This window comes from Lathamus discolor, chromosome Z (assembly GCF_037157495.1).
Source record: "Lathamus discolor isolate bLatDis1 chromosome Z, bLatDis1.hap1, whole genome shotgun sequence".
Taxonomy (NCBI): domain Eukaryota; kingdom Metazoa; phylum Chordata; class Aves; order Psittaciformes; family Psittacidae; genus Lathamus; species Lathamus discolor.
The window spans coordinates 62,021,506-62,309,863 of NC_088909.1; the positions used below are offsets into that span (position 1 = coordinate 62,021,506).

General features: G+C 38.0%; 1 protein-coding gene and 1 long non-coding RNA gene across 2 annotated transcripts; both read right to left on the reverse strand.

Moving 5' to 3' along the window:
* Positions 1-15,597: 15,597 nt before the first annotated feature.
* Positions 15,598-175,571, reverse strand: FBN2 (fibrillin 2). The gene is made up of 65 exons (XM_065662467.1): positions 175,041-175,571; positions 174,181-174,263; positions 170,980-171,078; positions 170,318-170,413; positions 167,912-168,007; positions 141,187-141,384; positions 128,858-128,983; positions 119,996-120,121; positions 118,438-118,590; positions 117,441-117,674; positions 116,463-116,600; positions 111,451-111,570; positions 110,795-110,920; positions 109,999-110,121; positions 108,742-108,864; positions 105,812-105,964; positions 105,115-105,168; positions 100,342-100,467; positions 98,698-98,823; positions 92,033-92,152; positions 86,850-86,987; positions 85,206-85,256; positions 84,613-84,738; positions 81,838-82,065; positions 79,397-79,522; positions 76,923-77,051; positions 74,740-74,865; positions 73,114-73,239; positions 72,163-72,285; positions 71,925-72,050; positions 69,807-69,932; positions 68,657-68,779; positions 68,245-68,367; positions 66,758-66,883; positions 64,372-64,494; positions 63,858-63,980; positions 59,748-59,909; positions 58,621-58,689; positions 57,839-57,964; positions 56,558-56,683; positions 55,859-56,011; positions 48,260-48,328; positions 47,588-47,713; positions 46,654-46,779; positions 46,114-46,239; positions 44,034-44,150; positions 42,074-42,202; positions 41,628-41,747; positions 38,150-38,275; positions 37,761-37,913; positions 37,138-37,203; positions 36,689-36,814; positions 36,463-36,582; positions 35,856-35,978; positions 34,715-34,846; positions 33,236-33,361; positions 28,535-28,741; positions 27,711-27,836; positions 26,991-27,113; positions 26,730-26,846; positions 25,939-26,067; positions 25,282-25,401; positions 23,109-23,340; positions 22,273-22,432; positions 15,598-17,619 (listed from the first exon to the last, which is right to left on the reverse strand). The coding sequence occupies exons 1-65, from the start codon at positions 175,250-175,252 to the stop codon at positions 17,245-17,247; spliced, it is 8,685 nt and encodes a 2,894-aa protein (XP_065518539.1). The 5' UTR covers positions 175,253-175,571; the 3' UTR covers positions 15,598-17,244.
* Positions 175,572-206,405: 30,834 nt separating this feature from the next.
* On the reverse strand, positions 206,406-221,354 carry LOC136005734 (uncharacterized). Its single transcript, XR_010608860.1, has 3 exons — positions 221,281-221,354; positions 211,929-212,016; positions 206,406-206,462 (listed from the first exon to the last, which is right to left on the reverse strand). It is a non-coding gene; the product is annotated as an uncharacterized LOC136005734 (long non-coding RNA).
* Between the last annotated feature and the right edge of the window lie 67,004 nt (positions 221,355-288,358).

The window sequence follows — 288,358 nt, forward strand, 5'->3', positions numbered from 1 at the left end:
CAAACGGAATGGTTGGGGATTTTACATCTCGGACCACACTACATGTGGCTTTTTAACCGCCGTCCTGCCAAGAGAACGCGCCCCACCGCAGGCCGGTCACCCTTTTCCCGCACCGCCCATGGCCTCACCCTCACCCAGCTCCTGTTGGCTGCAGGCGTCTCCCTCGTCCTCTTGTTGGCTGATGCGGGGGCAGGGACGCTTCTCCTGTGGCGCGCGGCGGGCTGTCCTGGTTTTTAAACAAAGTCATCCATAAATCACGCAGTCGCTCTCTCACTCCCCTCTTCTTGCCCTCCCCCTACTCCCGGAGGGGCGGAGAGGAGAATCAAAAAGAATGTAACTCCCACGGGTTGAGATAAGAACAGTCCAGTAACTAAGGTATAACACAAATCACTACTGCTGCCACCAATGATAATAATGATAAAGGAAATAACAAGAGGAAAGAATACAACACCTCAGCACCAGCCAACCGACAACTCGCCCACCCCCACCCAACCAAGCACCGACCAATACCGCATCCAACCCTGCAGTCCCGCAGTGCCCTAGCCCTTCCGGGTAACTCTCTGTTATATCCTGGGCATGACGTGCTGTGGTATGGAATACCTCCCTGGTCAGCCTGGGTCAGGTGTCCTGTCTCTGCTTCCTCACGGCTTTCCCTCCTCCCTGGCAGAGCATGAAGCTCAGAAAGTCCTTGATCAGACTAAAACATTTGCGTTATCAGCTCTGTTCCCAGGCCAAAAGTCAAAACACAGCGCTGCACCAGCTACTAAGAAGGAGAAAAATGACTGCTGCTGCTGAACCAGGACATGGCCCTTAAACCGGGAGAGGGAAGCCATGCTGGCGAAAGCGCTCAGTAAGAGCTGTACTGGCAATAAGCCTTTGCGTTTGTGGAGTGCTGGTGCTTATGTGTGGTTCTGGAAACGTATTTTGTTGTGTTTCAGTGAAATCTTGCAAAGGACACCGTTAACACGAAGGTAATGGCAGTAGCACTTGAATGTGAGAGAAGGACCTCGCAGCAGTGCTCCCACCCCATGGATATTTGGGGAAAACTGATCCCCACAGGTGAACGGGGATGCTGGGGAGGGACTCCTCATCAGGGACTACAGTGATAGGACAGAGGACAGTGGGTTTAAACTTACACAGGGGATGTTCAGGTTAGGCATAAGGAAGAAGTTCTTTGCTATTAGGGTGGTGAGGCACTGGAATGGGTCACCCAGGGAGACTGTGAATGCTCCATCCCTGGCAGTGTTCAAAGCCAGGTTGGACAGAGCCTTGTGAAGGATGGTTTAGTGAGAGGTGTCCCTGCCCATGGCAGGGGGGTTGGAACCAGATGATCTTGAGGTCCTTTCCAACCCTAACTATTCTATGATTCTCTAACTAGCCAAAGCAAACTCTAGCGTGATGTTCTGGGTCTTGGTACCTCACCTTCATAGTCCCTTGGGTCCTGCCACAGTAATAATTACAAAATCCTGCTTGAAAAACATGATTTGTAGTGAAGGAAATTAGTGACGGAAATAGCAAATGCTTTCTCCTACCGTTACTAGGAATTAAATAGTAACGCCAGGTGGCACTATTGCCTTTCAGAAGTTCGGGTAATGCAGGAAACCGAATTGTCAAAACGCGCTCGTCTTGTGCTGTTCCTCTGTTTCAAGGGCGATTTAGTGATTTGAACCACGCATATCAGCATAATAGTATTCTTTCCCTGTTTTTCTTTTTCTTTTTTCTTTTTTTTTTTTTTTTTTGCATAGTTTGTACTGTGGATTGGAGAAAAGTTTAGTTGTTCTTCCCAACCCTCCTCCTCCCCCAGACCCCCTCCATTTATGGGAAAAAATACTCTGGTCTTGTTCTAAAGGATGCAGGAACCTCCATGCAGAGAAAATGATAGAATGGTTAGAGTTGGAAAGGACCTTAAGATCATCAGGTTCCAACCCCCCTGCCATGGGGCTCACACTAGACAATGTGGCCCAACGCTCTTTGGACAACCCGTTCCAGTGCCTCACCACCCTCACAGTAAAGAACTTCTTTCTTATATCTAACCTGAACTTCCCCTGTTTCAATTTTAACCCGGTACCCCTTGTCCCGTCACTGCAGCCCCTAATGAAGAGTACCTCTCCAGGATCCTTGTAGGCCTCTTCAGATACTGGAAGGCTGCTATGAGATATCCACACAGCCTTCTCTTCTCCAGGCTGAACAGTTCCAGCTTTCTCAGCCTATCTTCTTATGAGAATCATCCTCGTGGCCCTCCTCTGGACTTGCTCAAGCAGCTCCGTGTCCTTCTTATGCTGAGGACACAAGAAATGCACACAGTGCTCCAAATGGGGTCTCACCAAAACAGAGAGGCAGGATCACCTCCTTCAACCAGCTGGTCACGCTCCTTTTGATGCAGCCCAGGATACTGTAGGTTTCTGGCCTGCAAGTGCACACTGAAGCCGGCTCATGTTCAGTTTCCCATTGACCAGCACCCCCAAGTCCTCCTTTGCAGGGCTGCTCTGAATCTCTTCTCTGCCCAACGTGTAGCTGTGCCTGGGATTGCTCCGACCCAGGTGTAGGACCTTGCACGTGGCATGGTTGAACTTCATGAGGCTGGCATCAGCCCACCTTTAGAGCATGTCAGGGTCCCCCTGGATGGCATCCCTTCCCTCCAGCATATCAACCTAACTACACAGCTTGGTGTCATCAGCAAACTTGCTGAGGGTGCATCAATCCCACTGTCCATGTTGACAGCAATATTGACAGTATCTGTACTGATACAGCCTGTTGAGTTCAAACAGCCTTTTTACCACCTAGTAACTATCATTTCATAAAGCACTGGGTGTTGCTCACTCTGTGGCTGTTTCCAGCTGTGTTAACCCTGGAAAGCAGAAGGATAAATGCTGCAGGCAGAGAGAGAATAAACAGAAAACAAAACAGACCAACATCTCCTCTATAGTTTCAGAGTGATCCATAAAATTTCAATAAGGTATTTTTGCTTCATATCTAAAAAACTTCCACCATCTTCTACAAGTACGGGGGTAGGAGCAAGATGATATAGGTTTTATGTAATCCCAAGATATTCAGGTACTGTCTATTTTAAATATTGGTGGAATGGAACAGTGTAGCGCTAAGCATTTCCAAGCTTATTAAGCTTGAGAATAACTTTATCATTCTGTTGAAGTGTTTTACAACTAATAACTAAATCTTGGAGCACCTTTCTGCAGTTAAATTTATCTCTGCCAAACAGATGGTAAAATGGAGTCAGAAGAAAAGGGTTTCCACAGGCTTTGGCTAAAATTTAGAGAGCTGGGATGAGCTTTGAAACATCCCCACTCCCAGCCCTGTATGGTCATTCGTTCTTTCATATCGAGGTGCCTGGCTGGTTGGTTTAACCACAGTGTTGCAAATTAAAAGGATTCTCAAACATCTTTGTTGTGCTACTGTTGCTGATTACATAGACTAACATTTGAACAGTTTTTTTAAATGCTGTACAGGAAGCAGTGGATGTGCAAAAGTATATGCCGGATAATGCAGTGTTAGCCTATGTGTTTTATAAATATTTTGGTCAATTTAATGTAAGTCAGCTCTGATGAGCCTTGGAGGTAATAAAAAAAGGGGGGGGGGGGCAAAAAAACAAAACAGTGTGAAAATATAAGCACGAAAGATAAGCGTTATTGCTTGTAATAAAACAAAGAAGTTTAAGCACTGGAAACCTAGAAATTATAGCACGTCAAAGCATAGTGCCTGCCAAGAGGAGCTTGCACCTCAAAGGAAATAACTCTTTATGGAGTCAACCAGCAGCAGCCATTTACAGTATTAACATGTGAAATCAAGGCTAACCACAGAATTGGGTGGGTTTTCACATGGGATTTTAGCTAACCTCATATAGAATTTCATTTTACTTTTGATTGCACAGTTGAGTGTTGTTAATTTTAAAGGTCTTTAGTCCCATTAAAATCTTGCTGTATCAGCTACCAATAGTAGTAATTCAGACATGGTAGGATTTATTGGGAAAATTCAAGCTTTGGCAAGTACTCTTTATCCATGATATTTTTATTTTAATTGTATCACAGGGTTTGAGGGTTACTGCTTTCTTGTCCTTGCTATGCTTGTAAGCACCTAGCTTGATTCTCAGCTTGGTCCTCGAAGTCACCATGGTACAAATTAATCCTGATGGGTGAAAAAAAAAAAAAGAGGTTATAGTTAGTTGTCAGCTCTGAGACCTGAGCATGCTCTCTAGCCAGGAAACAGATCTTACTTTTTCCATCCTGTACTATTGGCCAACCCTGGAACCCTAAAGTCATTCTAGAAAACTCACTCTGTCCCAGACATAAAACGTTCCAGCATTAGTTTATAATTTGAAGTCTGTGTTAGCAAATACATCTGTGCACCAGCACTCCAAATGCATCATAATCAACAACTTTTCAATTTCCCAGGGTTAGGCAAGATTAGTAATAAAAAGCATCTGCTCCCAATGTAGCTTTGACTATAGGTAGTCAGCTGCTAAAGTAAGGGCAATAGGTTCAGAGTTTGTAGTCCTGTCCTTGTTCTGACAGCAATTTACCACATTCTGTGGCAGCTTTTATGCCAGGAGGTGACTTAGTGGCTGATAGGGAATTTGGATTAAATCCTGATTTCTAGGTTTTGCTGGAGAGAATACTAGGAATATTCTCCTTTCCCTTTAAGGGGAAGTACTTTTAAATTGATCCTTTATAATTACTTCTAACTTTAAAACATTAAAACATGTTGTGGGATAATTAATTCTTACTGATAAAGAAGAATCAAATCTGTAACACAGCTTTCTACTTCAGTCCATAAACATACAAGGCTGGGGGAAGTGGCTGGTACACCTGAAGGCTGTATGGGAGCTTGACAGGCTGGAGAATTGGGCGGAGAGAAACATAATGAGGCAACAACAGGGGCAAATGTAGGGTACTGCATCTGGGGATAAAGAGCCCTAGGTACCAGTACAGCTTGGGGGCTGATCTTTAAGAGAGCACTTCAGCTGAGAAGGACCTGGGAGTATTGGTGGATGATAAATTGACTGTGAGCTGGCGGTGTACCCTTGTGACCAGCAGGTCAAGGGTGGTGATCCTCCCGCTCTACCCAACCCTGGTGAGGCCACATATGGAGTACTGTGTCCAGTTCTGGGCTCCTCAGCACAAGAAAGACAAGGAGGTACTGGAGGGCCATAAAGATGACCAGGATTCTGGAGCATCAGTCTTATGAGAATAGACTGTAGGAGCTGATCCTGTTTACAGAACAGAAGACTGAGAGAGGGTCTTATTTAATGCATATAAGTACCTCAAAGGCAGGTGCCAAGAAGACAGTGTCAGACTCTTTCCACAGGTGTCCAGCGACAGAATGAGGAACAATGGCCATAAGCTAAAACACAAGAAGTTTCCCCTCAAAATGAGGAAGAACTTCACGCTGAGGGTGTCAGAGCACTGGAACAGACTGCCCATGGGGCTTGTGGAGTCTCCATCTCTGGAGACATACAAAACCTCCCCAGATGCGTTTCTATGTAACCTGCTTTTAGTAGCCTTGCCTTCGCAGGGGGGTTGGACTGGATGATCTCCAGAGGTCTCCCTTGCAGCCCTAACAATTCTGTGACTCTGTGATTCTGTGCTAAGGTAAGATCCAAGCTATCTGTTTCCCAAAGCTAACCAAAAGCAGGAAAAGAGGTCATGTAGTTTCACTGACTTCACTACAGTGTATGCACAGATCTTTGAAATTAGTCTATGGTACATGGAGCTTGAAGGAATAACAAGGTTCTTACGAGATTTTTATCATGGCCATAGTAATGGTGGGGCTGTTCAGTTCATGTTCTTTGTCAGATTTCTGAAGTTTGTATTTTTTATCCTCCAGGTAAGCCACTGGTGGATAGGGAAAAATTTCTTTTTCTTAACTTTAAAAAGCATTAGAGAAATTATTTTACTCTTCTCTCCTGGCCTGCTTTAGTACAAGAGCTGTGATCTTAACAAATGGTATGTGCATTGTTTGTTCTTGCTGATTTTTAAAGAACTGTTCATAAAACAGAGCTCTTTTCCAGGAGCATGTAACTAACACAGAGAACGTTTTAAAGTATCTGGCTCTATTTTGGGGTTATCTTCACGCTTGTAAGATGAATTGTTTTGGAAGGTTACTGTGAAGATCATCTAGCCCAACAAAGCAGCCTTCTCAAGGCAGCTTCAGGTGTATCAGTTTGCTCAGGACCTTGTCAGATTGAGGTTTTAATATTTCCAAGGCTCTCTGGACATCTAGTGTTCAAATTACAAGTTTTCATCATAAGGATGGTCAAGTCAGACTTTCCCATGTTACCACTTGTCTGTTGACCCTCATCCTATTGTGCACCAGGGAGAATGCATTCCCATTAGGTTGCCCTACTGCCTTCTCAAGCTGAAAAAAAAACTTTTCGTCCAAATTTTCTTAAATGTTGTGAGCTCCATCCCACTCACCAGCCATCTGGGTGACTATGCTATACTTATTTCCTTAGTGTTTTGCTAAAGGTGAACCAAACCTCATTTTATTGGTTTTCATATCTCACTAGTTTCAATTCCAACTGAACTTTGGATTTTCAAACTTTATCCCTGTACACTTGGTCAATGTACTGGTATTCTTCAGGGGCATTCAGTCTCTGCATCCACCTTTTGTGTTCTTGTGCTTTGACTACATGTGCTGGTTGTTCTGTCTGTGCTGGCCTTCTGCCATGCTTGCTCAAATTCCTGCATATCTGCTTGGAAGGTTCTTGTAATTTTAAGAGGTTGTTGAAGATCAGCTGCCTTTTCTGGGTCTCTTTGTCCTGCAGAGCAGTCTCCCATGGGAACCTGCTACAGATCTCTCAAAAGAAGCCAAGGTCTCCTCCCTTGGAAGTCCAGGGCTGTAATTCTGCCTTTTGTCTTGCTTACTCCTCTCTGGATTTTAAACTCCGCTCTTTGTCATAGTCACTGTAGTCAAGATTGATCTCAGCCTGCACACCCCCAGCTAATTCTTGTGAGAAAACAGATTTGGCAGCGATTTTGTCCTAGGTGGCTTTTTGAGAAACCGCATCAAGAAATTATCACCAAGACACTCAAGAAATCTCTTGAATTGCTTTCCCCGCCGTATTGCCCTTCCAACAGACACTGCTGTGCTTAAAATACCCTGTAAGTACCACAGCCTGTGATCAGGTGGCTTCTTCCAGTTGTCTGTTTCAAGTATGTTCTGAGATGTTTGTACATATGCTCTTATGAGAATAGACAGGAATGTAAGGTCACCTAAAGAAATGCTAGAGGCATCCCACGTCTCTACTTAGGAGTTGAGAGTGAAGGAAATTTAGATCAGTCTGCCACTGCAGTAGCTGTGAAATAATATGTTGAAGCCAATTGGCAGTAGAAGAGGGCCTGTGAATGTGATCCTGTGGTTCTGAGTTCCTTTTTGGAGAGAACATTGTGAGAGTTGTATAGGAATTTTAAGAGGGTGGAAATTTAAATGGAAACCACTAACTGTCACATTCAATTCACCTAAGGACAAAAGAAACACAGAACATGGATTAGAGAGATTAGTGGAGTGCATGTTTTGAGTGTGAGAAGAAAGTTGGGAACTCAGAGGGTAAGGACACAAGTGATAGACTGAGAAGATGCATGAATCATGGAATAGAATTGGGAGTAAATAGATGAGTAGTAAATGGATGAGTGTCAAGGAGGAAGGACACATCTTGATACATCTTTGTCACCTGCTTTTCTCTCACTCTTCTGGAGAGAAATGAAAGTCTTGTGTGGAAGGGTAAATCGATATAAAAAGGAATTAGAGAAGTGTTATAGGATGCCTGCAAGTGCAGATGTAGTCAAATGAGGGTGCATCTGAAGGAAAAACTTCATAATGAAGATAATCAGCTTAACAGTTTGAATTATTTTTCTTATTATTTCCATTTTCTATCAGATCTGTTGTGTATATAAATGCCCCCATGTTTGTTTTTTTTTTTAAAGCACAGTGTACAATCGAAGTGCTAAAATAATTTTGCCTTTTTTTTTCTCAGTTTTTAACCTTTCTTTCTTCATAATTAACTATTTACTTATGGAATGCTTGATATTACTTGCATAATTGAAAACGTGGGGTTTGACAGTTTATTTGAACCATAATCTGGGCTTTGCTCCCTGTTGCTTTTTAAGAAATCTTGCTTTTTGTCTTGGTCATGTTAGATTATTTGTTCTTGGTTTCTTTCATAAGCAGTTTTCATCCTTGTATGCTTGTTTGAGTACACTGAATTCTACATTCTGAATGTGTAGTTCATTGATATGCTACTACAGTAGCATGTGATAGTCTATGTGTATTTATGAGGATTGGTGACAGGTGTACTGCTGTTGGAGATGAGACTTATGAATGTGGAGAAAATTGTAGGAGAAGTAGTGACGCTAGGAAATTGAGAGGAAATTTAAAAATAAAAACAAAAAGCTTGAGTAAAAAATTAAAGAACTCAGAATAGTTGATTAGGTAGCAACACAAAACGATAGCAAGATTAAGCAGCTTTCCTAACCAGCTGATGGTTATTTCATAAGAAATGTATACAGTATTAAATGATGCTGTTGCTAATTTGGAAGACAAAGGACTGAGAAAATTAAGAGTGGTTCCCTCTCATATCTAGAAGACATTTATATTCTTTCATTTTGCAAAATATTGTCTGAGCTCTAGGGAAGGTAAACCTGGCACTGTGACTGTAACATTTTTTGTATGTTGCATGGATAAATAGATATAACTCAATTTTCTGTGGATGTCAGCCTTGATATTTCAGAAACATAAAATACTGCTTTCCACAAATCCCATTTCATGTTCTCCTTTACCAGCTTTTTGTCGCACAAGCTGGTTGGTTTTTAATGTAACTTTCTGGGAACAAGAGCTTTTCCATTATTTGATTTGCTGGTGTTCAAATTCAAGTGGTGGTTACTATGGTTTTTCTTGGCTATTTTCTCTGGACTGTCCTTTCCATAAGAGTGTATGTGCTGACAAACGGTAGCTTAGTTTTCCCTAGAAACTGGGGAACTTACAGGAGTAGACAGGACATTAAATGCAAACACAAATGCATACAAGCTTGTTTAGTCCATTTAAATAGGAAATGATAGAGTGGGAAGACACTGAAGTGCGTTACAGTATGTTGGATCCACACAAATAATGTGACTGAGTAGTGCTATCATATTCTGTTTAGTGTTGCATGGATCAAGTGTTGCTCCTTTTCTCAGGAGAGGATGCTAGACTGAAGAGGTGGTGGATGTAATTCAGCCCGTTCAGAAGGAAACAAGACTTGTGTGGTTGGCTCCATAGTCCACAAACTCTTGTGTTTTGAAGTGGGTAGATTTATAAAATATACATCTGTCTTCTCAGCAGCTGAAAAACAACTTATAACTATCAAATTTCCTTTTAAACAGTCATCTTCTACTTTTATCCTGGCTTTAAAATTGGATTCCAGGACAGCTACTGTTTAGCCAAAAAACAGCTGTTTTGAGACTGAATGGACTTTATTATTCTGTGGGATACTTAGAAATAGTGCTTCTTTGCATCATATGGTAAGCAGGCAAAGGAATGTCAATCCACTTACTTAACAGCGCGTCTGGTATACTTGATATTTTCCATGGACTAACATTAATAGATGGGCTACATTAAGAGCTATTCCAATGACTCTCTGCTCTGATTCAAGAGCGACTATTTAAGGCTATCTCTGTGTGCTTAATCAGAGTAACAGTAGTACATGTTATGAGTATTTTGCTGAGTTTTAGGCATACTGAAATCAAGGTCTTAAAATGCTGTGCATGTGTCCAAGAATTCAATGGATGATCCGGAAAAGTGCGTTTCCACAAAGTTCAGAGGCCTGTTGAGAAACACATTGCACTTTCCAGAGATGGGACTACTGTTGACTAAACTTCTGGTGGTGTTAGTCTCACTGATTAAGAGCAAGAGATATAAAGCTGAGGTATCTCAGTAGTGAGTCTGGCCTTAAAAATACTGTAGTAGGGTTATTTTGCTTTTAATTTGTCTTTTCTAAGCTTTGCGCACCAACCGACAAATTCAGTGACGGGCATTTTAAGCTGAACCTTAATTCGTAATTATGATTTTTCAGTCTCTCAGCTAACATCAGATCTTCTCAGGTTTTTATATTCCATTTTTGTTTTATGTCTTAAAACTGCTGGAAGAGAAGAAACCTCTCAATTTACTTCCTTCAGATAAATTTATTAGCAGTGTCATACATTACATTAGCAGTGTCATACATACTTTGTACATGGCTGGAAGATAATTAAAAAAAAAAAGGTGTTAATTGATCCAGAAATAGACATCTTGTAACTGTTTAAAAAATACTTTTTCTAAAACCTTTTTTAAAAAAGAAGCTGGATCAACTGTGTTATCTATGTCGGTTTCTTTTAAATTGGTCTGTATCTAAGTGCATGTCCTGGTTTAACCTCAGCTGGCAACATAGCTACTCCTTCAGACTTCCACCCTGCTGGGATGAAGGGAGATTTGAAGAGTAAAAGAGAGAAAACTCATGGGTTAAGATAAAGACAGTTTAATAGGTAAATCAAAAGCTGCACATGCAGGTGAAGTAAGGCAAGGAATTTTTTCATTACTTCTCATTGGCTGGCAGGTGTTCAGGAAGAAATACATACACTTCCACATCAGCCTTACACACTCACTCTGGAGCATTTTTACAGCTGTGTAACCCAACTGAATATAGAATTTTACTTGTAAAATGCTGACATTTAAATTATTGTGGTAGCATTGGCATCATTATAACATCTTCTCATCAACACTTGTATAAAGATATGAAGGCAATAAAAGTTGTTTCCAGGAGCGATGAATACGAACTGAAAATTCTAAAGTAATACCATTTTAACCCTGCCATCAAAAGTGGGAATGACTGCATGAGATTATGGAAGCAAAAAGGATATAAACTCTTAAGTATTATTGTAATGAAAACAGTAAAAGACAGAGACATGCATGCAAATTATAGAGGGAACCAATTCAAAACTGATGCCAGAAAGAGTAATTTTACAGAAAAAATAAACATTGAGCAGTTCAGCACACAAGGCTGATGATATGGACATACCTAAGTTTATAGCAGAAATTAGCTGGAACACCTGGTATGGTAGGAGATTGAGTTATCTACTAAAATGCAAGTTCTGAGGGGAAGTGTTTTGTTTTACTTATAACTCCCTCTTTTCTTTCTTCCACTTCTTGTTGGGAACTTCATAAAATCTTTCTAGGTTAGATAGAAGATATGGGCCAATAGGGTACATTGTTTTCCTCAGTTAATGTTGCAAAACAGACAAAAATACCATTATAGTGTAAGGTGTTCATATCATAGTATTTAAAGTTATTGGGTTCACCTTTACATGGCCATTAAGAATTATTCCTTTGAGTTGAAGATACTAAGCCCAGCATTGGAACAGGACACGTAATGCTTCTCATATTGCAAGTTCTGTGGAAGCCGAGACTTTGCCTGAACAATGTGTTCACATGTTTTCTGGAGAAATGGATGCTTTGTAGCTCTTGTAGGCTTACTGAAAAATGAGAAAAGTTTAACTGAAGGGAACTGAAAGTTTAAATGAAAATCATATGAATATGATTTCCCTTCCCTTTTTTTTTCTCATGAAAATGACAGGATGGTGCAATTAGCACAGCTCGAATTTTGGTGCCGATTTATTAGTTGATTTGCTAACATAGTTTGACTATGCAAGTGAGCAAAGTTTAATTTAGGAAAAGTCTTCCTCGAAAGAAGTAATCTCAGTATGTGCAGTGACCTGCTCTGTTGGAGGTCTTCCCTGAAATTTAGGTATTTGAGAAGACAGACTTCAGCAAACTCATGAATGAATATGTTATATTCTTCATTTGCGTATTTGAATTAATGACATGAAAATAAAATATCTAGCACTCTGTGCCAAGTAATAGCGGCTATTTTACAGTATAATGGCCTTAAAAAATGTGACACAGTAATTGTGAAGTTACTGTTTGCATAATTTATGAGTAATTCAGATGGAAAAAGAAAGGAACTTAGTGACTGCCAGATGTTGTGGGACTGCAGAGGTTGCTCCAGCACTGAAGCTAAAGATTGTGGTTCCTCATGAAACCAGGACCTGGGAACAAGTGCAGCTTGGATGTTGAGGATGCAAGAGCAGTGCATCAGGCATTGCTGAGTCAGTAGGTTGAGACGGAGACTGCTACTGGCAAATTAATCTTAGTTTTGAGAGTTTCAGCATATAATATGAAGATTATATATCAAAAGTGAGTTTGAAGAGGTAGAAATTGTTCCGGTTTACCACAGTTCTTCTCAAAATTCCCAAGTCTGATCGCTTCATCGTGGGTTAATTGTGCATATGCACAGATAATAATACATGCTCAAAATGGTGATGTAAACTTCTTATTTCATTATAGCATACCGGATGTGCTATATTAAGCCGCTTTTCATCATTGATGTTAAACATTAACAGGTGACCAGTCCTTTCTAATTCAAGGTAAAGAAGCAATTACTTCAAATAAAAGTAGCTCCTTTTGCATAATGAGAGAAGATCATCTTTCAGGTGATCAGAACTAAACCTGTTTTGTTTCATACGCCTTGAATCAATAATGTATGCATGTTGTGCTTTTTTTGGCCTGGATACTTGATTTTCTTTATAGTAACTATTATGAGGCTATCTTTTGGATTTGAGCTGAAAACAGTGTTGATATCTCAGGGATATTTTAGTTATTGCTGAGCAGTGCCTACACAGAATCAAGGCCTTTAACTGCCTTTAATTTTCCTCTGCCATGTGGGAGTGCACAAGAAGTTCAGTGGGGACACAGCCAGGGTAGCTGTCTGAACTATCTGAGCCTTCTGGTGATGTGGTTGATCTGCGTATTGATTTTTATCTTAAAATTAATATTTTAAAAAAAACCCTTAAGGTGAATTTGAAGGTTATGCCCTAGTGGTTATTTGACATCCCACATATCCACCCTTTTTTTTTTTTCTTTTCTTAGGGATGAGTGGAGGTCTAAAAGCATAGGCATAGGGTAGGGAAAAGAATAATGAACTTCACAAGATATCTATCTCCACACTGTCTCCACAGTGCTCTAGGCAACGGTGTATAGCGCTGGCCTTGAGCGATCTGGTCTGGTGGAAGGTGGCCCTGCCCATGGCAGGTGGGCTGGAACTAGATGATCTTAAGGTCCCTTCCAACCCAAACCATTTTATGACTCTATGACTTTGACATTTTTAGCTTTCCCTGTGCTTTAATACTCCTGCTGGTATAAGTGTGAGAATGGCTATGTTTTTAATACATGGATATTTTTTCTTTAGGTTAGATCTATTAGATATAGACCTATGTATGCTTCCCATTGTTAGTGTCCGCGTATAGTCAGTTGCTATTTGTATGACTCACTGGCATTCAGCTGAGGGGCTGTGTCCTTGCAATAAAGCTGTAAAGAACTGAAAGACTTTCCTCAAAAAGAAATTGTAGGTTCTAAATTATTTATACATATGTATTTTAGAATTATTACAGTAAGGAAGTATCACAGACTTGCTAGAAGAGCCAGAGTGTACCGGTGAAGTCCTCACTGCCTAGGCCTAGCTTAGATGTTACTTTTACTCAACTACAGTCTTGCTTCAAGTGGCTAAGAGATTTATACTGCAGACTTTTAAATAGAAAGACTTTTCATTTTACTGTTAGCAATATATTTTGCCCTTTTGTAGCTTTCTGGAACTCTTTGTATGCATGTGTGATCAGCTTCCTCATCAAATCTTTAGAAAGATTAGAGGTTATTTAAGGGTACAGTTTGGAGAAATGGATGTACATACTGTGACAGATTGGGTGGAAAGGAAGATACTTTTTCATCTGGATTGATTTGAAGCTGCGTGTGACTTCTTTCTAGGCATTGTGCATAACTATCTTGTGCATTTTAAGATGGTAGAGAATAATGCTGCCTTTATAGTAAAAGAGTATGTTTTTTTTATACTTTGTAATTAGTGTACGATTAGTTAACACAGTGTTATTTGATGAGAATTTCTCGTTCAGAAAAAAGGCTTTAAATCTACCAAGTGTACATGACACACACAAATAATCTCTGTCTACCAATAAAACTCTCCAGAACTTGTAGCCTCAGAAGAGTCATTGGTAAGAGTGTTATTATTTTCCCTCCTTTTTTGAGAGTTTGGAAAAAAGGGTAATGCTCTACTGGGTTCAGTCTCTTGGCTTTTATTGCAGTAAGTGTTTCCTGGAAAGCTCCCATTTTGGACAGAGAGTAGCCTTCTTGGAAACTAACTGTTAGAGTTGTTAAGTCTTAACTAAATGCTTGGAGGATATTTTTTATCAGAGTTTTTTTTTAATCTGGAGGTCTTCTTCTTTCTGTAGACATCAGTCATTTTACCCAGAAGCAGCTTTGAATCATAATGAAACTTACATGACCACATCCGAAAGCAATGTCAAGTAAGTCTGGTTCCAGCCAATATCATACTGTCTTGTTTAAATTGATGCACTATTAGATGTCACATAAATCTGAATGTTTACACAGATTACAAGGAATACCCAAGGCAAATAACTCCCATCAAATAAGTCAGTAATTATGAAAACAATTACAATGCCATAATGACTGTTTTATTTTGTGAATGAAATATAAATATATGATTTTCTTAAAAAACTTGTTTTTCTCTTAATATTCTGAATAATTTAGGGAAGTGGAGAGGACAGCAGTGTGCAGGGCAAGTATGTCATTTTGGATCTTTGAAAACATGGGGAAGAACAATTTTATGCTGAAAAAAAGTTCTCAAACACTAGGAAAATTCATTGTTACTGCATCCAGTAATTAGAACCTTAGACCTGCAACTTGGCTTCTAATGCATCTAACTTGTGAAATGCCACGCCACCAGGAAAACAATAGAAGATATAGGGCTAATTCTGCTAGTGCAGTCTGTCTTGTATTATTTTCAGAAACTAAAGAGTGCAGATAAAACAACCATTTTGCTTCTTAATTCAGTGCTTAACCCAGTGGGTTGAATTTCCCTTTCTCTAGGTATTATCGCTGTGACAAAAACATACAGTTAGTATTGGCTATTACTTAAAAACAATCACCACTTAGAACGGAATAAAAAGAGAGTGTAGGCGATGAGGTGTTTGCGGAAACCTTGCATGCTTTAAGAAAAAAGCATTTTTTGCACTTCTGTTTCCGACTGTGTACCTAATGAAGGGCATTCAAGGAAGAGACTGCCGGCAAGAAAAAGTACCTTCATTGATGGTCTTACCAGATTTTTGCTATTGTATGGGATTTTGTAGTGTGGTTTGTAGGTTTTTTTTTTTTTTACAGATGAATTATTAAAACGTGATAGTCCTTGTGTCCTCAAAACATTGATAAGCAAAAACTTAAGCAAGTTATTCCAGCCCACTTGAACCTAATATATGACAGATTTTGAGAGAGTTAAGGCAGAGTTTTATGTTGTAAGGACTGTTTCAGCTCTGTCATGATAGAGACACTAAGTCAGCAAAGGCTGTTTAACCTTAAATGTGAGTGAAGAAGAGTTTGCGCTTATCAGCTTTTTTCTGCTCTCAATCCTTCAGATTTACAATTAAATGCTTATTTTGTGTAAAGAACACAGACATTTCACAGAAAAAAAAACCCACACTAAACTAACCCAAAATAAGCTTTATTGCAAGGAAAGTGTTGTCTTGCTGATACAGACCCTCAAACAAGACATTTTTTTTCTTACAAACATTATAAAAAATGTACAAAGTTTTTTCTTTTCAAAATCCCCAAACTCGAAAGGACAGAGGAAAGAGGACAGAGGAAAGAGGACAGAGGAAAGGAAAGGAAAGGGTAAAGAAGAGAGGAGAGGAGGGGAGGGGAGGAGGGAAGGGAAGGGACAGGAAGGGAAAAAGGAATACTTGATTTAATCTTTGGTCAGCACTGACACGTGGTTGAAACAATCCTGGAGTCACCATGTGCTTTGGCTATTTTCACATGTGAGATTCTGTTACATGACCAGTTACAGGCACCAGCTGTCAAAAAAAGCACCACTGAAACCTACACTTAACCCATAATGGTACAACATTTTTTAAAAAATGCTAAAGTAAACTAATGTCAACTCATTGTACAAACATCTTTCTTACAAAATAAGCTATGATAAAATGAGGCATAAGGTGTATAACTACAGTATTAATGAAACTTCTAACAAATGGATTTCAAATACACATTTTCCTTGTCTGCACTGCATAATTAGTTTGCACATATGGCAGTCCTGATACTGCTCTCAGTTTTTAGTAAAAGCGCCATTAATTCAAGCCAGCACCAAACAGTATGAAACATCATGTGTTCCCTTCAGAGAGACATTCTTCAGCTGCCTACTGTAATACAAGTTTGTAGAGCACCTTTTCTGAAAGTGAGGTGTGGTTGCATGTGTGGTTCTTTTTGATTATTGGAAGGTAGTACATTACACTTTGGTTCTGCGATTCTAATGGTATTAAAAGCAGTCAAGGTATTTTGCTACAGTGGTTGTGTCTCTTCTTCCATTATTTGGTGTAGCTGATTCAGAATACAAAATACAATCCTATTGAGCTGCTGTGAAATATGATCTCTGCAGAGACTGATACTATAATTCTTGTCCTTTAAGATTTTTTTTTTATCTTTTTTTAATACTCAAAAGCTTTGCAAGAGCACTTTAGAATATCAGAAAATGCACAATAGTGCTCTTTCAGCTCATACATTTTAAAATTACTTAAATACTATTTGGATGACTGGCCCAAATAGAAGAGGAAGCATCTTTCAAATATCTTTTCTTTTTTTTTTTAATTAAGACAGTACCTCTAAAATGTTGCATCTCAAATTTATAAATCCGAAGAAACCCAAGCAAGTTTCCCTTTTTGTTTACATAATTTGTTATTTTCTCCATATATTACTGCATTAAAAATAAATAAACTTCTATATTTTTAATTAGGAACTATAGCAAAATACCCAAAGTGTTACAGACTGCTCACATTTTTGTTTCATTTAGTGCCATAGGATGACTTCTCAAACTTTAGCTTTTAAATATACTTTAAATTGAGGTTATATAAAAGATACAGTAACCATGATCACCATTGCAATCAAAGTTTTGGTGGTGACAAAGTTTAAGATAGCCTCCTGCAAGGGTGGTTCTGCAGTCTCAGCAGGATGGAAAGAAAGGGGTCTTCCCTTCTTTCTCCCCCAAAAGTCAGTGGCTGTTTCAAAGCCTTTGAAAAGCAAATATGCTCAGACGCGTAGATAGGTGGACAGAAGTGACTGAAGAACTGGACGCAGTCTGGAAGATGGCTAGTAAAGGTCTATCCACAGCCTCATTCTGAGAGCTTCCCCCAGCTCTTCTAGGAGGTAGTTGTCCTCATTGCTGTCTTCCAGTTTCTTTTGCTCCTTTTTCTTATATAGAGGAATGCTAATGATTTCCAGTGTGTGTGTTCCAGGCACCAACTTTTTCTTAACTGTGTGCAAATAACTCAGTCCACCCCTTTGATGGATTCGAAAGATGCCATCATCATTGCCATGTGAGATGATGTAGCACATGTGGTTGGTAAGGGGCTTAATGGCTGGCATGAGTTCTAGGATATGCTGCTTGTTGTCAAGCCTAGAAATGTTAACTCTCATCTTTAAAGGACTATCCATGTCCAGACTTTCCGAGCTAATCTGCTCAATCTGAAGTAAAGAAGGAAGGATTGTTTAGAGCAGGAGAGAAACAGATATTCACTTGCATTGAGACAAGAATAATAAGATATTATTTAGAGTTTCTGCATTTGTCAAAATCTAGCTGTAAAAAAAAAAAAGCAATTGCAAAACAATTCCACCTGGGAGAGCTCCTTGATTCTGTATAACATAAACTGTAAATCTTAAAGCCTTGTCACAAAGGATTAACAGGATAATTAAAGTTACAGCATCAGGTCTACAGAGGAGTCTCAGATTTCAGATTCTTTTCAGATTATGTGCAATTTCATGCTTGCAAAAAGTCCATGTGAAGAACAGACCTATGTTTATTATTGCAGACTGTACGTGAGACAGTCTTGTTCTTATGATCTACTTCAGTGAGGAACATTACAGAAACACATCACAATACTGTATGGGAATTCCCTGAAACTGCTGGTAAAACTGTTTTCTTGAATCCTGGCATCTAAGCAAGCTCAGCATTTGGTGATGAGGAAGTACAAATAATCTTCCTTTATAATCTAAAGGAAATTGAAGTAAGGAGAGAACTGCTGAATAGCCTTCTACAGAAAGGGCTAGTACACTGTGTTTTCCAATTATATTCTATTCAAACTATTGAAAGAAGTGTGAAAAAAAGTCCCAGCACTGTTTTTCTGGCAAATCAGTCATGTTCTTTTTCAATTTGAGCATCAGTACAGTTATGTTGCGGTGTGAATCTGTCCAGAATTGTTAGCTGAGAATTCACGGTGGTGGGGGGTAGGGGGGTGGGGGGGGGTGGGGGCGAGGGGGGATTGTGTGCGGGGTGGTGTGGGGGCAAGAATGAGTGCATTCTGAGGAAAGCCAGCTAACAAGCAACGACTTTCGAAAGTGCTTCTACAAAAATATATTGGCTGTAGTCTTCTTTAGAAAACCTGATACTAAATGAGGTCTCTAGCCTACATGTCAAGATCCTTTCAAGCTTGTAAAGACAGCAAAGGATTTCTTTCTCTGAGAGAATTCCAATCTGTGAGTACATATGTGTACTAATATGTAATGTAATTAAAAACATGTCATGAAAACAAGGAAAACTGTGAACAGGACTAAGTTTTAAACAGGACTAAGTTTTAAATACCACAGCCTACAGATATCATTAGTGATGAGATTATTTCTCTTTTCACATAGTTTTATGGATGTGAAACCTTTTGCTTTCACTGCTCTGGTAGCTCTAGTACTAGAAATTGGACAGGTTAATGCAATGAAAAATCATAATAACAAGATACAAGAATTATGAACTAGATATAAAATTAACCATGCAATAGAAGAAATGCTTTTCAAAACATCCATGTATTTCTGTGGTGACTTGACCACAGAATTCCATCTGGAACAGGTCCAGTGGGATTGGCAGTGGGGAAAAGGAATGTTTGTGGGAAGTGTGGGAGGGAAGGGATGTGTGTGGGGAAATCAAACATTTAGATTTTAAGTGCCAACACTATGTGCTTTAGTGTAGAAGTCTCAGATTTACTTGTGTCTTTAGACACTTCACCAATACAAGAACTGGTTCTGATGGCATAATACAAAGTAGTGTGTACTAAGGCTGGAGCTTTGCACTGTTGTATGCCCTTTTTTAGAAAGGAGACTTGTTTCCCCATTCTTTCAAAGTAACAAGCACATAGAATCATAGAACTATATAAAAGTTCGGGTTGAAAAGGGCCTTAAGATCATCTAGTTCCAATCCCCCTGCCATGGGCAGGGAAACCTCACACTAAACCATGTCACCCGAGGCTTTGTCCAACCTGGCCTTGAACACTGACAGGGATGGAGCATTCACAACTTCCCTGGGCAACCCATTCCTGTGCCTCACCACCCACACAGTAAAGAACTTCTTTCTTATATCTAACCTGAACTTCCCCTATTTAAGTTTGAATCCATTACCCCTTGTCCTGTCACTACAGTACCTGACGAAGAGTCCCTCCCCAGCATCCCTATAGGCCCCCTTCAGATACGGGAAGGCTGCTATGAGGTCTCCACGCAGCCTTCTCTTCTCCAGGCTGAACAGCCCCAACTTTCTCAGCCTGTCTTCATATGGGAGGTGCTCCAGTCCCCTGATCATCCTCGTGGCCCTCCTCTGGACTTCTTCCAACAGCTCCATGTCCTTTTTATGTTGAGGACACCAGAACTGCACACAATGCTCCAAGTGAGGGCTCACGAGAGCAGAGTAGAGGGGCAGGATCACCTCCTTCGACCTGCTGGTCATGCTCCTTTTGATGCAGCCCAGGATACAGTTCGCTTTCTGGGCTGCGAGCACACACTGAAGCCGGCTCATGTTCATTTTCTCATCAACCAACACCCCCAAGACCTTCTCTACAGGACTGCTCTCAATCTCTTCTCTGCACAGTCTGTAGCTGTGCCTGGGAGTGCTCCGACCCAGATGTAGGACCTTGCACTTGTCACAGTTGAACTTCATAAGGCTGGCATCAGCCCACCTTAACAAGCGTGTCAAGGTCCCTCTGGATGGCATTCCTTCCCTCCAGCGTATCAACCGAAACACACAGCTTGGTGTCATCAGCAAACTTGCTGAGGGCACACTCAAACCCACTGTCCATGTCGCTGACAAAGATCCTGAGCAAGACCAGTCCCAACACCGATCCCTGAGGGACACCACTCGCTACTGGTCTCCAGCTGGACATTGACCACAACACTTTGCATGCAGCCATCTAGCCAGTTCTTTATCCACTGACTGGTCCACCTATCAAATTGATATCTCTCCAATTTAGAGACAAGGATGTCGTGTGGGACAGTGTCAAACGCTTTGCACAAGTCCAGGTAGATGACGTCAGCTGCTCTACCCCTGTCCATCAATTCTGTAGCCCCATCATAGAAGGCCACCAAATTGGTCAGTCAGGATTTCCCCTTAGTGAAGCCATGCTGGCTGTCACCAAGCACCTTGTTGTTTTTCATGTGCCTTAGCATGCCTTCCAGGAGAATGTGCTCCAAGATTTTACCAGGCACAGAGGTGAGACTGACTGGTCTGTAATTCCCCAAGTCATCCACTTTCCCCTTCTTGAAAATGGGGGTTCTATTTCCCTTTTTCCAGTTGTTGGGAACTTCACCTGACTGCCATGATTTTTCAAATATGATGGCCAGTGGCTTAGCAACTTCATTTGCCATCTCCTTCAGGACCCACGGATGGATTTCATCAGGTCCCATGGACTTGTGCACATTCAGGTTTTTAAGATGGTCTCGAACCAGATCCTCTCCTACAGTGTGCCTAAGGTCTTCACTCTCACAGTCACTGCATATGCCAAGACTTGGGCAGTGTTGTCAGAGCCTTTGCCAGTGAAGACTGAGGCAAAGAAGTTATTCAGAACCTCAGCCTTCTCCAAATCCAGGGTACCCAGTTCTCCTGATAGCTTCCGGAGAGGGCCTATGTTGTCCCTATTGTGTCTTTCATTTGCAATGTACCTATAGAATCCCTTCTTGTTATCTTTCCCATCCCCAGACAAGTTTAATTCTAACTGGGCCTTAGCTTTCCTAACCTGGTCCCTAGCTTCCTAGACAACACCCTTGTATTCTTCCCAGGCCGCCTGTCCTTGCTTGCACCTTTTATAAGCCTCTTTTTTTCCCTTGAAGTTTCCTCAGCAGCTCCTTATCCATCCAAGGAGGTCTCCTGTCCCTCCTGCCGCACTTCCTTCTAGTTGGGATGCAACACTCCTGAGCTTGTAGCAGGTGATCCTTGAATATAAACCAACAGTATTGGGCCCCTCTGCCCTCTAGGGCTATATCCCATGGAACCTTTGTAAGCAGGTTCCTGAAGGGGCCAAAGTCTGCCTTCTTGGAGTCCAGGGCAATGAGCTTGCTGTACACTCTTCTCACTGTCTTGAGGATCTCTAATTCGACCATCTCAACCATGTTCGATCATCTCAGTCATGTAGACATTACTGCAGATTTGAAGACCAGAGCTAATGCTAAAGACAACATCCTACCATAGAGATAATGCAGCTAACAGATATGCACACACTTAGAATTTTTGAAAAAAAAAAAAAAAAATAATCATCTAAAAGGTGTAAGTAGTAGGGCTTTCTTTTTATATGTCCCCCACCTTATTTTTGTAGCCCACACAATGCAGTAATTTTTGAAGTGTAATTTTCTAATACCCTCAGCAATTCTGCAAATACAGGACTTAAGTGTACCAGTTGTTCATGAGCTCTAGTCTGCCACATTCATGAGCAACCACAGACTAGACACTTGGACTGCAGTTATCTGCAAGAAGACTTATTATCTGTCCCAGACCATAAGATGTTGTCCAGTCTCCTCCTGATAGCAGAACAGATTGCAGACATGGCGAGTTCCCTAGCTCTCTGTAATTATAGGAAATTTATTTCCCTGAATATATTTTGAGGAGCTAGACCACATGTCACACTACAAAGGATTATTTATAAGTTTTAGAAACTTTAAAACTTTATCTGTTCATAGTTCTTTACGTCTTTCTGATCATCAAATCATTCCTGCCAATAGACCCAAGTATGAAAGAACACTGAGGCACAGGAAAAAAATTTTTGCCATTGAATGTGGCCTGATAAAAAATTCCCTCTATTTACTGATAGTGTTAAGTCTCATATCTCTGAAAACAGCTCAAAGTACATTGTAGTGCTTACTTATTATGGTACGTACAGTGTAATTAGCACTTCTCTTCTTCCTGTTGTCTTTTCTGGAATAGCCATTGGTTTTGCATTCATAACATGCTTCAGGCGACAAAGCATTATCTTCATCAGCATCTCCATCCAGTGGCAGGTACTGGCCTTTGTTAAAACCCATCGCTGAGACACAGTGGCTAGTGAATAGAACATCTGGTTTAGTAACTTCTTGCAGTTTTACGAATTGCCCTGTTAAATGGGAAGTGAGTGTATGTAATCTGTACCACAGTCTGTATTCCCTTTCCTTTCCTTTCCCTCAGCAGGAGATTTTTGCATTAATTTTTTTCATGCTACTGTGGCATACTGAACAAAATACAACCACTGGCTGAATGTCAGGGTTTTTCTCGTTGTAATTTACAAGTTTTACAAAGAGAGCAAAAAACTAGCTTGCTGTGAACTTTGCAACCAAAGTATATAGCCATTGTCATGTACATGTTTGCGTTTAATGTTCTGGGTTGATCAGTGTGGCTTAACCCCCTCATGATCTCAGTACAGATGTTACCTAGTTTTATGCAATAAGAATTCCACATTGAGCAGGTTTGTGAAGGAGTGTTCTTGTGCTGATACTAAGTGGAAAACAGAACTAACTGTTTAATTTTACTCATATACTAGATTTAAAATGTGTCATGCTGCATGTATGGACATGTAATTTTTTTCAGCTTATGGATATTATGAGCAAAGGGAGTAGAAAGGATGACTTATTAGCCTGTTCTTCATTTGCACTTCTGTTCTTTAGCCTGACTAGGGTAAATCCAGCCTTTTTCATAGCCCTTTGAATGTATCTTTGATGAATGACTGTGTGGAAATACTCACCCTTGTCCAACTCTGTAATAGCCAGGTGGGCAGCCACAAAGATAACCACCTTCAGTGTTGGAACAACCATAATTGCAGGGGTTCTTGGTAGAAGAACACTCATTCACATCATGGCATGCACTAGAGAATTGGTCATATGAAAATCCAGATGGGCAGGCACACTTGTAACTTCCAAGTGTGTTGTAACAAGAAGCAGAGCCACACAAATTAGGATTGGAGCATTCATTTTCATCTAGTAAACAAACAAAAGAATATTGGCATCTTCCAATCTGATAAACATCAGGCAAGCATGACATAGCTAACAAATCAGAATACCTGCAAGTCCTAGTGCTCTGCTACATCCTTGACCTCATTACCCCACAGAGATTTGATTCCTGAAGAAAAAGTACATTGGCAAAGGTCCCAAACACATGCAACTGGGCTGTTAAGTATGTCAGGGTAATATTACTGTTAAACTTATACTGACCTAGTGTTTCCCCTTCCTTCAAGATATGTCTGCTGTTTTGCTTAGGGGTCCTCTTTCCCCTCTCAGGGCAAACTGCTATCATATAAGGTCCACAGAGGAGAAATGAGCTGGAACTCCAGTCATGCTCCAAGCATGACAGTGTTCCTGAGGACCTAGTGATGGAGTCAGATTAGCACACACGTGTGGTGGAAACCTGCAGGCTTTGTGAGTGGAAAGACAATCTAAATATTAGCCAACCAAAGAGAAAAATACCATCATCTTCACCTTGTGGGCATTGACTTAAGATAAAGAGAAGATGACTCCTCCAGTCTGTGGGACTGATTTTATTCCAGGCTATATTGTGAAAAACTAATGAGGAAAGAAGCTTTTTATATCGAAGATCATGCTTTTGATAGCTGGCATGTGTTGCTTATTTTATTTATCTTACCAAGGTAGTGTTTCCCTGTAGGTGTTTTGCTCTCCATTCTTGTCTGCGGTTACTAGGAGACACATTCTTCTGAGGACTATGTATAATATTCAGAGACTGTAGCCAGTCTGGAGTTCTATGGGAGTTGTTTGTTGTGTGTTGCTGTCACTCCCACCCCAGTACTTTGCTTTTGTTGCTGCAGAGCAGTGTTAAGGAGTGATGATAGTGGCTGGGACTTCAGAAAACTGCTGGATATACTACTTAATGAAAAATGGTTATAATAAACTAATTTACATGTCTAGGATGAGAACAGTAAGTTTAATCTGTAATAAATGTATTGCAGAGCTCACAGCCATCCTCTGATTATGACACCTTTGACAGAGAACCAAGAAAGCAAACTTGAAACCATAAATATGTTGTTATAATGCCTTGTAAACTGTACAGGATGAAGTTGTTTGTGTGATGGTTTTTACTCAAAGGATAAAATTCCCACTTTTATTTGGTATGGGAGTTAGCTTAGTTCATTGTGAAGGTCATGAGGCACTGGAAAAGGTTGCCCAAAGAAGTGGTAAATGCTCCATCCCTGGCAGTGTTCAAGGCCAGGTTGGACAGAGATGAGGCATCCCTTCCCATGGCAGGGGACTTGGAACTAGATGATCTTAAGGCCCTTTCCAACCCTAACTATGCTATGATTCTATGAAACACAGAAAAGAAATAATGGATTGAATTAGCTACACCTACAATAAAGCTGCTGAGCTTATTAATTTGTCCTTGTTCCTGCCAAAATAAATAATATTGGCCCTAGACTGTATTTTGGAAGTAAGAAACCCTTAATGGTTACGTTGATACTATTTCTCCCCCTTCGCTATAGATGCTATTCTGTAGTATTCTCAATTTGCTACTATAGCGAATGATTCTTACTGATCAATGCTGGGATTTTATTTTTTTTAAGTTCTTTCCCAGAAAAGGTATTTAGATTGATACTTTGAAAAAAACTTCAAAGAACATCTTTCCACTTTTTGAGATGGAGATTTTTATGAGGAGAATGGAGTCAGAATTTAGGCTTCACCAGGAATACTTGTCACACAGAGTTTCAACAGGATGAATGTGTTTTCTTGTTGCCTTACATCATTGATCTATGTTGGAGCATAGTAAATGTGTGGGAGGAGGGGGACAAAGTTAAAAAAGATCTGTGTCTGTATACCCTTTGTTCTGCCCATTCTTGTCCTCACCTAGCAATTATCACTATAAACATTACGAGACCTTTGCTGATTAAATGTATTCTTGTGCTGTTTCCTTACCAACACATTGATTCCATTGGTAATGCTGAACATATCCTTGTGGACATCCACATCTGTATCCACCCAGGGTGTTTTGGCAGCCATGCTGGCACCTATGGTTTCCATCGCATTCATCTACGTCTTTGCAATTCGGAAAGAAGTTGAACATGAAAGAACACATGATTATACACAGTGACAAATAACACATATTCACTTTGATCATAATCATTGAAACACCCACAATTATGACAGAGGACTACTGCTGTAAGACGGAAGCACCAATGAAGTTGGTCTTTTGAAAAGCCTGACATCAATTAATGCAGTGTTCTTTCTATCTATTGATAATCCAGCCAGAGCTTGTGAGTCTTTATATTACTCAGATTTGTAGACAACCCACTATTTCTGATAAGGCCATAGGATGTTGCTTTGATGTAATGTTTAGAATCTGAATGGCTTATTTTTTATTTCAGTTTTCAAACTAACTATATAGGACTAAGCTTTCAGTTTCCTGAAATATACTGAAGTGTTTGAATATCAGGAATATATAACAAATTTGGATATAAAGTGCTTATCTTTGCAGGTGTATTCTGTTATATCTATCTTTGACATCACAGGATTCACTAGACATAGAAGTAGGGATTTGCATCATAAAGAAAAAAATTGACCTTCACTAGTTACCTTCACAGTTTAGTCCAGTAGAATCCAGAGAAAATCCCCTTTGACATTCACAGATAAAACTCCCAGGGGTGTTTTGGCAAATTCCTTTTGACCCACAAAGAGATGGTTGAGAAGCACATTCATTGTTATCTTGAAAATGCAGAGGAGAGAGAAGGTTGGTATACCTAGTGGCATGATTTTAGACATGTTCATGTAACATTTCTGAAAAGGTTGAAATCCACAAAGGTGTAAAAGTTTATTTTGAAAATATAAGCTGTTCACATTTAAATGTCAGATGACCTGATGAGTCATGTAGGGCTATGAGTAAAACTGGAAATTAAGTTGTAATTCGGTTGAGTGTAAAACACCCAGGTATGCAATTGCTGACAGTGGAAAAATGCTGCCCTTCTGTATCAGCTGAACCAAGATAGTTTCAGTTGGCAAGATTCATATGAGCATTTAAGATCTAAAGACATCTGTATTAAAAAAGAAAATGCAGTCTGGTTTTGTTTAACTACATTTTTATATAAGATTTTTATACAAGATTTTTATACTTTACCCCTTTGTCTCCATGTGGTTATACTTAGAATACAGTAACATGTATTAAATATGAACAACCTGCTAAGCAAGAAAATACAAATGGTAGATAAAGTGATAGAGCTATAATTGTAGCTTTTCGAAATCTGTTTTCTGGACTCCTGGCACTATTTCTCTGTATTAATACTGTTTATAAAGAGCAGAAGAAATGAATGAGAATTGAGAATGCTGTTTTAACAAAAAAACTGATGCAAGAAAACTAATGTTTTTCTTACCAATACAAGCTGTGTGATGTTGTGTAAAACCAGGTGGACATTTGCATGTGAATCCTCCAAGTGTGTTGACACAGAGAAACTGACAATTGTGTTGTTTGGTTTGACATTCATCAAGATCTGAAATAAGAGATGTTGTCTTAAGAAGTCAATAAAAGAAAAAGGTACATTTAGTCTAACCTGAAAAAGTATCCCACTTCAAAACATTTCCTTGTAAGTCAAGCTGCAACAAAATTTAAAGTCACTGTGCACAATTTTCTTTACCTTTGCATGTCTTTCCATCTTCTTGAAGAATGTAGCCCCGAGGACATGAGCACTGATAGCTCCCTTCTGAGTTCTTGCAAATGAAATTGCATGGTTTAGGAGACTGGGAGCACTCATCAAGATCTAAAAAGAGAAAACGCGAAGTATCTTTTGTACTGATTTCTTTGTCTTTGAAGGGTGTATTCTGAACAGCACTATATTTTAGAGAAAAATGTTTGTAGAAAAAGTACCCAATTTACATTTGCTCAGAGTTCCTACTTTTTTCTATATGGATGTGCTGCTGTGGAGTTTCTATGGAGTTGCCGCTACAGTGACAAATTGAGCGTCTTGAAAGAGTAATAGACTAAAGTGACAGTGCAATTAATATTTTCACTGAAAGACAAAAGTAGTTATTTGGGGGCATTCTATAGTATACTTAGATGTGTTAACTAACAGGGACGTGTGAAAATATAGACCATGAAGTAATGAGCTGGTTTGGCAGTCAAAATGGTTATGCAGCTGAAACATATTTCAGTATTCATTCTACTGCAGGAATATTGCTAGTACACCTTGTTTCTTTATATTCCCAAGTGAAATACAAAAACACAAGTGTGTATTAAGAAAGGAAAGACAGCAAAGAGATAAAGAGAAAAAAGTGCCTTGATACAAAGTTTACAGAGGTTGATATGTCTTTCTGCACCAGTTAAAAACCATAACTGACTTTAAGATGCTGAATCTTACCATTACAAGATGTGACACTTATGTCAGTGGTATAGCCAACTTTGCAAAAGCATCGGAAAGAGCCCATAGTATTAATACACTGTCCATTTCTACATAGGTTTAGCATGACCTTACATTCATCAATATCTGTATGGAAAAATATTAAAAATATAATTTTTCAGTTTTAAATTCAACTTTTTTCTTCTCTTACATGTTTGCATATTTCCTCATCATCATGCTTCCAATAGGCACTTTATCCTTTCTTTATCTTTAAAAATAAATCTGAATTCAAAGTCAAACATCCTTCAAACTTTCACTATTGTTTTTGTATCAAAACTTTCCTGCAATTTTATTGGGTATTCATGTTACAGTTTTGTTAACTGAAAATACAAACCCCATAGATGTGAATTTTCTTATGACCAGTTACATGATGTCAAAATTTTTTCACCACAATTTAAAACTGGATGCTAGTTTCTGCTTCCTGTGTGAAAACAGTAACCACAAAGAATTCAGTGAGACTTGTTAGAAAAACTGTTAACTGCTTTTGCCACGTATGCAACTTTTCAGCATACAAAAGCTTTGGGATCATTTCTAGCTTTTAGTTACTGGTTGGTACTTTCTGTTTTAGAATCCAACCCTGAAAATCCTGCACAGCTGTAAGCATGCTGATTGCCGCTACTGTTTAAAGGTGTTTTTAATTTCTGGTCTCAGCAGCATTTGAAAAATCAAGCTCTGTTGTTTCACAGGAAATTCTTAGAAGGAACTTCAAAGAGAATTTTGCATTTCCTTAAATATGCAAACATATTCTTTTTCCCTTTTCTGCCTCTTTTAATCCTTGCAAATACCTCTTCCATCTGTAGTATAACCTGGTCCATGTGGACAGAGTTTCTTATATTGGGTGGTGCCGGGAAGCGGACAGAGCTCACACTGGTTACCCCAGCCACGGCCTCCATCGCAGCAGCACTCAGATTTAGTGACAAGATTCCGGCTGCTTGAAGCCATCTGACACATTGTCTGTAAAACTTCAGCAAAGCAAAACCCTTGGCGATTATCTGTAGGAAAGAAGTAGACAGATCAAGAAAGAGTAGGAGATAAATATCTGATCCATCTAGCATCTGATGTATTATTCTGGCTCTTTGTCAACACAGGCAAGCAAAAGAAGATATTAGCAACCAGTCTATGAACCAGTCTATGAAGTCTATTTTGACTTAGGCTTTCAGATTTGTTGTGTCTTCTGATAACCTGAGCTGCTGAGGAAAATTCAAAGGAAAAATGAGGCTTATAAAAAATGGAAGCAAGGACAGGCGGCCTGGGTAGAGTACAGGGATGTTGTCCGGGAAGCTAGGGACCAGGTTAGGAAGGCTAAGGCCCAGTTAGAATTAAACTTGGCCAGGGATGTTAAGGATAAAAGGAAAGGATTCTACAGGTACGTAGCAAACAAAAAACAGACTAGGGACAACACAGGCCCCCTGAGGAAGCTTTCGGGAGAACTGGCTACACAGGATTTGGAGAAGGCTGAGGTTCTGAATGACTTCTTTGCCTCGGTCTTCACTGGCAAAGGCTCTGACTGCACCACCCAGGTCTTAGAAGGTAGATGCAGGGACTGTGAGAATGAAGACCTTGGGCCCACTGTAGGAGAGGATCTGGTTTGAGACCAGCTTAAAAATCTGAACGCGCACAAGTCCGTGGGACCTGATGGAATCCATCCGCGGGTCCTGAAGGAGCTGGCGAATGAAGTTGCTAAGCCACTGGCCATCATACTTGAAAAATCATTGCAGTCAGGTGAAGTTCCCGATGACTGGAAAAAGGGAAATATAACCCCCATTTTCAAGAAGGGGAAAATGGAAGACCCGGGGAATTACAGACCAGTCAGCCTCACCTCTGTGCCTGGTAAAATCTTGGAGCACAATCTCCTGGACAGCATGCTAAGGCACATGAAAAACAACAAGGTGCTTGGTGACAGCCAGCGTGGCTTCACTAAGGGGAAATCCTGCCTGACCAATTTGGTGGCCTTCTATGATGGGGCTACAGAATTGATGGACAAGGGTAAAGAAGTTGATGTCATCTACCTGGACTTGGGCAAAACATTTGACACTGTCCCACACGACATCCTTCTCTCTAAATTGGAGAGAGATCAATTTGATGGATGGACCACTCGGTGGATAAAGAACTGGGTGGATGGCTGCACACAAAGAGTTGTGGTCAATGGCTAGATGTCCGGCTGGAGACCGGTAATGAGTGATGTCCCTCAGGGATCGGTGTTGGGACCAGTCTTGTTTAACATCTTCATCGCTGACATGGACAGTGGGATTGAGTGCGCCATCAACAAGTTTGCCAATGACACCAAGCTGTGTGGTTCGGTTGATACGCTGGAGGGAAGGGATGCCATCCAGAGGGACCTTGACACGCTTGTGAGGTGGGCTGATGCCAACCTTATGAAGTTCAACCATGACAAGTGCAAGGTCCTACATCTGGGTTGGAGCAATCCCAGGCACAGCCACAGACTGGGCAAAGAAGAGATTCAGAGCGGCCCTGCACAGAAGGACTTGGGGTGTTGGTCGATGAGAAAATGTACATGAGCCGGCAGTGTGGGCTCGCAGCCCAGAAAGCCAACCGTATCCTGGGCTGCATCAAAAGGAGCGTGACCAGCAGGTCTAAGGAGGTGATCCTGCTCCTCTACTCTGCTCTTGTGAGACCTCACTTGGAGTATTGTGTGCAGTTCTGGTGTCCTCAACATAACTCCTGGAACAAGTCCAGAGGAGGCCACAAGGATGATCAGGGGACTGGAGCACCTCCCATATAAAGACAGGTTGAGGAAGTTCGGGCTGTTCAGCCTGGAGAAGAGAAGGCTGCGTGGGGACATAATAGCAGCCTTCCAGTACCTGAAGGGGGCCTATAGGGATGCTGGGGAGGGACTCTTCGTCAGGGACTGTAGTGAAAGGACAAGGGGTAACGGGTTAAAACTTAAACAGGGGAAGTTTAGATTCGATATAAGGAGGAAATTCTTTCCTGTTAGGGTGGTGAGGCACTGAAATCAGTTGCCCAGGGAGGCTGTGAGTGCTCCATCCCTGGCGGTGTTCAAAGCCAGGTTGGATGAAGCCTTGTGTGGGACGGTTTAGTGTGAGGTGTCCTTGTCCATGGCAGGGGGGTTTGAACTAGATGATCTTGAGGTCCTTTCCAACCCTAACTATTCTATGATCTATTTCTATGATCTCTAATCTGCTGTCACTACAAGTGTATTCCAGACATACCTAAAGTTCAGTACCTGCATGAGTTGGATACAAGTTTTACTTCTAGGAAATTTGTGTCCTGGAGCATATCTGGTGAGCTTGCTTGATAGTAAAACAGGCTGTGGACCAAGCTGAGCTTCAAGTTGAGCTGCCTATGTTTGGTTTGCATTTGAATTATTTACTTGGGTTGGGGTTAGAAGTTTTCTTTCTTTGTTCTAATGGCAAATACAGCATGTCTGATCATCTGTATTTATCCTGCTGCTCTTAAATGACAAAATAGCACTTAAAAGTGTCTATACAATCCTGTACTTTTTCAGTGGTACTCCCTGTTTTCATTCAGGACAAAGAAAAGAAAAAAAAAAAAAATACGGCCGTACTGTTGATCCGTCCCTTTCTAATTCAATTTTCCTTATTTTTTAAACCCTTTAGTTAATATCTGTCAATCACTAAGGTGGAGCAAAACCTCAGAGTCATTAAGCTCCTACAAGTTTCCTTCGAACAGGTAGCTGAGGAAAGCAGAGATCCCAGCCTCCAGTGCTAATGGAAACTAAATTTTGCAGGCATGGCATCTTCTAAACATGCTGTGTCACCTGTCTTATTTGTTAACTAAATGTAGACAATGTCAGCTATGGTCAGACAGACATTTCTGGATTTAAATGATGATTTTTTTTAATTTTTTGTTTTTTTCCTAAATCTAAAAGTTAAAATCCTTCAGTATGCGTTTATGTATCAACAACTAGCTGACCTTCTGTTTTGCAATTATGAAGAGTAGAATCTGCACATTTTATACATGAATCAGGTAAAATGTTAACTTTGGCTTTAGGCAAAACTTTGGATTCCTGGTAACTGTTTACATCAAATAAAGCTCTCCTTACTGAAAGTGTTAACTGTGTGAGACAGCATGTTTGCTGTAGTAATTTGCAAGACTCAGCAGATTTCTGTTCTCCTAGATAGGCATACTGTGCAGGTTTTAACACATTATGACTTGAAGAACATATAATGCTTTGTTCACAATTTGAGATGTGCAATAAGTTTTCATGTGAACAGAATACAAAGGTTTGCACAATATATTTAAAATAATGTAATCTAAGAGTTAACATTTATTTAAATGTTTAATCTTTGAAATACTTTGTTTCTTGCAGACTAATTTTTCATTGTAATCTGACCTAGGAAGCCCTGAAGGAAAAGCAGCAATGAGCAAACTAACCCAAAGCACAGTTTTCATAAACTAATAAGAAAATAATACACTAAATATAAGAACACAATAATGACCTACAAGCAGGGTATTTCCATGGCATTAATGACCAGCTAGGGTTAACAGACTCATCCCATCTGGTCTTAATCCTTAGGAAATACCCTGCACTTCTGAGGTTATTGCTTTCCCTTGAAGTCAGCACACTACTGATGACAATTTACAGGGAGTTGTTTTTGTAGTACTTGTATAAGATAATATGCAAGTATTTTTGATGTAATACTAATAGATACTGATACTGTCTCAGTACTGTGAAACACTTCGAGGTATGTACTCATGAACACTGATAATGAAAAAGTAAGGTTTTGCAGTTTGATGTCTAAAATTGAATAATTAATTTTTCAGACCGAATGACAAATCTGAACATACGGAAAAAGAAATGCAGGTTGATGAATGCATAATGCTTCATATGCATTTAATGTGCATGTCTGCCTCAAAACTTTTCAATTTATCTTGCAGTTTTTTTGTGAAATCCTAGCATTTTGTGTTCATAATATTTTGCCCAGTAACTGGCAGTGTTCAAGGCCAGATTGGACAACGCCTTGAGCAACACGATCTAGTGGAAGGTGTCCCTGCCCATGGCTGGGGGCTTGGAACTAGATGATCTTAAGGTCTTTTCTAACCCGAACCATCCTATGATTCTATAATCACCATCTGAGTTAAAATTACAAAAAGTTAGGATGCCTAGTTGCAGCGCTTATGATCACATCTGGATATGCAAACAATTTTGCACTGCATCTCAGTTTTTGATCTACCTAAGGTAACTAAATTCTCATTCTTCTTTAAAAATACCTGTACTTTGTCTGGATAGCGTTGCTCAGCATCATATTTACGTCCTTTGGAATTTAGACACTTTTATGTGAGGCCCCTTATTGCTAGACTCAGCTGACATTCTCAAGATGCTCCACATTCCTATCACTATTTAATATCAAATCATTGTTTAATTAATAAGGATCTTTAATTTCTATAGATATGAGAGCTGTTAGGTACACAGAAGCCTAATTTACACTCTGCATCCTTTATACTTTAATGTAAGATGAAATGTATATGAAAGAGGTATTTACCAAGACATTCAGTGCCTGACGGACTTGACAGGAATCCTTCATTGCATTCACATCGGTAGCTCCCAATAACATTCATGCAACGACCATTTTCACAGACACCTGGCTTGGTTCGGCATTCATTTTCATCTTTGCAAAAACATAATAAAAAAATTGAAATAATTTGTTACAAGAAAATATATCAGACTCATAGGGTGCATTAATTATTTTGCACAATATTATAAAAATGTTTGCAAGTGGAAAAATCAACAACTGATTAAGCCTGGAAAGGGCTTCCCTAATAGGACTATCCTATTCCATTCCTTATGCACTTAATCCTGGGATGAAAGCTTTAATCCTTGTACATTCTTTGCAACATAAAACAAGAAGCAGAAAACACTTGCAGAAGAGCAAGTTCTAGTCATAACTTCTGTAACAAGTAACATTAAAATAGAATTGGGATACATGCATGACTTGAGTAATAAATTCTCACTTTGTAATCATTCAGATCATCTGAATACCTTTGACCTCTCCTGCAATCAGTTATATTTCAGTACACACACACCATTTCCCTGAAACAGGTTATAATCTTCCTGTATTTTCTTCCATAACTAATGGCACAGATACTGTAAGCAACTACACACCTTTAGAGATGCTTAAAATAAAACCTCAGAAAATTTATTAGAATTATTGTTAATACAGATTATTCCCTCTAAAAATAGTCATAAAGATCTGTACAAGAGACTATACATTCTGTTGCTAAAAGAAAACTATTTTAAAATATTTTATTCTAATTTTCATTTAAAGCATTTGCTGAGATGGACGTTTAATTAATTTTTTTTTTGTCTCTGAGGCAAAGACAGCCTCATCTAATTCTATCCACACAAAACTCTTGAAAGGTCTTGAGTTTTTTTACTTACCAAAGCAAGTATAATTTGCCAAAATGTAGCTATCATTTTCCCCTAAACTAATTGAAAAAAAGATGGAGGAAATGTGTGCTCCCTTACAGGACGGAAAATTATTTTGCACTATGACAGTTTCCACATTTGTTGCTCTTCGTAGCTTTTATATATTGTTTCACAATCTTACAGCTTTAATTCTTTACGGAACTGCCATATTAACAGTATTAATGCTAAATGAAATGTAACTTTTTTGTTTAGGATAATTTTTCTTCCTACTCATCAAAGGAGGGCTATTTTGTTTGGCAACTCGCTCTTTTAAACCTAGTAAGTGCCTGAAAAATTTTCTGATTTTGTTGTGCAACAAAAGAAACTAAACTGGAGTTTTTCTTCTGAGATATTTCTTAGTCACTTAAAACTACTTTCAGATAAAGTGCAAACCTTGAGAAAAAAATGAAAGCTTAACATGTTGGACATTATTTGCTATCTTAAATAACCTTTATGAATTGTTATTTTCTGGTTTACTACATACACATACAGGGAATTTTTCATTTGTTTGCTTGATTGTATTTCAGAGGTGCCTTCTTTCCTTTCTAAGCTTTACCTGTGCAGCCTTCTCCATCTAGTCTCCGAATCATTCCAAGAGGACAAACACACATGAAGGTACCAATCAAATTTTTGCACATCATGCCTCTTGATTCACAGTCATGGAGACCTTCGGCACACTCATCTAGATCTGGAAAAAAATTACATTTTGTGTTTGAACATTCAGTGGCTTCAGTTATTGAAGACAACTAGCATTTTCTCAAGAAAAAAATGAGATACAGACTTCTCTAACTAACAAGCATTGAAGAAAAATCTGATAGCTATGCTTAATTGCAGTTGTCCTAATTTTTCTAATTTCTGTCATCTTGCCACATAGAATCATAGAACCATAGAATAGTTAGGGTTGGAAAGGACCTTAAGATCATCTAGTTCCAATCCCCCTCCCATGGGCAGGGAAACCTCACACTAAAACTTGTCACCCAAGGCTCTGTCCAACCTGGCCTTGAACACTGCCAGGGATGGAGCACTCACAGCTTCCCTGGGCAACCCATTCCTGTGCCTCACCACCCACACAGTAAAGAACCTCTTCCTTATATCCAATCTAAACTTCCCCTGTTTAAATTTTAACTCGTTACTCCTTGTCCTGTCACTGCAGTCTCTAATGAAGAGTCCCTCCCCAGCATCCTTGTAGGCCCCCTTCAGATACTGGAAGACTGCTATGAGGTCTCCACGCAGCCTTCTCTTCTCCAGGCTGAACAGCCCCAACTTTCTCAGCCTATCTTCATATGGGAGGTGCTCCAGTCCCCTGATCATCCTCATGGCCCTCCTCTGGACTTGTTCCAACAGTTCCATGTCCTTTTTATGCTGAGGACACCAGAACTGCACACAATGCTCCAAGTGAGGTCCCACAAGAGCAGAGTAGAGGGTCAGGATCACCTCCTTTGATCTGCCGTATTAAAGATGTGTTAAACTTCAACATTGTCACCTTCTTAGCTTTAAAGTCCCCATGAAGGGGTACCCTTGATTAAAAAAATCCACTAGATCTTGGTCTTGCATGAGTTCTGAAAGAGTAAATCATCATCTGCTGGGCTGTTTGCTACATTCAACTGAAAGAATGAACGCAAGATGCACAGAAATATTTGGAATATGCTTTGGCCAGTACAGAATGATGGAAATAAAGTTTATATATTAGTCATTACCTTTGCACATCTTTTGGTCTTCTCTTAGTACGTAGCCAACTGGACATGTACATTCGTAGGAACCATGAGTGTTGATACAACGAAAAGCACACAGCAAGGGGTTCTGGCCACACTCATTTATATCTGAACAGAAGGAATAAAATAGTAATTCTCCACTAAGTTTCAGAACAATCACCAAGGATGTTTTCTTCTACCAGTGCTTCTCTTGTCAGCTAAAAAGTATCAGAGGTGTAACAATTCAAACCAGAAACTTTTGGATGTTTGTTCGGTTTTTAGTAGCCAGAGAAAATTGAACAAAGCTCTGCTTAAAAATAATGGTAAAATAAATATGGAACTACATGAGCTCAGAATGACAAGTTGGATGGACCCATTTAAATTTTTTTTATATCAACAGTTACTTCCTCCCGTCTTGCCAACAAAAAACTAAATAATGTAGCATACCGCAACATGCAGTTTGGGAAATCATGTGATAACCTGAAAATACTGCTTAATCAATTCAGGACTTCTTTTTCAATGACATGAAATTCAAGGCTTTTTTAATAAACTAATTTGAATACTTAGGACTGGATAAAAACTAAAGGGAAAGAAAGTAAAGAGGACAAGTTACCTTCACAGTTCATCATTGGGCCTGGCTCAAACCCTTCATAACAGTTGCACTCAAAACTGCCAATCACGTTCGTGCACGTACCATTTCCACATGGATTGCCAATGGAACATTCATCAGTATCTGTATGTAATGAATAAATGCAAGCTGAAGAGAACTGGGACACATTTCAAATTGTGTTTTAAATTCAAGTGTTACAGTTCTTATAACTTATGAAATATTAACACACCGATGCAGTGTACTCCAGTGTAATCTATGTTGTATCCCATGGGGCACTCACAGCGGAACGATCCATCAGTATTGATGCAGTGTCCGTTTGAGCAAATCCCTGGACTTTCAAGGCATTCATTGACGTCTAAAAAACAGGAGGATATTAGTAACCATGTAGCTGATGCATATCTGTATCAGGTCATAAAAAAGCACTTAAAGACTAAGCACCCTATCTTGTTTGTCTCTAGCCAAGCAATTTAAAAGGCAATCTTTTAACTATCATTTCATAACTGCCCACACTTATTGAAGGTCAGCTTCCTGTCACCTGAGGTTAGGTGGAGTAAGCCATCACTTATATATATACTATATATATAAGTATGTATATTATACATACTATAATATCCAAGTCTAGTTTTAAGTATATGTAATTTATTTATGTTTTTAATTATAATGAAAAAGAATACTTACCTTCACGTCTATCATCAATTCCAGGAATAGTTCCATGACCATAGGGACACAGGTCCTGAAAAGCAACTGCAGAGGTATGTTTTTTTTAAAAAAAGAGTGAATGAGAGACAAAACCATGAGAGATAGTTAAAGCCATCCAAAAATATTCTTTATGACATTTTCCAAAACTGTCTATTGTTTAAAACGTGGTCATTATGCTGCCTTGTCAGACAAAAAAGTAACAAGGTCTCTGGATTGGGGAAGCAGCACTAGAACTCATTGAGATTCCATGTACATATGCTTGGTGCCTTCTCCTTTCTGTACCTGGAGGAAACCAAGAACTGAAAACTCAGTTACTTTAGGGATTGATGGCATTGTCTCATTTTGCTCTTCTCTTCTGCCCAAAGCAGCCTACCGTTAGTACATTTTTCTACAGAGCAAAACAAGAACCCAGTATTTCTCTTTTTCTATGCTTTCTCGTATTTAATTTTATCCCTCTTATTGACCTGAAAATGGTGCTAGAAAAGGCTGTTAAGAGAGAATGCCAAAATATCTCTCCTTCTAATGATCGAAAAGGTACAACAAAAATGTGTTCTTCCTTTTCTCCCATCTAAAAAGGCTTTATTTTAAATCTTGATGTGTACCTTCTTCTTCTTTTGGACAGAGCTCACAGGGATCACCCCATCCTTCTCCTGGCATTTTGCTGCAGCAACACTTTGCCTTTGTGGTGTTGAAAGCCTTTGGCACTGAGCATTTCCCATTCTCAAAGTTAGTGAAACAGAAACTCTGGCGAGTATCTAAAAAAGAAAATACAGTCACATGGTTCTAGCATCTCCCACCTGGTTAGATGATGACTATCTAGCCCTGGAAGGAATAATATAATGCCTGTATTTTTCACACTGTTTTGAAAGCACTTTCCAGTCCTCATAAGGGCGTAATTTGGAAGGGACCTGCAGAGGTCACCTTTTATTTATCTGCAGAGTATCTGTTACCTGTTAGAGTAAGTTATTACATTCCTTAATCATTAACTTACCAAAACATCTCCGTCCATTATCAGACAGCACAAAACCTGTAGGACAGATACACTGGAAACCTCCTGGAGTGTTCGTACAAGAGCCAAAGACACAGATGTTGGGATCCTCGTTACACTCATTAATATCTGTAAATTTATGGAGAAAAATTTCACTGTAACCATAACTGTGAATTATGTGGTCAAGAAATATTGTTTATTTATTTATTTAACTTCAGCAGCTGCCAGTAAAGCACCCAAATGCCTGAAGGTTCTACTAACTTTCAAATTAGAGCACTTCGCTGGCATGCACTTTTCTCTCCAAATACTGTTCTCTGTTCTTTGTCATATTCTCTGTTCTTTGTCATATTTATTACATAAACATTAAAGAAATGCTTTCAGACTGAAACACAGGAGAAGGTACATTTACGGTAAGAAAAATATTTTTCTATAAACATACAACACCCAAAGATAATTTTTTAAAAGTCTGCATGTTGGAGGTCCTTTGTAATTAAAGGTGGGCTGTTTTCAGGCTGACTGACTGATACTTGAACTGAAACTATAGCTAGTTATTAGTAGAGGGAGACCTAAATTTATATCTTCAGATTCATATTTACTAGTGTTGCACAGTCACTCATGAGATGTTATTTAAATTTCTGCCCTGTTCAACTGCATAATTTTGAATATATTGTTATAACTATTTAAATATGACATTTATTTTGTTAGGGATTTTTTAATAATTATTGAAAATTTTAATCAAAATAAAAGAGCACTTAATATAAACACCAAGTGTCTGTAAAATTATGCAGCTCAAACAGGATCAGGCTGCATATCCTGCATCTATAAACACAATGGACAGAGCAAGAAAAGTAATACATAAATATGTCTTTAATTTTTATTTATGTATTATTGAGAACTATGTTTTAATCTATTCTATTCTGCAAATACTTACAGAAGATATAAGCCTCCTTGCAAAAGTAATTTTTAAAAATAATTAAAATTTAATAAATTCTGAAGTGCATTTTAAAAATCTTCAAAGCTATTCCTGCAATACAGCCTGTCCTGAGTCTTTCAGTAAGAGATATTAAAAGGACCATCACAGACACCTGTGGCTGTGTAAGCACTCTGCAATAATATCCATACTGATCTTAATCAAAGGGTAGGCAGGAACAGGTATTTTGCATGAAAGTAAGCCTTATGGATGTTGAGTCATAAATCTGTAGTGTCATTTTTCCTCCTTTTTCTTGGAGATTCTACTCAATCTAAGAAAACTGACCTGCGTTCAGCAGATAAGGAAACAATGGAAATACAGTCTTTATCACTAGGAAAATAAAAGCGGAGTGATGGAATAAATAGGTAGGAATAAACTATGTGGCATAACTTCTGAAAAATACTGCCTGGAGTCCCATTTTCAGAAGTTACTGTTAAGTATAGCACATGAAGAAACAACTGTAACATAACCTGTTATATGTCAAACTCCACAGCTTCTCATGGACAGGCTTTTACTATGTGAAGCATTTTAAATTGGCTTATTTCAGTGAATGAAAATGTAATTAATTTGCCACTTAATTTGGCAGTTGCTAATAAAATTTAGCAATTCAGCTGCATTAATGGAATAGACAAACTCCTCTTTTGAAGCACTGATTATTACAGTAATGAATGGCTTTGTACTAGCCATATTGGAAGAAATTCTTTTCACGGCCTTGATGAACAGGTGACTAGCCAGACTGTGCAAATTAATGAGTCCTCTTCCCTTCATTCCCATAAAATTAAAGGGAATATATTAATTGGTTAGTGAAAACTAATAATTATTCTATGGCTTCCATCTGGTTTTATTTTCTTCTGCATATAATCACCCTGAGCTTCGAAAGTAATCTAGACAGTGCCAACATTCATATTATAGACAGAAGTAATGAATTCTTATAAAGCTGTTTGCATAGAAGATCAATAGAAACTAATGGGGAACATATGTCGCAAGAACTGTCATAATGTTAATCAAACTATTAGCACAATCACATGTGATTGTCTATGCATTGTCTAGAAACTTTACCAACAAATTTTCTGGACACTTGGCAGAATTAAGAAAAAGAATGCAATTAAATCCTTTTTTCTCAGTTTGAGCAAAAATTTATTTGGCAGGCACTGATGCTGTCAAAACCATCAAGAAATTCTGTGATTATGCTAACATGGCCATAAACAGTGATATTCCTGGAAAACCAAAAGCTTTCATTTTAAATTCATGATTTTACAACTGTAGGTGATTTGATTTAATCTCAGGCATAATTGCTAATGTGGAAAGAGCAGCTGCCAAAAGAAACCATGAAGTTGGCAGGCAAACTGAATATAGTGGCATGATATAAAAAGAGAACAGAATTCTGAGGTTTAGAAAATACAACCTGGTGTTCAAAGCAAAAAAATCAAAAAGGTTTCAGTGATCCAGTTCCTGAACCTATACAGACTAGGTAGCTATAGGCCAAATCTTTATGTCCTTACTAGTGTTTTCTTCAGTCCATACAAGGACAAACCGCTCATTTATTACTGGGAGTTGTTCGGACGAATGTGTGTCTGGGTGTCACACCAGCTAACTTTGATCATTTAAGCTGAAAGCCAGGTTTCTCAATATAGTCACAGTGAGTGGGGAGAGAAATGCTTAATCTGTCCTTTCACCATGCAGAAACCTAGGGTTTCTAGGTTAGCTACCTAAAACTAGTTGAGTACATTTTCCTTGCTAGGTGCCCCACATGGTTAATCTTAACACCCAATAAACTCACAGTAGTTCTGTGCTTTGCTCTGCTGGAAAAGGGAGTTTTAACTTGGATTTATTTCTTATTCTCTGCCATACCAAACCTTAATTCATTGTGTGATGTTCAGCTCCTGAATAATATTTAAGGCTTCAACGAAAACTTAGATGAACAAAGAAGGACAGGCAAACTGATGAAAGGTCTGTTGCACCCTTTTCCTCCTCCTATGAATCTCAGCACTTGGGAGACACTATACATAACATGAAATCAGAAAACAGTTGCTAGAAGAAACTAATTTAAGCAATTGTTCCCATAAGCTCCATACTTTTATCAAGATTTTTAAACTTCATAGTCCTCTGAAACCAGAAGCTTAGTTCATGCACTGATTGTCAATAGTTACCATTCTTTTATATTTATTATATAAACCAAATACACAGGTTGGTTTGTATTGTGAATGTTGTTAACAAAAAAGAGTGTATTAAATATAAAATACCATTTTTAGGTAGATACTTTTGTTTGCATTAATGAAGAAGTCAATGTACAAAAATAAGAGTGCAATGCAACACAAAATATCTTGCTTCCTCTGTCTAAAACCTCTTCTGGTTTTAGAGGAGTATTCTTACTTACCTCCTTTCACCATGATCTTAAGTTGGGCAACATTCACAAACATTAAGGTGTACAACTACTTCCCACCAAATTAGAACCACATACTTTTTCTAATTTTTAAATTGTTCAGAAGCAGTAATTACAACTTGCCTTACCAATACAACTTTCACTTTTTACTTCATATCCTGGTGGACAGATGCATCTGAATGATCCTTCCAAATTTTGACAAGTGCCAGGAGAGCATGAACCAGGTAGTGCCACACACTCATTAGTATCTTTGGAGGGTAGATGGAATCAAGAGAAGTTTAGAATCAGGTAATTATTATGGTAACAAAACAGGCTTATTCATGAAAAGTACTAAGATTCTTTTTTAATTTTCTAAGACATTTAAATGGTTGATGATGAACAGCTATTCCAAAACTCAATTACCTCCACTACGGTTTCATTAGTCACTGTTGTTTTGGGTTTGTTTTTTTTTTTATACTTGGATACTCAGACTTGTGGTGCTGCCCTTTAAATGGGGGCTAATAGTTTGATTATTTTAGCTTATCAGTACTTTAATATTCAGTACTTTAACATCTCAATGTGGTATTATACATACCAATGCAATTCTTGCTATCTAGAGTAAGTTCATATCCTTCGTTACATAAACATTTGAAGGAACCAATTTCATTGAAACACTGTCCATTTCTGCACACCTGCCCAAAGAAAGAGCTGCACTCATCGATATCTGTAAAGATAAAAAAACAAAACAAAATGCCAGAAGTTGGAGTTGAGTCCTGGCATACTATATACAGTATGCTATAAACATACTCAAGTTACAATATCTATTTCTGTGGAAAAAGCAAATCTTGCAGCAACAGGGGAACAGCTGACAGCTATTGGAAAGTAACTTTCACTCAAGTGCATTAATGTATATGTTTTATTTAAACAACACTTTTTTATAGGGTATTATAATTTTCAAACTTCCAGCATTACCTCAGCTACTGCATCTGGAGATATTCAATTATTGCCAAGTGACTTTATGATACTAACTCCAGACACAGAAAAGAAAATGTTACACGGAGTGGTCTGGATTTTATCTGGATTTATACGCACTCGAGTTTCCTCCTAAAACCTGCCTTGTCACTTTCAAATTTTGGAATATATCATTTGCTTTCCACAGGATAATTTTCTCCTTCACAACGGTTCTGAAAATGAGGTTTGAAAATGCTTATTAGTTTTTAGAGTTACTTTAAAAATGCAGTTTTAAAGGACCACTGCAGAAGGAAAAATGCAGATGAGAATACGTCAAGAAAAGGAGATCAGATAAGCATCATGCTGCAACAACAATCTACACTTTGCTGTTTTACAGTACTTGAATTTGAAGCAGAAGCATTAAGTAGCAGCTGCTGAAAACCATGTACCTTCTGCTTCTGTGAGTACAGCCATGCCTGTGTTACTAGTTTATTCCATAGTACATTTCTTCTGTGTTACAGGTCTACTAGCAGAAATAGTACTGGAATGGGCTAAATTGCCCTTGAATGACTGAGAAAGCTTGGAAGAAAGCCCTGAGTCAAGAGGAGTGCTAACAGAAGGCCAGGTCTCTGAGTCAGCTTAGGCTTCTGAGCATCACTGAAGGCACAGCCTGCAGCAGAGGTAAGTTCCCGGTAGTACATGGGCAGTTACACTGCCAAGGGAAAAAGCTCCTCAGCAAATAGTGCCATTCTTTGGCAGCAGAAACATTTTACTCAAAAGTTTTTAATTGTCTCTTTCCTGGACAGGGAGAGGATTTGAAATACCTATTTAAGATGTTTTAGTTCTCTCCTGAACCAGAAAGGAACCATTAGACTGTCCTGTCTTCTTTCTGTAGCAAGAAGGAATGTAAAGCCTTTCTCTCCTTTGGCTTATGCTCTGCTCAAGGGAGAAGATATCCAGAGATTTATGAGTCTGTTCTTCAGTCCAGGAAGATTTTAGTTGCTTTATCACAAGTATCCAGGAATTTAAGTTGTCCAAAACCATCAGATATTTTTAAGCCTGGTGCTTTAGGGAATAGGAAATAGTAATGCCTGTATAAACTCTGATTGAGTTCATCTTAGAAGAGCATATTTGGTAGATTAGTTGTACTGGCTTTCTTGCTCCTGGTCTTTTTTCTCTTTCACGCTGCATGCAAGTGTCAATAGGGTGAAATAAATTATTTTAAATTCATACGACAACATTGGTGGTGTGACATAATATATGCTTATTGCAAGTGGTGCCTTTGGACTAAACCAGCAGTCAAGGATGTATACTGTAAGTATCCAGGAAGTCTAATGGAGATGAGGGCTGCATTAAAATGTCAGTGAATTGTTAGGGTTTATGTTATCTCAAGCTGACCAGTAAAAAAAAAAAAAATAATTACTTTGAAGAAATGATAGCAATAATTAACCTTTAGGGCTTTTAACTGTATCAGTTACTGCACTCAATTCACTTTCATAGCACCCTGACCTGTCTGTCTTTCCTTCAGGTTTCAACTATATACCATCCTCCTTGGCAAACCAAGCCATCAGCAATGAAAATAAACTTTCCATTATAGCACCTACCCATACAATCATTATTATGAGTTAATTCAAATCCTGGATAACACAGGCAGTTATATGATCCAACCGTGTTTTTACAAGTTCCATTTCCACAAGGATGGCGTTCACATTCATCAACATCTGCAATGAAAAACAAAATTGTATGGAGGAACTGATTTTTGCAGGTATGTTAATGTGTTATCTGTGCACAGTGACTATTCTAAATCTCTGTCTCTCATCTGTCACATTTCTATAACTTGTCTAGATTTGTATTTCATACTATGAAACTCTTAGAATTAGTTTTTAGAATTGTTACTCGAAGTTTTGTGTTAACACAAGACATTTTCCCACGCACATGCATCATTTAAAAAAAAACAAAACAGTAGAACTGATTGCAAAATAATAAAAGAACAAGAAAAACATTCTTATTTTGTGATTTTTTTCTTATATCATCTCCAGTATGCCATTATTTTAATACAAAATGTGTATAGATTTCAGTTATATTAAATGTGGGATTCTGTTTTTTAAATTAAACATGAACTCAATAGATTTCTAAATAATTGAAAAGTCTGTCTTTTTTAAAACCTCCAAACTCTATCACTTTGTGATATCTCCTATAAACTTCCCTGTCAAACAAACCACTATGATACACTTTTGTGAAAACAGAGTTTATATAAAATCACAGAATCATAGAATAGATAGGGTTGGAAAGGACCTGAATGGGCAGGGAAACCTCACACTAAAACATGTCAGCCAAGGCTCTGTCCAACATGGCCTTGAACACCACCAGGGATGGAGCTTTCACAACTTCCCCAGGCAGCCCATTCCAGTGCCTCACCAGCCTTACAGTAATTACAGTAAAGAACTTCCTACTTATGTCCAATCTAAACTTCCCCTGTTTCAGCTGTCCCTGTTACCCCTTCTCCTATCACTACAGTCCCTAATGAAGAGTCCCTCCCCAGCATCCCTATAGGCCCCCTTCAGGTACTGGAAGGCTGCTATGAGGTCTCCATGCAGACTTCTCTTCCCCAGGCTGAACAGCCCCAGCTTCCTCAGCCTGTCTTCATACGGGAGGTGCTCCAGTCTCCTGATCGTCCTCGTGGTCCTCCTCTGGACTTGTTCCAACGTTTCCATGTCCTTGTGTTATCAACACTGTCCTCAGACTAAAGCCAAAACACAGGACTGCACCTGTGTTTCTCATCAACCAACACCCCAAGTCCTTCTCCGCAGGGCTGCTCTCAATCTCTTCTCTGCCCAACCTGTAGCTGTGCCTGGGATTGCTCCGATCCAGGTGTAATATATGTTAATATATTCCTTAGTGTCCTGGGTTCAGCAGTAGCAGTCATTTTTCTCCTGCTTAGTAGCTGGTGCAGTGCTGTGTTTTTGATTTTCAGCCTGGGAACAGTGCTGATAACACCGATGTTTTCAGTTGCTGCTCAGTAATGTCTGCTCTGCCCAAGGACTTTTCTGAGTCTCATGCTCTGATAGGGAGGAGGAGAAGCCGGGAGGAAGCAGAGACAGGACACCTGACCCAAAGCAGCCAAAGAGGTATTCCATACCAGGGCACATCATGCCCTGTATATAAAATTGGGGCGGTTACCCAGAAGGGCTAGATCACTGCTCGGGTCGGGCTGGGTATCAGTCAGCAGGTGGTGAGCGGTTGTATTCTCTCCCGTTGTTATTTCCCTTATCATTATTGTTACTGGTGGTAGCAGTGGTTTTGTGTTATACCTTAGTTACTGGACTGTTCTTATCTCAACCCATGGGAGTTACATTCTTTCGATCCTCTTCCCCATCCCTGTAGGAGCGAGGGGAAGAAGGTGGGGAGTGAGGGAGCAGCTGCGCAGCTCTGGGTTGCCGGCTGAGCTTAAACCACGGCACTTAGTAACACAGAGCTATCTTTGAGAATACCATCGTTTTTTTTCCTTAACCTAATATATTCACTCCAAGGACAGCTTCACATCCCATATTCACAAAAATCCAAAAACATATGAATCAGTCTTTAAATGTTACTATGATCCCCTCAAAAATTTACTCATTTCTCTCCCTTTGAAAAAAAACCAAACCCAAACAAACCAAAGACAAAAGCATTGCCTTTCCATACCCATGCACATAGTCTGGTCTTGGGATGCCTTAAAACCATTGTGACATATGCACTGGTAACTTCCTTGCGTGTCCACACATAAACCATGACTGCAAACATTAGGAATTTCCAGACATTCATTGCGATCTGTAACAAAAATATAAAACAGATGGTACACATTGTTGAGTTATATTATTCATTCATTTTACACAAACATGTTTTTACAATCTATTATTATTAATACCAGACTCAAAATTATCCATAACTAAACCTGAATCATAACAAAACTTCATTTTATAGGAACTTCTTGCCTATACACCTCAAGGTCAAAACTACTGTTAGGATTTCCTTGATAAATCAAGAATGTTCTCTTAAAAATTTTATTCCGGCTTTTCTTCCCTTCTACAGAGAAACAGGGCTATAAAGGAAAAATTGTTACATAAAACAGCAGAATACACAAGGATATAGAAAATAAAAGATACTTTTACCCTTTGAGAGAATCATGCATGTAGCATTGATAAGGTACAGCTCAAACATGACAAAAGTCAACTGATTTCTTACCAACACAGGCACCATTGGGTGAAAGTTTAAAACCAGCAGCACATTCACAACGGTAACTACCAGGACTGTTGATACAGTCTGCATTTCTCTGACAGAGATTGTCTCCATTGCTGCACTCATCAATATCTGAAATATCAAGAGTCATGGTTCAGAGATTATAAACCACGAGATACCCGCTTTGCCCAGAATTTAGACTGTATTGTATGACTTGTGCAAAACGGACGTCTTGTCGTCAACAAAGCACGAGTATTCTGACCTTCAGTCTCCTGTGCCATAACGAAATGAAAAGAAAATCAATGCAATTTCATCCATGACACACTTTTTGGATGAAGGAGTTTCCTACAAATCCAACTTACTACACACTGAAGTGGGTTTGCAATTTTAAATGTCTGTCTAAAGAAATTAGGTTTTGTATTAGAAAGTTTTCCCCTTTGCTTTTGAACTGAAATAGTAAGTGGCCCAGTTTGTTAGCTTTTTAAGGTGCACACATCAGCACAAGACCCTTGAATATCAATGACAAAACTCCTATCAACTTTAGGACACACAAAATTTCACTAATAGCTTCTAGAGAATGTCTCTACCTATAAAACAGTAGAAGGACAGAAAATGCAAAAAATCAAGGAAACTTTTCTTTGAGACGTTTTAAGAACAAGAATTAATTTTCTTCCCTAAAATAAAATTAAATTAAAGCATTTAATTTACTTCCTATTTAGGACTCAATTAATTGCTTAATACAAAACTATTATAAACTTTATTAAGTGCACATGCATTAGTATTAAAGACAAACACATCACAAACTGATTTACAGACTTAAGCCCTCCAAAAAAGCTCACTGTCTCTCAGATTTTGGAAAACATGAATCTAATGTTTCCCTTCCCTTTAAGATAAGCGTGCCTATGGGGGCTAAGTAGAAAATAACATAATTTCAAATCACCTTCACAGACCAAGAGCAGGTCATTGTAGCTGAATCCAGTGGGGCATTCACAACGGAAGCTGCCGATCTGATTGATGCAAACACCGTTTGCACAGATTCCTGGGATTTCCTTACATTCATCAATGTCTGAAAATGAGACGAGCTAGTCAAAGTACAGTACTTCATGGCTTTAGGTACTGCATGGATTCTCAATTTCACTGCGCTTAAAACTGAGTTGAGAAGTTACATTTAATCTCCAGAAATTGTACACAGAATATAAATCTAAATATACGCCCATTATGAGATTAAAATAAACTATGAGAAGTTCAGGAAGTGATTCAAACCAGAGTAATATTAAATGTTAGACAAGTTGCAGGACCGTTGCAAATGAGCAGACAAGTCCTACAACATCTTTGAAACCAAAACCTTTTATATTACCAATAAAAACTCAAAACCATGAGCTCCATGAACTAAAGTGGTGAGTGTAAAAAAGATTGGAACAAAATGTAGAAATAAAAAACAAAAAATATGAAAAATTTTATGAAATAAATGGTCTCACAATTGATATCACCATTGTAACTCTACAATCAAATTAGAATTTTATTATATTAGATGTTCATTTTGGTATCATTATGCAGCTGCAACAATATAATGCAAAACAATTTTTGGTAAAGTAAGTTTAGTTAAACTTACCAACAGCTTTTCCAGTATGAATATCAAAAGTGAAGCCAGGAATATTCCCGCATATGCTCTTGAATTCAGCTAAAGCAAATCAGAGAACAATGCATTTACAATGAATTAAACAGTTAGAATTAAACTTGGCTAGGGATGTGAAAGATAACAAGAAGGGATTCTATAGGTACATTGCAAATGAAAGACACACTAGGGACAACGTTGGCCCTCTCCGGAAGCTATCAGGACAACTGGCTACCCTGGATTTGGAGAAGGCTGAAGTTCTTAGTGACTTCTTTGCCTCAGTCTTCACTGGCAAGTGCTCTGACCACACCACCCAAGTCTTGGAAGGCAGACACAGGGACTGTGAGAATGAAGACCTTAGGCCCACTGTAGGAACGGATCTGGATCGAGACCATCTTAAGAACCTGACCACCCTGACATCTGTTGGAACGATGGCACTGCACGGCACAAGCAATCCAGGAGGTTCATCGATTGTGTGGAAGACAACTTCCTTCTGCAAGTAATAGAGGAGCCGACAAGGAGAGGTGCCATGCTTGACCTTGTGCTCACCAACAGGGAAGGGCTTGTTGAGAATGTGGTACTCCAGGGCAGCCTTGGATGCAGCGATCACGAGATGGTCGAATCTGAGATCCCCAGGACAGTGAGAAGAGCGTGCAGCAAGCTCACTGCCCTGGACTTCAAAAGAGCAGACTTTGGCCTTTTCAGGAGCCTGCTTAGTAAGGTTCCATGGGATATAACCCGGGAGGGTAGGGGGTCCCAAGGCTGTTGGTTGATATTCAAGGATCACCTGCTACAAGCTCAGGAGTGCTGCATCCCAACTAGAAGGAAGTGCGGCAGGAGGGACAGGAGACCTCCTTGGATGGATAAGAAGCTGCTGAGGAAAATTCAAGGAAAAAAGAGGCTTATAAAATATGGAAGCAAGGACAGGCGGCCTGGGTAGAGTACAGGATATGCTGTCCGGGAAGCTAAGGACCAGGTTAGGAAGGCTAAGGCCCAGCTAGAATTAAACTTGGCCAGGGATGTTAAGGATAACAGGAAGGGATTCTACAGGTACGTAGCAAACAAAAAACAGATTAGGGACAACATAGGCCCCCTGAGGAAGCTCTCAGGAGAACTGGGTACCCTGGATTTGGAGAAGGCTGAGCTTCTGAATGACTTCTTTGCCTTGGTCTTCACTGGCAAAGGCTCTGACTGCACCACCCAGGTCTTAGAAGGTAGATGCAGGGACTGTGAGAATGAAGACCTTGGGCCCACTGTAGGAGAGGATCTGGTTCGAGACCATCTTAAAAATCTGAATGCGCACAGGTCCATGGGACCTGATGGAATCCATCCGCGGGTCCTGAAGGAGCTGGCAAATGAAGTTGCTAAGCCACTGCCCATCGTATTTGAAAAATCATGGCAGTCAGGTGAAGTTCCCAACGACTGGAAAAAGGGAAATATAACCCCCATTTTCAAGAAGGGGAAAATGGATGACTCGGGGAATTACAGACCAGTCAGTCTCACCTCTGTGCCTGGAAAAATCTTGGAGCACATTCTCCTGGAAGGCATGCTAAGGCACATGAAAAACAACAAGGTGCTTGGTGACAGCCAGCATGGCTTCACTGAGGGGAAATCCTGCCTGACCAATTTGGTAGCCTTCTGTGATGGGGCTACAGAACTGATGGACAGGGGAAAGCAGTTGACGTCATGTACCTGGACTTGTGCAAAGCGTTCGACACTGTCCCACACAACATCCTTCTCTCTAAATTGGAGAGACATCAATTTGATGGATGGACCACTCGGTGGATAAAGAACTGGCTGGACAGCCGCACACAAAGAGTTGTGGTCAATGGCTCGATGTCCGGCTGGAGACTGGTAACGAGTGGTGTCCCTCAGGGATCGGTGTTGGGACTGGTCTTGTTTAACATCTTCATCGCTGACATGGACAGTGGGATTGAGTGCGCCCTCAGCAAGTTTTCCGATGACACCAAGCTGTGTGGTTCGATTGATACGCTGGAGTGAAGGAATGCCATCCAGAGGGACCTTGATACGCTTGTGAGGTGGGCTGATGTCAACTTTATGAAGTTTAACCATGACAAGTGCAAGGTCCTACACCTGGGTCAGAGCAATCCCAGGCACAGCTACAGGTTGGGCAGAGAAAAGATTGAGAGCAGCCCTGTGGAGAAGGACTTGGCAATGTTGGTTGATGAGAAACACAGGTACAATCCTGTGTTTTGGCTTTAGTCTGAGGACAGTGTTGATAACACAAGGACATGGAACCGTTGGAACATGTCCAGAGGAGGGCCACGAGGATTACCAAGGGGCTGGAGCACCTCCCGTATGAAGACAGGCTGAGAAAGTTGGGGCTGTTCAGCCTGGGGAAAAGAAGTCTGCGTGGAAACCTCATAGCAGCCTTCCAGTATCTGAAGAGGGGCTATAAGGGTCCTGGGGATGGACTCTTCATTAGCGACTGTAGTGACAGGACAAAGGGTAATGGGTTAAAACTGAAACAGAGGGAAGTTTAGATTGGACATAAGTAGGAAGTTCTTTACTGTAATTACTGTAAGGCTGGTGAGGCACTGGAATGGGCTGCCTGAATGTTGTGAATGCTCCTTCCCTGGTGGTGTTCAAGGCCAGGTTGGACAGAGCCTTGGCTGATATGGTTTAGTGTGAGGTTTCCCTGCTCATGGGAGGTGGGTTGGAACTAGATGATCTTATGGTCCTTTCCAATTCTAACTATTCTATGATTCTGTGATTCTATGAATATTTATAAATCTCTCAGGAATTACTTGTAGTCCTCTCTGCTTTCCAAGAGCTGATACAAGCCAAATCTACTTAGAAGAGCCGCTGCATCCTGCACAGATTATATTGAAAATTAAGATTGCCAATAAATGAATGCAAATTGAAACACTAATTCAGACTTCTCTTCCCTCAAATCTCTGCAGACTTTTGCACGAGTAAATGTCTGATCTGAGAAAGCAGCACTTCAATTTTTGTTTTAAACAAAACTCCTTTACTTACCTCTTTAGTTTTTTTCCTGCTTTCTAGACATCTGTAGAGAAAATCTGAAGGAATAGTTTCAGATAGGTAAAATAAATGTAATTTACCAGTACCTAGCTTTCTTTCATGACGCTATCTCTGTTTTCGTTTTCTTTTTTTTTTTTTTCTGCAGAGATTACTGCAGCTTAGTTTCCCTAAACTGTAAAGCAAAATGGACACTCCACTTTAGAAAAAGATGCTCCAAAACCCAGTATTGTTTTAGTATGCTCATTTCATATCTTCTTTTCCAGAGCATCGTCAGGATGGCAAATGCACAGTATAAAGTATAAAATAAGTGAACCCATGTTTTTCCAGGCAAGGTGTATGAAATTGAGTGGATTTGAAACATACAGACAAAATCTAGCATGGAATCTATTAGTTATTGCATGATGTAAGAATTGTTACTTCTTTAATAAAATATTTCTTATAAAGCACCTATGCTGGCATGGGATTTTACTGGCAAAAAAGTGCTTTCCTGAAAAAAATGTATCACACATTTACAGTACATTAATAAGCTTTGATCTAGGTAGAAATATTAAGAATTACTGGCCTACAACTATGCCAAATGTGTAAAATACTGACCATGAGTAGAACTGTGTACTGAAAGCCTACTTGTTTGCTGTGAGCAAAGTAATTCCAATGTGAAGACACAATCAGTTTGAATGAAGTTTGATTTCAGTGTGTTTTAAAACAATAACCATGCAGATACTATTCAGAATCTTTTAGATCATATCAGCATTCAAATTCTCCAGAAAAATAATATGTGTCCTTCAATATTAAGTTTCAAACCATTGTTAAGGAAAAATTCCAAAGCATGCAGTAGATAATTGTACACTTAGGGCTTTAAGCCAGCCAAACAGCATTCTAAAGAACACGGATAGAATCTACAAAAATGTCCCATTGACATAAAATTCAAACAGATTCTGGAAGTGTAATATCTGGAGACTTCTGTGAGTACTTGGTCCACTGATTGCTCTGCTGAGGACCTACAGAAAGCCTATCTATCTATCCAAAAAGAGGAAGTGTACGGAGTCTACCTTTAACTCTCCTCTAAACCTGAAATGCATACAAATTATTAGGCATCTCTTCTACCTCCAGAAAAAGAGGAAGGAGATCCTTCTGCTTTCTTGTGAGTAATGCTCTTTCATCTAGAGCAGTGATAGTTTATTTCTGTACTGACTGTATCTTGAGATTTTTGATCATCTACACTTTAACGGCAATGGTTCAGAAACTTAGAATTTTGTGAAGTTTAACCATAGGGGTTATAATTTGAATAATTCTTGTCTTCCTTACACAAAATATTCTTACTTCTTAAAACTTCAGCAAATGTAGTTGATCATTGCTCAGAATGAGATTTGGTGACATACTTTTCTCAAACATTCAGACATTTTTTGTTGTTTCCTGTATAGGCCAAGTACGATCCAGTATACTTGAACTTCAGCATTTTCTTGTTTCTGCTGTCCTATTGTTTAATGACTGCTTAATGCCTGCTAAGGTTATTCTTGCAGTACAGGATACTGGGCCATAGAGGTCTTTGCCGCAGTGTTTCACCATCTCGCGATTTTTTGCTCTTTTATATTAACATGCATAAGGTTTGAAGTTCAGAAAACAGTTCTTTTTTACAAGAAGCTTTATGTCATTTACTGCTGTCAGTAAAGCTATGAAACACACATACTAGAGGGCCTTGTGTTCACAACCCTTTCCGAAGGCAATGATAACCTACTCATGTGGTAAAGCCTAACATGTCAGGTCAGGGAGGATGAAGAAGAGACTCTGAGGGTTGCAGTCCTTCTTTCCATATGAGTTGTGCTATCTACATATGTCATGCATTCCATTTAACAGTGTTTTTCTGTATTTTTTTTTTTTGTTTGTACTATGTAGGAGAAGAGCATATAATTAGCTAAGGACTGTGTGATCATGCATTTGTACACAGTGACAAATTATCCATATGCAACCATGCCATAAGTTTACTTTCTGAAAGTTCGACTTTGCCTCAATGACTTAAAAATATTTCAAACCCCCATGTACTTACCACTATGTTATTTTTTAGGACAAAAAGACCTATCATGTAAGAGGAAAAAAACTCTCTGAGGTCAAGCACTCCTGAAATGATCAAGACATGAGAGAATTCTGTAAATACCCGGTTCCCTCTTAGCAGTGAACCAGCTTTTTACATTTCTTTGGTTAGAAAAGCAACCAAGAAATAATGACTATTTCTGATTAAAGTGTATGGTAATAGTTAAGATCTATATAATGTGTAACACTAAGGTAAGTCACCAGAGATTGATTGCTAGGCATAAATATATGAAAAGAAAGAAAAAGCTCTGTTCATAAGGGGGGGGAAAAAAAAGCAAATACATTGACACGTGAAGTTCATTTAGAGGAACAATACAATTCTCATCAGAGCGGAATAATGCTCTTAATGAGCTACTGTGCTCAGTCTAGCAAAGTGGTTAAGGTCAGTGTATCATAACCCCTGTCTGTGATGTGTAGCCCCCACCCAGATTTCAGAACCACTGATTATATCACATAAGTGCAGCTATTCAACCATTTACACTTGTAATTTGTTTGATCCCTCATGCAATCTCTTTTCATGGTGAAAAAGGTTCAACCATGTCTGCAAATACAGTAAAGGCATTTAGAAGAGCTAACAAGGCAATACTGAAATATTTTGGGAAATATTTTAACCCTATAACTGCTTGCAGAAAAAGTGGAACCGTCTTAACAAAACTTTAAAAGCTGCAGAAGTTTTTGAGAAGTTCAGTCTTACCAATCTAAAAGAGGAATTCTTTCTTCCATTCAAGAACATTAATTGCATGAATCCCTGCTAGTACTTTGCTGAATATTTCTCATCATGTTGTCATGATGACAATTTTATGGCACTGAGATAAATGACCATGGGAAAGAACTTCATGAGTTCTCTGCAGTAGCAAACATGTATTTCCTCTCTCAAGCTTATTTCCATCTTCCATTCCTGACTGCTAGATACATTCCTTTATTCTTCCTCCTCCTACTTAAGCAAGAAAAGTAAGAAGCTGGGTTTTTTTTCTTTGCAGTTCCATTTTCCTCCTTTTTACTGCTTGTGAGGTTAAATCTTTCCTAAATTATCTGCTGCTTCCCTTATGTTACCAGGTTAAACCCCTTGGAATGGAAGGAATACATTCTTTAACATCATAAATGATGCAGCATCAGAGGTATGGTTTTAATGGCAGTAAACTTGGGGCAAAGACAATTAAACAATAAGATGTTTAATTTGTACCTTGTAACTTTACTTCACACTGTATAAGTTTCATTTGTACTAAACAGATATCTGGTATTTTTAGTTCTACATGGCACCTTTACTCTGTTTACAAATGGAAGAATATTTCAGTTAACACCAGGCGCTACTGTCAGGTTTCAGAGTTAGTGATTCTACCACCAATTATTTTTCTGAGTTGAGCTTTCAAGGGTGTTTTGTTCCAGGCAAGGAACTCCAAAAAGATCAACCAAAAGACTAACCCTATTATTTTTACTTCCTTTTAAAGAAGGGAATTTTTACTTCTTTTTACAATAGCCTGCTTATTGAGTTTTGGCAAGTTCATCACCTTCAATAGAGAAAATATAAAAGCAACTGAGAGGATCACACTCCATTCACAAGTGAAAAATACACAAAGCAAATACACTTAGTAACACAGACCCAATCTTTTTCGTCTGGCACATTAGGGCTACCAGGATAAATGTACCCCCAACTATCCAGTAACTAAATTATACTATCCCAAATTAATTATCCTGGAAGACAGGCCAGGCAGCAAGCATCTCTTGTCAGCCAGAATCTTGAAACTTAGTATTACTGCCCTATGACCACTTTTCCAGAAACCTCAAAATGCCAACTTCAGAGTTAGTTGGGAGTTCTGTAATCACATATTCAGAAAACTTGCTTATGCTTAGTACAACATCCTGGTGTGTCTTACCTACACTAACATAGATTCTTGACATAAATCTAAATAAATGAGAATAATTCTATTTCCATACAAGACCTATGAAAGCTTTGATGTTAGAAAGAAAGAATAAAACAACCACAAAGTACTCATTTTATAGCGCCCCATCACAAAAAAACAGGTCTAAATAATTAGCTCTACATACTGATACCTGTATTACAAATATTCTTTCAGCTACAGGACTGACATACTCCTGCTGCTGATGAGAATGTCAGTCTGTATTTTTGAGACCTTTTTATTCATCTCAGTGACACCTGACAGTGGTTCATTATCTTTCCCTTGCCTTCCAGGGCAGCTGAGCTGGAAAATGGGCATGTTCTTTCTGAATTTTGATTTTCATCCAGGGGGAATTATTCAAAATAATTAAGCTGTATGTTTCCACTCAATGTGAAGTGATAATCCTTCCACTTAAAAGCATGGAAGAAATACCTATTCTTGTTTAGCACACCAAGACTTAATCCAGCCACTGGCAGGTTATTGTCACTCTGCTTTGGGAGTACAGCAAGGATTTTTGTGACTAAAGTGTTAGCTTTAGCCAATAGGTCAAAAGAGCAAATAAGCAAAGAAAGTAACAAAATGGGATGATTATAGGAGGCTTTACCTGTTCCTGGAGTTGGACATGGTTCACAAGGTTTGTTCCAGGCTTTCCCAACATTGTATGTGCAGCAACACATCCTTTTGGTCACATTGAAGGGCAGCTCATTTTCACAGGAGGTTCCATTATAGCTTCTGTAGCAAAAGCTTTTCCTCATGTCTAGATGTCAGAAAAGAATCACTATTGAGGCAACCAACAAACTAACTTAAGTAAATACCAATGCCCTACTAATCTAGACAGTGGTTCACAAACTTCAGTTTCTGAATACAACCCAAACATATGCATGGATGCATTTCAAAATAATTGAAAGGTTGAAGTAATCTACAGTCTGTGTTTTACACTTATTTGAAATCTGACATATTTTTAGTTTTCATTCAAAGATACAAAACGGTAAAAGGAAAATTTCCAACAAATCAGAAACACACTGTAGATGCTCATCAGATCCATTTATATAGTAAGGCTTGCCATTTGGAAATGACTACCGAAACCAAAAAAAGATTTCTGAGTTCTGTTAAGGAATACTGCACATCAGACATTGGGATCTCCTTCCTGGCTACATGGCATAATTGGAAGTTAAAGACAGGAAAAAGCAACACAAGACTTTAGAACTGGCCTCATCTAAAAGGGAATTTCTAAGAAAGTCTGGGCCAAAACCAGTCTGATATGATGTTCAGGCATTTTTAATAAAGATGACATTTTGCATACCCATGCAGTTATGTCCTCCATTCACCTGCATATATTCTGGTGGGCAAATACAGGTGTAGTTCCCCAAGGTATTGTAGCAGGTACCAGGACCACAGACACCAGGATGTGCAACACACTCATCAATATCTAGAGACCAAGCAAAACCATTACAATTACCAAGGGAAAAGATGACCAAGTCCTAGCAAATGTTTCTGACAAATATAACCATAATAAACCATGCTAAGGTAACAAAAATGCTTCATTTAAAGGCTAGCTTGGAAAGTACGGCTCAGATTTGGGTTAAGAAGCTATTGTAACAGCTGCTGAAAAGTAATATTATTAATGTTTAATACGTGCAAAAGTGCAAGTGCAAGAGAAAACCCTAAATAAATTCCCAGTTGCTGAATTAACCACTGAAACTGGAGCACTTGGTGCCCCACCAGCTTTTTAGCTACACAAACGATATTCACACCCTCTTCACAAGAACGTTACTGTCTCTTTTCGGTTCTATTAATGTGTTCAATATTCCATTGAGAAGTTACCTATTAAATAACCTATTTAGAAACTAGCAAGCAAGCAAGCAAGCACAAAGTCTTACTGCCCTAGTCTTGGATATTCTTATTTAAGATAATTGGGGTGTAAGACTTTTTTTTTTTTTTTTTTCCCCATACAAGTGTAGTTTCGAACCAGTTTGGTCATCTTCTTCACCTGAGTTTAGTAAAGCCTCAGGATTCAGTCCCTGCTTTGAAAGAAGATAATTTATTTTTTTTTTCTCAAAGTGAACGAAGAAGGGAAAGCTGATTTACAGCACTTCAAACTAGGAAAAACCATGAGAGAAGTACTTTTCAAGTCTATTTACAATTTTTGGTCCTAACACTTAGGACCAATCACAAACACAAATGGAAAACCAGTATTAACTTTACTTCACATTGTATGAATTAAAATACAACTCTGAAATACTTGTGAAAAGGGCAGCTTTTCTCACATAGAATACAGGGAACCTAGTGAAACTAGCAGGAGATACAAGGTGGTGAAGCGAGAAGCCAGAAATCATGAATAACCACCTTAGTTTACTTAGTACACATAGTTAAGATCTATCACATAGAAATAAACATTAGTATATACAAGTCTTGCATTTCAAGCTTTATATTAATCATAACACCGGTGCCAGATATAATGCTTCTGGAGAAGATTTTGGGTAAGAGCATGAGTACCATATCCACTTACGGGTTTAAGCCTAAAAAAAAAGTGGTTTTCACAATACCACATTGAGACAGAGAAAGATGTTTCAAGGGAACCAACCTTCACAGATTCTTGTCTCTTCACTGAGGTAGTAGCCTTTTGGACATTCACACTGGAAGCTGCCGAAAGTATTGATGCAATTTCCACCTTGGCAGAGACCTGGCAGTTCCTGACATTCATCAATGTCTGAAAACAGAGAACAAAACTCACCACGTTTTCATTCCAGAATGAAAAGAAACAAGAGACTTTAAGTACTCCCCTAACATTCCACCAGCTAGTAGCTTTTAATGTGATGTGGATTTTTTTCTTGTTTTTTTTGTTGGTTTTTTTTTTTTTTAATTGCATTTCATGAAAGCATGGATGAGATCCTCATTCTCTTCCATTCAAATAGCTCTTCAAGTTTCAGTGTGACGGGCTGATTGAGTTCAACTTCCATTACTGTTTACAGAATGTGGCGTCTAAAAATTCTCATTCCTGCACACCCACTGGAACCAGAGTTTCTTTGTCTAACGAGTATTTCCTGGAACTTATACCTTCCAGTGATAAGCTGTAATTTTCAAAAATGACTTGTCCTTCAGGGGCCAATACCAAAGACCAATTTAAGTAAAGAGACACACAGAAGGTATGCATCAACTTATTTTCCTACTGAAATATTGTTGGACTTCTTCAATATTCTTTTACAGTATGTCTTTTCATCACGTTGTTGTCCAATTCATATTAGCAGAGAATTTTGCTCTGCACTAAATGTAGTAACCCTTGCAAAATACAGTTCCAGCATACATTTCTCCAAAGCTGACACATTTTTAAATTCCAGCCATCACAGTAATTTATAAAAAACTCACCTTCTAAAATAATAGTGACAGGATTTGGTCTGAATCCTTCTCCCCCTGGACAGAGAGTATTATATTCCGCTAAAGTATTACAAGAGAGATCATGTCAGTCATATGAAGATTAAAATGCTAACAAACAGAAAGATAAAATTCCATTTGTGTCTTTAATTAGTGTCTTCCCTGTGGTCATTGGTTTTCTACTTTTCTTGACCTCTTCACAGGAAATAAAGGTAGAACATTAGACTAGCAGAAAATCAAGGTAAGATTAAGAGGTCTGCTTAAAATATTACCATTAATTTAAGAATCTCTTAAGGCAGGCACAATGTTGTTTTCTCTGTACTGTGCTTTATAAAGGCACACATTTTCTGTTTTCACTAGTCAGTTAAAATGAAACATCAGTATAACATCAATATAGTTGTTAAAATTTGAATTAATATTATTATGAGACTGTTACGAACAACATGCTTGATATTTCTGTTGTATTATTCACTCAAAGAACTTCAAAAGTCTAAAAAATTGACAGCTATCATCAGGTATCGTTTTGAAAGTAATCAAGAGTGACTTAGAAATAGGTACCCAATAGTTACCAACACTCTTTTCTGACAACTACTGCAGCTCTCCAAATTAAAGCCATGATTTCAGTTCTAAACATTATTATTTTCATTTCCCCACCAACATGGAGTAGCTGAGTAGGAACTTTTACTAGATGCATGCAATCCATTCCATTCTTAACGCAGGGTATCTGCAACTACTTTTTTTTTATTTATTTATTTATTTTTTTTTTAATGGGACAAAAGTAGAAGCAAATAAAATACCGAAACCTACACAAAGTACATCAGCCTGGTCCAGTGGCAAGTGCCTTCTAAAGTTACCACTGATTTATTACCGTGAGAATAGGCACCAAGTGAGACTAAAGGTCAGGTCTCCTGATACTCAGGTCCACACCTCTGCATCACCCCTCTGACGGCAGCAGGCAGATTTTCTTTTATAACTGTGCCAGAACACTGCTTCATGAAGAAAATCAGTTTCTTACACAATAAATGAATACATATACGGCAATGCAGTTAAAGATTTCAAATACTTTTTCTGTCCCTTCTTAGCATCTCCCTAGGTGGCAGAGTAAGAGAACATTTCCTTACTGCTGTTTACAGGGGGACATGTCTCACAGGGGTTTCCCCAAGCCTTTCCTAGAGAGCAGCAGCATGAAGAACGACTGACTCCAACCCCAATTTCAGTGTTGCAGGATAGGCTGCCATCCCCTCGTGGTCCATACTTCAGGTAGCAGTTACCAATACGGTTATCTACAAATAAAGCACACATGACTAAAGCTCCACACGATGATCAGGACAAAGGAACAGCAGTAGTTCATTTTAACATTTCATATCTAGGAGCAGAAATTCAGATAACATTGTGCTTTTGAAGCTCAAAACACCCATGAACACTGACAGTTACTGATGCTGTGAGAGACAGCAAGGAAAATGGCTAGCTTCAGCTTCCTAGGTACCCAGAGATGAGTTTAAAATGTTTGCACGTCTTCCAAAGTCACACCATACTCTAATGTAGCACATACACTATTCTCAGTATTTCTTCCGAGGAAACATCAGACATCAGAAACCTTGTTGCAGTTTGCTGCAAGTATTTCTTCTCCATATTCTGCTTGTGACTAGGCTATGGCTCTTTCTTGTAGAATTAAAAGAATTTACATATTTTTCTGTGGAATTACAGAACAAAGTCATGTCACTGGAAGAATTAATGTACTGGCAAAGAAATTCTCCAAAAATCAACATTGAAATGATATAAATGTACAGTAGGTTTGATGAAAATTAGTTATTAGTGAACTCAAACTGTAACTTAATGATTTAGACAGTTGCTGGCATCAGTGGAATGAACAAGGAATTTAAGAGAAGTAGAGCTATGAGTTTTCTTACTGCTGCATATATTGTCTTTTTGTTCTTTGTAAATGGAAAATAACTAGCAGTGAATCATAAATATAAGGAATGAGAGGACAGTCAAATTATTACAATATTTCTTATTGTAGTCAAATAAGATAAAAAAATAATTTTCTCAGGAGTACTGTTATGATTCTAAAGACCATTTCAGTGAATTAAGTTGCTATTAAAGTTTACCTTGACGCACAGAAATGCACTTTTTTTTTTTTATAAATTCACTGTATGAAGGCCACAGTATCTTTTTGCATTTTTAGTACTTCTGTTAATCGTATAGCTAAGAAACTTAGAAATAAAATTTTCAATGATTTCCCAAATGCATATTTTCCTAAGAAATATCACATTTTTAATTTACTGCCTACAGCAAGAGCCAGATGCTAGAGCTATAGCAATTTACATGGAGCAAAATGAATACAATATGATAAATGTAGGTAGTTCATCCTTACAAAATTTCCAGAGTTTAATAAATGTCTTGACATGACACGGGTTTTTAAATGACCCTGAAGTTTGGGACATATGTATGAAAAAAATTTGAAGGCAACTTTCTCAATTACTAGGTACTACTTGTTCTTAAGGTCCTGAAGTTAAGTTAAATACGTGTGGTACAAAACCACAACTTCATACTAATTTTCAGACTGGATTTTTTTCTTTCAAAGGTTCTTAACATCATTCAAGAGAAAAATCTCAAGCTTTCAAATAGGTTTAAATTTATTCCAATTCAAGCATTTATAGACAAGTCTGGGTGACTCTGCATGGCTTTTTAAGAGCATACTGTACCAGAGATTGTGAAAAAGAAGTGCCTTCTTTGGCCCCACATATTCTACAACCAATTTCAGTATCTCACCAGAAATGCACACTGATGTAAAGCTCAAATACGGCATATGTATTCTCTACCTCCCAGCCTCTGATGAAAAGAAACTTCGAGCAGGATATCTATCTCCCTAGAGGCAAGGTTTACCTCACATCACTGTTCATCATATGTCAGTGAAGGGTTTTTTTAAGACAATGTTAGAACAGAGTAAAATGAACTGTCTTTCTAAAAAGAGCACATCCTGTTCTCACTGTGGAACTGAGCTGAAACAACCCAAATGTGGTTACTCTGTGAATACCTATCTCCTGTTCTCAGAACTGCTTGCTTCTCTTCGTGATAGCACCAGATATAGGCCTTTTTAAGAGAAGCCAAGAAGAGATCTGACTTCGTTCTTCTTGAGAAAAATGAAAAACAACGACCATTTTGGAAGATCTTCAGCCCAAGACCTCAGGCCCATTAAGAACAATATGAGACGATAGACCTTGGAACAAAGGCAGAGCCTGAAATTCTCTAGCAGAGCACCTATACCAGGTCCACCAAGGTTTTGGTTTACTCCTCACATTAACTGTTTTTACACAGTGCCATGTTCCCCTTTGCCAGGGGTAATATTTCTGTTTCTTCTGAAAGGAACTGGAATTTAAAATCCTCTCCCTTTTTTGCTCAAGTGTGCAAGAGATAGTGCTATTGAAGAGAAACAGAAGCTGCTGTCTTTTACTGAGAAGTTTCTGGAACATTTTTCAGCACACCTTGTGCATTCCAGAAGCAAGAAGCTTTTTCAGGTTTTTTTTTTTTTGTTTGTTTGTTTTTTTTTTTTTTTTTTGTTTGTTTTTTTTTTTGGTTGGTTGGTTGTTTTTTTTTCCTACTACCCTCTCTGGGGTTTTGGTTGGTTGCTTGTATGTTTTCCGAATTACTACAAGCTTGGAGTGAAAACTGAGTGATGTTTTACCATGTGTCTGTGACACAAACATTATTGCAAGTGAAGTTTCAACTTGGAATTTCAGTCCTGAGACTATAAGGAATCACAAGAAAACAGAAATTCAGTTCTTCTCTCTTTGGACTGTGTGAATCAGTAAAGCAGATATCCCAAAGCATACCAAATCTAGAACTACTACGAGCATATCTGCACTGGAATGACAATTCTGTCTGTTTCCACTTCCCATGCAAAATCATTTAACGCTTCAGAAATATTACAGATAAGAACTGCTGGTGAAATAAAAAAAGGTCAAAACCTAACAATGTTTGTACTCATATAAAATAGTATCGCTAATAAGTTTTTAGTCTTTAGTTGCACATGGTGCCCCAGCTTTTCACGGGCTTCTAAAAAACCCCACACTGAAGTGTCATTTCATTCATGGATTAGGGTTTTATTTCTATTATCTTACTCTGATGGTATTTCATGGGAAGCAGAGAGTTTGCTTGCCTCTGTCAAAACCAAAAGCTGAATGTTCACTGTGTGGTTGTTGCACTGTGTCAAAGAATCAGCTTGGCTAGAGATGAGAAGTGTACACCCGAGGCTTGTAGCTACTCCCACAGACAGGTAAGTGGATTCCAGTTCTGCCACTGCATGAAGCTGAACTTGAAAAAATCCCAGCACACAATGCACAACCCAAACCCCCATGTTTGCTAGGGAACCAGGTGTTGGCAGTCTTTTTTTCTGTACAATGAGTCACTGAGAAATTAAAAATGCCCAAGCAGTATTTCTTCAGGACAGAAATAAGGGTCATTTTCTAACAGTTTCTTAGTCAACATTTTTTCTTGAAAGAAGGAGGGCTTGTTCTCTCATTTGGAATCCGAGGGTTTCTAGATATATCCTTAAGTAGGTTCCCTTCCAGTGTGGAGTCTTCCTTGAGAAAACACAGGACCCTGCCAAAAATGTCACTGGGACAACTACTGGCCTCAAAGCAGAGTGCCAACTCAAACTTCCATTTTTTGGTGAAATGAAAGTCAGCTAGAGTAGGATAATTCATTTTTGTAAGCATCTTCAGAGATCACTTAAATTTTTTGGTCATAATTCAGGGTTTGCAGGGCTGATCATACATAATAGTCCTGTGTCATGTAGCAAGGGGTAAAATTAATGAAAATTCACATTGTGTAAGCGAGAGGATAATTGTGTAAACTACAGTGAAATGTGTCTTTTACTTTGTGTTTCCAGCCAAATGGGTGCCACAACCAGTTTTAATTCCAGTTTAGATTTAAGCTAAACACATAAATCAGTCCCAAGACACATCTAGGATTAAAAAATTCAGGTTTTAAATGAAAATTATTGATTGTTATGAGAATAGAAATGCAGATAATATGTGTTTTGACAAAATTTGAAAAAGTGTATTTTAAAGAAACTATAAAACCCATTAATCAGTTAATTTAATTCAATCTCTGGAAAACTGTGTAACAGGATAAACAGCATGTGGAGGTATACTTTTTCTGTCTTGCAACCTTCATTTGCACCAAAACAATCACCATGGCTGTAATGCTTTCAGGTAGCTTTTACTTACCCACACAACCCACTCCAGTAGGATTCAGCTGGAAGTCTGGAGGGCAATTACACTCATACCTTCCAGGAGTATTTACACAAAGACCATTAACACAATTAATGGGATCGGCACATTCATCGATATCTAAAATAGAAAGGTCATATTTATAAATCTGCTCACTGAACAGAAAAGAAGAATTATTTTACTTTCTAAGACAAAATGGGCAAGGAAATTTCTAATGCAAGTGAATTTTAGCTGAAATTTAACAAAAAGGCCTACTAATAATTCATCACACATTTAAGAATAACTTTCTTACAGCTGCATATTTAAGAAGCCATTCTTTTTCTTCCATTCTTAAATGCATTCCAAAGCACGCAATTCTACAAATTGCTTGTTTAGTAGGGAAAAATACACTATAATTATTGTAAGAGAGTACAATGCACGTTTATTGAACTCATTGTTAAATTACCTTGGTGTTACTAAAAAAAAAAAAAAAAAGTAATTCTTGACATCGTCCAGAACAGAAGAAATATACCTGTACAGTTTCCCCCAGTTCGGTCTAGTTCATAGCCATCATCACAGATACAATGAAACATTCCTGGTAGATTATTACAGGTGCCAAATACACATATGTTCTGGAAGGCACATTCATTGATATCTGAAGGAATACATTAAGAACAGAAAATTACACAGCTTTACCATATAGATATTATAATCAGTTGTACTAAAAGAAAATGAAGATGCATGTAATTGAAAAAAATATTTAAAAAAGCAACAGTGAGTAATCACTTTTGGTTTTGTGTAGAACACTACAGCTAGGCATTTGTGAGGCATTCTCCATGAAGCTGCTTGTTAGTTATTCCTGGTTTACGTAGCATGAAGTAAAATTAGCAAAACTGACTCAAAATGAATGCTAAGGCAAAAAGCCAACAGGTTCCTTTCAGAATGTGCATTAAACAGAATAAAGCATAACACAATACAAAGGTGCCAGTAATTTCCTGGCTCATAGTCTGCAACATTTCTTAGTAACGGCAAAGATTTTAAATACACTACCCTCAGGAAAAAAATGTATACTAAGAAGAAATAATGACAGTAGGCATCGGCAGTTTCTTATATCTCCTTGGAGAAAGAATAGAGGGAAAAGAAAAACCTAAGTAAGAATTAGCTATGATTTTCTCAAGCCCACTTTAAATCTGTTAAATAATAACATACAGGTGAGCTACAATGCATCTAAAGGTCTGTCTCTGTGCTCATGTAAACTATACATGAAATTAATTTGAAAGACCCTAACAGAAAACCAGATGACTTTGTAAACTACAGTGCTAGAAAAGAAGTTACATATTAACAGCACAGAGTGCAAAGTTATAGTTTTAGACACTAATTATAAAGGACTTCTGAGCTGAAGGTAGGTAATTACATTACTTACCTTCAACTGCAGGGAAAAAAACCCTGCAGGTACTGTCTGACATCAAGACTTCTAAGTTGCCAAAATAAAGCAGCTGTGAAAAAGGCTAATGCATATTTAGCATGTATTAGTGAGCTATTTTAACAGTCAGGGAAGCAGAAAGCATTAATACTGTTTTACAATGTGCAGCTAAATCTTCATTTGAAATTCTGTATACGCTGCTCTGTTCAAGAGCAGTGAACTAAAATTGGTTTTAAAACAAGGTTTTACAAAAGGGATATTAAAATTATAAAAAAGGGATATTAAAATTATAAGACTAATTAAATACCTATTTTAAGCTTGTCTTGCTTGCCTCAGCTGAAGCTTGAGAAGCGATATAATGCCTTTCTATAGAAACATTTGAGAAGGGGTAACTTTTGAGGGGGGAGAGAGATATAAATTGTTAAAGGAAAAGGAAATTTAAGATAAATACCTAATATCCAACAGTCCTGAGTAAATTTAAACTGGAAATTAAAGGCAGATTTCTAAGTACCTTGGAGTGCTGCCGTTGAGTGACCTCCAAATCAGGTCATGAACATAACGTATTCAGATGAACCTTTACAAGGCTATGGAAAAAACTGTACTGTTGAGAGGCTAATGTACTGACATCTCAAGGGATTTCTGAAGAAACTGAATTAATTACTTGCATTAAAATTATTGTACTAAATCCAGATTTTTCTAAAGCTATAAGCCTGATTCATACATGTACACCTGAATGTTCGAACATGTCATTTTATAGACTGAATTTTAGAGGCTACATTTGGTTTTAATGTCTCATCAAGAATTTTAATTTCATAAGACATTATGAGGTTTCCACCATAAATTATGAAACAGGTTAAAAAGTTTTGGAGCACCAGCTAAAAAGATTTCTCTAATATACAGTTCTCTCATATTAAGCTAAGAAACCCCATAAGAACACAACAGGGAACAGAAGTTGAATTGGACTAGAATGATAATAATTCCTTTTGCCATTCAGAAAAAATGCTACAATATTGAGAGTGAAAAGGTGATGATAAAGTATCTCCAGTATACATATTAAAGGAGTGTTAAAAACTTGTCAAACATAGCAATGATTTGCCTACTTAAATTCTCCTGAAAACATTTCTTTTAAAATGAGGTCACTTGATGCCGTTTCTGTCTCATATGTAAACACACTAAATAAACAGTGACAAACACAGGATCCCACACACTCTTCACTAGTGACAAAAAGACGAGGAAAAATTGAAAGAACAAAATTACTGAGCTAAAGCTGTACTGTGGGATTTTTGGAAAAAGGCCAGGAAAGCTTTATAAGAAGATGAAAGCCACCTTCAACGTAATTTACACTGCAAAATAATCTGTGTTTGAAGAAATTACTTACAGGTGAAGCACGTGCTGATTATTCTGCTTCCAGGCTGAGGTCCCTCCAGAACTTCTTGTTTGCTTTATTACAGCCAATCCAAATTCAGAAGATGAACTTGAAGTACCAGTGGCTTACCTTGGCATGATTTGCTGTCTGTGGTGGGAGTGAATCCCATCTCACACTCGCAACGGTAGGCACCAGGGATATTCAAACACTGTCCATTTTCACACAGATGAATATTTTCTGCACACTCATCAACATCTGTAAAAGGCAGACAATCTCTTTGAAACTACCTCTGTCACTAACAAAATATAAATAATATCCTGGCATTCAAAATAATAGTGCTGTTGAGTATTGTTGATATAAAGCAAAACACTTATATCTGAAGATGATGGAAACTGAATGAATGCAGAAAAGCACACATGTAATCTCCAAAATAATTATTTTCACTCTGTCATGATTCCTTACTCCTTTTTTACCATTAACAGATATTTCTTTTTTTTTGTTTGTTTGTTTGTTTTAATGCACACTTTTCAGATTCAATACTATTATCTTTGACAAGTTGAATACTTTGCTTGCAGTGCCAAGATTTTGTCTCCTGGCATATATTGCTGTGCTACTTTGACACAAAACACATTCAAAAGGCAAATTTTCTTACGTGAATCATAAATAGGAAAAATATTTTCATATGCATTTTAGAAAATACTTTTTGAAAATTATGAACGTTGCAACTACCATTTACACACTACTGGGGATTCTTCTAGTATGCCGCAAAAGTAATTTTTTTAAAGAGCAATGAAAAAGCAGAATGATGAGGTATTCACCATTGCAGTCATCATACAGGCTCATATTATTGTCAGATATGCTTAGGATTGTCCAAAATTTTTTTTCAATATGATTTTTTTTTTCATTTTATTAGTCAATCCCTAGTACCAGATCTGATTTTTTAAAAATTAGAAGATCTGAAACACAGTCTGTTATTAATTATCTTTACACATCAGTTAATTTTGAATTACTTGCTGTGTGCTGAACAATGTTCATTCATGATAATGAACTTTAACCAACAAATTTAAAGACCAATATTATGGGCAATATTTTTAAAGTGTAATTTATTTCTCAAAAAAAAAAAAATTTAAAAATTCTAAAAAAAAAATAATCTTTTTTAATTCATTAAAATGTCTTTTAATGATCAAATCCTGTTCCACTAATACTATGAGGGTGAAAACAGATGATGCTTTCCCTGCCAGAGACAGACATGGCCTATAAGAGGGGAACAGTAACAGAGACATGGTGTTCTGTGGTCTTGACTAGAGAGCCTGCTGCTGCAAGCAGCACACGCACATTCAAAAACATTGGCATGAAGAGAAGGAGGTGGAGGAGGAGGAAGCAGCAGCACACAGGAACTTCACCCAACAAATGGGCCCAGTGGGCCCAATTTGGCATACAAAAGAACTATCAGTTGCCTTTGTTAGCATTTTGTGAGCAGATAGGAAGAATCCGGATCCTAAAAGCCACTTTTACATACAATCTCTTGCACTTTGGCCTTAGATCTAATTTGCAAAGCTTCCATGCAACAGAAAAAAACAATCAGTGACATGTCAGCTCTCTCTGAAACTTCTTACCAGAACAAATCAATCCATCCCCAGTGAACCCCTCTGCACAGGCACAGCGGTATGACCCTGGAGTGTTTACACACTGAGCATTCACGCTGCACTGGTGGGTCCCATTGGAGCACTCGTCAAGATCTGCACATCAGGGGCAAAAGATGTAGTAATAGATGCAGTTAGTATATTTGGCTTACAATTAACCGTCAAGGTAACTAGCACAAGTGCAAAGACATCTCTCCATAAATACACAAAGTTCTCATTGGAAAATACATGGTTAATCTATAGTGATTTCATTTTAGCATTAAAATTATAACTCATGATTTTGGACAAAATGTTTCCAAGCATTAAAACAAAAAAGAAAAGAGAAAAAAAAACCAACCAAACAAAAAAAAACCAAACAAAAAAACTTTCATTTCTGCACACTTACCAATACATTTAATGCCATTTCCAACCCATCCTTCCCTGCAACTACATTTAAATCTTCCTGGTATATTGACACATGAGGCATGCATGTCACAATTGTGAGCACCAATTTCGCACTCATCCACATCTGCAAACACAAAATAAACTATTAGTATTTATATCAGGAGCACTGGGATATTACAAATTATGTTCCTTTTACATGTTGTTTATTTCCACTGTGCAGGTTTGCAGTCCTTTAGAAAACAAATGTTCATGCAAGTTACTTATATTATACGTGAATAAAAAATAGCGACAATTGTATTTTCCTTTTGGGTTGTTTATTGTTTGTAAACATTACAAACAGTCTGCTTTGATACAACTGCTTTTCATTTTGAAATTAAAGCTATTTTCCAGATACACTTCATAAGCTAATCTTTATATGTCTAAAACTGAGGTGAGACCTTTGGACGCACAGGCACATTTCAGTTATAAAAATGATTAGCCCAGGATTTTAGTGATTACAGAACAAATTCTTAAAGACCAAATTATAGCAGAAATTCCGTCAATTTTCCCAGGAGAATGATTTTGGATGAACTTAGCTTCCTGAATACAGTGAACACCTTGCAGAAGACAAGGCACTGCTTAACTATCAAAGGAACACATAGAGTTTAAAACTGGCTGACTAAAATTTGTTAGCACGGTTTGAAGAATGGCATAAACTTTCCCTTTTATAACATAACTTTTCTTCATTCTTTTCTTTCACTTCTTTGTGTCCTGCTCCTCAACTACAAGGTCATTTCATGCAGCTTTAGTTGACAGATGAGTTCAGACTTTAGGTATGTCTAACAAATAAATACTGATAAAATACAAATGCAGCTTTGCCCACCCAAACTATATTTTGTACCACAAAATATTCTGCCAAGCTATGCTGATAAAACCTTTGCCTTTGAATTGTCATGTAAGGGGCCTGTCACATCACATAGATATTGGTCAAGGAATGTGCCTCTTCAAACTCTGGATACATGCTGACAAATGTAAAACACTCAGTCTTATATTTACCATTATGTAGACGCACCAATGTCTTAGTTGTGTGTGAAGACTTTAGCATTTATTTTGCCTGAAAGCTAAACAAAGTATGTGTACACCATGACAGATGTGATGTAAATTTACTTTACCTGTGCATCCAGTGGTTCCTTTCTTGACTGAATATCCTAGCTGACAGTGACAAATGAAGGAACCTTTAGTGTTTTCACAATCCCCAAATATACAGATGTTGGAATTCAAATCACATTCATTCACATCTGTGAGTGCACATAAATTCATTATTAGTTGAACATTACTGTCAATTAACAGCATATTTTCTCTTTTGGAATACTTCCAATGAGGTATAAATATCAGAAGCTTGGTCCAGTCCTACAACATGTGGCATTTATTAATCTTTATCATAATACGTTTCAGCTGTTCCATTCCTTATTCTTTTAATTTCCTAAAAGCAAGTAAGGATGAATGTGTAGTCCAAATATCACAGTGTTTCCTTATTTATTTAGAATGCTAATTATTAGTCTATGAAGTTAGTTACTTCTTATAAAAATCACTTTAAAGAATTTTTAAAAAATGGTTTTGATCATAATATAGCTATATTTTTCTTTCAAATAAGAATTTATATAGAAAGAAGTAGTAAGCCACAACCAGAAATGTTTTTCTATAACCATATAAAATAAAATAGCACAAGAAAAAAACAGAGTGCCATGACTGTAGAAGTGCTCTTGTGCCAGACTCCCTTCCTCGACACCTCTACAGTATGGCTGCTCAGCACTTGCTGCCTTGATGCACTCTGAAGTTTGAAGAGGGAGAAAAGTTAGCTGCTGATGTCCCCCTGTTCTTCCCAGTTTCACTGAGCACTATATAGCTGATGAAAACTTTCCATTAGGAAATAAACCTCTCTTAACAACAATGCAGTTTGTACCTGAACTGTGGTATAGAGTCTTATACTGCATGCTAAATCCTCGGTGTAGGCTTTCAGCTATAATACAAGGCTTTAACATTATTCCAGAATCCACCTCATTTGGGAGATAAATAGTTTATAATTAAAGATCTGGTTAAAACTTATACTAAAACATAGTCTTGTTAGGAGTTACATTTAAGTCAACTTTTTGACTTTATTCAAATAGCTCCAATTTTACACTAATGCCAAGATGACCTAATTCCACATACTGTAAAATAAATACAAGATATAGAAAATATTTCTGCTGAAAAAAAAGCAACCAAACCCAAGTTCTTTGTTGAAAGTAACGTTAGATCCCATAAAAATATGTAGTTACCCCAGAGGCTTTTTGACAAATTGGATGATGCCATTAGCAAAGAAAGAAACTAGATAAATGGCAGAAATTCACACTTTCTCACTGTAGGATTTTAACCTTAACATCAGGCACTGTTTCCCTACAGAAGAACACTTGTGTATAAAATTAAAAAAAAAGATTTTGATTTTACAGCCACATGCCATGGCTAATATGAAAAAAAATATCGAAGAGATCAGTTCTTAACTTTTAAGTTGGTAGAATAAACACGGAGTATGTGCACAAAACTGAAAACAAGAACGTGGAATAACAGAAGAGTGAAGGCTAAAAGAAAATCTTAAGCCCAACTGAAGCATAGAATAAAAAAAACCAAAACCAGATCAGGACCGCTTTGCTCAGCATTACATGTAACTTGTTTTGCTTCAGTGTGTGTGTCTGTGCAAGTGTACACACATGAAAAGTGAAGGTTTGTTTGACAGGTGCTCACAAATATAAGAAAATGTTATTACTATAGCCAAAACCACCTTAAAATTTGAAATGTAAAAATTTATATTGAATGGAAAAAGTAAGAACTTCATACAAACACAATAAATTTAAAAGTTTAGGCTAATTTGACAAGATTCCTTTAATTTCCTTTATAATTACTTATGATAACATCCTGTAGTTGAAGGAATAAAGTATAACATTTACAAGGGACAGAAGAAAATGCTGGCGCACTCAATCTCTCTATAGAGGTGTTTTAGAGGAATCACATAATTACAATTACATCACTCCTGTTTCTGAAACTATGTGATTTGATTTGTGTATGGACTTCTCAATTTTTTTTTTCTAGCCTTCCTGACATCTATAGTGATAGGTGAGAAAGATCTACAGATTATTTCTTTTTATAATATACACAGGTTCAATACTCACTTTCAAGTATTCAGCAGAACATCCTAAAACACTAACTGCAGGATATTTAGTCTTGCATTAAATTTGCTGCATACAGCTACTTACCAATACAAGTTTTCATGTCCACAGAAGCCATAAATCCATCATAACAGAGGCAGTGATATTCCCCTGGAATATTAGTACATTGCCCACCATCACAGATATCTGGATTGTTTTCACACTCATCAATATCTAGGAGGAAAAAAAAAATGCAGAGAATAATTCTGTCACTCTGGTACAGACTGGCTAAAAGAATACCTGCATAAAGATACCATGCTGGAAATTTTAAGATATTAAAACCTACCTGCACACGTCCTGACATCTGGCATGAGAGCATAGCCGTCACTGCAGCTACATTCATAGCTGCCTTCTGAGTTAGTGCAGTGGGTGTCACAGCCTCCATTCATTATCATACATTCATCAATATCTGTGAAAGTAACATTAGTAGTAGTAAGTTTACTTTTATATAGAAAATTAATCTTCTTTTGCCATTGTACTTAGGAAATTGAACAGTTTCTTAGTGATATGATTCTGAATTTTTATTTTCCCTCTACTGTCTCTGATTTAAATTTTGTTCAGCTTTCTCTCTTTCAACTGCATTTTCATCTGCAGGAGCAAGTGGCTACTTTTAGTAGTTACTTTTGTTCATTGTTGCTTTTGTGTTTTGCAAAAGAGTGCAAAACACAGTATGTGGAGAGGAAAAAAAGAAACCCCCTGAGAAATTTAAGTTTCATTAAAGCTCGAAACGTAGCAAGATTTAGATTTCTGGGATAAAAAAAAACCAAACCCAAAACAAAGCAACAAACCAAACCCGAAACGAAAAACCAACAAATAAAAACATCTCTGTACCTTTATTCTCCTTACCAGTGTGATGAGCACTACATAATTCAGTATTGCTATAATGAAAGATTTAAGAGTTGTATATAACAGCAAGAAAATGTGAATGCACGGGGTTGTTCTTGCTTGATCAAGAAATCACACAATATTTTCTCATTGTTAGCTCAAGCCTCTGATTTTAATGGAGTAGTACCAGAAGAATATTTTTTTTCCAAAGTACTCAGCAGTGCTCAGTACAGCAGCCATATTTTTATACCTTCTTTATATTTCTAAAATAAATGTTCATAATATGCCTAATAGCAGAATAGAAGATGGTCTTGCTCAGTTTCAAAGGCAGGCATGAAATTAAATAAAAACAAAGACAAGATGACACGATATACACTGAAGCAGAAATACATAGGTGAAACTGTACACTTGCCTATGCAGCCTTGTCTGTCAGGAGTAGCCTGGTACCCGGAATTACAGGAACACTGGTATGTTCCAACCATGTTCACACACTTGCCATTTCTGCACAGATTGTCACTTAACGAGCACTCATTTACATCTGGAAAACAATTATTCATATCAATTACCTATTGCTCACAATGCAGAATAACTGCTCAAATGCTAAAGAATGAGGGTGAGAGGTAGTATTTTAAACTGGTGACTTTGAGGCTTTTTCAGTTTCTTTCTTAGTGTGCTTCAGTTCAAGTGGATGCCTAGCCCATCCCTGAGCAGTGATTGGTGACTTCCAGCCAACTTCCCCCCAGTTTCTATACTGAGCATGACATGCTGTGGTATGGAATATCCCTTCAGGTCAGGTGTTCTGTCTCTACTCCCTCCCAGCTTCTTGTGCCACTCCTCACTGGAAAAGCATGAGAGACTGAAAAGTCCTTGATTTGGAGTAAGCACTACTTAGCAACAACTAAAACATAGAATCATAGAATCATAGCATAGTTAGGGTTGGAAAGGACCTTAAGATCATCTAGTTCCAAACCCCCTGCCGTGGGCAGGGACACCTCACACCAAACCATGACTCTGACCCAAGACTGTCTAATCTGGCCTTGATCACTGACAAGAATGGAGCATTCCCAAGTTCTTTGGGCAACCCATTCCAGTGCCTCACCATCCTAACAGGAAAGAACTTCCTCCTTATAGCCAATCTAAACTTCCCCTGTTTTGGTTTTAACCCATTACCCCTTGTCCTGTCACTACAGTCTCTAATGAAGAGTTCCTCCCCAGAACCCTTATAGGCCCCCTTCAGGTACTGGAAGGCTGCTATTACATCCCCACGCAGCCTTCTCTTCTCCAGGCTTAACAGCCCCAGCTTCCTCAACCTGTCTTTATATGGGAGGTGCTCCAGTCCCCTGATCGTCCTTGTGGCCTCCTCTGGACTTGTTCCAATGGTTCCACGTCCTGGTGTTATCAACACTGTCCTCAGACTAAAGCCAAAACACAGGACTGTACCAGCTACTAAGAAAATATTAACTATCCCACCTGAAACCAGGGTGGCAGATCTGAACAGTATGTTTAAGCCAGTGTCCAAAGGTTTGTCTTCTTTGTTTCTGGTCTGTGAGCATTAACTGCAGTCTGCTGGTTTAAACCAACTCTTGAAGCAACTATGCATCAAACACAGAAACGAAGGAGATAATAGGCATTATATTTTTTGTACTTTTTTCACCATTTTGGTGAATTGTGTGCAAAAATGAGAGCACAGTGTACAACAAGGAACAATGCTTTTTTTTGACTATAGGAACATTTACGTTGTGCTTCTATATATTTTACTTAGAAGTTGCCACCATGTGTGGTACAGTCCTTTGAGTTGCTAAGTAATTCCTAATAGGCCTTGTAAAATATTCCTCTTTGAAGTCAACAGTGTTAATGGCACTGGAGATACTACAGGATCTGTGAAATACTCATATAAAGTTACTCAAATAATGGAGGATCATGAATTTGTATAAAGTATTCCTGAAACCCCATCCTTGCCATAGACAAGAAGTTTTCATAGCACAAATGACCATTCTTGTCAGAAAGCTGCAGACTACCAGTCAGAGCTGAAACTCACCTATGCATTCCTCACGTCCTGGTGACAGCTCATGTCCCGAAGGACAGTCACACCTAAAACTCCCTTCAGTATTCACACATGTGCCACCTCTACACAGCAGAGGGTTGCGTTCACATTCATCAATATCTGCAAAGAAACCATGATAAACAAATAAGAAATCATTTCTAAGGAGAAACAAAGAGAAAAGCAATTCTCAGTGCCTCTATGACAAAATCTGGAGGTCAGAAATAAAAGGTTTTCTTCATTAAAGCAGTGTCACTCCTCCTATAGTGCGTAACAAAGCAAACAAAAAACTATACTTATTAATTCTAAAATTAGGTATTTTTCCCCTCAAGCAAATCAGAAATCCATAATTCAAAATTAAGTATCCTAAGAGACACAGGGCACAAGAAATTACAGCAATTGCCTGAATAGTTGCCATTTAGAATAATGTATGAATGTGATGAAATTTTGAAAAAAGTGCTTCTTAATGCTACCAGACACTCATCTGTGTATGCATTAACATTGCTGTCTGTGGATGCTGTTAATGGGGATGTAAGTGTAAACTTTAAACTGAATGGCTATTCAGTTTGGTAACACCTGAATACGTTGTTGTGTGGTTTGTGGTCCCTGATGAAGAGACCCTCCCCAGCATCCCTATAGGCCCCCTTCAGGTACTGGAAGGCTGCTATGAGGCCCCCACACAGCCTTCTCCAGGCTGAACAGCCCCAACTTCCTCAGCCTGTCTTCATACGGGAGGTGCTCCAGTCCCCTGATCATCCTCGTGGCCCTCCTCTGCACTTGTTCCAACAGTTCCATGTCCTTTTTATGTTGAGGACACCAGAACTGCACACAATACTCCAGGTGAGGTCTCACAAGAGCAGAGCAGAGGGGCAGGATCACCTCCTTAGACCTGCTGGTCACGCTCCTTTTGATGCAGCCCAGGATACGGTTGGCTTTCTGGGCTGCGAGCGCACATTGAAGCCGGCCCATGTTCAGTTTCTCATTGACCAGCACCCCCAAGTCCTTCTCCACAGGGCCGCTCTGAATCTCTTCTTTGCCCAGTCTGTAGCCGTGCCTGGGATTGCTTTGACCCAGGTGTAGGACCTTGCACTTGTCGTGGTTGAACTCCATAAGGTTGGCATCAGCCCACCTCACAAGCGTGTCGAGGTCCCTCTGGATGGCATCCCTTCCCTCCAGCGTATCAACTGGACCACACAGCTTGGTGTCATTGGCAAACTTGCTGAGGGTGCACTCAATCCCACTGTCCATGTCAGCGATGAAGATGTTAAACAAGACCGGTCCCAACACCGATCCCTGAGGGACACCACTCGTTACCGGTCTCCAGCCGGACATCGAGCCATTGACCACAACTCTTTGTGTGCAGCCATCCACCCAGTTCTTTATCCACCGAGTGGTCCATCCATCAAATTGATGTCTCTCCAATTTAGAGAGAAGGATGTCGTGAGGGACAGTGTCAAACGCTTTGCACAAGTCCAGGTAGATGACATCAACTGCTCTACCCCTGTCCATCAGGTCTGTAGCCTCATCATAGAAGGCCACCAAATTGGTCAGGCAGGATTTCCCCTTAGTGAAGCCATGCTGGCTGTCACCAAGCACCTTGTTGTTATTCATGTGCCTTAGCATGCTGTCCAGGAGAATGTGCTCCAAGATTTTACCAGGCACAGAGGTGAGGCTGACTGGTCTGTAATTCCCCAGGTCTTCCATTTTCCCCTTCTTGAAAATGGGGGTTATATTTCCCTTTTTCCAGTCGTTGGGAACTTCACCTGACTGCCATGATTTTTCAAATACGATGGCCAGTGGCTTAGCAACTTCATTCGCCAGCTCCTTCAGGACCCATGGATAGATTCCATCTGGTCCCACAGACTTGTGCACGTTCAGATTTTGAAGATGGTCTCGAACCAGATCCTCTCCTACAGTGGGCCCAAGGTCTTCATTCTCACAGTCCCTGCGTCTACCTTCTAAGACCTGGGTGGTGCAGTCATGTAAAAGTAATGAGCAGAAAGAACAAGCAAAGCTATATGCGTAGCTTATATCTGCAGCAATATCTGCCTCATTTATTCAAAAAGTCACAATAATTACATGTATGAAGTGCTCAGTGGAGCAGAGCTCATATTGTATAGACTACAGTCAGGCTTTGTACAGCAAATGGACAGACTCCAGGTCATCCTGGCAACACTTACCCATACAGTTCTTCATCATCATAAATCCACTTTCATAACCATCAAAGCACTCACACTCAAAGCTTCCAGGAGTGTTGACACAAGTACCGCTTCCACATAAGTCAGGGGAGATCCGGCATTCATCGATGTCTGTTTTATAGTAATGGAGAGGTAGAAAAATCAAAGTTTAAGGTTATCCTGCTTTTCACAGAAGTGAACACTTGGCCATTATAAATTAATTCTACAGAAATCATATGTAGTATATAAATCAACTGCCAAAAAATAAATTTGTTTAATATTTAAAATAATATTTGATTATGTGAATATGAGATATGAATATAAATTATAAGTTTGCAAAAGATTCATAGAGCAGTACTTTCAAAGCTCTCAACTACAGATTAAACTAAGGCTTCCATTAAGTGTAATTTAAGGTTAGATTTCTATGGAAATTACTAACTGTAATAAATTCTGAGTTGTTATAAATACAGAGGTACCAAGTGACTCCATGACTATAGTGCCATTGATATTAAAAGGCTTATTATGAAGACATTTATCCACTAATAGCATTGTAAGCTTACATATACCCTTTCTATTTGGAATTAAAGTAGTAACTTTGAAAGCCAGATTTACAGTTCACTGGTTATCTTACCAATTAACATTGAATGAAACTTACTATGGAAAACTAGCAGGTTTGCAGAAGGTAAAAAGAAGAGAAGGAAGAGCTTTCTGTAATACACACTGCTAGTGAGGCAGGAAGCTAAACAGTAGTTTGTAATATGGATATGATCCAGTGGGACAGGCCAGTGCTGAAGGAGAGGACTAGAAAGAAAAACTGCAGAGCCTGCTGTTTACTACCTCCTCACATCTTCTAAGACTTCTGTCTTCCTTATTCTACTGCCTACCCACTGTTTGGGGTGGACTAGGGTTCAATGCCTTTGCTTCATGTTCTCCACTATACCCTCCACCTTCAGCTTCATTAACTGCTATGTCATTAATTTTCACATATTAAGAAACCATGAAGTCTGTACAGGGAATAACAGAATACTTGTAACAATAAAGACATTAGTCCAAGATAAAGCATAGGATTGGTTCTGTCATCAAAGAAGACCAGGGAGCAAGGAATCTGAAAGGAGCACCAATATGTTTGCAATAGGTTGGTAAGCTGGGCAGCAGACTCATTTGTGTAAATGGTTGAAGAAAAATAGGCAAATATAAGGCTAACTAAAGAATCTGTTAAAGATTTAGAACAGTTCTTTTTTTCACCACATGCAATAGTCTCCTTTGCCTCTATGTCACTCCCCACAGCCAGGTTTCTGCCGGGAGGGGATAGCTCAGTCCTCAGACACAGATGTGTGGAGGTGTTGGATGTGCTGGGCCTGGGATGTTACAGCATATCTGCAAGCTTTATAAAACATATTGATGCTAATTTAAAAAATAGCTAAAAAAATCTTAAAGTCTTCCATTTAATAAAACCAAGTTCTCTACAGCTGCTCAGTGGAACATTTTAATCAGAACAAACATTCAATGGAAAACAGAATGAAAAAGCTTTTGCAGGGAGTTTTCTGATCTATTCTTGTTAGTTTTGAAATAAAATTTGTTAAATGCATTTCTCATCAATACAATCACTATAAAACCAAGGAAATCACCAGTTAGGGCAACATTAACATCCAGACCAACCTCAGTTAACATGCCTTACCACCCACACTTCATATTATTTTATGGATGCCTGTGTGGTACAACAAAACTTCCTTCATTTTCAGCACAGAGCCACCCACAATGCAGGCATTCGGGTTCTCATAATCAGAAAACTATCATGCTTATCTTCTGTTTTAGTTTTTCCAGGCAGTAAAAAACAAAATATCAAACTGTTCTATTAAATACAAATATCGATTTAACATTGAATGGATTTCAGTATTACAGAGGTGCCTCTGTGTGTGCTTGGCTATGAAATCTAAATGAAAATTGACTTGTAGTGGAGTCCCTAAATTTATTTGGCAATAAAATGTCCATAAAGTAAGGAACATAAATTAAGTTTATCTGTATGTTAAAACATTTAACTTGGCTTCACTGTTGATACTTACTGATTTTTCAAGTTGTATAAACATGACCTAAGTATCTTTAACACCTTTAAAAAAAAAAAAATCCTAATGTACATGTACAAAAAGAATGTTCCATTTATTAAAGAATCACTTTCTAAAAGGGAAACTTAAGACAGCTGGCCATTCTGTCCAAAGATTAAGCTCTTAAAAACTGAAGTTAATGAATCACATTAAGTTTACAGGTCACCAAGCTATTCAACAAGTGCAAGTTCCTTTAAAATGCCCAAGGGACATGGCAGAGTCCCCATCACTGGATGTTCCCAAGATGGACAGGACGCTAGATAATCTCATCTAGGCTCTCTTTCCCATAAAAGGTTGGAGCAGATAGTCTTGTGAGATTCCTTTCAACCTGGGCTATTCTTTGATTCTAGGAAAAATGGGAAAATAAAGACTTACCTGTACAGTTTCTTTCCTCCATATCTACAGTAAACCCACTGTTACATCTACATTTGAAACTTCCAATTGTGTTTCTGCATTTACCATTCATGCACATGCCAGGAAACATTTTACATTCATTGATATCTATGAAATAAAAACAAAAGATCATCCTTAAGCACTAATGCATATAATTAATGGAAATTTCCTGTTCCTTCTTCGCCAGTTGTATTGGGCACTAAAGGCAGGGTTTGGGTTGCAGCAGTCTGGAGGGATGGCTTCCACCTACACAGAATGGAAAAGCGTGGCAATAAGGTAAGCAGGAGAGGGCACTGTTGGAAACAAGAATGTAGATGCACTCTTGGAAGGCAGAACTTAATTTCTGAGGAGAACCCCCTGAGAGACTGCTAGCCCTGAAACACCTGTTTCAGGGCACAGACACCTGTGAGGGACGGCAGCCTCTGGAAGATCCACAACAGGGCAGGAACATCACTGAGGGCTATGGATGACCCATGTCACGGCAGAGACATGCCCGGGACTGTGGCCTGTGGATGACCTAAGCAGAGCCAGGAACACCCTGAGGGACAGTGGTGCATGGAGGATACATTCTGGGGCAGAGACACTTCTGAGGGATTGCGACCCACATGCAACCCCTACTATGGTAGGGAGATCCCTGAATGACCATGACTTATGGGTGATCCATGTACATGAGTACATGAGTGACCCACACTGGGCCAGGACATCCTGAAGGAGCACAGGCTGTGGACAACCCAAGCTAGAGCAAGAACACCCCTGAGGGCCTCTGTATCATGGAGAAGCCCATGCCAGGGCACAGGAAATAAATAAGAACAAAAAAGCAGTGAAAGAAAAGACTAAGAAACAATGGGTGAGAAAGGGACACTGTCACAGTGTTGCCAAGGCCCTGTGCTGCTAACAGCCTCATCCATGGGACAGGAAGAGGCGGACACCAGGAAGGGTGCAGGAGAGGTGCTAGGCTGAAGCCAAGCCTGGCGAGGGGAGAAAAGATATTCCCCTACTTGTTGAATTGTTTATGCTTTCTTTGCTTCCCAATAACCAAACCAGTTCACATGCATCAGCAATCAACCAGATTTAGTGACTTTTCCTGAGCTGAGACTCTTGACCATGCTGCAGCCTTCCATTACCTAAAAGGAACTTACAAGAAAATCTGGAGAGGTACTATTTACAAGGGCAAGAAGTGACAGGACAAGAGAGAATGGCTTTAAGCTCAAAGGGGGTAGATTTAGTTTAGATATTAGGAAGAAATTATTTTCTTTGTGTGTGGGGAGACACTGGAACAGGTTGCTGAACATGGATGAACATGGATGCACCATCTCTGGCAGTGTTCAAGGCCAGGCTGGATGGGGCTCTAAACAGCCTGGTGTAGTGGAAGGTGTCCCTGCTTGTGGCAGGAAGTTGGAACTTTAAGATTATCTTTAAGGTCCCTTTCAACCCAAACCATTCTATGATTCCATAATTCTATGATGCCAGTGTGGGTATTCTGCTCTGTTTTGCTTTCTAACAGAATGAATATTCATGGTGTTCCTCAACCAGGTTGCAAAAGATGCAACTATTACCTGGTCAGTTGCAATTTTTTTTTAAATTGAAATTGCCACAGTGGTATCTGGAGCTCAGTTTAGAAAAGGGTAACTTTTCTTTTGTAGAATATCAAATGAAATGTTTTTTCTCTTCTAAATCCATTTTGCTGGAGTGCTGGATAACACAGGTTGTTAAAGGATCTTCCATGGGACAAATAAAGATTTTTCTGTGTCAGCCTCCCTCATATGCACTCCCCCAACAACATTTAAAAACTTTAATGAGCTTTTCTTTCACACTGTGATATAATTTGCTGGATGAATGTCCTTATCCTTTTTGCTGCACCAGAAGTGAATCTAGTAAAAGTTGGACAAAAGGCTTCTATTTATTACTTTGTCACTGAACTCCTTGTTATTGCCCTCATAATGTTAATGAAACAGACACACTTCACTTTTAATCACGTATTAATTATGCAAACCATAGAAAGTACCCATCCTTCTTCAGTCTCTCTTTCAGAGAACCCTGGCCAAATTTTCATCATATTTTATGCGTAAATGTTAACTCCCTGAATTTATGGAACCTCAGTCTTTGCAAAACACTACATAAACCGCAAGGTGCACATTTTCTGCTGTTCTCATAATTGAGAGCTCCCTCCCTTCAGCCCTGTTGTAGTGATTTCCCTTTACTCCTTACCAAATTCAAACTTTGCACCTTTTCCTTTTAGGCTCTTGTAATACTCTTGATCACCATGCAAACAGAGTTTTCCACAGGTAAGGTCAGCTCTTTCAGGCAACCATCTTTATAACATCTCTCATCTGAAGTACATACACACAAATACTGGCATTTTCTTAGAATATTCACACAGGTGTACCTGTAATTAATTTTAAAATCCAAGAATGAACCCTTACCTTTATAAAATGGCCTGCCAGTTAGAATATCTCCCCTGTTGGAAAAGCCAGGACCTCTGGGGCACAGAGCCTCATATTCCTTGCTGCCAGGCTTAGGACACTCCTCACAGTCGGAGCCCCAGGCAGCCCCCACAGCACAGCAGCAGGCATCCATACGAAACTTGCCAGTCACGGACTGAAGGCACTCATCTTCGTCCCATTTCAGATAGCATTGCTCCATGCGAATATCTGCTCATTTTATAACAAAAAATGGTCATTTTACCCTTTGCTTTATAAGTGCTTCTACATACGTATAGCACAGAGGAAAATTAGCAATATAGCAAATCATTACTGCATAAAGAGAATAGTGATTAAGAAGCCACATGTATGGGTGGATGCACTGTGTAGGATTTTTCCAAATTACCTGGGATTCCTGGCATTGGCTGCAACAGGGCTTCCCAGCTTGAAGTGTGGGCCTGGATGATGATTCGGTTGTAGCTGGTGATGTATTTGTTCTTAATCACTGTTCTCTCTATGCAGTAATGATTTAATGCATTGCTAATTTTCCTCAGTGCTATACGTATATATATATATATATATATGACTTGCTTTACTGTGCTTATTTACTACATATATGCATATATATACACTTGATTCGTGTTAGTGTGCTTGTTTGCTTTAGTGTGATTATTCCCTTTAGTGTTCTTGTTTAATAAACTGTACAAGTTATACAGCTAGTGTGTGGTCATTTTGTTGAGTACCCTGCCTGCCAGCAGAACAATCCGGAGTAACTGGCAGGATACAAAACAAAATGGTATTTTTAAAGATAAAGTTTCCTAAGATAGTGGAGCCGGGTATCCCAGGCTGGGAACAATTACCTTATCGAAATATAGTTGCTGAATAGTTGTGTTTTGGTTTATGTCAGAATTGGTACTCCTCTTTGAATGAGGCAGAACAGCTTTATTTTCATTATAAATATAAGCATTAATATTTCATATAAAATACTGCACTGCAGGCTAGGCTTTAGAAAACCTAAAGGAACTCTTAAATGCTTAGAACAAAAAGCTTTGGAGAAGATGCAAGATTTAAAAATAATACAGATGATCTGCTGAAGTGTTCTCCATACAAGCCCTTCAAATTTATGCAGATATATAATGTAAATTTTTGTACCCTATGCATGTCTGAAATCAAACAACTTAAAAGCAAATATAAGAAACAGAAACTGTTAAAAGAATACCAAGATCAAATTTATTTCAATTTCCAGAGATTCAGCAAACATACTACTAATAAGTATTTGTTTGCAGTAAAAACACTATAGTGGATCCTGAAGGAAATATAACATGTTTCAGAAATACATGACATAGTGCACAGTGCTTGTGTTGCATAGGCAAATACATGCAATATTAATGTTGCAATATTAAAGGTCATTTTTTCATTAAAATAAGAAAAGGGAATGTGGCTTTGAAGGTAAAGGAATCCTGTGTATTGCTTGGAAACAGATTCTTTGTTCCAACTTTTCATCATAGCTATCCACCACAATTAAATTCACACCTGTCCTCATCAATTTCTCTTTGAGAAATAATACAGGGTTGATGGCCACAGGTGCCAGTTACCGGCAACAGTAAGTTTGGCACTGGGAAGGTGGAGTATCAAGTAAAACCTAACATGCAAAACTGCATATGTGCACACAAACATAGCAGATCCATATATCTGGGCAGACTTGCTTTTGAATTGTTTCTTTTTTTCTGAGACATTTATACTGATTATACACATCTGCTTAATTTTGAAATCCCGCTTATTTTTAAAAATATCTCTAGAATTACATTCACATTAAAGAACCCCACAACTTGGTAACTGTTTGTAGCAGCTATTGGTAAGGCACAATTGAAGCAAAAGTGTTCCCTTAAATTTCAGTCTGCTTGAGGAAAGAGAATACTGTTGAAATAAAAAACCTGAATCTTAGAGTAGGAGAATCTTTGACATAAAGCAAGGTCTGAAAAGTTATTTTTTATTCCTCTGTGCTGTTTTCTTAAAAGCAATCAATGATTTCAGTAGTCATACTTTTACAGTCCTTTAGAAATGGTAAGAACAAATAATATGGATTCCAGAACCTACTCTAAATATCCAGTACATCCTGCCTTTTATCTCTTTTCATTTCTGCCCACTGATTTCTGAAGATGCTCACTAACAACCCTAAATAGACTTGCTACAGAATACTTCTGTTTTCTGGAACTTAACAGGGCCTCAGTACTTTTTATGCTTGAAGTCTTTCCTGGAGAAATGTATGTCTTCATGGACATCACGTTTTGCAGTAGAAGATACTAATCTGCACAACAAAGATGAAGTCCTATTTTTATTTACACTCTTGTGATTACTCCCAGACAGACCATATTAGCGCTACAAGGTAGTATCTGAGTTTCACAAAATGACTGGATAGCCACGGAGAAGGGCACCATTCACAGATTCGCAGTGCATCACAAGCTGCTGTCTGCTTATCATCTATCTTTCAGTAAGCCAGACAATGCTGTTTGTGAATAGGAGTCAGAGTAAGGGCAGCACTCTAGGAAAACCTATTGATGGCACTGTGTGCAAAACAAGTCTTTACCACAAACATTCATATTCCCCCAAGGGATTAACTGGCACAGGCTTTTGATATTTGAGCAGGCCTAAACTGAAACACACACTTAACAAACTGCTTTCTGAGGAATTCAGAAATCCTTTTGCATTCCTTTGAGAATAATTTTGGACAGCTGTTGGATACAGCTAGAAAGCTAGCACAGTTGAATGTGCCCTTACCTAAACAGACTCTCCCTGTTCCATCCAGTGTCAGTCCTTCAGGGCACTCACAGTGAAAGGAGCCTCTGCTGTTTATGCACCGCCCGTTGGGACAAATCCCAGGGAAAACATCACATTCATTTACATCTGTTCGGGAAACAAAGAGTTGAGTTATATGAAGGAGACAGCTACAGCTTTATTGAGAATTTAAGCTACATGAAAGAAAGCCAGAGGCTTTCATCCATATGGTATTAGGGTCTGAACACTGTTCTGAACAAGCATTTGGCTCAGTCTCAAGGGACTCTTTCGAGATCTTCAGTCATAGGGCACTAAGATCCCACACTCACTTCTCTTAGACAAGCTGATGGATATGGATTTAGAGAAAGAAAAATTAAAGGGATTAAGTGTATTTTGAAGGAGCATTTCCATTCTGCATATCATTTTTATATTCTTCAACAAACAGTGGAACATAACACTTCCCTACAGTCAGTAACTGTTTGTGAAGACATTCAATATGATTATGCCTAACAAAACCGACATAATAAAATCCCCTTTTATCTCATTTTTTAAAGACAAAAAATAGTGACATCTTCAGTAAGAAGCATAAACTTCACCTTCACAGGTAACACCCTTCACTCTGGCAAATCCTCTTGAGCAAGCTGTGTCTGGAACCAAGCCAGAAAGATATATCGCTGATTAGAGTGATAGAAACATAGGAGTAAATAATTTACAAATAAATGTATCATCTGAATTCTCTAATAATTTGACTGTATAAGGTGGTGAGTGCTCTAGCATAAATCAAGAAAGGCAGTGAATCATTTCTGTTGCTTAAAACAAGTGAATAGTTGAGCAAATTAAATCTTAGACAATTACCCTGTCATGTGCTTTCCTTAACAGAGGCAAGAATGCTAAGGTGAAGAGGTAGATATGAATCTACTAATATCAACCTCTGCACTCAGATGTAGCTGAAAGGTAAATTTCCTGTAAACTTGCCTGAAGATTTAAAGCTTTAGTGATGTCAGTTATCACAAAAGGCTTTTTTTTTTTTTGCCACTGCAGCTTAATAAAGTATCTGACAAATGGCATTATTTTAGGATGTAAAATGTTGCATGGACTGTAGTGACAGGACAAGGGGTAACGGGTTCAAACTTAAAACAGGGGAAGTTTAAATTGGATATAAGGAGGAAATTCTTTCCTGTTAGGGTGGTGAGGCACTGGAATCGGTTGCCCAGGGAGGTTGTGAGTGCTCCATCCCTGGCGGTGTTCAAGGCCAGGTTGGATGAAGCCTTGTGTGGGATGGTTTAGTGTGAGGTGTCCCTGTCCATGGCAGGGGGGTTGGAACTAGATGATCTTGAGGTCCTTTCCAACCCTAACTATTCTATGATTCTATGTAGTTACGTGAAAGCTTGTTGAAGTTTAGAGAATAGGAAACTAAATGGTCAAATATATGCAGACTGAGCTAATTAGCTGTCTAGATTGATCAGTGATTGATCAGTTCCACCAGTCTAACCTGACCATGCTGCTTGCTGGAGCCCAAAGCTTTATCTTTGCTTGATGCTGCACTGCACAGTTAAGAGCCCTGTTGGATGCTGTTTGCACCATGTTTGTTAGATTGGATACATGTGCCCATAGTGATTGTGCCAATTAAAAATGAAAAGCTAAAACGTCCTGACAATAGTTCAGTGCAAGTGGTATTATTCAAATGGGGAGAATTATTCATATGGGGAGAATGCAGCACAGTATTTTTTCCACAAAATAAAGCACACAGTTAGAATTCCTGCTTCCAGCTTCTAGACCTAGCCCTGTAACCTAACAGCGTTACTATTCTGCAATTAATAATTGTACATAAGCCATGTATTTGAAAACAGCTGGAAAAAAGTGTTAACAGTCCACAGCATAAAAAACCCACAAGACTTTTACCAGATATTTCACTTTAATACTGTAGTCTTTACTTTCCTAGCCCAATGCACAGTCCCTGTGGAGATGAAACATATGTAATTATTGAAAGATTTATCCACATATTATTAGAATATCCTAAGTTATTAGAATTATCTTTGATGGTGGAGATTACAAATAATGCTAAATAAGACAACTTCATTTCATAGTTTTTTTTGTGTTGTCTGTTTGTTTTCTACACAGAAAATTCTGATAATCTATCTAGTGGCCTTTCTCTTTTCCCAAGATCACAAAAAAGATCTAGGAAAGGAAAAGGCCTTTAAGATTATTGAACCCAAAAGATGGAGGATATGAGAGCATACCTAATTCACATCGCTCACATGGGCTGCCCCAAGCTGCTCCTAAGGTAGCACAACATTCAGATTTCAGTGTAGCACCATTGATGTTGACTTCACAGCGACTGTCTTGGATGTTAAGCCAGCAAGTCCCCTTCAGGCTATCTGCAGCAGAATAGAAAACAATATGGAATCACCACAGCAAAAACAGCTGGCATGCCATGTTCATGCCACCAATAGACAAGACAGTGCAGGCTCTCTTTTAAAAGAAAACCTTCCATTAAAGTAATTTTGTACATATTTTAGTTTAAAAGTCGTGGAAAGGGATAGCAGTATCATTAAAAGTGAGCAATAGTGAACACTGAGTCATTTTATAGTTCAGGTCCCACAGCTTGCAGAGGTCCTCCAGACACTACAGTGGATTTATTTATTTCTTTTATCAAGTCACTGATCAGCCTAAAATAGACAAGTCACAACAAAAGCAGAGATCACAACCTCAGACTCCCCCTTCCAGATGACTGTCTAGACCACTGGGTTATGAAATCCAGGTGCTCTTGCCTCTCTCCCACTCAGTGAACCTTCATGGTTGTCAGGAAGGAAATAAAGATAAAAATGTGGGGGATAAGGGTGTGCTGTATTCTTTTAGGGGTTTGCTTTTGCTGGTGCATTAGCTATGCTTTGAACATGCCTGTTAGGTTATACCCCATCCTTGGCTCCAGAGAGCTCAGCCCCAGCACATCCAGCTCCTGAATCATGAATTGAGTTACCAGGCTGGGAACCCAGAGCAACTCAGGGCAAACCCAGTTCAGTAAGCGCTCAGTCACATCAGGCAGCACCTCCTAACTGCTGTCCAGGCTGGATAGCCACTGAGCAGAGGGGAGATTTTCAGCCACAACTGTTGTCTCTGCTGCCTGAAATCTTCTGAAATTTTCATTTACATACCTAAATCTTCAAGTCTTTATGCTTTTGGTGCCCAAGCTGTTTTTCAAAATGGCGGTTAGATCCTAAATCAGTTACATAATTTAGAATTTGTACTTGCAACACTTTTGCTCAGTACTTTTACAATACTACACTCAAATGGTATCAAATTCCTTGAAGAAAACAACCACCTTTGTGATCAGATAAGAAAAGCAATCTGTAAAGAACTAAACCATATTGGGAAGTGTGTGTGGGTAGACTTTTATTATATGTGCATACTCAGAGTACAAAGCTAAGCAAGTGGCCCAGATGAATTTAATGAGATGACTAATGAAAGAGGAATAGGACTTTGCTTTAAGAGTTGTATATATGTACAAAAAGCCAGACCATCCAGGTACTGTTGATGAGTATTACTAATACCTAATTTTTAGCAGCAATGTGCTTAAGATACAATCATTCCAACTATTTTTTTAAACAACTTGAACATTCCTACAGAATTGTCATGCAATAAATTTATGCAGACCACAGAGAGCACAACCCTTCTTTGGCTAAAGGAAGAGGAAAAAGACTGGACCAAGAGTGTGACTGGAATCAGCTCTAGAAAAATGGGCAAGGTACTTCATTAGCAGTGTAAAACAGTTGTATTACTTAAGTTAACATTGGTCTCAAAGTTATGAGGCAGAACACCACCCTTAAAAAAGTGCACAAACAAGTGCTGTAGAACTGTGGAAAAAGCATCTTTTACACACATTGATCAGCCTTTTGCTAACAGTCAAGACTTGGATTAGCATAATAAGATCAAAGACGAAACCTGCACAGTCATTAGCTGGGTCAGCTCTTAGCCAGTCATGGGATAGGCACCGCATGTCCACATTGAGGGATAAACTTGGGGAGAGGAAATACAGGGTTTTTATCTGCATTTTTACGCCATATCCAGCTTGCTGCCCATATTTTGATGTCTCTGCTTTATTTTATCAAAATGTAAATGCTTCCATTGCTTTATTAACTAGAAGTTTCTTGAGCTTAATACTGTTTCTTTTTAGTAACCAACTTTACAGGATGGAAAACCAAAATAATATCTCAAAAAGTATTTAAATTATACATATTAGCAGGTGACTTTTCTCATACCAGCTGCATCTACATTATCCTGCGAAAGTGTGCTTGTCTTATCTTCTTCAGGCTGAGTTACTTTATTTCCTTTATTTTGCATAATCTCTTTTGTCCAGTTGAAATCTACAATGGGCAGTCACTGTGACTCTTGCTTTGGTGAAGAAGTTATTATCCAGCATCAAAGCATTCTTTCAGTGGCTGGCATCTCTTTGATTCTGACCTGAAGAAGAATATATGCATACTACAGGCAGATGGCAGCCTACTTATCATGCACTTTATGAATTCCCCAAATCTTGACTAAAACATGCATAAAAAGCATGTATTAAATGCATACTTCAAAAAGTATAAATAGCAGCATTGCTATTGTATAAGCAATTCCCAAAATAACAATGCAACACTTTTACTTAACACGTTTCGACGTGTTTCAAAAACAATTCCACTTTTTTCCTCTAAGAGTGCAGACTCAGCTTTGCAAACACTGTCAGTGTGCAAGCAAAACAAATGCAAAATATGTCAACGTTTTTGCTGGATGCTGCTGAACTATCATCCCTCATTTGCTGGAGGTTTCAGCTGAAATATCGAGTGCAAATGTTGTGACTTGAATTCTGACTGTAATTTGGGCAAGTTGCCTTTTCCCTGCCCAGGAAAGTTCACAGAAAGAGACAAATGGCTTGCATCTATACTGAATTTGTAGAGGTTACATGGATGCAAATGGCTCAAGCCACCTGGTTCTTCAGCCTTGAGCCTGAGCAGACTGAGCATAGGAACCTGAGGAACTGACAGACTGAAGCCTTCTGTCCCCAAACTGAGTAAAGAACATGCAACAGCCATATATCAGTCTCACATGCTGTACATGACCTCAGCTGACAAGACAATGAAAATCAGCAATAAGACCAAGTAGCAACAAATACACTTGAGCAATAAATTGTAAAAATGAAATTAACAGTAATGTTATGTTAATCCTTTCTTATTCTAACATTGGTGCAATGTGCTTTTACTTAAAAATTTCGTGCTGTTTTTAAGTTCAATAACTTTAGTTATAAAAGAAAGAAAGAAAAACTCACATAATGTAGGACTGATTCTGGTTCTGACTTGAGAGCAAATTTGAAATTAAAGAAAAAACAAAGGGGAGGTCCAGAATCTGACAGTACCTTTGATCATTCTTACGGAGAACACAACACATTCCCAAATGATATCACCATTTTAGCTATACATTGATGTTTTGGCACACACTTTTCTTATCTGATGCAACAGGAATGATTTACAGGAAGCAAGCCACTAAAAAAATTAGGGCAAATACTTTCAAGATACAAATCTTTCACTGCAGTGGTAATGGGAAAAAACAACTTGTTCTACTGTAGAACAGCGTAAAAGAGCACTTGAAAGTTTTTCACATTGTAAACTACTTAAAACTTCCAACCCCTTATTCACTGTTCAATAATCCAGTCTGGCCTTCTCTTATCACTACCAATTCCAATGGAAATTTTGCCAAGGTAGAAAAACACACAATTGGGCTCCAACATTATAAATCAGTATATCTTGCATTAGCTTTGCTTCTGACCCTTCAGTCCTAATGTATGCTCACCTCTAGTACAGAAAACTTTTTTCTGAGGCTATTTTGGTCAATGTGAAAAATTAACAGGCTCACAGTACATAGCTGGCTTCTATTATTCACTTCTTATCTGACTGTTCAGGCATTTCTTTTTTGTTTATGTTTTCTGTTATGTACCACTAATATTCAGGCCAAGTGGGAATGCACACTCTTAAACATACCAGTGGAAACCATTCTCAAAATAAATCCATAACATTGCCATAATTAGGCTCTCACTGAACTTGCAGCATCTTTGGATGTGAGAACACAAGATTGAAAATATGCTTTATGAAAAAACATAGATTAGCAGGATCATATCAAGAATTTAACACAACGCAAAAAAAGAACAAAAACAATACTAAACTTCACTGGCCAGTGATGCTAGAGGGAAATCTAAGAGAAGGCTTAGGCACAAAAGGAAAAAAACACTTAAAAATATATTCACTTAAAAAACATATTAAGGCATAGACAGACTCCATCCTTAAATAGAAACTTGAGTCTTTGCATTTAATTTCCTATCTGAAGAAAATCTTGGCAAGGCAAGAAAGTTGAACCAAGAACACCAGACAAATCCATCTTAAAATAAAAGGCACACTTAAAATAAGCATCACTCAGTTACTTGTCACACTCCAATTCACTTTAACCCATGTATACTAAAATGACTTCAATTATGTTACACAAATAAGATGAAACAATGGCAGCTTGTGATCACCTGGGAAGTACAGATGTCTCTAATCCTTTGAGTTTTCTTGGACAGCAAGGCAAAAAAGTCATTAATGAATGGCTTCCAAAGATAATGCCAACGACATCTTGCAGACAACTGTTGCTGCTCACTCCAATACAATCTGTGCAGTGCTCTGCTTTTTTCAATGCAACAGAATCCTCAAAGGATGCTAACAGTGCTTATTTTAAAATATATATTGTGCGTGTGTATATAAAACCAAGACAATACTCATGTGTCTGCTTCAGAGGCAGGGATCCTGACAAATTCAAAGCTGTCTGACTCACCTTTACCAGCTTCCTACAAAAAAGGTCAAGTATCTGATTGTGCTATAATGAAAGCCATTAGCATTTCATTACAGCTAGGAAAATCATTCTTTGCAGTTTATGAAGAATGTCCTGAACCCTAGAAGCCATGTTATTTCCTATCACTATTTGAGTAGATGTTCCTCCACTTTTTTTTTTTTCTTTCTTGTCTCAGATTTAAAAGTGACTAAAGAACTCAATGGGCATTTTTGCTCAACAGTTTCTCTACTACCAGACTAATAGCTTTACCCATATTCTCATTCTCCAAAAGGACAAGATAATTTCTATTAATAATGACATCCCCACTCTCTCCCACCAAACAATACCTGCATTTTGCCACTTTCAATGTAGTTTTGACATCCTCATAAATTATGTTTCTCTCAGTTTGTTCCTGCTCCTGCTGAAGCAATCAAATTAGTATGTGTTTGTTTGGTCTTACCTGTGGAGACATACTGTCTCCTATCGTGGGGAAATTACCCAAATGCATTATTTCCTGCTTAATCAATATGATCAATGCTTTTCAAGTTGGTAAGAAAAAGGGAAAATAACAGGAGGAAATACCCACCAATGCATATAAGTCCTGTAGAGTCTAATTTGCTGCCAGATGAACATTCACAATTGAAAGATCCAAGATTGTTCCTGCAGGCACCATTTACACACGGGCTGCTTTCACATTCATCTATATCTATAATCAGGGAACAAAAGACACTGTTAAAACTACAGTGTGCTTCTGGAAAATATTATACAGTATAAATGCTTCTGTGGATGATGCTTTGCCAAGACTGCCTGGTGTATTTATCCTCCTTCACCCTCTCAGATTGACATTCAAAAGATGCAATGACCAGCAGGTAGCACATGTATAGGGGCACATATTTTGAAGTGTTAATTAAATGGCTCTTTTCTATAAAGATAATAATTTCCAGCAACTTAGACTATAAAGTTTTCCAGCATCAACTGTAACTGTCCTGTGCGAAAACAAAACTCTTGTTTCATATAATGCACTGCATTTCCAGACACAGCATGCAGTGCACAAAGACCTTATTGTTTCTGTCATTTATGGCTCCGTGAGGCTTTGGAAGAATTAAGAAAGCCCTGTCAGGAGCAAAATAAAACAATGTTGGCTGTGATTCTCAAGTTTTGGAAAGCGTTCAAGAAATAGGAATTGAAACTGGAATACTGCAAATGGTACTTCCCTTGAGCCGCTAACTACTTCTATTTATTACCCCTGTGAGCTGTTTAAGCCAGTTCACATGTAAGAATAGGACTCCTGCAGATTGTACTATTTGCTGGTTATTTTTTTTTTAAGTGAAATCAGTTTTAAGATTAAAACAATACTAGGAAATCCTTTCAAAGAACAAATGCAGATGGATATCCACCATTTCTTCCTCAACTCAACCAATCTCATTTTTTTATTTAGGTCCTGAATTAAGCCATACATTGTAATCCAACAAGACAGTTCCTTTGGTAGGCCAGAAATAAAACCATTTAGTGCTTGCTTATGTTTGCTAGTAGTGCTTGAGGAACAATGTCATGACCACAAACTAAAGTAGCCTGGTCTAAATTAATTATAAATTAATGGAGGATCTAGTTAAGCACAGGAAACATTAACAGCATCAAGAGATCAGTTTCAAGACAAACAAAAACAACTTCTTTTTTTAGAAGTCACGGAAAAGGCACCATTTACTATTTGGTATGATGTATCAAGTTTTAATTTCACTAGAGATCTATTCTTTCATAATCTTCTGGGATTATATTGAGGAATACGTGTTTAAAATACTCACCAAATTATGTATATATTATTGGGGGGGGGGGGGAGAAAATAAAAGATGGAAAATGCCCAGAAATTTAGGAAACTGATCTCTCTCGCATGCCAAAACCAAACAATTTAAAAGTCAATTTTCACAGTCCCTTTATACAATTACCTACAATTACCCACAGAGGTCAAACAGGACTTGGATGCCAGCAAATTTTTGGATAGTGACAGATCTTCATGTTTGTGCAGTCTAAAACTTGTGGTTTACCGAGTTTACACATTAATAATACACAGATACAGAGATATAAGATCTAGGAGGCCCTATTGTCAAGACAGCATGCCATATGAGCACATCCACACAGCTTCGAAGGCTGGCTGTGCTTGGCTAACTGCGTCGGCAGCACCCAAGCTGGTAAATCCCATCCTGCTATGGGCTGGTAGTCCCACAGGGCATTAGGCAGAGTTTCCACGGTACTCTGACAACCTCCTGCTTACCCACAATTGGTCATATTTTGTCTTAGACTGGGTCCTGAGGTAGCTAACTATGGAGAATACAAGAGTGTGTATGAACAGGGAAGGCCAGGCTGGTCTGGCACTGTTTATTTACTGATTGATGTGCTGGGAAGCACAGTACAGAAGTAGACCTACAAAGCCAGTTACTTCTGAGAGAGCAAGCTGTAAGTTCCTCTGTATCTGAGCTGGTAGTCTGGAGAGCTTGCCAATGCTTACCTGTGTCCCTTCCCTATAAATACGTTTCACAATTTATTACCTCAGGTTTTAATAACTTAGGTATGTTCCCTGCCTCCTTTGCTTCCCTCTCTCTCCCCAGCCAGTAATACCTGATAGTGAATAGTAGTCTGCTGTTTTTGCAGAGAAACCAGATACTGGTTCCTACAATTGGATCACACTGAGACAAAGAAATAATCTTAAATATGCACTGTATGTCGAGTAATTATCCATCTAGAAATGCTCTTGGAGAAAGACAGATACACTTTTTCTTCCTTTCTATCTGCCATCTTGCTTTCAGCAGTTTGGCTAGTTTAAAAAAATGAGAAAAAAATTAAAATGCAGGACAAATGAACTAAAATTAAGCTATGTATGGTTTCTCCATGTCAAAGACAAAAAACAAAGGAGTGGTAGCCAAACAAGTGAAATAATGGTTCTTTACACAGCAGGTAGAGAAATTGGAAATCGTTGCCCTAAAATGCTGAAAGCTTGCATTAATCAATGGCAGTCTGGACAAGCCTATGGAAGATAAAGTCACCAAGGTCTGCAAAGGTAAAGATCCGACTTCTGGTGTCACAAGTCCCCACACCTAAACTGCTGGGGATTCAGAGTGTATTTTTTGAAAATAATGTTGTATGCTTGTACTGTTGTGGGTCATAAGGATCTTTGATTAGTCTCTGCATTTATGTCTATGCTTTTATGCAGATGTGTTTCTCCGTCCAGTTAGCTGCAAGTGATCTTCCCTGCTTGTAGCTAAGATGCAGCTTCAGAGAAGTTCCCATGAGGGACGAAGCATGATCTGTGCCACAGAATATTTGGGGTTTTTGGACACTGACTACATGCAAAATGAGAGTTACAAGCTGGCCACATCTGAGCACATTTTCAGAGTAAAGAGGCACCATCCTGACACAGAAACTACTCAAGAAACTTCAAGCTCCAACAGCATAGAGAAGCAGCAGATTTTTAAAGAAAAAGCTTTGCGTATGTCTAAATACACAGATCAACATTTTCATGGAAATGAACTAAAATATTGTCTGCATTTTTAAAACGCTGTACATTCCACATCAAAGTCAGATGATCCAGTTCCAACCCTCCCTCCTTTTTACATCAAATATGTTCCCTGGCAAAACAACTGACTCAATCTGACAGGTTGCTGCTGTCTCCAGCAGACATTCCCCTTTCACCATTCCTTCAATGATTCTTTTTCTCCCAGTCTCAGTCTTCCCTTCTAAAGTGCAGTGCCTGCCCTTTACTGATCCCACAAACAAGTAGTTACTTTCTATGTTTAGGGATGAGAATGGTGAAAGTTGGACACCATGGACACCAGGGGTGAGGAAAGATGTGTCATGGAACCACGACATAAATGGATATGCCTCCAATTTTCCCTGAAGCAGGTGAAGGAATACTCATCCCCTTTTTCTCTATGGAGTAGAAAGAGGGAGAACAGCTTTCACTCAGGATTAGAATACACCTATCTGCAGACATTAACATCTGGTTGTTTCTAAAACAATCTTGTGAATATGCTCTAGACTTCTGATCCCAAAAGAAGAGCTTGTTAGTTTCCGCATTTGACATCCTTCAGCACTCTGCTGGTTAAAAAAAAAAAGAAAACAAACAAACAGACAACCAAAACAACCAAAACCAATGCTTTGGGGCATTAGCAGGTTTATAATTTTGTATTGACTATTCCCAAAAAACACGATTCAGGAAAAATAATTAAAGCATGAATGCACTTCCGCAGAAGTGCTCTGCTGAATCAGATGAAAAGGTATCCTTTGCACAATGTAAACAAACTCCAGAACTTGTTGCATACAGCTTCTTGTAATATTTTTTAAAAGTAAGCCAGAAACCAAATTGATTTTAATTTTGTTTTATATTTTAAAATAAAAGCCACTATGTATGAAAATATGTATCAAGGTTTCTTTAAAAACCATTATTTTTCTTCAGTGAAGTGAGCATACATTGTGAATGTCAGAGAAAAAAATTTGAAACTATCCACTGTACATTCTTGAAACTGAACTTCAAAGCACATCTGGTTTATATTTAACTAGTTATGTCACTGGAAACACAATCTAAACCACGAAGCTTGTTGTAAAAGTTTCAACTTTTGCAGACTCTGGAGCCTCAAAAACTCCCCCGCTCCTCACAACAAACTGATAAAAATTTCCAATTGAGCTATAAATGAAAAAAAGTGAAAGGTTTTGTCCGTTCATCACAGTCACTGATGAGAATTGTATTCATTGAAAATATACTGGTGAGTAATAGGCATCAGAGCACTTTCAGAGTACAGTGGAGAAGTTCTGGCTGCAGAAGCTTCTAAAAAATAGTGACCTTGTAATTCCAAACTGAATTACATAGTGTTTCTCTAAAAACAGAATTTCAACAGAAAGAGATTAATTTATTCCTCTGCTGCCAACCCACTTAACATAAAAGTAATACCCTTAATAGTTTTTTTTAGACAGTTTTATGCCAAACTGCTTCTGATCAGCTCTTTTTACCTGATCAGCTAAATTTAAACAACAATCTAACCATGAGATTCTAAATTAAGATGACAGATTCTTTATGATCTTTGTATGTAAGTTAACGTAGATAATAGTATTGTTTTTTCAACCCTGAAAATCCTTCAGATTTTGCTGTAAAGACAATAAAAAAGAGAAGCATTTTAGGATGATTACACTATGTTCAGAAAGGAAATACTCTTACAAATCAGAAGTTTTAGTTAATGATCAGTTGTTTGTTGGGTTTTTTTTTCCCAAATGAGAAAACAGGATTTCTTTCTTCTTCCTTTAACAAAAAGCTTTATTATTTTAAATGTTACTGAAGCATTCATGCCCAAACACAACCTCATTGCTCAGAGTTCAGTAGACATACAGGATTTTGAAATACAGCCAAGAGAAGCACAGGCAGTGTTATTCTATGAAGATGGCAAAATATCCTCCTTTTCACTAACAAGCTAAACCTGATGACCACCATGAAGGGAGATGAGACAGGAACAGATCTGTCCTTCTATAGAATCTTTTGGAATATCAAATAATACCCTTTCATCAGTCTTTGCAAGAGCCAAAGTACAAATATCACAAATGTACTCATGTATGTTCTTTAATGAATATCTAAAAAAAAATTATTACTAAAGAAAATGACAGTAAAAATCTCACCAAACCCACCAGATAGAAACCCAGTTTTACTTAATGAGCTTGAATGATCATCTTAGTAATTATTCTTTCAGAACAGAATAGATTTTAATTTAGGTAACGGCCTGCTTAAGGTGCAAGCGCATTTTCAACCTCATGCTCATGTTGGCTTGAGCTACGAAATATCTCAGTTACTAGATGACTGTCAAAGGTGCTAAATGTGTTAGTTTGAATAAATCATTCTGGTTTAGAATTGGTTCATAATTTGGAGAATGCACCTAGTATCTTCTCTTCAGATCTTCCTAGTATTTTCCTGTAAGTTCTTCTTTATCTTAACTGTTTGTTTGGGGTTTTTTATACTATGGTCTTGCAGTCAGTATCAGCTAGCAATGCTATAAATAAGTCACCCTTTCCTCGATGAACTACTAATTCAAATGAATTTGTAAATTCATTTCCACTCAAGAATAACTCTCCCACATGCTATTCTCCACTTAAACCCCACTCACATATGATAAGGGTCTCCCAGACTTGGTTAACTGTGTACTGATCCCCAAACTTCTTCCAGCACGGGAGAAAATACACTGCAATGATAAGGATGCCCAGAAGACAGAAAAGATCACTTTTTTTCCTAAGGCTGTGGTGGCTCTGTGGTGGCTCAATGTAATCAGGAAACCACTTTTAATATGAGTATTACTGATGCCATACAAAAACAAATTTACATTTTATGTTTGAAAATCTATGTATTTTTAGTTCAATAATTTTGACTAGGTTGTTTGCATTCTGGCATCTCATTGTCTACTTTTTGGTCAGTTATATGCTCTGAAGCTGATGGCCTATTTATCTTCATAATGAACACCTCCCTTTACTATATTATTCCATTTTTTTTCTTTCTAGAAGATTCCTTAAGAAACATGCATATTAAAGGGCACGTGGCAAGCTATATTCACAGCTAGAAATCTTTTGGTGTACAGAAACTAAACATATAGACAGACCCTGAAGAATAAATTTCACGTGAACATTCTGAATTTATACTAGGCATTAAGACAATTTAGCAGATTGAGCACTGTAAAACCTGTTTCTGCTATGTAACACCTTCATTGCTCTAACATCTGTGTTCCTTAGTAATATCAGAGAGCAATTTTGATTATACTGTAAAAATATAGGACAATTCTAGTATTACTAAGCAATAACATCCACATCCTGGAATTCAAACATCACATAAAGCATGACAAATATCAGAATTTGATTCAGAATTGTTGCCACAGATTGAAGGGGGAAAAGAAAGAACAGACTTTGTGATCAAAACAGATGTATTTCCCTAAATGATAAACTAGGTGTTGTTGCTACATGATAACAAACAGGCATATATTCTCCTTTATTCCAGCTTAAAAATCCTTTATCTAAGGAAACAAGAATATTTACATATAAATATGAACTGATCACTTAGAAAAAAGTCAATGGCAAGAACTGCCATTCTGCAGAGAAATTACAAGAAGAATGCAATGATTTATACAGTATTTCCATCTTTTCCCCTCATATTCATCACCATTCTGCATCTTTGTGATTATTTAATGTTATATAATAAACAATGAAATTAACACAACTTGGAATTTTTTTCACCTTCACATGTGTCCGTCCCAGTGCTGAACACATAACCCTTTGGACAAGTGCAGCTGTAACTTCCAGGGTTGTTTCGACAGAAACCGTTATCACAGAGCAACCCGTTCATTGAACATTCATCAATATCTGCAAAAAGATGAATTAGACATGCCAGTGAATGGAAATGCCATGATATGACTTCACCTCCATAAGTAGCCCCTGCTGCTTTCTACAGCAACAATTAGGTTGCTGGATATAGCGTTTTCTACAACAGTGACTGAGCAAGGAAAATGCCAGTCCTTAGTTTCAAAAGTCCAACTGGTTTTCAGATTCTTATCACCAAAATTTCTGTTCTGCTTTTGAAGTTTTTCACTAGCAGACTCTAAAAATAGTTCATGGTTTCTTTTAAAAGAATACTTATGTTTTTCTGGAATGATCTTTGGTTCTTTGCCAATGTATGCCTCTATCACTGGAACAACTTCATGAAGGTCTATTTTCTTTTTAAACACACAAAAACCAATGTGTTAGAACTGTTCTAATCCTGTTTTATGGGCAAAAATTGTTTTTGTTATCCATGAAGTGAATATGGGCATTAAAATCTAAACTGTACTATCCATGTATGGCAGACATCCTAAGAGCAGACGTTTGTACATCCCCTCCCAAGGTACATTGTATTAAAAAAATGCCAATCATTCAGACCAGCACATCAAGCACACTGAATAGGAAAAAAAACATAAATCAACATCACTCCCTGAATTTCTCTTACTGTAAATGGTGCCAATAAAAAGCAATCAATCTTCCTCATTGCCCTATCAATTATCTTTTGAAAGAAAAAAAGATTATCATTTGAAGCTGCTTGTCTATGCCAATCACATGTAACAAATGCTTAAACTGATAGAATAATACTGACAGGATAAGCCACGATAAACCTGACACTTCATCCTGCTTCAGGGTAACCCCTATATTTGAACTGCTGGATTTCCCAAACTTAACACTGTGAATAAAAAATCAATGAGATTTTTTAGAGAATTTAAGTTAAGGAGAAAGAGAGAAAGGAGAAAACCAAAAATGATATAGAATTGCAATCTGGAGGCTTTTTCCCAGCTATGTTAGATTTTGCAAGCTATGTTCATAAATTCCTGCAGTATTCGGACAATAAAGTCTAAACTTCTCCAGATGAATCTCAGATGTAAGTCTGGCAGCTGTAAAGAATCTCTTCTAAACTAACCTGTTGTTAAACTAACATCATCTGATTTTAAGTAAGGAAAGAAATATGAGTTTAGAATTTAGTGTTTTCAAGAGCCATAGATGTTAATTTTGAGTTTCTTGGACAATCACACAATGTGTCCCTTGAAAGGGACACATTTTAGGTGACCTTGAGAAGTTCCGTACATTAAAATATAAACTGATCCATGCTTTTGAGAAAATTAATTCCTAACCTGCAATATGTCCTGCTTACACTTTCTAAACGGTAATACGCCTCACCAAATTGCAAAAAAATACATTAGTAAGAATATTAGCATTTTCATTAGAGATTTTTTTTTTTGTATTTTATTGTAGCTTCAAGAAGTAGATGTCCTACGACCTAAATTCTGTCAATTAAAATTAGCATCAACATAGCGAAGAATTATTCAACGATAATAAAAAAAAAATCTAGCAACTCACCCACACAATTCCTTCCAGAAGGATCAGGCTCATAGCCACTGTTACAGTTACAACGATAACTGCCACGTAAGTTTTCACAAATTCCACTGGAGCAAATATCAGGATCCAATGCACACTCATTAATATCTGTATTAACACAACACGTAAGATAAACAGGTACTGAAAGATATGGAAAACATGAGCCTGTGATAGATGTGAACAACATCTGACTTACTGGGTGCTGGGAGTGTCATTCAGAGCAAGGATACAGCAAGGGTGCAGCCAGAAGGCTTTCTTTTTCCCTCTATTCAATAATAGTAAAGCCAAACCTGGAATACTGTGTCTAGTTTTGGGCTACTCCATGAAGTTCACATATGCCCACTTCTCAAGCCTGCCAAGATCCCTCTCTTGCTTCTAGCAAAATCAACTGCATCACTCAGCTTGGTGTCATCTGCAAACCTGCTCAATCCACTATGTGGATTTTTGATCCACAGATCATTGATGAAGGCATTAAACAGTACTTGTCTCAGTATGGACCCTTGAGGGACTTGTTACTGGTTTCCTCTTGGCTATTGAGTAGTTGACCATAATTCTTTGCACATGACCATGAAGCCGATTCATTATCTAACAGCCCATTCATCAAAGCCATCTGTCTCCAGTTTAGTGGAGACAGAAGAATGCTGTGAGAGACCATATCAAAAGACTTAACAGATTTTCCCTTGTCCCCTGGTGCAATCACTTCATTGTAGAGGGCCACTAGACTAGTCAAGCATGATTTGCCCTTGGTGAAGCCGTGCTGGCTGTCCCTAATCACATCTATCTTTCATGTTTTGACATAACTTCCAGAAGGATATGCTCCATGATTTTATCATGTGCTGAGGTGAGGCTCAATGGTCAGTGGTTCCATGGTCCTCTTTTTTACACCATTTTAAAAATGGGTCTGATAGTCCCTTTTCTGCACTCACTTGGGACTTGCTTGCCATCAAATATGATGGACAGTGGCTCAGCAACTGCATCTGCCAACTTCCTCAGGTGCACCTCACCAGGTCCCATGGACTTGTGTATGTTCAGGTTCCTTGGGTGGTCTTGAGCCTGATCTTTTCCTATGATAGAAAGGACTTTATTCCCCCAGTCACTCCCTTGATGTTTGAGACTTGAGAGATACGGGAAGAGTGATTACCAGTGGGAAAGCACGCAAAAAAAATTTAGTGCCTCAGCCTTCTCCATGTTGTTAGTCGCTAGTTCTCCTGTCTTATTCATCATGTTTGTGTGTGCCTGTGTACATTTTCTTGTAATGGTCCTTTTTGACCAATGTACCTGTAGAAGCTTGTCATATTCTTAACAGTCCTTGCCAAACTCAGATCCAGCTGTGCCCTAGCTTCCCTGATCCCATGTCTATACATATGGGCAGTGTCCCTGTATTCTTCCCAGGATACGTATTCCTGGTTCCACTGTCTATGCATTTCATTCTTACACTTTAGTTTGACCAGAAGGTCTTTACTCAGCCATGCTAGCCTCTTCCCTGATTTCTTACACATGGGAAATGAGAGCTCTTGTGATAGCAGGAAAATGTTCTTAAAGACCTGCCAGCTCTGTTCTGCTCCTGTTTTCCCTAAGGGCAGTTTCCCAGGTGGTCCCATCCACTAATTCCTTAAACAACTCAAAGCTTGCTCTCCTAAAATTCAGGCTTTACTCTTCACCTGGCCCATACCCTAGAGATCATGAGTTTCACCAAGACATGATCATTGCAGCCCAGACTGCCACCAATCTTGACCTCTATAAATAGTTCATCTGATAAGGAACAGGTCCAGTAATGCTTCTCCTCTGGTTAGGCTCTCTGTCACTTGGATTAAGAAATTATCCTCAGTGCTTTTCCAAAATTTCCTGGACACCATACAGCCTGCTCTGCTCCTTTTCCAGGAGATGTCAGGGTAATTTAGGTCCCCTAGCAGGATCAGTGCCTAATGTATGAGAAGGGGCTGAGGGAATAGACTTGTTTAGCCAGCAAGAAGAAAGATGAAAGACATCTAATAGCAGCTCTGTGATCTTAATAGATGGTTACAGAGAAGATGGAGCCAGAATCTTCTTTGAGGTTCTCAATGGCAAGAAAAGTAGCAACAGTTACAACACAGGAAAATTTAACTGAAGACCAGGAAAATAATTCTTCCTCATGGGAACAGTTTAGCACTAGAGTAAGCTGTCCAGAGAGGCTATGGAAACTCCATCCTTGGAGATTTTACAAACTTTACTGAGCAACGCCTTAAGAAACCTGATTTACCTTTGAAGTTACCTTTGATCTGAGAAGAAGGTTAGGTTGGATGACCTCCAGATGTAATTTCCAACCTATATCAATAGGGTCCTATGTGTTTGCAAGAATACCTTGATGCAAAATATCTCTCCTGTGTACCCAGTGACTGTAGTTTAAAGACTTGGGTATGAAGTTATTAATTATAAGGTGACACAAATACTTTTCCTAATACAGAAATAATTCATAGGTCAACACCACAATGTACTCAGTCTTACAGAAACTACAGCACTTGGCGGAAATGTAAATTTGTTCTCAGATTGATAGACTGGGATAATAAATGAGATATATTCCCTGAATTTACAGTCCCATATAGAATTTCTGCTGCAGTGGGAAAATCCCAAAATATTCTTATGAACTGTAAGAGCAGGAGAACACTAGTTTTAATATTTTTTTACCTCTGAGGAAAAGAGGGTTTTTCAATACTTACATTATTTCTTCCCATACGGTAAGCCCATTACTTTAAATAGTTCCCTTTCCAAACTCTGGAAAGAACAGTAAGGGTGTTGGCCTAGCTGTGACTTCATAAAAAGCTTGGTTTATACTTGTGCCACTCAGCTTTTTATAAAGGACATTTTCTTTTTAATCATAATGCAGTTTAAATCATGATTTACATATACTCAGATATACATTTGGAAAAATCATTCTGTCCCTGGATTAAAGTCAATGCTATGAGACATCTGAAATTGTAATGAGAAAATAAGAATTAGCGTAATAATTTAGCTTTATGTTTTTAATTCTCAGCAAAAGGTTTTCTGTGGTTTACTGAATTTGTTTGTATCACTGGGACAAGCCCCACAATTTCATGACTCTATCTCTCTGTATCAAATTTCCAGACAGATTGCAAAATATCTGTCCTCGCCTATGTCCAGATTTCTCACATGAAGACATGAAGGTTTTGCATTTGATAACCACAAGCTGAATGAAAGGACTAGGCATGTGGTTTTGTACTGCAGTTGAATTAACAAAATATGTATCAACTAAAAGTCAAATAAAATCTCTATCACAACAGCTTCACTGATGAAGAGTGAGTGTATTCCTACTCAGTCTTGATAAAAAGAATTCATGAGGAAGAAAACAGAATTTTTATTAGCGACTGAACGTGCTATTAGTATTCCTCTCCTTTAGGAAATAGAATTGGCAAAGACAGACCCTTAGTATAAGCAGTAACAGGAGTAGCAGCAAGAAAACTGTATGCAAAGTCACTGAACAAGATGCACAGAAAATACCAGGGTTTTCTTTAAAAACTAAACAAAGACAGATTTTAGCTGAAACATGAATCCTTGAGAAATTGTAGACTTCATCACGCAGTTGGTGGAGATGACAGTTAATGTTTCTAGTGAAAAATTGTATCTCACATTTATCCGAAAGAACGTATAACTTCCCCACCAGACTACATGCAGATTCTCATGGTAGGGTGCTGTTTGTACAATATTAGGATACACTGCCATTATTTCTCCATGAGATTCAGAGATTCTTCAAAGGGACCTTTTATATTTCACTGAAAACTGAGACAATTTACAAACTCTATGAATTTCAAATTACTTGTAAGTTTGGCAATGTGTTAAACAATGAGCTTATAGAGAAGAAAAAACTATGCATATATACTTACAGTACTAAACAGAAACAGAATTTCTTTAATTATAATAATATTTTTAGAAGTTATGTAGGTTCTTACTAAGTATAATGATGTTCCTGCTGAAATGAATTGGAGCTTTGATGATGGGAAGGAGAAAAGCTACACAAATTAATTGAATTGAAATAGTAAATGTACAGTATCAACTTCAATTTGGCTGCAACTTTATTAACTCATCAGGGAACTATCTAGCAATAAAACCATAACACTGTGTTCCACCACTCCTTCAAAATGCTCTACTTATTTGGCAGCTGCAGCCTGCATTGCCCCTACTTCAGGCCTTGCTCAGCTTTTTTTTTTTCAATATTCCTCTCTCTGAGGTACTAAAAAAGGGGCTAGAGCTTTACAGTTCCCAGTACTAAATGCAATTGCCCACTTTCAGGACTTTTTTTGAAGGATCTTTTTTAGTAAACTCCCTTCCAACTCTAACTCATCAGAGAAATGATCTCTCCATGGAAAAGGTCCCTGTAGTGAAGACTGGATCTGAAGTGAAAAAATGTTCTATTACTATCCTGGCTGACTGATAATTAACTGCAAATGTAAGTGGCTCCCGTCATTCTCCAGATGAGGGTGAACTGTCTTATGCATATTCTAAGAACAAGAAATTGTAGGCAAAACCTATAAAATGGATGACGTTTTCTTGTCAGGGTCAGGCAAAATCCAGTGCTGTAAAGAATACCGGCTTTTTAGACAACATTTAATTACTGTATTTGACACTGAAGATACTAAAGCGGATATGCTAATATTGAGGCAAAAATCTGCACTGCAGTATGGTAAAGAAAAATATAATTCTGACTATTTTTTTCTTTTTTTAACCTTGAATGATATACACTGAAGAAAATGTGCAACATACCTCGTCCATCCACTGTAATACCTATTCCACTACTACACAGGCCATGGAATTCAGCTACTCCATCGAAGCAAAGAGATGTTGGGGAAAGAAGAAAATGTTATTCCCAGTGTTTCATCTCCTTTAATCCTAACCCAAACTCACCTGATTTTTTTTAAATAATTTTTCTACAACATAACTAATAAAATGCCAATGTTCACATCAAATAACTATTAGTACATCAACTAGCATTGCACCCTGAACTTTCACATATATACAAACACAAAATTTGATAACAAGAATTAAACACTTACAAGATTTCATTATAGTCTTGACAGTACTGTGCCCTTCAGTTACTGCTTTAAATCATAGTGCCAGCTTTACTTTATTTCTTCGAAATACTTTTCTGCTATCTAGAAATCACTGAATGAAATAGTATTCAAGATACATCATCTCTGTTCTATATTAATGAGATTTTTTTTCCACTGAATAGCAGTTTTATTTGGAAAACTGATTCAAATGTAACATTTCTAAAATTTATATAGGCTGCTCTTTTAAACTGGATTGATCTGACTAGGAAATTTACAGATTCATCAGAGAATTCTGCTTGTTCTCTTTAAGTATTATTACTCATAGCCAAATAAAGGAACAATCTGATCTGAACAAGAGTTTTTTAAATTTGTATGTTCATCATAGTGTTCAAAGAAATATAAAATTTTACCTGAGTTTTTCGCAGGGCAGGGGTGACATGGCTCTCCGAAACCATAGTCAGGATTGGCACAGCAACATTCAGATTTTGTCACAGCACCAGGGAAAGGACGAACACATGCTCCTTTTTTAATGCCTCCATAGCATGTGCTACGCATATGAGTATCTAAGAAAGGGCAAGCAAAAAATAATTTATTTTTTTAGGCTGAGAGTGAAATGTATGCAGACAATGTCAATGAGAGCTAAAAAAATTAAAAATTTGTTCAACAAAATGGTTGCTTTGGCTACACCTGCATTGATCTGCTGCAATAATCCTGACAGCATCAAGGCCAATTCCCAACATAGCTCCTGGAGCTGTGTCCAGAGCACATTAAAAACATCTAGACTAGCATATTGCGAGCAAATTTAAAAGCATTCCATAGCACCAAGAAAAGATAACCCACACAACCACAGCAGCTTTGTAAATCCCTCAACACATATCTCAATAAGAAGAACAGAATGGCTTGAATCAGCATGTGGTGACTATTTTCTCCCTTTGTGAAGTACAACAACCATAACCTGGACATGTAGATATTTATTTACTTCCAAAATCGTTCCTCATGTATGATAACTCAGCAGCAGGCCAGGCCAGGTAATACTGGAGGCTACCTATTTCCAGAAGGAGGAGCACAGCAGAATAATTTCAGCAGATTGTTTAGAAGCATTTATGCAACATGGTTGTCTTAATAAGCAAATTGGCACTGGGCCAGAACATGGTTTTTCTTTATGCTCCTTGTCAAGCTCCCTGTAAAACTACCATACCTTATGGCCAGGACATGAGCCTGAGTGCACTCAGAAGCTGAGTATGTGAGGGAATCCAGACACTTAAAAGATGACCCCAAAAACAACAGAGAGAAGTCGCATGGAAAACCTCACAGTGGATGTTGAATACCCTGTGCCAACCCAAATAAGAACTGGCAATGCCTTACTGCCGGTTCTTCGAGTGTCGTAAGCTGGCTACTATAAAACAGGATTGCCTGTACATAAACGTTTTCCCTTGCTGTTGGTATCCCATGGAACAAATCGTTCTAGAGCACAGTTAAATGTGGCTCAGATTTCAGGCTTATTCCTTGCCGACAGTCTAGGTGAAGCCAATACAATTTGCTTGCACTTGACAGCAGGAAAAGATTACTATGCTTGACAACATCAAGAATTTTTGCACAAGAAATGTCTGTTTATGTACTCTGCAAAATAACTGGTTGCATCACACCCTCTCCCTTCACCTCCTAGTCCAGATGCCATTCTGCCATGCTCTGCCATGAACAAAAGGCCTTATCAGGAGGGAAAGCTTCCTCTTTCTTATGCGTCTGGGACAGAATGGAGAAGCGATTCAAGGAAAAGAAATGGCACTGAGTGAAACTGCAGGAGGAGGAAAAATTGGAAACTGTGAAAGAAATTCTCTGTAGGAACATCTTCAAACACGTGAAGTGTAGGAAGCAGCTGGAGGAAGCTACAGATGTACTGAGCAACTGCTCTGCCTAGGAAGAAAGCTTTTCCACATAAAGCAGTTTCCATAGAAGAAGCACAAGGACTTTGGGGAGGATCGCCTAATTACATATAGGAAAACAGTCTTATCTACAGTTAGTGATTCACAAAGCCTGTGCAGAACGAAGGACCAAGCTACTCCCCCAGAACCAAAATAGTGATCATATGACAAGAAGAATGTCCTCCCGGGCTGTGCTTCCCATGCTGATAGCAAAGATGAGAAGGACAGGCACTACTTTGTCCAGAGGCTGTAGGTATCTCACCAAGCTCAGGCTCCCCACATCACAGCAGTTATGAGTGTGCACCTTACTGGTGAGCATACACTGCTCCCATATATAGTTTGATCAGCCTTTGGCTACTTACATCAGAACACTGGAGAACTTATTTCATGCCTTGGATCAGAGTTTAGCATTGGTGCTGCTGTAACCGTGTATCTGTTTCCCTAAGAAACATGCTTCTCCATCCATGGTTTTCCAGAGAATAGTATTTCCAGACTCCTAAATTTTGCGGCATAGCACTTCAACAGCTGTAAATGTTATCGCCACCATGCTTGTGGTCAAGGTGGTTTTCCTAGTGAAAGTCACTGCACACATCCAGGTGCCTTAGAAGGCAATGCTCAAATCATACAATGCTCATGACAGACTGAGGTACGGTTCTGCAAAATAACTAGGGTAAAATAAAACTGTGATTTTATCCTGGATGGCTATAGCTTTGGACAGAGATGTGAAGTGCAGACTGAGTTATAATAAAGTGTCTCAGCGGATAGCCAACAACATTGTGCAAATCTTTAGCCACAGCTCAGTACAAGTTCTGAGGTTATGACATAACCAGCTGGCCTGATCCAACAACAGTTCCAACAGCAGCCCTGTAACCAGTAACATCTAGTGCACAAGGCCATGTAACAAAAGTGAAGCTGCCAAAGTGGAATTTAAACTACTTGTCTTTTAACACTAGGTTTATGGGATTGCATCATGCAAAAATTCCTAATAGTTCTTAATAGTGATATTTGTGTTCACAGAATCAAGTCTCTCCAGTTTTCACTATTTCTCCTGCTCAACGATTTTTAACACTGTGGTACAGGAAGAATAAAATGTTTTCAGATTGAAGAATTGACAAGGGGGGATTTGAAAAATACCAGTGCTGCAACCAAGATACGTAGCTGGTTTAATGATTTGGAGTGGATGATACACAACTGAACATAGATACAAATACATGTATATGTATATATACATATATATGCACACATGCACATGCTTGAACACAAACATAGAGCAAAACAAAAGACAAATACTGGAACAGATCGTATGTGGTTTGATGTCAACATTATCTGGAAGAATGTCATCTGATGAATTCATTTAATTTGTCAAACTGATAATTCCACTTGCTTTTCAATGGAAAAAAAATTGAATTTACACCTACCTACACACACACGACCATCAACTCCAACAGCCAAGCCAGGTGGACACTCACACCGAAAGGATCCTTCAGTATTCACACAATGACCATTCATGCAAATTCCTGATGTCTGACATTCATCAATATCTAATAGGAGGTAATGCAATTAAAAATCTGTTAGCTGTCTTTAAACAACATTATAATTACTATTTTTAGAACATTACCAAATTATGATAGCAGATGAACCATCAACATATCCTTGCTTGTTTCTAATAAAAATCTCATTTTGGAAGTACGCTAAAACAAAATGCCAGCTGCACATTAAAAAAGGAAAAACAAACAAACAAAAAAACCCACAAAAAACAAAACAAAACAAAAAAAAAACACCCCAAAAAAAACCAAACAGAAAAAATGTAGGATTAGGGGCCCTTAAAATTCTACATTATGCAAAATTAGTGATGTATCTTCCCCTTTGTCTAGCTCATGATACTGTCACTTTGCTTTAACATATGGTTAAGGAAGCAGTAATCAAGGAATATGATGGTAAATTTTAATTTCAAAAAACTTTTCAGTGGTCATCAAATTCTATCAAAGTCAACAGGCCAGCTACATGTATATTATATTAATATACATATGTATATTAAGAAAGCCACAATTATTAGAAATATTTCAACTTCCAATCAAAGAACGATTTAGATGATTTTGTACTTAATAAAAGTAACCGAGGCCCAAACCTCCTTTTACTTGTAGCATCTTCCATTAGCTTGCTTAAACTGAAGCTAAATCAGACTCAAAATCTTAAAATGTTTAATCTAATTTTTCAATGACCCCACCTTAAAAAGTTTGTAATGCTATGTGGCAAATACAATGTCTTATGACTTATGCACTCAGAATTGCCAGAATAATGATGTGTAAAACATACTTGTGTGTGTTCACGGATATAAAATCTTTTAAACTTGCATATTGATGCTCACTTTACCATTTCATGAATGGCTTGCATATTTTGCTGTATTTACAATGCTCCAAGACTTTTCAAAAGCTCATTTATCATCTGTTGTAGTTTTCACAATACTATTAAATAATTCATTTCTTTCTTTCTGCAAGTTAAAGACCTATTTCTACTCCAGGCAGCTTAAGTAATCTCCTGTAATGAGTTAGTAAAGTATTGGTATGATATTAAATCCATTTGACAAGAGTGCAATTCTTGCATGAATGAATGGACAGGAAAAAAACATTTTCAATCAAGACTGCCTCAATGCATTACCTCTCAGTTGTACATACCAGTACAGTAACGCCCATTTGGAGCCAGAACAAATCCTGGTTTGCAGATGCATTTAAAACTCCCGTCTTCATTTATGCACATCCCATTTAAACACATGTTTGTAGTGGTACACTCATCATGGTCTGCAAAATATTGTGAAGAAAACTTCTTATAGTTCCTCACCTTCCAGAAGATGACACAGTAAATGTAAACAATCAGGACTGATGTCACATATTCTTTCTCTTGAATATTAAATTCTACTCATAACTCTGACGAGCTATCTGAAGAGTTTTCACTGTATAGACAAGGCAGATTATTTTTTTTCCTGTTCTGATCAGTCACTTTCCATGTTTCAGCAGACTGTGTATAGAAGAAAAGGGTGCGTCGTTCTTTCTTACATGAAATGATAAAAAGCTTCAACCTGATAGAATGAAGTACTTGTTATTTGTCTAGGATTTTGGTTGATTGTTTTTTTTTTTTCCACAGTATAGTCAAAATTAAACCCAGTTATTTCTTCAGCAGTGCTGATACATGGAGCACTTTCTGTGAAGCTTTAGGGAAAAAATGCTATTCCTGCACTGAGTTACACGGAATGCTCAAGGAGAGAGGCAGCCTCTGAAAAAAAATTGTCTCCGATTTTCTCTCAAACCATGCAGTTCTGCACTATAACTGTTTGAAGGTAGGAGGTATAAGTTCACCTCAGGTCACATATTATTTCAAAAAAGTTAATCCTCAATGATTCTCAATTGTAATATGAAGTACAATTTCTAGAATCACCAGGCTAATGCCTGCCCTGTTATTTAGAAGAGTTCTTACCCACACAATTTTTTCCATCTGTAGTCAGTTCAAACCCAGCATTGCAAATACACTGGAAACTTCCATCAGTGTTTACACAGCGGCCATTTTTACAAAGAACGCCATTCTGGATGCACTCATCTATATCTAAGGAAAAAAAACAGAACCACCAAAACACCACAGAGAATTACTGTAAAAGAAAATGTGTATACTGACAATTATTGCTTTGAAAAATATTGGCATGTTATTTAAATAATACTTTGAAAAAAATTCCAAAGATGGTTAAGAATTTATTCTAATTTCATCAGATATAAGAAAAATATTATTTTCAAGACTCATACAATAAATGCTGCATTGATGAATATCTTTAAAAACCTACTCACACATTCATGTTACTACATACATAAATATACACTGGTTGTACAAATAAATTTGTAGAAATCCCAGCTAAGGAATTCCCTGACCAAGTGATAGGTTTTTCAGAATAATGGATAAATGTCAAAAAAAACACAACAGCACAAATAGAATGTTAGCTCAGAACTAGAGCTCCAATTAATATAGCAACTGTTGGGTTTTACTGAAATCACACTGCTCAGTACTTTTTGAACTTCAATGGGATCTAACATAAGTGGTCAGAACATCTGCAATGTGAGTAGATGTGAAGCAAATTTTCTTACCAATGCAAGCTTGCTTGGTTGGAGTTCTCTGGAAACCTGTGTGGCACTTGCAGTAATAGGAACCAGGCGTGTTGACACAGTCTCCATTAGAGCATGGGTTAGATGTGCATTCATCAATGTCTGTTGGCAGCACATAGAAGCATTAGTAAATTCACAATGCATGCAACAATTTTTTCAAGTTTAGAAGTTTCTAAGTAGAAAAGAGTAACTAATAGCAAAATGCTAAATACTGAAAAAGCCAAACCAAACCCAAAAAATCTCGTTCTTTACTTTTGTAAGAACACAGAGCTGTTCTTAGTCCAAACAGGCAGACATTTTGAAGAAGTGAAATGCTACTACACCATTATACACAACTTGAGACAAAATAAAAAATATATAAGGACTCTGAGACATGGGCTCTGACAGTTGCCTAGTGAAAATGAACCACCCTGTTCAATATAGGTTTATTTAACAATAATAGTTAAAACAATATAGTTTTATTTAACAGAATGACGATTCGTTCTTCTTTGGAATAAATCAAATGCAAAGCAAAATTGGCATTTAAAAATCAGAGCAAATCATGGCATCCAACACCCCCACTTCCCCATTTTATTAAGTTTATTGTAGTAGTGTGAGGAGGGGCCACGCAGCAGCAGGAGGGATTCTTAACGAGAACACAGTTTGTGCACCACATCTCAATTATTTACGGCCCATACATCCTCAGCCTTAGTCTTTCATCTGACTAATGCCAGACTTAATCTAGTCTTTCTCTATAAAGCACTTCATGCTCATTTCCAAAGGTTTTTCATATTTGGGTACAACCAAACACACTTTCACCACCTTACATCTTAGGTAACTGTCCAGAAATAATTCCCATTTGACAAAGGACTCTGAAAACTAACTCCTTTCAGAAACCCTTCCCAAATTTGTTCCCCAGAACTTACCAATGAATCTGCTGTGCCTTTGACCTGAGACAGCTATTTCCAGCTCTAAAGTAACACTGATAATTCCTCTGCATTATATTTCTCTAAATCCTCCCCTCTGTGATCCCAGTAGCAGAGCAAGTGTATCCCTGTGGTCTGGTAGGCAGGATTGCTAGCTTGGTCTCTCCTGCAGCTACCAGACAATGACCTGAGCAACGTGTCTCTGCTACAGCTAAATTCACAGATTTCAAACTGAATGGACACCTTGAAGAAATCCCTCTTTTTTAATCAATCATCTTTTCCAATTCAACTACTTTTATTTATTTATTTTTTTTCCCTTTAGCTATGGCCCTCCATTCCACTTAAAGGTCTGAAATTACTCATCTCTTCATTTAGGTAGGCTTTAGCACTACACAGCTGATGGTGATTTGTGGGAGGTTTTGTTATTTGATTGTAAGCTGCCATAGGAAGCTAGGGCTAAACAAAGCTACTGCTGATCAATTCTTACTAATGATAATTTTCCCAAGCATTTTCCAGTGTATGCTACAAGAAATACCAGAAAAAATGCAAAGGTAATTTTGCTGATCATTAGTACTTACCCTTTATCACATCTAGTTCTGAAACTTACTTTATTACATCTTGGAAATGATGGCAAGGAATGAGAAATTAAACTTGCAAGAACATTTGTATGTAAAATACATGTGTAATTCTATAAAGTGTGCCATGAATTACTTGATTACAAAAAATGGCAACAGGTTAGTTTTGTTCTAATTTAGCAATAAAGAAGACCATACATTTCACAGAATTTACTGTGTTAATGCATGCACAGTTAAAATGAATAGCATCAATATACATATCAAAGAGACCACTGATTTAATGATCTGGTTTGCAGCATTCTTGGTGCCTAGATACAATCAGATCATTTTGGGTAAACAGTTAAATGAATAAAGGCAAAGCAAATGGAAGAATCAAATACCTTCTCTCACACACATTTAGCTCATTTACATTTGCATAACAGCCGATAACACCACTCCAGTAAAAACACAAGAATAAAGCAAGATAAAGAAAACAAAAAATGGAGAGTTATATACAATGAAGAAAACAGTAGCTCCATCTTTATACTGTAATAGACTTCCCTCTAATCATAGTAGCTTCCTTCTCTCATGCTTCTCTACAGACCCTGGCTGTTGGGATGCTCTGTCTCATGAGTGATAGATTGGGTAATTTTTCCACAGTGTTCAGATAATATGGGGCAGACAAGAAGAATCACCCATAATTCCTTCAGAACTAAGTCCTCAACTACCAACAAAATGTCAAACTCTAAATCACAGTTTGTTTTATCAAATGTCTAAATTCAAATTACCATCTATTTATGCTGCTTTAGTAGAGGGAAGGACGGGGGAACTTACAAATACTAGATACAGCACTCCTCTATTTTTAGTTTTCCTATAGAGAATGACATTTATGACTTACTTTATTAAAGGCTTCAACTTGCTTTGTCTGTTACAGAAAACATGTGCATGCTAGGAATGGATTTTACTGTAAATTAATTTATAAATGGTACAGCAGGAATACAGTGTTCCTCTATGAAATAACTGACTTAAGCTTGGAAAATCCTTTCAAAGCCATGTGCATCAAATAATTTCCATATAAAATATGCATCTTAAGATGGTCTTATTTTTGTAAGCTCTTGACAAAGACAGAATTAGCAAATTTATGTTAAAATAAAGGAGTTGTTGGCTTTGAGTTTGCATTGCAAGCACACGTATTCCAGCAGTATAAACAGGAAACATTTGAGACAGAAATATTTAACCCATTTATTCTATCTCCCAGTCCATCCTTCTTCAGCGTCAAATATTTCTCTTTCACCACTTGCATCACATTTACCTCCAGTTTTCAGTGTTTCATCTGTAACATTTTTCAGAATTTCACTAGACACAGTATGGAACTCCCAAAACCCCATAGGACTGACTTACTGCAATAAGTCTGAACATCTATTACAAATTTTAAAGTATGAAGATTTGTACTTGCAAACCACTTAAAATTCAACACAGCACAGCTACAGGCTTGCCGCCACTTTCAAAGTCTCTACAGTTTTATCCAGAGGTGTTTTTTTTCTTAAACAGAATGAAATAAGGCAATGCAGTGTCTGATCACTTAGGACACTTAAAGTCCTTGATGCATCAGACACGTTCCATCCTGAGAGCAGCATAGTACAAGTTCAGGTCAAAGAGCAGTATGTAATGACATTATTTATGGATTTGGCAGGATAATTTTGACATAAGACCTTTCTTTACAGAAAAATATCTAACAATTTCTGGCTTCTTTATTCATCGCAAAATTAATTCAGTGATAGGAACAAAAGTGCCAGGAGCCTCCATACACTATGAAGAAATAGCTCTCCCACTCACCACTTAAAAGGCACATATAGCTCCTGAGGCCCAAGGATGCAGCAAGAGACTAAGCCTCTTGAATTTCCCAGCCACAGATTAGAGGTAGAGAAAACTATGAGCCAAACAAAAAAAAAAAAAGGTGGAAAAGTTGGTCTCACTGAATCATAGAGGGCAACTCTGAGGAAGTTAACAGTCTCCAAGTACAAAAAAGTGCAAAGGGAAAGGTATTGAACAGCTTTCCTTAAATATTGTGGATAAGACAAGAAACAATGAGCTGATTTTTGTTTTTGCAAAATAAAGTTTAATTTAGATTAGATATTCTGAGAACTTTCTGGAAGTTTATCTCTTGAGCACTGCAACTGCTTAGGGAAGTGATGGATTCTTCAGTAACTGAGATTTTTTTAAGAGGGCGTATTTTGTACAGTTGTCAGGAACATTATAGCTATAACTGACCTCTCTGGTGCAAAGGAACAGCCAAGCTAAGGGGGCTTGCAAACTATCAGTTGCAGTATATCGGTTTAATTTGAGAAAGGAAAACAGAGCGGTTAAACATGGTAAGAAACAGGGACATCAAAGTTAAAGTACTATTCAACAGTTGTCACATTTCACTTTTTTTAGAGGCAGGTTGCCAGGCCAGGCTGGTCCTTATACTCAGTTTGCAACTCAGTGGGAGATGGAAGAATTTGCAACTCAGAGATGAAGCGTTCCCTGCTCATTTTCTGTTTGATACCCACTACTGCATGTATGTTGAAATCTGCCTGTACTATTATCACCTGCATACCATAAACTGTGTAGTCTTGGATTAGAACATTTTTTTAAGGATTCGTGTAGATGCGATTTTCTGCATTCACTTCTGTATTTCCCTCTAATCCACAAGCACACTAGAAATTGATTCTAAAAGCACATTTTTTGTAAGAAAAGCCCATCACTAACTCTTGCAAGCTCTTTTAAGATATTTTTCGTTCACAGATCTCAAATCTCTTTACAAAGAATCACTAAGCAAATTTTTAATTAGAAATACAACCACACCTTTCTATTTAGGATCCTATACATTTACTGAGCTCTATCCTGCTTACAGGTTTCTTTTCCACACTACTACACCACAAGAACTCCCAAATTTTGTATTTTCCCCAAAATACCTGATAAGCCTTTGACACTGCAAGAGTTAAGTCCACAGTAACTGAATAAAAACACAGAATCCCAAATTCAGCTGTTATGAAAATTTAGCACTCAATATTTTCATATTAGATGCAAATAAAATTTTCATTTTAAAAGAAAAAATTTAATTAATGCATTTTAAAAATACTTGGTGTCTTTCAAACTGCCATTCATCATTACCAGTATGTAAAACATAAATTCTGCTCTTTATCTTGAACATAACTTGACATGAACTCCTGTAGCAAAAAAGGAGCTATGTGAGCATAACTAAAGCGAACATGGAACAGAACTTATTTTACTGAATGTAAAAGCAAAAATATACAATATCCCTCAAGTACAAGAATACTCAAACCCAATATTTGTGATTAAAGATGGAAAGAGATTAACTTTCATGAAGATTTTAAATTATTCCACTTTTCACAAAAGCCATATCATTAAAATTAAGATGTAAGTGGGGAAAAAAAGAGTATGTTTGTTTGGGTTTTTTTTAAACAGATTTAAAGCACAAAAGTGTTAGCATTTTAAAAGTGAATAAACTATTTAAGAAATGTGCACTTACCAATACAATCCCCATTTGTATCCTGCTTATATCCCATATTGCACTCACATCGGTAACTAGAAAGGGTTGGTATACAACGGCCATTTAAGCAAAGGTTGGGATGGTGTTTACAGATATCTATTGTCTGATTGAGTATTGCTGATAAAAGAAACAGAACATGAGATATTAATATATGAAAAAATTAATTTATGAACATATTAATATTTTCAAATAGAAGTATAAAGGTTGTATAAGCTTCAGAAAGTATTATCAGGTGTATAAATATATCCACCAAATAGAGTATTTTTTCCAAGCACTATCTTTTGACATGACAAAACCAAGTATCTCTCAGAACCAAAAAGCACATTAGATGAACAGTCTTAATTCTGAATTACCATTTATGTGTATAGCTGCATGAGACTGTCAGCGGCCTCATGAATAAACCACAATCTGAGTGAAAGCTGACGCAGTCTTTTGCTATATGTTTACTATTTTTGGCCTGCTTGTGTAATAATACTCCATCCTAGAGATGTGCTTACACATTTTATAAGCAGCTCTACATTTATCAGACTTCCCTCAGAATATTATTCCTCTTGGGCTCTCAGTCAAGGCAGTATTGCTGCAGAATAGGTAAGTTTTACATTTGGAAGAACAAAGAAAGATAAATTTATATTAAACCTTGGTGTTTTTTTTAAAACACTTCGAAATACGGAGTTTTATTAGTACTGACCAGGAGAGATCAGCAGGAACAGCACAGGCGCAAGGACTCTATAACTGAAGAAAAAAATCTCTACATCTGAACTCTTTTAAAAAAAGGGCTCCTAATCATCCTAATCTATTAACTGAGGTCTCTTATATGTGCTTGAATACAAAGGCATTTTTATGTGTTAAGAACACCACATCATTTCCAGACTAAAAACTAAGCAGAAAAAAAGGAAAAAATTGAAGGAATAAAAAAAAAAAAAGTGAAAAACAAGTCACAACAATGCAAGAACTTACTTAGCCCTGTAATTACTGGTCCATTTCCATTGGGACTTTGGCCACTTGTTCCTACCCCGGCTCCACCTACACCTGGGGAGAAACCATTGCTTCCCGGGATGGGAATGAATCCTGCTCCTCCTGGGCCATAGCCATTGTCATTGCCACCAGGAAGGAACCTGTTTCCTCCTGTCCCACCACCTCTGGAACGACCTCCAGCAGAAGCACCATCCACACAAAGTCTGCGGTGTTCATCTATTAAATAGGAATGCACAGAGAGGCATAAAGTAAATGAACCCTTCAGAGTCGGTTTTTACAAAGGAAGGTAGAGATCTTTGTACGCTACAATAAATTGAACACCAGCTCCTCATTTCTTTGGCACGATGTGTTTCTTCTCCCACTCCTTATCTCAGACAGATCCCATGACTGCAACAGGTGTTACTTAAGGAAGGACACTAAAAATAATAAAAGGCAATATTGTAATTTACAGCTATTTGTTGAAACCTTTTTGTTGACGTGCTGCCAGCTGCACTGTAACTCCCTGGTCACTCAGGGTCACTCAGAGATCTTGATGTTGATAAACTGAAAATACATTTCACTGGGGATATGGAATACTGTTCTGTGAGCAGAGTTGAAAGAATAAATCAAATACTGACACATTCCTTGTTCAGTGTAGCCCAAAATTTAATGGAACAAGAGAGCAGCTATACCTTTAAAGCAAAATAACCTACGGACCTTAGAGTTGTTTCCTCTTTGAGCCTGACCACAAAATCTTTCTCATTTCCTAAGAATTATTGCCAAAAAGAATGTTAAAGAAACTAGTCCCAAACAATCATGAATCCCCCCAAAATGGCTCATAGATGATAACATCAGTATCAAAACCACAGGTATGAATAATAATGTAATTGCTGACTTTCTTTTCCCATTTACCCTACATTTTAAATTAGTTTATAATATTTCAGTGGCCTCAACCCCAAGTAGAATGGACAGTGAGAAAACAAACCAACAAGTCACTCACCAGACCCTCTGACAGGACACATGTCTGGAACAGACCCAATGACCCAGCACTGGCCAGACTCGCAGCAGCATTGCCTTTTGGTGAACCTACCGGGAAGCTCCTGTGCACAGCGGCCATTCACTATGCTGGAGAAACATGTACTTGCCCTCTGATCTGGAAATTAATTTAAAAATAAAACCATTCCTGACTGCTGACTAGGAGAAAAGCTCCACTAATTTCAAAAGACTTGGTAGTAATTACAATAACTGAGCACATCCTGATATTTTGCTTAAAAGCGCATATTATCTTAAACTGGGAAGAATAGAATAATTTTTATTAATAAGGATTACATTCTTCACTTTTCTCCTAAGCAGAAATTATACAAAGTATACAAAATATATAAATTATAGTTCAATACTATAAACATTTAGAAGCACAAGAACTTTCAGACACATTTTCATTTAAGGGAAGGAGAACCTGTGATATAAAGGCCTGCTTTAGTGCACTAAGGCATGTGATTTGTGTTCAGTTGGTTTTAGGAACTGACTTTGACAACTACATTGTAAGCCATGCCAAAATCCATAGACATTTTGATCATATTGGAAATCATGTGTTAGTATTCCTGAGGCCAGACACAATATACTTGACGTTTGGCATTCTTCAGATGATACCGAGTAACAAAAGCTGGCTATGTTGTGTGAAAAACTATCCATGTGAAATCATTTCTAGGTCTTGCGTTGCTACTAGCTTACATCATTCATCTGTAATTCAAAAATCCTTTCAGAATTCCCATCCCTTTCCCAACATGAAAACAAAGTGCTTTGACATGTCTGAAATAATAAGAACCACATGAGATCTGGAAAAGGCACTGTTATTGTTAATGTTTTTCACACATAGCATGTAGCACTATGGCTAATTCATTGGAATGGTTTATACTATATATTTGACGTGCAGCTTTATGAAAGAAATTACAACATGAAAATAAGCATACATTTTTTTTTATAATACAGAAACAGATTTTAAATAAATTTTCTTGTAAAAACTGCATCTACTGAAACCAAATATTTGGTTTGTTTTATTATCTGTTCCAGACAAATTACTGGCATTTCAGCATATCTCACTTAATGCCTCCTGAACTTATATATGTGCCTTATATTTGTCTCTAAAGGTTAAATTAACCTACATGAGATGGAAATTAAAATACCAAGTAAGAATAAACGTTTGCTCCTTTAGGATCAAAGTGAGCTTAGCTTTTGGTTTCATCAGATATAGCTTTGAGAAACAAATATAACGAACATTTCTTATGTTTGCCTAGACAACAACGAGTTATTAGTTGGTTTTTTCCTAAGAAGATCCAGATCTCAGGCAGTTCTCAAGATACAATATGGTCAACACAGAGGGATCTACAATCCACATAAAGATGGCTGCAGTGGCAATCACCATCAGAAGAGGATGTTACAAATTTTAAGCAGCTGGATCAGAGATAATAGGGAGTTAGCACAGTTTAGCATCTTCTGCTGTTTATAAGTTGCCTTAATAACTTTGAAAGCACTAAAAGCCTTCAGGTTGAAATACCTACCAATACAGCGGGAGCTATCTACAGATGTAACATAACCTCGTGTGCAGATGCAGAAATAACTTCCCATGGTGTTAGAGCATACCCCACCTTCACAGATTCCTGGGATGATGCTGCATTCATCAATATCTACGCAAAAAAAGGAAAAGACATGGAATAATTAGCAGGACACTTTCATATAGTATATTAAAAAGAGGAAAAGACCTTTTCTGATATGAAACTATTATTAAACTCAGACAATAACAAATTGCTGGTGTTTGAATACTGCAAGTAATTTTGTTTGCCATCTAATGGAGGCTTTCCTTATACATTCAAGGGGTGTATCACTTCAAGTTGCAGAGTATGTGAGCGCAGTCTGGAATTTCCCCAAAGTGACAACATGGACTGCCACCTCCAGGAAACACACAAGAGCTACGATGCGTCAAAATACTCATCTGGCTCTTGAGCTGAAGGAAGGAAGATGGGACAGAAGCCAACTATGACAACTCTTGGCTTCTGCAACCACAGAAATACTCCTTATCAAATCTGACTGCTTTCTCGCCTTCTAATATTCCAACTATAAGCAAGAATTTTGGCCAATCTATTCAGACGCAATCAAATGTTGCATCTTTACTTCAGATATTTTTAATCTATTCAAATGTTTCTGCTAACTAAAGCAGTGCTCTCATCTGAATACTGAAACAATTTTGTATGTAAATATATATAAAGCGAGATGTCATCAAGCTGATGAATGAGCTGCTGCACGTAACAAGGGGTTGCCAGGGCATTCAGCACCAGCCTGAGAGCAACATGTCCTTTCTCAGCACAAACTGGAAGCAAAATTAGGAGCTGAGGCAATGAGAAGCAACAACAGTAAGCAGTCTGACTGTATTATTAGAGATTTGAAGTACAGCAAAGCAAACTGAAACGGAAGAACTATGAGTGGGAAGAACAGCATGAGAAGGAAGACTGGATCATGACCATTTACAAAAATGAGACATTTAAGTAACCACTTCATTCTAAAACTGTGACAATCTTTAGACATATGAACATTTTTATGGTTGTTTTAGTAACCTAATTTTACTTTTAAGTGACCTTTTTACACCAGCTTTTTGAGTGGCTTTCAACAAATATGAACTGTGGCCCAGGGGTAACATGGGAGGCATTCTGAGAAAACATGGGAAAATGTGGGCCAATGTTCTAACTATCTTGAGGTGAGTTATGTTTTCCAGTTGGAATGATGTAATACCACAGGTTTTGCATGGCTAGTTACAGATACCAGACTTCAGCTTGACTTGTTTGTAAAAGTCTGGATGCAATATTAATTTAAATCAGCTTTCATACTGTGAAACAAAAATCTAAACATAAAAGACTGTTGAACCCACACTGTCATGTGTCAAATAATGCAGGAGAAGCACCAGAAAGAGCATATGACAGAAATTGTCATGTTATGACACTGTGAAGGTCTTCACATTCCTTTCAAGAAAGTCTTGGGACACCATAGACCATTCCTTGTAGTCTTCTACAGACCTATTGTATCCTTGGACTTGTCACCCTAGAAATTCTCTTGAGATGAATGACTAATTGAGAAATAGTTCTTAGGAGGCTTTTATGTGATGAAGACTTTGATCCCTCCCTTTCTTACATTCTCCACACACTCAAAGAAAATGAATAGTGTCAAAAAAATCTGGTGCAAGCAGAGACTATATTAAAAAGGTTAACTCCCCACTGTGGGAAGGTCTACATACAAAGAACTCCCTTTAGATATGAATCTACAGAAAGCACCTTTTACTGAAAGGAAAATGAAGTTTTGCCACAACACCACTAAGAGTATGCAAACTATTCTTTGCAAAATGAAGGTATGAATAAAACACCCCCTTTCCCATTAGCATGTCACTTGGAGTATCATTGTAGAAAAGACAATTTATCTTACAGGTAACATGTCTTCAGAATTCCTAACTAGTCCACGCATATAAGCATCCTGTGGACTTTGTCGTTTGTTTTATACTATATAATAGAATCAGAGAAAGTGAAAATTTTGGGGTTTTATAAGGTTATTTAAGCAATTTATAGGATGAAGAAATTTTAAATTTTACATTAAAAGAGTTACAAAACTACTCCCCACATTTCAGACATCTGCTCTAAGATGCACAAAACATGTCAATTTTGCTAAATCAAAACACTTTTAAGAAATAATGCTTTCACTTAAGACTTTGTAACTACCCACTGCAGAGATTCCAGAATTCCAAATGATGTTATAAATAAAACTCCACTAATTCCACAGAAAATCTCTGAAATCTTGCATTGATTTACTGTATTATAGACAATAATAATGTGGTGAACTACTTACCACCTGATTTAATTAATGCAATGAAACTATGTGTACAAATCAAAACAGAACCAGAACTGGTACATGTCTTATTGAGATCTTTCATGCAGTACAGATCTTTCACAACCCGTAAGTCTTTTAAACATGAATACTGTCTTCTGCATGCAGACACAGTCTGAAACATTGTATCAGAAAGACAGGCATGAAAACTGGATGAAATGAGGACTCTGTGGGAAGAACTCACTTTTTATGGAAAGTGACACCTTCCCAATGGCAGTCACTGGATGCTCATGCAAGAAAACTCTCTTTTTTACCATCCCTTAAAACACACCTTTGATTTCTAGGGGATACTACACCACCCTTTTTCATCACTACTGTAGTGGTTCCAAAAATAAATTCCAAGACTAATTATAAAGTTCAGAGACACCCAAACTTTGATAAAGAGATTAGCAACATGGTGATCACAGTTTATCATCATGGAAGTACTGTCTGAGATATAAATGCTGTACACATGAATGAGATGGCACAAAGCTGGTAGCAACTGCCATCAGTGATACATGAGCGAGTTCAATTTAAGAATCCCTGTGCTAGGAATATAGTGTTTTCAAATATCTGTTTCATTCAAGTTTTCAAGTTTTCATTCAGCAAGTTTGCCGATGACACCAAACTGTGTGGTTCAGTTGATACGCTGGAGGGAAGGGATGCCATCCAGAGGGACCTTGACAAGCTTGTAAGGTGGGCGGATGCCAGCCTCATGAAGTTCAACCAAGCCAAATGCAAGGTCCTACACCTGGGTCAGGGCAATCCCAAGCACAGCTACAGGCTGGCCAGAGAAGAGATTCAGAGCAGCCCTGGAGAGAAGGACTTGCAGGTGTTGGTTGATGAGAAAATGAACATGAGCCTGCTTCAGTGTGCGCTCGCAGCCCAGAAAGCCAACCGTATCCTGAGCTGCATCAAAAGGAGCGTGACCAGCAGGTCGAAGGAGGTGATCCTGCCCCTCTACTCTGCTCTTGTGAGACCTCACCTGGAGTATTGTGTGCAGTTCTGGTGTCCTCAACATAAAAAGGACATGGAGCTGTTGGAGCAAGTCCAGAGGAGGGCCATGAGAATGATAATGGGGCTGGAGCACCTCCTGTTTGAAGACAGTTGGGGCTGTTCATATGAAAGGAGCCTAAAAGGATGCTGGAGAGGTACACTTCATCAGAGGCTCTAGCAATAGGAGAAGGGATAATGGGTTTAAACCTAAACATGGAAGTTCAGGTTAGACATAAGGAAGAAGTTCTTTACTGTGAGGGTTGTGAGTCACTGGAAGAGGTTGCCCAAAAAGCCGTGGGTGACATGGCCTAGTGTGAGACCCATGGTGGCTGGAACTAGATGATCTTTCAACCTTACTATTTTCTTCCTTACTAGATTCTTTCCAACCCTAACTATTCCGTGAGTCAGTCACTCTCTTACAGAGGGTGTTTAATCTTGTAGGTTAAATAGCATTTTTTTTTTCTTTTTTCTTTTTTTTTAATAACTGAGGTACAACAGCAGCTACTATACATAAGAATAAATGAATGTAAGAAAAAATAATCTACTCAAAGCAAGCAGGCACTTGAAAACTGGAAGTTTACCCTTTGTTTTTACTTTTCTTGGCACAGGTACCTGTTACTTTAAAGGCAGTAATCCTAGTTACAAGAACACAACACCTGATTTTCTACCAAAGGAAACCAAATTCCAAACTAGTTGGTCATACAGCACAAAGCCCATTGAGGTAATGTGTAGGTGGAGTTCGGAGCACTGGCAAGACAGAGGAAGAAAGTAGTAAGCCACTTCTGCAAAGCTGCAAGACATAGACCATCCTTCTCACCTGGCTACATGCACAGGAGTTTAACACTGTCTAGGGCTCTTGTCCAAGAGTGACAGGGAGCTGGGAAAAGAACAAGAACCTTCCTGAAATTTGGGCAATGACCAGAGTGGAAAGAAGACTCCAGTGATCCCCATGCAGAGAGAAAAACCTCCTTTTTAACCAATTAACATGGAGAACACTTGTGGAAGAAAAATCTTCTTACTTACTGGAACAGTACTGAGTCAATGGATTTTTTGTTTCACTAGTTTTTGAGCTAAATCTGTCTTTCCTTCCTCCTCCCTGGCTCTTGCATGTGCAACTCCTTCCACAAAATGTCCGTTACTTGTCATTGGAAATTCTGATACTTTACCTCAGGAAGACTGACTTTTAGGATGGCTGACTGGGGGGCTATCTTCCCTTCCTCAAAAATACACAAATTAATGGTCCTAGGGAAAATGGTTCAAAGATAGCAATGGGAGACACTGTTTTAAGGGTGAAAAATATTGGTGGCATGAATGGCTGTGGTTCCAATATTGCACGTGAGATGAGAAAGCCAGTCTTAAACTGAGAACCAATGTGTGGTATAAACTTTGCAGGTGTGAGCATTAATAGGTGAATTTCTGCCAATAAAAACCCCAGTCTGACTACCTGTCATCCAGAATTTATGACTTTTACTGCTACAGTGAGCAGGAATTTATGAATAACTGAATTAAAAGTCCCAGAAAAAGTGCTCTCAGCTGCTGAGTTCTGAAAAAAGGCTCCTTGAAAATAGTTTTAGTCCACAGTAATACCTGGTAGTATCAAATCTGAGTAACACAGAGCGTAATGAAATTATACATTAAAGCATGAAAACCAGAAACAGAATGGCTTCTTTTAAAAGGTGATTTGCATTTTAGTACCATGTTAAATAAAATAAAATAAATAAAATAATAAAATAAAATAAAATAAAATAAAATAAAATAAAATAAAATAAAATAAAATAAAATAAAATAAAGGTATAGCCTTTGTCATACAGTCCTAGTTCTTTGATGTCAATGGTACAATATTTTGGAAGAGCATCAGAGGTATCATAGCTCCTACAGTACCTTTGATTTTAAAGGGTGTCATAACTACATTTACTCAAGGAGTAAGATGTCTTTTCAATTTGAGAAGAGTAAGTAGAACACATTTATTAGATCTCTGAATAACTAATAAGTAGTAGTCAATCTCATACGTAAACCAGTAAGAACAAATGAAAGCTTATTTCTCCTTTCAGTTTACCTATATATAATCCATCTCCAAATAAAACAGACGCAAGTTCCACTAATTCTGAAAAATAATGTCCTAAAAATTAACAGAATTTAATTCCTAAAAAGACAATGAAAACTTAATATATTGTATTTGCATTTTATGCCAAAAAAGAGAAGGGTATGGGGTTTTCTTTTTTCATCTAACACATCACATGAGTGCTCCAGATCCCTTAAATCCTCTTCACGGACACAAAATTGCCATTAACTTCTGAAAGGTTAGTGGCAGTAAACTGTAATCAGAGGCTCAAAAGAAATCCAATAAAATTACTGTATGCCTTTTTGGCATTTGGTTGGGTTCTTTTTAAATAAATACAGAAATATAATGCAAGCAAACAGCCCAGCAAAGAAGTATTTACAGCTTAGCATAGTTCTAGCAAAATCCATTATGGCACAAAAAGCACAACATGAACATTATTCTAACAATAGCTGTTATTTCCAGAAGGAGCCACAGGAGAAAAAATACTAACCCACAAAATACATCTGGATGTTTGAGGGCAAAGGATATAGCAGGGGATCTCAAATCCCTCCTTATTAAGTAGAGGACTTGCTGTTAAATAAGGAAGGTCTGAATAGTTAGTGTAAGATTCCAACCTCTGCCTCTGAACACTGGAGCCTTGCCTGGTTACTGACTCCAACCTGGATTTTGTCCTTTGTAGCCAGTAACTGATACTTGATCTAGTTTTCCATACTTTTAAACAAAAAAGTGAGCAGAGTACTCCATACTGTATTATTTCTGTATCATGTTTTAAATACGAAACTGCATAAAAGCTCTCCTTCCCAATGGCCTAATCCATATATATAAATGATGGAATTTCATTCAAATGATCAATCCCACTAACTGAAAGTATAATTGCTTAAAGGACTGGCTACGGTTTTATCCTGTAAATCTGACACTGAGAGATAATGAATTCTCAAAGCCTTTATACATATATATACACACATATATTAATGTGTGTGTATATGTGTCTACATATATATATATGTATGTATATATATAAAAAAAAAAGAGCCCAATTAAAACTAGGCTTGGTTTCCATTCTTGGAAACCACCTTGGCTATGAAACATGGGTAAATAGACAAGAAACATGGGTAAGTAGACAAGAAACAGGTTTATCATTTTTGGTGGTTTTTTTTTTTTTTGTTGTTGTTGTTGTTTGCTTGTTTTGTTTTTTTTTTTTTCCCCAGGGAAAAAAAAAAAAAGAAAAGGTACAAACTGGGCACTGTGGGTTTGTGGGTTGCTATTTTCACAATTCCCTCTGAAGAAGTACATGACCAGGGAAGCTAGTGGGGAAGCTGTGAACAGGGACTAATTAGTATCTAACTTCTGCCACAGGCAGAAGTGGTAGGGGCTTAGAAGAAATAAAGCCAGCACATGTGACCTGTTCTTCAGTAAGCTGCCAACAAAGCAGGAAATGAAAATCCATTTATTACTGAACAATGAAATAACAGCAACTATTTCAGACTCCAGATGCTATTTCACTTTTATTATACACAGTCCCATAAGAATCACAGATTTTTAAGCAAATAAGTGTTAAAACTGAATTCACTTTTTCCTGTAGACACTATCAGGGAGAACTGCTGAATAACATTTTTTACAAAGAAAGCAGAGCTTTACACAGGTTAAAGAAGTAGAATGCAAAAAATGCTTTAATTACTGTTTTCAGAAGGAAGGAAACATATCACAAATAAGTTCTTCTTTAGGCATCAAAGCTGGAGTTCAGATGCCAGGCAGAAACATAACATACATAATATGACTGGCATTTTTTTGGATCTCTTTTAAAACATCTATTTGAGTATTTTAACTGCATCCTTGCCTGAGAGGAGGTATCAGGTCTGCTACACAGGGAGCTCTTTAGGGTTAACAGCAGTAAAGCATGAGCACTGCTGTGGACAGGTTACAGACACCATCAGTATTCAAGCAGTAGGCAACTATAACAGCAGCTGGGTTTTTTGCTATTAGCAATGAATAGAAAGGGATGATTCTTCCTTTGGGCTTCTTTCCACATAGAAAGAGAGGAGAAAACAGTGTTTCTGCAAGGCTCCTGGTGTTCCCTTTTAAAATGGTTCAAGTGGATCTTCTTTCCCTGTGAATACCACTGCTTCCTGCAAAGCCCTAAACTTCTATGCGTACCTATCAGCACACTTTTGTATACAGTTAGGTAGATAAACATGCACACATGCACAGACACATACACAACTGCTTCTATTTCTACTCCACCATGGTAAGAAAAGCTCTATTTCTATGGGTGCAGTTCTATTTCTTGTAAACTGTCTCTTTGAAGGTTTCAACAAGAAACAGCCAGGTTTCCTCTAGAAAAACTCCTAACAGGAACACCATTGTGTATTGAGCAGAAATTGAAACTAGTTAACATAAAAAAAAGAGACAAAACAAAAAAAAAAAAAAAAACAAAAAAACCAGAAGGAGGTGGAGGACAGGACCAGAGAAAACTGTCTTTGCATATTGTTTTTACTTACTCTTTGGTATTGCTCGCAACAAAACTAAGTGAAAATGCAACAGTTTCACTTATAAAGTGTGATTTTCAAACTGACTGTATTACTTAATTTTTCTGTGAATTCTGTATAGTAAGCGAAACTGAGGAAAACTCTGAGGCAGCTTCCAAATTTGGTCACAAACCATGTCTGTTTGTAATTGAATACTGAGTATAATGTAATTTGGTAACATACTTAAATTGCTGCCTAACCATAAGCAAAAGCCTTGAAAAAGCAGTCCTCTTATCTGTGCAACTTGAATGTGAAGGTACCTACTTGTTGGGATGAATTTGGAGAGTTCTAACTTCTTTTGAAGGCATGGCAATTTCATTCAAATCAGTGAAGTCTTCATCAAACCCACAAAACCTCACCATTTTTCTATCATATTACTTTATACGGAATCGTTGCTTTTAATTGTATGAACATGTTTACTGAATAAACATGGTCTGTGTTTATTAAACTATGCTTATTAAACATGGTCTACTCTATCAAACATTTATTTTTATCTAAAAAAGAAGGATATTTCCTACATTTTTTAACTTACCCAGGCTCTTCAACACCAAGTGTAAGAGAAGTAATTTCTTACACCCATTGATAAAACTGCCACAGTTGCTTTTCACGCTCTTGTCAGTAGGCTGAAAATACCTACATCTGTATTGGGGTATTTTGAATATTTTTGAGAAAACAAACAAAATCCTAGTAGCTCACTTGCAGTTCTATGCTGTTAACAGACACACTCCTTATCAATAGTACTAAATTTTGAAACAGGATAAACCCTGCCTTTACCCACATAAGTCAGACAGAAAAAAAAAAGTCTAATGCAAAATGAGACCGAAGTAGAAAAAGATCCTGAAACTATTCAGAACGTTTTATTTCATTAAGTTCCATTCCATTTTAATACTTTACTTCACTATTTTTTAGGTATATTCTATGACAACATCACTTACCTTCACACTTTTGAGTTGCCTCATTCTGCTTGTGACCAGCAGGACACTTGCACTCATACGAACCTACTGTATTAATGCAGTTTCCTCCTTGGCAGACTCCAGGGATAGCCTGGCACTCATCAACATCTACAAAGACAAAAAGGAATGATTACGTGGCATGAGATACAAAATTTCATCAAGAATTTTGCTGATAGACAGAAAGCTCAGAAATTATTCTTAAAAATAACTAAAGCAAACCCCAGCATATTCCTCTGCTTCAGCCACTAATATAAAATACAGCAATAACAGCAGTAACGTGACCCAAACCTCCATGTGTGTTGTGTTTAATTCCATGTAAGCTCAAAATGTACTACATTCAGAGATCAACTTAATACCATTTTCTGTTCCTGGATTATAATTAAGTATGGAATTCAATTATAGAGTTAAAGCAATACACTGCCTATCAAAATAAGATCCACAATTTTATTTCATTCCTTTCTCTATTATGATTAAAATACCTATTTAAGATAGGTACTTTTTCCTGAGATTTTTCATTAGTGACAAATAAACAAATAATACTAACCATTATCCTATTTTCCATTTCCAGAAATGGAAAAATTTCCGTTAGCTTGCATGCAGTATTAAATGAAGCAGCTGGTAAACTTTATTTAACATGCAGAAGAAATCACCTCTTTCTTCTTAACGTTCATATTAATTTTCTTTATGTAATTTTCTTTATGCCTACTTTTTCCCACAGCCAGCTCTTTGCCACTCAATGTAGAAAACAGCAAGATACAGATGGGGTAGGACAACCATATTAATAGCAGAAAAAAGTATTCCTTTTCAAGAGAATGTTCGTTATCTCAAGGCCCCCACCAGACGCTGAAATTCCACTCGAGTCTGTGGATTATCAGTTTTTGTTTTTGTTACTCCTAATGTTTGTGCTATAGATAAAACCTTGTCCATACACCTATTTTTTTAATTTAAGCAGGTATAATTGCTCATAGTCCAGGAAGAAGGCGCAGGGTTTTTTTGTTTTTTGTTTTTTGGTTTTTGGGTTTTTTTTTTTTTTACTTATTTTAACCTCTGGACTTGGGTTTAAGTACATTTTTCCAGAGAAGTTTGCATTTAGGTTGTGAATCTGTGCTGATTCACATCCAGCCCACTCAGTAGCTCCCTTCTCAGTAAAACTAATACGGCATTTGGCTTTTGACCCTTAGGCCTCAAACTGCATTCATTATATTCAGTATGCCTGTGCCTTGTGTCAGTTATTAATGCTTACTTAAATTAAGCCAACTGTGTGAGCAGATCAGTGGTTAAAAATAACCACTGCTTATCTTTCACAGTTCTGTAAGTCACAGATGTCAAACAACAATAAACGGCAGTAGCGGCAGTAGCAGCAGGAAATGAGTACTTCCAAGAAGCAAAAAAGTAACACTGAAGTTTCAAAGTAAATAAAAGCTTAAGATCTTCCGATTCCGTTAATTTCTTTCAATTCCAATCCTGTGTTTTTAAAAGGAGAAATAAATGCTGTCTGAAAAGCTGATACCAAGCACAGTGCTTGTCCTGTGAAGAAAGCACAAATGGTACCACCATGCAAGGTGAGATCCTCCAGATCTTTGAATCACATGCACTACCTTGCTTTTCTCTGTTAACATAAATCTTAATTTGTGAGGGCTCATACGTTAACTACTGTGAGTCATATTAAACTGTAAAGATAGTCTATTCAACAAGCCTGATGTTTGGGGTTTTTTTGTAAGTATCAGCTTTTGATGAAAAACTGAGTTTGTTGTAATATACCATTACTGTTTTGAAACTGATAAAGGACAAAAGTATTGTCTTAAAAGGGCATATTGTATGAACTGCTTCCTAAATGCCGTTTTAAGATATAAGAATATATTTTCTGAAAATACAAGAAATTTGAAATGAAGGCTATTTTATTTACTTTGTTGTACCTTTGACATTCAGGCTAAGCCACAGAGGAGTTTTAGCATTATTTATTACCCATTTACTTGTTTTTAAACCCCAACCACATTAACACAATAAACTTTTTGCCATAAATAGAAAATCGGATTAATAATTCTTTAGATATATTTCTATATATAAAGATTCAATATGCTACAGATTCAGTAGAAAGTTTCCATGTGATGAAAGGTTTGATAATATCTGGTAAGTGAACAAAGGTTCTTCATTTTTGCAGTTTTCTCTGCAAAATGCCTGCGTGTACCTTCGAAAACACAGCCAAATTCAGCTTCCCTTTCTGATGAGTGGACTCTATAGAATCAAAAAGCTCAGGAAAAATAAATTCTCTCAGATTTTATACATAAATATTAGAGAATGCAGTTTTCATTTACAAGGCTAGTAATAACAATTACCCAGATAGAAATTTTCTCTCAAGTTGAATGGCCACAATTGCTGTTCAAAAAATGACTGAATAGAAATTGTTGGTGGGAGGAGGGAGAAGAAACAAAAAAAAGAAACAAAATTCACCCCCCCCAAAAAAAAAAAAACCACAAAAATCTCACAAAGAAACCCTCAAATAACCCCAAACAAAACATTAATTTAAAGCATTAATTTTGATTGGTTTTGCTCCTTTAATTTCTAGAATGCTGTTCATGGCAAAAATGAAAATAGCACCACCACCCTAATGTTCTACACAAGCACATCACTCAGAGAATACAATTAATCTTGAAAAGGTGCTAAAGAGCCATTTATGATACACTAAGATTGCAACATGGGCATCCTGTGAAGAGTAGGAGAAACCTCACACTCAGAAGTCAAATTTTGTCATCCTCTTTGATATGTAATGCATATTGAAATTATAACCTATATTCCAATAGTATAGCTTGCAAGTTGTACTGATTTTGACATGTCCATATCAACTTCTGAACTAGGCTATCTGCTGATTCATTCACTTAAAAAATGCCAAGCATTCAAACTATGGACTGCGTGATTCTGGTCTAATCAATATGTGAGAAAATTACTGAATACCAAGGGGGTTTGTGTTCATTTAACAAAAGTCTCTGTAAATCAGAGAAGAAGGGAAAAATAAAAAGAGCAGAAAGAAAAGCATTAAAAACCCATTACCCAGATCACTATCCATTTCTAAAACCAGCAGAGAAAATATTTAATACCAGTCTCATTTGGCCTTTCAGATAGGAGTTATCACACTTAGAAAACAACTGTTTCCTGAATTGCTAATACTCCCTTCTTTTAATTTTTTTTGTAGCACATCCCCCTTCCGAGAGCTCTAACTTGACTCTTTTTATTTTCCTCTTCACAGTTCACCTCTGTGCAGTCATGACTGCTATTGCAGCTTCTATCTATACACAAGTCACAGATCTCCCATTCTTTACTCCTTTTATTTGGATTAAGCTCTTCATTCACCTTTTTCTGCCAGGATGAGTTTGGCATGGAAATTTTAAGTCTTGATTACATTTCCTTGCAGTATTGCACTGTAGTAGCAAGCATCTTAATCCAAATTTGTCTCTTCAGCATATCGCTTGGCTCCCTCCCAGAGTTTCTACTTTAGCTGACTGCTGGGGGTTTTTCTTACCCCCTTTGAACAACACTGCTGTACCACTTTTTTCTAAAATGTTCATATGTAGCTGTAGAGAAATCCCACAGCTTATTTCTACAGGCTAGGCACCATAATATAGTGTTTGGAAAGGTAAACTGTCTCTACAGTGTCGAGCGATGCATCCAGTCCCTTCCTCCAGAAGGGTGTTCTGAAAATTCAGGAGAGAGTGGACGGCATGCTATCAACCTGCAGACACCACAGAATTTAGGTTGGGAGGAACTACCAGTACTCAGAACTTAAAAGAAACTGTCTCAGCTGTTGAAAGGCAACGATTTTGTGGAACAAAGAAATTCTTCATCTCTCCTTTTCACCATGGAAAATCTTTCCTTCATCTCTTTGTGCCTTACTATCATCCTGTGCTAATTCCTGAAGACATAAATGAAATCAGATATTCCTATGTTGCAATAAAATGCCAAAAATGCAGCAAAAATGATGGCTGTTTAAACTTCTCATCACACAAAGTAGACTATCACATTATTCCTATGTTTGGGAAACATAGAATACAGCAATTGCAGAATACAGCAATGATGTTAACTGTGTAACTTCAAAATATTTGCCACATAGAATAAGCTGGTGAAAAAAGAAAACACAGTATTGTGGACATGGGTGCTAAAGAGCTCTACTGATCTCTCAGATAATTTAAATGAAGAACCAGAGGCTAAGGCAGCATCACTTTGGCAGCAAAAGTTTAAGAATTCATTTTATCTGTCCAACATCTCCATCATACAGAGGAGTTTGACTTAGAGATTGCAACCAGCATGCATGCCTTCAGTACACTGTTTCTGTTTATGATATTGCTATGAAAAGAATGTCTAAAATATACTTATCACTTCAAGATGAACAGTGAAACATAAGCTGTTATATGCAGACAGAGGCCTACTTCTGACATATAAGGAAAAGCGCTATCAAGTATTTCTCCATACTGTAATTTGGATGCTTAAAGCAGTGAAAGCACAGAGAAACAGAAAAGCAAATATTTTAAATGAAGCAAAATGATGGGATTTATTCTTGCTTAAAACTAATCTAAGCATTCTAAATAAAATAGATGCTTTTCTAAGATAATGCGTGGGGAGTCCCACAGAAGTGAATTTGAGTTAACAGCTTCTGTTGTAGTTTCAGGTCAACCATATCTCTGTGTGAATGAAAACTGAAGGAAAAATAAAAAAAAAAAAAAAATAAATGTATCTCATCAAGTCAGATTTTCTAAGAACAAAAAATCTTCAACATCTTGATTTTCTCTCTATTTTTTAACTCATGTTTATGGAGGACTCTTACCAAGAACTCTTATGGAGGAGACCTGAAATAGAAATCTAGCCAAACAACTGACTTCCTTAGATTTGTGCAATTTTAAGCCACTGCATCATGATGCAGTGTAGGGGAAAGCAGCACTAAAAATCATGCTGTGATGTATAGTGTCAGAGTGAAGACTGAAAGTGAAGGAATAGGAAAATAACAGTAAGAAAAGGAAGACATTAACTAGCTTCTCATGAAGCAGTAAAAGAGAAACTTCCCTGAAACCTTTTATAACACCATGAGCATCAGAAGCTGCCTAAATCAGGATGTTTTTCAGAGAATCACAAACTGGTTGAGGTTGGAAGGGACCTCTGGAGGTCATCAAATCCAACTGCCCTGCTCCAGCACGGACACCTAGAGCAGGTTGCCAAGGACCACATCCTGATGTTTTTGAATGCCTCCAAGGATGGACAATCCACAGTTTCTCCAGGCAAGCTGTGCCAATGCTTGGTCATTCTCATGTCTCCTTACGTTGAGGAGATTTTTCCCTGTTCTTCATAGAATCATAGAATCATAAATTAGTTACGGTTGGAAAGGACACTAAGGCCATCTAGTTCAAACCCCCTGCCATAGGCAGGGACACCTCACACTAAACCATGTCACCCAAGGCTCTGTCCAACCTGGCCTTGAACACCGACAGGTATGGAGCATTCACAGCTTCCCTTGGCAACCCATTCCAGTGCCTCACCACCCTAACAGGAAAGAAATTCCTTCTTATATCTAAACTTCCCCTGTTTAAGTTTTAACCCATTACCCCTTGTTGTATCACTATAGTCTCTAATGAAGAGTCCCTCCCCAGCATCCCTATAGGCCCCCTTCAGATACTGGAAGGCTGCTATGAGGTCTCCACGCAGCCTTCTCTTCTCCAGGCTGAACAGCCCCAGCTTTCTCAGCCTGTCTTCATATGGGAGGTGCTCCAGCCCCCTCATCATCCTCATTGCCCTCCTCTGGACTTGTGTCAACAGTTCCATGTCCTTATATTGAGGACACCAGAACTGCACACAGTACTCCAAGTGAGGTCTCATGAGAGCAGAGGGGCAGGATCACCTCCTTTGAGCTGCTGGTCATTTTCCTTTTGATGCAGCCCAGGATACGGCTGGCTTTCTGGGCTGCAAGCGCACACTGAAGCCGGCTCATGTTCAGTTTTTCATCAACCAGCACCCCCAAGTCCTTCTCTCCAGGGCTGCTCTGAATCTCTTCTCTGCCCAGCCTGTAGCTGTGCCTGGGATTGCTCTGACCCAGGTGTAGGACCTTGCACTTGTCGTGGTTGAACTTCATAAAGTTGACATCAGCCCACCTCACAAGCGTGTCAAGGTCCCTCTGGATGGCATCCCTTCCCTCCAGCATATCAACCAGACCACACAGCTTGGTATCACCAGCAAACTTGCTGAGGGTGCACTCAATCCCACTGTCCATGTCAGCGATGAAGATGTTAAACAAGACCAGTCCCAACACCGATCCCTGAGGGACACCACTCGTTACCGGTCTCCAGCCAGACATCGAGCCATTGACCACAACTCTTTGTGTGCGGCCATCCAGCCAGTTCTTTATCCACCGAGTGGTCCATCCATCAAATTGACGTCTCTCCAATTTAGAGACCAGGATGTCATGTGGGACAGTGTCAAACACTCTGCACAAGTCCAGGTAGATGACATCAGCTGCTTTACCCTTGTCCATCAGTTCTGTAGCCCCATCATAGAAGGCCACCAAATTGGTCAGGCAGGATTTCCCCTTAGTGAAGCCATGCTGGCTGTCACCAAGCAACTTGTTGTTTTTCATGTGCCTTAGCATGCCTTCCAGGAGAATGTGCTCCAAGATTTTACCAGGCACAGAGTTGAGACTGACTGGTCTGTAATTCCCTGGGTCATCCATTTTCCCCTTCTTGAAAATGGGGGTTATATTTCCCTTTTTCCAGTCATTGGGAACTTCACCTGACTGCCATGATTTTTCAAATATGATGGCCAGTGGCTTAGTAAATTCATTTGCCAGCTCCTTCAGGACCCGCAGATGGATTTCATTGGGTCCCATGGACTTGTGTACACTCGTTTTGCACCTATGGCCTCTTGTTCTGTCACTGGGCACCACTTAGAAAGAGCACCTCTTTGTCCTCTTTGCACTCTCCTTTCAAGTGTTCTTCTCCAGGCTGAAGAGTCCCAGCTCACTCAGAATGATCCTCCAGACCCTTCATCATCTTCATATCCCTTCATTGGACTCAAACACTAAAATCTCTCTTTTGTTCTGGGGAGCCCAGAACTCAACACAGCATTCGTAACTGTGGCCTGACCAGTGCTGACGAGAGGGAAAATATCACCACCCTTGTCCTACTGGCAATACTTTTTCTTCCACAGCTCCGGATACCATTAGCTTTCTTTGCTGTAGTGGCACACTGCTGGCTCACGTTCAACTTGGTGCCCACCAGGACCCCCAGGTCCTTTTCTGCAATATTGCTTTCAAGATCACCAGCACCCATCAATATTGGCACCTGGGGCTGTTTTTCCCCATGTGCAGGACTTCATATTTCTCCTTCTTGAAACTTCATGAGGTTCCTGTCGGCTCATTTCTCCAGCCTATCAAGGACCTTCTGAATGGCAGCACAACTCTCTGGCATATCAGCCACACCTCTCAGTTTAGTGTCATCTGCAGACTTGTTGAAACTACACTCTGCCCCACTATCGATCTCATTAATGAAGATGCAAAACAGGTATTTTGTATTATTATATGCAACCCAGTATTGACCCCTGGGCTACAGTGCTAGTCACTGGACTCCAACTAGACTTTGCTTTGCTCATCCTCTAAAACTAGACTTTGATTTGCAGGCCCTCTGGGACTGGCCATTCAGCCAGCTTTCCATCAACCTCACCATCTGCTCATCCACCCTGTTCATCAGTATCTTATGGGAGACTGTCAAAGAACTTATTATGAATTACCTGTGAGAAATTCTTGCTAACACATACATAAACACAAACAAATCCTGCTACTGTATACCTTTTGTTATTTCGTAAAAATGGAATAAAAGTTCTTCAGCACTACAGGTAACCACCTATATAAAAAATTAGAGCAGATCATTCTAGTAAACTTTACCATTATGCTAAGAAGGACCTTAACTCTTGTCACAGAGATCTGCTTACTCATACAACACCTGAAAAATGCCAGCTGTGCTGTCTCATATGGGTTTTGGAAGCCGTAAGATACGGATACACCAAGACAGAAGAGTACATAGACACTTAGTGAAATTACAAAACAAACAGAATAAAAAAAAATCTGTCACACAAAATTATTTGAACCTCTATTTATCCCTATATTTACTAGGGACTAGTAAATCAAAAGGAATTTTCTTTAACTCATTTCATTATACAGACCATAATCGGAACTCAAAGAACTGTTAATTTACAGCACCTGATTTCAGCCCAAATACCAACCTTACTCAGCACTGTTAATTATGTAATGCTCTGTGGGGAGGGCTGTGCTTTGGTTGTAGTCCAGCCTTCCCTCCTGTGGGGCCCAGCCAGTGCACTGCTAAGGCAGCTAGCACAGACACCACCAGGAAGAGTGCAGCCCAATTCGATGGGATACCTCCTGGGGATGTAGTTAAGACGATTGCCTTTCCCTGCTTTGATCTGGCCAAGTTACAGAGAGAGTCTGGTAAATGGCCTGATGAGCTTAAAATCAGGTGGGTGAAATGAGTTCATGACAGAGGAGGTGACTGAGTCGTTTTCAGTCAGGAAGAAGCGCAGGAGAGAGGCTGGGGAGCTGGCAACTGGGGAGCACTATTTTCCCTGACCACCCAAGCAACCTATCGGGCAAAAGATGTCCCTAAACTGGAGTGAAGACAACAACCACATATGCATACTCGCTCTGCTCAGGAATCGGCTAATGGATGAGTGCAGTTGGCTGTTGAACAGTTTGTTGATCCAAGGTGATGCAATAATGATGAAAAGCTTCAGACTCATCACTGTATCTGATCCTGAACCTCAATAAATAAGGACCACTCAAACAAAGGCTGGGACTCAGCCTCAAATAATTCTTAATTAATACTACCCATGCGATACAAAACAGGCAAAACAGTTGGGGAAAGTTCATAAATCAACTAACATGGGCGGCTAAAACTATTGGGTGCAATGAAGTTGTCACCCAACCAAAACCCCCCAAAGAGGCCAGAACCCTCAAACAAGGTCCTGTGGAACTTGAGGTTAAATCCTCAGGTGGGATGAGAGACCAGAAAGACTTCAGAACCAGGTGGTGGAGGGAAGGTTTAGACTAGGTTTGTCACTAGAATTAATGCATAAGAAACCCACTAGCAGTTTTAAGGGCCATGGTCCAAGCTGTCTGTGAAGCCAGCCAGTGTGGCAAGGATGCAGACTGCTCATCCACTAATCCATTTTACAGAGACACCAGAGAGGCTCTAGGTACCATTCAGCATGCTACTACCCCACTGGCAGAAAACTGGTAGTGCCCATATCCTGCTTGGTGTCCAAGGTATGTCAGCTTAAACTCTGGAGTGGGACACCAAGGGGGCTCCACATGTCATTGTAGGCCTGAGCCCTGTATAGATTCCCTGTAAGATACTTGATTGACATTGGAGCCCAGATTTCTTGTTTTACCTATTGTCTTAAGGGCAAACCTCGGTATCTCCCCGTGCACATGTGTTCACGTTCAAGGAGTGGGTGGCTAACCTCTCAGTGTGGGTGGTGTTGCATCTTCCTGATGAACTGACATTACTGAGTTAAAATTGCTTTTGTTCCTAACCTAAGAGGCACTACAGCTCCACAAGCTTTCTTACAATTGGGAAGCCACCTGTGGACAGCCCTGGCCAAACTAAATTTCAACTGGCACAGATATGATTAACAGATTGGTTAGGCTTTTCCACTTGGACTGCCTTTGCCAAGCGTATCAACTCCCCAGAGACTGCTTCAAGTCCTGCAGGTTGGGCAAGCAGTATCTTTCAACCACACCAGCAAGGTGCTTAAACAACACCTCCTTCTGAGCACACTTAATATCATCTGGAGCATTCAGACTCCTGACAGCAAGACCCTAAGAATTCCCTACAAATGGATCCAGGGGTAACTGTCCAGCCTTTCGCTACCAAGTCTGCTTTCTTGTTCTGTACAAAAGGAATGGATGAGTTCACAACTCAGAACAGCATAATACGGTTCACTTGCATGGTACATAGTTATTGTGTTCTGCTGAGGCCATGCTGCCAGCACAGCAAGAATACTAGTGCTCTTACAGGAGGGAGAGAAGTTAGTCCCTAGTTACTGACTGGGTCAGTATGGGTTCATGAAGGTTTTTTTGATTTTTAGCACAGCTGTTTTGGCACAGCTTCGGCATAGCTCTAAGATGGAAACAGCAAATGATTCTATGCTCAGTGGTGGGATAGATGTCATGGTTTAAGCCCAGCAGGTAACTCAGAACCACACAGCTGCTTGCTCATTCCCTCCCTTCTATGCACACACACACACCCACCCCAGCTCTCAGAGGAATGGGGAGGAGAACTGGAAAAATGTAAATCCCATGGCTCTGTTCTGGAAGGGCATGGTGCAGGGCCGCTGCTGGTAGCATATGGCCAACCAGTTGCACTTTGAGTAGCATCACAGGTACCTGAAGCATGCCAGTATGAAATGGCTTGATCTCTTTTTCCTGATTTGTTGTATACCTCTAGCTTCAGGTCCCATGTGCTTGAGTGAAAGCTGCACAGAAGGGGTAGATGGCTGGACTATCACTAACACCACCCGTGCTTGGGACTTGGATTCAACTACCCCAAGCAATGGATTTCATTTATCCTACTTTAATGCATCAAAACCTAACATCTCTGTTTCCTGTAGAATGCAAGATTGTGGTATGCCAGATCCAGGCAAAAAATGCATCAGTACTCTGTGGGACACTGAATGCTTCAAATTAGAAGCGGCAAAACAGTGACTCCCACACTCATTTAAAATTTCTTTGTTTCAAACACAAGATGTTTCCTGAATGTTTTCCACATTCACTTAGGTCAAAACCAAAAGGTGGGGAGTTTAAACTTATCAACCCACCTCAAGAGAAATGGGCCTTCTGGTCTTGTATTATACATCAAGCTTTATTCATATGGGGAAAGAATATTTTTGTGGTGGCACAGACACTCCCAGGTGTAGTATGGCTGTATAGTGACAAATATGCCTATTCCAAAATTGACTGGTGGAAAAATGAAACCTGGGAAACCTGCCTGTCAGCCAGCTGCCTGTACCCATTCTATTCTGCCCTAGGAAATGGATGCCTCATATGTTGCACTACTGAAGCAGGCAGAACTGTCAGGGAAACCTAGAAACACTTAGGATGAAATGAGTGTGGCTCAATGGCTGAAATGTATGACAGGATGGGTGGACTGATTCATTCCATCTAGCAACACTAGGACTAACATATTACTGCAGATACCCTTGTCCAACTGGAACAACTGGCAAGCAGCACCAGAACATCCTTCATGCTGGTCAACACACAGCTGTTAGCCACCACCAAGATGATACTACAAAATAGATTGGCATTAGATACCCTCTTCCTCAAACAAGGTGGACTGTGCACACTCATTAATGCAACAACAAACTGTTGTACCTCAGACTCTGAACCTTAATCTCTCAAGGGTGAAGAGTGGAGTAAGGTCTGACCGCAGTATCTATTTGGTTTCCTTTGGCTTCTTGGGAAGGTTCTAAGACAACACAGCGTGCAAACTATGTGCATCAGCCTGTAACAGAGAAGTAGTGCATCCTCCTTTGGGAGTTCTAGTATCCTTTGTTAAAGCATTCTTTATACAGTTTGTTCTAAAATTTAGCCAAGCAGCTAGAGCAGAACAGATACCTATCTTTCAAGATAGGTGGATCCCAGTAACAGCAAAAAGAAAGGGCAGCAAGTTTCTTAGCATCACAGAAACATACTGGATAAGGCAAAAAGGCTTTTCCATTTCTCAAACATTTTATGAATACAAACATGGAAGACTGAAGTCCTTCCTTACTCATGCATTTTATTAGCCTTGTACAAACAATCCAAACACAGCACCTAGATGGCTCACTATGGGCTTTATCTAAATGACAGTTATCTATATAACAACTCCCAACCACAAAGCAACTGCTTCAGTAGCAAGAAATAGTGATTTTTACTTTTTTTTTTTTCAGTAGAATGAATGAAATATATACTAGTTACAGCAACACAAGCCAGTTGCCTGGTTGCTGCTGTACTGCAGTATTTGATGGCTGTACTCAACAGACATTTCAGCCTTTCTATGCTCTGTATTTGTGGGTCCTTGATTGGCATTCATTTCATCTAGGCATTTGAGGTTTTTTCTGTATGTACACTAGCTAAAATCTGGAGGCAGCAAAGCATATCTGAACTTTATCTGAAGTGAGACACAAAACACATGTGAGGAAAACAGTGATTTTAAGTGGACTGCAGGTTTTCAAGACTCATTATCAGCAACACAACAGCCATGTGTAATGTAAACCCGTAGACTTACCTTGACATGCTCCAGTGCGAATATTAGGAATGAAGCCACGACGGCACGGTTGAGGCTGAGCAGGGCACATTTCACAGGGATGACCCCATGCACGCCCAATGGTTGCACAACAGAGTGTTTTTGTGCAAACAATTCCAGTCAGCTGGCCCTGACACATCTGGTTGTTAACTTGCGTGAAACATGGACCTGTTCTGTAATCTGGAAAAAAATGAAAGATCACTGTATTATACAAGAAAGTGTACCAGTATCTATAGAAAGAATCAATTTTTAATCCGGTAAATACCTATATTAAGAAAATCCCAAAAGGACCTGGAAATCTATTACTGCTTACAGAAACAGCATTACACCTTCCACTGAAGATAATTCTTTTCACAAGGTTGTCTTATCTCTCAATTATTTCTTTCTGATAGATGCAAGTAATGAAAGGCAGCTGGACCCAAAACTGATCTGTGCACTGACAATGTATTCAGCAAAATCCATAACTGAAAGAATTTTACAAACAAACAAACAAGCACACAATCAAAAGAGCAGATCAGATTAAGCAAACAAGGACTAGATCTGGTTTACTTGTTCATAAGTTACTTCATGGCTATTCAGGGGAGGGAACTACAAACCACAGCAGGCACACATTTGTTCACATCAATCAAAGTCCATGCAAGCGACTATCACAGAATCAACATTCCTGCTGGAATGCTTAGTGTGAAATAGTGTTAACCATATAGAACTAATTGGTAAGCCACCATTTATCTTCAGAGGTATAACATGAGGTAAAACAACCTATTCAAACTATATTGAGTACATTGAATATAGCACACAAACAACATGAAAATATACTCCTAGTCAGATTCCTGTTGTTAACTCATTAAGGTTCAACCTGTATAAAGAGAAAGATTTTTTGACTTTATGAGGCCACATAAACTGGGAACAACAATTAATTGAAATTTTCTAGGAAAAAAAAAATGAGAAACAGGTGGTTGTTCTAAGCCAAATTTCATATTATTACATAATCTTTCAGAGGTAGGGGAAGAATATGTAAAGCTTCAACTCAGACTCAGTCTCATGAAAGGAGACATAACAAGAAAGAAGCAGTATGGCTGCTCTCCTTACAATCGTGTCCTATCTTTTTTTCCTACTCAAAACAGACTCCAATACTGGTATGTAGGTCACACACTGTCTTCCATACACTTTCTTCAGTATGCAGTTGGTCTCACAACCAAGCTACAGATGGGACAATTGCTGAAATCTAGAATCTGCTACTTTCACCCTGAAGAATAAAAGTAACAGCTTTGACATGTTTGGAAAGGGGGAAAAAAAAAACAAACCAACAAAAAAACCCAACAAAAACAACAACCTTTTAAAGTAAAAGGTATCTCAAATAGAAATAACTGTTCTGCTCCCTGTCTTTGATAAGGTTCATTCAGATATCAGCCTGGGAAAGACTTTTGCACTCAGTTATTTATTGGCAATTATTTCCAACTGGGCTGTTCACTTTTAATAAAGCTGAGCAAGCACGTAAATATCCACAGTAAATATGCCTAACAATAAAAGGGGAGATTTTTTAAATACTTGGTAATTACTATGTATTTTAATCTTTCTTGACTTTCATTACAAAATAATCTTCAGAATCAGACATTTGAGCTTTGCCTGTGTCTACAAAACCACAAAGATAATTCTCTTAGTAAATTATGTATATTACAAAACCAAAATCCTGTTCATTAGAAACAGGTTTCAGTGATTTTTCATCCAACATATTGGAAGACAAACAGCTTTACAATGGTCTCAGTTTAATTACATCCAGGGCCCATACCAAATCAGAGTGAGCTGGATTTTTAAAATAAATTACAGATCCTTATGACTGACATTTTAAAATTCTTATCCATTCAGTTTATCCAAAATGAAGTACAAAGGGAAGGAGTCTGAGTAGTGGATGGTGTTCTATTCTAAGAGCAAAAAGTAAAATTTTACAACTTGAAATGAAGACAGGCGTATTCAGGCTAATAGTAAAGTATAGCTGCTTACATAAAGGTCTCTAATCACAGTGTATTTTTACTTACAGGAAGCAAAACATATTGAGACTACATGCAATTCTGAATCACAGAATCACTACAATTGGAAGGGAAGTCTGTAGATCATTTAGTCCACCCCCCCTACCAATGCAGGACCACCTAAAGCAGGTTATACAGGAATGCATGCAGGCAGGTTTTGAGAGTCCCAAGAGAGACTCCATGACCCCCCTGGGCAGCCTGTTCCTGTGCTCTGCCATCCTCAACATAAAGAAGATCTTTCTCATGTGGAGGTGAAATCTGTGGTTTAGTTTATGGTCATTGCAATATCATTCCCAACATTATTCCCTTTGCAACATATATTCCCAATACTTGGTTCATTTAACAGAAATATGAAATATCTGTGTGTCCTGGGTTCAGCAGTAGCAATTGTTTTTCTCCTTCTTAGTAGCTGGTGCAGTGCTGTGTTTTTGACTTTAGTCTGAAAACAACGCTGATAACACCAATGGTTTTAGTTGTTGCTAAGTAATGCTTACTCCGATCAAGGAATTTTCAGTCTCTCATGCTCTGCCAGTGAGAAGGGGCATTGGAAGACAGGAGGAAGCAGAGACAGGACACCTGACACAAACTAGTCAAAGGGGTATTCCATACCACAAGCACATCATGAGTAGTACATAAACTGAAGGGAGTTACCTGGAAGGCCCAGATCACTGCTCGGGTCGGGCTGGGTACCGGTCAGCAGGTGGTAATTTGTATTGTACATCACTTGTGTTTATTGTACTATTTTCCTTTCCCTCTTTTAGTTTTACATTCTCTCTCCTTGCTATTTCCCTTATTATTATTGGTAGTGATAGTTGCAGTTTTGTATTGTACCTTTGTTACTGGACTGTTCTTATCTCAGCCCGTAGGATTTACATTCTTTTGATACTCTTCCCCATCCCTTCGGGAGTGGGGTAGGGAGAAAGAGGGAGTGAGCGAGAGGCAGCGCTGGGCTTAAACCACAACACTGTTTTAAAGAGAGAAATTCTGAAGACATGTCATAGTTTCAGCTGAGGCTGTGGATTTGATTCTGAAATTGCTATGTGCAATTCTATGGTCTACTTCATACTGTCAATCAGATGGCAATATTATAATGCTTCATGTGACCTTAAAAACCCTGAGTTTATGAATCAATCCTATTTTCCATATTGGTTTTTTAGTCTGATTGTTAGGTGTTTCTTCATTTGCTCCTTTCACAGAATTGCTGCTGGAATAATTTTGCCAGAAAGAATACGTGTTAGAACATATGTTATAAATCATTTGTGCTTAGAAAGGGTAAATGTTCTGGTGACAGAAAGTGATTTTCAACACATACAATGTTATGCATTCTTTTAATCTCAGCAAATTATATTCATTGACTTGAAGAATGACAACCTTTATTAGCAATCTAAATTGTTAATGTAATTGAAGTTAACAAGAAGTACTTTTTTCTTGGCATCAACATAAAAAAAAACCATGGAAATAGTAAGCATTCTAAACTTAACTCTACTACAGCATTTCTATTCTTTCACAGAAATATATTCTGCATTCACAAATTGGACTATCCAGCTATCCTAGTTTTTAGGATCTTTTTAAGTTAATTCCTTTTAAAAAGTTTTAAGGCTGTTCTAATTCCATCTGTAATTTAAAAAAGGTAATTTGACAGGGAGCCTGCTACAAGGACTAGAAATTTAAGAGTTCTAGTGTAGGGTATGATCCAATATTCATCTACTCTAGTTTTTCTTCCTGTATCTCTGGCAAAACCAGATGATTCAGATGAAGGTGTAAAAAGCCTGCTGTAAGGCAACATGGGATAATCTGTTTGCCACAGACAGATTCCGCTGTTTTCTAACACCCTCTAGCTCAAAAGCCTGAAACATTGTGTTTAACATTCCAGCTACCATTTGTCATACAGGACAACACACTAAAATATTTTGGTACACATATAAGGATCCAGTTTCTATCTGAATTTTGTCCCACTTAGCCTCCACAGTTTCATACTATGTTAACTAACTACTCCTGCTCATGAAAATTTTACCTCTTCTCAGGTAATTAAAAAGAGGAAAAGTGAGATATAAACAAAAAGGCAAAAAGCAAAAAAAGGCGCCTAGAGACATATTAGAATGAACATTGCAAGTTATCTGGAAGAACACGAACACTTGAAGATTCTTTTCATGAGAAAGCAGACTGAAATTTTAACTGAAGGCTGTTAATACCAAAATACTGTTTCAGTAAATATTGTGAAGCCCGACAGTATTATTTGTGGGGCAGTGTTAGTCTTCTACACCTACATAAAGCCTATGTAAAAGTTCAAGGAAGGCAAAAAAAAACCAAAAAAACAAAAAAGCTGTGTAGTGTTGGAGCAGCATAGTATCACAAATCCTGCATTTAATGTCTGTGAGTGCTAGAAAGATTAGTAGGAAGAATTGTGGAGTCTCTTATATAAGCAAAACTCCATAGAACCATAACTGAACAAGGAAGCAACGTTTCTGGAAGTAAATGTTTTTAAGCTATTCAGAATAGTGATACTTTTATTACTAAAAATAAAATACTGAAAAGATTAAGCATGTTGATCAGTATGAATTACATAAGCAGTGAGTAAAGGAGGTCTGAGATGTCTACCCAGCCCCCCCATTGATTAACAAACAAAACCTAATATTGACAAGTATGTTTTACTTCCTTACAAAGTAAATTTGCCTTTCATAAAGACTTTTTACAGTACCTCTGCCCAGAAGTATGATTTAGCAAATATTCATGAAAAAATGAGAAAATAAGTAATTTCAACCTGCAGGCTCAAGTACAATCATAGAACCATAGAATAATAAATAGCTTATTAATGACTTCTAAAATCAATTTCATACATCGGCATTATTAGATAAACAACGTAACACGGGATCTGAGTGCTGGAAAGTAGTACCTGCTGTTAGGGTTACTGGAAACTTTATTCCTTTCCAAAAGAAAAATTAGCACAGTGGGTGAAAGCGCAAGACGCTGTACTCCATGTTAGGCAACACTGAGAGTGGAGAGATTAAATCTATATTAGCAAAGATGTGAAGTTAAATTCACCTTGCTAGAAAATCCTCCAACAGCAAACAGGCCGGAGATGCAACTATCTGTATCCTACCTCTGATAAGATGCTGCAGCAAATTTCCCTGTAATTTGTACTAACATTCAGAGGTCTCCACAAACCTGAAATTTGTATTTTGCTTCTTCCAGCACCTGCTCCTTGATTACTGATGAGATTTTAAAAAGAAACTGTACCTGAGTTTTCCCTTTTGAAATGTGAAATCTCAATGTTTTGATAATTAAAGTTGTAACTGTGCTCCATCTTCCTGCAATGGGAAATCCCACAATATGAGACTTAGGAGTAATATCATCAGGATTGGAAGAGAAAGGCATACCCCATTCTCCCACTGATTCTGCATAAACGACAGCATCACCAAGACCTTGTGCTTCCAAAAAAATGGGAGACCAGGGTTTTCCTTGATTAGCTTTTCATCTGAGTATGAAAGGGTTGGTAATACTCATAGCTGCACTTGAGTTTAGACCACAAATCTGAAACATATGCATATGCAAATATCACTCTTGTTCAGCTGCAACATCCGCAGATCATAAGTCACAGTATGCAAAAAGATATTTAAACACTACAAAGGTACATATGTTTGTTTTATTAAAGATTGTGTAAAATTGTTTTTCCTTCAACATTTTAATCATCCCAATATGGAAAATTGTTCTTTCTACAGTAATGCTTAGCTGCCAACACTGAGGGTTCACGATAAGGGAAGTTTCAGAGGTAACAAGAAGTTAGATGAATTGTACTGATTCAGGCTTCATAGAAATAAAAAGCATTTTTTTCAAAGGTGACATCCAACAAGCTATGGAAAAAAGACTGTTGGCTGCAAATGAGAGCTAGTCTCTCAGGGAATGAAAGAGACTTGGCAAAGCTATTAATTTCTCTTGGAAAAAAATGAGTCTATGGGCAGTACAGCTATTTAGACTAAGAAGTTCACTTAAAACAAAGCCTGAATAGTAAATTGTGGCTAACTTGAAGTTGAGACACATCCCCACAGGGTTCTTTAGTCATTGTCTGAAACAATGATTTTTATGAAATCTATTTTGATATGTAATAGTGAAGAAGAGCCATTTAATCGGAAAAGGTTTATGTCAAATAAATCATGAAGGCTTGCACATTTTAAACAGCTGACAGCTTTCATTTTCTGGTTGAGTTTTTGCTACTGTTCTACTGGTCCCACATGACTATTTCTGACCAGCTCCTGCAACACAATACTTTCCATCACACAATTCCCACCATTGATTAGGAAACTTAATATACACATGGCAACGAAAAAGGAAGTGGAGGGCAGTTCTCGATGAAAGAGGAAAAAAGCATGTTCAACACAGCCATCTATGTGGGCTTTGTAGCTTTTAGCAAAATTCCAGTTTCCAACATTACTGCTGTCATGTCCATTCTAAGCACATTCTCATTTTCCTCCTGTTGGAACAGCAAAAGCAGCTTTTTTCCAAAAACAGTATTCCAGGGTTTGCACACAAATTTTAATACAACTGATACTATGTCAGGATTAGGCAGATGAAGTATTAGTATAGTATTATCGGCAGATCTTAAAACATTTTTTTTAATAAAAAATAATTCATTTTTTCACACCTACACACATGGGAAAAGAAGTCAAAGTAACAAATAATTTACTATTTCTGAAATGCAATGCAAATCTGTGTAATAAATACGAACATTCAGGAAAATGCTTCTAGTATTTTAAAGACACAAAATATCTTGAAAAATATGCACACAAAAGCAGAGAAAGAAACATGGAAATACTTTGGTTTTGTCGTTTATGGAATTTAGGTGTTTTCAGAAGCAAAGTATTTCCATATACATACAAACCTCTTGGAAGAAACTGTTGCCATGGGGAACTGCAGTATCATTCACTGGCCGTTACAAAATTAGAAGTGTAAAATAAAAGCTGGGAAAAAAATATGTCTGAATCTTGGTTCCAGGAAGGTTTCCAAATTTGGTTTGTTTGGAGCTTGTTGTAAATTTATATATTTTCTTATACTTCCACAAGGCCTGCTACTATGTAAAGTTTTCATCTGAGCTTGGATAGTGGGGTTCTAATGAAATACCTCTCTGAGGAAATACTTAACACACAAGCTGACACAAACCAAAATATTAATCATCAGTTATTACAAGATATTCCAGGCTGAATTACCCCTTTTCAAAGTGTATGTGGAGATTAGAAATCACAAATATAAGTTTTTGTGAGATTCAGCAGTTCACAACCGCTATGCTGAAATTAGCTTCTTACATCTTTACTTTCCTGGCATGTGTACAGTGTTCAAAGTAGGGAAGTAACTATATCATGCTGCCTACTGCTTTCTCCTTTTACGTTTGTCCTTTTTGTTAGAAGGAATTCACACCATACTGGCATTCGGGTGCACAACTAGGCTCCTTCAGAATAAAGAACAACAAATATTACCCATGCCTAAAGCCTCAAGCCCTAAACCTCAAAACTTTAACTGAAGGGAAGCCAGAGATTTTCCTTTCCACCATACAGTGTAGGGTAAGACCTAAGTCCACCAAATATCAGAAGACTAGAGCAAAGCCAAGGCCATTTAAATCCTCATTGAAAGCGCACACTGTTCTACCAGCAAAGCTTTGTAGTTGCAACATGGGAGTGCAGAAAGATTTTCTGTTACAGCCTAACAGCTGGATGTTTGATTTCCAACGGCAGGAAGGATTCTCCTTACGTTTGTTGAAACTCTGCACAAAACCCTGCATTCAGATTTCCTTGACAAGATTTGCCTATATGATGAAAAGAAAAAGATACTACTCATTAAAACTTGGACTCCTGGAAGCCAGACAAATGCATATTATATTGTTTAACTCCTTCATATCCCAACAACTAAGAAATCAATACCTTACTATATACCTGCAAAGAAAATATGCTACTTCTCTGAACCTTAATATGAAAACCTGAATAACATCTTCAACAGGTTCTTGGTTCCCTACCCCAGGAAATCTGTGCTATTCAGTTCAACCTCAGGAACAGAATGTCTTGTCAGCAAAGTGGAAAATTAAGGATCTAGGTCTGCAGATGTGATAAACCTTAAAGGGTGTTGAAGAATAGTATAAATAGCACAATGTAAACTCCCTCACTCCAACCTCACCTCCTGCTTCAGAGTTCGGTGTCATGTGACTCACTCCAGAAACCAATCCCGTTAATGAAAATGAGGCTTTTATACTGCTTTTGCTTCCGTACAATTCTAAACATCCATTGGACTGACTATGTGTCAAATGCTACTGTCTTTGAACAGGCAGGGGTCACCAGTAGTGAGGCCATATTGCTGAAATTGGAGCTGCGCTGGGCAGGGCACATCTCTAGGATAAAGGATCACTGCCTCCCTAAGATCGTGTTTTAAGGTGAACTTGCCATTGGTTGCCGCAAGAGAAGTGCCCCAAAGAAGAGATATAAGGACTCCCTGAAACAATACCTTAGCCTTGGCCATATTGACTACCACCAGTGGTCCACCTTGGCATCCAATTGGGAGACTTGGAGACACACCATACATACTGCTGTTGACTCCTTTGAGAACTCACGCAGAACTAGTCTCGAGGAGAAAAGACAATGTAGAAAGAATCATGCCCCGCCTATACCACCCAAGGAGACCTTTCACTGTGCTTTTTGCAACCGGATTTGCCTATCACACATTGGTCTTTTTAGTCATCAGCGCGCTTGTAGTAAGCGTGGGTAAAGCCCTTCCCAAATCTTCACTCACCAAGTCAAGCTATGATGATGCATTCTCGTTTTACACCCACATGGGGAATGGTTTGCAGAAGAGGTCCACACTCTGATCTTACCATGGTATGTTGGGACATATTTTTGTTAGCTGAGTGCAAATGAGCAGGCAGGACAATTCAAAGGTCAAATGTACAGTTTTCTACAGCTGCAAAACTTAAAAGCAGCTAAATGTAACTGAAACTTTTGTGGTAGGTGGAGAAGCAGTATAATGTTTTCTTCAACCTTCTGGAAATCTGTGTACTACTTTGTGAGGTCGAAAATAAGAAGCAAAACACAAAAGGAGATGATATTTGCATAGTAGCCCAAAGCTGGCCACAGCCCAGAGTCAGAACAAAGTGTCAGAACAAGGTTAAGCACTGTAACACACAATGTAGTCTCTGCTGAAGTTAGGTAGAAGTGAATGATTGCAAACATGGAGTCTCTCCCTATAACTGTATTCTTTTTAGCAGCCATTTTAGGAAGGCCTTCAGAATGCATCCATACTCACAAAAAAAGGAGGGGAAAAAAAGTCATGACTAATTCCTATGTAAATAATGAAAAGCATGCAAAAAGCCTTAGCAGTCAGAAACCCTATTAAAACCACAGACATACAGTTGGAATGCACTGTTGTTAACTGTCAATCTATGTAAGAAAAACAACTGTTTTGCACAGTGTTCTTAGGAGGAAAAAAGCTTGCAGGAAGCACTCCCCCAGATGACTGTCTAGACTACCCCGATACTCTGTTTGATAATGAACTAAAACCCCAGCCAGCTACTATCTACTAGAAGTCTTTTCTATGGAGAGGCAGAACCACAGTTTCATCTTCTTCAGATCTTTGGATTTTGCTCAGCAAAATAAAAAAAAGCTTTGGAGGTTAGCCTCTTTGGCTAGTACAGTATTTTCAGTGGGACACTATAAAGTTGTGTATATTTTAACAATCAAAACATAGGACATGAGTTAATTCAGAGGATTCATCTCTCAATAACCGCTGTCACATAGCAAGCCATTACTCTGGGGTGGTATAAACCAGCTTATTTTTGGTACTCCGGTATTTTGCAAGCCTGAGCACAACACACTCTGGATGGGCTTCAATAAACTACCCCTGGTAATACCTGGCTTACTCTTTTCCATATAATTTTAGCAGAATACTTATAGCTTTTAAGCAATTGTATAACGAATGCCTATTAAGATAGATACGGTTGAAAATTTAAAGCAGATCAAATTTAAAGAACTTTAAGCCTTCATATTTAATTAGTTTTAAATTGAACAATTGATCACCCTCATGTCCCTCCTCTGGACTTGTCCCAACAGTTCCATGTCCTTCTGATGTTGAGGACACCAGAACTGCACACAATACTCCAAGTGAGGTCTCACGAGAGCAGAGCAGATGGGCAGGATCACCTCCTTCGACCTGCTGGTCACGCTCCTTTTGATGCAGCCCAGGATACGGTTGGCTTTCTGGGCTGCGAGCGCACACTGCTGGCTCATGTTAAGTTTCTCATAGACCAAACTGGTTTTCACCAGTTACATGAGGCCTACTTTTAGACTGTTTCAATCTAAGTAACAGAAACATCTTCTACTCTCTATGTATCCTACCTAAGTACTGTGTTCAGCTCTGGGGCCCCCAACATAAGGAGGACGTGGACCTGCTGAAGTGAGTCCAGAGACCGACCACAAAGATGATCAGAGGGATGAAACACCCTCCCCTATGGTGACAGGCTGAGAAAGATGGGGTTGTTCAGACTAGAGAAAAGAAAGCTCAGGGGAGACCTTGTATCAGCCTACCAATGCTTAAAAGGGGCCTATAGGAAATCTGGAGAGCGACTTCTTACAAGCATATGCAGGGACAGGAAAAGGGGAAATGGATTGAAGCTGAAATAGAGTAGATTTAGACTAGATATTAGGAAGAAGTTCTTTACTGTGAGTGTGGTGAGACACTGGTTCAGGTGGCCCAGACACTTCGAGGATGCCCCATCCCTGGAAGCATTCAAGGCCAGGTTGGATGGGGCTTTGAGAAACCTGGTCTAGGGGAAGGTGTCCCTGCTCATGGCAGGGGGTTGGAGCTGGATGGTCTTAGGGTCTCTTCCAGTCCAACCCAAGCCATTCTATCACCTTTCACTTTCCCTTTTCAGTTCTTACAGAGCAGTTCAGTGCTGCATTGTTTGGGTAGCAAAACCAGATGATCTACGTTTAAATGCACATATTGGTCCTAAACCTAAATTCTGTTCTAATCGGAACTCCCAATAGCTTATCTGGGATCTCTGCCAGACTTAGTAGTGCAGTACTGAACCTAAAAAGTCAATTTTCATTGGCTTCAGCTGCTCCCTGGAATCTGGAGAGACAGAAGATTCTCATCTTTCTGTCAGCAGAAAGAGTGATGACTACAGCATGTTATCACCCTTGTGAATGGTGCTCTATGAGAGGGGAAGGCTGTACATAGGGAAAGACAATGAAGTCATGGCAAAGAAGGAAAGGCGTACATCCTACGTATTTCATCCTCACTATAAGTAAATGGGAAAGATACTTGAAAGTCTATACTTGCAAAGACTAGATCTGCCAACTGCTCAGAGCCCCTACACTTTATAAATTCTGGCCTTGAGCACAAAATTTGCCAGCAAGCTGATAGCAGAAGAGACATAGTGAAACATACCAGGACATTCAAAAAAACACAGAAGAAAATAGGAAAAAAAAATATTTCTAAATAACTTGCATCTGTCTAGCCCTAACCACACAGCCACACAGGGTTATGTGTCCTTCACACTCATCCTTCCAGCTCAACACTTAGACAGTTTCATTAAGCTCCTTTTTTTATTAATAAAAGCAAATAAAAGTTTTACAGTGAATGACTATGCCCTTTAAGGGGGAAGTAAACAAACAAATCTTTCCCTTTCTTGTATTTCAAACTCAAGTTTACATGAGAAGAACTGTTCAAGTGTTATTAAACAGTATTTCTCACCCAACCATTAAGCCCCAGTACAATATTAGAGAAGACAAAGGAGTATTCAAAGACCTCTTTTCATTCTCTCTCAGCTCTAACTTGGTACCCTTGTGTACACAGAACATGCATACAACAGACACCCCCAGTAAAACAATATAACAATAGTGTTTGTGGGCATTAAAGGAGTGAGATCATTCTACATGACAGCAGTTAAATAAAATATGTAATTATTTCTATAAAAGTATGCACATATACATTGATATTACTTACATTAAAAATATATAAAATATCATCTTTATATATATGCATATATAAACATATATAATAACACATACACAACCTTGTCAACAGTACATCAGGTTAGTGTATCTTCACTACGGTTGCTTTGAGACTCCTGTGTAAGAATTTAATATATAATTAAATATATAATATAATATATAATTATATACATTGAAATTTGGGAACAATTATATAGCTATCAAAACTACAATCGCTGGAAACACCCCGAGAAATGACCTAACTAACGCTATGAATACAACACACAAGCTTGAACAGTTTAATGATTCTTAAGACTACTGATGATGTGTAAGAGTTTTTAATTTACACTTCCTATTTCTCCTCCAAATGACAATCTTTTCAACACCACACTGACAAGACACATGCAAATTACTGGAAATCTGCTACCAATACTGGGGTGGGGGAGAGAGAGAGAAAGAAATGAGAGGGGCTGGAAAGGGGGCAAGGGAAAAAGGGGGAGAGGGATAAACCTCTGACGTGTACTCAAAGTATGAAATAATTTGAAATTTTCATTGCCTTTGTTACAAGTAATAAAGACCTATGTTTGCTTCTTTCTTTTGATCAGGTTTTTTGTCTATGACCCCTTCTGCTACGAAGCAATTTCAATTTAACAATTCATTAATGTAGCATGGTTCAAAATTTCTTGCCATGATTTTAAACATTAAAATCAACATGGTTTAGTGTGAGGTGTCCCTGTCCATGGGAGGGGGGGTTGGAATTAGATGATCTTAAGGTCCTTTCCGACCCTGACTATTCTATGATTCTATAAATACGAGGTATCAATTAAACCCTTAGAGCTAAAAAGTTCAAGTGACAAACACTAATCCTCCACATCACTTTCATTATTAGGAAATTTCTACCTTTTCTTGTTTCACACTCTTCTGGTGGGATGGGTGGATTTCTTGACTGCTTTGACTGGAAAAGCATCTTGTAAGAATATGCACTACTATAGCTTTTTATTTTAGATATATAGTTTTATACTAAAATGTATACAGAAAGGCAAGATTTTTTTAAAGTGGAAACAGTTGAAAAATGGAGGATTAATCGGGATCTGTGTGCCCTTATCACATCTGAAAGACTCAGGGTTTGTCTGGTTTGTTTAGCTACGTAAACTAATCTAGTGAAAGGGATCTTTCCCTCCAGCCCTTCCTTCAAAAGGCACCTCCATAAGTGTGCTTAACCAGTGTCTACATGCCACTGTACTTTCAGATATTACTAGAAACCAGCACAGAAGGAAAAGCTTTTCAAGGGTATTCAAATGATTTTCCTCTCTTCCTTGGAAGGCCTTAGTTAACCCAGCTGAAATGAATAGAAATCTTTCCACTACATTTCACTACAGCTGGATTTGCTACAACTTTCTGGTTTAGGCTTCTTTTACCTCTTTTATAGGCAGTCCCCACCTAATCCATCCTATGCAATTTCCTATATATTTTTTTTCCTTCTATCCTGGGCTCAGCAGTAGCATTTTTCTCCTTCTTAGTAGCTGGTGCAGTCCTGTTACTACACTAATGCTGTTAGTACTGCTACTGCTGAACCCAGGACACCTTCTTAAAGTGTGATGAGACACAGAGTGAAAAACATCACGCTGCTGTATTTTTTTAAGTACCCACAAAATCTGAAATCCACAAAGCATGAAAGCATTAAAAAATAATATTGCTTGTTATGGTGTTGTATTTTAGAAATAGGCATGCATCACAACTGTGCTTCTGGTTCAGTTTGTTGTAGTTCTGAACCTTGTATGCTTGATTTAGACATTAAGCAGAGTAACTTCAGGCAGAGGACTGGCAACAGAGACAGTAGAGAATTGTAAAAACATAATACTGTGAAGCAGTAAAATTACACCTTTGGAATGTAATGGTATTAATAAAAAGGAAATTTACTGAAATACAACCACACCATAAGAAAACTACCCTACTTTAAAAGCTACTGTCTCAAGTTGAAAACAAGCAAAAAAATTAAAAAAAAACAAAAACCCACCAACCAAAAAACCTAAAAAAACCCACTTTTGTCAGATTTGTGCTTAACTAAAGATGCGTACTTGCAATATAAAACAACAGAAAAGTTATCTAAATATACTCATCAAACTATAGAAGTTTTCATCATCTAAGAAATTCTACTAGAAATGAAGGTGATTCCCTAGGCAGAAAAGAACACAGAACTCCAGTTATTCCTAGTGCCACACTCAAGCTGTATCTAGGATACCTTGTCATGAGTAGATAAAAAGGTAGCTTTATTATGCTCATGATGTTGGCTTTTTGAACCTGATGTGTCACAAAGTTAAAACAGCATTAATCATCTTCCCTATTCTGGTTTATAAGTGAGACTGATTGCTCCAGCAACTGTCAGGAATCACAGACATCACTTACTAAAGCCCCTTCTGCCTTGATCAAAAATGCCTTTTCTATGTGTAAGACAAAGAGTTATACAGGAGGAATATCAGTCACTTCACAGCAGTGAAAATTCTTCCTCTGGCAAGATTCTGATGGCCTTGGGGAACCTCAGAGCTCTTGACCATGTCCAGAGTCTAAAAAGAGTCTAAACAAAGTGGCACAGCTCTGCATTTACAATAAGCAAACATAAAGGTCTGAAAAGAGGGCTGAAAACAGAAACATTAATCCTGTTCTACAAAACCACAAGAGGAATGAAAATTACATTGAAACTAAATATTTGTCTGTAAAGAACTTTGTATTATGAGCTTTAACTCTAACTTGGAGAGGGAACATCTTTTCACATATGTACCTAAATTATCACATGTGGAAATGCTAGTCAAATAACCAAAGGAATTCTTTACCTAATAAATGAAGCAATGAAGCATTAGATCCTAAATTGTAACATCTAAGATTTAATTTTGTGATGCTGATCTGCAACCTTCAATCAGCCAGGGTTTCAAAAAAAAAAAAAAAAAAAACCACCCCATTTCTCAGGAAAGAAAACATCTTACAGTTTCAAATGATACAGTTTCTGTACTGGAAAATGTCTCTTCCATTGTTACATTTTATTCTTTTCAGATGCTTTTGGTTTAGCTGGGAGGCCTTGCTTAAGCTTTCCATTTACCATAAATATTGCAGATTAAGATCGCATTCTACAAGTATTCAGAAGCAATGAAAGTTTTGGGGCATCAGACTGCTAAGTGTGAGGTTCGTACATGATGTTTCTTGTAGTACAATGTTCAAAAAGTTAAATTACAGCATGATCCATCAATTAAACTGGTTGAAATGGGATCAAAATTTAACAAGGATTCTCTGTTTGTATTTTTCCCATCATTTATGCTACAAGGCACAAAGGCTGAAAAGATCAGAAAAAAAAAAAACCCTCTTTAATCTAGCATATAAACAAGGTTTTCAGTTTCAGATGCAAAAAGGAGACACAGCTCAAGGTCCTCAAGCAGATGAAGAGCAAAATTTTAACTTGCACATGAAGGTCACTTATGGTCAGTCCTAACACAAAAACTGCAGATTCTCAGGTAACACAGCCAGGGACGGAGGAAACACCATGGAATGCAGCCAGGGACACCCACCCTGGAAATAGACACCTGAACTGAAAGTATAGGGAAGGTAATAGAAATAGGCTACTGTTTCTCACCCCAGCATGAGAGGATAATTAGGAAGAAAGCACAGAACAGAGAGGAAAAAGCAGGCTACAGGGCTGAATATAATGACAGTAAAGAGAAGTGTTTTTTTAGGCATGACTGGAAATTGTTTTGCTGAAGCCAGAGACTTATTGCTACCGAGAAAGGCATGAGAAAGATTCCTGAATGAGAAGAAGCTTAATTTGAGAGTTCTAAGGTGTGAAGAGATCTGGACATCAGCTACAAACATATTTTTCCTAGATGAGTTGCACTTACTGAAAGCATAATGAATTTGAGGTATTTTGGAAGCCTGTTAGCGACATTAGAGTCTGATTTCCAAGAAACACCTGGAGCTCCCACTAAAGCCAGCAAGAGAAATGTTATTCAGCACTTACAAAAATCAGGCTAAGAATCAGGATAACATGAGACAGAGGTAACATAGCTTTTTTTGGTAGACAACATTAGCTACTGTAATGTTGTACTCACATTAAATGGTATTACACACCTGCCTCCCAGGAGGAAAAAGAAACCGGGCAGAGACCGTACATGGCTGTCAGACTGGAAAATTTTGTATCCCTCCTTCACCCTGATTAAGACTAGATGACCATGTTCATTAAGATGATGACTGGAATGAGAAAATCTTTTGCCATTATCCATTTTTTTTTAGGAAAAATAACGTATGCCACACCTTACTTGAAAATCAGCTGAAAGGTCACAAAAAAATACAAAGCTGTGCACATATGGGAAAAGTCTGCATTGCATGTTAAACTGCACAGGCAAAACACAATCCTCGAGAAATGTTTTCTTGAATCAGAAGATGACACAGTATTTACAATAGTAATTTGTCCAATAAAATGCCACTTAAATATTTAATAGTTTCTTATTAAACATATTTCATGCCACAATAAAAAAGAAAAACACAAAAAACCCCCAACACACAAGGAATGCTAAAAAAAAAAAAAAAAAGCAAGACTGTCACAGTGCCAAAGCTATATTGTGAGGTAAGTGCACTTAATGGAGCACAAAGAGCAGCAGAAGATTCGGAGATAAGCAGGCAGACCCATACCACTACACTTCTAGTAATATTTCCTTTATAAGGATTATTATTACTTCTTTTTTTAGCTTTAAGATCAGTAAGAACTGATCTTAGTGATATCCCTCCCTCTGTTCCTGAAATTCATCCAAAGTCCTGGTTGCACAGATTATAACACCTCAGCAAGTTTAGCAGCAAGTCAAGATTTCCAGCCAATACCTTATTACAGCTTTCTCAAATGTGCTGATAGCGCTACAGTATGCATAGCTCCTCTACTGAGGACCGACAACATGTTGAAACTTGGCTATGAATTGATGTTAAGCGCTAATGTCTTCATTTTCCATGGGGCTCATCAAAATGCTTTTTGTCAATCCCTGTTTGATGCAGATTTTACCATTTACCCATGCTGCTTTTATTCTCTTAAGTTTCACTCTTGACTATTTTCCTTTTACTGTTTTCAACAGCTTGTTGCTTCAGAAAGAATATTTCAGCTCCTGTTTTATTTTTTATTTCCACTGAGTTTTCCCTTGTTCTTTTGGGCTTTTCATGCTTTGAACACTCTGCATATCACTGGCTATTAGTTGTCTAATTTGAGGTAGCAATTAAATAATGAAAAATCTTGTCTGCAATAAGTCATTTAAAATAAGGTCAAACACAGGTATTTACAAAACAGTATTTCTACAGTAATATCTGCCTGAAAACATCACCATTTTCTTCTACCATTACTAGACCATAAAAAGTTGTAACTATACTGTAGACTCAAACAATTACAGAAGAAGAAGAACAAAAGTAATATTCTAATGCATCTGAAAGAGTAAAATTTTCACTGAGGAAGGAAGGAGACAGAATTTTCCCAACACATCATCTTCCCCTCTCCACTTCAACCATTCCCCACCCATGACTTTGGTCCATTACTACATGAGACCCTTGTTTTACTTTTCAGAAAACAATCTCTAGGTGCAGAACGTAACCAAGTCTAAGACTTACTTGAAACATAAACCCCAGTATTTTATGCTCTCCTGGACTTTTTCTTCCTCTAGGTAACAGAAAACACTAATTTTCAAATATAGATTTGAAAAATACATATATGAAGAAAATACATCTGTTTGCCCTAAGTATAAACAACTTCTTTCTTTCGTTTCATAGTTTGGGGCAGGATAGCTACAGTGCTCCCCTTCTAAACCCTGACTTGAAGCAAAGAAGCTTTCCCTGTGCCTGAGTTGCAGGAGAGCTCCATTTTACTCTGATGAAAATTCTCAGGTCCTTCAAAGAGGTTATTCAAATCTGTATTTTCATCTTCCTTTTGTAGACCTAAAGGCATAAAACTTCTGCTTTTATTTCTAACACAATGTGCAATCTATACACAATCTTACATCTATAACACTTTAATATTTATCTGTCATATGCCTGTAAAAACATAAAAGTATTGAGTATTTAAAATGCTTCAAAACCAGCTACATTTAAAAGTATCAAGGCTGCTTCACTGAAGGATTTTTACCTTTTTTTTGTGTGTGTGTGTGTGTGTGTGTGTGTGTGTGTGTGTGTGTGTGTGTGTGTGTGTTGCCTACTGTTTATGGATAGAAACAGTGTTATTCAAATTTCAAATTTTGGGGTTTAGCTGGTTGGGTTAGTTTTGGTGTTTTTTTTTTTTTTTTTTTTGGTGGTGGTGGGGTTGCCATTGTTTTGTTGGTTTGGTTTTGGTTTTTTAATTGTAACTGCTCTACAGTCCTCCAGACAGTTTCTCAGCGCCTTTGAAACTGGGAGGTTGGCAGAGGCTCCTAATGATAAATTGTGCTGTGCAGAAGTAACTCAGAACTAAGGGTACCCATAGCAATCTGTTTCCTTCAAGATTTGACTTCTCCACAAAAGGAAAGGAAGGAACTGATTCTCACCATGTTCCTTTTACAAGGTACAATTCCCTACTACTGTTGGCTTCCTGTGAAGGCCCATACTGAGCAATCTTTCCCTTTTCTCATTTGCAATAACAGGCCACCAGTACTCTGGACCAAAGACTGTCTTCGTTCAGTCAATTAGTACAATGCCACTTTGATCCCTGACATGGACTTTAGCTCTTACCAAAATGACTGTATAATTTCTCTCCGAAACAGCATAACCAGCTTTGGTCTTTCACATTCAAAGACGACAGGTACTGCACTCACTGCGAGAGTTATAAAAGTAGCTTACAAGTATCTGCTATGTATTATTATCACTCCAGCATAAAGTGACTTGTTTGCTGTGCCCATTGCTAGATACCTATGTAACAGACTTACTTAAATAATGAAACAAGAGGAAAATGGGCTAGAGGTAAAGAATACTAATCATTACATCCTGAAATATACAAAGAAAGGAAAAGAAGGAAAAAGGAAAGAGGTGCTAAATTTTTAGTTATACTTTATCACTACTGCCAAGAGCATATTCAGCTTACTCATATCCTTTTTTTTTTAATTGCAAAATGTTAAATCTTCTACACAAAGAAATTTTCAGATACCTGCAAAAATCAGATACAAATAAAAAATATTCTCTGTAGACATCTTGAGGAGTTTTTAACGTTTAAGATAGCAATTTATCAGCTTGTGAAAGATAGTGAAGGTAAGCCTGAAAACCTTATCACCAGAGATAACGATGGATGGAAAAAGCAGGTAATGTGGCACGAGAGTATTGTAATCCTAGTAGTTCTTGATATTTAAGAGCATGAAAGCAGCTTTCTGAATTTGCCCTTCAGAACCACTGTAATCTGTCAAAGACTGATGTATACAAGTATCTGCAGCTCTGAAGCTGTAGAAGGAAGAGTTCACTCAACAGGAACTGCACTTAACTGTATGTATTATAAACATCTGATGAAACCTTTTGTCTCGAACAATGAAAATAACTATCAGGTTCTTCTAGCACAGATAATCTGACCTATTTTCCTGAGTAAAGTACTTACCCATCAGATAAAATTTTACCTTTTATTACTGCAGGTATTTGCAATTGTTACCTCTTACTATTTCCTGAAGTAATTAAAGGTATGCTTTTTTATTTTAAACTGAAGCTTTTTTAAAAATATTACCACCACTCTGACACTTTGTTTATAATCAACTTTCCACTATGTCTGGAAAAAGCTGACAAACATTTTTTAACAGAAAATTTAGAAAATAAAGTAAGTAGAAAAGCATGATGAAAGTTGAAAATTTTAGAAATACCCACATTTTATAAAGCCTTAAACTACCACTTTCTTAGTTAAATTGACTAAAATTAATTGGGTTTAGTTAATTAGACTTCAAGTTGATGATGTTTTTCTTGTGTTTACGCCAGCAGTAACAAACACCCCTTGTGAACTGGACCATGTACTTAAAAATATGCTACATTGAGCTGATTATCTTTTCTTAACTCAACAGGCCCTGAATGTCTCCTTTACAAACTTGCAAAAGATCTCAGTATCACATGCTCCACTTTCCAATGGCTAAAAGCAGACCTAAAATTTGTTTAACTGGTGTTCATGAGGTAAGTATTCCATTTACTGAACATGAAAAAAAAAGAAAATGTAAAAGACACCATGACACACTGCTCTTAGGCAAGAAGAAAAGAAGAATGCTGGTTGATATATGAAAGCAGTATTTAGTAAGTATTTTTTATTTCACCTCATTGTCTTCCTTTCTTCCCACCTTCTACTAAAATGCCCTGCACTTTCATTTATACTCACTCCTGCAGCATGCAAAATTTAACAGTTTTACACAACCTGAAAAAATAGGCAGGATGACTTCCCTAGTTAAAACCTCAGACTGAAACCCAGGATTATCTTGTTGATTGCTAAGTCTGTTGAAGCTTCCCTGCCCAGCCTTCAAAATGCAGCAACCTCATGTGCTACAGCCTGTGTTGGGGGCAGGGAATATAGTAATAATACTTCCTTTGTCTGGTTAGCTCTTCAGAGCAGGGACCCACTTATGCATACACACACATGCTACATAAAGAACCTCTATTTCAGTTCAGGCTCATAGTAGCCACTATGAAACAAAACCCAACAACATAAAGTTATACTCCCACAACTCCTACAAAAGAGAAGAGCTTATTGATCAAAAGCATATTTTTTGCTGCTAAACACCTGACCAAAATTTACAGTCATTGGGGGACAGCAAAAATGAACCAAGCAACTTGAGAAAAAGTACAGGTCTTTTTATAACCTCTCATGCAACAGTATGCCATGGCTGGCAGACAGGAAAGCTCTTGAACATAACCTGCCACAGCCTGCACGGCAAAAAGTTCTGCAGTTTATGAGATTACAGGGGTAAGACCTGATACACATACAAGATCTGAATATATCCCAAAAGAGTTTTCACTACTTCTTCTCATGGTAATGCTACCATCAACAGATACAGAAAAGTTGTACAAAGTTAAAACATCATTTGAATACCTTTCAGAGGAAAGTGTAGTTTCATAATGAATTTAATTCCCTCTTTGCTTCATTTATACCTAATCACTGTCACTTAAGCTCACATAAGCATCTTCAGCAGCACCACAGACTAAATATGAGCTTGATGTTTTCTTTATAGTAAAAATATATTTGAGAAGCATTGAGTCCTACAGAAACTTGTGCCAGTTCCTCCATAAGCTTAAATCTATTTATATAAATTATCCAAAAATATCTTTATAACTTTTAAGTGCAAATCAGTGTTATCAGTGCAGCTTCAACTTTTGTTTTCTTTGTTCTTTCTTCTTTTGCCTGTTACTATATACTTTCACTGAGGATGCTTTTTACTTCCTGCTACACTTTATGCTGTTGATTGGATTCTTCACCCACTTCCCAGCTTGAAAAGAAAATTATTTTTTTATCTTTTTTTCATCTCCCTTTCCTCCCTTTTTTCTATTGTCCTTATGTATAAGATCATCACTGATTATTTTCCTGTCAGAAAGGGTCAGATGAAGGTAGCTGATCTCAAATACAACATTAGATGTATGCTCTCCTACCCCACAAAATGAGCCTCTACTTCAGTTACACCCTCTGCCTCAAACCCTTTTTCACTACCCTCTGCAACATCCTCTTCTCCAACACCAGACACTTCACTGTCTGTTGCTGTCCTTCCTAGGACTCTCAAATGCATGGACCAAGTTCTTGTAGGCATTGCGGAACTGTCACAGAAACTGCTGCCTTGCAGACAGAGTTTCCACTAACTATCTGGCTGCAGCTATGCAGTCTTCCCTACTAACTCAGTAAGAACCTGTAGTAGGGCATTAGCTCCAATCACTGATTTACTTCATCTGTCATGAGGGATGGGCTCTCGTCTCCTTTGATAGCCAGAAATTCCAAAATTCAGACAGTCAGAGAAAGCGTCCAGACACTTGCACTGGGAATACCAGGTGCAACAAATACATTGGGCTAAGATACACTAGTAGCAATTTTCTTGAGAACAACACAAAAGCTCCCCACTCCCCATAGCTTCTCATGCTATGTTCAGTTATCATACTTCTCCATTTTCCCTCTTTTCTCACCAGCCCAATCTTGATAGCTTTATCTGAAATACTCTCCCTTCTTCAAAAGGACATTATTCCCAAGCTATGCATTTCTACTTAGTCCAAAACTTTATACATCCCATTATAAGTCACTTACATACAGGTAAATGAACACTATTCTTTCTCCTCCTACATGGGATGAAGGCAAATTTACACCAGTGACAGGATTCTCTTTTCCCACTGCCTCTTCCTCCCTTTAACCCATGACGAAGAAGGAGGAAAACATCATTGGCTTTCCATGTCTTCATACCTCCACAGAAAAACTATTAAAAAAATAGCAGGACATGAGCTGAAATACATATATTATTTGGTCAGACAGTCTTGAGAAACCAAAGGAAGTGGTCATGCTAGAAAAAAAGACCACTTATATGTAAATCTGAAGATGAGGTCTCTTAATCTGTTTCCCCAATTTTTTTTTCCCAAATTATTTTTTACTGGGAAAAATTCAACAGCAAAATTTCAACATGTGTCAAAAAGACAACAACAACAAGGCCATAATAAAGGAGACAAAATCAAATGCTGGGATCTTGTGTGTTTACAAATCAAGGACAAGAAGCTGACCAAAAGAACAGTCTTTGACAGGAAATGTAAAAGGTCATTGTATAGACCAGAAAAAGTAAACCATGAGCTCCCAAACAGGTCCTGCTTTTTTGTTAACCCAACGGCAACTCTCAAGCTAAATACTGTAATCATGCCAGTCATTAGTTACTGCTCAGCCTCCTGTCTCCAGCCCGGAAATTAGTCTGCTCAGAGCCCACATAGCTGAACAACCAGTCACGTTTTATCACATAAATAATTTCCTTTCCAATCTGAAGGAAAGCTACATATGTTCTATATTAGGAAGAAAATAATTTAAAGAACCTAATTTACAGAACAATAAAAAGTATGCATTTAAAGCACAACAACGTAAAAAAGTAACAAAACAAAATCCCTTACCACTCTGTTGTGACTTGCAAAGGAAGTTAAACTTACAAAATTTTACTCAAAGAGTTATGAACTGTTGCTAAACTCAGTTTAAAATTAAACTACAGAGGCATTTCTGACTGTAAACTATTATAGGCAACTATTGCAGTGAACCAATGAAGAAATAATTTCCTTTTGCATTTTTTTCGAAAGCATAAATGTATTAGGTTATAAGCATAAATTAGAAATCACTATTGATCAGAACAGGCATTTAAGATATCTTTTGTATTTTTTTCATGTATTCCAGCTCATGTAAAGCATAAAAGAAGTCAACATTAACAGTTCCTGTATTAGAGACTTCCTATAGTCACTACCAAGATATACTACAGCAGTAATCTTTCTTTAACGGAATAATAGCACGATACATTAGTAGCAGCAACTTCTTTTTTTGAATATGAGAAATGCAACGCCAAGATAAGAGACTAGTGAAATTTTATTTAACACTGCCCACTGTTGTAAAAGCATATCATATTATATACAGAATTATATATATTTAATTGTTATATTAATGTGACACTGACAGAAGCAAATTTGGCTTACTACCTCCAATTTCAAGTACAGAAATGTTAATTTTTAATTATAATAACTCAATTTCCAAATAGCTATATAATGCAGCTTTAATATCCATCCTAAACTGACACATGTGGTAATCTGCTGTTTTATCTAGAAGGAAGGTGTACTTTCTATAAAGACCTATTTCTGAAAATGACTGTGACTATTAACAGAGTTTTTAACAGAATAACGCTTCCTAATTCCCCATGAACCAAAATATAGAAGATCTGAGTCCTTGGCACTTGGTTCATAAGGAACAACTACATAGAATGGGCTGGGTGAAACATCCAACAGCAAAAATCTAAAGAGCAGTGAACAGAAGTCCATAAGCCTGATTTTAAGAATGTAAGCAACAAGCTATTAGAGACAAAAGAAACAAATTCGTCCTTTACATTCTTCTGTTGCTTGTGACATCTAGTGGGTATAAAAACAGCCTGGAAGAACAAATAACTACTGCTTTTTCACTGTCTGGTTTAGTTATTTCCTTAACCTACATGGAAATTATTTCCATTTCACAGTCAACAAATGTAAAGATTTTTTTACAAGTTATATTCAGCTTGGAACACTTCAGACTTTAATTTGAAACAAGGCATTCCACAGGATTCCCTTCAGAAGCCATTTCTAAACACGCGAATTACACGAAGGTGTTTGGAAGCAGCCAGCATGGGCTTACCAACAGCAAATGTCATCACTGCTTTCAACCATGAGGTCACTGCTGCCAAGGACAAGAAGGCGGCTGTGGATGTTGCTTGACTTGACCAAGGCTCTCCCTTAGAGATATTGTGATCAGTGAGACAAAGGCCAAGTAAGTAACAATAGATAAGGTGACTGGAAAACTGGCCGGACTACTGGCTAGAAGAGTTGTAAACAGCAGACAGGCCCAGAAACTGGTGCAGTCAGTCCCTCAGGGATGAGTATCGAGACAAGTAACAATTTAACACCTTCATTAACAACCTGGATGATGCTACAAGACCACACTCTAGGCAGGACTGCAGATGACACCAAATCTGAGCACCAGTCAAAATGCTGGAGGGCAGGGCTTCTACTCAGAGATCCATGACAGCTTAGAAAAAGTGGGTGGATAGTTATGTCAAACTTCGGAAAAAGCAAAGGAAGTCTCACAGCTGGGATGGAACAATCTAATGGAACAGCATAGGCTGGAGGATAACTGCCTGCAAAGCAGCTCCAAGAAAAGGATCAGGGGAGTCCTAGTAGATAACCTGAACAGGAAGCAGCAGCATACCCTTGCAGCAAAGAAGATCAGCTGCATGGGCTGTATCAGGATGAGCACAGCATTTAATCCAGGAAGTGGCTCTTCACCTCCATTTGGCACTTCTAAGACTGCATCAGAGTACTGTATCCAGTTTTGGACCCCCAATACAAAAGTGGAGATACTGAAGAAAGTCTGGGGGAGAGGCACCACATTTTTCAGGGAGCTGGAGAACTTGCCCTGAGTGGACAGTTTGAGGGACCTGAGTTCATTCAGCCTCAAGAAGACAAGGTTTCAAGGGGATTTTATTGCTGCCTACAACTACCTGTTCAGGGGATAGAGAAAAATTGAAGCCAGACTCTTGGAGGCTCACAGAAATCAGAAAAGAGGAAATAAATACAAACTGGAACATGCAAAATTGAGAGTTTTTTTTTGTTTTGTTTTGTTTACCAAGATGGTAGTCAAATACTGGCTCAAGTTGTCCAGAGATTTTGTGGAATCTACAACCTTGAAGATGCTCAAAAACTGACTGGACAGTTAAAAAACTGAACAGGTGTAGTCAGATTAGACCTCCTTTGAGCACGTATTGGACTAGATGGCCTGTGAAGGCCCCTTCTGATTTTAATTATTTTACCAATCTAAGAAGTCTACTTCTGCCCCAACTGGGTTTCTTGTCCACTGTGAATTAAGAATGTGACTTTCTATTTGTCCAAATGATCCCATCCCTTTTTTAGTATTGATAACCTTTTAAATATTTTAAAGGAGTAAGATAAAAATGCAGGCTAGTATTCAGCACTCACACTACGGTTGTTCAGCTCTTCAGGGCCATTTTTGATGACAGCATGTATTCATAAACATACCAACTTGGACAAAAGAATAATATTGCTGCTAACCTCTTCAGCATCATCTTTGATTATTACTGAAAACTTCATGTAAAAGGATGTACAGCATTATTGGTTTGACAAGGAATCCTCACTATATCCACTCATTAAATGTCCATTCTAAACAGTAATTTGGGTTGTACATAGAACACATTCTACAATTATATCTAATGGAGAACAGTTCTATATTACCGTATTTCCACAATCTCATTTTCAAACAATGCTTTGAGTTGTTAAAAGCAAGGAACAAAGTTTCATGAGAATGGAAGCAGGTTTACTCTAAATCACTACGTATGAACTTAGTGCCTTAATTATTGGTGTGCTAATCACCTAGTGTAATGTAAAAAATGTTTTGGTCAGCATCACTAGAACTGACTTTGTCAGTATCTCTAAGCCCGTAAAAGAAGACTGAGGGATTTCTCCTTAAAATTTTAGAATAAAAACTTTATTTAGTCTCCCATTCATGGAAATGCTATAAGCTAAGCCGTACATAAGATGTAAGATGTAAGAATAGTTTTAGGAACTGATCTCAGTATTACAGTAATTTGTTATTTTTTCACTTCATCTCTGACTTTCTCCCATTGGAGAGAACTAACCAGAGCAAGTAACTTCCCAAGTTCCTCTTACAAAAGAGGTGTTATAGAGAAAAACAGTCCTTAGTTGCACTTACACAATGAGTTATACCATCAGCAATTTTCCTGTAATATTATTTCACATTAGCTGAGCGCAATAGCTCATCTTTTAAGTATTCTATGAACAAAATAAGCAGCCTAAATTAGCTCGAATTCCTACAAATTGTGACAGCTTTCTACTTACCAATCTGAAATTCGGCTGCCAGACTAAAAAGGAAGGCACTTTCTAAAATTGCAAATAATAAATGATTTACTGCATGATTACTGGCTCAGACAAAAATACACAGCATAAAATATGTACATACTGTATTGTTGCATATAGCTGGTCATAATTTCCTTTCTTATTTACCTCTTTCACACTGAGGACCAGTAAATCCGTAGACACACGCACAGCGATTAGGTCCAACACACCGTCCTCCATTCTGGCAGCCGTTTTCACAGACAGCTTTAATTAACAAAAATAAGAAAGTTTTAAATGTTATAGTAACAATATTTCTAAGACTACCATATGCAAAATTCAAAAATAGTATTTTTCCTATCAACTGCTTTAAGTCTTTCTGGACCTGAAGACCAAACTCATCTCCTTCCTACCCATCATCACCAACAGTAATGATTGTCCAAGTCAAATTCCATTAGTACCTGTGTAATGCTAATTGCAAGCAGCTGTTCAACTATTTTCAGCACAGATTCTTAGTAGATGTTTAACTTAAGTATATTTTTAGACAGTTCTGCAGCTCTATTCATTAATTATAAGAACTTACATCCATCACCAAAGTTAGCAGATAAAAACTATTCTGAGGGAGCTTGAGCATATCAGGTTCAGCTCAATCGTAACACCAACAAACTTTTCATGAAGGGGGGCTTGAGGTGTCTGAGAGACAGATAAATCAGCTCTCAAAGTTGATACCGCTGGAAGAAGTCGTGTTTAGAGCAAGAGAAAAGAATTACTGCTTTAAGTAATCTTTATGTACCTTCAGAAACTGTGTTTCCTAGAAGTTCCCAAAGAGAAAAAACAACATTTTGGGGGGAGTATAAATCCACAGTATATACAGATGGAGAAGGTATTTTATGGTTGTGGGACTTCAGAGCACCTACTCATGCTATTTATCAATAGTGTGAATCAAGAACAAAGCCTCCTGCCGAAGCGCTGAAATCTTCTCAATTCGTAATTTAGACAGTTCTTCAGCGTGGCTGAAAAATACCACTAAAACAGTGTTTTGTCTATTTTCCAGGACATATATCCTTTTTTTCAAGTTAGCAGATGCTCCAAATCAAAACATTTCACCTTAAAAGGAGAGCCCCACTGTTTTGAAGTGTCTCTGAGCAACAGTAAAGAGATTTTAGTCTAAAACTCTCTAGGCTGCTTTCCTACACAGATGTCCCCAGTTTGAAGGTGGCATTTGTAACATATTTGAGTACCCAGTGCAAAAAAACCTCAGCAACCTAGAGAAGGTATCTATTTCTGGAAGCTGCCTGCCGTATTACAATGGGGAACATAAAATATACTGGTATGGGGAAATGTGATAAAACCTTTCTTATTGAGAACTGTAAAACTGAATTACTTTTTACTGAGAATGCATATCTTATTCATAAAATGAAGATACTTCTCTTCAGGTGTTAAATTAATGAATTAATGGACAATAAAAACGTAGTGAGACAATTAACTTCAGTATATTTAATACACAGTGGTATCTTACTAAAAACAAAATAAAAATATATTTACATTTTTTAGACATTCATTCCAAACTGTATTTAGAAGACAAATACTCAATCTTCCTTGAAATTTTAACAGTCCTATGCACTGAGGCCAATCTCCAGATTTTGTTCAGATCTTCTGGATTTTTTTGTTCAGATTTTCTGGATCACTTTAGAATTGCTGCTTGAAAATTCAATCCTCTTTTTGTTTATTCACTGGAAATATGTCTCTTTCAGAGACCATTCAGGTGTTGATACAACACTTTAAAATTAGCAGAAAGGAGCCAGAAACTCTAGGGTCACATTTCAGTATTATAATTATTACCCAAGATTTCAGAGAATTTTATTGAGGTAGAAATAAAGCAAGCACAAGACTGCTCTTCAGCATTTGTAAAAATGGCTGAGAAAAAAAGTATTTATTTTACAATATTCAACCTGCTCTTTGCAGAGATGCCTTTTGTTTGTCTCTAGTTCCTCAGGACTTAATTAAGCAATTAATTTCTCAGCTAATTAGTAGCCAGCTGGCCTCAGAATACACTCTGAATCTCTCTTCATCCCTGCAGCCTTCAGTGACTTCTATTGTTTGCTAAATTTGTATGGCTTGTAAACACTGTAATGAGATAGGTAAAGCTGTGCAAACAATTGACTTTTTAGCTTGTCTGCAAAATCAAAAAGGTATCCAAAAGCTTGAATAGTTTTTAATCTTTTTCTTTAGTCATACAGAAAACCATGCTTCAACCTAGCAGCTTGACTTCATCATAGCGAAAAAATAGTGATTGTCTGGTAAGGAAAGGAGAGTGGAATGTATACTGCCATTGTTCCCAATGGATTTTTCAAAACTATTTGATGAATTTGATTTTTAGTTTGAATTTTAGGGAATACAAATGCAACTGACTTTCAGCTAAACTCTCTACCTCAAAACAGCATTAAATTTCTCACAGACATTTCATTATATTTCAGCATATTGGCTTTTTTGTCTTCCTACTCGTCCTAAAATAAGAAGGTTAACTTGAAGGACTTTTGTGGATTTATGTTTAGATGCAACAGAGCAATTACTTACGCTGCCCACAGTAAGTTCCAATGTAGCCTTTCTGGCACTGGCACCGGTCATCCATGCATGTACCCCCGTTCATGCACCTGATGCTGCACTGTTGTACTGCAGCGGAACCCAGGCAGAGAGATAACAGTGTTAGGCAAAAATACCACGTTGGGAAGCAAATGTGGATAAAAGCAGAGATGTCTGAAAGTATACATGAGCTTTGTCTAATATATGCTGTGTATTTAAGTGTACATTGAGCTATTCTTGTAACCAAAGAGGTCCAAGCTGTAGATATTAATCAGCCATTATTTTAAAAACAACCATGAAGTTTTTTAAGTTTTCTATTAATATATTTAGCATCTTGGAATATTTCATTATGTTGGCTGTACAATCTTAGTTTCTTATGAAAATGCACTAAATGAAAATGCTACACACATTTATATTTAAACCAGCTTATGTCTTTAAACACATTTGTTTCCAATTTGTCACACAGAGTAAACATGCGCCCATGGTATATCAAACTTTATAAAAAACTAGAGATATACGAAACTGTAAGTTACATGCGTGTACGCAATAATAGGTTATTTTTAAAGAATTTACACTGTAGTTATTTTTCAGTTGATGCTCAAAGAGAATTACTTGTAAAGAAATCTCTAATGAAAATAAATACAGTTAGTCCTTACTAGATTTTGATCCACAGGTAGGTGATATTTGTCCACTTGCACAGGTGCACATGTTAGGACGGGAACAAAATCCATCACCACAGCTATTTTTACAAATTGCTGAGGAAGAAGACAATTAAAAAGTGATTAACTGTAACCTCAGTGTCCAACTACAGGCAAAAAAATAAAAGATTTGATAAATCAGAGTTGTGCCTTCCTTTCTCCCTCACCAGCCAAGGAAGTGCCATTGAACAAATGAATGACAGAGCCAGCTATAGTCAGTCAGGAGTTATAGGCCAAATCCAGATTTTAAAAGAAATCTAAATGAATACATTGAAATAATCTGCTGAATTCGTAAGCACACCAAAAGAGAGACTGAAACATTTAGAGCCAAGTATGGCACAGAAGGTCCTTAAAACCACATACGGTGCAAGAAACAGCTTGTAAAGGACAAAGCTAAGCAAGGATCAGTTTCTTTGTAAATAACTTCGGGGTTTTGAGAGTATCAAATAATCTGGAAGAATATCTTCACTGAAGGATTACAAAAGTAACAAATACCTTCAGTAGATAATTTGCCAAGAACACGCTGACTACTTAAAAACCCTGTCTATATATATCAGATTGAAAGAAAAAAATCCACACAGTCATATACATTAAAAAGATTGCAGAGTTAAGACCATTCCAGAATACTTGTGTTCCACTTCTGATTTAGAAAAACATGCATAAATGAAACCCAACTCCAATAAGGAAGCTAACTGTTTTCTTGCTGCCCCATTACAGAATTCAAATATGGCCACAGTGAAGTGTACATGCTTTCTCGACCAAATCAGCAGCTCTGTTCCAATGCCGAACATGACCAGATCAGATTTAGTAAACCCGCATCTTCCTTGACATACTCCAGTAAGGGCCACATTTTATTTACAAGAGAAGAGTAGACAAAGCCACATTACTGATCCACTGACACCACTTTCCAGGCATCGAACAGAAGCAGTGTGCCTCATCTACATTTACTGTTAAATTCCTCGACAACTATACCGTAAATGTGAATCCATGAAAGGAGAAAGAGTTTGTGGGATTTCACTATTTGGTTGCAATTAGAGACATACCACTGTCTGATGTGAAATACTTTCTTCATTAGCAGGCTTAGAAGTCAGAAACTGGATTTAGAGCACTGAACAAACACAGGGAATAGGGCTCTTTCTACCACTGTTCGGTCCATCTTCACACAACATAGCTCAATCTCCTGATTAAACAAGGTCTACATTTAGACAATTTTCTTGGTGTATTATCTGTTGGAGCTGAAAGCATATTCTAAGTATGCTTTTATCAGTACAGTTTATTTTAACAAAGAAAAAAGTAAACCACCCAGACCTTTGGTTTTCAGATAAAAGATCACTTTTAATCATAAATATGTCACAGACTGCCAACGACCATCATCACACTATCAACTGAAAACACTGTAAGGTCAGAATAAGTTTCCTGTTGACCCACAACTACCTCATAGACCTCTCATCATGAAATTATACTTTAAAATCACCAGTTAATTATAATCAATGCATGTCCAGTAAGAAGTTTGCTAGCTTGTCTGTCGTCCTGTGCAAGAAACTCTGTCTAGCTGAACAGCTCTAGCTAGGGGTACCATCATCTCAATGAATGTTTAACATGAGCATAGAAATCTGTGCTTCAAAACCTTCACTAAAAATACAAATAGAAAAGTGTCATGGCAAGTCATTCACCACTCAAAATATTGGAGAGCTGCAAGTAAGATCCAGTAAGTAAACAGGAAGCAAAAGACGTCTTTTGTGCACATAAACTAATAGTGAATCAAAGATTATTCTGGATGTGAAGAGATATGAAACAGAGGTCTTTACAAGGCACTGGGAGTCACTGTTAAGGATAACATATAAGGATTTCTGAAGGCATATAAATCATCACCCTAATCTCCTTTGAGCTAGATACCCAGATGAATTTGAAAAACCTGTCAAAAGCATATTAGGTAGCCTAAATTCGTTTCTAAAACTCAGGTTTACATTTAAGTAGACAATATTATAAGAGATTATAAATGTGATCTGAACATCCTAGGAGCTCCTCTTCTTCCACAATGGTACTGATATCAGCATCTTCCTCTGAATGACTCAGTTAATCTTTGCTAGGAAATGCTAGGTCAAACTTAGGTGAAAATCAGTGACACAAGGCACAGTTATAAGGAATACTAGCAAATTTACTCATGTAATAGGCAGGCTGTTAGTCCCGACTCGCAAGGTAAGAGCCCAAAAGTCACCTTTAAGTTAACACCCGATCTTTCCCTAGTTTAGTTCCAGATGTCTGTAGTTTGTTAGATAGAATATTACAAAGACCTTCATTGCTTACATAAAGGGCAATATGTTCTGAAGTGGAGTATACTTATTAGAAAAAGAGATAGTGACATGCTAGGATGGATGGGAAAACTTGCACTAAAATGCAGAAGCATGTGTCTAATATGAGCTCTAATCTGACAGACAGGAAATCCAACTTAATTATCTGTCTGATTTCTAGGTGGACAACATTCCCTAATGAGAGTACTGAACAGGTTTTATTTTTTTTCCACTAGGCCATGTCAACAGCCACATCTGCCAGCAAAAGTACCTATTATGACCAGGCAGTAATTCGAGTCTACATGATTCTTAGCTATTAAAACACAGTTAACAATAACAGGCAAGAGAATAAGCAACTCAGATGAGAAAAAATTTTTAATTTGATTGTAATTCCAAGCCTAGCACAGATGTTTCACAAAACTTTAATCTGATTTGGTTTACATCAAGACCTTCTGATAATTTTCTGTTTATATAGTTGATTATTTGATTTATGAAAGGTTTGTGTGTTTGGTTTTTTTTTTTTTGTTTTGCTTTTTCCCTTCATTTTCATGTTCTTTAAAACAAACAAACAAAAAAAACCCAAAAAAACACACATATACACAAGAAAAAAAAAAAACAACACAACAACCAAAACAAGAGGAAACATGTCTCCTAACAAGTCACCAAAGAAAATTAAGTAATTGTCTAAGCTTTCAATTAAAAGAAACACAGGCCTATAAATCCACCATTTGGGTTTTTTTTTTTTTTTAGATAAGCCCAAAGACAGAACAAATTCTCTTTTCTCATACAGAATGAGGCACTAACTCACAGAAGAATTTATTTTGATTACTACCCCTAGGGCAGTAGAAACTTGAAGTCAGACACTTACGAACAATGCACTGATTTCCTCCTGGGAGTGTTTTCCATCCAGGGCAACAGTACGATCGGAATCTAGAGCCACACACATTTGGCCTGTTACACAAAGAAACAAACATACATACAAAAATTTAAATGGGTGTAAATAGAATCCACAGTTTTATTCACACACAACAGAAGAAACCAGCTGCATGAAACAAGCAAGCAAAAGTATGCATAGCAAAGATGGCTACAAAAATTCCTCTTCAAAGGAATAAAGTATTTCTCCATCTCAAGAAGTTCTAAACCATGTACAGAATGTACTAGTTGAACTGGTTAGCATAGAGAGGAAAGGCAGACTGGTTAACAGCAGTTGGCTCATCCCTGCTGGAACTATTTAGGATATGCAAGGGAGTTTGGTTCTGCATTCATATACAGTTGGCTATAAAAAATTGGCTGCTGACACAAGATAGAAGGGATGACTGGTCATAAAGACTAACAAACTAATCCAATTACCAAGAACTCCCCAAAACACTATAAAAACCAGATTTTGACTATTTTCTCAATAGAAGCCAAAGAAGAGTGTCAAAGTACCTTAACACCCTAACACGCCTGATGTGGTACTTCTGCTAGTTGTGATGTAGCCCCACACATCTGCTTTTAATAAAATCGCACTAATTAAAAGACCATATTTCATTGCTGAGGACAAAATTTCAAGTTCACCTAATCGCAACTCTCCCCAGCCACAGAAAGGGGCCGGAAGGTAAGATAGTACTCAAGGCAGAAACGAAGACCAGGAGTCTTGTGTTTGAAGTGGGGAGCAGCCTGCTGAGGCTGGCGGCAGCGGGGAAGGGGGCTCAGGCTAAGGAAGGCGGAGGCCGAGCGCGTCCCTACCCACGGAGCACATCCTGCTGTCCTCGCCGGCGGACGCGGCCGGCGGCGCTGCCAGCTCCATCCTCCCGGTACTCGGCGTTGGGGTGGGCGCCGCCCCGGCGCACCGGCGGCAGCTGCTGCTGTTGCTGCCCGGCTGCGTCCTGCGTCCGGAGCACCAGGCAGCCCAGCAACACGGCGCAGGCCTGCACCCACAGCCATCGCCTTCTCCCCATCCTGCGGCTGCCCCGCTGGGAACGGCGAAGGAGGCAGGCGAGGGCCGGACGTGGTACGCCTGTCCCGCACAGCCGACGGCGGACACGGTGCCGCTGCTTGTCAGGGAAAGGCTTCAGCCGCTGGAACGATTTCTCCTCTCCTCCCCAGCCTGCCCTGCCGCAGTGGCCGTCAGCGGGACACGGTGATACCAACGGTGGGGTCCACGTTGCATCCCCCCCTCCTCTCTCTCCAAAGAGAGGGGAAAAAAGAGAAGGGAAGGAAAGAAAAAGAAGTTGGTTGGGATTTTCTTTTCTCCCTCCTCCAATAAAAGGAATCCAATAGAACCAAGCTGAATGTCAGATAAAAGCAAGATAGCAGTTAACAATAACCAGAACAACGTGCCGAGAAGAACTAAGAGCGAAAAGACCCGCTCGGTTTTCTACGGTCGCTTTTATTAGCCGGCGGGCGGTAGGCAGCCGGCGGGAGGGATCTGGGGGTGGGGTTTGCCGCCGGCGGCACGGCGGGGCTGGGCCGGGCCCTGCCGTGGGGAGCGGAGGTGGGGCTGCACGTGTAGTGTTGTGGCAGGGGCCGGGGAGGGGGGAGGCTGCCGGGGAGAAAGGCGCAGAGGGTACGGCGAGAGAGAGCGGAACAGGTAGCGCTGGCCTTAAAGGGAATCCTGCGTTTTCCTTAAGTGCGCCGCGCTCTCCCAAACCGGTGGGAGCGGTAGCACGAAATGCGTACGGTGCAGCCCTTGCGGAGAGACTTAACCAGCAAAACCCCGTCCTTGGGAAAGCACCTGGGGTTCAGAATAAAGCTCCGGGTCCAAGCTGGAGGCCTGGCCTAGCGGGGAGAAGCCTGGGGGTTGACCTCTCAAGGCGAGAGCCGGGAACCCGCAGCCACCCTGCCGCTGGGCACAGAGCCCGGAACACAGCGCGCAGGCAGGAGCCCTAAGCGGTGGTGGCTGAAGCGGGGCCCCGTTCCCGTATTTACTCGGCTCAGCCTCGGGTACTGGTAATTTTTTCCCAGCAAGTTGACAGTTTCCCACAAAATACTTGAATAGCACCAAGAGCGAAGAGCCTTTGAACTGCGCTAGTTTGCAGCTTCTTTCAGTAGCAGTTTTAGCAAGGTCACACCTTACAGTTTTACCTGTTTTGCTGTTTCTCTCTACATAAGCATCTTAAAATGAATGGGGAAAAAAAAAGAAAGAAAAAAAAACCTGAAAAAAACCAAAATACAACACCAAACTCAGCTTGGTCAATTTCGTACTTACTTTTTAAGGGTCAAACCCATGCATTTACCTAGTCATAGGGAAACAAAAGCAATGGAGATATCCCTGCCGAAAGTCCCGGAGTGCTCCCTGTGGGTCATCCTGATAACGACACTGGAGAGCAGAAGGGCACAATCTGTTTTGTCATCTGAGAAGATTTATCACTTTGAATTCCAGCTACCGGTTGAGCGCATCACCATACATACCACTGCATGCAGTGGCAACCAGGAAACGTCTTTCTTCTTTTTTCGTTTAAAACAAGACAAAAAAGCATGTAGAAGAAAAGAGAGGGCTTCATGGAGACCTCATAGCAGCCTTCCAGTGTCTGAATGGGGGCTATAGGAATGCTGGGGAGGGACTATTCGTTAGGGACTGTAGTGACAGGACAAGGTGTAATGGGTTAAAACTTAAACAGGGGAAGTTTAGATCGGATATAAAGAAGAAATTCTTTACTGTGAGGGTGGTGAGGCACTGGAATGGGTTGCCCAGGGAGGCTGTGAATGCTCCATCGCTGGTGGTATTCAAGGCCAGGCTGGACAGAGCCTTGTGTGGGATGGTTTAGTGTGAGGTGTCCCTGCCCATGGCAGGGGGCTTGGAACTAAATGATCTTAAGGTCTTTTCCAACCCTAACTATTCTATGATTCTATGTAGCCGCTTCTTTTAGCTCTATGTGCATATTGTCTGTCACTTATAATTCTGTAGTAGCAGGAGCCATGTCTTATTATCTCTGAAATAAAACCCACTAGCTAAGAGGCCCTTACTCAAGTCACTGCCCTACTTTGGTGGTACAGTGGTTCTAATAGAGGCTTCATTTACAGATCTGTATTCTGACTGATGAGAAGCTAATTTTTTTTAAACTTGGAGGTTAGCAACAGTTATTTTGCATGTGAAGATCTGAATCTTTAAAGCTATGACCTTGAGAAATTAAGTACTTAACAGAGGAACAATTTAATTTAGACAACTGGGCAGAAGAGGAACCTCATGAGAGTAGGTAATGTTTGGAATTTCCTCAAAATAGAAGTTGTTAAACCTGTCATGAATGTGATGCACTTAACAAAGCCAGGGAGAGAGAAGGATTCCATGCCTGTTTGAGTGAATAACAATCTCAAGACAAATGCAAAGAATAAGCAGGCAGGCTGCAAAGAATAAGAAGGAAAGAATTGATCAGAGATAAACTTAAGGCCTTGGCTATCAGGAAGCATAGAGATAAAGAAGTAATTGCCAGAAGTTAAACAGAGCTGCTTCTTGAGGACAACACAAGGAAAAAAAAAAAATAACCCAGCCAAAAAAGTTAAGTGGTTACAAGCAGGGGTGGGCTAGAAATTAGGGGGAAATACTACGGTTCAAAGCAAAGTTATAAATCGTTTTTGTTGTTTTGTAGTTTTTTTTGGAAGGTGGGATTTGTTCGGTTTGTTGTTTTGTTTTTTTTTTACTTTGAAACTGTAGGTATTGTGTACAGGCTCAGAGACCCACTGCGTTCAGGCCAGAAGAGGAGTAGGTAATAACTTTCTAGAATTTTGAAAGGAAATGTAATACAGTACTACAAAACATTCAATAGCAGAGAGTCAATTTTCATAAGACTGATATAAATGGTCCATGTCAATAGGTATACAAATTAAATACTTACCAACAAAGCTGTCTTAGAAAGGGAAGCATTAGTAATTTTCATCCAAAAATTACACAGAGATAATTTTTGGTATTATCCAAAATAATGATTATGTCCTGATTATTCACATTACAAGAAGATATGTTAAAATTGGAATAGCAGCACACAGAAGTCACTAGTAAGGCCAAGGGAAGAAACCACTACTAAAGGGTTTGAGTTCTTTAGTGAACTGAAGTTCTCTTAAAAAAGAGTGAAGGAAAATAATAGAAGAAATGAAGTGTAAAGTGATGATAATTTGAATTAGTGCTTCAGTTAGAAGAGTTTCTTAGATGAGACAGGAACACAGCTCTGCTTTAGAAAAGGTAAAACCTGAAATTATAAGTACACTTGGGATCAAACTAGATTTATTTAGGAAGGATTTTGTAGCCTGTTTTATCCCAGCTCTTAAAAAGCATTTGAATTTGGTGATCCCAGAGATTCTCTCTCATCCTATTTCTCCAGCTGTATAAAATAGAATAGCTTCTTCCACAGAGTATGCTGTGACATATTTACTTCATGCAGAAGGATGAATGATGTCTACTTTTCTCTAGTGGAATTTCCAGTTCAAATCTGACCAACATCTGGTGAATGTTCAGGAAACATGTAAGTGTACATTTTCATATAGAAAATGTTACCAGAGAAAAACTTATAATGCAGATTATTTTTGAATCCACACTTTGCCTGTGTGGTTGACTTTTTTCTCCCTAAACAAGGGTGGAAGTTATTTTAAGTAAAGGCAGTCCTACTATTTTTGCATTTAGAAACAAAGTAAAAATGTGGACTAAAGCGCAATCCAGTTAAACTAGACTTCTTGGATGTAAATAATTTCTTTTAGTCCTCAGAATTATGTCTCTTAATGGCAACACATGATGGTCAGTTGAAAACATTCTCATTACCCTCAAGCATCAAAAGCACACAATGGTGGATGCTTAGGTCAGTGCAGGTATTACAAGTAGAAATGACAAGAGAATGTCAGGATTAAAAGAACCCATTTTTTTTTCTTCTTAACACTGCTAGAGGAGTTGAATCTATTTTAGACTGGTCCTGTGCTACAGGAAGTTTTCTCTCAAAGTTAATAAAAGAGACTGCAGTATTGGGCCCATCTGTTTGCCCAAGGCAATAGGTTGAAAGGATAAGTCCCATAAATTACAACACATGCTTGATACAGAATCATAGAATCATAGAAGAGTCAGGGTTGGAAACGACCTTAAGATCATGTAGTTCCAACTCCCCTGCCATGGGCAGGGACACCTTACACTAAACCGTGCCACCCAAGGCTTCGTCCAACCTGGCCGTGAACACCACCAGAGATGGAGCATTCACAACCTCCCTGGGTATCCCATTCCAGCGCCTCACCATCCTAACAGGAAAGAACTTCCTTACATCCAATCTAAACTTCCCCTCTTTAAGTTTTAACCCATTGCCCCTTGTCCTGTCACTGCAGTCCCTAATGAAGAGTCCCTCCCCAGCATCCCTGTAGGCCCCCTTCAGATACTGGAAGGCTGCTATGAGGTCTCCAAGCAGCCTTCTCTTCTCCAGGCTGAACAGCCCCAACTTTCTCAGCCTATCAAGAATATACTTGTCTTAAAAAGCTTTTCAGTAGGAGAAAGCATTGTTTTTTTTTGGTTTGGGTTTTTTGTTTGTTAGGGTTTTTTTGTTGTTGTTTCGTGACTAAGACACTACAGAAAAAATGTTTCAATTACAAATGTGTGAACTTGTGTTTCTGTACATTTCAGGGAGCATGTCCCAGTCTTTTCACTGTTAAGTGCCAGGCACCGGTTTTTAGAATTTAGCATATGGTGTGATACAGAATCACCAGCTCACAGATCTAAACACTTGGATATATACAGGTACAGGATGTGTTTTGCTGTTTTCCGCATGATTATAGTGGTAGCAAGGGATGTATCTGAGTGCCTGGTCACACCATGTGTAATAGGAAACGTCTATCTTTAGTCATCATATGCAGTACCTTCTACTTCCTCCATGGAAAAAGTACTTTAATTATTCTTTGAGATGGTGTGTGTTTAGTCTATATGAAAGTGGTTCAAATGATAAGAGTTGGTTGGAAGACACCAGAATAAACTAACAACTGTAGTCATTCAAGAATGTGAAAATAATTTCCTTTTTCTTTCTCCTTTTCTAATTACATCTCAAGTTTCCACATTCACAGCTGACTTGTTCTGTAAAAACAAGTTCTTTACTTGTTAAACATATGCATCTTTTCACTGTTATTTTAGTACACCTCATTTTGACAAGAAGGCAAATGCTGTTACCTTTTTACCACCACTAATCTTTACCATTCCAAACATAAACTTTTATTAAAATGTGGCAGACTGCACTAAGAAATAAGAAAATGTTAAAATAGAAGTTATAAACATGTTAAATGAAATGCCTTTTAATAAAGCAAATTGCAAAATACCTATTGATTCCAAACAGACCCTACACTCCCACATACTAAACCATATGAAAAGAGGCCTGAGTGGAACACAGGTTCTATATGAACTGAGGTGTCTGAGTGAACTCCTGTCTGTATTCTAATGACTTGTAAATGCCACTCATATCTGATAATCTGTTTTCCTTCAATCACTCTAACATATCTTCCGTGTCTTTCTGACATCTTCCAGTGCATGTTTAGTTGCTGTAGTAAAATAAACATTGTAAAAGTTGAGGTTTTGAACTTGTCCTTTAAAGCCAGTCCTCCACTTCCTCTGTGAAAAACAAAACCCAAGCAAATGCACAAAAAAAACCCCAACAAAACAACCACTTAAACCAACATAAATCTTGAAAACTTCCTATTGCTCAGTTTTGTAACTTCCATATAATCCTTTACTACATCCTCTGTCTCCCCAGAAGTACATATTCAAGCTGTGATATCTACTCAGGTGAAAAATTGATTCCATGGTCTGATTTTGCACCTTACATACTGATATCTCCTCTTTTCTAGTCCTACATTATAGAAACCCGTTGGCAAATGTCTGTAACTACAGAAGCTGTCTCTCTCTGACTCTTTTCAGCTCTTCTTTCTTCCCCACTGGATTTAATGCATGCTACTTATCTTCAGCTTTTCAGTCAGCACCAAATCTCCATTTGGGATCTTTCTCTGGTATCTTCAACACAGAAACATTTAAAATATATTTCTGGAAAAGACCTTGGAAAGTCATCTGATTAATCCTCTCTGTGTAAAGCAGAAAAAGCACCCCCAAAACCAAACAATCAAAAAAAAAAAAACCAAACAAACAAACAAACAAACACATAAAACAACCATCGCTCCCCCCCCCCAAAAAAAAAAAAAAACAAAACCAAAAAACAAACCCAAACAAACAAGTAAAACTTGATTTGTCAACAAATTGGCCTTTTAGCCTGTGCCTCAAGTACAGGAATTTGCAGGGCTGCAGATGATCTGCTATGGATGCCGTTGATTTACCACTAAGAAGTTTTCCAAACATTAAATAGGAATCCTAGCTTTTGCATTTTAAACACCTTCCTCCCCAACTCACTTGTTATTTTTAGCATCTTTTTCCATGCTTCAATGTCAGAGTATCATTCTGCCATATTTTTTTTTTTTTGTTCTAAACCAGTGGGAGTCTTTTTTCAGGCTTTCCAAATCTTTACTAATTCTTGTTCCTTGATTCGTCTGACTGGGCTAACCTCCTTCTTCAAGTGAGATGCTCAAAGCTCAAAAGAATTCTTAAGCTGAGACTGTGCCCAAGCTGATCAGAGAGGAGGGAGGCATTAATTTATTTTACAGCCTAAAATTGGTGATGCTGGTGGACTATGGGGTACTTGTACTTTTCCAAACAGTACTGATGTTATTACTCAGTTGAACTTATAGTATTCTATAATACTGCAGTCTTTTTCTACAAGAGTGCTACCTAAAGCGTAAAAACACATTTCAACTTACTGAGCTGTGTAGTCTGGCTTTTTTGTTTGTTTGGGGTCTTTTTAGCCTTTTTTTTCTTTTTGCCATTTGTCTAATTTATTGGACCAATTTCAATTCTAATCCTGCCCTCCAGTGTAGTTGTGCTTCCTCCATATTGGTGTTTATCTGCAAATTGAATAAATTTTCTATCATCCACTCTTTACAAAAACATATTGAAAAGTAATGGGTTCAAGGTTGCCTGGAACTGACACATTGTACTTGCTTCCTCCTTGGCAATGAGCTATTAATAGCTGTTCTAATATGTTTTCCTTAAACGTTATATATTCACTGTATAATTTAAACTAGACTGTGACTTCTTGCTTGCTTTAAAGAATGTCAGTTGAGACTGTTTCAAAAGCATTACATCTATTTTTGCTTTTTGTTCTATCCATCTGTCCTGTTACATTCCTGTATCTTGCTTTCCTTTGAGTGGGCTTTCTTGGCTGTTTTTAATGTTCTTGTTTTCACATGAAAACTTGAATTATTTCTTTTTCAGCATTATATTGGGCCAGGAAATTAGATTAGTTGGCCTATCTTCCTTTTTCCTCTTTTTGAATGTGTGCACTGAAATGGGCTTATAAAATAACTAGATTAGTTGGCCTATCTTCCTTTTTCCTCTTTTTGAATGTGTGCACTGAAATGGGCTTATAAAATAATTAGATTAGTTGGCCGAGTCTAATTGACTTCCTTTTTCCTCTCTTTGATGTATGCACTGATTTGGTATATATATTTGGGATATATGGACCCACAGTTAGGTAAACAATAAATGAAACCTAGTAAGCAAAAAATTAGAAAACTAATTTATTCCAACTCTAAACTTATTCTCAATAAAAAAGAAATCAGCAAATAGTTATGGTCTTCTTCATGTCTTTGCTCATTTCTAAAATTTCAAGGCATAGAAAGGATACTACAACCATTTAAGAGGCAATTCTAGTTCATATTTTTGACTAATTTACTTGTAGTTGCTCTACAGTTAAGACTTTGGATATTGTCCCTCTATATAAACTCCCTTACCTATACAACACATAGATCAGTCATCCCACAGAATTGTGGGTTTATAATTTATAGCAATAAAAATTATTTTAGCAGCGGTTTCAAAATAATGATTTCACTGCAGATGAAAAAAAAGAGTAGTTATAAGTCAAACTGAGACATATTGAAAAGAAGGAATGAAACCATTAAGTGGAGCTTGTAAAATAAAGACAGGATAATACTTAACACATAAATTGAAAAAAGCAGAAAAGCCATCACAGTACCGAAACATGTCATAAGAGTGCTGTTCCATGCACTTAAACAAAATTCTTTTAATGTTACAAAGTTTCACCTACAAAAAAATTGGATGCCTGATTCTTGAGAAAATTAGTCACATCTTTACCTACTTCACCTTTATGATTCATACGAAAATACAAACAAGGAAGCATATCTTAGTCCATCCTTTTGGGACCCATTTGACTATTCTGTTTGTAAAATTTGGGGATTTTTTTATTATTTATGTTTATTTAATATTGCAGAGGTAGGGTGGACCACTCTGTATTGACTTTTCTTTATTTACCTGAGAAAAAACAAAAGTGAAATGTTCCTAATTTAGGCATCTCAGCTACTAGAAATGAAACCCTACTTTAAGCTCTGAAATTTAATGCCAGAGGTAAGGAGTCAAAGGAGGGGGAAACAAAGTAAATAAAAAATTAAGCACTCTCTCTCTTTTTTTTTTTTTCCCCCTAGATACAGAAATGTTAGCCAGAATTTATGTGTGGGAACTGGCAATGGAAATAAGGTCTGTGTATAAGTCTTAAACAGGAGGTTGAAGGTATCCCTCCATTGAGCTCACACTCCTCAATGTCTATTTTAAAATTAATCAAGTTAAATAAAACGGAACAGAAGTTCCTGGATATGAAAAAAAGGGATATAGCTGCTTCATTACTTCCCGGATTCCAGGAAGATAGCTATAGATGTAATTATTTTGATTTGTCTTCATTTTGGAAACTCTACCCTGGGGAATCTGTAGGTGGAGCGTATAAAAGAAGTTAATGAAGAGAAGTGTCATCAGGCATTAAACACTGGACTGCTTGTTTTAATTATTTAAATGCAGTAATAATTTTATAGAATTCTGAATTTAAATTGTTGGTTTTCTATAGTCTTTGAGCATTGTTTTCTGACTCAGCTTCTCTTTAACATCTTTAAAAAGAGAGCATTCAAGTATCCTAAATCTCACTGACATGACATGTTGAAATATACATTCCTCTAGCTGTTCATCTACCTAAAAGCATACATAATATTCACTATGCATTGTGTTAACAGCATCTTCACAGTTACCTTGTGCACTGAGACAGTTTTCTTTGTCTAAGCCAGTGCTGAAGTCCTTAGGAGCTATTACTATAAACATGACTGTTACACCACAAATTAGGAATCTGAAAAACTAGGTATTATGTTTAACATGATCTGTTCTAAATTTCAATGTTTCTGCATGCCACATGAAGATAGTTTTTTTTTAATAAAAGCAAAGGATGAACTGAGAGAATATTTAAGAATTGCAGCCAAGTTTCAGTTCACCTGAGTTCTACCGCTCATGTAAATGTTGTACTGACTGCTAGTCCAGCTGTACCACTGCCTAAAGCAGTAGTTCTCCCTTTTTATATACTATTTCTTTACCTGTGGAGTCACAGAAGTAAAGGAATCTCAGCAGCATTTCCAAGAATCCCTAATAAGCCCCAAAATAAGCAGTAGCATTATCTAAATGAAAGTAGTTCTTAACAAGAAATGGATAAAAAACAATTTTTTTTGTTGAGTTTGGTTTGTGTTCTTCCTTTGTGATGTACCTGAAATTTTATTTTTACAAAATTAAAATAGGTTTGTGGAATATGAATACAGGTAGACTTTGATGTGTTGCATGCTATAATGCACATGCAAATGTCAAGTTGCTAAATTATTATAACGGCTGTTTCTTTATATAGGTGCATACCTGAGAAAGGCAAAGCTTGTCAGTTTTACTCAACTGTAAATTGAAACAGATGGGTGCCAACTTTATGTAAGGTTCAAAGCATAATCTTGGTATATAAAACTCGTCTTTATTCAGAAGACTTAAAGAAGGTCCATGGTCAAAACACATGGAGAAATATATATCTATTATCTATTCTATTGTAAAAATCTAATGCAGAATATTATATATAAAATATATATTATCATTATAGAATGCTTCAATATCTGTGATGGCACTACATACACTAAGACCAGTACAAACTTCTCATTAACTTATTTCAGCAGCAGTATGCCAGCATATTGTAATTATGTCATATTATATGCAGCATCCCCTTCATATAGACTAATAGAGAAAGAATAGGTCATACACCTATGCACATTCCATAAGAAAACAGGAAGTCAGCAGAAATGTTTATAATGTAGTTTTCCAAAAAGAAAAATTTTACTCATATTCTCAATTACAGCTGTAGTGCCTACAAATACAGGTACATGACTCTGTATATAGGCTGCTACACAGGGCCTCTTAAACAGATATCTAAACATGCAAGGGCTTAAAGCCACTATGAGACTGTCTGCTTTTATTTTTATTTTCTTAAAAATAGAATTTTAGTCTTTCTAAATATTGGACCCTGAGGTACAATCATTTATGATGTTTTTATTGGGTAAAACAAATCTGGCCTCAAGGTTATAGACTTTCAGTTTGCAGTCACATGAATGCCAATGTACCAGGGAGAGAAGCCATGCTAATTCCATACATATGTGCTGTTGCATTCCTGTAAATTTTCAGACTGCAAAGGAAATGCTAGTTACACCTCTTTTACCTTCAGCCTTTGGTAGAAGATTTCACAAATTGCATCTGTGTTTTGCATTCAGAGAAAAATAGTCATGGATCAATTTTAACAGATACTCTGCTCTTAGCTTGCCAATGACATTAGCAAACTTGTGTTTGCTAATATAAGCATCATATCTATGCTATTTTTTAACCATGTAGGAAACCTAGCATTTAGGCCTCAGATTTTTTCCAATGCGTGCAGAAATATGAACAGCTTTATCATCGTAGCTGTTCTCCCTTGCTTACAAGAAAGCATATTTATATCTTTATGTGCAAATACACAAATAAGGTCTTATATATATAAAATGTAAATATTTTTTAGAAGGACTTGGTGTCTACTTCCCAATTAGAGCTAAGCCAACTAAACAAGTAAAATGTAATAATGCTTATATCAGGCTAGAAGTACTTTGTGCAGAATAAGAGTAAAGGCCTATAAGACTATCATGATAGAACTTTCCAGACCATCAGGTAAAACCAAGCCACGTTCTCCACTGGTTTACGTTGGCACAGACCTTAAAAAGACTTTAATTAGTGGAAATTATATGTGAATCTGACAGTAGAAAACATCCAATATGCATTGCTCCAGCCCGAGAACATTCATATGCCTAGCCAGAGACGGGCATAGATAGAATTGTAAGAAGAAGGGCAGAATATGCTTGTTTGGGTGAACTTGCTACAAACTTTTCGAACTGAAAAGTCACATTTGCACATCACAGTCCAGTTTTGAAATTAAGCACATTTCAACGTTGTCTCTTTGTTCAAAACATTCATCCTTCCATGCTGCGTACTGTATCTCACAAGTGATGGCTACACTTCAACAACTGGTAATACAATTTCTGTTTGTAAACACAGTGTAGGGAAACTTCTCTTAAATCTCTGATCAAGGGACTCACAAAGGTCTGTTGCCAAACGGATGTGATCTTCAATTAACAGTCAAACAAAATTTGTGCTTGAACCTGTGAGGATACTTCAGGACAGTTAGAAAGTGGTTGGGGTCAGACGAGACACCTACTCACACAACAGGTTCTCTGTCATTATAGTGTAACGCACTGTGTTATAAAATACCTTTTTATCATGTTGTAGTTCAGTTATCTTTACTGGAACAAAGATGTTGTGTTTGCTAGAATCTTCTTTTTAGCCAGCTAATGCCAATACACAAAGAACACAACCTTTGTGTGATATTCTAGAAGCTCAGCAACGGATAAAACATCTTTTTTCTCCCTAATCTATTGATTGAGATGTGTTTATCAGGTTACTTGAATGTCGTTCAATATCATCTTCATTGGAAAACAATTTTGATACTATGTACAAGTGTTACTGGGTTTTATATTATTACAGTGACATCTAGAGGCTTTATTAATGGATCAGGACTGTGTTCTGCCAAGTGTAGGATAAACATATGAATTAAAGATTCTTGATAACAAAATACTACTATCAATATGAAAGAGGAAGGAATTATCTTGGAGAGACTGCACAGAAGGAATATTGGTAAGCTTGACATGTGGGTTCATTATGCATGTGGCATAGCTATTTATTAAAAAAATAGAGGTATGAAAGAGAGGGGGAAAAAGGATGTTTTACAGATACCTCCAAGATTTATTTTCCAAAGAGGAAAAAGAACAAGAAAGATGCAGAAATATATCAATTTTTTAAGCACACAGTCTATGAAGGTTAGTTCCACAGACAGCAGTCTCTTGATCCTGAAAAGGAATGACTGCAAAAGATCACAGAACAGATGTTTAATATAATACAGGATGTGGAATCTGTGAAACAATGGAAAAAAATTATCTTTGTATTAGCAGTCTGGATATATATTGCATTTGAAAGCAGTAGGCAAAGACTGGTCATCACTGGCATGAGAGATGACTACCAGAACAAGACTTTCAGTCATGTAGATGGAACATCATATGCAGTGCAAGTTGCAAGTTATACTGAGAGTACGGGTCTGAATGAAAAGCAGGATAACATATTCTATACTAAGAATAGTCACATAAAGGAGATGGGAAAAACATGCAGCTAAGCTTTATTTTGTCCTCTGTTTTAGAGGACAAAAATTTCAATTAAATGAGGAGACTAGGACCAAAAAGGAGACCATAACTTCAGCTATTTGAAAAAAATTATGATCTATGGATGAAGCAACTGTTCTGGTCACCTCTATCATCCTAATCACAATTAATGAAATCCAGAGAGCAGCACTGAGAACTTTGACTGTAAACAACGGGCAAAAGTCAGTATTGACCTCTTAAAGAAAAGAGCCTTTGCAGTGGCAGAATGAGACACAACAGCCATTAACAAAAGAGGTGGGCAGAGGATACTACTGATAAATTGTGCTGTTTGGAAGTCACTCAGAACTAAGGATGCCTATAGTGATCTTCTTCCTTCAAGGTTTTATTTCTACACGAAAGGAAAGAAGCAATTCTCCGTTCACACCACATTGTTTTGTAAGGTACAGTTTCCTACTACTGTTGGCTTCCTGTGAAGGCCCGTATTCAGCTTAAGCATCCTTCCTTCTTTTCATTTGTAATAACAGGCCACCAGAACTCTCTGGTGAACAAAAACTAGCCTTTGTTCGGTTGATTAGTACAATAACACTATGATCCCTGGCACAGACTTAAGCTCTCACCAAAATGACTGCGCTGCCATTGCTGTGAATTGTAGGTTCAGACTCACTGCCTGTTACCACGATTTCTGTCCAAAATACCATATTGAGGTTTGGTCTTCTGCATTTAGACACTATATATGTGAGACTCATTGTAAGAATTATGATAGCAGGCTGGAAGCACTTTTCAGATCAGAGATTATTTGCATGAAGATTATGAGCATAATGATTCTTTGCTCCCTGACATGGATATAAGGGCAAATTTTCCCCATAAGAACAGCTGAGCGGTGTAGCACATTACCTAGAGAGTTTGTGCAGACTCCATCCCTTTAGCCTCCAAGCCTGGATGGAAAATGCCTTGAGCAAACTGGTCTGACCTCAGAGCTGACCATGCTGTGAGTAGCATGTTGGACTTGAGACCTCCTGAGCTCCTGCCCAACCTGAACCTTTCTATGATTCTGCAGGTATTAGATAAAGAAATGGTAGCTGTTTTTTATTAAGGTTTTATTACTAATTATAGAAAACACTATTGGAATAATTAAGAAAAATCAGAATCTTGCTGCTTTTAGATCAAATAAAACCTACAGAATAAAATATAGTATGTGACACTAAAAATCCACGTCTTTGCCTATGCTTTTCCCAGGCATTATATATATAGAATACATACAATCTCCTGAAACTAGTAAAATGTTCTTCCCTAAAATTCTAGTATCATTTTAAGGGAGAATGTAGAGGTCCCCCTCTTTCTTTCTATTTACACATTTTCTTGGAGATATCCAGGAAAGTCCTAGGCAGCTTGCTTTCAGCCTCTGTGTCAAGGTTTAACTGACTACTCTTGAAGTGTTGATCTTCACTAAGAATTGGGGGTGAGGGTGAGGAGGGAGTCTCCTTTTCAGGTCAGGAAGCCTGCCATTGAACAGCCTTAGCTAAATCTAATCTCTTTGAGGTATTTATTTGTTATCCAAGTGTGTTTTTAGCAGATATTTTCATGCTAGGTGCAAATTGCTTGCATTTATTTTGTGTGCATTTTAAGTAACTTTGTACTATTTTGCTTACTACGTTTTTGTATGTTAACCTTATTTCTCTTGTAGCTTCCAAAATCTTTTCACCATAATCTAATTTTCCAGGATTACTGCCATCAGTCTACATTCTTCATTCTTAGTATCTTTAACAACCTTGGACAAAACCCATCTGGACCTCAGGATTTAGTGGTTTTGACTCATTGGAACTCATTTATCACTTCTGTCTTACTGACCTTGAAATCATCCAAGATAGTGAGTGCACAGCCAGTTCAGATGAGATTTCATTACTGCATTCCATCTCCAGTAACAGAATTCAGAAACTATGAATAACTGTCCTGAATATACAAACTTCAGTACAGAAATATGCATAACACAGTGGCGAATCCTACGTATTCAGTTTTACTCAAGGCAGTTAAGTTTGTGGGTGTGGGGAGCAGGGGTTCTTTCTAAGCAGTAATTTTCAGTAGCAGTAGGTTACTTCTTACATTAAATTGCAGTTTTTAATGTCTCATGTCTACTTAGGTGTAAAAAATGCTGGTAGTTTGACTTATCACCCAGTTTGAGGCATAGCCCTTTATTACCTTGTTATATATCTACAGCCAGTGCCGTATTCCACTGCTGAACCATGACCACTGAGAATTGCAATCTCATATTATAGCTGGGCTATGAATTTACATGTTTAATAGTTTCAAAATATATTTTTTTTTCTGTAGGAGGTAACTTCAAGTTAAATGTAGACTGCAAAATTGTGCTGCTTATTACCACATAAAATCATAGAATGGTTTGGTTTGAAAAGGACCGTAAGGTTCATCCAGTCCCAGGCACCCTTGAGGGTTCCTTCCCCACCCTGCCTCAGCAGGCACACATTCCTCTAGACCAGGTTGCTTAAAGGCCCATCCAGCCTGCCCTTGAGCACTTCCAGGGATGGGGATGGGAACATAGTTCCATCCTATTAATTTACTCTGTCGCATAGTTTTTAACTGTAATTGCATAGGGTCAACCTGACAGATCTGGAGATTGTAGTCCTTTATTAACTGTTTGCAATGGTAAAACTCAGCCTATATGCTAGCCTGTTCACACCATCACTTCTGTAGAGGGTCCACTTCTGGTAATGAGCAAGTAACCATTCAGAAGGCAGAGAAGCAACAGTGGTAACGAGTAGTTACACAAGGTGGGGTGTGTGTGTGTGTAAATTAGATAATTTACTCAATTATTCTGCCAGTGTAGAATTGCACTTTAGTAAGTATTTTTTACTACTTTGTGAAATTTGGGTTTCACGTCTGGATTTTCTGGTATTTCCACTGAGACTACAAACATGGCTACGTATTAATGCAAGGTCTGGTGGCTGCTTTCTCCATGGTCTACTGGCCCCAGCAGGGAAAGGTGTGTTAGGCACCATATGGCACAAATGCAATGGCTACATGTGATGCAGGATAATGTTTCCCCCTTCCCACCCAGCTTTGAGACAAATATTACTGGCTTGGGGTTTCTGTGAATTCTGCTAATTGTAATCAAAACTCACACAGTCTCCACTCCATAATCAGCTTTAAATCCTGCTAAGAAAGGATCATCTGTACCAAGGCATACAGAATTCAGTATTTCCTGGGAAAAGAAGAGCTGGCACACAGTTAAAGTGAGATTGCAAATAGGTACAATCAGTCTTTAAGAGAGCATTACTAGGGTATTCTCAATGGTTATTGAAAGCTTGCTCTTCTTGTAAGAAACATCAGTGTATGGAAAGAGCAAACCATGCACATTTACTTTACACCAGCTGCTAAAGGGATGGATCTCTCCAGCACAATTATTGTCTTTAATTGCAGGGGAGGCAGCAATGTAAAGTGAAACAATTGCCCTTTTTTTTATTTTGACTGAAAAATATGCCACTAGCACTACAGTTACTTTTTTTCATCCTTCCGAATAGTGTAAAGTGAGAGATAATGACATTAATGTTTTAAGGGATCTAGCCCAATGCAAACATATAAAGTAAGGTGCCCTTATGCTGCAAAGAACTAGAGAAATATATCTGTTTTGATCATAAAAAAAATATAAACCCAGAAATATAAATAAGTTCAGTCTTTCCAGAGGGGAAAATATTAGGAGGAAAAGCAATTTATGGAAAAGTTTTACAAGGCAGCAACTATTTAGCAGAGTCATCAGATATCAGATTTATTTATGAAATTATTTTTTCTGTCACCTTCTGGTTATATATTCTCAGACATGCAGCCTTTTGCATCTTAATTCCATAACCGGGCAATTTTATTTGCTTACTTCATTATAATGATCTACTTATAATAATTCAATTAGCATTGTACCCTTTGAAAAGTAGGATTTCACTGTTTTTCATGAAATACTTAAAAATATAGCCTTAAAAATGGAGAATTGCAGTAAAATGTACTTTCTCTTAGGGAACTCCTGTAAGAATCATAAAACCATAGCACAGTTTGGGTTGGAAAGGACCTCGAAGATCATCTAGATTCAACCCCCCTGCATAGGAGGGATACACCAGGCCTGTTTTCTTTTGCTCCAGCTGGGGCATTGGACTTGTCACCAAATGGATGCAAAGGAAGAAAATAAAAGATGACTAAAACCACAGATAACCTAGATTGTCTAGAACTCAGAGAAAGGAGAGTGGAAAATGAATTAATTAAGGAAAACCGAACAAAAAATGTCAAAGCAATTATTGATGAAAAGATTAATGGGAAAAATATTAAAAGGTAATACAATAAAACAAAACATTCAGAAAATGTCAGTGAAAAATTAAAGCATTATACGTATTTAAAACAGGAGGAATAAAAAATAATTGGCAAGAAATTTGTAGTGCCATGCTCAAGCAATAGTTACTGAAAAAAAGGTTTGTATTAATATTTTTAAGCTTATTTGTATTTGTGATATATTTCTTAATTTCCTGTTAAATTTCTCCAGTTCTTGCTCATTTTACATCAGTAATATAGTATTCCTTGTACCTGAACTTCACTACTTTTACATCTTTTCCTTGAGAGTTGGAGGAAACTTGGTTAACTGGACATGGGAGAAGATGGAATAGATAGAAAAGTTTTATTGTCTTGTTAAAATATTAAATTCAAATAATGGGCCTGCACAGCAAGGGGTTGTAGTGAATTGAGCTACATAAGGTGGGTGGCCAGTAATCAGTGGATGGCCAGTAACCAGCAGTGTTCCTTGGGGCAATTCTAGGGCCAGTTCTGGTCAATGTTTTTCTTAATTATCTGGAGGCAGGAGTCGAGTGCACCATTAGCAAGTATGCCAATAATCCTAAACAGACAGTTGCTGTTGACTGTGTTGAGGAGCAAGAGGATTTGCAGAGGGATGCAGATAGATTGGAGCATTGTGTAATCATCAGTGGCATGAAATATAACAAGAACAAATGATGATTTCTGTACCCAGAATGGAGGAAACCAGACACAAGTATAAACTGGGAGAGGAGAGCCTGGAGAGCAGGTTTTGGGTTTTGTTTATTATTTTATTTTATTTTTATGAATTTGACATTTTAATTGCAGCTGTAACAATAAATTCTTTCTTTCCCCTTGTAGCAAGATATTTTTGAGGGATATTTTCTCTGGATTAGCCCTGACAGATTTTTTTACTGAGCAGGTGCCCATGTAGTAAATGCCTGGTCTGGATATTCAATCTGAACTGAAAATACTTTACCTTCTTAAGTGACTGTATGGTGAAATTTATTCTTAGTCCACCACTCTTTGATTAAGAAGCAACTTACTCTTCACTGATACATCACATGAATTCAAAAGGACCCAATTTTCACCATCTAGGTTTTATAGGTAAGTTGCTTCTTTAATATCATCTACAAGATCTTCTTATATCCATTTTTTTTAAACAAAGTTCTTTTAGTCTAAAATTTTTAATGAATGATCTTCATGTAAGCACAAGTGGGATCAATTTGAAAGCATGTTTTCAAGGTTTCCGTCATCATCCTGAAAGGAATCTTGAGGTATTTTCACAACCTGAACAATATTTACCCTTTTTTTTGAAGTGGGAGAACCAGTTTTACAGACTGAAACTTCTTCATAACTTGATGGAAGATGACTTATGTGAAAGATATACAGGACCCTCCCTGCATCACCAAATGGGAAAGCTGTGAAGTAGGGTAGAAGATAGGGTTATGCAATTAGGATACAGTATTAGTTATTTAAAGGCTTAATTGATTATTAAAAAGGCTACTGTATTCATATGATGGAAAAATATAATTCATATGATACTAAAAAACTGAGCTTAGGAACTTGCCACTCACCTCTTTAGAGGAATGGCATTTGCAGAAGCTACTAAAATACATGCAGTTAGTAATGAAGATTACATTTCCAAACAAGATTAAGATATATCACACATATAAAGTTGGCAAATTTATTTAACTGTCAACTACTGACTTCAATACTTGTCCAGCGATTTTCCATTAAACTCCTCTTTCACTTGAAGAAGAATTGCTTAAAGGCCTACAACAGATTCTGGGGAGGCCTAAATTGTTTGTTGGAAACTGAAAACTCAATTTCTGCCTTATGGCAGGAAACAGAAACTCTGCTGGGAAAAGTCCTTTATAAGTTATTAAGTAGCAAAATACCATTTCTTACTCCTATCTTCAAATAAATTCATTTAGGTCTCAAATGGTAAAAAATGTGATTTGTAATATTTATTCCAAGCTCTCTGTACTTTTATTGTACATCAATATGAAAATGTCTTCCATTTTTTTCCTTTAGCTTCAACAAACAAAAAGACCAAGCCAAAACAGAAGGACATACAAACCCACATTTTTCCCCCATGGGTAAAAATTCTTAAAATTTTACATGATTTAAAGAAATTAAGGATGTATTGTGCAATATAATTGCTGCTGTTGCTGACTACATTGAAATCAGTGTTTCAAATATTCTAAAGTCAGCAACATTGAATACTTTTCCACATGCTCACATATGCTAAACTCATGGAATGTACTGATGGACATTGAGAAATACAGTGAACAAGGACAACTGGAACTTCTGGAATGGGTGAAAAGCACACTGTAGGGCAGCCACATCAGTTGTGCAACTGATTACAGATCTCTCATATATTGCCTAGTTTGTAAACTTCACAGCCACAGTAAGACTGGCATAAGCACTAGGACAGAAGGAAATAGATCACCAGCAAAAGCTGGCCAGAATCCACCAGTAGCTTGACCTTGCCACCTTCCCTAGTTTTTGGTGCCTTCCTTCAAGCCTGGTACATACAAGTGTCAGCTAAACCTCTGTTCCACACCATGAGTGTTTCTGTGGTACATCAAACACTTGTCTCTAGGAAATGGAAAGGAAGACAGCTAAGAGTGCCCTGTGAACTTAGGGTGGCACATCTGTCTACTTTTGCATTTGGTAACACATTTTTCTTTAAAAAAGAGCACTAAAGCTCCCAGTTGCATCTCATTTTGCTTGTACTGTCTTACCTTTGCAGTTGTGAACAAACGGCTGCCTACAGCTGCTCGGCAGAATACCTCCTGAGCACAACAGGCTGATCAATAAGAGATACTGTCCTAGCAAGGCTGATAGAGTATGAGACTGAAAAAGTTTTTGACAAGAGATATTAGCATTATATGAGAATTCTGGAGCAGGAAAGCATGTATTCCAAAGAACAAGTTACAGCAATTCCTGAACCTGCAGCTGAGAGAATTATGAAAGGCAGGGATTAAAAATGCCTTCTGCTAGACAAATCAGAGTCTGGCTCACCAGAAACATGGACTAAAAGATGCATCTGGAAATCACGCTTCATTTAATGACACTAAGCAAAACTCCTTAAGAATGCATTCCCCATTCCAGCTCATGTTTGGTCCCTGCTACTTCTTCAACGCTGATTACATGTTGTTTGGTCTGACTCTTCCAGTGAAAAGAGCTTGCGTGCATGTAAAAAGCACATATTATGTTGCTACAGATTGCCAATTTTTCCATGAAATTCTATTTTGGTTTGTTGTTGAAGTGAATTTTCTGACCTGATTCAATCTACTGGGGAGAAAAATACATAGTTTTAATGGAGTCTTTTGGTATTCTTTTTCTTTAATATAAAAGGGAATAATTCAGGTGAAGAATAGACTAGTATTGGTTTACTGCAAATACAGCTTGTTTGTTTGCATTTCATATTTTGGAGAGCGTTCTGTCCATACCTTCCATAGATGCAGATTGTGTGGGTGGAGAACACAAGCTGTTTTCCTAGCCTTCCACAGGACAGGTGGAATTTAATTTAAGCACAAATTTATATACAATAATGCTGAATAGAAGTGGAGTGTTTGAGAAACTTGAAGAAGCAATGTAGATCTTGCTCTGGATCTGAAATATGTTTGCACGTTTCTTCAACCATTGATTCAAAAATTGCACATATGGCATTACCTAAACTGTAGGTGGAAGAAGATTGTGAATTTTTTCAGTAAAGCTTTTTGCACTGATTAAATTATGCAGTTAAAAAGTCGACTTCAGGTGTCATATGGGAAGAATTAAAGCCCAATATGACAAAACTCTAGATAGGTCTAGAACTGCAATTCCCATACTTGATTTGCAAAGCCATCATAAATAGGTTCTGGCTACCCTACAGAATTACTGTAAGCACTAAAAGGCTTAGATTCTAATTATATTTAATTGACTCTAGTTGCAGTGTAAAGTTGGGCAGTGAGGCTTGAATAATATTGAGGTTTAAGAGTGATAGTGCAAAGTATTTGGGAGTCATTGGTCAAAAATTATGCTAACTATCCAGGTTAGGTTCAAATCCCTTTGGCTATTAAATCTGAAAAATGATTGTGTAGCTAATGCTGCAGCATTTTGATTCCATAATGTGGCTTAACCCCAGGAGGCAGCTCAGCCCTACACAGCCACTCACTCACTTCGTCCAAGTGGGAGAGGGGAGAGAATCAGAAGGGTAAAAGTAAGAAAACTTGTGTGTTGAGATAGAGAGAGCAAAAGGAAAAAAAGAGTTAATTCATACTTGGCAGTGGCAGGCAGATGTTGAGACATGTCCAGCAAAGAAGGTCTCAATCATGTGCTGCTTGGGAAGATAAATGCCGTAACTCCAAACATTTTCCCTTCCTCTCTCTTCTACCCAGCTTTTTATTGCTGAGCAGGGTGCAGTATTGATACAGAGTGTCTCTTGGTCGCTTGTGTTCAGCTGTCCTGGCTATGTCCCCTCTCAACTCTTTGTGCACTCCCACCCTACTTGCTGGCGGGGTAGTGTGGGAAGTAGAAAAGGCTCCATGTAAGCACTTCTCAGCAATAGTGAAAACACCATTGCTTATCAACATTGTTTTGGTCACAAATTAAAACTTAGCAGTATGTGACCTACAACAAAGGAAATTATCTCCATCCCAGCCAAAACCAGTACCCATAATCTTTGCCAGATAAGAAGCACATTGTTTGGAATTTAGGGACTAGTTATTGATTAACATTATTGTAGTGGAGAGATACAAAATAATTGGATTCATTTAAATCTTCAAGTTCTTTACCCTATAAAACTTTGCTTTTAAACATAGGTGGAAAAAAAATATAAAAAAAAAAAAAATCTGGAAATCAGTTGTTTCCGACAGAGAAACCTGCATACACATGTTCTGAAAGTTGGTCTGTACCTGTGAAGAGGCACTTCCTTTTGACTCTCACTAGTTTTATGCACAATAACATGCTATAGAATACGTCCACAGTCTCAGATTTTTATTATGGAATCTGTAGGTGTTTTTGTCAAAAGCTTTAATTAAAAGCTCTTTCTAAAACAAAAGCAGTCTTGCATTTGAGTATCGTAGAAGAAAGTAATCTTTAACCATTATGGATATACAATTTTAAGAAGCAGCTGCCAAATGGTGACCACATAAAAAGTCTTGTATAAAAAAACCCCTCTGTTCTGCATGCTCAGTATTAGTGTGCTGTATTAAACCAATTGAAATTGAAAGCACAAGATGTGCATTAATGCAGGAATAAGACTTCAAAAAAATTCCAGTTCTCAGTTAGCAGTAACATGGGTGGTAAAAAAGAGTATTCTGAGTTTCTTGTCCTACAGAAAATGTTACTGATATTTACAGTTTATACCTGTATTTTTTTTAATATACCTTTAAATAATTTGACAAAGGTTAAGATATCAAATTATATCTTGCTGTATATGATGCAATCATATTTCTAGAATCTTTGAAGTTTGGGTTTTTTTGTTTTTCTAGAATCTATAATCTTTGAAGTTTTTATCCCCCTGTATTTGTGAACAGGAAAGCTGACACTACCAAAGGCCCTGGCCATAGCATATCATATGTGGGAAACATAAAGCCACATCTACAGACAGAAATGTGAATTGAAAAAAACACCAAACACTGAATGAGGGGACTACAGCCTTCCTTTAGAAGATATCATTCTGGTATGTGCATTCAGATTACTATTGTTTTAATAGAAAGTTGCAATATTTTCAATAATATTAAAATATCTTCAAAAGATTTTAAATTTTCATATATATATTTTAAACGGATTTTTTTTGAATGAAAATACTCTGCATTCCTGAGATGCATCTATATTTTGGAAGGACTGATCACTCAAAACATGTCAATATTTCAAAGCCCACAATTCCTTACAGTTTATCTGTTTAGCTTGAGAAATAAATTATTTTAAATATTTAAAATTTTACTTAAGTATTGAAGATTACAGAAGAATGAAATTGCTACTGAAATCAGCATTTCAGAGATTAAATTAAAACAGGAACGCTGTTGGCAGCCTTTATTTCAGATCCTAAAGTCCAGTAAATTATGTGACTGCCCATTCTCAATAGAGCACAGGTAAGTCTTTTTCTCCTGAAATATCTATATGCTTTTTCTCAAATTGATACTAATTTTTGTTTGCTCATACCACGTAGGGGTTGAACATTTTTAAAAGAGAACAATTTATAACATGCTTCCCCCTTATAACACCATAACTTCAATAAAGTAAGAGGAAAGCATAAGAAAAAATAGAAGCAGTACCATCTGATCTTTATTTAGGGTCTGTCCCATCCATTGCAAGAGACAAGGACTCTGCCCTTGTCAGGCGATAATCAAATTTACCCTTACTTACTTTCCTGGCAGTCCTTACTCTAGACCTACCCTTTCTCTTGCTCATAACTGGAATAAAAAATGTCTCATTGACGTTTTTCCGTTTTGTTTGGGCCAGGTGCTGGCACACTGACACAAGCTGACCTATAATCGTATGAACAGTCATAACTATTTCAGCAGGATTACTCCTAGAGTACACCAATAGCATGAAGAAAAGTGGCAGAATATGAACCTTTCTAGGTAGTAACAGCCACCACGCTGTGACCTCAGCTATGCATCTCCCTCCTGCCCGTTCCCCACCGAGGCACACCTTTTAATGTCCATTTAAACCTTAAATATGAACAACTGTATGCAGCTTCTAATTGCTCCCAGGAGAATTGCTGATCCAGAACTAGAGGAGCTTGGATTCAGTTTCCTTGCTTTTCTACCAAGGCAGTGGTGTAACTAATCTGAAGAAGGGTGTTCATGGCTTATTGCAAGATTTTCACACCTAACTCTTCTACAATTAACCCTTTATTGGCTAAAGGAATGTTGTCTTAAAGCAGTGTCAGCATTACACTACCTTCAGATTTCCTTATTCAGACTTCTGCTGGAGTACCAAAGTGTGCCAAGAACTACTAAATACAGCTGCTTAGTGACCTAGAGCTGAAGTCTAGACATAAACCTAAAAAACATCTCGAACGAAATTCTTTAAACGTCATCCAAACCAACACAGTTTAGTTGGTTACAAAATGCTTTAAGCCAAAATCTTACATTATATAACTTTGTCCAAAGCGGGTGTTTCAGTAATAAATATTCAAATATAATCTTTTTTTCCTTAAATTGAGTGAAACCAGTTTCCCATTTCTAAGCGATGCTTACATTCCCGTATTAGCCAACAGAGAAAAACAATGTAATTATATGAATGAATGTTTCTGTAAAGCCTTTAATTTTGGCAAATAAAGCCACTGGATTTCCCAGGTGATTTGAACATGCCATAAAAATCAGGATTTCCTTAAACACAAAGTGACTGGTGATTGTGGTAAGAATCTCCTTAAGCACAGGGTGATTTCTGAATGTAGTGTCTCCCCTCCCCCAACCTCCTTTTTTCACCCCAGTTTTAGACTGGCATGAGCATTACTTCTGAGTGAAGCAGACATTCCTTAGGATGTACTGCCAAAAATAATGGAAAGCTTGATATAATGGAATGGTATAAAATGGTACCTGAAACTCTTAGGAAACCATAAAACTTAATGTCGCACAGCTCTCATAGTCAGTGCCAACTACTGCAGCTGCTAAGATGTACTGAAAGTATCTAGGTATTTTTTATTTTTTTATTTCTTTTTCTGTGGAGTCCCACATACATCTGTCTTAAGGAAACTTTGTTCGTAGTACCAACAGTTACAGCCTATGAAATGAGCCACAAAAGCACTTCTGTGCATTCAGAAAGGAAAGAAAAAGATGACAAAGTGCTCCTAACAAATTCCCCCAGACTTAATTGTGAAATGAAGCATAGCATCTTAAATGTTTTTCAAACATTTCTTCCAAAGATAATTTGTAACCCTGACTTGTTGCTAGCCACAATATGCTCAGCAGGAAGGAGAAAAGAACTACAACTCACACTGTGAAACAGGGGTCTGAAACAGAACACCATGGGTACAAGCTCACGGTTTTCTAATCACCATTAGGCAGACCCCACTAAAGCTACACAGCATGCTGTGTGTGAAGAACATAAACACACTCAATCTGTCTAGCATTCCTTCCCGCTGGCCTCACCATCAAAGACAGACAAGAAGCCACAGATCAGCTGGACGATGAACTTCAGAGAGCAAATATCTCCTGTTCCCATAATCAGAGCTATTTGCATACTGGCTTGGAAATAGTCCTGTAACTGATCTAATGTGAAGTCAGAAAGTGTGATGGAAAGACATTTCCTCCATGCAGCTGTTTCCCTGGAGGGTAAAAGTTAGAGGGTTTTCTCTCTGGGCCAGGTGCTTAAACAGGCCCAGGAGGATTGTCCTGAGCACTGCTGAGTAGCAATGGGCTCACCTCTTCCTCACCTTTTGCAAGTTTATTCCTAGAATCCCAAGGTGTAGGACTTGGATCTTACAAATCTTACAAATAACATTTGGAAATAATCAGTGAAGTATATCTAATTCCTCTGAAGCAGATACTGCCATTAATGTAGACTGCTTATGCCTATGATACTGTGCATCAATTCAGCATTACTGTCAGAAATTCAGTAATAGAAATAGGATTGCAGAAAAGCTTTGTACTAGTTTTGACTCTTTTATCTGAAACTGCAGATTCTGATTCAGACTTGCAAAGAGTTTCAAGAAGACATATCTGGGACTGAAATTGGGAAGGGTGTACCACTCCCCCTCAAACAAAGGATGAAAAATAAGGACCAGATGCGAAAGCAAGAAACGATATATTTGGGAAGACTGTAAGAGAGAGCTTGCAAGGACTTAACTATCTGAATGTACTGGGGACAGCCGCCTTCTCTCTGTCAAAAATAATGTCACACGGAGATCTTAATTTTGGGAATACAATTCATTGAGAAGGATTCCTATAGTGTCTTTTGTCCCACTGTATTAGTGTTTGTATGCAGCTTATAAAATTTAGCCCAAATAGAGAAGTCATCAGCAGTTAATTTTTACGTACTCAGGGTAAGGAAATATGCAAAGCAGGTGTATAAGGAGTTGAGAAATTCACACTATCCTCCCACTGCAAATAATCCAGGTATCCAACCTGAAGGATATACGTATATTTCATTTATCTTTCAAGGGATAATGAACAATTTGACAAATTAAATTTACTGGTAAAAAAAAATTATATTTGAATTATAATAAGAAGAATAGTTCATGAACTCAGAGTAAACTTGTGGAATTTCTGAATACCTTAGTCCAGAAATTTAGTAACTCCTCAGATTTGGTCATACCAAATATCACTTCTGAGAAATGATCTCCATTCCCAGTAGTATTTGAAGTCCTAAGAGGCTATTTCCTTTTGCAAATAGAATGTTAAGAAATAATTTATATTGTATATGAATTATGTTTTCTAAGAAAAGTCTTTCTAACTTTTAAAACTCTCTGGAAATTTAAAATGAGTTCAAATAATGTTATTGGGCATGAAGCATTTATCTTTATTATTACTTTCTAAGAAGTTATGGCTGTTTATTCATAAGAACAATTTGCAACACTTGCATGTTTTTGAAATACCTTGTGCGTGCTCTGCCTTCTGACATCTTTGTGGAGGTATACTATCAAACTTGCTTGATAGTTGTGTTGTGTAAAAGGTAACCTTTTACAAAGACAAGACACACATATATACACACACATATATGTATATGAAATAATTATCCAGCTTTTCCAGGGAAGCTGCTTTGCAAAACTACTCAAGTAATTTTACATAAAAAGTGATGCAGCTGATGCTGTGGTAGTGTAGCCAACTTTTAGTAGACGCATTTTCATTTCTTACAGATCTGAGAAAATCGCATCTGTAACTTTGAAGAGGGGTTTACACATACCCTTTGAACATTCACTCACACAGTAATACTGTGATACATGTCATTTACATGGAAAGCTCAAGAGTAGGGTAGAGTAAGATAAGCTATCTAGGCATACAGTATACTCTTGCAATCTTGGAGAAAATAATTGATGTCCAGACAGAAAGTGACAAGTACTTGTTGACAATTTTTCACTGTTTAAAACAAGTCAAAAGAAACAAAAAATCAATATCCACAGACTGTAGTGACATTATGCCACCAACATGTGGTACTTACAGAACTGCCATAATTTAGTCCTTTTTGTAGTAAAGACAGTCCATATTTCAGCTATGTAGCCTAAGCTTAAACATACATTTGAACTGGATTCTCAGCTGTACTCCTTATCGATGACTAGCACAAGTTTAGAACCTAGTATGGCTATATTTTGAAAGTGCATTGCCTTTTTTCCATGTCCTAACATAAAATAAATTAAAAGATGTATTTCTTGGATGCATTTACAGGCATGCTATGAGGTATACATGAACTACTACACAGCTGTCACCTGCAATTTTATATGAAACTATTTGATAATTTTTTGATGTAGCTGTTTTTCCTATTTTGCACCCACTAAACTGTCTCCAAGGTGATAGATAACAAGCTTCTAAACTCATAAATAGCTTAAATAGTTGTCATTTAAAACAGACAGCTTGGTAGAAGGGTTTCATAGCTCACAGCTTTGTGGAGCCATAATAGGAAAGTTTGCATCGTTAGAAAAAGATTGCCAGGTTCCCTTCAGACACATATGTAGCTACTTCTGAGCATAAATGACTACCGATAGACACTAACTAACTTATTCACAAAAGGAGCAAGTTTTCTGGCGTTTCTTTAAATGGGCTCTTACTCTTTTCTGTAAACTTTCATCCATGGAATCTAAGATACCTGCCTTTAATAGGTGGAAAAAAGAAAGGAAAAATACCAATATATTTAATGAACTACCTACAATACTCTTAAGCTAATGTATTTCATACAAAATTTATCCACAGAGACCTTCATAACAGAATATTACTTCTTTGCTTGTAAATTAGGCAACCACTTTAACCACAATCCAGTAAATGTCATGTGTTTCTCCATTTCCCTCAGAGACGCAAATGATGGGAATATAGAAGCTTTTCCCTATAGCAACTGTGATGGTTGCCTAATCTTATGTGGTCACATCAAATGAGCACCCCTAATTTTTAGGCTACATTAATCTCTTGAGGTGACATTTCACGGAAAACTTTTCTATGGAGTTGCAAAACAAGAATGGTTATCTTTCATATTTCTCTTGTAGAAAGCTGAATTCCTTAGTATGATAAAGGTCATCTTATCACTGAGGTCACTGCATAGAGTCTGATTTATTGTATTTAGCTTCAATTGTTCTGACACTGGTTCTGAACTGGTACTCCTGAGATACCATTCCTTTCATCCATATTATCCATGTCGATTTAACTCAGAATACCAGACCTAGGAAACTCTGATGATAATCAGCTTGTTGGTGCCAGTCAATACAGCAGACATATGGAGGGCATAATGGCTGTGGTATACCCACTTTCCTCATTTTCACACTCATACGTCAATTTGCTTGTACAAAATCCACCCTCAAGAAAACAGGAAGTACTAGCAGGCAGGACAACTGGCTTCAAATCGATCCTCAAACATCTAGCAGCTAGATTTATATATATACACACATATTTAATAAACAAACAAACAAACAAACAAATTAATATCAACTAGTCCTTGCTTTAACTACACAGTCAGGAGCTGCAAATGCCCAGCAAAAAATGACTGCGAATTGAATGCAGCCTCTTTAATAGTACAGAAAGAAATCGTATTAAGCCTTATTTCTTGATATATATGCTGTAGTCACCATAAAAAGACAAATGATTCTGCATTTTGGTTTAGATCCTTGGACAGTTTAAATCATGAAAGGTATAGAGATTGCTTTCCGGTGTGCCAGCCCACTGCACAAAGCCCAGGAAAGGTACTATTCAGAAACAGTTGCCAACAAGCCCTTTCACCCTGGAAACTGTTTCTGCTGCAGAGAAAGATAGTGGATTGTTAATTTTTTGATGCTACAGTAAAGCTGCCAAAGACTTCAGGCTGGCTCTGGTTACATGATTTAGAGTGGCGATATATTTATTGCAAGAAACTCTAGTTATAAGTATAAAACACCCAAAATAGTATGTAAATAGGTTTTCTATGCAATTTATTACTTAATATAATATTTATCACTTAAACGTAATTTTCAATAGTACCCACTAGCACAGGAGGACAAAAGTCTGCTTGCTCAGTGTTCTTATCCAAATCCTGGAGACCCTACACGCACACCACCTGGAGCTATTTGGTGAGAAAAACTAGGGAAACACGCTTCAAAGCCTCAGGCTGATCACCTCTGAACTTTCACAGCCATAGGCTGGCGTGTTTCAGAGGAGAGGCAAATCCCTGCCTGATACCATAATGTGGAGTCCCCTCCTCTTTCTCCCACCCTGAATGACCTTGTAGCTCATCTCATTACAGTGTGAAAGAGAACTGTGACTCAAGTTCAGTACATACTTCCAAGTTTCAGCTTGTGCTTCTTGAGTACCTTGAACTGCAAGTAACACCACAGGACCCATTTTTTACAGCTGAGCAGCATCCCAAAATTGATGATTATCATAAACCCGAACAATTTCCTGTATATATATAAATTGTTATATAAGCTATATAACTTAATTTTATTACATTTGAATGCATTAATATGATATACAGGTGCATCTTAGAGGTAATAGCGATTGTTTTCCGTTAATGTACCCTAATACTTAGAAAATTCTTGCTAACAGTGATATTCACTACAAATGCTGGAAGTAGGTGATGTTACTGTACAATTGTCCTGGGTTCAGCAGCAGCAGTCATTTTTCTCCTTCTTGGTAGCTGGTGCAGTGCTGTGGTTTTGACTCTCAGCCTGCGAACAGCACTGATAACACGGATGTTTTTAGTTGCTGCTCAGTAATGTTTACTCTGACCAAGGACTTTCTGAGTCGCATGCTCTGCCAGGGAGGAAGGGAAAGTGGGAGGAAGCAGAGACAGGACACCTGACCCAAACTAACCTGCTCTCAGTTCTTAACTGAAAACACTAATAAAAGAGTTAAGTCACTTAACAATACCTGATGACCTGTTAAAATCTGGGGAAAAGATCAAAAAGAATAAACTTGCAGTAAAGTAAGCTTTGCCACTCCAGCTTGGCAGTCAAAACAATTCATTTCCTTACTTGTAATTATGAAAAACTGACTAGCTCTTCCTTTTTAGTATTTCCATTTCCAACAAGTTGAATTTCTGGTTTACAAGTTCATAAGACCCTTTGGAAACTACAGCACCCAGTTTGCTTTGGGTCTGCAGCATCGTAGCAAAACACCAAGCCTGGCTCAAGGAGTCTTTTTATCCAGTGCTGAAACTTCATTAAGCTTTTGCATACGCCAGGGTGTCCAGCTGCACATTCTGCTGGGGAAAAAAAAAAAAAAAAAAAATTATATCACTAAATATTTTTATTATAGCCAAATATGCAGCAGTATCTCTGACAAGAAAAGAGTAATACAACTCAATTTAGCCGTATGAAACTTATAATTACTGGTGTTCCTTCATTCTCAAGAGTTATAGTAAAATTCTGTATAGCACTAGATGTTCAGAAACTCTGAACCTCTAACTACTTCTATTTATAACCCAGCAATTTGCTTCTCACTCCAAAGGCACCTTTACATCGTGTGTAACACAGTGCAGAGACTGAGCCATTTCTGGTTGGGTGACTGTGCACACACTGCATATTGAATTATGCAAATGCAAACTTGTCATGAAAGTGTGCACGGATGTAATTAACTGCACCTCCTTCTCAGACAGACTTACTTAGCTCCAGTAGAATCACTAGAAAGCTGAAAATGCAATATCAGGCCACAATATCAGGTTAGGTCCCCCTCCCTTCAAGTTTTAAAAGTGTTCTTTACAGATGTCAAAAATGTGGATTTCTAACTTAGGTAGTACTAAGTTCCTATTTAGAAGCAATTTTCTTTTCTTTATCTTTACCCCCACCAAGTCCGACACACTTTTTCTTACTCCAAAAACTGTTTCAAGAGCTGTAGTAAAAATCTTGAGATCATTTTTGCCAACTTTTTATCTATTATGCTGCTCTATTTCTATCCCTTCAGAAAAAATCCTTAAAGCTATCTCTTTGATATGAAACCATCAGACTACCATTGTCTGGTCCTTTTTTGTTCAGCTGTATGGCATAATTATTTTTGTATATTAAATACTAAAGAAGCTTGACAGGTTACCAGCTGAAGTTCCAGTAGACTTCACAGTCTTCCAATGCCAGGGTATCTGGAACAAGGAACTCTGGAACAAGGAATACTAGCAGCAGTAGCTGAACATCTGGACAAGCTCAGTGAAGGTCTGTTGTCTGTATTGAACCTATGTGAATGGCCAGAGAGAGTATAGAACCAGCCAAAGAATTCAAGACTTGGACTTGTTCAAACCCCACAACTATTTGGTACAACCAGCAGAAACTGAATCTTCAACTTTAGTATTGAAATATTAGCAGAATGTCTTTGTCTTGCTGAAAACAAACAATATTTTGGCGTAAGTAAGTAAATTAAGACATCATGGCACTTAGCCTACCTTTGCGTGCAAGCTGATTCTAGAGTTCAAACTACTCAATTCTGTGACAAGGATTGGTAGAGCTACCAATTTGCATTTGAAAAGATTTTACTATAGGACTACAATTTATTCTTTTAAGATGTCTCTTCCTTAACACCAAAGCACTTCTTTGAAATCTACATTATTTCATTTTGAGAGACAAATATGTTCCACAACATCTTATTGGTTTCATTACAGGAATTATTTGATTGAACTTAGTCAAGCTACAGAAGTTATACAAAAACTTTCATGAAATACATATCTGTACTGAGTATATTAAAAATTTAGGAAGGAAGTGTGTATGTATATATCCATATATATTCTAGTTACACATGGTGAAAAAGACCAAAAAGCTGCTGTAAGAATATACAAAGCTCAGCTCATCCTTTGGTCCAGAGTCATGACTGATTTCTCTGTGTCTATTTTCCCATATTGTCCCAAAGTTAATATAAAACTGGAAAAGTACAGTAGAATACCGCATAATTTAAAAAAAATAAAGTATTGTGATTAAAGTTAGCCCAAAGAAATATGATATATATTTAAATTGCCTAGTTGATATATACTATGGCAAACATATCAAACTCTACCACATAGCACTACCTGTTCCTTCCAGTATTCAACCAGCAACAAATAACATCACTAATAGTCCTGGAAAACAATATTCCTTTAGATAAAATATTCCAGTATTGAATGAATAAACCTGGAAATAATAAACTAAATAAACCTGCAACTGAAATTTCTTATATATACATACAATAATAACACTGAGAATATTCAGTATAATTTGTAAAAAAGGAAAAAAAAAAAGAAAAAAATTCATTAATTGTAGCTTGTTGTTTTCCTACCAAGACAGTGGGAACTTTGTATCACTACAGAAATCTGAAGAAACACCATCTTTTTTGTAACCATCATAAAGAAAAACAGTAAATGAAAGAGCACGATAAATCAGATGGACTGTAGTAACACTGGCAGTGACTGAGTTTAGATACATATCTGTTTATTACTTTTACGTATAATTTGTTGTTGTACATGTAACATATGTACTCTTAAGGACTGTCATGCGGTAGTAGATTAAAGCAGAGAAATATGTATGACACAAACTTTGAGAAATTTTATAAATCTGGATTAAAGCTTTTCATATTATTTTAGCTTGTAAATTCTTGGAATGTGGCATACATTATATTCTGAAAAGCAATAAAGGGTTATAAATTGCAGGGAAGGAGGGGGTAATGAGGGCAGAGGGATGAGAGGAGGGTCCGGACCTGTGTTTACTGCCCATATCCTATTTACCACGTTAACTGAAACTAGCAACTCACCTTATGCATATCAAAATGTATCACGTGTCCCTATGGGATCTAAATTATCTACCTAACAATGTAGTAAAGACTAACTTGTCCTCCAGAGAGCTTCACACATGAGGATTTTCATGTCTACTGTAGCTATTATAATTTTAGAAAGGCATCACCTTCTCCATAACTGGTATATTTACAAACTTTATCTACATTATGTGCTGACATTTCAAACAAGCTTCTAAATCCTGCTGTAAGCTTAAAAATCTTTTGTGAAAGTATTTTTGTGAAAGCTATAAGAATGTGATGTTGTACCCCACAATTTTCACTCACTCTCAATTTACACTGTTTTCTAGTGCTGGATTTGCTGACATTTTCTCTTTACAATGTGCAGGTGTTTTGCCTTTATAGACACATATAAAATTCATTTACAGCTTCCAATATGTGAAGAGGCTTACCCTACCTACATTTACTTTTGGAAAGTCAAGCAAAAGGTGCCAGAATTCTGCCAGAATAATTAGGTCACAGTTCATTTGAGAGCATTATTTCCAGAAGATCCTGACTGGATGACTTCTTAAGGAAACATGCAGTATTTCACATTTGTCTGATTGTAGTAGTCAAAACTATTTTAATTAAAATAAACCCAAAAAATTTGGGGGTGACAACTCATGGCAATAAGTGTTATTTTGTGACAGCATTCCTAGAAGGTACCTATTAGTCAATGGTAACATAAATCTTACTAGTTGTTAGTCTTAGTGGTGCACCATCTCGTGTATATAGAGCACACAGATAATAAACACATTTCTCACATTAAAAGTGAATAATTCTAATCTATTTGCATTTACTCTTGAACATGCCATCAAATAAGAGTATATGCCAGTGTCATAATCTCATGGTTCATTACTCTATGCAACTTAAAACTGTTTCTCCCTATTCTCTAAAGGAAACCAAGGCTTTGGAGATGCTGGGGTGTGCAAGGGACACAATGCACATGACATTCTGCCAAACATTTGTCACTTATGGAAATACACAGTTGTCATCAATATTCCCAAATATATCAGTATGTTAGAATTATTCTACACACACAATCATTTCTATTTGAGTGTTAAACATGCATAAATATTATACGTTTGCTTCCTACTTAGTATATAATACAGGTCAGTAGATTGACATTGAAAGCTCTTGCTGGTTAATATCAAGAATATATTTGGTGATGTGATGAGAGGCATCCTGTAACTGAAATGGTACCCACACATCCACTGAAGCTACATTACCTTATCTACTTCACTGTTACAGCAAGGGTACATAGAAGGAGCTGAAAATGCAGTGCGCATTACACTCTTGAGTAGTTTGCTGTTGATCAGTTTCATTGGTCTCAAACAGAATCTTTACATCTAAACAGAATTTCATACTGTTTGTCTCTTCTTCTATTATCACCTAGAATACCTTGCACTACTTCCAGTGTTCAGACCATTTAGAATCTGAGCAGCTTGAAATATTTAATACCGGGTAGGATCTCTGATTCTTATTTAGAACTTAATTTCCTGGAAGGTAGGACTATATATTGGCCTATGAAAAAAAAAAGCATGAACATTTTTATTTGCTAAATTAAAACTATGTCTCTTAAAGATTCATTTTTAGTAAGGGTACTTTTTTTTTAGATTAAAATGACAGATGTCATCCTAATTTGTTTCTGGAAGCCCTGATTGGAGTTTATCAGTATTTGTTTGAAATAAAAATGCCAACATGACTCATAATTGTGTCTTAGCAGAATATATGAACTATCATTAATATAATAGCTTCTAAGGACCTCTACTCAGCACTTTCCAGTAATAAATTCTAAAAATGAAACTTTTCATTATTTCGCAGACTAAAGCAAAGGTTTCAAAATGTCAGGCTACTTCTGTAGAATGAAAACTACCTAATTCTTTTTTTAAAGCATCAGCCCCACTTTATATCCCAATACAAATTCAGGAGACTTTAAGTCCATCTTAAGGAAAGTCATTACAAGAAATCATTATTCCTACATTTGCAGCAATGAAATTCAAAACCACATGAAGTATCATTATCAAAAAAGAAAAGACTAAGGACCTCGGGAAATCGAAGAGTAGCTTACAACTTTTTATTGGAAATGTGTGAAACTCTGTCTTCTGTCTTTTTTCCATTTCTGAAAGTTCCTTTTCAAGACTATAAAACCATTTATTGTGGCATAAAAAATTCAGTGTACATGTACAATTTATAATGCACTGTATCATGTTTTTCTGATAGGATTTTCTTATTGTATTTTCAGTGTTTCGGGTTCTCAGGCAAGAGGTTCTCAATAAGATGTGCACAGAATATGATTTAATAGTCCATAAATTAAATAGCCTTGTTTGTACCTGAATAGCATATAAACAATTTTGAGAATTGGTATGTAGCCCACCAAGAAATAGTATGTGTTGGGTAGACCACATGTAGCAGTGGCATATTTTGCTCAGCTAACACTATGAAAATGAGGAGTCGAGTCTACAATTAGCAGGTACCATTCCAATCATGGTACCATCAAAGGAGCAAAATAATGTGGGAAACTTTCAGTTCTATTGTTGTTCTAAGTCTTTTGTACAAGTCATTGTTTTCTAGTTTGAATACTTTTAAATAGCTTGGAATTTTAACAACGGTTTTCAGAGCATCCAAACTGTGAATGTTATACCCTTAAGGTGTCAATTCTGACTCTAAAGTTGTTTAAGCATGTACGTTCTCACAAACATAATTCTCTCCTTTCTTACTTATAGAATTTACCACTTGCTTTTGCAGGAAAACAGTGCAAAACAGAATCAGAATTATGAAGTTCAGCCTGTGGGAAACATGACTTCACTGAAACTAGCAATTACTTCATTTTCCATCATTTTCTTCTATGCTGACATAACCAATGCATATCTTACAGTAGATGTGAGATTACCTATCTATGTAAGAAGAAAATCAGTGCTGCTCCAGCACATCAGATTCCATACTAGCACCTCCATCAGGTTTTATATATTGCAAAAGTAAAGTTCACAAAGGAAATGAATGCCACAGTGATTTGCAAATATTTCTGTCTGTCAGTCTGCTGTTAGCTATTGCAGTTCACATGGTCCCTGTTGCCAAACTACTTCTTGTAGAAGCACTCTACTCTGAAACACTGAATACCACAGAAGACCTCTACTCAAGAAGACTGAACTACATAATTTTTTTTGCTGTGCTCAAGAAGACTGAACTCGCATAGTACAGAGTGATTAGGATATTCATGAAGGAGAAAGAGATTATTTTAGACCCAGCTCAGTCATTTATAAGTATCTAAAGAATTTAAGTGCCACACTCTTCACTACTGTGATAAGAAACAGATAATGAAATGCAAAACCTAAAAGGAGTACTCTCCTGCCCCATATTCTGCTAATATTTTTTTATAATTCTTGTTTAATAACAAATAAAATGTTTGGAAGAATCCTGCATTCTGGTATTTCTTCCTGAACTCCTGCTACAATAGCTACAGTTCATATACAAACATAAAAAGGGTGGCAAGTTGAGACAATATACAAACAATAATTAAATTATAATTTAATAAGTAAAGGATAACAACAGGAAAAATCTGGGAGGTTTTTCATTTTGGTTGTTTTTTAAATATTAGGTATCTTGGAAATACATTTCCAGAAAACTCTTTTCTCATTTGTCTACAGAGGTTCAAGCGATCCATTACAGTGTCTCTTTATTTATTTCTTTTTTACTAGCAGAAAATTATTCCATGTGCCTAACTTGCACTTTTCTAATTTAAGACCATTTCTTTTTCTTTTTTAGCTTGGCCTGGGGAATGATTTTCTCTCTTCTATTGTAGCCTTTTACATACTCAGAGATGTATCTGACCCTTTTTTTCCTGATTCAAGAAGAGTATTTTAATGTAGTTGATAACTATAATAATTAAATTTAAAGAAAGAATTACCTGATGGTTTATTCCACCTTATTGTTCTCATTCCAGGGGTTGTATTACTCTCAGAGGGTAGCTAGTGAACACAGTGCTTCTTCCATATCTAAGGTTAGAAAACACAACTGTAATTCATATAGAAATAGGAACACATAATATGAGATGGAACATTTTCTTTCCAAATCAAATTCTGCAATTTACACTGTTGAGAAAAACAATATAACTGCTACATTGTTGTGCATACATAGCTTTGTTCTGAGTCAACCAGAGACAATTCAGCCACAGATAAGGGAAAAAATACCTTACATATTTGTGGGATTTTTATTACATACTAGTCACTTTCTACTACATTATAGCCACCCTATAAAACCAAAAATACCTAAAAGTAATTTCTTTTCATACTTGTAAAATGGTGGCATTAGTTTTAGTAAATGTGATCTTTCAATCTTTTCATTGACATTTCATACAGTTGTGTAGAAATTAGGGTTAATTTACAAAATACCCTTGAATAGTTCTTGCTGCTAATTGAAGAGTTTACTATGTCAGCAGATGTATATTGAGTTTTTTAAACAAAGAAAACAGTGTTGTTCCACAGATAAGTCTTACAATTAGATAACACCTCTATGCTACCTATTCTACTCTAAAGTGCTTGACATTCCAATGTAAATAAGGCAATGGTGCATACCAGTCAGCTTTCCTCTAGTCTTTTCAATGTTGCTTTTAAGGTAAAGCCAAGCTTCATTACAAATACAAACCTGAGTAACTTTAAAAGATTCACTGGAGAACTCCAAATCTATACAGCTGTGAAAAAGTACAATTGAATACCTGACATTTTTGGCAGTTTGGTGCATTACTAGGTTCGTTCACAATGGTCATGAACTTACGCAAATGCTGCTCTGCAGTTAAGAATACACTAGGTATTCCTTACTCAGATGCCTAGCTAGTGAAGAGATTACAATAAACTATCACAGTGTTCAGGACTTGTGTATTTTCTAGATGAGACATCTTGATCTCTTACAACTGCCTTCTTGTCTTCAAGTGTTTTGATTTTAATTTTTGATTCTGTAATTGAACCAGAGATAAACTCATTCTGGCAGACAAACAGATCCTCTAGAGAAACAAAATCTTGCTTGCTCACTCTAAGGATAACTTGCCTTACATATTCTGTAACAGTGTGGTGTTGGTAAAATGGTCTGAATAATTAAAGAGAGGTGGATAAATTGGACAATGCCTTTTAAGACAAGACATTGTGGGTTATTTTTTACCTTCAACTTTTGGGTCAAATGATTCCATTCTTAGTTTATACCACCTGCAGCTTTCTAAACAGTAGAATTTCTACTGATATTAAGACTTCTTCCAAGTGGGCAAGAAACACTCCATTCTTAAAAAAAAAAAACAAAAACAAAACAAGATAATATTTTTTATCTCACAATTTCCAAAGTTGCATATACACTAGGAAGGTAAGGAAAACAATATGTGGTTTCATCATGTTTTTCTAGTGCTAGAAATGCCCATTTTAAGCATAGGGTATTCTAGTATAGCGCTGCTGACATATATGGCTTTTTGTCTTTCACAAGAGTAGAAATGTTTTCCTTAGGCACGCAATAGTTGTAGATTTTATTTATATGATTACATCAAACTTGTGGGAAGAATTCTGTGCTTATGACTGCCAGATTCTGGCTTTTATTTTAATTGTGTTCAGTGATAGAAAAAAGCAACTTATAAAGCTCCAGATAATAAAGTTCACTACTTAAGAGTTCTTATTTTGTTGAAAGGGGACAGAGGAACAGCTCAGTTTGTTCAGAAAGCCATATACAAAGAGGAAACCAAAATAAACAGAAAGCCTGTTTTTCCTTCTGTGAGGGCAAGAGACTGAAATTTGGGTTTTTTTGGAGATTATATTGTTATTGACTTCAGCGAGGATACTTGGATTTTTATTGACATCAGCAACAGGAAAATCAATTTTTAAGAGCAGTCCTCTCAAACTCCACTCAAATCAGTGACATGCCATCCACTCTCCAATTTAAACCTAAGTTTTTTTGTGTGACTTTGTAGCACTGATACTTTAGAGATATGAAGAGCTCTTTTACGCAAAAGATACACTGTTTGGATGTGATTCTTTCCTTTTTTGTCATTTAAGGCATTCTTCCATGTTGTGATGATGTTTTTTTATGGTAGTGTCAAACACTAACATACAGAGGCATATGCAAGATATATAACAACACCTCAAAATAAATATGTTTTTGGAGCATGAACAAAGCTAGTGCTAACAGTTCATATTCCTTCCGCCTATAATACCATACGCTTTTCTGTTTTTATGGAGACCTAGCAGTCCTTTTACATGCTATTTAATACTTTCAAAGAGCGCAAAGCCTAGAAGGCTTGGAAGAATAATTTGTGTGAAGAAGTAGGGAAGCTAGGAAACACTACACATCCTGCACCTTCACCAGTAACAAAATATATGTTTGGGGTTTTTTTAAAGTTATTTTTAGACAGATAACTGATTGCTTACGAAGTCCACAGTTAAAGTGTTGTTGTCTCACCGGAAAGAAGATTCTTAATGCTGATTCAAAAAACATCAATCAGACACCAAATATTTAAACAGTACTGTGTCCAATTATGAAGAAAGTAACATTTTTAATTCAGACTGACAAATGTTTAAAAAACTAAAGCTGGCAGCAAGAAAACTCCTTGTTGTGCCTAACTGCACACATTGAATTACGTGCCTGACAGAAATTCATAGCAGTATTAGTCTTTAAAAGCTTTGCTTATTAAAACTTCACTTTGCACTGTGATTCTGGTTTTGCACTTGTAAGGAAACAATTGAAATTAATTTATTACTAACTGTATAAATAGGGAAGGTTTGCTTTATTGCAGAGTGAACGAGGAGTGCTTGTAAGGTACCACTTAGAAACATGTGGCTCTTTCTGACAGGCCTTAAAGACTTCCTAGGGGACAGGAAGATGAAAAAAGAAAAGGCTTCTTTTTGGAGACTTACCAGAGTTCTTCAGATTTTTTTGTCAAGGCTTAGTGGTCTGTAGATAGAAAAAAATTCCAGCCTCTGCAGCATTTAATTGTACTGCAATTCTGTCATGGTTTGGACCACAGAGAATACAGAAGACAGATTTGAGACATGGTAAGAAAACTGGTCGCCTAATAGAGTTAAAGAAAAAAAATCTGAATAAGCATTTCGTAGCAGAAACTGAGTGGAAAGCAGCTGTCTTGTAAGAAATGTAGCATTTACACGTTAGTGTCTCACAAAGAGATTTTCCTCACAGTTTACATGGGATATACTGCTTAAAATGGGAAGGATTTAACCAATTTCAGAAGCTTTTATTCAAAAGAGAAATGGCCCATTATCTGTTTTGACTGTTTTCTGTAAACTCTGTGAGTGTATTAGAATCCTATACTGCACCTGTGTGTTTTTAAAGTTAAAGTCGTTACTGAAAAAGAAATATAACCATCAGATTTTGAGAGTTTATCACCATCAACAGCAACTGCTAGCTTTCAGAGACAGTAGTCTGTCAGAAAAAAAGTGGTGGAGAAAATAAAATGTTAGCTTCTGGCTATAATGGAGATTACACTGTACATAATGCAGTAATATACTCCATAGGGAAATCATTGTTTGATGGAAAAGTGTTACACAACATTCTTATGATATTTCCTCACTTGAAAATGAGCTTCAGGAAGCAGATAGCATTTTATTTTGCCACTATTGGATGCAGGGGTCATTGAGGCATTTGGAGAGAACTTAAAAGGCTTTCCAAATGTTTTTCATTCTTAATTTCTAGTTCTGGTATGACAAAGGTGGTATTGCTAAAGATGCTCTGACACTGTCCTTTGTAGTCACCTGTACTGAATTTCAGCCGTCTTATATAAGCCTCTTGCTATACATGATCAAGCTTCACATGATTTATTCTTCAGTTAAACAAGTTTAGAGATAAGGTAGAGAAATGGGCATCAGAATTTGGCTGCTTACTACACTTTCAGTCTCTTAAACAGCTGTAACTATGGATAGAAAGGTAGAGCTAAATCAGTGAATTGTCTATAGAGGATGAAAAAAAAAAGTCTAAGACACACAGATTCCAACCAGTCTCATGATGCAGGAGTGTAGATGAATGTCTCATAAAAGCAAGTTGGTTACTCCCATCTAGTTTGATTTTTGATTATTTCATGAGAACACAGTAAAACCACTTACTTAGACACGACCATTTGTCAGGATTCAGCAGTGGTGAAAATTGCTCACTGGAGAAAAGTCATCTTTCCTCTTCTGGAAGACCTTTTTGGTCTGTTTAGAAATTTAATCCTGTCTACTTACTTGTTTGATAGTTTGAGTGTGTTCAATTCTTCATATAGCTCTAATACTAGAAAATCAATTCATGGTCAATGAATCTAGTAAAGTGCCTCAGGTTGTATGAATGTATATTCCAATCCTTCCCAGGAATTAGAGAAGGTGTTGAGAAGCATGAGTACTGAAATTATTCAAGTTAGGACCAGACATTTCAGTATGATTAAGACAACCTTTTCTTTTCTGTATTTCTCACATGTAACATCTATCTTTAACCCAAACAGATAAAGCATAAAAGGGGGGGAAAAACTCTATAAGGAATATTAATCTGAATTTATTAGTTTTGTTTCCTATCATGGTTTATAAATATCTCACCACATATTCTGCCAAAAATCCTGCATTCAATGAATGACACAAATCTTTTCCCCCTATATCTTGTAATACTATTTCTGAATGAATCCCTAAGTCTGAACAAAACCAAAGCAAGTAAAGACCTTGACTTCATGAAAAATATCTTCAAAGTAGATCTAGGTGGGGTTTTTTTTTGTATTTTGTTGTTGGGTTTTTTTTTCATTTGTTTGTTTTTACTGTTATTATTATTTAGTTAGGGGCAAAACACTGTATTACCGCATTCACTCTGTCTATCAGATTGGTAGAGCAGTATAATTTATATTTCTGTAATAGCTGTGTAGAGGGAAATAATTTAATAATTTAGAAACCTATGCATTTATAATTTAAAATGTCTTAATAGATTTTCTTTCATTTGAAATTTGATCAATTACTACCGTATTCATAAATAGAAAAAAATGCTATACTTCCCAAAGTTCCCTCAGCAGTCCATTCTCTGGTTAAAAAAAACAACCAAATAAAAATGTAATTTAAAACTCAAACTGTCTTATAAAACCAAAAAATTCACAAAGGTAAGTGGGGGTAAGAATTCACTGTAGGCAAGAACACTGACTAGACACACTGATAAGGCTGATATCCCATCTGTAGTCCACATTGTCAGGAAAGCATCAGTCAGTTTGTGTATGGATGGTGAGCCCTGTGACTTTCTGGGCTTCTCTGTAAACTTATGTAGGTATTTTAATTATGAAAATTTTGAATTTTTGCCTTCATTACATTTTTTTGTGAGGTATTCTGTGTTAAGACTGGCTTATGTGTAGTTTTCACGGGTTGTATATGAATGTAGTGTAGCTGCGCTACTTCTAAAATTGATATTTGTCTTAATGGCATCCCTCTTCATAAAAATCAGTAAGTTACTGTTTGTGTTACACAGCTCCAGAGGAGACGGAAACCCTGGTACTGTTGAGCCAGTGAAGTTTTTGATCAGGTTTGAGGAAGCTTCATTTGCCTTCCTGATATACTAAACCAAACACCTGTTAGTTAATTGCTGCTCAGAAAGAACAGCCTTTGCTTTCCTTGTGCGGGTTACCAGACTTTTTAAATATACAGCTGTTATACATAAGTTACAATTAAATTTTACAGAGGACAAGAAAATGAGAGAGTGCTTGTATAAGAGTGCAGAAGTTGTAATAACGGGAGAGATTCCAACAGGTTAGCTTCTTATCTTCCAGTCAATATTCCTACAGGGAAAGTGTGGGAAAGATGTAACAATGTATTAAAATTGAGATTGATTTCACAAAATAATTACCATCACAGAGAAGTGGGGATTAGATGCCTAATAAACTTTTCAAAGTTTAGAAGCCTAGTTCTGAAATTCCACTTCAAAGAGTGTTTAATGGTGGGAAGTGGACTACAAGAAGGTCTACATTTATTCATTAATCAGATGTTAAAATTTTGATTAGTTCCACTATGAAAATACTTGAACATGCATCAGAGAGTGATAATGTTTCATCATTTTTTACCTAAGCACAGCTATTACGTAGCAGATAGATACTAACCTTAATGCCACCTCATTGAAAAAGCATTCAATTCAGCAGCTTTCAGTAAACAGATTGCAAGATACTGATACATCAATGATCAAAAAATTGATACAGTGATACTGAACTATGTAAACACCTTTAAAAAAATGCTTATGGAGCCTTTTTCTTTGGATACATTTTCTTTGGATACACTGATCGTAACATTATCTACTACAAACTCATTTTCTAAGCCCTGCCACCACAGGTGCAGAAAGCAGGCTGCTAACCTGTCCCATGGAGATCTAAAGTACTATAAAGAATATTTTACTGAAAACTCTACAGATTAATTTTACCCATATGAGTAAACACTGTGATAAACACTATCATCTCTTATTTTAGAAAGGCTTATACAGAGCTGCATCAACAACCTGAAATGCAGAACTAATAACTCACTATGCAATGGTGTGAGACAGTCATTTGAGTATTATGCATAGCTACTTATTATGCATAGATATATTTGCTAGGTAATTTTTTTTTTTTTTTTTTAACAAGAATTACTTAAAATAGTAGATTGTTTCAGTCTTTAGGAACTCCACAGAATAGCAAAAATAGTCTTAGGGCAGCTGTTTTGCCTCACACAATTTAAATTCATGTCAATACATTTGAAGAGTCAAGATACATGCAGTTTTCTTATTACAGAGAAAGAAAAGGATACCATGACCTTTCACAATTTGTGCAGTCTCCCATTGTTTATCAGACAGCTGCAAGAAACTTTACCAGGAGGATTTGCTTGAGAAATGAGGCAATGCTTGCCACTGGCGTTTGCTTTCTCATTTAAGCAACTATTTCATGGTAAGAAAAAATTGTGGAAACAACTAACTTCCCTCAAAATTGTGCAAGGATTGCATGCTATTAGAAAAAAACAAAAACCCCAAAACCAAAAACAACAACAACAAAACCAAACAAAAAACAAAAACAAAAAAACAACGAATGGATTTTGGCAGTTCTTTTGACTACGAGGCTCAGATAACGTTGACTTTTGTCTGTGATAGAGGTATGGCTACGCAGGCCACCACCACTATCCCTTTGTGTCTTAACTCCCAATAGTTTAACTGTTTTAATCTTCAACAGTCTGTCAGATAAACCAGACATTCTGGTGGTCCTATGATATAGCCTGCCAAATGTACACTGAGGCACATACAAGGACCACACACACCATTTCAATTTGTAGAATTAACTGGATTTGATATTTGCTTCATTTTTCATCTTTGAATAAGGCAATTGGAATTATTTGAGGTAATATTTTCAAAAAAATTAAATCACATTAATAGTACTTCACTATACTAAGCGCAATGTAAACCCCAATTATTTAGTATTGCCACTACTACACAACATACTCCCAATAGATTGTTGAAACTCTCAAACAAGAGAAAACTAAAAGTGTTTCAAATAATTCCTAATTATTTTATCTTCTTTAAATTCCTAATTTATTTATCTTCTTTTATTCTCTTGCTGTCAAATCCTAATCTGCTAACAACCCATAATGTTTGCCTGTAATCACATAATAAGCTTTGAAATTGTTACTGACCATGACTGCAGCTGCACAGAAGTATTAACATCCTTTCTGATATAATTTACTTTTTTTTTTTGTTTTTACTTAGGTTCAGGTTTACATGGTCTTATTCTCTGTCAGTTCCAAAGGTACTTACATTCTCCTGAAGGCAGAGGAGAAGCAATTTATTACTTACAGAAGTTGCAGAACATGGCTAATATATTAAACTGCCTAAATGGTCATCAAAGCATACAGGAAGATAATTTATTTCTTAATAGAATTTCAAAATTAAAGACAAAATCCTTTAACTGACACCATCTCCCAGAATAATCTGTTACAGCTCTTTGTAGTAAGACGTGCCCCATTGTTAAAACACCTGAGCATGCTCAGCAACCTCCAAAAAGCATTAAGACTCTAGAAGTATGTCCAGGCTATGTACACTGAATTATTTTAATAAGGTACAACGTGTTTAAAAAGCATATATAGATCTTATTAAGGATAAATAGGAAAGAAAATATTTCTCTTAATCATACTGCTACCATGCAAGTTTTGGATCCGAACAGTCTGGTTATCTGCCAAATCAGAAAACCAAAAGCATTGAAACTAGAGCCAGTTCTTTCTTGTAAACTTCTCAATGCTGCTGTGATCAGTTCCTTTATCCTCTAGAGAACAATTTCTTACTCTTTGTCTTAAGCAATATTTGAGAGTGTTACTCATCACAAAACTAAAATGGCAGGTAGATTCTGAAAATCACTGGTTGACGAGATGCAGACATTTATCTGATTTTTTAGGATAAAAGAAAGCTTCAGGCTTTCAAGTAATTGAAAATGTATTTTCCTTGGCAAACTGGAATGCAGATAATATCAATTCTATCTTTGTAAAAAGTCTATTAAAACACATTTGATGTATTCTAGCAGTTTTAAATACTGGACTACCTATTTAATGAAAAGTCTATCCAAGATACAGAGATTTAAATAGTTTTACGATGAAACCACAGAACAAAGACTTATTTTTCACTGCTAGGCATTTTCAGGGAGTATGTGTGGAGAATGAATGCTTGCCAGGACTATCTGGAAGGACACAAAAAATACAGCATTCAAGACAGACTATTACTGTCACCTAAAACTAGCCAATTTTTTATTCCTGGAAAGGTGTCTGAGAAATTGATGAACAAGCACAACAAACACCATCTGCTTTCTGTAAGTAGACAAGATTCCCCACAATAGCTTAAGCTTTCTAAGATCACTGAAACTATTTAGTTTTAGCTATTACTGTATTTCCTCTGCTTTTAACAAAGGTGAAAACACTATGCTCTTCCTCTTTCTCTTACAATAGTTTTATTTCTTGATTGCAGTGCTATTTATTCCCAAGTTATATTCATTATTTAAAAATATAGTGCTATCTAAGCAATTTGAAAGTTGTTTTTCAATATACAGGCTGTTTGAAAATCACTCTCTGGTATTTTGCTCCCATTCTTGAAATATACTCTCTTTTTTTTTGTAAGTCATAACTTACTATACCTATTATCATACACACACACAGAAAACATTTGATGTGACTATAGTCTTGTATTTTTCATAAGCATTGTGCTTCCGAATATTCTAAGTTACCTTTCAATCCCTCACACAGTACCTTTTAAGGAAAACTAATTAGACTGATACCTACCTCTGCCACTAACTTACAATTAACCAGCTTCTGGGTTTTCCTCATAGGTCAGCAATTTGCAGCCATCTTTCACAACTTGCCTAAAATGTTCTTTTCCCTGTTGGCCTGAGGAAAGTAAATAGAAGTATGTTTATATTTAATATTTCTTCCATTTGAATTCTCCAGATTCCATGGATGTGAGTTGATGTCTGTTGTCAGGGACTAATTCTCTCAGAATTTCTTCGTGACTGAAAAGGATTAAAAAGAGCTTGATCAGTCTTGTAGAAGTATCCTGGGAAATAAAAATTAGTTTGGACTTTTTGCTGAGATAATCAGTTCTGCTGAAGTATTCTCAGTGCAATTTGTAAAGAAGTCTCCTGAACTTGTACATTAATTAGTTTGATAAATAACCACTATAGTGTTTTGATGTATATTAAAGAATTGATGCTGTACGCTATTCTAAACTTGAAAGCCCATCCCCAGCTATCTACAGAGATTTGCTTGGTTAGTTACATATGTGTCGTTTATGAGTATGACAACCCAGGCAGGGCTGTGGCTTTATGTGAACAATAAAACACTGGGTGCCTCCTCAAACATATATTCTGAAGTCAGTGAAAGCCACACATTATAGATAAACAACTTTTGCCTTTTCCAGATACTGTTCCAACAAGTCAGATTCACATTTTGTGTTAGGATGTATTCCACAAGATAATGTACATTGACCATGTCCTGTTATAGTAGTACTTATTTCAGTGTCACCTGCCAGACATGTGTTATACTTGAAAATGTACCTGAAACATGCTTTCTTCCTATGCTTTTCTGACTGTTAGGATATTCAGTTTATAAGTGACAGTGCATAAATCAGTGCTGAAGGGAAATACTGCTTACCTTTATCCTTCTGGTTAATAAAAGTGATAACTACGAAAAATGTATTACTATGGGTTAAACCCTTGGAAATTTTTAATATTTGTAGATGAACAGAGTGCTTTGCTTCTGACAGTGAAAAAAAAAAATAAATATTTACTTCAATGCTGTAAAACTGTTGACACAAAAATAAATGTTTCAGTCTTGGTGGAGCTGCAGATACTAGATCAACTTCTCACTGAGATTTGTCTGTAGTTCTGACTGCAAGAGAGAATTGGAGAGCCAGAGACTGCATCCTGAACAAAACTCTTTTTAATGCTTCAGAACCAAAAAATGTCTGTGTTCACAAAAAATCAAGATTATTGAAGCAATGAAATAGCTTCTTGCAAACACCAAATTCACAGCCAGGAAATGGTCAGATTTTGTGGACTGCTTTTCTGAGTGTCTGGTATAATTATTCTTCTGAGATTACATAGACACTATCATTATATTTTTTTAAAGTTTGAACTGACATCAGAACTCTTAACCATCACCAACTACAGTGATTAGTCCTTGTATAGTTCTCATACAAGACAAAACATCAGTCTAATCCTTATGGGATGTAATACAATCCTTATATAATGCTGAAGTTTAAGGTTGATCAACCTTTTACTTCTGAAAAGCTCCAAACTCAATTTTTCATTTTTCTTTTTCAGTAGAGGATAATTATTATTACTGTTGCTTGACAAGTATCCATTAATCTAATACACTTGAGAAAATCAACTGGCATTGATATTTCTTACAGGTGCAACATAGTAGCTGTAACTCATTAAAAAGGATTAAAAAGAACATTGTGCCTCTAAGCTATCATTATGCCTTTGTGATCCTGGATGTTTCAGTAGCTGGGCTGGTTTTCAACAGTTCAGCAACATGTGATGTATTATCAACATTGCAAGTCACTTTAAACTGCTCTATGGATACTCTAGTAACTATCTATCTAGTTACTTGAAATCTCTACAGTGCTATGTATAGGTGCAGCTTCTGATCCTGGACAATCTGAAAAAAAAAAAACAACCCCAAACCGAGATTCTGATTTGTATTAGTCCAGGATAGTTTCGTAGTTCATCTGGTACAGCTACTTCTATAGGGGGAACCTCAGCAGATGCTGTTCGGTATCTTATGTTACTCCATCATTTAGTTTTCTGGATACATTCTCAGTTTCTGATAGATGAGTATAGTTTCTGACTCATAGTTTGTTATGGCTTTTAACCGGAGGATCATATATCTGCTCCTAAGTGTTGAGCAGGTCTGAGTAAAGAGAAAGTATACATACACTAATCCAGAATTTTACACTGACAATACCAGATGGACGCTGCCATCTTATGGTCAGTGTTGGAGGCAGGATACCAGTCTCAGTCCAAAAACCAGAACTTTCCCTGCTATGAACAATACAACCATTTCTATATTTTTAAGAGCTCGTCACCTAATAGAATAATTTTTAATGCATATATTGGCTAAAAATTTAATGGATGTCAACTCCCTTTTGATGGCATCAGACACCGTCTAAAATGCTGTCTGAATGCTGCAGAATGCATTTTCATCCCAACTAAATTCTATGTGAATGACTTGGGATAAGCTAGATATATAATGTCCTGTAATAATGGGTCAGAGTAGTTTCAGCAGACTTGAAAATAAAATTCCTGAATGTAAATAAAAATTAACATTTCTCCTGTATATTAGGCAGATATGTGCACTCGCACTTTGTCTTCTCAGGAAAATCGTCCGTTTTAAAGAGAAGAATAGACTATGTCAGTGTGTTCCCTACTGCTTGCACTATGCTCACATAGCTCTCTTGTTTTCATTCTGCTTCTCTGCTGTGAAAGCCAGCACATGTGTGGCCATTCCTAGGGTGTGCTTGGCAAGGACTGGAGCACAGACGCCAAGCTCCAGAATGTGTTTTTTCCAGCATCACTATACGGGACTGTAGCTGTCTTCCTGGCTGGATTTCTTAATGCTGCTGGCTGGCTCCAAGTTTGGCTGCCAAGCTACTGAAGGAATTGCCAGCAGAACTGGTGTGGGGATTAGTCTGGTTTAGCTGTCCTAACCTTCAGAATGCCATGATCTTTCAATTTCCCTTTCACACAAAAAAAAAAAAAAAAAAAAAAAATCAATTTTTTTATGTTTAAGAACAAGATTTTAGAAGCAAATTTTTTTTTTTTTTTTTTAGATCCTTTTCAAGTGACTTTTGTGGTGAAGAAAGAGGAAGTACTATATTAATCCGAACTGTTAGAACACACAGAGCAAACAGCCCACTGTACAAATTCTGCCCATACATTTTGAGTAGGCCACAGTTACCTCCTCAGCTTGCTCACAGATAAATAGGAGAACCAATTTCTTTCCTCAATTCTTGAAGACTTGGTGTCTTGAATATTTTTGGGTTGGCAACAGCCAAAACAACTTACTTATGTCTCTAATAACAGGATGCAAGAAGTTACCTTGTTCAGTTTATGACTAAAAAAATAATACTGAGAATACAAAAGAATACTGAGACTGTTTTCATCTTGAACAAACATACCAATCCAAACTCCTTCCTGAACATTTCATACACATCGGCTAACGGAAATAGAGGAAGACTATCAGGATCTGCCTGAGCTCCCAGGCAAAAATCAGAACCCAAATGCAGGCTGAGGATTTTGAAAGATATAATGCCACTTATTTCTTGTATCTTGGCTGTATGGCAGGTGTGTAGATAATGTACATCCTGAAAATGGGCTGGCAGACAGCATTTTCCCATTGCATTTTGGAGTTCTGAAAGGCATTGTAACTTAGTAAGGCAAAAGCTACTATAATGTTCCTTTGTGGATTATGTAGTTCTGGTTGCCTGAATTTAGGGCTATGCTTACAAGGCACAAGATATCATGTATTCACTCTAATATCTCTAGTTTCCAGCTAAAAAGTAACTTTGGTACTAATTTCCATGCAAACATCCACTGCTGAGCATTGACACGGGCTGCAAAGGTGAATACCCTTGTCTCTTTCTTTGTGCTTTGAAAAGTTCCAACATATTTGATACTTCAGTCCTTCCTGGAGCACTGCCTGGGGTAGTGTTGGTCCATTCCCAAAATGAAACAGACTGCAATTTGCACAGACTGTTCCTCGATATTTTTCAGAAGAATTAAAGTTGAGAAATATTTCCATCAGCGAAGTGCCTGGAAAAAGAAGGGGCAAAAGATTAAGAAGTCCAAATGCTAAAGCAGGGGAAAAGACAGAGGAAACAGAAAAAAAAAAAGAAGTAGCAGAAACTGCATGAAAGAGGGCTGTATTTAGAGACTAGGCTTAAAACATGTGGTCTTATATGCAAATCACACACAAAGACATTTCAAAACTAGGGCCTGTATTTGGGCCCATAAACCTGGAATGATGGACTATTTGACAAGTGTTAGAGGGAAATGTAAACAGCTTGTGTTTTTCTAGAGGCAATGGCAAGGAAAGAACAATGAAAAGTGAAAAGAACTCACAATTTACTTGAGACTCTATAAATCTTCATTTGATACTAAGATAAAGGGTTGTTCCTTGGGAAAGGAAAGATCAAGTGGGATGAACACTTTAGAAAGATGTTTTTAAAATTGTATTTATTCTTCTGTTTTCTTTTTCCTGTCTGGAGAGGGTAGGAAAAATAACAAAATAGCAACCTTTTAATGACCAAACAGTTATAAGTGTTATAAGAAACTGAATTAAAAAAAAAAAAATTAGAGAAGGTGCATTCTGGATGTGTGAGGGATGCAATAATGAAAGAAATTTTAAAAAGTTGCAAGGACAGAGGCGGCATTTTATTTTATAGGGTGTTTATTGTCATGTCTGTGGCTAGGGGCATGGAAAGTGTCTGTGTACTTTAAGGCAAACATCAAAAGTCTGAGAAGTTCTACTGGATTGTTCTAAAAGTTGTTTATCCAAACCAGTCTGGTTTAGAGGGGATAGCTCTTCTTGGAGTTCATTTCTATTTCTTGTTCCTGTCAAAAACAGAAAATGGGGAGGCAAAAACAAAAAGAAAGAAGAGAAGAAAGGATTACCAAATGTTTTAACAGCTGAAGAAATTTTGTCTTGATTTGTCTTTTGAGGTAAAGGTTCAACTCAGTTTGTTTCTCCAAGTTAGTCTGTAAAACCAAGACATAAGCATACTGAGTATGCTAACTAGTTGATGGGGTGGCTGCCTGGCCTAAGTACTGCCATACCTGCTTTTGGTCCAGGATGTTGGTGACTCAGGCAAGGCAAGCAAACTGTCACTGTAACCTTTCTAATAACCAGATATATTTTAAGTAATTATAGTAAATTTAGAAGAAACTTATTTAGGGAAAATGTCAACTGCAGGATGTGAATTATTCACAAAACTATCAAAAATCTTTCCACAGTGATCAAATATTGTTTCTCTGTGATCTGTTGTAGGCTCTACAACCAAAACACACAAAAGAAAATGTAGTAGATTTGTTTTCAATGGTACACCTGAATTCCACAAATAATTCTTGAGATCACAAAAGAAATTTTTACAGATTTAAGGATCCTCTAGTATTCACATAAAAATTAAAGCCCTACAAAATCAGTCCTCTTCTTCTCTGACATGTGATAGATTGGCCTGCATTTACTCTGAAATTAATAAGCAGGTATATAGTCATATGAATTTTGAAATTTTAAATGCAGCTATTTACCATTAGGGTAAGTGATACCAGAAGAGACAGAGGTTTTAGTTTACATCTTTAGAACTTCTGATGTGATTTTGCTTTACTTTATTTACCTACAACATGGGAATTAAAAATACTTTTACAGTCAATTCTGTATTTGCAAAATAATGACATTTTAGTTTCAGAAAAATACTCACGTAGTGTGGGAAACCTGTCATTACTTTCTTCTAAAATGTAACAATAGGCAAAGCTAGAGGCTTGAAGCAGGTCCTTGAACTGAAATGTCAAATTTGCTAAGCCGTAATAAAATCCTGCAAAAAACATGCTTTGTAAAAATCAGTAATAGTATAACAAAATAGCAGTACTTGTACCAAATATATATATAAAAGCTCTAAAAATTTCCTGACCTTCTCACAGTTATGACAAGCAGAGGAAATACAGGAAATTAAAGAAAATAAAATTAAAAAAAAAAAAAAGAAGAAAAAAAGAGCAGGTGGTGTAAAAAAATCAAAATCAGAGGGAGATCAAAATCACTGACATTCTGTTCACACTTTGGCAATTACTCTATAAGGTAGGAGGACACACAGGCACAGCATTTTCCTCTTCTTTGTCCAAAGAATAAGGGAAATTTAAAGAATTTAAGGAAATTCCTCCAAATATATACTAAGAAGCATTCAAGACAGAATGGAGTCTCTTAAATTAGAGCCTAACCGAACGTCTTTACCTGCTGTGAATTAGATGGTAAATACACAAAATATCTTTCACAAAAGCCCACCAGCTGATTAAACTAACACCAGACTTCATTTAGCACAGTCCAAGGCTTGTCTATACTGGCATAAACCTGGCAGATTTTAAGGTAGGAATTTTTTTTTGCTAAAACTGTAATGAACAGGCAAATGCTTGTGCAATCTTAATGAAACCAGTAGGCATTTTGGAAATAATCATTTGATATGCATGTTGCAACCTGCCCATTTGTTGCTATGCTTCACACATTATGGGCTCTTTTCATGGAACTCTAGGATTTGTGGTCAAATTCAGTAGCTCTCAAGACTTCTTTCCTGATAATACATAATTCAAACTTTTTAAAATGAGTCTGCCATGTTTCAAAATTCTGTGGTAGCAGTATTGCTAAATGCGGCAGTCCTTACTGTTATTAAAATGAATTAATATGTTTCAGATTCATTGGCAACCATACAGACAAGCTTCTTCAGATGAGTAAGAAGAATGGCAGACAACCACTTACTTGGTTTATTGCTGTGGTGTTACCACAGTTCTGTCTGAAAGGCAGGAACTGAGAACTAGCCAATTAGCTGGTTTACATTAGATTTCTCCAGGCTGCTTAATTTATTTAAATATGATACTGATGGGATATATTATGAGGATGACCAACACTGATGTCAGAACTTCAAAGTAAGGAAGGCTTCTGTGGCAAAGACGGGAATGAATGGTATGCTGTTCATCTTTTATGAAAAAAAATATGAAATTGACCTGTTTCATATTTTAGCACAACAGGGGGTCTTGTGGGATAAAACCATCAACAAATTAACAATGATTAATGACCATGACAAAAGAAAACATTGCAAGCTGGGCTAAGAATGCTGAGCGTCATTAAGAAAGCAATGGGGACACTAGTAAATTCCAATTATTAGCCTAACTCCAAAAGGACTGGCAAAATCTATCTTCCCCCTTCCTGAGCCAAGGGAAAAAGGAAATCTAGAGACAAATGGTGCAGAAGGAGACTGAGAGCTGTCAGTGCCCTCCCAAAAAAAAGATGTGATATGCCTTAAGACACCAAAACTACAGTAAGCCTAGAAATGAGTAGAGAGCTTGTGCTTGAGCTAAACTGAAGTGTGGTACACCAGAAAAAAGAGTGAATAATGACAGATATTTGTCTGTAGATGTTACTTAGCATGTGTTAACAGCTGAACTGCAGTACAAAATCTATGCCCTACTGGTCTCCAGTGCAAAATCTATGCCTGCTATCACTTTGTAAGCCAGCTGGGCATGTGAAGGTGTGCTAGTTCTTGGTACAGTCAACACCTTCCTTCAGTTGCACAGATATCCTCAGAAATCCAATCTCTTCACCATAACCTTTTTTACTACCTGTGTACATCTCACCTTGGAGTTGCACCTAGCAATATCAGTCTGAGGAGTGGCAACAGCATGGACAATGGCTGATAATATTTTTTGCCACTGCTGCATATCAAATGTTGAAGACCATCTCTAAGGACTGCCATGTAAAGAGGTCTGGGAGGAAATAAGTTTTTTGAGCTTGAGCTTTTATGCTATAGAATCCATTTTGAACCCAGCAGGAAAGAGGATTGATACACCCTGGGCAAAGAAAATATCCTAAGCTCTTCATGTAGTCATAGCCACCATAGGTGGCATTAAGCAGAAATAAAATTGCTGATATTTCCCAACAATGCAGTCTAGGACAGTGCTGTTTGAACCATTCATTGACTTGGGCTATGACTATGATACTTGACTCCAAATACACTGTGTTTCAGTCAAAATTTGACTGAAAGAACTGTAGGAATTGCTCTTCAGTGCATTGCACTATGCAGGCTAATGGTGCAGGAGGGAGGTGGATGTTATGGTGGTCAAAAGAGCAACATGAGCTGCAAATTAAAGGAACCAGCTCAAGCAGAAATGAACATCACAGAGGGTGAGGGAAGAATTAGTATGCATGAAATTATCCATGTATATCATTACAGACACAGATATATACAGACTGTTTCACTGTCAAACTCAAGAAGGTCGAACATACCTAACTTTTAGATAACTAAACTGAGATAAAAGCTATCCCTTGTGCTTTGTTTGTGCTAATCACGGAGGAATTCTAGCAAACAAATGAAACCCCAGACAAGCCCTTAAGCACATTTCAGGCAGCCTCACTGAAAACCAAGAGGAACCCGAAAAACATAAAAATAACCACAAGCATAAATACTTAGATAAGTTCTTTTAAGGGAAAGTATGCATTATTTTCAACTAGCTGTGAAAAAATATCTTACTGTATGTGACTGTAATTTTTTAAAATTATGTTTTTTCTCATGGTTGAATACATTCACCTTGAACTACATTGTGACTGTACATTGGTAATCGTATGCTGCACCATTATTTTCAATTTTGGGCTAGTACTAGTGTGCATGACAAAATATAAGCAAAAGGAAAGTGATATCGTTTAATTTGATACCAATAGGTCAGCTTTTGAAAAAGCATAAGGAATAATATATATTCTTCTGATATTCAAACAACCTGTCAAAAAGCTTCATGCTGCTTTGAGTTCTGCTGGAAGTGCATCACATCTATAAAACATCACATCCCCCAAAACATTTGCATTGCTGGTAACAAGATGAAAATCAACATGTAATTGAATGCAGGTTTAAAATGAAGAAAAACCTTCACTTTTATTGTTCTTCTTCTAACTTCAATTAAAACGATTGCTGTAAGAGAGATGCCATAGGCTGTCAAAAGGAAATTAATTTACTGGTGTAACAGTGCTCACTGTATGTTATTTATGTTTGTGATAAAAGAGATACTGATTTGATTTGGTTTGTTTTATTTGGGGGCATATAACGTATTAAATTATAAATTTTAAGTATTTATATGTGCTGTAGAGTGTACCAGTGCTTAAATGTAGTAGTATTCCTGCTCATACTACAACTGATTCATAAAGCCTGTAACAATTAGTATTTTCTTTCCAGAGTATGGAACGTAGTGGGTTTTTACAATAAACAATTCAGGTGAGTTTTACATCACTTTTACTTCAACTTACTGTAACTTGAACCTATCTAAACCCTGCATAATTACTATTCAGTGAGGCTCAAGTAATCTGTCTAATCTGTGATTGCGTAACATGCTACTAAACATTTTATCTTTACATCCCTGAGTTACGGATCAGGGGGATACATTCTTATGCATCCAGACAGTTTCTATTTAAAAGAAAATGTAATCACTTCCTTCTTTTAGTACAGAAGCAACTGTCTGCTTTCATACTCAGCATTCACAGAACATAATTCTAGGCCAAGTCAGAAATCTTAACTTAAAATTCTGTATTTAGTATGAAGTGGTTGAGTTTAAGTTTTAATTATTTTGCTCTTTTTTTGCTAGAGTGGTTTGGGGTAGTTCCCAAAGGAATCCCTATATATAAGAGAACACTTTACATTGTATTTTTCCAAAGTACAGTGGCACTAAGAAAAACAGGTGGTAACAAAACACTGAGGGAGAGAAAGTGGATATTTCTCATAATACTTCCTATTTCTAAAATGCTAGAAGTAAGCCTGAACTGTCATTGTTGTATTTCTTTTTCTTCCTGGATATTTCTGACAGTTAGAAAAACAAAGAGCCCTGCAGAGTAATTCAGAATAATTTATACTTACACAATAATGGATTCTTTGGGGCTCTTTCTGCTTTTGCTTGCGAATGGAATGGTGAATTTTCAGAAATAGATATTAACTGGTTCTTCAGATTATCATGAAAAATATAGACAAAGGTAAGAAATTCTTAACAAGAAGCTGGACAAAGACGTCAAGCCTCATGTCTTCATTTTCACAGCTCATATAAAAGTAATGTTGATCTTTCTTCCCCTGCAATCTAGGAGGCAAAATGCGCTCCAGAATCAGTGCTAGAATATTTTCAGTTCACAACTGTACAATTAGAGCAAGGCAGAAAAAACACATGATCTTCAAAACAGTAACGATCTGAGTAGAGATAATTGTCTTTATTTGCCTCTAGATGTCCCTGGAAAACTGCTTTGTGTGAGCTTCATGAAGAATTGAGCCAAAATCAGTGTTTGTCTAATAGCTCTGGAGCATGCAGTTTAGCCTATTTCTGTGTATGTGACCATGAAATGAACTTCATCTTATAGTGTTTATCATTACATTATCATGCAGATAAAAACAAAGAGGATAAATTGAATTTTCTTATAATACATAAAAATTATAACTTCCGTAAGAATTACAAATCATAATAATGAATGGAGATTATAACATATATATAATAATATATATATTATAGTATAACATCTATACTCTATAATGAATTTATGAGGTTTTTAGATTACAGATAATAAATATGAATTTTTTGCACATAATATATGCACATGAGGTTATGCTGTCTACTGGGTTTAACTGTTGTGCTTGTTTTGGTTATTTTTTCCCAGATAAGTGAACAGACAGCTGAACACAGATGGCTGGCTGAGAGAAACAAGAATTGTCTTGCCTTTCCATTTTCACATCTAGAATACCAGCAGGAAAAAAAAAAGAAGAAAGATTCCAGATGTGCATCCTAGCATGCTGATGTGAGTGAAACTTTGCAATGAACATTGACATTTTGGCATTTAGAACATTGTTCTGACTGGGGTCTAAATGATGGAATATCAACATTCCTTACTTACACCTGTTAAAATGTTTGCTATAAGTTGTAAAAGAAAACTATAGAGTTTTTTTCCTCACATTAGCTTGCCAAAACATCTGGATTTGTGTTTACACTAGTTGGCATCACAGGCTTATCCTTCAAAGCAACCTGCTTTTATTTTCTATTTTTGAATGAATCTCTCAAACATACAATATATTTGTAAGGAAGAAAATACTGTTTGGCTATGGGAATTATTTAAATGTAAAGTGAAAAAATACTATAATATGGCCAAGTTGAATCTGTAGGATGATGTTGGATGCAATGTGAAAGCAAGTAAATATGGAATGATACGTCAGATACAAAAAAGTTTGTACTCTTGTCTAGGGACAAGGAACCCTTTGGCTGCAACAGCTGGACTACATAAATAAGACTTTCTATATATCTGCAGATATACTAGTTCTGTAACTAAGACTGGCTAATGGGGAAAATGCACACAATTGTCTCACTCAATTCACTAGTGACCATGTCTTCATATTTCCGCTAATTCACCATGTCTCCAGATCTCATGAGACTTTGACAGCGGTTTTCAAGCAGCAGCTACTTTTTATACTTAATCAACAATGCACTGAAAAAAGCAATAAGTGTTCTCATGAAACAATCACTTCATCACAGATAATCGGCATACCACAGACTACCAAGCTACCACCAGAAGATCAAACACTACGCTACAGTGAGGTACAAAAAGCCCCCAAACCAGGTAATGTTCAATATGAGACCACTGTATCATGTATTATTGGATTCCAACATTGCTAAATGTTTTGGTTTTGGAGCCATTATATGCACATTGGACCAGAATGCTTGAGCCTGACATGCGTTAGAGCAAACAAGCATAGCCACATTCTGTAGTGCACTGATATCGACAACTGCTTTGATAAACTATATCACATGGAAGAAAATATAAAGCAGTCTCACTGGGCTACTGTAAATAATGTAATGAAAGTAAACAGCCATGTTTCTGTACCACTAATTTAGGTTAAATAAGATTTTACCAAGGTATTCAAGGTTTTAAGATACAAGGTTTTCCTTAAATTTTATCTGAATTATCTTTTAATGTGTCTTTCCACATCCAGTAAAATAGTGAATAAAGTACTTGTTCTAAAATTATGTTATATCAAAATCAAGGTCACTCAAAATGGAAATACTAAAAAAGGGCCATGCTTGCAGAGAATCAAAATTAACTTGTAACAGAAGACATAGTTTAGCAAATACTCTGAAAGAGTGAAGTGTTTTAGAGAAAGAGTGCAAAACAAAAAGAGAGATAACAAGTCTTTTACCTGAGAGTAAACATGCGTGTGGTCATGGATTTCATCCATGGGTTGTGAAGGAGCTGGCGAATGAAGTTTCTAAGCCATAATGATAATGCATCATATTTGAAAAATCATGGCAGTCAGCTGAAGTTCCCAACGACTGGAAAAAGGGAAATAGAACCCCCATTTTCAAGAAGGGGAAAATGGAAGACCCGGGGAATTACAGACCAGTCAGTCTCAATTCTGTTCCTTGTAAAATCCTGGAGCACATTCTCCTGGATGGCATGCAAAGGCACATGAAAAACAACAAGGTGCTTGGTGACAGCCAGCATGGCTTCACTAAGGGGAAATCCTGCCTGACCAATTTGGTGGCCTTCTATGATGGGGGTACAGAATTGATGGACAGGGGTAGAGCAGTTGATGTCATCTACCTGGATTTGTGCAAAGCGTTTGACACTGTCCCACAAAACATCCTTGTCTCTAAATCGGAAAAACACCAATTTGATGGATGGCCCACTCGGTGGATAAAGATCTGGCTAGATGGCTGCGTGGAAAGAGTTGTGGTCAATGGCTCAATGTCCAGCTGGAGACCAGTAATGAGTGGTGTCCCTCAGGGATCGGTGTTGGGACCGGTCTTGCTCAACATCTTTGTCGGTGACATGGACAGTGGGATTGAGTGCGCCCTCAGCAACTTTGCTGATGACACCAAGCTGTGTGGGTTGGTCGATGACTCTGGAGGGAAGGGATGCCATCCAGAGGGACCCTGACACGCTTGTGAGGTGGGCTGATACCAACCTTATGAAGTTTAACCATACCAAGTGCGAGGTCCTACACCTGGGTCAGAGCAATCCCAGGCACAGCTACAGGTTAGGTAGAGAAGAGATTGAGAGCAGCCCTGTGGAGAAGGCCTTGGAGGTGCTAGTCCCTAAGAAACTGCACATGAGCCTGCTTCAGTGTGCGCTCGCAGCCCAGAAAGCCAACCGTATCCTGGGCTGCATCAAAAGAAGCGTGACCAGCAGGTCGAAGGAGGTGATCCTGCCCCTCTGCTCTGCTCTTGTGAGACCTCACCTGGAGTATTGTGTGCAGTTCTGGTGTCCTCAACATAAAAAGGACATGGAACTGTTGGAACAAGTCCAGAGGAGGGCCACGAGGATGATCAGGGGACTGGAGCACCTCCCATACGAAGACAGGCTGAGAAAGTTGGGGCTGTTCAGCCTGGAGAAGAGAAGGCTGCGTGGAGACATCGTACCAGCCTTCCAGTATTTGAAGGGGGCCTATAAGGGTGCTGGGGAGGGACTCTTCATTAGCAATTATAGTGATAGGACAAGGGGTATTGGGTTCACACTTAAACAGGGGAAGTTTAGATTAGATATAAGGAGGAATTTCTTTACTGTGAGGGTGGTGAGGCATTGGAACGGGTTGCCCAGGGAAGCTGTGAATGCTCCATCCCTGTCAGTGTTAAAGGCCAGGTTGGACAGAGCCTTGGGTGGGATGGTTTAGTGTGAGGTGTCCCTGCCCATGGCAGGGGGGTTGGAACTAAATGATCTTAAGGTCCTTTCCAACCCTAACTATTCTATGATTCTGTGATTCTATAATGGAAGCTCTGCCCAACTCAAATAGTTATTTGACTAATGTATGAAACCTCTCTCTAATCTGAAAGATATGACAGAAATACAGCAGGGATCTGACGTGTGTGTTTCTACAAAATAATGAAAGGCCTGTAGTCTGCTTCTGTGGTCTTTAATGTCTTTTCTTCAAGGCAGTGTGGTACAGTTTGGCTGTTAGAAAGATTAGTGACTTTGTTGAAAAAAGTAATTCTTCCAGTACCTTAATTTTTAACAAACATATTTTGAGACCAGCAATAGATTATTAAAATAATGCAATGTCAAAAATTCATATTTGGTTGTAAATAGATCATGCACTTAAATGCATGCACTTACATGCATGTAATTAAAGGGATGCTATAAATCAAACTGATTGTTTCATTGAAGTGGTATTCCTACTTAATTGAATTTGAGATGTGAAAATCCACCTAACTTTGGTTCACACTATACATATTCATAAGTGAATTTGCTTAGTGTAAAGCTATCAGTGTATTTTTACTTACTCTTCCTTTGTCACTTTACATTCATTACAGTTTCACTGAATCAAATATTTCTCCTTCATAGATAGACATTATTTGCAAATAAGGCTAAAGGGCCCTGCAATGATGGGAGAAGAAAGTGGTTACCGATTTTTGTCAAAATTTGGACCCTCATAACAAATCCATAGAATATTCAAACCAAAACAGTAAAACCAGTGCTGTGATTCAGTGCTGAAGACCTTGGGCCCACTGTAGGAGAGGATCTAGTTCAAGACCATCTTAAAAATCTGAACGCACACAAGTCCGTGGGACCAGATGGAATCCACCCGCAGGTCCTGAAGGAGCTGGCAAATGAAGTTGCTAAGCCACTGGCCATTGTATTTGAAAAATCATGGCAGGCAGCTGAAGTTCCCAACGACTGGAAAAAGGGAAATATAACCCCCATTTTCAAGAAGGGGAAAATGGAAGACCTGGGGAATTACAGACCAGTCAGTCTCAACTCTGTGCCTGGCAAAATCTTGGAGCACATTCTCCCGGAAGGCATGCTAAGGCACATGAAAAACAACAAGGTGCTTGGTGACAGCCAGCATGGCTTCACTAAGGGGAAATCCTGCCTGACCAATTTGGTGGCCTTCTATGATGGGGGTACAGAATTGATGGACAGGGGTAGAGCAGTTGATGTCATCTACCTGGATTTGTGCAAAGCGTTTGACACTGTCCCACACGACATCCTTCTCTCTAAATTGGAGAGATATCAATTTGATGGATGGACCGCTCGGTGGATAAAGAACTGGCTGGATGGCCGCACACAAAGAGTTGTGGTCAATGGCTCGATGTCCGGCTGGAGACTGGTAATGAGTGGTGTCCCTCAGGGATTGGTGTTGGGACCGGTCCTGTTTAACATCTTCGTCGCTGACATGGACAGTGGGATTGAGTGCGTCATCAGCAAGTTTTCCGATGACACCAAGCTGTGTGGTCCAGTTGATATGCTGGAGGGAAGGGATGCCATCCAGAGGGACCTTGACACGCTTGTAAGGTGGGCTGATGCCAACCTTATGAAGTACAACCACGACAAGTGCAAGGTCCTACACCTGGGTCAGAGCAATCCCAGGCACAGCTACAGGTTGGGCAGAGAAGAGATTCAGAGTAGCCCAAGGAGAAGGACTTGGGGGTGTTGGTTGATGAGAAAATGAACATGAGCCACCTTCAGTGTGCACTCGCAGCCCAGAAAGCCAACCGTATCCTGGGCTGCAACAAAAGGAGCGTGACCAGCAGGTCGAAGGAGGTGATCCTGCCCCTCTACTCTGCTCTTGTGAGGCCTCACTTGGAGTATTGCGTGCAGTTCTGGTGTCCTTAACATAAAAAGGACATGGAACTGCTGGAACAAGTCCAGAGAAGGGCCATGAGGATGATCAGGGGACTGGATCACCTTCCGTATGAAGACAGGCTGAGAAAGTTGGGGCTGTTCAGCCTGGAGAAGAGAAAGCTGCTTGGGGACCTCATAGCAGCCTTCCAGTATCTGAAGAGGGCCTATACGAATGCTGGGGAGGGACTCTTCGGCAGGGACTGTAATGACAGGACAAGGGGTAACGGCTTAAAACTTAAACAGGGGAAGTTTAGATTGGATATAAGGAGGAAATTCTTTCCTGTTAGGGTGGTGAGGCACTGGAATCGGTTGCCCAGGGAGGTTGTGAGTGCTCCATCCCTGGCGGTGTTCAAAGCCAGGTTGGATGAAGCCTTGTGTGGGATGGTTTAGTGTGAGGTGTCCCTGCCCATGGCAGGGGGGTTGGAACTAGATGATCTTGAGGTCCTTTCCAACCCTAACTGTTCTATGAATCTATGATTCTAATTCCTCTTTGAAATAAAATTTATTGAGAAGAAAAATATGCTGTGTGAAAGGTCTCTTTTTTGCACAAAGTAACGTTATTGGCTTATTCATTTACTGACTACAAATAGTAATCAGACTTCAGTCTTTTTTCTTTCGCTTCCCCAAGATACTTCTTATGTCATTTTAATGTGCTTAATGTAGATGTGTATACATTTTTGTATAAAAATAAGTAATATGCTGCTGGGGCCTGTTAGTCTGTCTGTTTATTTTACATGCATATATTTATATAAGAAATGTTTTAGTTATTAAACCTCATGTCAATGAAAAATTAACTTCCCAGTACATTTTTATACAGTAGATGATTCCCATATTATTGTTACAGTCAGAAAATTGACTGTAAAAATGGTTTTGTTTATGAGCATATCAGTTCCTGTGTGTCTTCAAATCGGTGGGAATCTACAGTAATGGCTCGGTAGTTAACCAATATATTTTGAAGCTTTACCATAGAGACACCAGCTTTCTAAAATGCTTTAGCTTGAAATAAGTTCAGTTTAGCACAAACCTGTATGTCAATTTACTAGCAGCACTTTAATCATCAATAAAAGACCCCTCAGATTTTGGTCACCTTGATTCAAAGACAGTGAGGTTCATTACGTCTGTTAACTGCGTAGCAATGGAATAGGCCCTAGAATGTAAAGAAGCTAGGAGCTTATTTCTCTTCCTATGGAGCTGTCAGCATGGTATGTAGAAGATAGCTGGGCAGTATAACACACACAGGGAGACTTTTCTTGTTTGCAGACCTTGAGCTGAACCAAAGAAATTGATAAAGAGTTAAAAATGAATCAGACAAACTTCAGGATTAGACAAAGGGAAAAAAATGGGACACGACTGGACTCTCACCAAGTCCCAAAGGAAGAAACTTTGATTGCTACTCACAAGTGAATGATAGCTGACTGTTGGCCCAGGTCCTACTCAGACATAAAATTTCTGAGGAGTGGTCTGGAGACAATATTTTTTTCCTCACATAAATGTCTGTTAGCATATAGCATAGCAGATAACCGTTCTGGGCACCTACCTGAATTAAATTATTAGCAGCTTATCATGGAGCATATACTGTAGGTAAAGGTTACCTTTTTTTGCAATTTATTATTGTGGGGTGTGTATTCTCTTTGTTGCTGGCCACTCCTTAGGAATGTCACAGATTTTTATTCTGGTTAATTCTTGTCATGGTTTTTCACATTGGTTTGTTTTTTTAGTAACTTCCATCATAAGCAAAAACATTAAATACAGCCTTTGTTTCTGAATGCATGCTAGCCTTCATGTACGCCTTCATGTATGCTTTCATGTATGCCACAGGAAGAGCAATGTTTTGAAAATTATCACAAAGCACAAGTGAAATTTTTTAACGTACAGATATAGAGACACAGCTATGCAAAGATATATGTGCAGCTCTTTTATTTGTGGTATGTTAAAATACTATGTCAGAAATTACAGCTGAAGACCTTTTAACAGTTGCTAAGCATCCCACCTTTTTTGGACTCACTTGAAGAACAGTTAAGTCAGTAATCTGGTCAGGTCAATCTGCGTGCTTTATTTATTCTTCATATGTGTTCCTAAATGTCCACAATATTGACTACAACAGTGTCATGCTAAAAAATGCTGCTTACATTGAAAAAAAGCATGGGAGTAAGCAATGTTCAGTTCAGGGCAAGCTGGTGCCACTTCACAGTCTGTACTCGAAATATGAGGAAGAAACAAATGCTTCAGCACTTTTAGAGCAATTCCACAGGGTCTCTGCAGACTAACCAAGTCTGTGCTTATCCTTCAATGCAGCTGGATGCCAGCCAGCAATCAACTGTTGTAAGTAATACAGTGCTATGCCCAAATTAATGTGTCTTGCTGAGAGACTGACTTCAAGCTCAGAGCTGGATCAGAACTGGCAGACAGAGCCAGTTTAATTCTGTCTGTAAAGACTGAGAAACATAGGTTTAGGTTAAAGGAAATCTGAAATTATATAAAATCTATGGATTAGGATTTTGCACAACATAGCACCCTAGTGGGAGCTCCAAGAAAGGGAACACTATCCAAACCGGCTTAAATGCTCTAAAGCCTGCTAAGAACAAGGTAGATATGTAAAAGAATTGGAAGAGCTGAACTGGGACATCTCTAATTGGGTACCTTCTACAGATTGATCAATCACAACTATTTCTTGGAACATATTTTCCCACTTAAGATAGATCTAAAATAGATACAAGATGCATATATTTAAGACAAATCCCAGTGCCCTGCATATATTTACTACAATAATATAATTTGATACAAACTAATATAAAATTACAAAAATTTTTACAAGACCCATTTTTTTATTTAAATATGTTTTAACACTTTAAGAATCTTTGAACTTTCTTCTCAGTACATTATTTTATTTAAGAATATATGCAAAAATATTTCTCTGCATATTTCATGCTGAAATATATAGCTGTCTTATAAAATATCCCTTTTCATCCCAACATTTCACTTTTGAAGCATGTTCGGCATCCTTGATAAACATAGTTTCAGAATTTACGGTGTGGTCCATTTTTTAATAATAGACTATACTGATGTTGAAATGACAAATCAATATAATATTTTTATGGAGGCATCTAGTTGGTTACTAAGATGTTATCTTTCTTGGAGTAAGTAATAAAAGTGTTACTGAATGCCAGAAAGGAGACTATCAAGTGGTGGGATTGAGAAAATTTCTTGAGCTCCAGAAAGGCTAAAGAGAAATCCTTTCAAGCTCCACTGTACCACTGGGAATAAAAGCCAAAAACCAACTTTGCATGCAGACAATACTGAAAAAAGACACAGAATAAAGAAGAAAGCAAAACTGCTTATATTATAATAATATAAGCTTATATTGTAATATAAGCCCATAGGAATTTTGTGACAAAGACATCTCTACAAGTGGAGAGGGTTTATTTGGTTTTAATTTCTGCAATTTCTTTCTGAAGTAACTACAGATTTTATTTCCAAAATAATGAAATATCTATTTTAAAGATGCATTGTTTTAGCCAAGAATGAGTAAAGCATAACCAATATCACTCTTCCCAAACAACCCACATTAAAAAAAGATCAGTATAGTTAAAATTTATATCAGAATGTGAAAAAAAATGGTTATTCAAGAAAATGTTCAAAAAAGTCAAATGACCCAACTTAGGGACTTTAAGATCTAACTTGAGCCTGTATTGATGACAGTGGTAGTTTCTTCAGTTTAATGTAACAACTCAACAATGATGTAATAATTATAGTGGCTTTTCTCAGGAATGTTCACAGCTCACAAGTAAGCATTGAAGATCTCTGGAAAATTTGGAACCTTGCATTTTATAATTAGGCCTATAAAAGGCTGGGGTTTTTGGGTTTATTAATGATCCAAAGTCTCAATTTTATCATGAAGAAAGAAATCATAAGGTTTGGGTTGGACTAAGTTGAGGTGGATTGAGGGCTGTGTGAATGTGCAGGTGCAAAAAGTGGAGAAGGGTGGCATAAGGATTAGTTGCTGGATCCTTACATATCATTCTATGCTACAGAAACGACATAACCCTCACCCCCAAGTCTCTCTATGCACTTATAAAATACACTTCTGATTCAGAGGCATTAAATGCACTCACAGTGGAGGAATGCAAATTGTCTTAGAATTGTACTTTCAAACAGGACACATGATGTGATTATTGAGAAACATTCTCTGCTTATTCAGTGGGTCTACTGCACCTTAAACAGAAAAACCACTTACCTGTCCTGGAGTAAAACAGTGACCAAATGCTACAAATATTCCTTCCATGTTTCCGTGGCATGTGGCTCAGAACCACTGATGGACACAACATTAGTAGGTAAGAAGTGCAGATCTCTCTGTTTAATACAGAAACTGTATGAAGAGCTCCAAGAACTTCCAAGAAAGCAACCTGCAAGAAATAAGAAGCATCAAGATAAAAGGAAATATACAAAGGAAATGTAAATAGATAATGGACACAGGAAAAACAAATGGAAAAGAGAAGCCTTACATAAATGAAATGAATCTCACTTAATTTCAGCTGCTTACCATGCAAATGTGTGCACTGGAATTGCCTCTTTCCTATACAGTCAGGAAGAGAGGGTGATAATTCTGCTCATGCAGGATTATTGTAGGTTGAAGTCAATTTGGCCAGTGTAGGAGTCCACTTCAGGATGAAGTAAGTCACAGAAAAAAACACTCCCAGCACTGACCATCTGTCTGTGGTGAGAAACCATTACCTGTTTTGCAGCCAGCACAGATACACTCATGAATTTTACTGCTAAGTACCAACGCTGATGGACATTCACAAATGAACTTTCATGTTCTGAAATGAGCTCCAGCTCAGTCACCAAGGTAGGAACCTGTAAAAAATTATGATTCTGGAGTCTGACAAATCATATGTGTACTGCTGGAATAAAACCATTTCTACAGCCCATGAACACTGAGATTTGAAAAAATGTATGGATGCCACCAAACGCCCATTTAGCTGGTGTCCATATTGTCTCTGGAGCGGCAAGTCTTCTCCTGGCACAATTTGTGGTTTGTTTTTTGTTTGGTTTTGGATTTGTTTCTTTGTGTGTGTTTGCTTGGGTTTGTTGTTTGGGTTTTTTTTTTTTTCCACAAGTGGTGCAATTTCCTGAAAAGCAGGGCTGCAGTGAGTTTGCATTCTTTAGCAAAACATGTTTTTCTAACAAGTTCCTGGTCATGTCCTCTTATAAGTAGGGCATGACTCCATGCTTTGCACTATTAAGCTATTGAAACTCTGGAATAATTTCCAAAAAAGTGCAAAGCAGGGGACAGGTCCAAAGAAAATCAGTGGCTCCCCCTAAGGGAGAAGATGCTGTGACATGCTACCTGCTGACTAGTTAATTGGCACATAATTGACTATGCCCAGCCACAACATGTCTATATGCACAGCATGTAATTGTTGGGGAGCAAGGTAGAAACTAATGTCACCTAAATGTGGAGGGGATGGCATTAATGTGGAAGAAAAGCATCAAATCCAAGGACATGATCACAGAAAAGCAGATTCCTGTGCTTTCAACATACGGCCTACTTCGCTTTTGAGTGATGCCTCTTGTAAAAAAGCCTGAGCCAGTATGACACACATAAAAATACTCTTGACTCAAGAGCATCAGGGACTTTTCTTTTGAGTGGTGCCTCTTGTAAAAAAGCCTGAGCCATTATGACACACATAAAAATACTCTTGACTCAAGAGCATCAGGGACAGAGAATTTTTTTGTGAGTTAGTAGTTTACAGCAGTTGCTAGTGCTAGAATGGGAGTTGCATGCCTTGTACCTAGATCTTGCAGGGAATTAAGTAAACAATTCAGTTTACTTCAGTAAGCAATTGCTGGAATTAGCTAATTTGCTTTCTTTTTCTAACCAGAGGTACCCATCAAGGGAAGGAAGCTCTTTTCTACTTATGACCAAGCTGGTAACCTTATATTTCAAAGTACATTAGTCCTGGTAACAAACACAGTGAAGAGTCTGTTGAGATCAGCAAAGTTATTTCACTGCCTCTAAGTAGACTGCCAAACTGTGAAATCAGAATCTCCGCAAAATTTTGTTTTGGTAACACCTACCACTTGAAAAGCTGAAATAAGTATTTTGTGTCTGGAAGTCTCAAACCAATCATAATGTGCTGCTCTGGCCTGGAAGTTCCTGTTTCAGCTACCTGAAGTAACTGTATTACCTAAATTAGTAATTAGTAACTATATTACCAAATCCTCTGTGAGTAAGCGCTGAGAAAATAGTGAGTTAACTTTGGTCCTGGTCCTCAGAAATATATTTTCATGTTACATCTGTAAACATTTAAACAAATGCAGGAAACAAAGCATTTAAACATATAATTCTATGAGTCTACAAAACATGCCTCTTAAGCAAGGCACATCACATCAAAACCACTTGAACGCATATTTAGCTCTGTTGAACACAGATCAGGAATGCAATGCTGAATTAGGGATGTACAGTCCTTTGGCTCTCTTTCAGCAGTGTGACACATTTCACAGTCAGAGCCTAGGTGACCTTCCTGTCCTACCGTCAATGGCCCACTTTCTAAAGCTAGTGAGAATATTGTCAAAAGCCTTGACAGACAGCTAACAACTAGTCTCTGCTGTAATAAATACTGTTGAAGGTGTGTCTTTAATGAAGTGCTGCTAGCCATTCCAGCAGTTCCTGCTCATATTTTATTTAAAAACAAATTAAATATTTGCATAAAGCTTACACGGAATTGAAATATGAGTTCTATTCACCCACTGACAGATTTATGCCAGGTAGACGTGTTGGTCATTTTCCTCCCTGCCTCCTTTAAAGAACTTAAAAATGTAAAGAACAAAGGCTGACTCCTGGCATAAGCCATATTTCCTTATGGTGTTGATGCAATTATGTAGCATACCATTCAATACAGAGAAAAGGCTTCAGGTATAGAAACTATTACAGAAAGTTTCTTTTCTTACGCATTTATTTTTCAGTCTCTCACTGAAAATAAGTGCATAGCACTTGACATTATCAGCAGAGAGCAGCATTTTTTCATTCTGCACAGTATCACTGAATACAACACTTGACTGTTAGCACAAGAACCAGAACTGTAATCTTATTCCCTTCTTAGACTTCCTTTTCCCATGTGTCATGACTATTTTTGTCAGGCATTGAAATCTAAGTGGTTTCTTACACCCTTAAGGCAGCCAAGGCACTTAAGGAAAGATTGGATGTATTTTTCAAGTCAGGAACTTTCACATACAATTGGACTATTCATTGAGCTGCCTTGTGGAGTAAAACATTGCCCACAGAAATATGGCAAAGTAACTTGCTGGTAGTGAAGATAGTGACAGGAGGCAGCTTCCCTTGCCCCGTGATCCTGATACTAATCCACAGGGCTGGATCTGGGACTGTGGGGTACTCCATGGATAGCAGCAGTGTCAAGACAGCTCCTGTGGAGGACTGATGCTGTGAAGATACTCCTGCTGAATGCTCCAACATTAAGGAAAACTAAGCAAAACCAGATAGCTTTTGATTGCATGAATTTCAAGCAATTTTTCCAGGAGGTTGTGCCTTCTCTTTTTTGAATTCTGAATTTCACACTAAAATTTAATGTTAGAGAAACAAGAATTGAAGAGAATGTAAGTGAGGATCAAAAGTTGAAGCTTTACAACGACCATTACCTTTCTGATTTTTCAGAAACTCCAGGTTACTCCAGCAACAAATGAACCCAGCCAAAACAAAAAATGCACCCAGCCCCTCCAACACTTTCAAGTCTCCTTAGAAAAAAACTGTGTATGTAAGAGTCCAAATCCAGTAATATACCCTCAAAATTTTATCCTGATAGAGAATAATTCTGATACATTTATTACACTCTCAGTGGAAGAGAAATCAAAATACTGTCAAAATTCTTCACTGTACTCAAGTCCAACTGGCTTACAAGTTTAACTGTCCAACCCTTCGATATTTTCCCAACTATATTTACTCATAAGAAGGTATTTTGAATTCAGAAAGACACAGTGAGTAAACTACCTCTTAGAGAAGCTAACTTTTTCCACCCCAGTTTCTCTTGATGTTTTTTTGATACACTGTCTTGTAGGATTCTATATATCAATCCCACATACATTTGCAGTCCAAGTTCCAGAAAAAATATGTTCTTATGAATGCAAATACAGAAGCCCTTAACAGAGTAACACAAGACTCAATTTGTCTCAAGCTAGTATTTGGAAGAGATATTCAACAGACAAATCAAGGCTCCTCAGAAAATTCCCTACATGGCGAGATAGGTGATAAAGGTGCAATGAAGTGAAAAAAAGTCAGTGTAAAATTGAGTTTCAAAATACTAATCTGTTGAAATCCACTGTAATGTGTATCTGAATGTGAAACATATCTATCAGAAAAGACTGAAGGAAAAATGTCTCATTAGTCCTGCAAAGTTTATGTCCAGTGCCTTTATGCTAATAAGAGAGAAAACCCTAACATTTCACCATGGAACTGGGAAGTAACAAATGTTGTTATTCTGCATGAGATTAACTATGTGAGTTTTTTAAATTTTCCATTTAAAAATGAAAGCAATCTTTCACTAGTAAAAATAGTCGTGTGGAAAAGTTACTGTTCCTTTCTTTCATATCCAAATGAAAAAAGCCAAAGCTCTTTCAAAACAGACCAGACGTGAGGCTTTCTTTCTGTCAAAGGAAATGTCCCATTAGGGCAGGAAGGACTCAGTTTTTCAGTCCTTTGTCTCTCAGAACTGGACAACTCACCAGAATCTGGAGACAGGGGGACTTACTCTGAGTTTGTGGCAGCTGGTGCTACCCAAAATCTTCCCTTTGAATCAGTCTGAGGCTGAGAAAAAATGCCTTCCAGAGAAAATTTACTGGCACTGCTGCATTCTTCTAAAACGATTTATTTTATATAAATCAATATTTTCTACCAAAATGTTTCTAATAAGTCCCAGTTTTAAACTTTACTCAGCTTTAATAGTCAAGTTTGTGACCTACAGTGTTCTGCAGTAAGTAGGTATTAAGAGTGCAATACTGCAGCAGAAAGCAAAGAAATGCTAAAGAAATGATCCAGAGAACCCCCCAGACTCTCTCCATGCTTTTTAGAGATTATTTATTTGCACAGTAGTGGTCAGTTTTCAGGGGTTCCATCTGGTCATTGTTTTCACAACGTGTCTATCCCTCATCTGACAGGATATTTCCATAGTGAATGTCTGTTGTGGTTAGCCTGTTGTAGATGTTTATTACAACAGAAGTGTACCATATTACTAGAGCAACACAAGGAGTGAAATCTTAGCTTTAATTTAACCTCTTTAAAGTAGGGATAGATATGTAAGAAAATAATCTAATTTATAACAAATGAATAGTAAGGAACCGAAACCAAAAATGTTGTGACTAATGGACCTATCTTTGGAGGTTGCCTTTCATTAGGGAGCTGGATCAGATAGGTGACCTAAAACCTAAAGTATTTCATGATTATATGACAGAGTTCTAACTACAAATAATTACATTGCCCTGTTAGCATAAAACTGCTGTTTTCTGGCGTGCAGCCTTAAAAACAACGTTTTCCTAATTAAAATGCCTTAGCAGCTTGCTACAGTGACAGCAAAATCAAAAGAGAAACATTTGTGGAGGGTGACAAGGGGAATTTTTACATTGTGTAATTCAGAAACCTAAGGCTTGGGCCTAAAGCTGTCCTGTTACCTCTGTTAAATTTGTACCTTGGGCATAAGCATCTGCTGTATCCCAACTAGAAGTCTAAAATCTGAGCACAGAAGTCAAATCTCAAGCCTGAGCATGATGTGCAATAGTCCAAATTAGGTCAAGCTAGTACAATTTAAACCAATCTGCTGCTGAAAAGGGTTGCCATACCAGTCTGCTTCCTTCTCTCTTCTCCACACCAACATTTGCACAGCTGATTCTGCTGATCTGCTAGGACCAGGTTAATAATAACTTTTTAGGTTTTCTTCTTTCTTTCTTTTTTTTTTTTTTTTTTTAGAAGAGGTTAGTTAACTTTATGCCTGATGATTTATCTGATCTAGCTCAGCACATGGGATTATGAACATCTAACACGAGGAAAATGAAACCAGCAGAAATGAGTCCCCAAGGTAAAAAGGAGACTGGATTACCACTAAGACCCCAGGTTTAACTACTGCCTGTGTAGTCACAGCTCCAAGCTAGTACCTTCCCTCCACTACCTTGTTCTCTTTCAGGAACATCTACAAGAACACAATAACTCTTCTCCTCAGTCTATTCAGCGTCTCCTTCACAGATTGCCAAAAATCTATTTAGGAACGAAATAATAATTAAAAAACTCACAATACCCCAGAGTTCCAGTTTCCATGTTAACAAGTAACTGAAAATTAGCAATAACAGGGTTTCTAAGTGAGATTGAGAGTGAGTGCTAACAAAACATGGAGTAAAGTTACTCTTTTTCATCTTTCCTTCTAAGACAAGGCTGGCTACATAACTTGCTGCCCCTGTGAACTTTGTATTCTGTCTGCTATGATAGCAATTAGCTAAAGAGCAAGTGAATGGAAAAGTCATGAATAAACTGTTCTGGGTTCATCTGTAGCAGTCATTTTTCTCCTTCTTAATGGCTGGTGCAATGATGCATTTTTGACGAGCTTGAGAACAATGCTGTTGTTTTTAGTTGTTGCAAAGTAATGTTTACTCTGATCAAGGACTTTTTCAGTCTCATGCTCTGTCAGTGAGGAGGGGCACAAGAAGCCAGCTGGAAGCAGAGACAGGACCCCTGACCCAAAGAAGCCAAAGGGGTATTCCATATTACAGCACATCATGCCCAGTATATAAACTGGGGGGAGTTACCCATAAGGGACTGATTGCTGCTCTGGTCGGGCTGGTATCAGTCAGTAGGTGGTGAGCAGTTGTATTCTCTCCCCTTGTTGTTTCCCTTATTATTATTGGTGGTAGCAGTAGCGGTTTTATGTTATACCTTAGTTACTGGACTGCTCTTACCTCAGCCCATGGGAGTTACATTCTTTCGATTCTCCTCCCATCCCTGTGGGAGTGGCGGCTGAAGTGGCCGGGGGCGGGTGGGGAGAAGGAGGGGAGTGAGCGAGTGGCTGTGTGGTTCTAAATTAGTGTCTGGGCTTAAACCATGACAAGCCCTCTAAAGGAAAAGGAGGAAAACTGGACAAAAGTACAGATGCAGTGTTTAGCAGTGCTTCGTGAGAGACTGCTGCATGGGCGACATCCACCTCTGCAGCTGTCGCAGCCTCAGAGGTGTAGGAATTGCAGCATTTCCTCTTCAGACTGGATGTGAAAAGCAGCCTGCAGAGCAGGACAGGCAGAGCAGGGTTGACAGGGCCCTACAAAAGCCACTGCAGGATGGAGTGGCCTCACCTTTGCCTCAAACCATTATCTCTGACCAAAAAAGAAAAAAAAAAAAACTAAACCACTAAAGAGCATTCTCTTCTAGAAGCCATGTGAGGAAGATACCCAACATCTACGGTTGCCTGCAATAGTGATCACACATTTTCGTAATCTGCCCTGTATCAGACTACACACCCACGAGTGTTATGTTTATGTTTACAGCAGTGGTGATTAAACTGTTTGCTGGGTAAACCCAGACTGCTGTAGATAGCTTAGCAAGCACAAGAGACAGTAGTGCAGAAAGAGCATACATTCACTGACTATCACAAAACTTCTGAGAAGGCTATATGAAACACTTAAAAAATAAAACTGTACATTTCAATAGTCCATTCACAGCAACTTTCCTTTCATAATGCAAATACCAGTAAACTGGGAGCAATCACAGGGCCTTGTTCATATAGGCCTGATGACCTATATGAACCACAGAAGTCAAAGAGCATTTGACCTTGAAGTCCTTCGTAGAAGGGTCTGCCTCTTTGCCTAGTGGTCTTAAACTGAGCACTTGTTTGCTGCTGAGCCAGAAAATGCAGCCACACAATTAAACAACAGGGTGTCATTTGTTTTTACGTGCTACTGCTAGAGTGGATTGCAGTACTTGTTAATTTTTTCCCATCAGACCAAAAAAGAGCTCCTGTACTGAGGCTGCAGACTACAGGCTTAAAAACCATCATTCCTTTATTTGGCTATTAGGACTTGACTGAGTCTCAGTGTTACTTTTTTATGGTATTAAGGGTGTTATTTAATAGCAATATAAGCATAACATTAGAATAGACTCAAAATGTCTAAGCCTTTTTTTAAATGAAAACATGATTGTTTATCGAGAGCATTAGGTCATTTCATAACCAACGGCCCTATGGTTTACTTTATGTAGTTCATCAGGAAACTTTATGCCATTTTTTTCGTATTAGAAGATGGCTATTTGAATGCAAAACAAGTCAATTATTTACAATGAAGTCTTCTGTTTACAGAATACGAAGTTTCACTTCTCAGATCTGTATACAAAAAGCTGTAAACTAGGAATATAATTTTAAAATAATGAACTGCAGCCAATTGAATTCAAAGCGTTAGCCCTCTATGATGACATAGTTTAAAACCAGTTAGCAACTAAGTACCACAGAGATGCTCACTCGCTTCCCCCACCCCTAGCCCTGGGTGGGATGGGGAGGAAAATCAGAAGAATGTAAAAAAAGTTCTTGAGACAAGGACAATTTAATAATTTAAATCAAGTAAAATAAAATGATAACAGAAATAATGCCAACAATCACAATACTGATAATAAAAAGAGGGAACAAGAGTAAAAGAGAAATGAAAATTCAGAAAACACAAGTACTGCACAACAAAATTGCTTACCCCCCGCTGACTGATACCCAACCCAACCCTAGCAGCAATCAGTCGCTTATGGGTAACTCCTCCCGGTTTATATACTGGGCATGACATGCTGTGGTACGGAATACTCCTTTGGCTACTTTGGGTAAGGTGTCCTGCCTCTGCTTCCAGCTGGCGTCTTGTGCCCCCTCTCACTGGCAGAGCATGAGAGACTGAAACGATCAGGTAAGTACTATTTTCCAACAACTAAAACATCAGTTCTTTATCAGCATAATTCTCAGTCTAAAGCTAAAAGAGCACTGCACTAGCTACAGGGGGGAAATAAATCCTATTCCAGCTGAAAACAGGACATATGGTCAAATACATCTAGGAGAAACAATGATCATAAGTGAGAAAAAATATTTCCTCTCTCCCCCTGAAGTTTACATCTCTTTATCCTCCTGATAGTGACAATAAAGATAACAGGAAGAAAAAATATTTTAAAAAATGTTAATTTCATTTTCCCCCTGCATATCACACCTGAAATTTTGTCAGTGCTCTGAAGACCGATCTGAAGCGTTTTCCCTTTAAGTATCACTAGATGGTACCACTTTGCAGACTTCTTCACACCAAATTAAATTGTGACCCTAAATGATGACTTAAAGAGATTATATTTATTGTAATACAATTTTGTTCAGTTGTGTTAGTCTATGACAGCTTCATATATACCTGTGTTTAAACTGTGCAACTTTAAGAATTTCGTGAGATTGAAATAAAGGAGGGAAAAAGCTGTGTGACTATAATAGTGTGTCCATGCCTTCATTTTGACTTGAGGAAGGTGTGATCTGCGGTTTAGGTAGAATAGGGGACTCTAAATATAAACCAATATGATAAAATCTTAAATCTGTTTAGATGGAATTTTTAAGAAAAACAAACTAGTTGTAGCATCTCTAAGCAAACTTCTAAATTTATAGGTATATAAGCATACAAGCACAAAATCAGACAAAGGCAGGCTTAAATGATATTTTTCATCACAGTGATGTTCAACATGATAACAATCAGTAATTCTGTTACCCATTCAGGAGGCAAAACTAAAATTTTATTCAACCTGAACCAAAATGAAAATGTTTTAGCCTTCATGACAAAAATGCAAAGTTCTGTTCAGTAGTTACCTGTTGCTTGTTTCTGACCTGACACACACTCTGTGCCAGAAGACATCTGCCATCTGTGATAAAGTGAGAATGGTATGAAACCTCTCTGAAGGATTCCAGTTGAAGCTTCCTAGAAGAAAAGTTCAAAGCTGGCTTTTTCAAAGCTGAGGCACCTGTCAAACCAGTGAATGAGTGAAAATTCAGAGATGGGATATTCTCAGGTTCTGATTTATTACTGTTCCAGTTTGCACACTATGAATAGGGATCAGCAATGAGCCTAGAACCCTGCAACCCCAGCTACTAGCCATCAGGCCTTGGGCTTTCCTGTGGAAGACTGCAAGTCATGTATCAGTATACCCTCTATGCAGAAGAGATGTCTTCTACCTGACTGTGCATCACCAACTCCCTGTCTTCTTGGGGCTATGTTCTTTAGTACTGAGTTCCTTCAAGAGTATCAGCAGAAGCTAGGATACTCAGTATAAAATTTTCCTTCCCTAGGTTTTGTTAATCAGTATTTTACTGACAATGTGGAAAATCTCCCTACAGAAAAAAAGCTTCCAAAGTGATTTGATACATGGCATAAAGCTTTCCTGGATGCCCTTACTCATTCAAAGATGCTTATTATTCCCTTTAAATTTTGAGATACCACTTCTCTAGCTCCTTAAATTCACTTTTAGCATGATACATTTTAGCACATGGGATATTCTGAAAAGTGTGTGTCTGGGCAGCAGCTAATGTCCCAGTGCGCAGGTTTATAGGCTCACCATGCTGCTCTGTGAAGAACATTTTGCTAGCCAGTTTACTGCTAAATAACTTTTAACTCAAGTCAAGTTAATGTAAAAATGTTAATAAAATTGTTCACAACATCCAAAATATCAAGCAGAGTTACAGAGACTTAAGTGAAGAAATGAAAGAAAAATCACTTTTAATTCCCTTGCAAAACTCGTCACTCTCTTCTGCCAGCAGACTAACTTGTAATTTTTCCTAACATGTAGTTCATCAGGGAATCTCTGTTTGACTTATTAAGAAGAATCTTCTCCTTATGGAGTATTTTGGCCAGACTCCATATGGAGTATTACACCCAATCTTGCCTTTTGAAGACTTTTAGGGACTAAGGCGAGTTACGCCAGGCTAAATCCTTCTTCCCAAGGCTTGGTCACTTCTTCCCATTCATGTAATCAATCAACTGTTCTTCTCAATTGAAATGATTCCACTTCATTCTCAAAGTGAATATCTCTTTGTAATCCAAGTGTCGCTTTCTACATTTTCTTGGTTAACTAGCAACACTTTCGCCTCAGCATTGAAAATTCCTCCTATTGGTAACTCACTTTACATGTTCACTTTTAAATGTCTTCTCTGCTAAGCCCTTTACAAACATCTTCTCTAAGCCCTTATCTATTCTGGTAACACTTTCAATTTAGACCTGCTGTATAAAAAAGTATACAACAGTTACTCCCAGGCTCTTCTATCTCTTGAGATCCACACTTTATTTTTCTTTTACAGAGGGCTCATTCCTGCAGAAAAGATGGTAAAATGCCAGTAATGTGGGACTGTAACTCTCTTCATCATATTTCATTCATACCTCTTTTTACCAGCGCACAACCACATGGGCTGTAAATACTTGGTTCTAAGTTGCAGGGTGTTTGTTTGGTTTTGTGTTGGTTTTGTTGTTGTTTCATTTTGTTTGGAGTTTGTTTTTCTTTTTTTTTTTTCTCTCACGAAATATATGAGTTTCAGGTGCAACAGAATACCACGTTTATTCAGAAATAAGACAATTTTTGCTTTAAGAGGAGCTGTGCATGTATCTTGGAAAATGTATCTTTAATGCCGTAAGGCTTACAGGTAGTTCTTGCTGTTTTTCCCATATCCCCCATGCCCCAGTTTTGAACGGGAATAGATTTCATAGTGCATTGAGTATTTTGACAAAGCAGTTTACTAAAGAGGGATTTGAAATACTCCAGCATGCCCTTTATGAAGCCCTGTGGATCTTTATGTTCTCATAGCTGCGCTTCTGCACATTGTGACCCACAAGGTATTGTTGAGAATTTTGGTATGGGTAGTTTGCAAATGGAAATTAGAGATTTAGATGAAGAATGCGTATTTCTCCATAGAATAGTACATAAATTCTTGAGGATTTTTTATTTATTTATATGCTATTTTCCCCAGATGTAATGGTAGAATTGTGTTCAGCACAGATGTAGTAAACAGAAATACATCAAAGCTGAACAGAATAAGAAGCGAAAGTCTAGAAATATTATTAGACACCAGAAGCTGAAGGGGAAGAAAAACAAGAAATAACAGGAATTAAATATGAAACATGAGGGCATTAAAAAATTAAAAACGTGTTGTATCTTCCACTACCAACCAACCCAGTCAATTCAGTACTGATATGCAGGATGCTACTGTACAAGCTCACAGTCAAGAAAGGGATATTCTGCATTGAAGGTAAGTTTTTTCTTTTTCAAAGGAGTGATTAGTGGTAGATCTAGATCTTAGACATTCAGCCATGAGGGAAAGTTAATTCTTTCAACAAAGCACTTTGCCAGCACTGACTTGTCTGGAGCAGTGCTCATTTTGAAGTAATTAAGGCTAGTTCAGAAAAGCAGTCTTCCATTTTTGCAGTTGCTCACTGGAACTGCCAGGGGTTCAGTTTCTTGTGGAGAAGGTGATAAAAGATGAGAAGTGTTAAGTGACGTAGTGTTGTCTGGTGACATATGCACATTAAAACCCAAAGAACTGTTCAGTGGGGAAAAGCAGCATTTACACACCTCTGGTCAATCTGGATCAGGGAAGTGATTATTGTTAGGAGAAAGGGTGCCACCACATGTAGAGCTGGCAGGAGAACTTAGAGAAGGAGGCTATTTTAAAATTAAAATTGTCAAGTGGAGGAAAGAACTATGCTTGAAAGTTTTAAATCTCCCAGTAAAAAGATACTGCCATTTTCAGTACAGCAGGACATTTTGGGAGGAAAAAAGATATCATCAATAACCTGATTTCCTTTTCATTGTTAAAATAAGTTCACAAGAAATGTGTACCCAGCCTCGGATTAGGTTTCGTTTAACATCCCTGAGTATCTACCACTTCATGATTGTCCCATGAGTAAAAAAAAAAAAAAGGGGGGGGGTGGGTGGGGCGTGGAAAGAAAGGAAAAGAAGAAGTGGAGCAGGTCAGTCAAGTGTTACCAAATTAAACTCTTATCTGTCACCACTTTCCTTCCTTTCTCTCTCTGTTCCCTGATAACAGCAAAGATCCTTATATTCTTATAGCTGCCGTTCAGGACACTGTGACCTGAAATGTCCTATGGGAAGTTCAGACATAGATAATTTAAATATGCAAATTAGAGATTACAATGAAGAACAGGTATTTCTGGTCCATAAATTCTAGATTATTTTTTATATTTCCCTTTAAAAAATCTACTTATATGCCATTTTCCCCACACATAATGATAGAACTGTGTTTCATCCAGTTGCAGACCATATCTCAGCGAAAAGCTTACTCTCTCTTGGGCTTGGGAAACACAGTAGGCAGCAAGAAGGTCTGAATAAAAGTTTTGTTTCTCCAGCATAATACTTCTGACTAGAACTTACTAACACCATAACTCCGCTCTGTAGTTTTCCCAAGAAAAAATTGTTCTGTCCAATGTCTTCAGTTTTCTTATTTTACCACACAAGAACACATGATGTGTATGAATGGCTTGTTCTCACGGAGGGCTATGTCACCCTCTGAAGAAAGGACAAAGCAGAGCCCTCTGCAAAGACAACTCTTTATCTTCCCTTCTTCCCTTTTGTAGCAACAGTCTGTTCAAGGCAAGCACCACACTTCAAAATACACTGGCCGCATAGGAGAGAAAGCTGCAGCTTTGCATATCTGGAAATTTGCAGGTCATATACCACTGTCAAAAGAAGCCATGAACATAAACAGGAGACAGAGATGAATTAAAAACAAACTCTCTGGACCAAAGTCAACTACTTAGGGTTCACTATAGCTCCATGGCCCAACTGAAAATGCACAAGCAAGGGACTCTTCTAAAGCCAGAGGGCATGGCAGAATAAGGTGGAAACAGCTTTGTTTCTGTTCTGACTGAATCACTTGGAGTTTCCTTTACTGACAAAAGTAAACTATAAGTCATACTGAATCTGCATTTAGAGGGCATTTGGTCTTTTGGGTGAGCTCACTATGGGAGAAGATATAGATACATTAATCTCAAAGCTGTAGCCAACCTGAGGTCCCACCATATCTTTTTTATAACAACTGAATCTAGCTCCTCCAGGTACCCAGAACAGAGGACGAATTGCTATCAAGTTCCTGACAGAATTTCATCAGGTCTGCTGTTAACTTAATTAGGAAAATGATGATGAAAATTGATGATGCATTGACAAACTATTTTTGGCCTTCATTTGCTAAAACTTGGTTTCCTCGTTTAAATGAAAGCAATATTATTTGCTTCTAACACAGAAATCAAGGCATTCTAGAATGGAGGAAAAATTAATTTTTCTGTTTCTTCTCTAACTCAATAAATTTATAGTGCCCAGACGTGGCTAAAGAGTTTTTAAAGTGCTCAACTTCACATGCAAATTTTTGTTATCTCCCTGCTAGCTGAATTCATACCCACAGATTTTCAAGTATTCTTTATCTTTCCAAACATAACCTTAAACTGCAGCTCTCTCAGACTCCAGGAGAGGAAAGGAAATGGAGAGGTGTCATGGTTTAAACACAGCCACACAGCTCATTCACTCACTCCCCCTCCCCCTTTCTTCCTCTTTCTTTCCTCCCCTCCCCGCCCCCCCCCCCCCCCCCAACTCCCAGAGGGATGGGGAGGGGAATCGAGAGAATGTAACTCCCATGGGTTGAGATAAGAACAGCCCAGTAACTAAGGTATAACACAAATCACTGCTGCTACCACCAATGATAATAATGATAAGAGAAAATAACAACGGAAGAGAATATGATAACACCTGCCAAACGAGTCCGACCCCCCCGAAGAGAGCCCGTGCCCTTCCGGGTAACTCCCAGTTACATCCTGGGCATGACGTGCTGTGGTATGGAATACCTTTTTGGCCAGCTTGGGTCAGGTGTCCTGTCTCTGCTTCCTCACAGCTTTCCCTCCTCTCAGGCAGAGCATGAGACTCATAAAGTCCTTAGTCAGAGTAAACATTACTTAGGGGAGGGGAAGGCATGGGAGATGAGTGGAGGGGAGAGAGGGAAAGGGAGGGGAGGGGAGAGAGAGGGGAGAGGAGAGGAGAGGAGAGGAGAGGAGAGGAGAGGAGAGGAGAGGAGAGGAGAGGAGAGGAGAGGAGAGGAGAGGAGAGGAGAGGAGAGGAGAGGAGAGGAGAGGAGAGGAGAGGAGAGGAGAGGAGAGGAGAGGAGAGGAGAGGAGAGGAGAGGAGAGGAGAGGAGAGGAGAGGAGAGGAGAGGAGAGGAGAGGAGAGGAGAGAAGGAGGACCCGGGTAATTATAGACCGGTCAGCCTTACCTCCATCCCTGGAAAGATGATGGAACAACTTATTCTTGACTCCATCACTAGGCATATCAAGGATGAGGGGGTCATTAAGAACAGCCAACATGGTTTTATGAGGGGAAAGTCATGTATGACCAACCTTATAGCCTTCTATGAGGAAGTGACTAGGTGGAGGGATGATGGTAGAGCGGTAGATGTAGTTTTTCTTGATTTCAGTAAGGCATTTGATACTGTCTCCCACAGCATCCTCATAGATAAGCTAAGGAAGTGTGGGCTTGACGATCAAGTAGTGAGGTGGATCGAGAACTGGTTGAAAGGAAGAAGGCAGAGAGTTGTGGTCAATGGCGCAGAATCTAGCTGGAGGTCTGTGACTAGTGGAGTTCCTCAGGGGTCGGTGCTGGGACCGGTGCTGTTTAATATTTTCATCAATGACCTGGATGAGGGAACTGAGTGCACCCTCAGCAAGTTTGCTGATGACACAAAACTGGGAGGAGTGGCTGACACACCAGAGGACTGTGCTGCCATTCAGCGAGACCTGGACAGGCTGGAGAGTTGGGCGGGGAGAAACTTGATGAAATTTAACAAGGGCAAGTGTAGAGTCTTGCATCTGGGGAAGAACAACCCCATGTACCAGTACAGGTTGGGGGTTGACCTGCTGGAAAGTAGTGAAGGGGAAAGGGACCTGGGGGTCCTGGTGGATAGGAGGATGACCATGAGCCAGCAATGTGCTCTTGTGGCCAAGAAGGCAAATGGCATCTTAGGGTGCATTAGAAAGGGAGTGGTTAGTAGGTCAAGAGAGGCTCTCCTCCCCCTCTACTCAGCCTTGGTGAGGCCGCATCTGGAATATTGCGTCCAGTTCTGGGCCCCTCTGTTCAAGAAGGACAGGGAATTGCTTGAAGGAGTCCAGCGCAGAGCCACAAAGATGATTAAGGGAGTGGAACATCTCCCTTATGAGGAGAGGCTGAGGGAGCTGGGTCTCTTTAGCTTGCAAAAGAGGAGACTGAGGGGTGACCTCATCAATGTTTACAAATATGTGAAGGGTAGGTGTCAGGATGATGGAGCTAGGCTTTTTTCAGTGATATCCAGTGATAGGACAAGGGGCAATGGGTGTAAACTGGAACATAGGAAGTTCCACGTTAACATCAGGAAGAACTTCTTTACTGTAAGAGTGACAGAGCACTGGAACAGGTTGCCCAGGGGGGTTGTGGAGTCTCCTACACTGGAGATATTCAAGGCCCGCCTGGACAAGTTCCTGTGTGATGTACTGTAGGTTACCCTGCTCTTGCAGGGGGGTTGGACTAGATGATCTTTTTAGGTCCCTTCCAACCCTTGGGATTCTGTGATTCTGTGAGAGGAGAGGAGAGGAGGACAGAAGTGCCCTACAAAAGGTATTTTGGTCATCAGAACTTTCCAACAACATAAAGTGCAAGGTCCTTATAGGCCCTCTTCAGATACTGGAAGGCTACTATGAGGTCTCCACACAGCCTTCTCTTCTCCAGGCTGAACAGCCCCAACTTCCTCAGCCTGTCTTCATACGGGAGGTGCTCCAGTCCCCTGATCATCCTCGTGGCCCTCCTCTGGACTTGTTCCAGCAGTTCCATGTCCTTTTTATGTTGAGGACACCAGAACTGCACACAATACTCCAAGCGAGGTCTCACGAGAGCAGAGGGGCAGGATCACGTCTTTCGACCTGCTGGTCATGCTCCTTTTGATGCAGCCCAGGATACGGTTGGCTTTCTGGGCTGCGAGCGAACACTGAAGCCAGCTCATGTTCATTTTCTCATCGACCAGCACCCCCAGGTCCTTCTCTGCAGGGCCACTCTGAATCTCTTCTCTGCCCAACCTGTAGCTGTGCCTGAGATTGCCCTGTCCCGGCTGCAGGACCTTACACTTGGCTTTGTTGAACTTCGCAAGGTTGGCATCAGCCCACCTTTCAAGCGTGTCAAGGTCCCTCTGGATGGCATTTCTTCTCTCCAGAATCACAGATACCTTTTGTTTATTGTTCTTCAGAAGAGCACCTTTCAACTTTAAGACCTTTGTGCTAAGCCATTCCTTTAGTCCAGAAGATTAAATCCAGGACAAATTACATTAATACCTAGCTGACAATGTGCAGATACTTCTCTGCTCTTTTTCTGGTGAAAGAAAAAAAGGCAGCATCTGAGTGCCACTAACAGCTACATGGAAACTAGCTAAGTCAGCACTTCTCAAAGGTCAAAGTGTTCCAAATAGCTCATATCAAAGCTGAAGTTTACAATACTGTACACATTGATTTCATTTTCAAACACAAACATTCAGAGAGATAAATATCTCTGGATAAGCTAGCAGCTTAGAGCTAGGTGATTCCTAGCACCCTGCTCTGTATGGGCATCCTTCCTGCCTGTTGTGGCAGAGGGAGAACCAGTGGGGCATATCCACTCATCAAGAAAAACCCTCTCTTTCCTGTAAAATTGCTGGGGTGTTCAAACAGCACAACTGCATTTTCAGGTGCTCTATGTGTGGCAGCTACTACTCCAGCTCCTAAGAGCCACCTTTGGGGTGGGGTGCGTGATACAGGTCACTTTCTTCACAGTAGTTGCTGGGTCTGTACCAGGGCATCCGAACTGGATGGACAGTTTCAGAAAATGCTGTGTGCCTTTCTGGTTCCCCTTGTGTGACAAGGGATTTCTTTACAAACCCTAGCGGAGGAAGAGCCAAGAGACCGAGGAAGCTAAAGGTGTAGGAACTGAAGATTTTGATTATTCAGCACGCAAAGCACAATCATACCACCGCTATTTCTTTTTTATGTCTTTAGTTCACACAGCCTAAGAAAATACCTCTCTTTAAACAAAGACATTTACAAATTACCCTGTGAGCTTAAATAGTTCCCCTAATAATATCTTTTTGTGTATTATTTGAAGAGGAGCATCTACGCCACTGACACCAGCTACTAAATACTCACACCCCCTGTGGTAGCACATCGAGGAACTAGAGCCACCACTGACTTACTGTTTGGCATTATTCAAACCTAACTGCCACTACAGTGCCTGCTGCAGCAGCTGTACAGACCAAATCATGAGTTTTTTCCCATTGATTTCTGTGATTTTCCAGCTGATGCTTGCAGTTGTTTTCTGATAAAATAGGATTTTATCAGCACAAAGCAAGGCCCTGATGTACAAAAATGACTGGAGAGAGCAACAGGAATAAGGGTTCAATTAATCTAAGTATTAATTAACTTTTGATCATTGCTTTATAAACTGTTCCTATGGACTGCTTGCAGCAGCGGCAAACTGATCCTGTCAAAACCAGGGCTAATTCCACAAGATGCTGAACACTCTGCAGACACAAATGGCTGCCCACACTAGAGAGCTGCAGTCTGCACAAGGAGACTTACACCGTTTGAGAAAGCTTTCCACTGAGGCAGCCAAAATGCTCAAGGTTATAATACTGATCTTGGACTAAGAACAAGAGCAGGTCAGACTAATGTAGGCAGTTCAAACAAAGAAAGAAAAAAACAAACCACCACCACCAACCCTCTCCCCTCACCCCGCCAGAAAAAAAGAAAAAAAGAAAGTCAAGATTCATTTATTTGTAAGCAATAATAGTCAGTAAAACAAAAACAAAAACAAACAAACAAAAAAACCCCAACCAAACAAAAAAAAAAACCAAAAAAACCAAAGCATTAATGTTGAGGTAGCACAAATTTCACCTGGGCTAAGGGATGGGCATTTAGCTTACTCAATGGGAAAAAAGAATGGGAGGGTGATCAGGAACACTCAGTAAAATAAAGGCAGAAAGTCCTTATAACAGGGAAAAGCTGGAGGAACCAAATCAGACATCACATATACAGAAGTCAAGAAACATTGCTGAAGACAAGAAATAAAGTTGTAGTGACACAAAGAGATTAGAAGGGGAGCTAATCAATGAAAAGAGAAGAGACATAAAAAAAACTTCTTCAAATGTGACAGTTTTTCAAATGAAGTTTCAAGTAATCATTAAAGAAATTAAAGCCCCAAACCCAGAACTTTGCTGAAAAGAAACATGGGTATTTTACTAGGACTGGTAAAGGATTAAAGTACCAGTCAGGAGAATAAAGGAAAAAGGCTGAAGGAACGTAATTTGCAAACACTGGGATGAAGTTACCGGTCTTACATGTAAATAAAGAGTAGGTTGATTTCAAAGGGCATTCTGTTTGAGTAACAGCCATGGGGCCATGTTCAGTGTATTCTATGTCTGTTTTATTTTGGGGGTGGAGGAGCAGGGATGGGAAATAAAACCACTGTGATATTTGATTATAAATAGCAAGAGGTTTGTCAGTTGTGACAAACCCCAGGACTACACATTCATGGAGATCAATGCCTTCTTCTCTGCAGCAGCGTAATACATCTCTCTGCATTTGGCAACAGTCACCATGTGCAGGCAAAATTCCTGAACTTAGTTCGAGCTACACATGAGAACAAATTCAGCACATCAAGGAAGACCCACCTATATTCTTTGACACTAAAGCTCCCCACATTGTAGGATCCTGTTTGGAATAAAGCGCAGTGCAGGAGTATGATATTTTGAATAAACCTTCTTCAGATTCTGCAGTATGATAATAAAAGCCAGATTCAAGAGCAAAAAAATACCCTGCAACTCAGTGCAGTTTTTAATGTTTATTTGCTGAATACAAAGCACTACAAACAAAAACATCATTCAGAGATGTATTACTACAGAGCGTTCTTAATTTTTGCAACACATCTTCAAGATTACCCGAGCCCAGGCAGTGCATATAAAAGGAACCTGCCATAAAGGAGATTTCCAGTAGACTGACTTAAGCTAGTTTTGAATGACAGATTGGAGTACAGTTAAATGCAAGTAGCGCTCAAGATGTAAAGTGAAAACTGCAAGCCTCTGTATGGCACAAAGTAATTCTGTTGCAATCTGTTTTTGCAAAGGGTGCCCTCAATTTGTGAAGTAATTATGAAGTACCTATCATCACTTACTGGAAATGCTTGCATTTATAAGTTAATATAAACCCCAGGTGTCTAATGAGAGCGTAATGACAACTCTTCTACCACAGATACTATTGCTGTTGGCCCCTCTCTGCAGATCCCAGCTGTAGACATGTTATTTCATCTCTTCTCCTGGTGGGAAGTTGGGCCTAAATTCTGACTCTAGTTTTATACGCCCTGTCCTGTATCTGACCTGTGTCACTATGGTGCCAAGGTTAGCTAGCAAAACAGCTAGTCCCAAAGTAATATACAGTAAAGGGGCTGACTCCTGCTTCAAGGTAGTCAAACATTGTCACATCCCAAACCACAGGGAAAGCAGGAATGAAAGGCACTCATTCAGGCCACCAATTCAAGTTCTTCTAAGTCAGTAGTGGTGTGGGAGGTCTCGTAGAACATGCTCCATAAAATATGCTCTATTGATGACTGACAGCAAAGTTAATATTGTGGACGGTTAACCATGGTGAAAAGCCGAACTCTCACACAGGCCCTCCTCAGGAGTACCAGGGGAAAACAGGATAAGAAAGCTCATGGGTCAACATAACATCAGAGTGGTTGTTTACAAACTATAGCTGAGGGCAAGACAGTCTCCACCTAGGGAAAAATTAATCTAATTTACTGCCAAATAAAATAGATTTTGGTGTTGAGAAGCCAAGGTAGCCACTGAAGCAGCACCTTTCCTCCTGCCTGCCAGGCCCAGCACTGTCTCTCTCCCAGACACCTCCAGCCTTGCCGAGTGTGCAGGGGGCTTGGGAGCACGGTACCAGTTTCTTTCAGCTTCTCTGTGATTCTCACAGTTTCCCTGCTCCAGTGAGGGCTTCCAGCAGCTGCAGCAGATACCTCCCAGTGCTGGGATCATCTGGAGCATGGCTGTGTCAGGATACACACCTGAAGCAGGCTTTTGAGCAGACCTGGCTGCTGGAGCTACTGTCCTACTACAGGCCTCGGGGTTATTCACATTAAAACCTGCACTGCTGTCTCAACCAGCAAAAAAGTGCCTGTGCTTTTACACGTAGAAAACTTTGGGACATAATGTAGTGAGTTCAGGCAAGGAAAATGAAGATGCCTAAGGGATGGGAACATCTCCTGTATGAGGACAAACTGGGAGAGCTGCCCCCCCTCAAACTGGAGAATGGAGAGCTGAAGAGGTACTACCAATAAGTACCTGATGGAGAAGGTGACAATGATAGTGCCAGATTCTTCTTAGTGGTTCTCAGCAAAAAGACCGAGGTCCTTAGCTCTTGTCTGTTCTTCTCCTGAGCAGACAACAGCCAGTGGGAACAGCTGAAGAGGCACAGATGATTGTTTGTTGCTATCAGCACACTTATATTGTTTTATTTTAAAATATACCCTGTGATTATGCAAAGCTTTTATAAAGGTCAATGCCAACTCAAGACAGCTAAGGCCATCTGTGCCAAGATAAATGCATATTTGTTATTAGCAGAGATTGTTTCTCTTTGGAAGAGCAACTGCATCAAACAGTGAAATGATCTGGGGTGTTGTTTAGATGGATGTATTTCAACCTCCAACCTCTGAGTTAATTATCTGCTTCCCCTCCTAACCAATGGGCACAAATAGGATTTCTTTGATACAATTCCAGTGACCTCAGACATCTGTTTCGAAAAGTTTTGAATAGATGCACAGAGACCCACATTTCTGTCTTTAAGAGACAGAAGACTGTAGTCATTAATGTTACTTGAGATTGCATTCAACCATGGACAACTTTACACAAATTATGATGGCTTTGAAAAGCCTCAATATTTTTACCACAGCTCTCATAAAGTTCAATGTCCTTTTGAAAGCTCAGGACTAGGAGACTAGGAAGTTAGGAAGGCTTATGCCCAGTTAGGATTAAATTTGGCAAGGAATGTGAAAGATAACAGGAAAGCATTCTATAGGTACGTAGCAAATAAAAGACAGACTAGGGACAACATGGGCCCTCAACTAAGCTGTCAGGAGAGCTGGCTACCATGGATTTGGAGAAGGCTGAGGTTCTTAATCACTTCTTTGCCTCAGTCTTCACTGGCAAAGGCTCGGACTACACCACCCAAGTCTTGGGAGGCAGATGCAGGACTGTGAGAATGAAGACCTTAGGCCCACCAGGAGAGGATCTGGTTTGAGACCATCCTAAGAACCTGAACATGCACAAGTCCATGGGACCTGATGGAATCCATCCACGGGTCCTGAAGGAGCTGGTGAATGAAGTTGCTAAGCCACTGGCCATCGTATTTGAAAAATCATGGCAGGCAGCTGAAGTTCCCAACGACTGGAAAAAGGGAAATAGAACCCCCATTTTCAAGAAGGGGAAAATGGAAAACCCGGGGAATTACAGACCAGTCAGTCTCACCTCTGTGCCTCTCAAAATCTTGGAGCAGATTCTCCTGGAAGGCATGCAAAGGCACATGAAAAAGAACAGGGTGCTTGGTGACAGCCAGCATGGCTTCACTAAGGGGAAATCCTGCCTGACCAATGTGGTGGCCTTCTATGATGGGGCTACAGAACTGATGGACAGGGGCAGAGCAGTTGATGTCATCTACCTGGACTTGTGCAAAGTTTGACACTGTCCCACATGACATCCTTCTCTCTAAATTGGAGAGAGATCAATTTGATGGATGGACCACTTGGTGGATAAGGAACTGGCTGGATGGCTGCATGGAAAGAGTTGTGGTCAATGGCTCAATATCCAGTTGGAGACCAGTAATGAGTGGTGTCCCTCAGGGATCTGTGTTGGGACCAGTCTTGCTCAACATCTTTGTCGGTGACATGGACAGTGGGATTGAGTGCGCCCTCAGCAACTTTGCTGATGACACCAAGCTGTGTGGTTCAGTTGATATGCTGGAGGGAAGGGATGCCATCCAGAGGGACCCTGACACGCTTGTGAGGTGGGCTGATGCCAACCTTATGGAGTTCAACAAAGCTAAGTGCAAGGTCCTACACCTGGATCAGGGTAATCCCAGGCACAGCTACAGGCTGGGCAGAGAAGAGATTGAGAGCAGCCCTGTGGAGAAGGACTTGGGGGCATTGGTTGATAAGCAAATGAACATGAGCCACCTTTAGTGTGCACTCGCAGCCCAGAAAGCCAACCGTATCCTGGGCTGCATCAAAAGCAGCATGACCAGCAGGTCAAAAGACGTGATCCTGCCCTTCTATGCTGTTCTCGTGAGACCTCATGTGGAATATTGCATGTGGTTCTGGCGTCCTCAACATAAAAAGGACGTGGAACTGCTGGCACGAGTCCAGAGGAGGGCCACGAGGATGATCAGGGGACTGGAGCACCTCCCATATGAAGACAGGCTGAGGAAGTTGGGGCTGTTCAGCCTGGAGAAGAGAAGGCTGTGGGGGGGGGAGACTCTTCATTAGGGACTGTAGTGATAGGACAAGGTGTAATGAGTTCAAACCTAAACAGGGGAAGTTTAGATTAGACGTAGGAAGAAGTTCTTTCCTGTGAGGGTGGTGAGGCAGTGGAATACGTTGCCCAGGGAAGCTGTGAATGCTCCATCCCTGGTGGTGTTCAAGGCCAGGTTGGAAGGAGCTTTGGGTGACATGGTTTAGTGCGACTTGTGGCTTCCCACGGCAGGGGGGTTGGAGCTATATGATCTTAAGGTCTTTTCCAACTCCAACTATTCTATGATTCTATGATTCTATCATACAGACTACTGTCAGCTTTCACTTAAACTGATGGGTTTGGTTTTGTTGGGTTTCTTTTCGCCCAACATACCGTTATGGAAATAATCTTGAAAATGACCATAAGACATTTAGAAAATAGATATGCCAAATGGTGTATTTTGCATGCAGTGGGAGCTTAGACTCAAGCTTGAATGCTTAGGCTTTGTATTATTAAATATAGAACACAACTGACCTTCTAGTAAAGGTGAAATTCTGGGGTGAGGGGTGGGGGGGGAAGGGCATGTGAAGCTGCTTTCCTCACTAATTTTTGTCAGGTTTTTTGAGATTTCTTGTAAGTTCTGAGTCATAAGATTATTTTCATTATCTTTCTGTTTTCTTCATTGAGGCAATACTGATTTTTCTCAGATATAAAAGTATTTTTACCTGCAGAAAATCAAAACAAAGATTTTTTTCTTCAAAATTGGTGATAGATTAAAAAAAATATTTCTCAAATGTCTTGGTTGCAACAGACATATTTGGTAGGAGACTAAGAAAAATCTCATGAAAAAAATAAAAAAAAAAAAGAATTTGAGCTCCTTCATACATAAGTACATTCCAGGAAATTTGTCTGTGATAATCTTTGCAATGACCAAAATTTGTTCTGTACAGCAGAGATGAAGGACACCCATTCCTCTTACCTTTCTCTGTTTGCCTTGGCCCAAACACCTATCCTTGCTTTGGCTAGAGATTTTTGGATGCAGCTGCCACAGCCAGCAATGGTTTCTTGTAAACTGATTAAACACTTGCTGAGCTTAATCACCATTCTCTGACCACTGTGACAGTTCAAGCAGGTGGTAGCCTGTACTTTTTGGTGCAAACAAAATGACAAATGCAAAAAAAATCCTCTAACAGAAACTCCATCTTTTAAGATGGACCAATGGCCATCTGGCTGAAAATAATGTATGAGTCTATATGGATATATGCGTCTCTATGTATATATGCATGGATGGCAATGCAAATGGCAAAATTTAATAATGTATTGCCTCATAGGTGCTACTTCATATCATCTAACAGTGACGTGTATTACCAGAAGTGCAGTATGGTTTTTAGTAGGATTTGAAGGGCACCTTGAGTCAGGCAAACAATGCCTGAGTTTTTATTCTCTTTGTAGTTGTGGCTCTCGGCTAACTCCTGCTTCCCCAAGGGGCACACTGCATTGCCCTTTGGCCTCTGGCATCCATGAAGGTGACATGGCTGCCAACAAGAGTGCCACCATATCCTGAAGGGATTGAGTTAGACTCTTGTTTCTGGATCCTGCTGTTCTATGTAAGTGACAGAAATTAGGGATCCCATTAAAGGCCCTTCACCTGCAAGTTTCCAACTCTTTCTCCAGATATCCTTCTTGAAATTTAGCAAATGACATCTCAGTTTGTGTGGTCTTTTTTCCTTCTCAGTTCCCTGTCTCCAGAAAGGCTGAAGCCTGGGATGCAGACATCACTTCATCAAGAGATCGGCTTGGGATAATCTGAAATCCAATACATTCTGGAGGCATTTCCATGTAAAGACAATAGCATACACTGGGCCAGATGCGTGTGAATTGCAAGGTTTCCTCCATGGCTGTGTGCCTGACAATAGAGATAGAGAGGTAGAGAATGGAGGAACTGGTAAAGAATAGAGGAACAGGAGAGGAATGTATTTTCCCCTGACCTCCTGTCTTCATAACTGCAGTTTTTGCCTCCTTGTAGTTCAACTTCAAAACCAAATCCCATGGAAAAAAATAGCAAAACTGTATTTTCATAGCTAACTACTACAAATTTGTAAGGGGATGTTTTAAGACACACATAGCCAAGTGAACAGCTGGCTGGTGAGGCAGCATCTTGTAGTTTCTTCTTTTTGAATAAATAACAATCTGATATGAAACATGGAAAATAACATTCTTGTCACATTCTTTATTGAAAATTAAAAAAAATAATAATAATTTGGTAACACAGGAGATTTCAAGAGGGAGGTTTTAGTGAAAGTTCTCAGAAAAGCGATGGACATTTTGTTTTTCTTTTCTCACGGGAATAACTACAAGTATACTTTTAGGTTTTCCTTTCCAGTTTAAATAGATGCCATTCAAGCTTTACAACGTCTTCAACAACTGTGAAAAAAAAGTTGTTTCCTTGCCCATGGTGGAAAGAAGTCTACAGAGGGTGGAAGCAAGGACAGATAGCCTACGAAAAATACAGAGAGGATGAACAGCCAGGGACCAGGTTAGGAAAGCTAAAGTCCTGACAGAATTACATCTAGCCAGGGATGTTAAGAACAAAAAGAAAAGCTTTTGTAGGTACATTAGTGGTAAAATGAAGACGAGGAAAAATGTGGGTCTTGTCCAGAAGTAAATGGGAGACCTGATTACCTAGCATATGGAGATGGCTGAGGTATTTGATGACATTTTTGCCTGTCTTCACTAGCAACTTCTCCAGACACACCCCTAAGCTGCAGAAAGCAAATGACAGAGAATGTCATGCGAGAATGAAGAACCACCTACTGTTGGAGACTAGTTTCAACACCATCTAAGGAAACTGAAGGTGCACAAGTCCATGGGACCTGAGGAGATGCATCAGCAGGTCCTGAGGGAATGGGTTGGATGACGTGGCTGAGACACTATCCATCATATTTGAGAAGTTGTGGGAGTCTGGTGAAGTTCCCGGTCACTGGAAAAGGGGAAACATACCCCCCATTTTTAAAAAGCAAAAGAAGAAAAAAACAGGGAACTACAGGCCAGTCAGTCTCACCTCAATGCTTGGCAAGATCGTAGAGGAAATCCTCTATGATGGAAACAGTGCCAAGGCACATGGAAAAGAAGGAGGTGACTGGTGACATGGTAACTGGTAACATGGCTTCACTAAGAGCAAATTGTGCCTGACAAATTTGGTGGCCTTCTATGATGGGATTACAACATAAGTGGATAAGGGATGTGCAACTGATGTCATCTAACTGGACATATGTAAACATAGAACTATGTCCTCCAAACAGATAAAATAAAATAATGAAATTAGTATTTGAATGGAAGAAAATCTGTAATCGTAAATAATGTAATTAATTAAATAATGCAATCTCTTCATTATTCAATAAAAAAATTGTATTAAAAAACTTAGTGGCCTACAGATTTCCTAAAAACTGAATACCAAAACTATGACTGTCAGAAAACATTCACACAAATATAGAAGAAATTTCTTCAAGAAACATTTGGTCCATATGATTTAAATTGTTATCCAACAGTGTATATACCTTCCTGTAATCATGTAATCTCATACACTTCATCAACCAATTAGGCAGCCAGTGATACATAGTGTCCTTTTCAGTATTTACAGTCTAAAACAAGAGTGTCCTTTGAGGTTTGCATGACTAAGCTTAAAAAATGTGTTAATTAAAAATTACCATTCAACCTAGTAAGTTAATTGTGCATTTTGATGCCTTTGACTGCTTCCTTAGTATTTTGTGTTCTACTTCAAGCTCACACTCTAAATACCCAGAGATACTTAAGAAACTTAATTTTTATTAAAAGGAAATGTCTTCAATCATTGTGATTGCAAAGGACAAGCTGAAAAGAAACCAAGAGGAACAAAGCAGATGATAGAGGAGGTATACAAAACTCCACTGTTCCCTACTTTCTGACTATAGCACAACCCCTCACCCCTAATGGAAGTTCTGTTGTTTTGTTTTACCTTTTTCTAAAAGAATAACCCCAGACCAAAGACAGGCAAAGAGAAAGAGAGCACAGACGACAAGATACAGCAGTCAGTTTTCATTAGAGTAATAGTTTTCTGCATAAGATGACTCTCATCAGATAAACAAGACTAAGGCCTGGAAATACCAGATTTTCCATTGATTAAAAGAAGACTGAAGAAATTACTCAGTTATTTCAAGCTAATTGCTCAAATGACTTTTTCAAGACTTCAGGGAAAACATCCCAGAGCACACTGGCTCAGTGGAGTAAGTAAGTTTATTTCTGACCATGAAGAGATACAAATCTGGGTACACATGCAGAAAAATGCAACTGTATGAAGCTTGAAGAAAAGAACACTAAGGAGAGGTATCACAGTCAGATTTCAAGCACTTATTTCTTACTTCTACAGAGGGCTTTCACAAAAATAAAACCACCAAACCATGTCAAAAGTCAACAGTAGATGATATTGTAAGAAGATTGCAAAGGTTTTTCTTAGACTGCAAATTAAGCATGTATTTTATAAGATCAAGAACAACTGAATTGTTTGCATTTACAGTTAAATTGTAAGTTATTCACCACAGTGTCTTAAAAAATATTTCACTGTCCTGAGCAGCTCCATTTTCTAGAGTGTGGATTAAATTCCTCTGCATGTAAATGTTTTGAAGAATCCTAAAGTCCAGTTATCAAAAGCAAGCTACGTGGTACTGCGAGGATACTGCAGCCAGAAGCAGGTATAAGGCTTGTCATTCCAGCATAGGCAGGCTATGGCAATATGGCTTCTGGACTGCAGCTGACTGTACAACTGTAGTCTCACTCAGAAGAGTGCATAATCTTTCTTTATAGTCTCTCTTTCCTAATACTTACTCACTCCTTTTCTTCTCCATCTGTATATTCCACAATTTTCCTTTTATTTCCTTTGGTTTGTTTTTTTTTTTTTTTTGTGCCCAATAAACGTTATTTTGCTCAAATAATTCTAAAAACAGTGATTGGTGGGCCTTTTCATGCACATTCAAGTGTGAAAAACTTCAGCCTAATTTAATCTTGAAAAACTCTGAAAGCCAAAATGATTTCATGTATCCTACTTTAGTCTTTCATCTGTTTTTGTTCCACTATGAGTTCTCGCTTACATAAAGACTATATTTGGCAACAGAAGTAATATAAGAATGCTACGTTATTTATTGAGTTTACTTCTGATCTTGCCTAGAAGAAAAGTAGGGCTGAGCCTAGTCTTACATCATCATGCCTCTTATATATTTTCTCTTAAGATTACGTCCATGTGTAATAAATTTATAAACTTAAATTCAGTTTATAAACTTTGCCATTCATACTACCCCCAGAGCTAAATTTACTGTCTGGAGATCCAGTGAATCTTGCATGCATCTCTGAATCTTTGTGCATTTTGCAAATAAAAATGAGTAAACATTTTTGAGTCATAGTCAAGGAGAATTTAGTAGCCATGAAAGTCACGAGGTCTTCTGTTGGTGCTCTTGGCCAGTAAATAACAATATTCTGAGAAAGCCAGGAAGTCAATGAGGGATCCATATAAAGTGAAAACAACATGGTTTTATGACAGATCTACTGCAAGAGTAAAGTTGTAGCTTTTTTTAATATATAAAATATATTTTAAAATATGTAAAAGTGAAACTTTGAAAAGGAGACTGTTCAATGTTACACATATCAAGTTGCATGATCTTCACAAGTCCTCCTCTACTGAACGAAGTTCGTAACACTTGTGCTACAAAGGTTCTTTTTAAAATCTTAATATGTGCTTCTGTGTGATTTTGTTTGAGACTTTAGGGTAGTATTGTAAATAAAGAGAATAATATAAATAATGCAAAGTTATTGACCACCATTTAAGGCAAATTCCAGGATATCCTTAGGTGAAAACTGACTATTTCAGAAGATGCAGAAGTTCCACAGTTGTGTGTCAAAAACAGTTCATCAGACTGTTCAAACCTACGGAGGATTATATGGTGGTCTCAAATTCTACTGGACCAAAATAACAACTCAGGCAGCAAAGAGAAACATATTTGGTGCATCTTACAGATGCATGGCACTTAAAATACTTTCATAACATACATATGATATTATACTATTCAGCTCTCTGTTTATATCTTTTTTTAGAATGTGCCATGGTATAATGAACTATCTAGACAAAATTCTGACTCCAAGTTTTAAAAAAAAGAAGTCAGCAAATCATTTCCTGATTTTATATCGTCTTTTATTGGCTCTTTGGATACTTCTTAAATTTCTAAATTTCCATCATGTATTTAATTGTCAATGTCTTAAAAAAGACATTCTGCTGTCACTCTGGCCACATTCTTTACTCTGAATGAACTCCACTGTCCTTATAAACTACAAGTTTATTTACTTTTTCACTCTTTACTCCCTTTTTTATATTTTTCTGGGCCTTTATACTCTAGTGATCTCCAGCATGATATTTAAAAAAGTTCTCAAATTAATTGTGGAATCAATCAGCATATTAATTTTGAGTTTCTGAGTTAAAACCCATTAATTACATTAACTGTATTTTATATGTCTTAAATAGCTAAACAATTATTTCCCATCCAAACATGTTATACAGGTGGCTTTCAACAGTTGCTGGAGGAATAGCAGTGCTGTGTCTCTCTGAAATCTCTCTGAACACTTTTTTCCTATATTTCTGGGAAAATCTGATCTACTTCTTGAAGAAGAAGAGACTAAAAACAATGGCAAAGAGATGGGCAAGTAATGGAATACTCTACATAATTGATCTTTTCATGCAAAGAGTGGGAAAGATTCCCCAAAAGCCATTCCTCATTTATGAAGGGAAGGTGCACACCTGTCAGGATGTGGACAGGATCAGTAATAAAGTAGCGCAGGTCTTCCTGCACTATGGGAATCTGAAAAAAGTTGGCCCTGCTGATGGGTAATGGACCTGACATCATCTATGTGTGGTTTGGACTGGCCAAGCTGGGCTGTGTGGTGGTTTTTCTCAATTTCAGTGTCTGCTCTAGGTCATTCCTGCACTGCATTAACACATACACAGCAAAAGCACTGGTGATAGGAGGTAAGTTCTGTATTGTGTCTGACTTACTACTGACTTTCTACTCCTTTACGCTTTTTATCAAAATTAGAAAACCAGAGCCATTCAAGCTGCAAGCCTTTCATATATATATATATATATATATATATATATACACACACATATGCTGGCTAAAAAAAAGAGGGGAAAGATAGAGCCTTGTTTAAATTTCAAGTGTATATGCACCAAAAATAGATGGATTTAATTACTATAATAAAAGGCTTAAAACTGAATCTCTCCAAGTACTGGACAATGCACTGGCAGAAACATTCATGCATCAGCAAACTAACAGCGTGGGGAGATATTTCAGCATCTTCTCATCTCCATTTCTATTTACTGGCTTATGTAGCTACAGCTACACCGACTACTCAAATTCCCTTTGTTAGGTGTTACTACCTTCACTCAAAGTTTTCTTATACAAATTTATGTTATTTTAAAATTACTTCAAAGTAGCAATCTAAAGGAAGCATTGCTTGAAGCAAAGTGTACAGCATGTTGAGCTGTAATTCTGGTCCTCTTCCTAGCATATTACATAATACTGGACAATTTATTTCATCTTGCTACTCACTTTTCTGATCTTCAATACAGGTTGGTAAAGTTCCATATGAAGCCATGAGGGCTCATTAGTTGGTATGTGTACCAAGCTTTAAAACAAATAACATATTGATTGAATTAAATCCTATATATTAGCATCACCAAATAAGATCAGGGGGCATATGTATTACAACTATAGTCACATGAGAAGTATAGGGAAAATAAACATCATGATTATTTTTTGACTGTCCAATAGGTGGATTAGTCTTGCTGTAGGCTGTGATAGTTTCACTGTGCACTGTGGTAGGGTATAATTCAAGTACAGGTAATCAGGTTTGCAGTTGTAATTATGTTAATAATCAGCCTATATTTTTTATTTTTTTTTTATTTGGATTGTTTGGCATCAATAGAGAAAGAATTTATTTTTCATTTTTCAGAAAATAATGTTGCTGTCTGGCTGACGAGCACCAGCACACTCACATTGTACCAGACAAACCAGACAAGGTGCCAAATCACCCTGTTCCATCCCACCTTAAAGTTACTAATACAAGAAACACAGCTATGTATATCTTCACATCAGGAAGTACAGGTAAGGATGCATGCTTACAAAGTACAATTGCAGCTCTCTGAAAATTAAGGTGGTACAAATATAACAACAAGACAGCCACACAAAACAAAACAAAGAACTTGAATTTTTAAGTCAAGATGGGGAGGAATTAATTTAGTTAAAAGCACAGTACACTTTAAACCATTTTTTGCCTTCGCATAAGGAGGATGGGATCCTAATTTCATATAGATATGCCATGGATGAACTTTATTTCTTAAATATAAGGAAAATAAAGCCAGTCTCTAATATCTGCTCAGAGTCCATAGTGACAGGATTTCACAGGTCTATACTAAAAAGAAATACGGTCAGCACAAGTGCTTCAGCTTGGGAGAAAACTTTTCCTCTGGGACTGGCCTGAATAATAAAGTTTCACCTTACTTCACTAGGAACAAAAGAGGAATCCTTCTTCTAGTCAAGCCAAATAGCTTTGTAAAAGTTATTTCTATTGCACACAGCATCTCATTCAAACAGTGGTTCTTCAGGAGCTTTCCCATTCTCGCTTTGTGGGGAGTTAATGATGTGCACAGTTGGTCTGCACTTGCCTGTGAAAGGTACAGACTTCCTCCCTCAGACAAAGCAGACAAGATGACTAAATAGGCTTACAGGCAAAAAGACAAAAGAAGCTGAGAGAATAAGGAGATACACTTGTGAGGTAAAGACTGATGGACAGGACAAAGACTCAGAAGACAATTATCCCTGTACATTCCAAACATAATTCTGTTTGCAGCAACTTGGTTAAAGCGAGCAATTAATTTATAACTATTTGCTCTTCTCCCTTTGACAGGTTTCCCAAAAGCTGCTGTCATCATTTATCCAAGAGCTCTGTCTGCCTGCTTAGCCTTAACTCAGTGCGGTGCAGTTTTCCAGGGTATTATGTATCTCACTCTTCCCTTGCACTAGTGCTTCTCTTGGCATTGGTGGCTGCCTTGAATTCGGTAATATCTATCTTCTAGTGAAGTTTCATTGACTTGAGAATGCTGCAACATTTTATTATTTTGTGAGTAACTCTTTTTGGTGAGTAACTCAAGTATTATGTCTACAAATAGATTTTTGTCATTTTCTCATTTTATCACCTTCTCCAGTCTTAAAACAACATTTAAAGGCTAAGATAAACTTTTTGAAGCTTAGAGCAGACACCAGTTGTTGCTTAGATCTGACATAACGTCTTGAGGTCTGTTTATTAATGATACCACTGCATATATTCTGCAGGTTTGACCTGAAATCACATTTGTATGCTGCACCGAATGACTGAAAGGGCATTCACAATGGCATCTGAGAAGTCAGGTTTGATTTTTAGTTCCAGAAGGCAGAAATGTGAGAGGGAACAGGTAAGCTAGAAGCAAGTGGGCTAGAAAGGATTCAGAACTTGGTTAACAAACTTAGAAAAAAATGAAAAAGGGACAGGGTGGCAGACATGAGAGGTCTAGGATGCTGTGGCTTTTGGAATGGGAAACTAAACAAACTTTTGGGCCTTGTGTTCTTGTAGCTCAACAATAGCAATCAAGTTTAGATTAGCAAATGTAGAGGTAACAATGAAATAAGCATGGCAGGTTGAGACAGTTATTCCCAGACAATAACATAAATTCTCCTGTAAAGCCAAGCTTGTTAGCTTTTTATCTGACAGGCAAGTGTCACTCAGCAAGTGACACAGTAAGGAAAAGGTGTAAGCAATAAAAGCTTTACCTGACTTAATGATAAACAAGAGCATGATCCAGTGTCCTAAAGAACACAGGAGCTAAATCATCATCAGATTTAGGACAAAAGTTACATATCACTGAACAGAGTAGCATCAGAAAAGCACATCCTAAAATATTTATTACATCGCAATGCTTGTTTCTCAATGACGGTGGAAAAGAGTAAGTTAATTTTTCTTCATTTTGTACTCGAAAGTTAGGAAGTTACTAAGAGAGGGAGGTGACAAGAGGTATTTGTACCTACCACAGAGTTCACCATGTACAAGCAAACGGTTCTAATGATCTTCAACTGTGTTGGTCAGAGGTTGGTGCAAGAACTAGCAACAGGGGAACATCTGAGAGAATCCAACAGCTGCTTTGAACAGAGACTTATTATTGTGTGGTCCAGATGTAGAAGAGCAAAGACAAAAAGGTATTAGAGTGAACAAGCCAGGAAAGTTGTTGGCCAGAACTCAAGTCTGTACAAACATTATATCAGTAGTCCCTGGATAAAGAAACCCAACCAAAACCAAAACCAAACAAACAAAAAAACCCAAAACCAACCAAACAAACAAAACCCAAAAACGCCCCCCCAAAAATTCCTAAAAAAAACAACAAAGGAATAATTAGCTAGGCCAAACTAGTTGTGTAAAGATCTCTCCTGCAGGAAAAGGCAGGAAGACCTTTCCTTTCTTGGCTCAACAACAAGAATTTAACAGAGGAAGTATTAATATTTAACTGGCAACAAGTAAGAAGAGTGAAAAACAGAAAGATGCCTCTCTGAGTTGAGGAAGCTGAGGATGCCAGCAGAATTAGATCAAGATAAATTCAGAGTCCTGTCAAGATCAGGTATCTCACCAAAGTATACTACATATAACCTTTAGTGTACCGCACAAGCTCTTCCACAGTGAAAGAAACCTGTGCAGGCTAATATACCGGCCAGCTACATTTCATCAAGAGTCCTTGTGCATGCCAGAGCACAGCAGCCTTGGGTGTTGCCCAGGACTAGGTCTTCCTAGATGAGGGAACTGTTGGGAGTATGCTCTAGGGACCTAGATCATATGCCTGTCCTTACCTCCTTCCCAGAGTATGCCTAAGTCTCACACTGAAACTGAGAAAGAGCATGGATTTGGGAACTAGGAGGCACTTCTGGATTTCTTGCTGTAGACAGAGACTCTATAGACACTAGTATCTACGTATGTCTACAGGAAGCTTACCCAGTATCCATGTACATATCGGAAGTAAATTTAAAACACAGTACCCCGTAGAAGTTAACAAACAAAATAGAGTGTATGTCAAGGATGGTTTTAGAGAGAACTATACAACTTTTAAAACAAAGGTATTTTAAAATTCTAGGTAATGTAGGTAAGTCCTGAAGACTGTTATTCCAGGGATGAGACAACATAGGCTTAACAGTTTCTCCTACGCTTAGTTCTCTGGAGCTCCTGAGGTTTACTTGAAGTCCTACAGTCTCACCAGCAATTTGGAAACAAACAAACATCAAACAAACAAGGAAACCATTATTTCATCCTGAAGACCAAGTGCTGAAGAAGGGACAATGCTAGGCATGAAATAACTCTCCCCATCAGCCTGCAAACTGGTTCATAATTGGGTTTCATTACATGCATGGTATTTCTTCAGCTTTAGCATTAAGACTGCAAAAGAAAACAGCTCGTTAAACAGAAGCAGGGAAGTCTCCACTCCTGTTTTTCAAGAGTTTACCTGCGTTACAGCTGATCCTACTGTGGGAAGTAAGTTACCTGTCAAAAAATGCACTTCTGGATCGAATGAAATTGACTGTTAATCCAGAGTTCACAAGACAATTTTATGTGAATATTTTTAAAAGTGAAATGTTAAAACCCTGGTTCTACTAAAAGACTGTAGAGTAATTCTTAGGCAATGCTCCATTTCAATATCACCTTAATATTATTTAAGAATAAAATATATTTTTTACAATTTTTACCATTTAAATTAACAATAAAATGGAAACAAAGTTCATTATTTGTTTTCATTTTTTTCCCAGAAGCCATCCCTGTGGCACTAAAACAATTTTACTTTCTGCTGTCATTCAGCCATGGCAGTAATTTAATCACTCAATCCCAGTTAAGTTTCAAAAAAAAGTGGTGGCTTTTCCATTGGCAGAGGCTTGACTATAGTCTTACATATAGGGTACAGGCTCAGTACAGAAAACATTTACGTAAGTTTACCAGAATAATGACATAACTGACATGTAACAGTGACAGGCTAACAACTACATTTTTACTTCAGATTTAATTACCACTTTTTCTGCATTCAGATTTAAGATTAAAATTTGCACCTAATCATATGAGATGTAGTAAGGAGCTTTAAGTCATTCTGCTACTTTTTCAGGTTCCTTAGGCAACATGGCAGATGTGTAAAATTTACCACCACATGTAGAACTGACCATAGCATATCACAAGTGTTTTCTACCCATAATTTTATTTATGCAGAAAAATTCCTTTTTTGGTTCAGAAAGAAATTTCCATCAGGAAATGGCAATTCATTGTTTATTTACATTTTCAAGATAACCTAAGTCTTTTAAACTATTTAATATACATCTCAGTTATAGAATTGATAAGTGAAAATACAAAGCAGTACTATAGAAATGAAGATTTCACCTAAGGAAAATCTACCAAACTCACTCAGGCAAACCAGAATTCTGATTATTTTCTGTTTGATTTTTACAAAAACAATGCCCTTCTGTGAAGCGTTTTAGTCAAAGTGGCAGTTTTAAAGGAAAATTATTCTATTAAAATATTTTAGATCAACTCTAGGTATTTAGATCCACTTTTCTGAGTTGCAGAATGTTTCCTTTTGGCAATTTACAAAAAGAAGAGGACAGAGCTCACAAAGTGCACATTCCTCTAGGAAATGTATCAGACCTTGCTGTCTGGAGAGAATTTCTGATGAAGTTTGGCCCAACTAAAATATCTGAATTCTATAGATCCACAGAAGAAAATCTTAGTTACTTAGTTACTAACAAAATAGAAGCTGTAGGCCATGCTGGCATCTTCTCGAAGGTAAATGTAATCAAATGAACCAACCAACCAATTAAACAGCCAACTGAAAAAAAAAAAACCCGAACAACCAAACCAAACCAAACCAAACCAAACCAAACCAAACCAAACCAAACCAAACCAAACCAACCAAACAAACAAACAAAAAAGGAAACCCCACATGAAAAACACAACTTGAGAAGAACAGGAAAATATACAAAAGAGAACCTGCTTACTATAGTCCAGATGTAGCAAAATTTGGTTCATGGAAACAGAAATTTTATTCTTAGCCCTTTACTTGACACTGTTCTCTGTACATACATTGTGAAGCTACAATAAAGATACAGAGCAAGTCCACAGAAGCTGAAACTACTCCTTTGTGTGTCTGATTTTTATTTCTTTTCTTTTTTTTGTTAAAGTTTACTTAGCAACCTGAAAATCTGCACATATTAAGGGATTAGGCAGAAATTAGTTTTAATTTGACTTTTGGTATAAATCAGGAGATATCTGTTCCTGAGCAAACTTAGACAAATTTAGTCTTTGACTGCATCTTCACTTACTAAAACCAGCATCACCCTTTCTTCTCTGAAATAAGATAAGCAAAGCAAACAAACAAAAGAAAAAATCAAAATTCTCAGCAAATAAAGGAGAAAAAATTAATCTCCAGATATTGGAGCTACAAAATTTATATATATGACTACTATTGAAACTCTCAGTGGAAATATACATCTTCCATGCATAAAAATGTCTTGACAGTCTCAAATGCTTCTCCTGTTTGACAGACTGTTTGTGAATCATGAACATTTACTACAATAAAATACTGTTCAAATTATACTGAATATTCAGACCAGTTAACATCAAAACCAGATTAATGACTTCTGCTTTTAATTTGAGAAGCCTTCCCTACAGCCATAATAACAACTCTGCAATGCTTTTGATCTTTTAGCAATCTTAATGATGTGGACAGCGAATGGAGGCAGGAAAGCCTAAATCAAACAACTGAGCTATAAGTTTCCATTTGGATCTGGCTGGAGTAATTTTTGAGATGTCTGTAAATTTAATTTAGATTTTTTCTCAGACAATCTTCTTCAGTTATATTCTAATAATATTAAGCCTCTACCTAGAAATGGGTAGTAGTTTCAAAGCAAATTGACAAACTGATCAAAAGCACTGCTTCACTTTATTTTGTATAAATGATTTGAACCAGACCACACTCAAAACCAATGGATCTCTTTTTAGTGATAAAGGAGATGAACACTTCATCTGTATATATGTATACTTAGTGTTGTTTACCATGATATGAACACTTCTGGCAATTGGTTCTCAGAAACCTCAGCATATTTCAGGCTGTTCCACACTTCCAAAATCAATAGAATATTATCCATTAATTGAAAGGTTTCTTATTAAAACAGCTAGAAAGTAAGACAGTGAGGTTTTCAAGTATGCATACGCACTTTTTTTAATTTAGTTTCGACATTCTTCTGAGTCACTGAAATATGATGTCTGGAAACAAGAACTTATGAAGAATGAAAATGGAAAGTATAAGAAAGCACCCAGAGGTAAGGAAAAATATTATCTATTAACTAGCAGATACCTCAGTTTAGATGGTGATATTTTGGGGCATGGATAACTGATTTGAGAGCACCAGATTCTTGACATACACTTAGAAATAACACACGAAAGAATATATTAGCAATAGATACAAATAGGGATCTATTGTTAATATACCCAATAACATATCCAAATATTTATAACACAGCCAATAGCATAATCAGTATTCTGGGCTCAGAATGGTTTTATTTTCACCTGAAAAAACTTATTCACATTCCTGAGCAAATCATATTTCTTACAGTACGTCCTGCATTTATTGTGTTTTGAGACGTTTACAAATGCTTTCTAACATCCAAATTTAAAGTTCTGATGAAGAACAGTGCCATTTAAAAATCTGGATAATATTTTTCTTATTTTTACATCTAGTGACCAAACCAGTTTTAATTATTTCATGCCTAGAGTTGCATAGAATCTTCAAACTGTCACTCAGAATGGAATATTCCTACTCAGAACTGAAGCTCCCAGGCTGAAAATAGGATCGTCTCACAGCTGAGACTGACTTAGAAAAAAATCCTGAAAACTGACTCCCATAAAAGACAGAGCACTGCATTTTACTAAAGTCACATTAAATGTCTGAGTGTCTCTCTACAGAAGTATGAATGCAAGTGTGTCACCATTAACAGTTCTGGGAAAAAGGTCTTTAACATCACTAGTTCTGTGTGTAGATTTAACTGTCATTGAGATAAAATTCCAGAAGGCAAAAAAGGCTGTTGTACAGCAAGACCTAAATGATAGCACTTGTCATGCTAATCTCAGATCTTAATGACACATAGTGCTACTGATCATCAAAGCAGCAATCATTATGAGTTTTACTCATACTATAATATATTCTGGTAGTAGCATCGGAAACCAAAGTACCAATTATTAATTACTTCTCATAATATATTATTTGCTGTATCTATATAAACCATTTTTTTTTTCCTTGAAAAGAGCTTGCTTCATTCTTGGTTTTTCAATGAAATTGATAGAATGCCCTATTTCATGAGATATTAGGCACTATGTTTACCCCTACATGTATTGTTTGACTACCAGCATCCTTTTCAAATGACTAAATTTCCATTGGGCAAATGACTTTTTAGGGTAAGCATGTACACCATACTCCAAAAAGCTCTTCCTTAAGATCTAGCTTTTCAGAATAGAAGGAAGCAGAATTATGTTTCCTCTTTGTCATGATTTAAACCCAGCTAGTAACTCAGTACCAAGCAGCCACTTGCTTGCCCTCTCTTCCCCTCTCCCCTGCCAAGGTGGGGAAGAGAATCAGAAAAAAGTAAACCTTGTGGGTTCAGATAACAGTTTAACAACTAAAGTACAATATACTACTACTAATGCAACTAACAGTAATAATAATAATGAGAATGACAAGGAGAGAAATGTAAAACTAAAAGGGGAAAAGGAAAAAAAAAGTCCAGAGACCCAATAAATGCAAGTGTTGCACAATACAATTGCTCACCTCCCAATGGCCAATACCCAACCCATCCCTGAGGAGCGATTTGTCCCTTCCAGGCAACTCCCCCCAGTTTATATACTGGGCATGACGTGCTGCGATATGGAATACAACCTTGGTTAGTTTGGGTCAGGTGTCCTGTCTCTACTCCCTCCCACCTTCTTGTGCTCCTCCTCATTGGCAGAGCATGCGAGACTGAAAAGTCCTTGATCAGGGTAAGCGCTACTTAGCAACAACTAAACTATAAGTGTGTTATTAGCATTGTTCTCACACTAAAGCCAAAATACAGCTATGAGAAAGATACTTAAACCTACACCAGCCGAAACCAGAATACTCTTCCACACACCTATTACTGTTGTTCAGGAAATAGCTACAGAATTGTAGCTATGAGTAAAACATACGTGGTTTTACAAAACATTTTTAATACGATACTTTATGCTTTAAACAGCTTAAAAATATGGGGGGTTTGCCTTTTCCTGGCCTGTAGGTAAGCATGGTATTGTAGTTGTGCAAGTTACTCATGATGCCCCATTTTCTGGTTGTACTGGCAATAGTGGAGCCTCAGAGAAGAAACTCCTCCATAATGTGTTTGTGAAAAGAGAACAAAGAAAAAGCAGAAACCATGTTTGTTACATCTCCTAAAAAGTGTTTTGTTTGTTTCCCCATCAAACACGATTTGCTGCTTGCAATTAACTAAGAAGCACCTCCCTATTTGTCCCTAATCTGTCTGTGGAATAGAGCAGAAAACACTCAGCACTGCTTATACAGTAGACAACAGCCCTTAGGCTTTCCACAGACCAAGTACAGTCTCATACATGTCTATGTCCATCTTTTGCATTAATGTTTGTGGAAATGCTTTCAGCTTTTTATTGAACTAATGATCACTCGGATTTCATTAGGCCACTATGTTTGAAAGACGTTTGTAAGATTGAGCAAGGTAGGAAGGAAACCTAACAGCGAGCTGCCAGCCATTCAGAATTCCTAGTAAAAAGAGGTTCATGTTGTTTTTTTTATTGAATAGAAACACTGAAAGACCTTAAGTCTTCCGATATGAAGTACAGTGTATCTTACATTCAATGACGTCTGAGGGTATAGGGCTGATATTTCACTCTATTGAAATATTTGTTCTGACCAATACTAAATCCCTCCAAATGTTATACAAGACTTACAAAAACTCTTGTCATACTATTTTCCAATTTTTTTTAGACTATGAGGGAAGAACAGGGATGGCAGCTATTGTGCTTAAACCTGCCCAGCCTTTTAACAGAGAAAGATTTTATAAGCATGTTGTGGATCTCCTTCCAAGTTATGCCCAACCACGCTTTATGAGAATTATGGTAAGACAATCAGTTGCCTCCTACTTGTGTTTATCTTCTGTCTGACCTGAAAATTGGTCTCTACAATCATGGAATGCAGGAAGTAATTTACAAACAGTTTCAAGACTTGAAACATAAAAAGTATTACTAGTCTGAACCACTGTTGCTTTTATTATTATTAAGTAAAATATTTGACAAATTAAACTTAAATTTTGCTTTAAGGATCCATCCATACCTAAAAATCCTAGATGTGTTTAACAGCTTGGTGAAGTTGGACTTTGTTTCAAAACTCTTAATCTGTAACTAGCCACCAGAAGTAGACACACATGGGTAACATTGCACTTAACTTAGTGCCATTTTATAAAGGATTAGTGCCCTTTCATAAAGGATTAGTGTCCTTTTATAAAAGGATGAAGTGATCAATTTAAAACCTTTTCCTAATATGATTGTTCTTGAAGTGATTATAATTCACTGTTACTGGCAAAGCATCAAAGAAATATCTAGTTCTTTGCAACAGATAGTAAGATACTCTACAGTGAAGATCTCATAATTTTAGAATAAAAATATACCCACATGGTTTGGAGTATAAAAGCAGAACTGGGGTACAATCCTTTTTAAACATGAATCTTAAATGTGCAAGCATTAAACCCCTTGAGTGTTCCCCACAGGGTGACCTTCTGCAACAGCACAGGAGAGCATGTACTGCAAAGAGCAGATAAGGGTGCCACATTATGGCTTCTGAAATTTTGCAGCAGTTAGTTTTCTGTTGTTAGGAGATGCTGAGAGGTATTCAGCAGTTTTGCCTTTCCCTAAATATTGATAAATTGTCTGAAAGGCAAAAATTTGGTTGAGAACAAGATGGAAATGAAACAGACTGAGTGAAAATGAAGAGGAAGAGGGTGAAAAGAACATATACATTTAGAGTTTAAAGAATTGAGGAAAGCTAGTTTTTCACTAATAGGCCACTATACTAAGTAAATTTATCTTGAGATGCAGTTAGCATAGGTTATACTACCTAAGTGGCATCAGGACAGCAGTGCCCTCTTCTGGGAAAAACCTTTGGAACAGACTCGTCTTTATGGTTCTATTAGGTGAAGAAAATCAGTATGGAGCTTTAGGTGGTATATAAGTGGATCTCATCAAACCTGTTTGAATTTATACATTCTCTGACTAAAGCTTTTTTTTAGCTGATTGAAGGGAGCTTACTACCAAAGATACTAGCAGTACTAATTAATGACCGCTTACACATATAAATGCTTATCAAAGGAGATTAAACCAATCTTATTAAAAAAACAAAATTATCAAGTCCATGCTGTTTCTTTAAAAAATATCTTATGGTAGGGTAATAGGATGAATGTTCAACTCACAATTTTCTGAGTGCCCAGAAAATGAAGTCGGTTCTGAAAAAAAGTATGTGTCTTGAGAAAGAGCTCATCCTAATCAAGAATGACAAATAAAAAATTCTCACACAGAGTTGTACTTAGGATAAAATCAGTCTCGAAAATTTTTCAGCAGCTCGTATGTAGGGTCTTTCTAATAAAACTTGCACCACTGTAGAATGGTTTTGTTAAAACTACATAGACTAAGAGTCGTTCTTCTCAACCTCTCTGACTTGAGTCTAGAAGAGCTGAGGCCCAGGGACAATGGTGTGAAGAACCAGGGCTTTCTGAGTCTCCTACATACTAGTGTTTTCACTTGACTTTCCCTATCTTAAATTTTTCTTTGCAGAAAGACATTAGGAAGAGGCTTCTAAGAGCAGCCAGGAAAATATTTCAGTTTTGCAATATCTGTGGGGTTTCTTTGGGTTGTTTTTTTTGGGTTGGGTTGCTGTTTGTTGTTTTGGGGGGTTTTTTGGGGGGTGGGGTGGAAGGGATGGTGTTGGGTTTGTTTGTTTGTTTGTTTGTTTCTGTTTAGGTTTTGTTGTTGTTTTGTGTCTTCCAAAACTCCTATTTCCTAAAGTCAGAAAAATCTGACTTTATTAGAATAACATCAGGGGGTCATCTAAAGAAAGAAATCTCAGAAATCTGTATTCATAATGCACATTTAAAATATCTAATTTCTTTATTAAACTTTTAATCTTATCAACTTTTAAAATAATTACCAGGAGAAATTCATGTTAGTTGTTTGAAGCAATCCCACTTAGTTATGATTTAACATTATTGCCATCTGGCAACCATTCAGTGCCTGTGTGAAATGACTTGATGGTTTAAGTGTGGTTCCTATCATAAGTGCTGCCAAAAGAGAGAATTAACTGGCAAACTTATTAGCAGTCCCAGCTCAGAAGTCAAAGACTAAATGATCTGGGAGTTGTGGAAATGGAGTAGCAGCATGAAGAGGAAATCAGGCATGTTACAGATGTGGCCTGTTTCAGCATGGGAACTGAAAGAAAATGTTGGATACATTGAAAACATCATACAAGTAATAACAGTGTCCTAGAACAGTCTGGTTTATACTTTTCCCTTAATGCGAGCCACATTTTAAATTAAATTATTTTATATACCACTTCTGCTCTCCAGTGCTGACTAATGTGTGCAGACAACTGGTCCATGAATTGGCATTTGAGCAAGTGCTGTACAGCACCTGCCTACACAGAAAAATAACATAGGAAGGCATTTAATATTTTTGTTTTTAATGCTGCAAATGAAGTTTAGCAGTTGGAAATCAGAGGAGAGCCAGTACCATAAAATCAGCCAGCTCTCCAGAGCATCACCAAGTGCCCCTAAACTACAGATTTTGTGATCAGCTGCACTTATGAAAATTAAAGAAAATTAAACAGAAACTTGAAAGCTTGTATGTGGCTTTGATAGAGAAATAAATAAGAAATAAGAGCTGCATTTAGGTTTTGATTTCATTGCACTTGTGAATCATTCATTGAAGACATTCTATAGTAAAATTGTATGATCTATTTTATTCAGCAATTGCATCATATTTTCACTTATATAGGCTGAAATGGAATATTGCACTTTATTTGAATTGTTTCTTTTTTAGGATGTTATGCATGAAAAAGAATTACACAATAGAAGTGACCATGGGCATAAAATAAAACTGGAAGTATTCACTCGGTGTATTAAATAAATACTTCACAAAGAGTCACTTGAAGCATTATGACTTATTCATAGCCTGATTTTAAAACAACAATAACATTATTCATATAAACTCACAATCATTATTCACATAAATGCATCACTATCATTTACTAATCTCAAGAAAAATACCTTAAGGTATACAGGTGACAGTCATTTTTAGAAAGTAGGCATGATTTTGTGTTTATGAAGCTACAGATAAAGCTAACATAACACAGTTTTGTAAATAAAACAATAATGTACTTAAATTATAAATACTGCATAATATATCATACTGCTTTCAATAAACAATGCTGCACAATAAATCAAGTGAAAAAATTGCCAGCACAGTAATTTTATATTAACTATAAAACAGATTTAGCTGTAATATTAGAAGCCTTTGGCTTAATTTTCTACATATTATAATGAAGAATCCAAAACTTCACACATTTTTTGTAAAATACATTTTTAATTTATCTTCTCCAGTGAAATAAAGAAAATATCTCCAGGGACTGAGACTGATAATATAAGCAGGTAAAGGTGTAATACTTAGTGCTAGATGGAGTGATACTTCGAAAGGCTAGATGTCATGACACCAAGGCATACTAGTAAAAGTATAAAATCAATGCGGACAAAGACTTTACCTAGCATTATAGAAGACATAAGCTGCTACGAAGTCCCTACATTCATAATATTGTATAACCTTAAAATGAGCACATCAGCTGTAGGCTCTCCACAGCTATTTTGCTTTGATGATCTTTTTGAAGGAAGTAGAACCATTCAAAGCAGCCTTTGGTTTCATAAACAAATCTCTTCTATGCCATTAAGCCATAGATTGCTTACGATATTTTATAATAATTTGTTGTGAAGTAATTAAAAGGCATTCAATTTCCAAATCAAAACAATGCAATCTACTGAAATAAATTACATTAGTAGTACAGAATCACAAAACTAATTTGAAGGGTTTCTTTTAGGAGGCATGTAGACAATACATGTAATTATATATTATGTGAGTAAAGACTTTAAGAGTGCCATCAGCATATTTGGTCATTTTAGACACCACAAGATGGTGCAAGATGCAGCATTTCTTAACATTTCTGGTACTTGCTGGCTTCTCTAGTGTTTCAATGCACAGAATTTTACAAAACGGCAGTATGACTTTTAATCACAGAATGGTTAAAGTTGGAAGTAGACCTCTGGAGGTCTTCTGGTCCACTCTTTCTACTCCAGCAGAGATGGCTAGAGCCAGCTGCTCAGGAGGCTTCTGAATATCTCCAAGGAGGGAAACTCCATGCCTACCTGGGCAACCTGCAGCTGTGCTCAGTCACCCTCACAATAAAAATATTTTCTTGCTGTTAACTTTTTCCTAATGTTCAGAAGGAACTTCCTGTGTTTAAGTTTGTGGACACTGCCTCTTGTCCTGTCACTGGGCACCACCATACTCTTTACAACCTGCCTTTAAGTATTTGTACAGTGTTGAGGTCGCCCATAGCCTTTCCTTCTCCAGACTAAACAGTTCACTCGGCCTTTCCTCATACAATAGAAACTCCAGTCCTACAAAGACCTTTATGCTTACAGAACTCTCTCCAGTATTCCCATATCTCCCTGCATTGGAGACCCCAGGACTGGACTGGAGTGCTGAGGAGAGAAGGATCACCTCCCTTGGTTTGCTGGCAACACTCTTGATGCAGCTCACAACACTGTTAATTTTAAAAACTGCTTTGACATAATTATTTTCTAGTAATAAGCATATTAGAGAGCTCCCAGAAGCTCAGAAATGTCTAGTCACTTATCAGGCTTTATTCTTACTACGGAGATACACTACAGAACACTTACCTGCCTGTTACTTTCTCCTTTCTTCCACACCCTTTTGCTCTCTACATTCAATTCCTACCCAACATTAATTCTTCAGAAAAAGTTAAAAAAATAAAAAGCACAAGACAACAATTCTATCCCGGCTGCACAATTAAAAGTCAGTAGCTTGTTCATTTGCACATATTTACAGGCAGCAAATTATGTCCCACCTCACTCCATCTGAAAGTGTTTATCCTTAATTTTAAGGGCCCTAGAAAAGAAACAACATCTCTCTTGCTTCTAGTTCAGTTCAAAATTTTGATTTAATCTCTGGTTTAAGGAACAAAATATACACTAATAAATAACTGTCTGTCAATGTTAAAGCTACCAGTATTCTTTTTTAGCTGCCAGTAAAAGTGAACTGCAAAATAGTCTTAATAAACTGGTAGATGGAAAACATGCAAAGAACTACATGCAAGAAGGACTGGATCGCACCTACACAGAAAGGAAAATAACTAATCAGCAACTTTCTGAACAGGAGGATTTGTTGGTTAGAATGATTAATCAAAGGACATGTCTTCCAAAGTAGGCAGAAGCGGACCAAGCCTGTTCATTCTCCAGCTGGCCATTGAAGTTACTCTGGGTACAAAGCGCAGCAGCCAAGGAATTTTGATCTCCATGTAAGCTTGTTCTTTCTGCAAGGTTAACATGGTTACACTGCTTCCTGAGCAGTTCAGAGTACAGAAAGGGGAATTCAGCTATGCTTGTATTCATCCATGAAGATACAAACAAAAATCCTAAAAGGTAACTTAATGGCCTCTAGCAGCGATAGTACATATCACCAACCTAATCAGGCATGCAAGTTGCCTCTGAAAGTGCCTGTCTCTTCCTAATAATTATAAAGCTTTCAAACCTGAGTGCTCTTATTTGCACCTACATGAGACAACCCCAGAACAGCATAGTCCTCTTGAAAATTACTTAATTTTCACGTGGGTGTCCCTTCATTCTCTCCTGGCCTTGCAAAGCCAGAGTATGAGCACCCATTTCCATGAGCAGCACAACAGCAGTGTAGAACGCATCTCTGGGTGAAGAATTCTCAAGGACTTAACACTGAACCAAACACGTCTTTCAAGGTAGGAGAACAAGGCAGCTGGGTATTATGAAACATTTTTGTGCACTAACAGAAACTGACAGACTGCTGAGGAGGCTCTAATGTATATGCTCTTGGAAGCTTTTTGAAATCCTATGAACTTTCAGCTTAGATGTGCCTCTGGCCAGGTTATCACCAACAGCTTGTTACAGACTCACTGTGACTCATACTGCGACATGATGGGCATTCACAACAGATCATGTAGCTTCATTATCATCACAGGAGCACAAGGATTAGTCACATATGTTGTACTTGTCAACCAGATCTGTTGGTGAGGTAAGTATCAGGAATATTTTATTTACAGTCAAAATCCTTTTAAAGTGAAGATGTACTAGATGACTTCTGGGGCACCTCCCCACTCCATGCTTTGTATTTCTCAAAAACAGGAGGAGTTTTACATCAGACTAAAAGCAGTCTCCTCTGTATGCAGCAATAAGGTCTAGATGACCTGCCAAAATTCAAGATTTGTAAGGTTATTGTGGTAAGAACAGAAACAGACGGCAGAGTCAGGTATTTTTCCATACACTTTCATCTGCGTCACAGTTCAAAGCCTTTAGTGTGATCTTTCTCAGTGTTAACCTTTCCTTCATGTTCTTTGTTTCTCTTTAGGTACTTTCCATGACCAT

What these genes read in the sequence shown, in the direction of transcription:
- FBN2 (XM_065662467.1), bottom strand. Translation starts at nt 175,252, where the DNA reads ATGGGGAGAAGGCGATGGCTGTGGGTGCAGGCCTGCGCCGTGTTGCTG. An exon ending in TCATACTGGAAAAGCTGTTG is followed by an intron (nt 47,714 to 48,259) that starts GTAAGTTTAACT and finishes TCTCATTTTCAG; the next exon opens with ACATTGATGAATGTAAGGAA. An exon ending in AATTGATGATAGACGTGAAG is followed by an intron (nt 36,815 to 37,137) that starts GTAAGTATTCTT and finishes CCTGTTTTTTAG; the next exon opens with ACGTCAATGAATGCCTTGAA.